At 34.4% G+C, this 270,469-nt stretch overlaps 7 protein-coding genes and 3 long non-coding RNA genes across 17 annotated transcripts in view; 4 read left to right on the plus strand and 6 right to left on the minus strand.

The window, feature by feature from the left end:
- Positions 1 to 29,596: 29,596 nt before the first annotated feature.
- LOC128556022 (uncharacterized) lies at positions 29,597 to 30,569 on the minus strand. Its single transcript, XR_008370397.1, has 2 exons — positions 30,003 to 30,569; positions 29,597 to 29,728 (listed from the first exon to the last, which is right to left on the minus strand). It is a non-coding gene; the product is annotated as an uncharacterized LOC128556022 (long non-coding RNA).
- A 46,466-nt stretch (positions 30,570 to 77,035) lies between these two features.
- LOC123525830 (cytosolic carboxypeptidase-like protein 5) lies at positions 77,036 to 141,171 on the minus strand. 8 transcript variants are annotated; one of them, XM_053538209.1, is made up of 19 exons: positions 141,066 to 141,171; positions 118,637 to 118,772; positions 118,191 to 118,284; positions 117,457 to 117,628; positions 116,717 to 116,883; positions 115,904 to 116,087; positions 112,756 to 114,018; positions 110,018 to 110,187; positions 109,351 to 109,486; positions 108,579 to 108,763; positions 107,807 to 108,009; positions 104,997 to 105,247; positions 103,593 to 103,924; positions 101,079 to 101,308; positions 100,194 to 100,223; positions 93,944 to 94,004; positions 86,966 to 86,986; positions 85,115 to 85,217; positions 77,036 to 83,733 (listed from the first exon to the last, which is right to left on the minus strand). In XM_053538209.1, the coding sequence occupies exons 2-19, from the start codon at positions 118,740 to 118,742 to the stop codon at positions 83,614 to 83,616; spliced, it is 3,828 nt and encodes a 1,275-aa protein (XP_053394184.1). In that variant the 5' UTR covers positions 118,743 to 118,772; positions 141,066 to 141,171; the 3' UTR covers positions 77,036 to 83,613. The 8 variants fall into 8 exon arrangements, with proteins under 8 accessions (XP_053394184.1, XP_053394183.1, XP_053394186.1 ...); XM_053538208.1 differs by lacking the exon at positions 141,066 to 141,171 and adding an exon at positions 122,295 to 122,413; XM_053538211.1 differs by lacking the exons at positions 100,194 to 100,223; positions 141,066 to 141,171 and adding an exon at positions 122,295 to 122,413.
- Positions 129,128 to 132,369, minus strand: LOC123525060 (transcriptional regulatory protein AlgP-like). Its single transcript, XM_045303763.2, has 2 exons — positions 130,864 to 132,369; positions 129,128 to 129,428 (listed from the first exon to the last, which is right to left on the minus strand). The coding sequence occupies exons 1-2, from the start codon at positions 132,354 to 132,356 to the stop codon at positions 129,365 to 129,367; spliced, it is 1,557 nt and encodes a 518-aa protein (XP_045159698.2). The 5' UTR covers positions 132,357 to 132,369; the 3' UTR covers positions 129,128 to 129,364.
- A 12,451-nt stretch (positions 141,172 to 153,622) lies between the features above and the next one.
- Positions 153,623 to 166,858, minus strand: LOC123525059 (lysosomal-associated transmembrane protein 4A-like). Its single transcript, XM_045303760.2, has 7 exons — positions 166,699 to 166,858; positions 162,762 to 162,969; positions 161,404 to 161,480; positions 159,883 to 160,011; positions 158,412 to 158,507; positions 157,520 to 157,621; positions 153,623 to 155,157 (listed from the first exon to the last, which is right to left on the minus strand). The coding sequence occupies exons 1-7, from the start codon at positions 166,795 to 166,797 to the stop codon at positions 155,080 to 155,082; spliced, it is 789 nt and encodes a 262-aa protein (XP_045159695.1). The 5' UTR covers positions 166,798 to 166,858; the 3' UTR covers positions 153,623 to 155,079.
- Positions 166,859 to 181,859: 15,001 nt separating this feature from the next.
- LOC123525828 (uncharacterized) lies at positions 181,860 to 214,408 on the minus strand. The gene is made up of 5 exons (XM_053538216.1): positions 214,143 to 214,408; positions 190,262 to 191,362; positions 188,531 to 188,658; positions 187,690 to 187,780; positions 181,860 to 183,517 (listed from the first exon to the last, which is right to left on the minus strand). Exons 1-5 carry the CDS (start codon positions 214,295 to 214,297, stop codon positions 183,391 to 183,393), a joined length of 1,602 nt encoding a protein of 533 aa, XP_053394191.1. The 5' UTR covers positions 214,298 to 214,408; the 3' UTR covers positions 181,860 to 183,390.
- On the plus strand, positions 192,541 to 201,822 carry LOC123523577 (uncharacterized). The gene is made up of 3 exons (XM_045301237.2): positions 192,541 to 192,699; positions 196,201 to 196,446; positions 201,001 to 201,822. The coding sequence occupies exons 1-3, from the start codon at positions 192,682 to 192,684 to the stop codon at positions 201,745 to 201,747; spliced, it is 1,011 nt and encodes a 336-aa protein (XP_045157172.2). The 5' UTR covers positions 192,541 to 192,681; the 3' UTR covers positions 201,748 to 201,822.
- A 2,068-nt stretch (positions 214,409 to 216,476) lies between the features above and the next one.
- Positions 216,477 to 217,372, plus strand: LOC128555877 (collagen alpha-1(X) chain-like). The gene is made up of 2 exons (XM_053539661.1): positions 216,477 to 216,519; positions 216,966 to 217,372. The coding sequence occupies exons 1-2, from the start codon at positions 216,477 to 216,479 to the stop codon at positions 217,370 to 217,372; spliced, it is 450 nt and encodes a 149-aa protein (XP_053395636.1).
- A 2,933-nt stretch (positions 217,373 to 220,305) lies between these two features.
- On the minus strand, positions 220,306 to 227,138 carry LOC123547635 (uncharacterized). The gene is made up of 3 exons (XR_008370165.1): positions 227,016 to 227,138; positions 225,272 to 225,421; positions 220,306 to 223,643 (listed from the first exon to the last, which is right to left on the minus strand). It is a non-coding gene; the product is annotated as an uncharacterized LOC123547635 (long non-coding RNA).
- Positions 227,139 to 255,527: 28,389 nt separating this feature from the next.
- On the plus strand, positions 255,528 to 260,378 carry LOC123548168 (uncharacterized). Its single transcript, XR_008370166.1, has 2 exons — positions 255,528 to 255,896; positions 257,819 to 260,378. It is a non-coding gene; the product is annotated as an uncharacterized LOC123548168 (long non-coding RNA).
- A 9,330-nt stretch (positions 260,379 to 269,708) lies between these two features.
- LOC123548167 (uncharacterized) overlaps positions 269,709 to 270,469 on the plus strand; it is a 13,884-nt gene continuing 13,123 nt past the window's right edge. The window contains exon 1 of the mRNA XM_045335396.2: positions 269,709 to 269,770. Coding sequence (XP_045191331.2) covers positions 269,749 to 269,770 — 22 coding nt within the window. The 5' untranslated portion in view covers positions 269,709 to 269,748. The remainder of the gene's footprint in view (positions 269,771 to 270,469) is intronic.

Raw genomic sequence — 270,469 nt, forward strand, 5'->3', positions numbered from 1 at the left:
AAAATGATTAGAATCAATGAAAAAATCGGCCACATTATTTTCATAGTCACAGCTTTTATGTATATTTAAAGAACAAATTACTTTAGATACTTCATCCGAAGTAAATGGACAATCTAGTTCATCTATACGTAAAGTCTCTGTACGACTACTCTCCTCATCTCCTGATACAAAATCAGTTTGATTTGAACTAGATAATGTACTAAAATACTCAGCAAAATCATTTACACTAATACCATCAGATTTCGGCATGCTTTTATTTTTTAAATTTTTTAATTTATTTCCAAACTTTTCGTGGATTCCGTTTACTTAAATCAGATAATTTGGACTTTTCAATGTTCAGTGTGGGGTATCACATGATCAAAATAATCTCTAAACCAAAGTTATTTTTTGAAGAACATGAATAAATGTCCTAACATAATATGAATTAAGGCATTGCCTAGCATGGGGATTTATCTTTTATATTCTATTACAAAGAAATATTCAACACTCAAAAGAAAGTGAAACTTCGCTCTAACTAGTTTACATTTAGTGTCATCATACCTCTTACAGCGAATATCATACTTTGCAAAATTTACGGGAAGCCGTGACGGTGACATCATTCACCGCATTCTCGCACTGGCTTTTGGATTTTTTTTTGTTTGCTTGCCATCCACGCAGAACCTTGACGGTATTTACTCTTCCTTAGGCCTACTGTTTTAAAAGTGTTTTTCAGTTGCATGTACAGTTTTCAAAAAGAAGTAAACGAATCATGCTGGCGCGGTTTACGAATTTCTGTAACTGATTCGGGGTGCTCGGATGTTCTTGCAGACAACCAGTCTGCGTTGTGTACATAAACCGGAACCGGAAAACATCGAAAAAATTGCCTCAGTATATGCAGACAACAAAGACGAATAACTATATACGGACGTTACCGTCTCGGGGATTTTCATCCCCTAATAAGATATAGAATTTAGATATAGCCTATCGTATGACAAATGAAAAGTGTTAAATAGTTATGTAGTTAACAATGATAGTATATTTCTAGTAATTACAAACACTAAGGAAAAAAAGAAGTCTCAGTCTCTTGAAGTGTTCCAGATAACCAGAGGGTAATTGTAATTGAAATTTATGTAGTTTTAGGATACATCTATGCTGCCATATGATAGGCTATATTTAGGATTTACAGCAAAACTTGCTTCAAATTAATCCAATATTATTCATAAATTTATTTTGGTTTAGAGATTATTTTGATCATGTGATTCCCCGCAGTGAATGTTATAATAATGCTTTTTAACTCTGCTTTTAATCTGAGTAAATCTTCTCCTACTTGACAAAAAATTAAGTCTATTTGTATCAGATGGATTAGTTTTGAATGCCCTTTTGTCCCACCAAAAAGCCTTTTAGCTTGCTTACACCTATCATTTAATCATGGGGATTTCTTTTGTACATTCTTCTTAGGCCTAACGGTAAATGTTTTACCATGCAACTTAAAGGATATGTCAAAAATAATTGTATTCAAATTATCAATAAACGTGTCAATGCCTGATTCATCAGTCTCCAACTGGTATAAAATATTATCAAACATGTGTTTATTTTCATTTAAAACATGATTTAATATATTGGGTCATTTTCTTCCCAAATAATTTTATCATAAGTCACATATATATCTCCAAAATAACTGTATCTCCTGATGTCATCATTTATTTGTTCAAAGAAGTCGAAGTTATGTAAACTCGACGAGATGTTTTTATAAATATTTGAATCTTCAGGCGGTATGTAACACGTACAGAAATACAAATCATTTAAAGTTACAAAGTGTTCTTTCAGTAATTTAAACCATATTTAACCTTTGACATTCAAACTTACAAGTTCATTTTTTTAAAAATATTTTTCTTTATAGAATATAACAACACCACCACTAAATCGTTTTGCTTTACGGTTATATTTTGGCCTCGGACACGAAAAAGAGCAATACCCATCGATATCAATATTGGTTGTTTTTGAGTTCCATACTTCTGTGAACAATAAGATGTGAAAATTGCCTATGTAGTTTAAAAATTCACTATCATTTAGTTTATTTACAATCCCCTGAATATTTCATAACAGGAAAGTTACATGCCCCTGCTCTTCCTAATTGGCTTCCTCAACTGTTTCACGAAACAAACTGCCATTGATATACAGCTTACCGTATCTCAAAACTGCTGTCTTGTTTTCTTCTCTAGCCTTTATCATCTCTGGTATTAACCTCTTTCTGCGATCCTGGATAACATTAGGATATTGATCACTGCATTTGACAGATATAGAGTCCTTTTTCTCAAATACCTTTTGTTTTATTTCTATTTTATCGAGCGTGTGATTAAATTTTACCACTATTGGTCTTTTTTTACCCGTTGTAAATTGGCCAATACGGTGCGCCCTGTCAATCTGTACACTGGTTTGAACGTCCGCCATACCCAAATCGTTTTTACAGAACTTGTAAATTTTGTTACTACAGTTTTCAGTTTTGCGGGCCTCATCGGTGTTTTCTTCTTCAATGTTAAAAAAGAGTAAATTGTCCCGCATGGACCTCGACTGTAAGTTAATAACTTCCTCAGTCAATCTGTGATTCTCCTTCATTAAAGTTTAACTTTACTTTCTTATTTGCTTCAATACCAGATTTAAGTTGTTTGTCAATGTCATATTGTTTTTTCTAATCTCATCGCTTAATTGGGAATCATAATTTCTGCTGGCTTCAATTTCTGTTAATTTAATGTTTTGCTCATAAATTTTACTCTCTAGCGATGAGACACGTTGATCCATAACGGTCATTGCTAATCTGACTTTCAATTAAATCCAGCTTATTTAATCTTTTGTCCATTGCCTCGAGCTTTTCCATAATTGCTTGATTTACAGGTATTGAAGATTGAGTGAGCTGTTGTTGATATTGTGGTGGGGTGACAAATTGGGTATGTGGAGGTAAAAATTGACCTGGAAATCCATGTACCTGTGTTACATAACTAGCATTTGGGGATGATCCCGGAGAACTTTGATCTGCCATAATTAGTCTTTTACCAGGCTGTTCAATCAGATAATTCGGGGATGCTTGATATTTCGTTTGTTTTTTTCTGCCTGTTAAAAGTTTTCATAACACTTTCAAATCCATCCCGCCAAAATATAAAACCTTATAGTTTTTATATAATCTCACTGTCTACAGTAGAACATTACTCACTATTGTTTCCTACAAGTTTCTATTATATATTTATGCAAACTCCAGTTCGCTTTTATCCAAAAAATAAATAATCTTAATAATCCATTTTTTGCACAATAATTTAGCTGTTCGAAAAAACATGTCCGCCATATTGTCACATGACCCAATTTTCCCAAGAACCATTACGACAAATCAAATTACGCTAGCATTAGTCAGGTGTAATTTATTGCACCAATTACCATTTTAATCATTCAAGTCTGTCCGTGATTCATACACTGGCTGGGTAACTTGGTAATTCAGAACTTCGACATTTGAAAATTCAAGGCGTGTTATTTCGCTGTTTAACACGTTTCACATTATGAAGACTTACATCGGTTGACAGCATTTTACACGAAAGTCATCAGTATGAAATTTCCGTGTTGAAAACATACCATTTCAATATAATTTTCTCCTTATAGGTAATTCTGTATGTTTTGGTCAAAATGTTTTCTACAATGTAGAGCTTAAACCCTGATTTCACCAAAATTCAGAATAATCTAAGAAAATTCGGCAAATAAGAAATTCGGGTCATATGATTGATTTTCTGTTAGTCTAATAAGACAAAATTTTGCCATCACTCAAGTTTTCTTAATAGGAGTCTATGTGAAATAATAAATTTGACATTTTTGCGAATAGAGTTTTTTCACAATGTAGATTTTAATGAAACTTTTCAAATTGGTGAAAGAACATATTGTCTATCATATGGTTAAAATGTACAAGTCCATGTACTGATATTTACCCAAATTTTAAAAGATCCGCAAATATGAAGTTGATTTGAAGGCATGGTTTGAAATTATTTCACGCTACAATATCCTTCAGAATAAATAACGTTGCCATTATTTCAAATTGTCCCTTTCAAATACCAGGTCCAGGCTTTATTCTACATCATGACTTCTTATTTATCAAACACGCAAAACTACCTAAGCAAATATGTCTGTACAAAGACTTAAATTTTCGTTCTAACTTAACAAGCGAACCTCTTCAAAGAAGCTCAGCAAACCACATCTATTGCTATGATGTGTAGTATATGAACTACCACCTTTACTGAAATGGAGAAATAGAAATATTTTTTAATTACTTTTGAAAGAGTACTAGTAATTATGACACACATCACCCAATCATATTCTGATAACGAGGAGCAGATACTATATAGGAACGTTTCCACTAAACAGTATCCTCAGTTAATCATTGCTCAATATAAGCAACTTTAACACATTTCTACTTGATCAAACGCATTTTATTGCTGGCTTTGTTGATTTCACATCCATGCCGATTGTAAATAAAAACCAATTACAGATTGTGATAACTTCTTGACTTTCTCACGTTACCTTAAGATATACAGGATGTCATTATAATCGGTAGAAACGACAACATCAGACATTTCAACTGCAATAGAATACATACTTCTAGCATTAAGCAATTTACAGTATGAATGATATTTGATCAATCAACATTTATAGTTTCATTTCAAATTCAAATATTTGCATACGGACTCGCACTAAAAATACAATTTAGTTTTAATTGATCAGCTTCCGGCATGCTTTGTTCCGTGTAAATTTATTCATATCATCTTCAAATTCATTTTAAGCTGCCAGCGAGTGCAGTAAACACGAATCTGTATAATTAAGAACATTATGCGGTTTGTAATTACTACCAATGTTTCCAATGATATGACCCAAATGTGTTTAATGTGTGCAGGAACAAAAACAAACTAATCTGATCACTTTGACGTCGGAAATATTCTGTATCAGAGGTAATATTTTTATGCAGTTATTGCAATACGATCGCAGATGGGGTCTAGATAGGGTTCAGTTAAAAAATGTCTTTTTTTTTAAATTTGCGATTGTGGACTCTTTTCCTAAACTACAGCTTAATTTTTGACACTGCCATGGGTTTGTTTTATATCTGAAGAGTTATCTGCTGTACCTCCCGACAAATGGAAAGTAACTTTGTAAGAAACAACAAGGTATTCAGTGAACTTGAAAGTTTATCCTACTTTAAAATTCAGAAACAATTATTTTCATGAATTTATGTGCTTTGCATATTTTTATAAACATATTTTTATACACATTACGTCCATGATGTTTTTTGTTTTGTTTGTTTTGGGTTTAACGCCGTTTTTCAACAGTATTTCAGTCATGTAACGGCGGGCAGTTAACCTAACCAGTGTTCCTGGATTCTGTACCAGTACAAACCTGTTCTCCGCAAGTAACTGCCAACTTCCCCACATGAATTATCAGAGGTGGAGGACGAATGATTTCAGACACAATGTCTTTTATCAAATCGTCACAGAGAACATACGCCCCGCCCGGGGATCGAACTCGCGACCCCGCGATCCGTAGACCAACGCTCTCCCTACTGAGCTAAGCGGGCGGGTGTACGTCCATGATGATGCTAAATGGAAGGTAAGTGTGATGAAAAGGTTTAAGATTAGAATATTTTTACAAAAGCTGTATATGCTTTTTTAAGTTGACTTTTTCGTGTAGCAACATCAGTTGTAATAAATTTGTGAATAGAATCTCAATTCTTTGAGAAGGAGGATTTGTCAAGACTATCTTTTTATTGTGAATTTATTAAACGCGATGGAAAACATAATAAAATGCGAGTCTCTGTCTAGTATTTAAGAATGTTTATTCAAAGAGTTTTATTAATTCAGTGAAGGAAGTGTTCTAATCACATGTAGTGTATTTTTGTTGAAACATCGGAATTTCTTCTGCCTTCACTTACTATAGTCGAGATCAATACGACGAACATCTTCAAACGACAACAACATCACCATTGCATGACAGTAGTGTTATACCACAATTAAACACAACGTTGTGCAACTACCACTACGCAAAACATGTGATATCTATAATTACTTCTCAGTTTAAACTCTATTAAGTTACAAAGAACGTCAATACTTATATTGTAACATGACTCGATATGACTGCCAGTTAAACAAAGAAGACCTTTTTTTTTCGAAAGTCAAGTTCTGTATATTGTGCGATAAACAATGACTGGTACCGGTAAGAGAACATTATGACGTCAATTATTACGTAAATTTGCTGCAAGACGTTTGGTTCATTACTACTCCGATAAAGTGTAGCATAATTTGTATCAACATACTTCAATGAACCTGTAAGAATGAAGACAATTAAGGCCTTCTTGTGGTTTGACGTCTAATTTACCCAGGTTCATCGTTCCGATGCCTGGATACTAAATTCCTGCAATTCCTGCGCATCTGAACCATGAACCGTGTAAAATTAGACGACAAACCACTCGAAGGACTTGACAGTTTGTCATTTCTTTCATAATGACGTCCAAGTTCATAGCAGGTATGTGGCGTCATTTGTTAGTTACGTCAGTTTTATGTAAGTCGTCGCGGACTAGTGGAAAATGTAGACTTCAAAATCACCAATGTTTTAACTTAATAGCAAAGTGACCAATTAATTCAACAATATTTATCTTGCATTTGTTTGCCAGATATACATCAAGTGTAAATATTATGACTTAAGACCTGTTTTTATTAAGTTATTGTCATTGAGCAAGCAGATGTTTTAGTTGTTGAGTTTCTGTCATTAATTTTATTTCGACACGCTGAAAACAGAAATCTTAAATGACTTTTTGATTAATGCTTGCGTGCGTGCGTGCGTGATATTAGTGTCTGTAATTATATTTATGATTTCAGTACGGATACATCATTGCTCTCAGAACAAAGATATCTCCTGTACTGATAAGCAGTCTAGTCTCCTTGAAGAAGTAGTTTAATTGCCTAACGTCAGTCGTTTAACGGTGGATGGGGGAAGTAGCCAAAAATTAATATTACTAGATTTTCTTTTGCTCCATGCAAAAATATACAAGGTTGTGCTCCAAATTACTTAAAATTTTCTGTGTAAATAGATATCTTTGAAACAGAACAAAGAAAAAATAAAAAAGCGGATGTTTCAGGGGGTGTAATATACAGAGGTGATGGGTAGGTATTTTTTCCGTTTAAATAGTTACAATGATAATAGTGTATCTACAAAGAGATCACCGAGAGCTAGAAGAGGAAAGTGTGCTCGAAGACTTTCTAAGAAGACAGAATAACGTGAATTGTGTTGCTATACATGCAATGGCGATGATAACAATATAGTCAGCAGCTGTTAGAAAGATGCGCTTGGAGATGGCAAAAATTCACTAAATCGAAATTGATATGTGTAATGTAAATGTGTCATTCACAGATATATTAAAGGAAGATAGATCGCTGGAAAAGCAAAATTGTGAAAAGAAAAAACGCAAGGCTTTCGAGTACAATATTATTTGAGGAACAAAAAATTTAAAGATACTTTGACAAATATGGCTGTCTGAAACTTCATTTCTAGACGAAGCATTTCTGCGAGTTGAATTGCATATCATAGTATAAATATTTATTATACCAACTATAGATCAATGCATTTGGACTGTCAAGAAAATAGGATTATGGTACTGCAGGTCTCTAGTGTGGTATTCAGAAACATTTCCTTGTATTACGTTTTAGCAAACTAACTAAAATGCCGATCAAATAAGCCATTTAGCTTTCATATATGTATACTTCATATAATTTAATACTGTTAAACTTCTGTATTTCTATGTCATTGAACAACGCCGCTAAATGAAGTCTTAAGCAAGATTAACATTTCAATAGGAATGTTTTTTGCAGGAAAAGTAAAAATGAAGCCTGATCTTTGAAAACGGCTGGAGAATATTTTGTATTAAGCGGCTTCCTTATTCGCCTAGCAATACCTGCACTGACATGCATTGTTTACTAGAAAGTGTTGCCTTCAAATACGCACTCTTATTCAAATTCATATTGATGGTAAGAAAAACGTTTGCTTTTATGTTTCGATACAATATAGCATTGGAGTTTAACAACATATAAGTTTATGACAGGTCTTAGTTTATACATAATTTATTTTAGGTCGATTGTGAAGGAAGTTCTACAACTCATATTAATCACTCTCGACACCTCATTCCATCGTCACGAGGGTATGAGAGAAGAGGCCAGTTTCTTTTTTATACGCCCGTTTGAAAAACGGGACGTATTATGGGAACGCCCCTGGCGGACGGGCGGACGAGCGGGCGGCGTCCACAGATTTTGTCCGGAGCATATCTTCTTCATGCATGAAGAAATTTTGATGAAACTTGGCGCAATTGTCCACCATCATAAGATGGTGTGTCATGCATAAGAACCAGGTCCCTAGATCTAAGGTCAAGGTCACACTTAGAGGTCAAAGGTCAAATTCAAGACTGACTTTGTCCGGAGCATATCTTCTTCATGCATAGAGGGATTTTGATGTAACTTGGCACAAATGTTCACCATCATGAGACGGAGTGTCATGTACAAGAACCAGGTCCCTAGGTCTAAGGTCAAGGTCACACTTAAGAGGTCAAAGGTCAGATGCAATAATAACCTTGTCCAGAGTATTTTTCTTCATGCATGGAGGGATTTTGATGTAACTTGGCACAATTGTACACTATCATGAGACGGAGTGTCATGCGCAGGTCCCTTCTTTAGAATAACTTCGTTTTGTTTTTACTATAAATCGCTTATATTGTAAGTTTTTCATTACTAGTCGTTGGGAAAAATCGAGACCACTTTTCTGTAGTACAATATGCATGTTACATCCAATTTCGATGTGTATTTTGACCTATCTCTTTCTGGTAAGGATTTTTGTGTGGACTTAGATTTTTTTTTGGACGGGGGATTTTTTTTTAAGATTCATTTCCCTTAGTTGTTACTATAAATAACTTATATTTTAACTTTTTTATAACTGACCGTAGGGAAAAACCAAGACCACTTTTCTGTGGTACAACATACATGTTACTTTCAAATTTTAGGTGTATTTTAAGGTATCTCTACCTGGTAAGGAGTTTTTTTGTGGATTTAGAAAAACAAAAGAATTATAATAATTACTACACAACCATAGAATTAAAATTCTATTTGCAAATACTGGTGCTAGTGTAAAGAAATTTGCTATTTCGGGCGTATATTGTGACATCCATGCACTCTTGTTTAATGCTGAGCGCCAAGCAAGATAACCTGTCTCCGAACGAAATATAAAATTCATATGATATAATGGAAATATCTCATTATGTTTTATTCCAGTGATGTGTTCTACGACTTAACTACTACGTGATCTCACGCTACTATTATCATGCGCTTGACAGATCACATTGTTGTTCACACTATTCACAGGAAATACGCAGTAGCACATTTTAAACATATTGCGTTAACGTAATGAAATCACGCTAAAAGACAATTGTGACTGTGGTATTGTGTGTGCTTTATGTCAGAAGTGGACTTTCCTTTGAACTAGTTCAGTTGAGTACATGCACTTACGTATGAACACCAAACATGTTATGTTATGTCGTTCAAATGCGTTCTTTACACGACTTTACAAATGGTATGGAACACAAAATCTCACTGACTGTTGTGTGTTGTACCTTTTATACATGACCCTCAGTCTTGAAATACAAATCATTGGCATAATATATAATTGCATCTACATCTTACTATGTATTTGTTTAATTTCAGCATGAACAATAATAATGTGTTTACTTTGATTTTAACAAATCGTATTCGCATTTACTACAAAACTAATGCTCATTCATCGAAGTGGTGTGACAATGGATCGGCAGTGATTTTCTTTCAATTTAGAACATATTTTCCAGGATTGTTTTATACTTTGGTGAGAGATGATATTCATCATATTATTTTCATTTACTGCAAATACAAGTAGTAATGCGTTTATGGTTTTTAGGCTTGCTCTTTACATAAAATATACATGAGTAATTTTGTGTTTTACATACCAAGTCTTCTATTACCATTACGTGCGTGTGACAGGGATTCACCTCGCGATAATAAGTTTCAAATAGCACTGTCCTGTGACTTTGGAAAATGTTGTGCGATAAGAGAGAGGTTATGTGCACAATACCAAAAAGTACAAGCTAACCAGTGGTGCATTTTCCCACCGACTATTCTAAAGCGGCATCCTACTTCGTTCTATTGTTTTGTTATGTTTTCGTTTCTCGTTTTGCTCTCCTTGCTAATATATTTTTAATGTATCGTTCTGTATATCTCGATCATGTACATACTTCCAGACATAAGCTACTGCACTATTGTAGGGTTTAAGTTTGAGGGAAAAACAATTTTAGAACGTGGGTTTTCCTATAGGGTATTTATCTCTTTACTGCTATTGCTCATTGCATACCTACCTTTTAAAGTCTTTCAATGGCTACGAAGGCCATAAATGCCCATGCGTGTTTGATTTCATTAATAATTAATTTTATTTTACAATAGAAATGTAAAATGTAAAATGAAAATGTAAAATATAAAATGAAATGAAATGTATGTGTTTTTAAGCTTAAGTTGTTTTCTTTGACAGATTGAAAAAACTATTGTGACAGTGAGTTGTTCTATTTGAACTTATTTACTCAATTTCTAGTCATCATCTTGCTGTAACGACGTGTTCTGGTTAATACATGTAAGTGAATAACAGTTACCTAAAACTTGAACCTTTACCGAAAGTCTTTTAATAAGGAGAATTTTAACCGCGTCTGATTATTAAATATCTAATGTTTGTTTGAATCAATAAAATAGGATCGGGATTACTAATAGTTTTTTTTCCACTGAAAGAAAAGATCATTACCAAAACATCCAACTAGATATGGTATGCAACTATACAGTTACCTTAATCTTGAATGTAAAGACCATTAGTTGCTTTGCTTGTTTAAACATCTACATTCTGGCATATAAATGATGACCAAATCTAGATAAGACTTTTCCAGACAGGTTCAGCTTTTAAAATGAGGTTTAAATCTTTATGTAAATGTGTGTTGTTCATTAGATTAACTTTGATCCAGCTTTGAATATTATTTTTTTCTTTGGTGTTTGTAAGGTTTCCCTTTTTATTGTTTTTCGAATCAGCCGGCTTAATAATAATCCCCACAGAAATGGATTTGTGCGCTAAGAATCTTGATAGTATTGCTTGGCATTCATCTTGATCTGCTGGTGTGTATAGTTAACATAAACCTATCATATGTAATTATGAATTAAATGCGGTTTTGCTGTTTCATCAGGGAATGAATTATATTTGCCGTTTTTAATGTATGTAATGAACACAAATCAACAGGTCTGAATGCTTTTACGTCTGAAATTCTCTAAAGTCAATATAACTTATCAGTCATTTTTGTTTTTGAAAATACGATTGCTGTTTAAAGGCTCATTTAAAGCATTTAACAAAAAGTATTATTAGATTTCTTGTAGTTGCTTATATCATTTCGAAAACCGTAAATTTACTAAGGCCATGACTTCTTTTTATTCATATTTGATTTCTCAATTTTCCGCCGATCCTTGAGTAGACAATAAAGATAAGATAGACAATAACTTTGTTTGAAACAACTAGTTACTAGATATCAAATATAATACGACCAGTGTTTTATGCATTTCTCTATATGATATCTTAGTTTTTTTTTTTTTTTTGGTATACAACTTTCCGTTTTGTAACGTTTTTATCTATTTGTGAAAGTTATTGTATATCACCACTGTTTGTTTATATTATGTATATACGTATGTATGCCACCGTGGGCTTATAGCCCAGTGGAATATATTTGAATAAATTCTATTCTAAACTTATCAACGAACGGAACTTTGTATAATTTACACTGTTGATGTGTCACATTCATAAAATCAATTACCAAGAAAACTATTTAAGATATATTTTGTAATGTATGAAATTCAGTTATATTAAGATTTACAATAAATAATCTATATTTCTGCGTACGAAAGTAACAAATTGGAAATTTCTGACACACCATTTGTACGTCTTTGATAAATATGGAATGAGCAATTGATGTTTAGATTTTTAAGAGTATCATATTCCAGGAAAAGATTATATTATAAACGTTACAATATATATATGTGCCAGTGAATACTTGTTCTTTAATTACATTTGGCGAGTGGGTGTAACTAGATACGCGTTCTATATCTCGGATGTATAACATTTCAAATAAGAATTTATATGACGGCCGCCATACCATTTTCGATACAGTTTCTCCCAGAGACCACGTGACAAGTTCTCTGTAGATACGATACTGAATAATTGATGCATTGATTTAACTTCGATTCCGGGTTCAGTCTGGCAGTTTTGCTTAATTGCATGTCATTGGGGATTATAGTGTGAATATTACTGCGTATATGGTTCCTTAAGTTGTCGTCAAAGATTTGTATCATCTGTTTACATTAATGGAACTTTTTTAGTATTTTGACACCTGATCTTGCGAACTCGACAACAGATTAATAATATCATATGAGTGGTGTTCGGGAAGTTATGATACTATTCTCGTAAGTTTTTTATTACTGGTCGAAATCAAATGCAAATATATCCGTGGAAAGTTGTGTCTTTGCCTTTGAAAATTAGGTATACTCGAATACACAGCGAATGTCAAAATAGGTTCGGTAATTTTTTTTTTCAGGGCTTTCAAAATATATGAAAATACTTATTTTGAAATACAAATGTACGGTGGTATGTATGTTTAGGACATATGTTATTTTTTTTTAGATTAAATTATCTGGTGCGCACGACATCTTATCTTGATCGATCAACATCTTATATCGTGCGCACGACATCTTATCTCGAGCGATCAACATATTATCTCGTGCGCACAACATCTTATCTTGAGCGATCAACATCTTATCTCGATCGATCGACATATTATCTTGAGCGATCAACATCTTATCTCGAGCAGTCAACATCTTATCTTGGGTGATCAACATATTATCTTGAGTGATCAACATATTATCTCGTGCGCACGACATCTTATCTCGAGCGATCAACATATCATCTTGAGCGATCAACATATTATCTTGAGCGATCAACATCTTATCTTGAGCGATCAACATATTATCTTGAGCAATCAACATCTTATTTTGAGCGATCAACATATTATCTTGAGCGATCAACATCTTATCTCGAGCGATCAACATCTTATCTTGAGCGATCAACATCTTATCTCGAGCGATCAACATCTTATTTCGTGCGCACGACATCTTATCTTGAGCGATCAACATCTTATCTCGAGCGATCAACATATTATCTCGAGCGTACGACATCTTATTTATATATATTAAGGCCCTTTGCGTGTGCATTTAGGTCATCAGTAAAACATACGAACAAGTTGTTAATTAGCGTCCCGCCTATTCTGCTGTTATTTAAACTTCCCACAAGTACATGTACATGTTTATCACATCAGTTGGGAAAGCAATGCATATAATTGGTCATCCTATCTTCAAAATCAAATGAACATAACCAATGATGCATACTGCATGTTAGAACAGCAACAAGTTTCAGTCCGACTGATAAATTCGCGCAGAAAAGTTGCATGTATGAATAAAGGGAAAACAAGGAAAATCGTTTAATATATGGGCGAAGTATGGAAGCCCTGGAGGTTCCGTACTTCCCACTTCTGACTTCAAACTTTTGCACTTCTCACTTCCAACTTCTTGACTTCCTACATCCTACTTCTAACTTCCGCACTTCTGACTTCTAACTTCCACACTTCTGACTTCCAACTTCCTGACTTTCGACTTCTGATTTCAAACTTTCACACTTCTTACTTCCGACTTCTTGACTTCTTACTTCCTTCTTCTAACTTCCGCACTTCTGACTTCTAACTTCCGCACTTCTGACTTCCAGACTTTCGACTTCTGATTTCCAACTTCCGCACTTCTGACTGCCAACTTTCTTTTTTTGGAAGTCGGAGGTAAGAAGTGTGGAAGTTGGAAGTCGGAAGTATGAAGTCAGGAAGCTGGAAGTCAGAAGTGCGGAAGTTAGAAGTCAAAAGTTCGAAAGTTAGAAGAAGGATATAAGAAGTCAAAAGTCAGAAGTAAGAAGTGTGGAAGTTAGAAATCAGAAGTCGAAAGTCGGGAAGTTGGAAGTCAGAAGTGCGGAAGTTAGAAGTCAGAAGTGTGGAAGTTAGAAGTAGGAAGTCAAGAAGGTTGGAAGTGAGAAGTGCAAAAGTTAGGAGTGGGAAGTACGGAAATCAATTGTCCCTCCAGGGCTTCCATAGCGAAGCCTACATACGATTTTTTTTGGTCAAGGACTTATATTTATTTTTTTGCATCATCACTGATATTTTGCTGCCTTTTTTTTTATCAGTTTCCGTATTTAAATGTCTAACCCTGCAAACATGTGAAACGGTTATAAGTAAAATCTAAATAAAAACAAAAACGGTGGCAGCCGTATGTTTTTACTAATGATCTGAATTCACACAAAGGTCCTTAATAGATATTGATAAGATGACCGAGAAAAGATGTTGATCGCTCGAGATAATATGTTGATCGCTCAAGATAATAAGTTGATCGCTCGAAATAAGGTGTTGATTGCTCAAGATAATATGTTGATCGCTTAAGATAAGATGTTGATCGCTCAAGATAAGATGTCGTGCGCACGAGATAAGATGTTGATCGCTCAAGATAATATGTTGATCGCTCGAGATAAGATGTTGATCGCTCGAGATAATATGTTGATCGCTCGAGATAAGATGTTGATCGCTCGAGATAAGATGTCGTGCGCACGAAATAAGATGTTGATCGCTCAAGATAATATGTTGATCGCTCAAGATAAGATGTCGTGCGCACGAGATAAGATGTTGATCGCTCAAGATAAGATGCTGATCGCTCAAGATAATATGTTGATCGCTCGAGATAAGATGTCGTGCGCACGAAATAAGATGTTGATCGCTCAAGATAATATGTTGATCGCTCAAGATAATATGTTGATCGCTCAAGATAATATGTTGATCGCTCAAGATAAGATGTTGATCGCTCAAGATAAGATGTCGTGCGCACGAAATAAGATGTTGATCGCTCAAGATAAGATGTTGATCGCTCAAGATAATATGTTGATCGCTCGAGATAATATGTTGATCACTCAAGATAAGATGTCGTGCGCACGAGATAAGATGTTGATCGCTCAAGATAATTTAATCCTAAAAAAATAATGGCATGTCCTAAACATACCACCGTACAAATGTCTATCCTCACAAATAAAATATCAGACTAACGTGTCAAGAAAAACATCAAATTGCTTAGATCATAATTTTATTCGCATACTCGATGTACTTAACTTAAAATTATAATCTCTACGTTTTCAATCACTTATGATTAAAGCTAAAACTAATTTTATATTGCATGAAATATCAGAATGAACTATTGTATGTTTTTGAATAAATTAGTTTAATCTACTTTCAACTTTTCAAAACGGCAGACTTTAAATTGATGTCTTATCAATTTATTGTATATGAAGTGGTCATGATATCTTAAAAACAAATAATATTAATATTCTGGTTATCATGTTGGATAAAACAATCTTAATGAAGTACATGCAAACTCTCAAAAGAATTTAATGAATATAAAACTATGGTACATGCATTTATAAATTTCACAGCTGTACAGTGGCGAACAAGGATTTAAAAGAGTGTTATGTATTTTCAATTTGGGTATTATTTAATTTAGATAATTTTCTTTCCTCTTTAATGAGATTTAAAGCAGATATTTAAAAAGTTGTTCCTGGGTGTTTTCTGTTATTCATCGAGAACACCGCTTCCAGTCTGGACGATTAACACAGGTTTGCTGAAAACGAAACCTTGAAAAATCACCCTTGAAAATAAATTTCTAAACTCATGTTATATAGCAATTACTGAACGCATGATAATATTCCGAACAGTACGCACTCGGTCAATCAAATTTATTGTATTCTGTTGTTTTAAATAGTCCTTTTTATGTAGCCATACGTCAACAAGAAAACAAAACATGTTAAACAAATGCCTCAAACGTAATTTCTGTGCCAGCACAGTATCCATGTTATATTTCCTTAAGTTTAATTCAGTAGCTTATGGGCACCTTACGGTAATAACATGTGAAATGCAGACACAACTCTCTTTCATTACAATATATATTTCTTACATATGATCCAAAAGTCCTATTTTTCTAATTGAATTAATCAAAGTGTAATATATTATAATAGGATTGAACATATGCCACCAAAATGTGTGTGTTTAGGAAACAGCAATGAAAATTGAGTTTAAGGTGTTTTTCTAAGGCATATACACAACTGTATGCACTTTTAAGTGAAATAATCAAAGTAAAGTAATGGAGATTAATCAAAACGTGGTGTTTTTAAATGATATTTCTTCTGTTCAATGGCAAAAGGTGATATCAGTTTTTGAGTACTTAGAGTTTTTACACAATTTAGTGATAAGTCATGAATTTATTGTTGCTGTCTCAAACTTTGTCATTTAATGGTTATATACTTACGTGTAGTTAATGGATAATTTTTCATAACTCTTGTGTACAACCTTTGTTTTCCTATTGAAAAATTGAAATAAAGGCCGCAGGACGGCAAAGTCCCTTGTAATAAAACGTAAGTAGAAACTAATTGTAACGCACATGTACATCTCGCTATCTGGATGAAATTCTCACAGTGAATGGCCCGTAATTTGCTCCTCTGATAATAATAATGTTTGATATTATTCATCCCCGGGAGCTCCAGTTAAATTTAGCATACTAGTACAATTTGGATACTGCTGCAACGGTTTTGGACTTGAACCTCTGTATTCATACTGATATTAAGCATATAGTAGGTACGATAAGAAAGGTGACTGTAAACTTCCCTAGTTTTGAAGTGGTTTTCCAGCATGTTACGACAAGCACGTTATATATTTCTCAAAAGATTCGCTAGTGCATTCAGATATACTGAAAACATCAATAACTGTTGCCAATAAACACCTTCAGCAACGTTACAGTTACCATAAACTGAGCTAACATTTGCTAAATTTTATCATCGTAATTTAAATTTCTTTTTCATAACAGCCTTGGCAAAGCCCGTGGTCCCTAGCTAAATAAAGAAATCACCTAATTAATAGCCTAATTAATAGCATTATATTACAGATTGTATAATAGTGGTTTAAAATTTACTTAAGAATTGAATTCCGAAAGTCCGTAGTTTAGATTACAGAAAATGCTTTCCTGGAAAAAGAATGTAAAATGGTTTTATAAATTGCTGTTAATAACATAAATTATTTTTGTAATACAAGCACAATTACACTCTGTGGCATGTATTCAATATCAGCCAAACTAGATTTATTGCCGATATCACTTGACTCCAATGAAAATACTATCCCCGTGATATAATGGAAATATCTCATTTTGTTCAATTACCTTTTGTCATAAATCAAAGCATGTGCGAGTTATTACACGAAATCAGAATGATATTATTATTTGCTTGTTATACGGTATTGTTCCTGGTAACATTCAATACCCTTGACAATATATGTATATGAAACATGCGACAGGCCCTGTTAAATGTATTAATTGGTTTTGCTTTGAAAGTAATGAAATGAAATCAAATATAGCATTGTTGTTACTATAGTTTTTGTATTACTTTTATTTACCGGTTATTTCTTTTTCTGAACTAGTTCCGGACCGCCGTAGTTGAGTGGTTAAGGTCACTGACTTCGAATCACTTGCCCCTCACAGATGTAGGATCGAAACCTCGCTTCGTGTGTAAAATTCTTCCAGGCGACCGCCCATGCCTAAAACAGTACCTAGAACGGCAACTATGGGTTTCCCCCACCATGAAAATGCTAAAGAATTCGTCATATAACCTACGTCGTGTCGGTGTGACTTTAAACTCAATAAAACAAACTAGAACTGTCACAAGAGCGACTTATACCCCCACAATACAATCTTGTCACAGATGAATGGCAACCATAAGAAATTTTAAAAATACTTAGAATAATATAAAACGTAAATAAAACTAAATACTTAAAAAAAAATTACTCGTCTGGGATTCCGCGGCACATATAAGTAATTCTAGTATATGTGCCCAGGATGAGGGATGAGGTAAATATAAAAATCTCTAATATTACAGATAAACTAAAAATGAATACAAAAAAAATGTCTTATCGACACATGTTACCAGAAAAATGTATTTACTTTTTACATATGACTAATAATAAAAAAGTTAGACAAATTCCTTAAATATTGAAAATCTAAAAATAGAATTTCTAAAAATAGACCAATTCTTGGAATTTAAGGGGAAGTAACTCAGTACAAAAGTTAAAAAAAATGTTACTTCCCTTTGGCTCTAAGCCAATCAGAATGATATATAGTGAAAATGCATCAAAATTAACCTTAAAGTTTAAGTAAAATGGGGCATAATTCATGCAAAATTGGTGTCAGAGTTATGCACCTTTTGTCACATGATGTGGAGGATAAGGTGGAACATCTATTTTAATTTTGAATCAAATCCATTTAGAAATAACTGAGATATAGTGAAAATGCATCAAAATTAACCTAAAATTCTAAGTAAAAGAGGGCATAATTCATGAAAAATTGGTGTCAGAGATATGCACCTTCTGTCACATGATGCAGGTGATAAGATGGAACATCTATTTTAAGTTTGAATCAAATCCATTTAGTAATAACTGAGATAATAGATTTCGCGACGGGATGCGACAAAACTGACTCCTATATAGCCGCCTCAAACCAGCCCCCACCCCCAACATGTTCGGTGGGGTTATATCAAAGAAACAGCTGAACTAGTTCGATAAAATACTTATAACCATAAGCAAGTTATTAACTCGACAATCTTGAAATGTTTCCTCCAATATTTCTTAAAAAGGGACGAATGGATATCATAATTAAATATACACATGAAACAATCTAGCTTAAAATACGAGACATTGTCATATGTCTTTATATGTACAACTGAACATGTCGCACCAGAACTCGCATGTGAATTACTTGGAAACATCAGCATTAGACTATTACAACGCTACTTCTAATCATATTGAACAAAATTACAAGAAGAAAAAATTGTCCAGAACACGACAACTCGCATTATAACTACAAAATACAGATTACAATTCTGACATATACCTACAAGTGTCCACAGGGTTATTCGCCAGCCAGCAAAAAGGACATAATAAAATATTCGGACCAGTCAGGAACCTAAGACCAAAAGACGCGGTGTCATAATAATTTCACCCTGACTTATGGCAGCAACCAGAGCTTTGAGAACATTGCTCCAAGTTTACGGAACTCTACATTACGTCATAATTATTGTTAAACGAGTTATATAGTTTTCATCTGTTAAAATTAAGCATACTAAACAGTCTTCAGCATACAATAAGTGAAATGTCTTTCGAATACTGGCAATAGACTATGGAAGAAAACGATGCTTGTGTTTAACAGTAAAGCAATCATCAATTTTATTTTATACAGTATATGCCTAAGATTTGTATATGTTATAATTAAATATAAGATATTGCCCTGCAATCATGTAGTCAGCATCTTTTAGAAAGATGTGTGCAGATTAACGAAGTTGAAAATGAAAATAGTGTTGTCTGCCAGCTTATTCTTAGACCGAGCTGTTTTGTGTGTTGATTTGCATATCGTAATATTATCATTCAAATACCGTATATAAATAAATTTATTGTGATTGGTAAAAAAAACATACTGCACTGTCTAAAGTGTGCTTTTAGAAACTAAACATTGTATTAAATTAAATCAAAATCATTGAGTTGACAATTCACATTTTTACTTAATGTAATTTAATTCTAGTATACTATTCAACTGCACAATAGCAATTGTTTAATGCAGGCAAATTACAAAAAAGCTGTGTAGTGTTACCTTTTAAAACAGCTAGTGAATTTCTTATTACACCGTATAAAATACTTAGGTCGTTTGCTGAAAATGTTGCTTGCAAATACGCACTTTATTCATATTCATATTGTTTTTGAGTATAAAAATAATTTGCTTTTATGTTACTAAACGATATAAGCATTACAACCTTCTTTGTCAGACATTCGAGTTCAGCCACATTAGGTTTATAATCGGACGATATATAAAATCAATACGAAATAATGTAAATATCTCATTATGTTTTATTACAATGATGTGAATGGAACAATGGAACCAGGCTTCTACGACTTCACTACCATCTCACGCTTCTTTTAGCACGTGCTAGACAGATCACATTGTTGTTCACCATTTTCACTAACCAGGAAATACACAGTAGCACATTTCGAACATATTAATTGGTTTTGCTTTTGAAGTAACGTAATGGAATCATGCTAAAAGACAATTGTGACTACGGTTTTAAGTGTACTTTATGTCAGATTGTGAATTTTCTCTCAAAAAGTTCAGTTTGGTAAATGTAATAATGATTAAACACCAAGCATGTTTTGTTTGATGCCGTTCTAATGCGTTCCTTACAGTTACGAGACTTTACAAATGATATCGAATAAATATATCAGTTATCTTTTATATATACACAACCCTCAATCTTGAAATACAAATCGTTGGTAGATATAATTCTTATACATCTTTTCATCTTTTTGTTAAATTTCAGCATGAACAATAACAATGTGTTTACCTCAATTTTAATAAATCGTAATCGCATTTACTACTGAAACATACGTTATGATCATTCATCGAAGTGATATGATAATTAATTGACAGTATTTTTTTTTAATTTAGAACATACTTACCAGGACGTAGTAACTACATGTTTTATGTACGTTTATGTGAGCATTTTTGTGTTTTACATACCACGTCTTCTGGTACCATTGCGTGTGTCAGGGATTCACCTCGAGGGAATATGTTTCATTTATCTTGTTCTATGACTTTGGTCACGGGGTGGGGTAAGAGTGAGGTTATGTGCATAAAATCAAACAATTCAAGCTAACCAGTGGTGCTTCTTCCACTGACATTTCTATAGGAGACGCGCTACCTCGTTTCGATGTTTTTGTTGTTTAATTTCGTTTCGTCGTTGTTGGCTAGATATTTTATTATTTATGTATCGTATTCTTTATTCTTTAATATACTTCCAGACATACACAACTGTATTCTTGAATGGCCTATGTTTGAGGGGAAAGCGGTTTTAGATCGTGGCTTTACGTACAGGGTATTTATTTATCTTTGACCTAAACTGCTAATGCTTATTGCAAAAATATCTTTAGAACCTTTTCAATGACTGTAAAAGCCACGCATGACCATGCGTATTTGATTCTATTGAAAATTGATTTTATCTTTAAGTTACTAAACTGTATCTCTAAATGTTTGAAAAGAAATGTATGTGATTCTAAGATTGAGTTGTTTTCTTCGACAGATTTAAATATCTTTGTGAATGCAAACTGTTCTATTGAACCTATTTGGTAAATTTGTAGCCATCAGGAGAATTGTGAACTTGTCTGATTATTTAACATTTGATATTTGAATCAGTGAAATAGGATCGGGTTTATTATAGATCTTCCACTAAAAACATCAGTATCAAAATAGCCAACTAAATATTGTACACACCTAGCTAAATCCTGAATGTAAAGACCATTTGAGCTGCACCATGAGAAAACCAACATAGTGCGTCTGGTCAGGATCCACGCAATTAGAGAAACTGTTAGCGAACAGCATGGATCCTGACCAGACTGCGCGGATGCGCAGGCTGGTCTGGATCTATATGTTGGTCGCAAATACAGTATGTTGGTTTTCTCATGGCGCGGCTTATTTGATGCTTTGCGTTTTGTTCATTAGATAAACATTGAGTCAATAGTTGTAAGGTTTCGATTTTTATCGTGTTTTGAATCACCTGGCTTACTAACAATTGCCACAAAATGGATTTGTGCTACAGGAATCTTGATAGTATTGTTTCCTATTCCTATTATCTTAATCTTCCAGCGTGTAAAGTTAATTAAATGCGGTTTTGTTGTTTCATAAGGAAATGGATTACATTCGCTGTGTTTAATGTGTGCAGAGAACGCAAATCAACCGGTCTGATCGCTTTGACTTCTAACATTCTCTAGTCAATTTAATTTATCAGACAATTTTGTTTTTACGATTGCTCCATAAGAGTTTAAAGCATTGAACAAAAAATGTTATTAGACGTCTTGTAGTTGCTTAAATTTATGACGGTCATGACTCCGATTTATTCATATCTAATTTCTCAATATTTTGCCGATCCGTAAGACAAGCAGACAATAAAGATAAAGCAGACAATAAATATGTTTGAAACAACTGGTGGTTTAAACAATCGAACAACCCATCTTTGTATAATTTATATTATACAGTCTGGTGTATACTGTTGCTGTGTCATACACGTATTCATAAAATCACTCACCAACAGAGTTAAGATATTTTCTAATGTATGAAAATTAGTTACAATGAATTATCTATATTTCTGTGTCAGAAACACAATTATTTTAAATTTCATAGTTACCATTACGTGTAATAAAAAAGAAAAGAAAGGAACAACTGAAGTTTAATTTTTTAACAGTATCAGATTCAACGAAAAAAATATATTTCAAAGGTTACAAAATATATAATATATATGCCAGCGAAAATACGTTCTATAATGACATACGGCGAGTTGGTGTAACTATAACGCGTTTCATATCTCGGATGTCTAACATTACAAATAAGGATTTATATGACGCTAGCCATACCAGTTTCGATATAGTATCTCCCAGTACATCACATGAGAAGTTCTCTGTAGCTGCGATACTGAATAATTGATGCATTGATTCAACTTCGATTCCAGGGTTAATAAGTCTGGCAATTTTGCTTAATTGCATTAATTGCGTATTACTGGAGATTAGAGTTTGAATATTACTGGGTATATGGTTCTTTGATTCCTCGTTCTAGATTAATATCTTTACTGTCTTCTGAATTTATTAATGAAAAAAAATTCATTTAGTGTTTTTACACCTGCTCACTGTATATTTGACATGCGTTTAGCTTTGAAGAGTAACATCACAGGTTAAAGTAGTGGATTAATAATATCATAGGAGTGGTGTTCTGGAAGTTATGATACTATTCTCGTAAGTTTGTTTTTACTGGTCGAAATCAAATGCAAATAAATCCGTGGAAAGGTGTGTCTTAGCCTTTGAAAATAAATAATATACAGGTATATATACATTTACATGTATTTTGTATAAAGTTATAGAGGTACAAACGAGGTATACTCGAATACACAGCGAATGTTAAGAATGGGTCCAGTAATATTCTGTTTGCAAGGCTTATAAAGTGTATAAAATATTTATTTTGAAATACAAATGTCCATCAGTGCAAATAAAATGTCAGACTTATGTGTCAAGTGAAACATCAAATTGCTTAGAATATAATTTTTATTCGCATGCTCGTTGTATACTACATGGTGATCAACTGCATTGTATGCTCAAATTTACTTTGTTCAAGAAATAGTCTGCATCTCTGTCACATTCTCAACAACTGGTATTATCTAGGCACGACATGGAACCCAAAAAGTAATTTTAAAAACTTTTGTAATAATTTTATTGTGACAAAAAGTACATTAAGGAAGATTTGTAATTTGTTATCACATATTCTGAAATGAACAATGTCCCTGACAACATAGCTATTATGGTAGCAAATGTGTTTTCCATCTGCATAATGAATGGAAGAAAATGTCAAAGTAAATGTCACATATATAGGAAAATGAAATAACCTGAATCGAAAGTTCTAACTAATATTAATAAGTTACCGTTATAATCAATTATTGCCATGATATATTATCAAAATCATAAAGCGGTCGTAGAGGAGATGCACCGTCTATGCTTCAAAGTTTACAAAAATCAGAATATAATAACTCTCTGAAAACCATGGAACAGGAATTTGCGCAACTTCACTTTTTATAACTCTGAAATTTCATTTAAGTCTGATAAAAAAAAAATGATACAGCGGCAATGTTTTAATATAATCCATGAAAGTTTCGTCGACACTGAAATAGATATAACAAAAATATTTACACTTTATATCATTCATTGCTGTTTGGTTTTATCCGTTAGGAGCATGTTTTGTCATCAACATTTCATACAAATTTTATTATTACAGCTGTCAAAATCTTTCAACTGGTTTAAGAAGGAAAAAGATGCACTGACAAGACTCTGACACTGACTTCAAAGACAGACGAGACAAAAACGTTACTAAAAAAATTCAATTGTTTTAAAGGATACCATAGTCAAGCAAAATCAACTTCGATTTTATCTACAAACTTTAATGATCTTCATGACATAAATGTTATCTCGCCATGAAAAAATACAGCACTTCACTTTATCTATTCTACTTTCCACAGATATCACACTTGTTTATATAATTTTGACCACCGAGTATTTGGCCTCATAATGCCTGAAGGTAAATTTAATTCTGATAAACAATTACGGAATATCTCAGGTGTTTCCAATATGATCTGAAAAAGAGAGTAAATGTGAGATAGACATAACACTTGCAAGGTGAATGAAATGCTTGCACCAAGCCCTGTATATTATTGACTTAAAATTCCGTTGCTAAATACTATTCTTGCTAGTATGACAACTGAAGTTGTGCATGCGTTTTGCTAGTGTGGTGACTGAAATACCATGCGTCAAACTAATTTGAAACGTTAATTAAAAGTACATTCATGCCAAATCCAACACGAACAATTTGGATGATGTCCGGTGAGACGGGAAGTGCACCAATTCAGCCAGTGAACAGGGAAGGTGAATTTTAGTTTACTGATTTCTTGGAAAGTTTACATTCCGATAACTAATCAAGGTATCAATGACCTCTGTTTGCCATAACAGAACATCCGTCAAGGCTTTGGTCAGTTAGAAATTCATAAACACTATTTTATGCGATAAAATACGGTGTTGTGGATGGGGAAGTATTTCCACGAAGTGCATCGTGCACGAATGTTCTCCTAAACGGAAGGCTTCCTTGAGAAATGCAAACGTTAGTGATCAACTAGAGCCAAATGCTGGTACTTTAGTCTATATGTCATTTCAAATTCTGTGCATTATCATTAATGAAATAATAGCAAGTTTACTCACCTAATCGAGGTGTTTTGACACAAAAAAGCCGCATCGGCAAGTGTTGCGCACACCTGTTGATGACGTACTATACCTCCCCTGTAATTAATGAATACATTTGTCATAAAAGCTGTGTACAACCTATGTTTTTATGGTAAAATTGAAATAAAGTCTACAGGACGGCAAAGACATTTGTATAAAAAGGTATGTACAAACTAATTGTTAAACGAACTTGTACATCTCGCTAACTGGATGAAACTCTTACCACTAATACATGTAACCACGTAATTTACTCCAATAATAATAATAATAATGGTTGATATTATTCATCCCTGGGAGCTCAAGTTAAATAAAGCCTACACGTCGGATACTGCTGCAAGGTTTTTGGGCTTGCGTCTGTGTATTAATAATGATACTAATCATAAAATAGTTACGATAAGAGAAATGATTTTAATTTTATTATTAACTTCCCTCATATGGGTTGGGTTGTTTACTATGTAACAACTAGCTCAGTTAATAAGATTCGCCAGAGCGTTCAGAAATACTGAAAACATCAATGATTATTGCCAGTAATATTCCAATAAATTTCTTTAACAACATTACCGTTACCATAAACTGCATGAAAATACATTTGCTTAATTTTATCATCGTATTTCAAATTCCATTTTCTTAACGGCCTGGGCAAAGGCGACAGTCCCTAGTCAAATATCAAAATCAACATGAAAGCACCTAATTAATAACATTATATTACAGATTTTATTATAGCAGTTTAAATTTCCTTAAGGGTGGCATTTCAAAATACGTAGTTGCATTAATTGTTTATAGTTTACAGAAAATGCTTCCATGGAAAAAGCCCGTAAATTGATTTTAACATTGCTGTCAATAACATAAATAACTTGCGCTATGCGCTCTTTTGCAACACAAGCACATTTACGCTCAGTGGCATGTATTCAGTTTCAGCCAAACTAGATTTATGGCAGGTCTTTATCACTTGACTATGGTCTCCTGTCCATATGATATAATGGAAATATCTCATTTTGTTCAATTACCTTTTGTCATAAATTAAATAGAGCATGTACGATTTATCACGTGAACTCAGGATGATATCATTATTTTCCTGTTAGACGGTAATGTTATTGGTAACATTCACTACCCAGGACAATATCTGAAATATGCGACAGATCTTTTTAATGTATTAATTGTTTTTTTTTTCTTTGAAAGTTATGAAATCACAATTAGCATAGTTGTTACTGTACCTTTCATTCTTTTTCATATTAATAGGTGACTTTTGTCTGAACTAGTTCCGGGCCTCCGTGGTCAAGTGGTTCAGTTCGCTGACTTCTAATAACATGCCCCTCACCGATGTGGGTTCGAAAGTTTGCTTCGGGCATGGAATTCTTCATCCACGTGCCTGGTCTTGCCTAAAACAATACCCGGAGAGACACTATGGGTCTTTCTCAGCCAACCAAATGCTAAAAATGTTGTCATGTGATCTTCTCTGAGTTGGTGTGACTCTAAATCAAAAACAAAACAAAACAAAAAAGATAAATAAAGAAACAACCAAAAAAAGTTCAATCGAATACTTATTTATGAACACTAAGCATGTCATTTGAAATATAGTTTTACTCAATGATGTTGCAATGTGTTTTCACAAAGTTTCGCAAATAGAGAGAAACGGATATCATTGTCAGATATATACATAAAACAATCAAGCTTAGAAAATGTCATATGTCTAAGATATCCCGCATCAGATATCCCATATGAAACACCTAGTTACAGCATGATTCCTAACACCATAATGGACAAATTACAACATGTTTAGAACACGACAAAAAAAAAATACCCATGTATTTAAAGATCTGACTGACTACTTATTACGGAGTAAAGGTAACAATTTTGACAAACACCTACAGGTTTCCACAAGCCAATATAAAGAATATGACAAAATAAACGGACAGGGGTCAGGAACCTAATATCAAAAGACACAGAAACATAATAGTTTGACGACTAAAGATGATGACGTGTGACAACCGGCCGGAGCTAAGTGTAACATATTGCCATCAGTCATAGGACATAGCAAACTTATTTGAATACCTATCTGGGAAAAATACATTTGACCTCTTGGGTCAAGACTAATAATGAAGCATGCGATAAAACTTGATATATAGGTAACTCACAAGAAGACTAGTTAAGACTACTACATAAAAGTAGAAAACAGCTTTCGTTCAATTCCTATTTGCTTGCCAAGAGCAGAACTTAAAAGCATCAGAATACTTTAGTATGTTCAGTTACATATACTAATTCTATGTAGTAGTTCGTTTTTGCTTTAAATCCTTCCTTTGAAAATTTTAGATTTGTGCTTTCCTTGGAACTACTATTATTGGTTTTCATTGCAAACAATAGGCAATGTCGAATTTTAACTAAGAAAATTTTGGTCAATGATACAATATGCAAAATGGTTCTGTTGGAATATGGGTATGTGGCGATTGGCATGTTCTCATAAACATTGATGGGCTTATGTCAATTTTCAGTTACAGCACTTGTTAGATATGTTTTCATTTGTACTATGATGAATGTCAATTTCTACAATGTTGAAACAGTAAACGCATGAAAAGAGAGTTATATGAATGTGTAATAATAATAATATTGAGAATAATAATTATGATGATAATAATCAGATTCCGTAAAGAGAAAAAACATTGTACATGAATGAGTAATAACTGTAATATAAACGTATTTATAGTAATTAAATATCTGGTTTGCCTGTAATTAATGTTTAAATGACAACGCTAACTTGATTCACTTTTTCAAGTTTATGAAAATAACATGTCCATCTTCACAAGACAATTTTCAAATATACTGCTCTGGGTATGAAAGATGTCACATTATGTAATCATTTTTTTTTGACATTACTAGAATTACTACAAAGAGTAATGTTAGACAATTAACCGAACATTATATAAATATACGTAATCTATAGCTGTCTCTAAGGAAATCATATTAATATTTGCTCTCAAATCTAGAAGGCGACCAGATGTTGTTTTAAACTTGTCAATGAATAGAACTATTAATATCTTGTAGAACGTAATATGCGTAATTATACCAGACTCTTTCATCTAAGGACTTTAATTCTTTTACTTCTGTTTTCTATAGGTACAAAGATGAATCAAGCATTAGTAACGCAAGCGCAGTTAAAAATAATGAATGATGTTGAAAGACTTGGCCTGGATCAGAATATGACCATGCGTTTGTTATTGTTTAGAAAATAGTATTCCTCCAAAAACTAAAAATAGATGTAAGTAACCAAAATACGTCCCGGAAGCATCGTAACTTATGATAATACATAACAGTTGTCTTCCTTTACGAACTATTTTACATATATAATGCAACGTTTACAGAGCACTAAATATAAGTTTTGTAATGAATGGCAATATAAATATGGATTTCTTACGGAGAATTAAAGTATGAACAATTTGTAAACAATAGGTATAGTACAGAAAGGGTTCTACATCATTGCCCTGGAGCGATTATACTTATAACATTGTATTTTCCAATCATCCTAAATGGTTCGCATTACAGGGATCAGTGTTTGGCTTTTTATTGTATAGGAAAAACACAAGACAATGACTTTACATGTGATGTCCGTACCCTTTGTTCCTTGTCGTCTTTTTACCGGCCTACAGATTAATAGTTCTGGTATCATTCAATAAATTCTGTCATTGGTCATCATATGCCTAAATTCTCAATCTGATCAAGATAATAATCTTATCAAGATAATATTCACGCTATCCCTTCAAAGATTTCTCCCTGCACAGAATACACTTTTTGAGTCCTAAATGCTGTAATGTAGTCTCCCACTGGTGTCAGCTGAGACTCTGAAAGATTGTGACAAAGCGTTTACCTGCAAGCATTTTCTTTAGCAAGGAATATTAGAAAATCTCAAAGGGACTTAGGTCAGAAGAAAAAAAAATCAAATCAGTATATTGTATAAGTTCTTAGATGAAAATCTTAGTTTTAAGGATCATGTCAAGAAAAAATGTCAGACCGCAATGGTTAATTATCTTAGAATCTAAAATATTAGAAAACACCTTACCAAAGAGGCTACTGAAATTCTGGTATTATCACTGGTCATTTCACATATAGATTATTGCAATGTAGTATTGTATGGTATTCCTCACTGTGAAATTCAGAAAATGCAAAGGATACAGAACATGTGTGCCAAAGTCGTTTTAAGACTCAGCAAGTACGACAGTTCAAAACAAGCTTTGTTCCGACTACATTGGCTTCCTATCAAAGCTAGAATTGAATTTACCCAGTAGGCATTTGACGTCGGTTAGACGTCGTATAGACGTCGGACCCCGACGTCGGATTAACGTTGGATTTTGGTTGGATTTGCAAACCGTTTAGACGTCGGATCCTGACGTTGGCTAGACGTCGCAATCCGACCATTTTCCAACCTAAATCTAACCACTTTTCAACCAAAATCTGACCAAATTTTCAACGTAATTTGCAATCAAACAAGTAATCAACACATGTATTTTATCATCTTTATTTCATATTATGGCGACGTAAGTCTAATACAATAAGTCCAAAAAGTAATGCAGTAATTGAAACTTTCAAGTTTCGTCATTTTTGTATGATTCTTCAACTCCGCCAACTTTCCACCTGAAATGTATAAAATTTGACAGTTTCATTATTTAACATATACAAATATACTAGTGCTATTACTAAGAGCAAAATTAATACGTCCCAAACAGATATGTAATATTTTAAATCAAGAGTCTATGAAAAAAATATTCTTTAACTTCGTAAAATGTAATTAAATGAAATTGCTTTTTAAAGTAACAAACAAAAATAAGTCATTTTTTAAAAAAAATTACGGAATATAAATCAGTATAACTTTTAAAATAAGTATAATTTTTAAAAATCTGTTACTCACGTTGCGGATCCTTCCCTTTGTGTAAAGTATTTATAAACTTGCTCTATCTTATCCCAATAAATATCAAATTACAGGAAGACTGTGTAAACCGATGCAGGATTATCTCGCGAATGTGTGACTAATAGACAACATGTGAAGAAGAGAAGATCTATGTGAATTTAGAATAATTTATACATGTGTATAGAATGCATTTTTATCTTAAACAGTTTAAGTTCGTGAAAAAATCCGTCTCCGAAAATAGACAGTCTCATGCGATATTGTAACATAATTAATATAATGTTTGTTGTGAGAATGAACTATTATTAATAAGCGCATGTCCACGCCTTTATGAAAACAAGTAAATATCTTTAAACTATACTAGCAAAATTATACCAGTTAGTTTTATAACTAAAAACATTTAAGAGACTTTCTATCCAACCTAATTCCAACGTCTTCTAGACGTCTAAGTCTGACGTCTATTAGACGTCGTGGATATGACGTTGGTTAGACGTTGGATTCAGGTCGCCGACGTCGCGACCAAAATCCAACGTCTAACCAACGTCGGTACGACGTCAGGTGTTTACTGGGTAAGATTTTAACTGTCATGTTTAATTGTTCAATCGGCCAAGCTCCATCTTACTTGACTGAATTATTATCGGAACAAGCACCAAAACGTAGTTTAAGGTCTTCAGACTCTGTTACAGGTTGTTACGAGGTACCATTTTACAAACGTAAAACATTTGGCGACAGAAGTTTTCAAACTGTAGGGCCGAAACTATGTAACAAACTACCAGTAGAAGTGAGAAATTCTGATTCGGTAGACACTTTTAAGAAAAAGCTCAAAACACTGTTTTGTAAAAGCTTTGAATGGTTCTGATTATTTCTCTGTTGGTGGACTAAATATGGTAGAGACGCTGAGTATACTCTACTACGTAGTGTGATCGACGTATGCTTTATACGCAATGTTGTAATTTGCACTGTACAGAAATTTTGTCAAATATGTCGTATTTCATTGTTTGATACCATTATGTATATAATTTATCATGATTTTTCGTTTTTAATTTAATGTACAACACCAGTGAATATACTATGTGTAAAATTAGGCGTTTAATCAAATAAAGCAGTTTCAGTTTCAATAAGGTGGATGCGCAACCTGAATAACCGTTTCTTTTAAAGAAAGACTTACAATTTTACAATTTTGTGGTCGGACGCATTGGCACGAATAAGCTATATGCTTTTCAGACCTTTACTTGAGTGTTTCGTTTGACAGACATTTGGACAACTGTAAGAATTTTATTTTTGAACAATTTGCCAGTATGTGATGATTTTACCCTCTTTGCAAACTTTGCCACTAGAATTGAAGAAAATAGCACAAAAAAAAACCTCCTTGGCATCCCTTATTGTCCTTTTTGCAATGCCCGACCTTTCTTGACTTTTACTCAGGCATGTTTTGTTACATGTATTTGTGCGTTGCTGTGGCTCACGTTAAAAAGAACTATTCCTGACGTCACTAAAGATCTACTATCTGGATATGAAACAATAAAAAATTATCCTTTTTGAAGATACCCCGCAAAGAAACCATGGCTTTAATGTAATCCTTGATTTCTACTTTTTCTTCACGTGTCATTTAAACATTTAAATGTAGCCATTGACTATGAGTGCATAATTCATCAATGGATGTCTTAGTCCATAAAAACAGGATACAATCCACATTTCACAAATATATTGTTGTTTAAATCGAATTTAGATAACGAAATATATTGCTGATGATAATGCCATGAAGAATATATAACAAAATGTTTGATATAGAGAATCTGTCATTGGCCTTCGGTTAAGATCAGAAAATCCCAACCCGAGGGCGCATCGCTCAAGTCTTAAACGAGGCTGTGCCGAGTTTAAGACTTGAGCGGTGCGCCCGAGGGTTGGGATTTCCGATCTTCACCGAACACCAATGATGGATTCTATTTCTCACTTACCACAACAGAAACAATAAAAATAAGCATGAAAATAGGGAACTATTTAAAACGCGGGATATTGACGTCCTTAAGCAGAAGTGACGTCATGACATTTCAGTAACGCACAATAACAAAGTTCCGCTTTAGTTTTATCGTTTGTAGCGTAATGGTACGTTCTTATCATAAAGTAACGAATTTTGAATCGAGAAATACACTATAAGGAACGGAGAGAAAAGATAAAGGTACCTGATTTTTAATTATTTTACATAAATAATATGTATATTCAGTGCATGAAGTAGTCCGTCACAGGAGTGTGGGATAACCAATGTGAGATAAGATTTTCCAGCATTTCTAAAACTAGAGATTTTTCTGTCCGATAAGTGAGAAAACGCAATTCTCTCTGTCTCAAAGGAATTAATTTTCATATTTGATTTAGAGCTGTCGCCTACATTCTACCAAACGATTGGATTTTTGCTTCGTAGAGTGATGATTGCCACACATTATGCATCGAATACCTAATTAGATGGTTAGATGGGTAATTGTCACTTAATTGTTTCGAAATAGTACTTTTACATTATCCATAATAGGAGCATTTGCCAGTTAGGATATGAAGACGATATCAAGACCAAAGGTAGTTGATTCCTGATGACACAATATCCGTGATTATGTATGCCCAATAGGTAAACTGGTATTCTTCGGTCGTAATGTATGTCAACGCACGTGTCTTTCCGTAAAGACCGGATAATGCCGAAATCACATTACGGAAAATACGTAACTTGTCGATTGCCTTAACATAAGTCCAATATCTTCAGTTCAAACATCTTAACATATACAGCTTGTTATTTATTAACCACTATTTGAAAAAATAAATCATTAAACATGATTTTTACCTTCCTTGAGCAGGTTGATAACGTGCATTCTATTGGAAGGGGATACTGTTTAGATTTTATGAAGGGATGTGTTAGATGGTTTTATCATGTTTCTATTATGTTCTAAACTTGTCTGTTTACACACTGAAAGCTAGAGAAAGAATCTTAACATTTTAGCATGTAAAGAAATATTGTTTTGCCACGATTCTTAAACAGAAAAACTTTAATTTGTCCATTTAATTGTTGTTACATTTATATAACTTTGCATCACTGGCCGGGGATTGGATTTTGTTGTATACCATTTCATGTATTGCATTCGGCTAAAATTGGCAGTGCATGTGTACCAAAGCACACAGTTTTTGAACTGACTTGGGGTGTCAGTGCATAGCCCACTTATCTTATAATCCTTTAACCTTTTTTTTATTGTAAGATTGCATTCGTTCCATCCTGACTTACCCTTATTGGAATCATTGAGTAAAAACTATGTTTAGGTGATTTTCTCTGAAATTGCATTCTGGAGGTTTTGTGAAACAATCCTAACTTACACAAATAGGCTTTTTGTAACGATTTATTCATTAAAGTTTTCCTTGAAGCGATAACCTTAAAACAGCAAGACATTTTTGCAATCAAATTTCAATTTCGCTGAATTCGTTTATTACAATTACAGGTGGTGATTCAGATTTGATCAAGTAATGGATATGTTTAAATATTTAACAAATTATCACTGGTTTAAATTGTTGTGTATTTATCAAAGAATCCCGAAATCAAAGAACCCCGAAATGAAAACTTTGATTCTTTGATTGCTTTGCATCTCAATAAGACAAACTATGTACGAATATCTATATATCAATAAATAAATCCATACTGGTTCGATTGTTTTCTGTCAGATCTTAGATATAGGTAGGAGCCGTTGATTTTGTCACCTCAGAGCTGTTGCATAGATAAACGAAAAGTAAACGAAAAGTGAACTTTGTATGATCATGATAAAACAACTAAATCGAATTGAGTCGAACTATTCCTGAAATCTGTTTAAGTGTCTTATATAATAAAAAGCATTAAGTAGCACCACGTTATTTCAAAATACTCTACCGAAATTTTGTCATCCACAGTTCTGTTATCCAGAGTGGTGCCATCTAAAGTGTCATCCGAAGAGTTGTCATCTAAAATGCCGTCATCAGATGTGTTGTCATCGCAATGTCATCCTAAGTGTTGCCGTCGAAGGACGTGTTTGAAAAGTTCAAACTAATTAAAGGCATTTCATTTTAATTATTTCAACTACACCAATTTATTTAGCTTATAATCTCATTTCGAAAGTATAAAAGGGTTTAACTTTTTAAGGATGATATTTTTATATTTCAAATACAATTTTCATGTTAGCAAATCACCAGAAAGGATTGCAGACTCTTTTGTGGTGCTGCTTTACAGCAAATATCTTAAATGGATCTAACATATATTTACAGCCGGTTTTCCTGTAAATTTACATTAAAACCAAGACAAAGTATTTACTCATGCAGTGTCTTGTAGAAGACAAGGCATCGGGAGAAACACCATAATCAACCTGGCGGAACAGACCAGAAGACAATTATGAAAATAGTTCAGTTCTTATGAGATTTGGAAACTGCTTATCATAGAGGCTGTCACCTGTTCCGTCAGACACAATTAAAAAAGAAAATGCAATGACGTTATGTCCAAGTGTAAAGGAGTAAAGCATTAAACATATTCGCCTATAAACTTTCATGACCATAAGTATTACAGCATTTTTGATCAACTACCGCTAAATATAAGGGTTCGATAAACCTCGCAGATTTTACTTGCTTTCATAATACTATTTCACCGATTGAATGTATTATGCAGGTAATAATTTTCGAGGTTTTATTCCAACGACGCTCGAAATCAAAAGTAGGCAATTAAAGCGCAGGCAAAAGTTAACATGCATCTCTTTTAGAGCTGCATACCACTAGTAACTGGCATTTTACTAAGAACAATTCAGTACCCTTATCTTTTCTATTTTCTCGTCAATTTGGAATTGACTTTCTTTACGATTACGTTAATTAGATGCGGTGATTGCAGTTTACAAAACGAAGAAGGAATTACGATTTCGATTTATATAACCTATATATAAGGAACAAACAAGGCCAGAAATTAGGTCAAAATATACTTCACTGTGTTAAGGTCGAGAGAAATTCAAAATGTTTCAAGGGTGCTTTGTTCAATTTCCTTCACTGATTGAATGAGCGGACTACCACAGACTGACATTTCAATAAGACTATTCATCATTTTGCCAATTAGTGTTAGAGCTGTCGTGAAATGCAGGTGTAGGAAAAAAGCGGTGTTTCATAAGTGACCTTTATCGCTAAAGCTACGGAAATGTGACTTGCAGTAAAGTGTAACATCGCGATGCTATTAAAATTTCTCAATTTTTGTTAAAAAATTCGAGACATATTTAACACGGAGAGTACAATATGAAAAACCATCAATTTAGTACATAGTGTTTTAGATGCAACTGTTTTTCAAATATATAAAAAAAAATGATATTTAAATCATAGAAACATGAAGAGTATTTTTTGTAACAACCTACTAAACTAATGAAAGTATTGCATCTAGTCTTCGCTCAGTGAACGATATTTCTGTCTGAGACTGACACAAACAAATGTCTTCTATGCATTCCATCATGTTGAATCATTAAGCAAAACGTTTATTGACAATTTCTTTGGACGGCATTTTAATGATCTATTACAACTTTCTCTGGTGGATAATTAAATACAAGTTTTAAAAGATTATACTTAAGGTAACTGGTAAATATTTGTCATCGAGGTTAAGATAATAACTTGTATGGCTGGGCTTGGTGTTCCTCTCTTTTTATCTGTCTTTGGAGATAACATAAAATGACCGGATGCAACATGTATAATCGCTACTTGCTGTGTGTAATACAGTAACGTTTATCAAATGTTGAGGATAGAACTTACCTTATATGATAAAAGCGTAAATCTGTATAACATGCAATGTGAAGCATTCCACACGGAAATCTACTGTCATAAGTTTTACATGAATTTGTATTTAATTTCCTATGAAAATTGTGATGAAATTGATTAATCAATGGTAGTGGAGCCCAATCAACGGAATTCGAAAATGTTTTCCTCATGGTAGCAAAATTGATAAATTCAGAAAAAACAATACTTTTGATGGTTAGCAATATGTTTCATTGAATAATGTTGACACAATTTCAAACAATCTCTATATCTGTTTGCAATACATTACCAGACTCTCGAGTGTGTTCGTTATTTGCAATTGAAGTTATAAATGTCACCGGCAAGATTCTCGGAAGTAATAATAGGGCTTGTTATTGATAACTCAAGACATTTGTACAAACATTTAAAGGTCAGTTTTCCACGATCAATTATTTCAAGAATTGTTAAACAAACAGCTTTGACTGTAAATGTAGAACATTATACCAGTATGCGGATATACACCAAAGTGTTGCTTCATCGAAGGTATTTAAATTTTCTCTGGTATTCTCAAAACATCGAGATGATCAGGCTGATAAGGACATTTGTAACACAATCACTGATATTAATTTGAGTGTTATTAAAAGACTTGACTCTCCTGATTACTGGCTAATGAGGTCGTATTATGATAGTGTTTGTGTTATTATCCACAATTATATACGGTTATATACGGCTTCCAAAAAAAAACAAAGATGCTTGTCGGTAGCCCACATACTATGGTGCATGGCCGTTATTAGTATTGTATATAGAGTTACTTTACATTTGTTCTTTCGCAAAATATCATAAAAACATCATAAAGTGTACTGTTTTTTTTTTTTAAAATTACAAACGGAGAAAAAAAAACAGGTAAAATCCAGTAAGCATCAATTCTACAGCATTACCTAACAGCAATTACGCTCCTAAGATTTTATTTTCCAATATTATATTTGTTATAATATTCTACCAGAGCGGACGCAGTGGTCCAGTGGTAACACCGTTTGACTACAAAGAAACCAGGGGTTGTGAGTTTGAGCCCCCGCTTCTCCAACTAAACTTTAATAACATTTGGATAAGAGTCCGTGTATGGGTGCTTTACATCTGGGATGCTAGAGAACCAGGGACGCTTGCTAAGATTACTTACAGTCTTCTGGAGGAGTCGCCCATATGGGTCACCGGTGGCGACTATAAATAAACTTATATACAAACAAAATAAGATAGTGTTTCGAACGAATCTTCTAATTACTATATCTCGTAAAATATAATGATTATATTTACTTACATTCAGCTGATATCATGTAATGTTGAAACCATCAAATTTGTTTATGCTTATTATTTTTATCTCAGGTTTTCATGGTGATCGAACATCGAAAACGAAGTTTCTGACATAGCGAAATGGGCTGCTTAAATCATTTCAAATAGCAATAGTCCTTAACACTGTAATATTCCCGAAATATATGAGTCAACGAACATGGCTGCGCTATTGTTGCTGTACGATAATATTCTCCAAATATGTGGCGTATCGAACTTGGTGGACCTTTTGTAGCTTTACTTACGGTTATTGTACAGATTCTAAAATGACAGTATGAAAAAGCGATATTTAATGTTGCCACTGTAAAATCTAGTCAGAATTTATTTTCTTTACAAGATATTTAAGATGAATTAATGGGTTGTATCATGTAAAGCTATGTATTTTAGAATGTATGTGCTAGAATGTATGTACTGAAGCAGGTCAGAATAATATTGGATTTGGTTCGACCGTGTTGTACTCGATACATGTATTATATAATCCAGAAGAGTTCTTACCGATGCATATAAGTTTGTTATCAAGTAGATGTACCATTACCTTGCAAATACCGTGCAATACAGCTCAATTTTATAATTTAATAAAATTATATTGTTGTTTGAATAAAGTATAGACAACGACAAATATTGCAGAGGATAAAACCATAAAATTTATAATAAAACATTTATCGACGTAATTCTCTCTTTATACCAGGAAAAATATATTCATTAATGAATAAGCCTTTTCGTCTGCGATCCATCAGACGATTGGAGATTCCTGTAAAAAAACTCATACCTCGTAGAATGTTATTTGTGAAGTTTTAATGTAAATTTTACTTAAGCTACACCATACGCATGTATTTGATAAATACATCACAGTCAGATAAGTTCTTTCAGATAAAATCTAGTTTGGCGATAACAAATTTGTCAATTGTTGCAAATCTATGCTTCTAACGGATTGTCATGTATATTTTAATCATAGGGAGGACTATTTGCAAGAGGAAATCTATGGATGTTAAATGAAAGTTCAGAAAAGCTTCAGTAACATGCTTAAAATGATCACATCATCAAGATTTCAGTCATATAAACGGCTCTGGTTGAAACAACACTCAAGATATTTAAATTCATTTTTTCTGAGCATACATTATGGACACTGTGAAACAATCCCAACTAAATAAATAGGTATTTTGTAGCGAGTTCTACATTACATTTTCCTCTGTGGCTTAAACCGTTAAAACAAAATGATACCAAAGTAATCACATTAACAAGACTTTGAAGTCTTCATTACGCTTAAATAATCGCAGTGTAATTTCATTTATGCTTGAGGAACAAACACATTAATGACAACATAGACGATGGATTTGCTCTTTAGGCAAACAAATGACAAATCTAATATAACGAGAATCGGTTAAAATTTAATAGGATTGTAACACGCATTTGATGAAATATATTTGACACCGAAATGCTTACCTAACTCATACTCAAGGGAGATAACCTGTGTTCAGATTTTCAAAAAATGCAGATATCTAATTCTTTTTCAATATATAATATTATTACTATGTACTCATTTAAAAAGATACGTCTTTTTGTTGACAATTTCTGTGTAGGAAATATGTCACTGCATGTTCTTGATTTCATCTTCACAGTTTTTTTTAAACATTGATTTTGTGCCCCTTTGATGGCTCTGCTTAAATCTGTCTGTGATAATCATACGTTATTTCATATCCGCTAAATAAAATGTATGGTTTACATCGGATTGAATTTGTTTGCGATTATCACTCCTCAATATTTTCGAACTACCGATTTGCGAAACTGGATGATGTCACTTACTCATAAGTCAAAAATGTACAGACTTACTTTACAAAACATTAAGGTACAAAGTTGTATTTTAAGTCTTTAGAAGGCGTACACTTACAGCGCATAAACTTAAACGTAAACATTTTTATTGAGATTCAGTAATTAATGTTGCAATCTACTCTATTAACCATTATCTTCCTTCATTTACATTCAATCTGTATACATCAGTTGTTGATAAAATCTCAAATGTTTTAACTGTAATTCTAATATGCTTGTCTCTGTTAAAGCACGCTTACGCTACAATGACGTCACGATAACGTGCGGTGACGTCAAGGTTTTTGTTGCGACAAAGGCATATTAGAATCGAAATAATTTATAGCAAAAAAGTGCTTTAACACTATTTATACACTCGGGCGGTAATACATCGTACAAATAATTCCACTCGGGCTGCGCCCTCGTGCAATTATTACGCCCGACGTATAACCGCCCTTCGTACATAGATAGTGTTAAAGCACTCTTTTGCTATAAATGATTTCTTAAATAAAAGAGAATAGGATTTAGCACATGTATTTCTTTTTCTGTCTAAAACATGTCTCAGTGCGATAGGTTCCTGCCCTTACAACTATACTACTACACAGGATTTCTGTATGATGAAATATCACTATTTCCTGGAATGATTAATCTAAACTGTTTAGACTGGATCATTAAGTGAAGACAATACGTATGTCATTGTTTCTGATAGATATGTTAAGTTAATAAAGGTATGACAAAGAGGAATATATGTTTCAGCATTTTGCAATCGCTGATCCTTTCGGTTCTATGTTACCGTTCAGTTTGGTCATGAATTCATCATTTATGACACAGACACTTTAGGGATATCATTGAGGTGTTAATAATTCATTTTTCTTTCCGTAGAACGTACTGGAAATTGCTTTTTCCTGAGACAAAGAATTGTTTACCTGATATTTTCACATGGTTTTCCGAAGTAATTGAGACAAATGCTTCTATTTGCTTGAAAATGAATTAGTAACGAGTATTCCGCCATATCTTGCACTTTATGTCATCCTTGACGACAATTTACAAATTTCAGACAAAAAAAAACAATATTCTAACCCCAATTTGATCCGAGATTATACGTTACTAATCCGGTTTCTCAAAGTAACGATTGGAGAGGGTGAGATTCAACTAGACTGATGTTATTGCTAAAACAACTTCGCCTAAGAGATCGTGGTTTATTTATTGTAACAGTTAGTATTAGTAAATATCTCCTAGTAATTAAAAGGTAAGCCGGTATGATCACAGGGATATATGATGTTAATGTGCATTAAATTTCTCACGTAAATTGAGCAAGGGCTAGTGAAACTCAATTACAATTGGATGCATGGGCAAGAGTATATAGAATATTATGTCTGTATATTTATGCTATGGCAGAAAAAGGCATGGCAAATGCTTACCATGATTACTTTTATTTAAACCATTAAATCTGGTGTCCCTATATACAGATTGGGTTAATGATGATAAACAATGTATTCGATTGTCAGTGGCCTGTAAGTGACAAGTCGCAACAATTTCTTAGGTTGTCAGAATAGCAGAACTTGAATGCTGCGAAGTATGCTCAGAGTTTTCTATAATTGCTGTTATAAATGTCAGTGACAGATAACACAGAAGTAACAACAGTGTTTGTACATGAAATAACAAAGTTAATTTTGACGAACAGTTTAATTTTCCACCATCATTGATTAATATTACAATATGGGAAACTAACGCGGAAATGAAACAGTTGACAACAAACACGACTGTCATTGAGCATGTTTTATACCTCATCCATTAACACTTAACCATTACACTTATTGTTGTATCGGGTAATGTATTGATTCCAAAAAGATACAGTCTAAATATTTTTTAATTTAAGGAAGAAGGGAGTTTCAGCTATCATTTCATTTAAAAAGCGCTTATCCTACGGCACAATAAATCACAACACGTCAAAATGGTGCGTTGGAAAGGAAAAACACACTTTGTGAACTTTGGGTTGGCAATAATTAATATTCTCACTTTATACAACAGCGAGTGCAGTATTTTGTTTCAGTCAGACTGCATTACGATGATCTTAATATGCACTATTTCATGTGGGCAAGCAGTGAAATATATTCCAATAAAACTCGTTTGACCGACCATATGATCAAACATTTTATTTAATGTTTGAAAAAAATAGAGACGACAACGTCTATTTACTTTGTCTTTCTCTATCAATGAGCTGATCAAACAATTACACATCACTATCAAAAGCTTTCCTAGTTGCATTTTTTCCCATATGAACTGTCTATCAAGTTACGTTAGTGTAATCAATTCAATTAAGAGAAAAAAACGTTTGAAACGCTTAGAAAAAGAAAAAAATACAATACCTATGAGAGATAGAAAGTATTTTTCAGTGCTTATGTATCAAAATAGTTACCTAGAAATCATACATAAAATGTGATTGGTTCTAAGTGACAACCCAGGAGAGTTCAGGACGAAGCTTCATACAATAATTTTATACACTAGCAGCTCATCATACAGTAAAACGCAAGCTAGCTGATAAAGGACTTACATACAAAATGTTTTAGACATTGGGACAGAATAATAAAACTGGCCCTAAAGATGTAATGTTATCAAAGTCATTTTCCTGGAATGGTCTTCTTATAGGTACATTCAGTTAAAAAAATGAAACCATTAAAGACACTGATTCTGGTATGCCTGGTATGTGGCCTATGGAGATGATAAGGTCTGCGTATTGGTGATAAGGGCCAATACACAAGTCAGGACCATTGGTAGACTTGCTTCTGTTTATCATTATAAGCTACTGTATAGCTACTGTGCAGTAAATAAATTGCAGGTGATATTTCTCACCTTTGTAGCAAATCAGTTCTCACCTTTATAACGAGTTTAGAAAGCTTGATTGAATTAGGGCTAAATAAACAAAGTCATAAGATACAACAGTGTTTTATCATATTTTTAATAAAGTAAGTTTTTTAACAATTACATCTCATTATTGCTGTTTTTTATTATAAAAAATATATAAAAAAATGCATTCAGGCACATAGCTTTTAGAAGTAATAAATTATTGTGTATTTTGAACAATGATATATCTTTATTGCTGGATTTTATTATACATAAAAGAAAGTTAACATTATTTAGACAACACAAGAGGAACTAAGCATTTTTAATATATAACATCCTTCTGTCTATATACCTTCTTTATCTATTAAAAATACAACTGAACGCTTCTTTAATTTCTAATAAAATCAAGCAATTATCTTTTTATTTTATTACGTTTGATAAAAAGATCATAATCATTGAATAAACAAACTTGTAATTTCTCTTATTAAGTTTTGAATAATTATTTTATAGTGAGAAATGCTTTGCTATAAGAGTTATAATTTAATTGGCCAGGACATTACTCAACATGACTGAGCAATCAAAATTAGTATCTTATCAATTAAAATAATTTTGTGTACATGCTGAAAAAAGGTTTTAAAAAAAAAACAACAGCATTTCTATTAATAAAATGCAAAACACAGGAAATAACCAATTTACCTGTAGGCAATAAAATTTATTATTCTTTGACAATAATTAGGCTACATGTCAAGTCTACAGGGGTTTTATGGACCCTTATCAGAGTGGACCAGACAGGATCTTGTATATTGGGGATTAAAAAGTCTGGTATTTTAAAGGCGGTTTCAACCTGTGTTTATATATATTCATTTTTGTTTTGTCTATTCTCGTTTTCCTTTTTTTGTGCTCTGATGTCTACCATTCAAACATCTTTAAAAACACCGTTGTAGATTTTTTTCTTTTTTTTTGGGGGGGGGGGGGGGGAGGGGGGGGGGGGTGCCTTCATGGAAAGGGCTTTTCCCATTGCGCCTTTGTCATTGTGTTTAGGGTTTTCCTAATTTCTAAATACTGAAATCTATGAAGGTTAATTCTGAAACCTTACTTGAGTCAATTAAGTAACGGCTGTACCTAATATTTGAAGAAGGAAATGAAAACTATATAGACATTCTTTGTACCTCTACAGAAAATGGTTGCTAAAATCATTCAAAAGACATGAAACTTCAGAGCTGGAACACAAGTTAACATTGAAAGCGTAACTGATGAGGAGCGTAGCGTAGCGCAGTATGTGTAGGTATGCAAGAGGGTATCCCCTACGTGAGGGGGTAGGGGGTAAGAGGTATCCCCTGGAATTGTTTTGGAAACAAATGTGTAATTGGTGGCACCTAGTACATTTTGAGGGGTTGAATTCTGAGAACCCAAATAGCCTTAATATCTGTAACTCGTGAACACCATTTTGCTTCATTATCTTAGTCCTACAAGGACAAAGCTAAAATAAAATGAGTCTGTGTATCTAATCAAATTACATTTTGAAAGATTTGCCTATGTTCCTAATTGTCTTAAAAAGAGCAAAATAAATCATGCTTACTGAAAATGTCGGAAAGAACAATTTATGCTGAAAGGACCATCATCACCGTACAAGACTGTGGTTTCTCTTGGTAGGTAGCACTTAGTTTCATTTTATACATTACACTGTATAAACAGCCATTTTACAGATTCACTGTAACCTGGAAAAGTACTTGTACTTGAGGGATAAAATGTTGAAACTCTTTAAAAATGATGACAGTAAAGTTGGTAGGCAGTTGGTAGTTGGTAGTTGAACATTCGAATAACCAACTACTTCCTAGTTGCCAGTTGTTTTTTTTTTTAAAGTTTTAAGTCTACCTCTTAGATCCAAAAGCAAAGATTCTAAGTCCAAATTTTAGAATATAAGTCCAAATTTTAGATTCTCCACCATGGTTTTTGATGTTTATTAAAATAATATATCCAGAATAAAATTCTTAAGATTCTAGTAAACTGATACAGAAATACAGAGGTACAGAAATATAATTGTTTAAGCAATTACAAAGGCAGCATTCAATGACATATCAAAGAAACAAACATATTGAATCAAAAGATATTACAGTAAGGTGTTAATGATACATGTCAATCAACATTGAAAATAAGAGACTTTGAAGAACTAATTATAAACTGAATGGAGAGATTTGGTAACAAGGTTCTAATGACAAATGTCAATCACTTTGGCCTTCCTTAACTCTTTGAAGTTTGAGACCACCCAAAATTCTAGAAAATATACAAAATGTATATGTAAAAAATATAGATATGAATATCACATATATAACAAAACACTCAGGAGAGCCAGTTGCCAATTCGACATTCATAGTCATAGTTTTATTCGACAGTCATAGTTTTGGTCGAAAATGATGAAAAATGAATTTAGTCCTTGTTTCGTTCTTTAATGTTAATATTTATTCCTATAATTGCATTCAACAGTCTCAAAATGCACCAGGAGAGCCAGTTGCCAATTCGCGATATGTTTCAGAAAAGTCGATTTTTCAGACACATATGCATAAAATAATTCAATTTTAAATATATTTTGTTCTTTCATATCATTATCAGACACTTCCAACGTATAGATCAGTCTTGGGAACACTCAGGAGAGCCAGTTGCCAATCCGCGTGCGAATAACCAACTGCCTACTGGTAGGCAGTTGGTTATTCGACATTTTACAGACAGTCATAGTTTTGGTAGAACATGATAAAAAAATCATTCTAACCCTTGTTTTGTTGTTTTATGTAAGTATTTATTCTTTCAAATGCATTCAACAGTCGCAAAACGCACCAGGAGAGCCAGTTGCCAATTCACGGTATGTTTAAGCAAAGCCGATTTTTCAGACACAAATGAATAATATAATTTAATTTTACATATATTTTGTTTTTTCGTATCAATATCCGACACTTTCAATGTATAGGTCAGTCTTGGAAACACTCAGGAGAGCCAGTTGCCAATTCACGTGCGAATAACGAACTGCCTACTGGTAGGCAGTTGGTTATTCGACATTTTATAGACAGTCATAGATTTGGTCGAAAATGATAAAAAATCATTCTAACCCTTGTTCTTTAATGATAATATGTATTCCTTTCAAAGCATTCACAGTCTCAAAATGCACCAGGAGAATCCGTTGCCAATTCGCGATATGTTTCAGAAAAGCCGATTTTTCAGACACATATGAATAAAATAATTCAATTTTACATATATTTTGATATTTCATATCAATATCCGACACTTCCAACTTAAAGGTCAGTCTTGGAAAAACTCAGTAGAGCCAGTTGCCAATTGGTAGGCAGTTGGTTATTCGACATTTTACAGACAGTCATAGGTTTCGTCGAAAATGATAAAAAAATCAATCTAGTCCTTGTTTCGTTCTTTAATGTTAATATAAATTCCTTTCAATGCATTCAACTGTCTCAAAATGCACCAGGAGAGCCAGTTGCCAATTCGCGATATCTTTCAGAAAAGCCGATTTTTCAGACACATATGTATAAAATAACTCAGTTTTACAGATATTTTGTTCTTTCATATCAATATCCGACTCGTCAACGTATAGGTCAGTCTTGGAAACACTCAGGAGAGCCAGATGCCAATTCGCGTGCGAATAACCAACTGCTTAATGGTAGGCAGTTGGTTATTCGCCATTTTACAGACAGTCTGTGTTTAGGTCGAAAATGATAAATAATTTATTCTTATCCTTGTTTTGTTCTTTAATGTTGATATTTATTCCTTTAAATGCATTTGTAAGTCTCAAAATGCATCAGGAGAGCCAGTTTTTATGACTGTAAAATGCCGAATAAGCAACTGCCAACCAGTAGGCAGTTGGTTATTCGCACGCGAACTGGCAACTGGCTCTCCTGAGTGTTTCCAAGACGGACCTTTACGTTGAAAGTGTCGGATATTGATACGAAAGAACAAAATATATGTAAAGTTGAATTATTTTATTCATATGTGTCTGAGAAATCGGCTTTTCTGAAACATATCGCGAATTGGCAACTGGCTCTCCTGGTGCATTTTGAGACTGTTGAATGCATTTAAAAGAATAAATACTAACATAAAACAACAACAAAAGAAGGGTTAGAATGAATTTTTTATCATGTTCTACCAAAACAATGACTGTCAGTAAAATGTTGAATAAACAACTGCCTACCAGTAGGCAGTTGGTTATTCGCACGCGAATTGGCAACTGGCTCTCCTGAGTGTTTCTAAGACTGATCTATACGTTGAAAGTGTCGGATACTGATATGAAAGAACAAAATATAATGTAAAATTGAATTATTTTATTTATATGTGTCTGAAAAATTGGATTTTCTGAAACATATCGCGAATTGGCAACTGGCTCTCCTTATGCATTTTGAGACTGATGAATGCATTGAAAGGAATAAATATTAACATTAAAGAATGAAACAAGGACTAGATTGATATTTTTATCATTTTCGACCAAAACTATGACTGTCTGTAAAATGCCAAATAACCAACTGCCTACCAGTAGGCAGTTGGTTTTTCGCACGCGAATTGGCAACTGGCTCTCCTGAGTGTTTCCAAGACGGATCTATACGTTGAAAGTGCCGGATATTGATACGAAAGAACAAAATATATGTAAAATTAAATTATTTTATTCATATGTGTCTGAAAATCGGCATTTCTGAAACATATCGCGGATTGATAACTGGCTCGCCTGGTGCATTTTGAGACTGTTGGATGCATTTAAAAGAATAAATACTAACATAAAACAACAACAAAACAAGGGTTTGAATAAATTTGTTTTTGATCATGTTCTATCAAAACACTGACTGCATGTAAAATGTCGAATAACCAACTGTCTACCAGTAGGCAGTTGGTTATTCGCACGCGAATTGGCAACTGGCTCTCCTTAGTGTTTCCAAGACTCATCTTTATATTGAAAGTGTCAGATATTGATATGAAAAACCATATAAAATGTCATAATGAATTATTTTATCCATTTGTGACTGGAAAAAATGCTTTTCTAAAACAAACTGACTCTCAAGGTACTTTTTGAGACTGGTGAATGCATTTTAAGATTTTAAGAAATGAAGATAATCATTAATATTAAAGAACAAAACATGGATTAGAATGATTTTTTATCATTATGGTTTAAACGGTAATCAGACTTGCTTATACATTTTGAATAACCAACTGGCAACTGGTAAGTAGTTGGTTATTCGAATGTTCAACTACCAACTACCAACTGCCTACCAACTTTACTGTCATTTAAAAATGACCTCTCATTAATTTTACCATGTGAGAAAAATAGTTTGTACATTCCGCTTTAGTGTATCAAAACGACACGGTCAGTTGCAAATATTTAACTGGTTTTAGAAATTTAAATGTAAGGAAAATACATGCTTATTCTCAAATAAATGGGAGACCATGAAGACTATAAATTTTAGCTTAGTTTATACAAATTCATTTCAGCTTGATGGTGATGAAAGCTTCAAGCCTATTTGAACCACTCTCGAATCCGCTTCCTTGAAAAACCAGTACTGGTGTCGTATGAGAAGGCATGGTCTTGACCCCAGTCTTGGCTTAAAAGTCATTTAAACTGAGAGAATTAAGGGTATATCTCCACCGTGTGAAAACATACTGGAATATTTTTATCATTTAATTAGGCGCAAATGCGATTTAAAGCCATTTCTTGTATGTACCATGTGGTTATATTCGAGAGTCACGGCAAAAGATCTAGAACTTGACCTTGAAAAACAAGCTTCTGATCTGTGTGCACATATTCCATAGAAGTTCTTTTATGGGTAAACTGCTTAATGTTGGCGATATTTCTAGCTACAATGTGTTAAATAATTCTGTTAGTGTTAATTTTGTAACTTTCGTTTTCCGAGTGAGGTTATTTTATCAGTTGAATTAATTTAATGCTCGCTTTCTCGCTTTTTTTTAAAAGGAATTGTTTTGAAAATCAGGTGTTTTGATAACAACAGGATGCTGATTTAGACAAGAATACAATTTTAATGCCAGTTATTTACACTGCAATAATATTGATGGACGTTTTTAAATTAAGTGCCCCTTGCGTATTCAAATTAATTCGGTTTCAAAATTACTTTTGACAGTTCCAGATCGATTGTGGGCGAGTTGAATAAATAAATTAAATGATACGTTCTTCTCGGTTTTTCAAAGCAGTCTAAAACGCGGTTCAGCGTAAACATTCACAGTTAATGACAACTAATACTCCGACAAATAAATGAAAATAGTTATATATTGACATTTATTTTATACTCTTCAATGAAATACTGAAATTTGTAAGTGAAATAAAATTGCTATTTTCACTGTTTCAAACAGTGCAAATATCATTTTTATTTTTCACTGGTAAGGAACTACACTTGAATGCGAAAGAATATGAATTCTAAATAATAGAAAATTCCTTGCAAAATATACTTCAGTAAAGATATAGGTGTATAGAAAGGATCATGAATATATACATTTCATCATAATAAAATGTAAAAGAAATCAGGAAACGTAATAAACTATTTACATTTTTTCTAAAAAGATATCCCGACGTCACGACATGATGACGTCATGATGCGATGCACGTGACGTTGCGCAGACAAACTGGATATAATTTTGTTAAAACGATTAAAAATATATACTAGAATAAATAGAAAATTTGTTTGTTTCAGTGTAAGGTCGAAATATATTTCACTTGTGAACACCATAATTTACATTTTCACTCGTAAAAATATTGCATTATAGTGTTCACTCTGTGAAATATATTTCGATCTTACACTAAAACAAACAAATGTCCTCTATATATTTCACTAGAAATTCTTATAACTGCCGAAAAAGTTTAGAGCTGTTCTGTTCAAGAGATGCTTTCTTTAGTGTATGATGATGTACTCTAGTAAATAAAACATGGGCAAGAGACCAATTATGTATATACCTGTTACACAATTAATGTATGCTTTGAAACAATTGTGATAAAAATGTTCTCCATATTAAACAAATATCTTGGAAATATGATACATAGATATTTCGATTCACCATAAGTTTTCTGTTATATTCTACGACAAATAGTTATTACATAACTTGCGTCTCGTTTCTCCTCCATCACGATTAAATGATTACAAATGCTATCCTAGCTAGCCGTTTGAAAAATGTCAGGAGCTCATGTCAGTATAGAAACTGAAAGTCCGGTTAATTTTACATGCTATCATATGTTACAATTTTAATTGTTGGGTATGTTAGTAACCCTCCATGGAAATGTGTACGATGAGGTTTTGATCGACCATTTATACTTTGCCTTATCCGACATAAAATTTACTGCTCCTCCACAGAATATAAAGGGGTCACAATAAAAGCAATTTTTTACGAATGAAAAAGCTGGACTCACGTGGGAGGTAAAAATGTATAAAAGTTTGTTTCTTTTTGAAAATTATAACAATATAAAAGTTATAGAGTTGTCGAAGGGCCTATTTTTTAAGTTTAAACTTATTATTTAACGTGATTTGAACGTTCAAAAAATTGACATAGCATTTCGAAGCACATTGCACTAAACTAGTGCCTGTAGGTAGAAATGAATCATAGGCATGGTGACTCGGAATACCCGGAAATGACTTGAAAGAGGTCGAGAAAATTTTAATATTTCGCAAAATAAGCCGTCTTTCATCAGTCTGATAATGTGTACATGTATATAGAAACTAATGTATTTGTCTCAATTTAAGTTCGGAATTTCATACATGAGTACACTTTATGTTGATACTAAGGTAGAAATATGATGTCATGTTTGGACCTCTCAATGAAGAGTAAGATTGTAAACAGTCTGATGACGAATCCGCGTTTGCTTCAAATTATTTAACTCCACAACTGAGCTGAATGCTCAATAAATGTCTATTAAATAATTTGCCGAGGAATTATAGATTTATTCCGAAACTATACAGTATGTTTATCAAAAAATACCGACTTGCAATATTGCCTCCAGTCTTATGAATAAGTTATTACGTCTCAAGCTACATAACAGCTATGTTAACGAGGACGCCTTTATCAGTTTGAGAAAGATGATCACCTAGGGACTTCCAATACAATTTAAGCTCTAACATATCAAAGAATATTGATTTTAAATAGTTAATACAGCGCTCTAAGGTACGCATGGGTTTAATTGCGAGAATGCAAAATTTCAAAAAGAATGAAGGCTTTGAAATATAGTATTTAAAAACTTGCCTCGTGTCACATTAATAGAAAAATAGACTGCTGTTATAACAGATTAAAGCTGTCAGAGGAGACGACACGCTCGACTACGCCGATGCTAAATAGTAAATATTGGGTAAACCTGAAGATGGATTCTGCTGAGAAACCCGTTCAACAAAGATAAAGAGTCTTTGGTGGATGAGTATATTTTATAAAATAATGTTACCCCATGCTTATGTAAGAGTGGGTAGGATAGCTCTCCATATATTCATAGTCAAACTGAAAAATCAAATGGCTAATTAATATAAATTCTGGCACACACTGTAAACAGACACTTACCGCTGCTTGAAAAATCTTTTGTTTCTACAAGAATAACACGACATCAACGCATATACGAGGGGCGGTTGAAAATAAAAACCTGTATAACAATAGTCGACATTTAAAACCCTTTCCATTCCGCCAAAGTATTTCAATAGACTCCTTTTCTGCTTGCGAGATAATATCTTCGATATGGACGATGTTCCAAATAGGCAATATACGAGACAAAATAAATCATAGGTGTTTTTACTTATTAAGACCGTACAGTTCATTTTTCGTGATTCATCCGTTTACAATGATAAGACGTAATTCGTTATAACAAAATCTAAATAAAATATTATGTTCAAGCATATTCTTAGGCAATACATGATACTCTTTTAACAGATTAATTTATACAAAAGTTTGCAAAAAGTCCGTATGACGTAGTCCTAATATTATTCTGGTCAGCCACGAAATTGCATTGTAAGAGTGACAATAATCTTGTTGGTGTATTGCATAACCTACCAGATCGAAACCGTATTTGATATGTTTTTATTTGCTTTCTGCTTGAGTAACAACTGATGACATTGCATGATTTCCCAAAGGATTTTCAGGCGAAATATTCCCTGATAAACTCCTGAAGAAGCAAAAGCATTAATTAATAAAACAAGAATATACAGTTAAAGCTTAGTAATTGAACTTAGTTTGACCTCAGGTTGAACGTAGCATATCAAAATACCAACAATTTTATGCTGTATCGGGAATCATTTTAAACGTGTAACAGAAAATTGAGTTGAAGTAAAATGATTTTTTCTCCTTTTTTTTTCATTTATAAGGTTTTATCTAATTTAGTTAACGTGTGTAATCCGTTTGCAATGACATGAGTTATTCACCTCAGATTTACATGTGTGACAAGCCCTAACTCTATTCTTATATGCAATCATTTTCTCAAGATTTAAAGCAAGGCATGAGTTATCTACGTCTATATTGTTTTCAACAAGAAACTCTGTAACTGGCAAAGTCTTTGATATTTATGAATTGCATAACAAAACAAACAACAGCTGTGTTTGGTAACTCGAACAACAACTGTGTTTGATAGGACAAACAACAACTGTGTTTGGTAGGTTTTGTGACTTCTGATGGACCATTTACTTACGATAACCTCATACAGCACTGTGTGGAAAGCGATTTCATGAAGTCTGATTAGCCAAAACTATATAATATGAACTTAGTTGACAGCGCTACTGTCATGTATGTCTCTACAATTTCATAATGAGGTGCAGTATTACTCTATATGTATCATATAGCATACTTGCAAACTACGAACTAAATATAACGAAAAAATATTTTGAGATATATTGAAGGATCCAATTACCAATTAGATTAGAACTGTGGTTGGTCTTTTGCTTTGTACGTGACTAATTACTGTTAATATCTGCATGATTTCCTAAAAGATCGCGAGACTAAGTATATTTCGAAGTCTTAAACATCTGCGCAAGTGTCCTTACGCAGAATGTTTGCCTTGACAAACGGTCCACTTTTTCTATTAAATATTTTCCACAGGTCGCAATGTGAACTACATTCACGATAACACGATGTAAATTTTGAAAATTAGCGCAAATACTTTGTTGGAATATGAAATAGAATCAAACAGAGAATTTTTTAATTTTGGATATTAAATAAGAAGTGAACGCCCGGATAGCAGTATGTACGTTATTGTCGGAATTGCAAATATGACTAAAATTTCTAATAGTTATACACAACAGTTTGTTCAGACAGAATGAAACAATTTTCTTAAATAGTTGCGGGCAAGGTCATTCAGAAAATGGGATGAGATCAAACAGGTGAGACCACTTTGGTAAAAAAGGGCTGCTCACGCAAAATGCATCTTACACTAGAACAATATACAGTTGTATGCACTGACCCAAAATACTTACCCAGCTTATCTTGATGCTACACTTTATTCAGAATGTATTTTTGTAGTCCTGAAAATCTGAAAGGCCATAAAAGAAGTCTAAATTAATTAAAACACACACACACACACACACACACACACGTTTCTTCCTCTCAGTCGCCCCTTTGTATTTACTTAGTCTCGCTCTCTTGTGGAACGGGCCCTTTGCTGATGTTGATATAACTCGTGGCCCAATCCATTTGTATTTGTTACTTTTGTGTTCATACTATTGTACATATGCCTAATAACAAATACAATAAAATATCATTAAACTAAACACACACACGCGCGCGCGCGCACATACGCACGAACCAATCAATCAGACAAGTAAGAAAAATAACACAGTGGGACAGTGGAGGCACCGCCTAGGGACAGCCGGTGGCCAAAAATATGCTGGGGACCTAACCTCACTCATAGTAAAAGGAGAGGGGGAGCGTAAATGCAAAAGGGCGATTGAGAGGACGAAAGAAACACCAACAACAAACAAAACAAAATACGTATTATAAAATACGAAACGAATAAAAACAGGTTGAAAGTAGGAGCACCGCCTTGATAACTTAGAATCTTAAACGCGTTTAGGGCATGCCAACCTAGCACTTACCCTATTTTCAACACGTTTGACAAGACATTGTAATAAATACTCCCCATGGTTTTAACATTAGTGACAAAATACCAGATCATATAAAACATATAAATAAGGTCAATCTAAGGTATAATATCACTAATTATTCAACAACATGTATGAAATCAGAGCACCATGAGCCTGATTAAGCTGCAAGACAAAATTCCACCCACTCCGTCCGGTTATTTTTGCAGGATTTAGGAGAAAAGATTCATGGAGACTTATTCTTTATTAGTCATCGCACCATCAAATAGGAAAGCGTAGCAACTACTGTAGGACTGTAGAGTGAGTGTTCAATCACCAAACATGCATTGTTTTACGATTTTCGGATTGCATCTCTATAGTTTGCGGGGTGTGTAAGACCAACTTTTAGAAGTGTTTAAGGTACCTGTTATATTTCTTTAAAAGTTCGGACGATCCATAGCAAAATCCATAGTTTATGATATCGGTAACCCTGCTGTAGCAACGTTTTGGTAATATGAAGGTTTCTATAGTCGTTTTAGATTTTAGATTTTTGTTTTTACTTGATACGATTAAATTACACAGTATTTAAGCTTTCAGCATCTAAGCATCTAAATTACATCGCAAATTGTGTCCGGACATTCTACTCAAAAAGAGTCAGTTAAATAAAAAAAATGTATTTTTGGATGAGTGCTCTTTTGGATAACGATGATTGGTAATGTAGTAATGTTGTATGGGAAGATTGCTTAAATGACTGTAAGTAGCAAACAGCTTAATTCCGACTTACGGTACGAAAAACAATAATTATTGGCATTGATAAAACCATTGGTTTCTGTCTTGAGATGAATTATGGTACTTATTTTTCATATGTGTTTCTCTCGATTCATTGACAACTATTTACTTCTTTTGGGGCAGCGGGTTAACATCACATCGACACAGTTATATGTCATATATCGACTTTTCATCTTTTTAGGTGCAGAAAGACCCAAGGTGCCCCTCCGGGCATTATTTCATTAAGGTCCGGCACCTAGGTAGAACCACAGGCCTTCCATAAGCCGACTGGATGGTTTCCTCACATAAACAATTCTACTCCCCAAGCGAGGGTCGAACCAGCATCGGTCAGGGGCAAGTGATTTGAGGCGAATTTAACCACTCGGTTACGAAGGCCCCCAACTTTTTACTACAAAAGCGCTTAAACCTATAAGATACATTTTATTTAATCATTATGTTTGAAATATGTAGCTATACAAATGAGACAAAGCTCATGAAAATCCGCAACGACGACATGTCTTGGTTTGACATAGTATTTCTATGTTTCTAAGTTAACAAAATGTTTATCTGTTAGTTCTAGTATTAGTTACAATAGCATTTTACATAGTCTCACATCTCTCTTGGCGGACAATTGTCCCTCAAGTTTCTTTATAAAACAGTAAACGAGAAAAATGGCTATTAGATTGAGAAAATAATGGTTTTTCCTTTGGTGTTCAGGAGCCATTAACTGAGCTGTAATATATCAAAGTAAATTATTTTGCGATTATTATAAAATTCTTTATGGTGTATAATGTTACAACATAAGAGACGAGGCAGCATTTTTATATAACAAGAAGCTTTTAAAGTATCATGTCGTTTAGAATTAAAATATTCCTGATTAATGACTTATATACAAATTTATTACAAATGAAATACTGACAGTCCAGCCGAATTGATCTTAAAGATATTTCTTTTAGCAAAACATGGAGAAGTTATTCATAAGCTCCTTCCATTATAAACTCTACCAAATTTAACTATTCTTTGTCACCAGAACTTTTTGTGACGTCTAATATATCGGTGGTAAACGTTGGTCCATCCTAGATATTTCAGAGACATTGCCGAACTGTCTAAGAAACATAATGGTGTTAAAGCAATGGCTTAACATTCATGCAAAAATAAATTATCCGTAACTACTAAATGCAATTCTGTTTGTTATGTGTGAATAATGAATTTAATTTACATTTAAGAATGAAATGAAAGTTTTTGTTAGAGAGATTATTTTCCAGTTATTTTTCACAACTAAATGCCATTAAAAGCAAATCTCGAAGGCTCCTCTATTTTCATTGGATTGATGGATAGATGGATAGATAGATAGATAGATAGATGTGCTTTAAAAATAATGGTATTTACGGGTAAAACAACAGTTCATTAAAAAGACATTTTCGTTTGTCGTTTCTTTAAACAGTTAAGCTGGGGGTCAGGCGTATTTCCACTTTTGCCGTGTTTGAAGTATGCGGAAATCGAATTCCTTAACGTGTATTTTTTCTCTCATGATTAAGCGTATTTAAGTCTTAAAACGACAATATAGTACACCAGTTGTTTGAATAGCTAATATCAAGTCATTTATAATGAACATATTGGACACAATTAGACACTAATAAGTTAAATTATTTCAATGATTCAAATAAGCTTAACAAGATCATCTTTCTAAACTGACCAATTTTTTAAAAATCCGAGAACAAGTCTACTTAAGACTGACTGAAAGTCAAAAGGAATTTCACATCACCATCTGAGAAACAAATTGTTCCTCCTCTTCTTAACAAACTATCTGGACAATTTGTTTATGAAGTTAAAAAAGAATCTTACATTTAAGATAGATTTTTCTGTAGTCAATTTGCAAAAGATTATTCTGATAGAAGTATGTCCAACTGACGTATCAAAACAACTTGACAGCATTCTTATAACCCCTAAAGATATTGAAGACGCCTTCAACACACTGAAAACTAATAAAACCTCCGGACACGATGACCTTTGCTACAAGCGTTTAATGAGAGGTTGCATCTGAACTCACACATCCTCTTTGTTCATTATTTGATGTCTCGCTCCTACTCAAAGCTGGAAGGATGATCTTGTCTGTATCATATCTAAGAAAGGAGATCATATCCGTCATTTACAAATAAATATCTTCGGTTAGCTTTCCTATCTTGTATGGAGAGAGTCGTCAAATGAGTTAAGTTGAAAAACCTTTAATTTGAACTTTATCTCTACCATTTTTACGGTCTGGTTTTATTCCTTGCAACTCCTAGGTGTTGTCCCAGCTTCTGTTTCTTTATATCACATTTTGTAAGACTCTAGATGAAGGTTTGGAAATCAAAACTGTACTCTTCGACATAAGCAAAGCCTCCTTACCACCAGCGTGACAAGAGGGTAATGTACTTAAATGATTTGACTATCTTTCTGACGTCAGCTTGTCGTTCTACCGGGTGCAAAACGAGACAGGTGTTGTGTAAAGCCAAAGTTGCACAAGAGTTCATTCTGGGTCCCTGTTGTTTATTTTAATGATACAGTCAATGATATCGGATGAGATAGTCATCATTTTGCTGACAATACCAGTTTACATATATTCTGAATCATACTACGATACTGACAAAATTTCAAACTGAGCTAATAAATGACAGTAGGCTTTAATCAATCAAAATCTAAAAGTCAAAAAAGTCAAGCAAACTATATTGTAGCAGGCTACTGTAAAATATAAAAAGAGTCTAACCCTTTTATAGCGGCCATCGACGGGACTGACTGACAGTGACCACTAGAGACAGGTGACCACTATATCGAACATCAACATTTGTTTAAAACTTAATTATGTACACAATGTGCATTGATTATAATGAACACGTTTGAGAAATCCAAGTCTTACTTATATATAAGATCCTTACACTCATTCTTAAGCATTTAAACATTTTAGAGTATAGATATAATGATAATGATAATAATAATGATAATAATAATAACAACAACAAGGAAGAGTCCGGCTAATACAAAACATATTGTTCTTCCACAATAACTGAAATTTTCTAATAAACTGAAAAGGATATGTCTTTTACGAGACATTAGGTTACTTTACATATTGTCTGCTTAGGTTCCTTGGGATACAATTAGCGATATGTCATGTCTTGATAAGTTATAAACACTTCAGCCATCTCCGGGAGAATGTTTAGTTGCTCCTTTGGCAATTGTCATGGAAAATTCTATCACACGAGGGAAATGTAATTTGTGATTCTGTTCAAGAGAAAAATTAGCCACACATCAGTACAACCATGAGAATAACGTTAAATGATTAGGTAGAAAGCATATGTTTATTTATATGTAGTCACAGTATGTGTAATTCAAAATGTTCTTTCCATCAAATATTAAGTCTGCGAAATGTTTTCACTTTTGAAATTTTCTGTTTGAACGAAAAACAATTATTCTGAGAACAAATATTTGACTACACAAAATAGTAGCGATTTTTCTACTAAGTTTCTTCTAAGGTAGTGAATCCATAATGACAATCCACGATTATGGACAGGTTTGTAATTACCGTCAATATAGCTTATGGGAGCACACAGCATTCCTAACCAGCCGAGGAATTCCAAATTCGCGTCGATCTGATCCGGCAATATATTTTGACGTTGATTTCCACGTAATAATAATAGACCAGGTATTTCTTATTAATTTTGATGTTATTTTGAATAAATTACATAATTTCATTGTTGACATGACATATAAAGATTTTTCCATATCAAAATGGGTTACTCCGAGAGTGTTGATAATATTGGTATCGTTTTAAGAGACCAACCAGATAGAAGTTATGGATTTTGCCTCATAGAGTAGCACAACATGTTTATCACAGCTGAGTTTTTACTACATAAATTATATTTTACAGACAATTTGATTAAATGATTTGTATGTAGCAAATGCTACCTAAAACATAAAAAGCTTGATTCCACTTTTTGAAACCTGGGTACTATATTCTGTTATTGACATAAATATGGCGGGTAGTCTCTGTTTCAGTCTCAATGTCACTTTGACCTTTGATTTAATAGCCCCAAAACAATAGAGGTCATTTTCTGACCACAGGTAGTCAACGTACGAAGTTTGAGTATTATAAGAAGAAGCATTTTCTATTTATTGCTCGGACACCAATTGGTCGACTGACCAACCGCCACTAAGCAAAACAATACACCGTCCTTTCTTCAGTGAGAAGACACTGATATATAACTCTGTACGATAATCGGCCATAATATGATAACATAATATGATAACTTTTCCTTTGAGGAATTCAAACCGTCCCTACTATAATGAAGAATAATTCAGTCTAACGATAATATTAGTGTTTTATCATATAACATTTTTTCGGGCTGCTCTGTCAGCATACGTAGTGCAAATGCCATGGAAGAGTCGTGGCTGAGTGGTTATGGTCGCTGGCTGCGAATCACTTGCCCCTCATTGATGTTGGTTCGAAACCTCACTTGAATAATGCCTGAAGAGGCATCTTTGGTGTGTTTCCTCTACAAACAAACGCTAGAAGCAGTCAACATATGACCCTAATTGTGTTGTTTTGACTCTAGCCCAGCAACAGCAAACAATACTCTTGTCGTTAGTTATAGAAGACTTTGAAATTGAAAGCTTAATTTACATTCACAAATACAGTGTTATACGCATTTTCAATGGCATTCACTGTAAAACCTCAATTTATATTGTTCTGTTTCTATTCATAGAGATAATTACTGCGTGTGATACTCCTTAAAAGCCATTACACTGACAGATTTTAGCCGTGTATTCTTGGCAGAAGTAGGTCAGGGCAGAACGTTATATAAAAGTAATAAATCAAAAATGTCTTTAACATATCCTAAAGGAAAACGACGATAAAAAAATGATGAAATAATTTCTTGACCAGAAAATAAGTAGAGAAATACCCTCTGCGGTACTATGTGATAAAATATTGCTCTCAACAATTTTGGCTTCAATTATATATTTAGTGCTCAAATCATATTTTCTAATAATGAATTGGAATATGATATCAAACATAATACATTTCTGTCCCAGTAAACGACTATTGAGAATTACTAGTAGCTTCTACTAAAATTGCATTATTCATAGTTGATGGGTGCTTACAGACATACTGTGATATCTTTTACTATTTTGGGGGAAAGGGAGGGTACTTATTTTTGTGGAATTCGTGTCTCTTTCAATGTACGAGATGAACTTACTATGAATTCCTCTGTATGATTCTGTAAAATGTGAAGCCAGTGTGTTCGAAACCAACAAGTATTGTGCCAATGAAATTAAGATTTAACATGAATTTGTATATGTCTTCTTACGTTAGTCTTTCTTTTAATTAGTAATTGTTTTCCAAGCTGTTAGATTTATGATAATACCATTTGGCATTATCTACTTCTTGACAACTGTTGTAAAAATATAGGTATATTCAAATTGGTGTGCACGTTAGAACACGTGAAGCTAGACATGGTAGCTTATTCTTATTGACTAGAAATGAACTGAAAATGTCATACTCGTCTTGAATATAACTTATCCAGCAGATATTTACTCGATTTTAATTTGTCTTTTTGATATAGTTATTGTCAAATGTTTTGGAATGCTCGTTAAGGTGGAATATCGCTGGTCTGTGCTGGTGGGGGGATATCGCTGGTCTGTGCCGGGAGGGTTGGGGCGGATATCGCTGGTCTGTGCTGGGAGGGGGATATCGCTGGTCTGTGCTGGGAGGGGTGGAGGGGGGGGGGGCGGATATCGCTGGTCTGTGCTAGGCCGGGCGTGATTGTTGTTGCACATTTCGTTACCCTCATGAAATAAATCAGTCAAAACTCATTCTACTATCGTTTTGCTTAGTTGCATCCAATGCTTCCAAAGGAACTTTTTACAGATTTGTTTTGGTAATACTTTTATACTTTAAGGACGTGATTTCAGTTCAACCATAACTGTCAGAATTAAACAGTATTGTAGTAAGATCGCGCTGGCATTTCATAAATATAAGATTGCTTTGAATATTTTGGCTAGTCATACAGTCCGTATTAGAAGCATAGTGTCAACATTATTATTTTGCTCTAAAATTCATAGAAAGTGAAAACTAAATTCGAGAAATAACTTTGTTTATTCTGAAAATATGACCTGTATACTTGAGATAGGAATAGTAAGCTTTCCCAACGTTAGTCATACAGCTAATACCGTATGTTGTGCAACTAGAATGTGGAATAATTATTACAATTAGCTTATTTTTTCAAGATCTACATTAGCAAGGACAATAAAACAAAACAAATACAATTATCACGTGAAATTTTGAATGAGTGTTAGGAGGGAATGGGAGAAAACGATAAGAAATGACAGTCTAACTTTGCTACAACACAAGCTTCCGAAAAGCAATATTTAAGATTGGCATCACTTTTTACATCATATCTACTTTTTTTCTATCAACAGAATATATACTCAGAATCCAAAGACGTAAAATAGAACATTTTGAAAACAGTCGGTGATGTTTTTTTATAAAATGCAACAAAACAATATGTGTCTTACTGAGTATGCTCATGAAAAAATGATCAGATGTGCACACCAAATTGCATGTCGTTAACACGAGTTTAGATATAATATTGAAATGTCAGTAAAAGAAGATAGCATCCCTGTGGCAAAGTATGTTGCGACGTCTTACGCCCACAACGCAGCACTAAACCCAGCACCAAATGATTGCTGCTGTTCATGTGAATATAATGTATAAGAAATCCTTCAAACCAAGCATTTCGATAGCAGACGCGCTTTCACTTAATCTCTTCATGAGAGATGCTGAAATGTGATCAGAAAAGGGGTGCGAGGCGCCTAAACACTAGCTTAATCAAAGCGCTCAAAGCGCTGATGGTGGCTACTAATCAATGTTTAAAATATTACAAAGAAAGCGACAACTGAGGAATTGTTAATATAAACCATAAGAACTTTTTTTTGCATTTCTTTTTAATATTCGGCTTTGATTTCAAAATTAATCCTTTTTCACTGCCAGTCATTGTTTACATACACACTGATTCAGTCTTTAACGAATAATTTTGATCCTTTTTGATTATTTGTGACGAAAAGTCAGACAAACTTACAACTTTAGTCAGACCGAGAAAAAAGTCGAAAATATGTAACTGGCGAAACGAAACCGTTTTAATTTTTATACATATATTTGTATCCAGATATAATGAGACGCGTATGAGAAAACCAGCGTAGTGCGTTTGCGACCAGCATAGATCCAGACCAGCCTGTGCATCCGCATCAGAATCCATGCTGTTAGCTTTCAAAGCCTATTGCAACTAGAGAAACCGTAAGCGAACAGCAAGGATCCTGACCAGAGTGGTGTGCGGATCCGCAATTTGATCTGGGTCCATGCTGGTCACAATTGCACTATGTTGTTTTTCTCATGGTGCGACTTGAATGAATTTAGCTGAAGTGAGCAGAATCTGTCTTGAAACAATTCAATCTTTAAGTTGGTCAAATCTGCTATCCGACGACTTGCTACAGTCTGACAGATTGCTGTTTCAAAAAGGCGAGTATTAGTATCATCGCTGCGCCCACTTTCACGGGCTTACAAGTTGATGAAATCGTGATACAGTATCACCACTTAGTCAAAGCGAGCTTGCAACAATTCTCAGCTTGGGCGACCTGTGGGTTTCCACGTTGATAATTCGTGTTTTGTTAGACGAAATTATACCGAATACATGTGTATCTATACATACATATAGTATCTTATATTGTACATTTGCTGAAGGAAGATTATCCGTGGGGGAATATTATTTAGAAAACATACATGTCTTTGATTCTCACGGCAGGTCACATTGCAAACAATATCGAATGAATTTTAATTGATGTTCTTTTATTTTTGTTCACTCTCGTATTGCTAAGCATGTTTTAGTATATTTTGTTCTTGTAACGATGAACTGTACATGTTCAAGTTATATCAGTAGAGTACTGTCCTGTTCATAAATCATCTCACTAAATTTGCGCTAATTATTGTTAATTGGCAGTTTCAACGCCTGAGGAAATCCGTATCACTGCTGATTATCGATTTTCTATAAATAGCCTAATTAACGTGTGGTCATATTTTTGCGTGCTTGAAACGAAAACGAGACAATGCAGTCGAAAATTCAGTAACATTCTTAGATCACTAGGGTTTGCATTAATATAATATCTTACAATTTGATAGCTATGACGAACATTTAAGTTTGTTCTGACATATTTGAAAAGTGTTACAACTTGCTGGAAAAGCTATCGGAGGTACAAACTGGTATTGTCTATGGACCGGAAATGTTTGGAAACTTTTCCGTTGAAATTCCGTTTCTATTTTTAGCCGCGGATTATTGCTAGCAGAAGTCATTGTTCTTTATCAAATAAAGCCTTAAATTTCGGGAGTTATACATGTGACACTGCGGTTAGAAAACATTTTTGAATTGTCAGTCTGGGTTCCCAGGCTAGGTTTCTATATATATAAGCTACCTTTTCTACGTTATAAGCTACGTGACCTCTGGGGCAGTACTATGCAATAGCTAATCAATATCATAGCTCCAGTTCAGGTGACATGAGGTCATCGTTTATTCACGTGACCATAAATTTGCATATTTGTATTCATACACGTGGTTGTTTTAATTAAAACGTTGACTTCAGTTTGTATTGATTTTACTCGCCGAATTTACATTAAAAATGGTATTAAGGCATATATTATAGCTTTGCATATTATGCACGTTGTGTAGATAATTGTTTACCTGGAAAGCCTGGAACTATTTTTGGTTGTGTTGTTAGGATGGTCTTAAGAACTGACAAGATTTCTCAAACGGAGTATTCTTTTTGACACTGGTGGCAGCAGCCACCAAAAACGAAACTCTTGGATACAGTAATATTATTCAGGCTCGTGTCTTAAAATTTCAACTTGTTCTTACCATGTTAACATACATAAAGTTTATTTCACGGCGATTGTTAGTATAATGGTTCAAACGTTAGTCTTCAATACCTAATTCTCTTCAGCTTTCACAAAAGCTTTCATGTTTTAGCTCTCGTTATCGTATTCTATTTTTTTGTGTTTAGAAGCTCGCTAGAGGTCGTTCTCCGCGACAGGGACTTTGAATTACTTGTCCCTCAATGTACATTTCGAAGCAAGTAAAAGGTAGTTCAGCAAAGGGAGAATTAATGCACTGATATTGGAAAAAAGATAACTTTTCAAGTTATTGTCAAAGCGGGAATTAGCAAAGACATGTTCCTTCCTGCCTAGATAATTGGAGATAATGCTCCATATTCTAACGGCAACGAACTTAAATCTGTCATTGTTTCTTCGAGAGAGGAAATATCTTGGGAAGTATTTGATGACTTGGCATGTTAGCAGAACTTCAACCTTTTCCGGGATTGTATTTGATATCTGAAGAAAACAATCGATATCAAACTGAGAACATTATAATACTATCTTTGTCAATATTTTTCATAATTTCTATTTATTAAATCAAATGTACATTATCAAATAGTTATGTTTAATTTTATTTGGAACTTTTAATTAGCGCGTACTTATGGTTTTATTTCAATCATGTCTTTCTCTTTGTATCATTTTGAATGAAGTAGTGGATATTATCGATACCTACAATGTCCCTCAAACAATTCAAGTAGATGTGAAAGATAGACAATGCTCAAACAATTCAAGTAGATGTAAAAGATAAACCATGACAACGTTAATTTATATTTGTTTAGAAAATACTACAACAACACTGTGCTAGTAAACATACTTGTTAATGCGGTTGCACAGAGGTGGGCCGTGATGGTCCAGTATCGCTCATCATACCTAGATCCAACCTGACCTATATTTCATTACAATAAACATTCTGGCCATCTTTTATCTAAATCAGTAAGGTTTTCAATTATTTGAATTAATTATTAATTATTTTGTGAACTAATTATTGACTCATGGTGACTGAACTCTGAATTTCCCCAGCTGTTTTATAAAGACAAACAAACTGACAAAAAATTATAAAGATCGCGTGTAAAATGTATGTAAACAAGAGTTTTCAAACAACTGAGCTAATGACTTAGATTTTAATCTCAGGTAACTGAATTTCACTAGATTTTATAGTTTTGGTCTTGTTCAGTTGTGAAGCAAGTATGAGGGAAGGGAAGCTAGTTTTACTTTTAACTCTGAGTACCAAGCAACGTGGCTAATGGTACAATCTTTCATGTCTTTGCAAGTACGAGGTTGGCTTGCACTAAACGCATTTTAACCCCCAGTTTCCCTTATACAGGTTATTGACCGTTCCAAGGCGGCGCCCCTATTATCGACTTGTTTTTGTCTGTCTCCTATTTTGTGTTGCGTATGTTGTCTTATTTGTTGCTGGCGTTTCTTTCCTCTACCCCACCCCAAGTTCCCTCTTGCATCTGTGTCTTGGGCGGTGCCCCACTGTTGTTTTTTCTTGCTTGTCAATTTGTTTATTAGTGTCTGTTAGTTGTGTGTGCGTGAGTGCGTGCGTGCGTTCGGGTTTGTCTTGTGTCAGTGCGTGTTTTCGCTGCTGTGGTTTACAGTATAGAAAGACTGCTTACCTGTTATCTAATTTTTTGTTATGACGCGGCCGAGGATTAAACCAAAAGATCTCCAGTCTCAAAGTGGACACTCTACCACCAAGTTATCGAGCTGTTAAACTAGTTGTTATACTTAAATAGTATGGTTTTAAATAATTTTTCAGTTATGATAAAATTTTGTTATCAAACTCTCAATTCCCGCAACAAAATCAAATTACTGGGATAAAACAAGGTATACTCTTTATTAAATTCTGCTACTTCCAAAAACCAAAACTGAAAACAAACTACACACGATACAATCAAATATGTCATAAATCATACTTATTCGTTACAACTTGACATATTCATACAATTTATAACCGGATAGTTTTCTCTAAATGTAAAAAATGATTTTCAGACTACAAATACGGCGTTCCTTTTAAAACACATTATTATCATAGCACAGAATTATTTCTAAACAATAAATCAACACTAATGGATATTCTCCAGACACATAAAATACCGTGACCACATTTATAAATTTTAACTTGAAACCTTGTCTGTCTACCACTATTCTGCCTACCACAAAGTAAAGATAAATACATATTTAAAATGTGCTACAACACCCCATTAGGTAAAGACAAGTAAGAAGTTGGAAGACAAAATATTTGTACCTTATCTGTTACATATATATTGTCATTTAGATGATTCATTCAACAGAAAGACACAAAAAATAAACCAATTCTTATTTAAGAATGTCTGTATTTTTATAAAAACATAATCAAATTATTGCATTATTGTATGAATATATCCAGCACCGAGACACGTTTATTACATGCTCAGATCGTTTATAACATGTTCAGACGCATGTCGAATCTTCAATATTAGTCGTCGGAGACATCAAATTTGTATAACCTGTCTGCAACAAGGGTATCAAATCTAAAACTGTTACCTTGCATTATATTGGTTTTTGGGTCTTCGGGTCCTTTATGGAGTCAAACATGATCCCGATATTTTTCATGATCATTTTTTTTTTCCTAAAAATTCATTGAGATATCAACATATTTTCACTAAAAGCCTGTCCATTTAACATATATTTGACATTTGATTCTCTTTAAAATCATGAAATGAAATATCTATTAGTATTATGCTTCATAAAGTTATTACACATTTGGCTGGAAACTGCAAAATGTGATTGACTGTTATAATCAGTCTTCGGTAAATAATTGTCAATTCAATAATTGATAAATATTGATCAGTATTTACCTGAGTGTTTTGCATAATTTAGTGTTTTAGTGTTTATTTACTTTCCTCGATGTTCTGTAGTGCAAAAATGACTGGCATAGAAAGCATACTGTTAATTTCAGATTGCTCTAATCGGCTGGCAGCCTTGCAGAAGACGTCAATAATTGAGCCGCGCCAACATAGTGGTTTTGCGACCAGCATGGATCCAGACCAGCTTGCGCATCCATGCTGTTCGCTTTCAAAGCATATTGCAATTAGAGAAACCGTTAGCGAACAGCATAGATCCTGACCAGACTGCGCGGATGCGCTGGCTGGTCTGGATCCATGCTGTTCGCAAAGCCACTATGTTGGCTTTCTCATGGCGCGGCACAATTATATATATCTGGTATTATGGTGATTTTCTTTTACAAAAACTGATGATATAACATTGGCAGATGTTGCTGTCTTTGTATTTAGGTTGTCAAAACGTCACCTTGCACGTTACTATGGTTACAAGATAACCATGTAATTTGCATACAGTTTCTTATATATACAGGCGGTAGCGGAAGTGGTACCAGTTTTACTATACTGCTTGTGGCAACGTTAAATGTCGCAACGCCGCTAAATGTCGCAACCACCATTAAATGTCGCAAGGTTGACGTTAAATGTCGCAACCACCGCTAAATGTCGCAAAATCGTCTGCCGCTAAATGCCGCATCTTTAACGTTAAATGTCGCAAAAATTTCCCCACCGTTATATGTCGCAACACCAACGCTAAATGTCGCACAGCAAAATAAGGTAAGTTAAACAGTCTTTACAACTTAGAGATAAGACTGGGTAATGCATGCTTGATTTGGGAAGGGCTGAATTGATCTTTCACTCTAATCTGCATGTTTGCTTTTCAGTGGTACCGCACCATACATACGTTATATTTCATATGTAAAGGTTTGAGCACTAACGTGGTACTCGCCACAGTACTAGATTTATTTTAGGTCTGAACTATTTTATTCTATAGAGTCCTGTTTAGCTCATGAGACATTAAGCTCGGGCTCCGTATTGTCGCATGTCTTTAGTCGACCTGAATTTCGTTACACAACAGGCCGGGGGCCAGAAATTGTTGATCGAGGATGGGAGGTGGGGATGCGGGGGTGGGGGAGGGGGGGGGGGGGCACCAGTTTTAAACTAAAGCGTCACCGGCGACGTGCGGTAGGTACGGGTTCCTCTGTCCGTATTTGTGGGAAAGTTTTTTATATACAGGTATGAAATGTTGGCCTGTGGTGCATTTTTGTCTATTTTTAGGTACGTACTAGAGGGCACTCCCTTATTTTAGGTTGTTAGGGTCTTTCCCATGGACAATTTTGAAATACAAGTATGGAATGAGGACTTTTATTGCATTTTTTGTTCAAAATTTCGGTGTATGGGAGGGGTTATCCCTGTCATTTTCGAAGGCTCAGGGTCTCTCCCCGGGAAAGTTTGAAAAACAGGTATAAACTGGTTGCCTCTGGTGCATTTTTCTTAATTCTAAGGTACTGGAGGGGTACTCCCCCATTTTAAGGGGTCAAGGGTTCTTCCCCCTGGGGAATTTTGAAATATAAGTATAAAATGTTCGCCTCTGGGGCGTTTTGGGTCTACATTTTGAGAAAATATTATTTCCAAAATAGTTGGGTGCAACTTTGATGAGTATAAGTCACTAGTAAGCCAACAAAGGTGGGGTTTGGGGTGGAGGAATCGGCTCGGGCAACAATCCAGGCCTGTTACACAACAGGATGTTCAACTACGCGACACGAAGACTGTGTTTTTGTACCAGCTGTAGAAAACGAAGATTTTCTATTAATCAGCCATGGTTTCTATTTCTTTGTTTGGAGGTTTACATTTAAAACCATAAGGTGACTATCAAGCTTCTATGGCGGAGAAAGATCCTATGTGGCCCTCTGTACATTCTTTCAGGTAAAGCGGGAATTTTGATATTTTTTACTTTTAGTCTCTTAAAATTGTTTGGTTTAGTCTCATTCCCCTCATTATCCTACTTTTCTGCCTACCCACACATAACCCCCTCTCCCCCCCCCCCCAACCTCCCCCTTCAAACATGTAAATATTTATATTTTCTATTAATTTTCTTAGTGCTGTGTGTTTGTGTCTTAGATTTTTGTGTCGTTATTTACCCCGTTCCCCGACCATACCCAACCCCCACAAACATACAACACTATTACCAAATCGTATTTAGTTAGAAGAAACCTCAGAATATTTCTGTCCTAAAATACTGGCCCTATTACAAAATAATTTCACAAATATTTTTCTTGCGTGACTGTTCAAGCAAGGTGTGGAACTCAGGTGAGCGATCTAGGGCCAACAAAGCCCTCTTGTTGTTATACGTAACAGCACTTATCATTAAGATAATTATTTGTATTACATAAACGGTTTAAACCTGCTAATTTTTCTTCCCTCAAAAAAGTAAATATACACAAGTCATAGTGTCAAATAGGAATTGCGACATTTAGCGTTGGTGTTGCGACATATAACGGTGGGCAAATTTTTGCGACATTTAACGTTAAAGGTGCGACATTTAGCGGCAGACGATTTTGCGACATTTAGCGGTGGTTGCGACATTTAACGCCAACCTTGCGATATTTAACGGTGGTTGCGACATTTAGCGGCGTTGCGACATTTAACGTTGCCACACTGCTTATTACGTAAGCAAAGTAGTAGAATCAATGTACTTATCGATGTATTTATCGAACACACCAAGTATTTTCTCTTAACAGAAACATAACCACTTACTAGTATACAATATACTCCTGGATTAAAGCAATTTTAGGTTAAATATGTATTTATTCAGAAGACGTTTATATCTATTATTATTATGACGAGCATAATGCAAGAAAAAAGCAAGAACATCAGTAACACATAAACAAAATACTACTGAATTAGGATAATGAGCTGTTATGATACATGTAACATTCTCTAAAATTTTACAAGACTGACTAAACGGATTGAAGTACAATGCATTTTCACAACGTATATTTAATCTAACGGTAACTCAATGTCATAACGAAGCTTTCTAGCTCTTGATGAGACCCCAGGTGCCCAGTCGCACATTTTCACCGGCAGTCCGCAAGAGAACAGGACGGTTTCCTTTTTTATAAAGAAGTATACATCCAATATTAGGTTTCGAACACGCAGTGGTGAGGCGGAAGTGATTCGAAGTCAGTGATATGGTACTTAATTTAGGTAATTCATGGCGGGTGATGGAGCACATACCTATAGCTGTTTTTGTGATAGTTTATAACATCTATATAATGACACTAAATAAGCACACTCGGTTCGTTTCTGTTTATGAAATTCAAGAAATTTGCAACACTTCGGAATTCATGTGTCAAAGACTATTTAGATCGTCTACAGTATTTTACGTTTTATTGGTAACTTTTAGTTTCGATATAGTGACTATGTATGGTTACAGTATTCATTATTTTGAAGATCACGCATTTACAAATCATGATTGCTGTATAAAAAATAAGCACGAAAATGTATCTAAATTCTGTTAAAATCTTCAAAGTCAAAGATTTGCTGATGTATCTTTGACATAATAATGAGCATAAACCCTGACTAAATGTTAGGGAACTCAACGTATGTCTGACCCTAAACTTAACATTCTTATTAAACTAGTGCCACAGAGAACACTGCTATGTCGTTAAAAGCCTTAACCCACAAACGAAATGAGAAAAACATAAAAGCCCTATAATAAGCAAGCTATGTTTGGATTGCTCCTGGATGCAGCTGTCATTTGAATGTAATTACTTTCAAAATGTTATAACATTCATAGCAAACTATGTTCATGATAAATGTAACGATGCTGATTTCAATAATGCTATAAAAATGTATATAGATGTTTGCATCTGGTGAATAAATCTGTAAGAAGAGCTTTTCGAAGCAAAGAATGCAACCAAGCAAAAATAACAACAGACTCGTTTTGTTTGAGTTTCTTTAGATATGTTTTTTCTTACAAGGACACATTATGAATTATATAGAAGTCATATAGTTGCAAATTCTAAACAATAACTTTATAAGGAAAAATAATTTCTTCTCTAATTTCCTATTTTTCGCCTCCTACCTGCTTTCTTTGTCACATAAACATACACATTTTAGTACAACTAACAACCTATTTTTTAAATGTTATATTATTTTCTATTTTGTTTTTGCGTTCGTGTGTGTAACATGATTATTACTTAAAAACCTATAATAAGAATAAAACAAATGTAGATGAATAAACTGCAAGCAGCACTTTATAAGTTACCGTGATTTAACATGATAAACGTAAATATTTAAGGAGAGAGTTTCAAATAAGCTTTCAGCTTCCTACTCAAACCTGTATACCTTTTTGATATATGTACATGTTGTAAATGAATTGTGATTAATAAAATATTGTTTAAACCAAGGAAAAGTACTGTTTAAAATGAGCAAATGATGCAAAACCACATGTAATTCCGAAGACGAGGGCTTATTGAATTTGCCACACCTAGAATAAACAAGACTTACTAAGCTTACAGAACTGATGCATTAAGGATGTCATTACTTCTTAATTCATGCAATTCCTTTTCTTGTATTCAAATTTATGCATTCCACCTATTGTTCATACTTCATACAACAACATCTGAATGTTAAAAGAAGTCACATTAGGTTACTTTGCTAAACTTGTCAAGACGAGGGCTATGATGGCGCTAGATCGCTCACTAGTGTTTTTTTTTTATTAAGATGACTTAACAATAATGGTAGATGTTCAGCCAAGGGGCATTATTGAGCAACACTTCAAAATTCAACAAGTGGTTGAATATAAGATGATGTTATAAGAATTTTTTTTACTCTTGAAACAATTCTTTTGACAAATTGACAATTGACAATTTTAACATTATGTATTTGTTAAGGGTAATATTTCTGTGTCAAACCTTCAAATTGGGAGGAAATTTTGTCTGAAGATGTTTCTATTTTTAGCCCTACTGGCATCGATTTTATAAAGGGTCATAAAAGAAACATTTGTGTGAAATTATCTTAGATTTCTGTTAAGATGTTTCAAAGTTCCAACTATACATGTATAGTGAAATTTTATTACATCTACGTTTTTATAAAGGGCTGAAAATAAAAATAATCGAACAACATGTCTTTCTAAACCGCTAGTCTGATTAACAATCTTTTCTTTTGATAACCCTCTACCTTAATCTATTTCATACAAAAATGAACACTCGAAGGTATGGCCATTTTACAATATACGAAAAAAGTGGAAACTTAAACATCTCTTTGCCTGAAACTGCTGGTCCGATTTTAAAAAATGTTTCTAGATTGACCCTTTACCAAGATTGTTCAAATAATGTTAAAGTTAAAATAAAATAGCAAAACATTTGCCGACGGTGGATATTAAAAATTTCGACATCACAGTAAAGTGCTTTCAGTAAATGAATGTCTCACTACTAGTCAAAAATAAGAAAGCTCACATTTACAATATGCACCATTAGGTGTTACAGGCTAGTAAATTATATAACATAAACATTGTTTCGTATTCTAGTAAATTTACTATTTAGGCCCTTTAGTACTTTTTGTATCCTAATACCGAAGCCGCAAAAGATATGAATTGACAAATGCTATGATAACGCTGTGATAACACGGTATTGTTCAAAACAAAAACTGACATCATCAGCTACAGCTACATGCAAGCAAGACCTTGCGATTCTTTATGAGAACACGCTACGTGTGACAGTTTCAAATGTTAGCAGAAAACACTTTGATAAAAGTTCACGCATCCGACAATTACACATAGGTGTCCAACGTCTAAAAATGTCATTATTTAGCTTACAATTTTATCTAAATAAAATATAAAATGGTTCTTGAATTCACATAATTTCTGCAAAGCCGTGTAACTTTGATTATGCAACATTATAACACGAGGACCATGTCATCGAAAAGCTGTACTAGATAAACGGTTATAGGTCATCAATCGTGTGTGTGGAACCTTTCAGTTTTCGGAAACCTTTCTTAACTTTTATATACATGTATTTATATTACATTGACTGCCTTATTATTACTGTTATAGCGTTTACATATTCGTATTAAAACTATCGTTTTTAAATAATTATTTGTGACAGGTTTTATAAATAAGCATGGTCATCCCATGACCATAGAGTGCATCGAGTTCTTTCTTCCAATACTGTGTTATTATAGAGGCATAACTTTACTTAGTACTTTGGGGAAACTTTTTACACGCATTTTAAATGAAAGGTTAAACAGCTGGGCTGAAAAATATTTCATATACATTGAAGCTTAGTCGGGTTTTCGAAAAGGAATGAGTACTCTGGCTAATATATTTATTCTTAATCATTGCTTTGACAAGGGAAAAACACTTTTTTGCGCATTTGTGGACTTCAAAAAGGCCTTTGATTTTGTTGTTAAGGGTATTCTTTGGTTCAAACTTATCAGCTATGATGTACTTGGTAAAATACTTAATGTTCTTAAATCTATGTATAACAATGTCAAGTCAAAAATTAAAAGCATGGAGTCGTTAAGTGAAAGTTTCTCTATTCGCTAGGAGTTACACAAGGGGAGAATGTATCTCCCTTTCTATTTAGCATATATTTAAATGATACTGAAGAGACATTTTTAGTGAAAGGCATCGAAGGGATAGACATTGATTGCATAAAAATTTGTTTGTTGTTATATGCGGATGATATCATTTTATTTGCGAAAACAGCTCAAGATCTGCAAGAATCTTTAAACGTTTTAGCCGAATATTGTGATAGATGGAAACTAACTGTTAATACAGAAAAGACAAAAGTTATGATTTTAGTAGAAAAAGGGAGGCTTAGCCAAAATATCAATTTAAATAATAAGAATATTGAGCTAGAAATAGTGATTAAATTTAAATATCTTAGTATCTTGTTTACCTCAGGTGGTTCTTTTAATGAGACTGACAAAATGCTTTCAGGACAGGCACTTAAGACAATTTTTAAATGAATAAATACCTTTATAAGTTCACAGATTAGATACATTTTTGATAAACTCATTATTCTAATTTTGAATTATTCAAGTGGGGTTTATGGTTTTAATAAAGGTGTACAGGTAGAACGAACACATCTAAGCGTCTGTAAAAGGTTACTCGGGGTGAAAATTACCACACAGAACAGTTTTATTTATGCTGAAACAGGTAGATACAACTTAGAAATAGAAAGACATTACAATATTATAAAGTATTGGTTGAAAATTAGCAATTGTGACCAAGTTAAATATACTAAACAAGTATATATTTCTTTGAAGAATTGTATAGATCTAAATCCTCGCAAAATAAACTTGGTCTCCAAGGTGAAATACCTGCTATTAAAATTAGGATTATATCATGTTTGGCTTGCTCAGAGTGTAGGAGACACTAAGATCTTTCTTCATATTTTAAAACAGCGTCTAAGGGATATTTACACACAAGATTTGAACACATCTATAAATGAATCCAGTCGAGCACTATTTTACAAGAATATATTTTAGTTCAGTCTCAGTAATTACTTAACAGTTATAAATATAAAGAAGTTCAGAATAGCATTAACAAGATTGGTGATGTCATCGCATAGATTGGCTGTTGAGACTGGTAGATGGAGTCGTCCAAATAATATACCTTATGAAAATGAAATATGTACTAACTGTCAGATATTAGAGGATAAGTATCATTTTGTCATTGAATGTCAGGAGTTTGTAGATTGAAGAAAACAGTATATCACGAGGTATTTCTGGCATCATCCAAGTTATTTTAGATTTTTGCAATTATTTATTTATGAAAATACTAAAGATACTCGAAATCTCGCAACGTAACTATGTCTTTAAAGCTTTCGAAAAAAGGAAGTATCTCAATGGTATGTACGTTTAAATAGCTAATACACGTTTGGGTTATCCAGTTTGTCTCTCCCAAAGCTGTGTTATAAACGGATACCTATGAATTATTGAAACAATTGTTAAGCTTGTATTTACATATCTGCTGTCTTGCCATACATGTTATATTTATTACTTTGTATGTATATTGAAGATATGCAGAAGGATCTTGTTTGATTTATTGCATAATAAAGATTCTTCTTCTTATTCTTCTTGTAACATAATATAAGTGATTATATGCGATTTAAAGACAGGAGAATAATATATACACAGTATTTATCAGAGGTGTACATTTTAATAATATAATTACTAAATATATATTACCTACGGGCCTCATACAAGTAAATGCAATGGAAGTATGTTGATTTAAAGATCATAAAGCGATACATTTATAAATACCTTGCTGATCTATGTCTTCATAATACTTTTTAATATTAACGATAATTAGAGATATTATTCACTATTCTAATATCGTATTGCTCTACAATAAAATTAAAATGTCATTTTTTCTTCTCGGCAGGAACTTCTCCAGACGATATTTCCACGGTTATATATATTAAATGTCTTGCGGAGACACTTACGAACGTGTTTATATTCGATATTAGGTCAAAGTCGTATATTACTTTAATCACAGCCACACATTTGATTATCTTGGTCAGCTCATATGAAAATATATTTATGTCTCTGTATAACCGTGGTTAAATGGAAACTGTCATGCAATGTATCTGAGAGAATAATGTCAGCCGAAGTGCATTTTTATCAAAATCTGTCAATCCGTTGAAAATAGTTGTGATTGTATACTGGGAGTTAGAAGTGTATTTCTGACATTAATCGCAAAATTGTAAATTATAAATGATTTTCGGAAAAATATATCATATCATTTTTTTCTTTTATCAAGGGAATAACACAGCGGCATATTGGGTAACATGAGTTAATTGTAATTGATTATCGCTTGAAAAATTGAGCAATAATCACTTTGTAACTGCATCGAGCACAAATTTCATATTACAATTTTGGGTCCTATTACATTTAGCAACTTACTGATGAAACTACATCTGTCGGACCACCTTCCCACTTCGCCAGTTGGGCTTGGACATTCTATTGTAAAAGGTCAGCCTCATGCTGGTTCCCAGTGAAGTGGAAGAGGATATTGTCATCCGCAGAAATCCGGGATTCTGAGTAGGCAGCGTTTTGATGAAGGCAAGAAAAAGAAGATGCCTCAAGACAGTTCCCTGGGGGTACGCCCATGGGTTGACTCCTCATATTCTAAAATTACTTGTTGTTTATAATTACTGAGGCAGGCTTCTTTCTACTTAAGTGTCTTTCCTACTGTAACTTATAGAAAGAAATTTGTTAAGGACCTTGCCGAATGCCTGAAGAAAGTTAAACAGTGTGTCATAAGGCTTTTGTAGTTTCAACAGTCATATTTAGAGGGAGAAATCATCCTTTTAGAGACTCAGAACTTCATTAATTTGTTAAGGTTTAGTAGTATATCATCAAAACCCGGAAGTATTTGGTAAACATGAGAAATTTTAATCAAGACAATCGACCAGTCCATTACATGTTCTAACGTGATGTCCCGAAGTACTAGATACTTAAAATATTTTCTAAAAGTTGCCCCCCCCCCCCCTCTTTAACAAGAGCACCGCCTTGCGGGTGCTGACGCTCATCTGATTTTTTTTGTGTAATAGAAATATTGTCCTACCCATGATTTTCTAAGTCTAAAAAGGGCCATCATTCTTGCAAAAAGCAAGATAGAGTTATGTTTCTTGATGTACAGTGTCCCCTTATGATGGTGAAAAACTGTTGCAAGTTTTAAAGCAATAGCTTTGATAGTTTATGAGAAAAGTTGACTTAAACATAATACTCAACCAAGAAAATGATTTTCTAAGTCCAAAAGGGGCAATAATTATTGCAAAAAGCAGGATGGAGTTACGCTGCTTGCTGTACAGGGTCAGCTTATGATGGTGAACAAGTGTTGCAAGTTTCAAAGCAATAGCTTTGATAGTTTAAGAGAAAAAGTTGACCTAAACATAAAACTTAACCAAGAAATCTGATATTTTCTAAGTCCAAAAGGGGCCATAAATCTTGCAAAAAGCAGGACAGAGTTATGTTTCTTGCTGTACAGGGTCAACTTATGATGGTGAACAAGTGTTGCAAGTTTTAAAGCAATAGCTTTGATAGTTTAGGATAAAAGCTGACCTAAACATAAAACTTAACCAAGAAAACTGATTTTCTAAGTCCAAAAGGGGCAATAAATCTTGCAAAAAGCAAGATGGAGTTATGTTTCTTGATGTACTGGGTCTGCTTATGATGGTGAACAAGCATTCCAAGTTTCAAAGCAATAGCTTTGATAGTTTGGGAGAAAAGTTGACCTAAACATAAAACTTAACCAAGAAATCTGATATTTTCTAAGTACAAAAGGGGCCATAAATCTTGCAAAAAGCAAGATGGAGTTATGTTTCTTGCTATACAGGGTCAGCTTATGATGGTGAACAATTATTCCAAGTTTCAAAGCAATAGCTTTGACAGTTTAGGAGAAAAGCTGACCTAAACATAAAACTTAACCAGGCAACACTGACGCCCACGCCAACGCCAACAAACGCTCAAGTGATGACAATAACTCATCATTTCTTTTCAAAAAATCAGATGAGCTAAAAATGAATACCATTTGTAAAGAAACAAGTAGCTGCGTTCAATAAACGCTTGATGCCCCCGGTGGCATGTCGATACAAAGCAAACTAAGTCCAAAACGAGGTCATGGTCAAGGTCAAACTGAGGTCAGGTGATGTTTGAAGATGAAGAATGGTCATAGGTTACATCTATATTAGTATCAATTCATTCTTGTAAGCGGTATTGATGCTAGACGAAACTGTCCCATTTGGTTAACCAAGAGATGGCCCATATAAAGCAACCTTAGTCCAAAATGAGGTCAAGGTCAATGCCAAACTGAGGTCAGGTGATGTCTGAAGATGAGGAATGGCCACAGGTTACATCTGCATTAGTATCAAGTCATTCTAGTGAGGGGTATTGATGCTAGACGGAACGGTCCCATTTCGTTAACCTCGTACGGACGAACGAACGGACGGACAGGACAATCACTATATGCCTCCCGCATCAGTAGATGCCGGGGCATAATAAAAGTAAATAGTTCCTGAAAACTACGTTTCAACTATTTACGTGAAATTTCAGCGCTCATGGACATTATTGAAAATGCATCAAAACAAAGATATGAAACAGTTCTTTGAAATTGGCGAGTTTTAAAGGCACTGAACTGTCCGAAGACCCTTTATGCAGTCCTTTTCTGGAAGTCAGTGTATATATCAATAAAGTAACAATAACAATTATTGTTTTGTAGGGTAATATACATGTTTTATATGCTGTTCAATTTTCATGTACAACAACCCTTTCTGATTTGGTGTTCTCTGATTTTTTTTCTCAAATTATGGAGCTAAGTGTTAAATCACAAATCATGTTTTCACAGAGTTAGGTGCAAGCCTGTTATAATTGTGACTTCATATACAGAAAAAAAAAACATCAAAAAAATACACACTTTTCCACAATGTGTCACCCTGAAGCCTTTTTCGGGTGAAAATTGAAATAAATTTTGGGTATCATTTTGTTTGGCTCTGCTCTCACCCAATATGCATTTTCTTGAATGCCTTATTCCATCCCGTTCACAAACAAACCATTATTTAATAACAGTCACCTCTTTTTTACCGAGTATGAACTACAATATATGCACCCTGATAAATTTTAGTGTCATTCATTGGATCAGTTCAGTTACATCAGATGGAAGCCCTACTGAACAATATGCATCTTTAGTAAACAAATGACAAAGTGTGGCTTTCAAAAGATTTATTAGGCCTTGTTGAGTTTCACATGAAATAAAAGTCGCTTTAACACAAACATGACAATATATATGACAGTGGAAGGGTGATACGACAGATTTCAAAGTAGGTTATCAATGACAACATTTTTTCTTAACTAATGACAGACATAAGACGTCATACAAATGTAGAACTAACTATGTCATGTTTACGCCACTCTGTGCTTCTAACATTGTCATGTTAATGCCACTCCTTATTTCATGACACAAGAAACTGATATGAAATATGAAATGTATGTAATATACATGTTATTTTACCTCCTTTGGATTCACTAAAGGTCCATTCCTCAATAAATGACAAATAGTCAAAAAAAAACCAGTTGGTTTCTGTATAAAGTAATGCTTTTGGTCTAGTGTTCACAACATTACAAAAATGTACAATACTTTTCAAGGAAAGGGGTGTATATTTCATAACATGTAAGTATCATGAATGACATAAATATACTCCTAACATACAAAAAAAAGTGAAATCAATTGAAGCATTAACTGTGGCACTTTGATTAAAACAAACAAAAAGCTATAAATGTATAATTTGAGTGAATAAATAAATAAAAATAGATATAGATATAATTATTGGAATTATCACAATAGAAATAAAGGTATATGAAAAAATAAACTAGAAAATGCTTTTGTAAAAAAGCGCATGTCTCCCCCAATGCAAAGTCCTATAGGCAAGAAGTCAATAGGTGTCAGGAGCGAAAGTTAAAGAGACACTGATGGTTGCCTGCAATAGGGATCATCTACTTGGCATGTCCAGTCATCCCGCTAAATTTCGACACTATTGGCCTAGTGGTTCTCAAGTCACTGTTCAGGCTCCTGTGACCTTGACCTTTGATCAAGTGACCTCAAAATAAATAGGGGTCATCTACTCTGCATGTCCAATCATCCTATTAAGTTTCAACATTGTAGATCAAGTGGTTCTCAAGTTATTTCCAAAAAATGATTTTACATGAACAGGCCCCTGTGACCTTGACTTTTAATAGACTGACCCCAAAATCAATAGGGGTCATCTACTCTGCATGTTCAATCATCCTATGAAGTTTCAACATTCTGGGTCAAGTGGTTCTCAAGTTATTGATCGGGACTGGTTATCAATGTTCAGGCCCCTGTGACCTTGACCTTTAACGGAGTGACCCCAAAAACAATAGGGGTCATTTACTCTGCATGAACAATCATCCTATGAAGTTTCAACATTCTGGGTCGAGAGGTTCTCAAGTTATTGATTGGAAATGGTTTTCCATGTTCAGGCCCTTGTGGCCTTGACCTTTCACAGAGTAACCTTAAAATCGTTAGGGGTCATCTACCCTGCATGACCAATCATCCTATGAAGTTTCATCATTCTGGGTCAAGTGGTTCTCAAGTTACTGACAAGAAATGGTTTTCCATGTTCAGGCCCCTGTGACCTTGACCTTTCACAGAGTGACCCTAAAATCGTTAGGGGTCATATACCCTGCATGACCAATAATCCTATGAAGTTTCATCATTCTGGGTCAAGTGGTTCTGAAGTTACTGACAAGAAATGGTTTTCCATGTTCAGGCCCCTGTGACCTTGACCTTTCACAGAGTGACCCTAAAATCGTTAGGGGTCATCTACTCTGCATGACCAATCATCCTATTAAGTTTCATAATTCTGGGTCAAGAGGTTCTCAAGTTACTGACAAGAAATGGTTTTCCATGTTCAGGCCCCTGTGACCTTGACCTTTCACAGAGTGACCCCAAAATCGTTAGGGGTCATCTACTCTGCATGACCAATCATCCTATTAAGTTTCAACATTCTGCGTCAAGTGGTTCTCAAGTTACTGACCGGAAATGGTTTTCCATGTTCAGGCCCCTGTGACCTTGACCTTTGACGGAGTGACCCCAAAATGAATAGGGGTCATCTACTCTTCATGACCAATCATCGTATGAAGTTTCAACATTCTGGGTCAAGTGGTTCTCTAGTTATTGATCGGAAATGGTTTTCAATGTTCAGGCCCCTGTGACCTTGACCTTTGACGGAGTGACCCCAAAATCAATAGGGGTCATCTATCGTATGAAGTTTCAACATTCTGGGTCAAGTGGTTCTCTAGTTATTGATCGGAAATGGTTTTCAATGTTCAGGCCCCTGTGACCTTGACCTTTGACGAAGTGACCCCAAAAACAATAGGGGTCGTCTACTCCAGCAGCCCTACAACCCTATGAAGTTTGAAGGTTCTAGGTCAAATGGTTCTCCAGTTATTGCTCGGAAATGAAGTGTGACGTACGGATGGACGGACGGACGGAAGGATGGACAGACAGGGCAAAAACAATATGTCTCCTGGGGGAGACATAAATATCACTTTCTGTAAAAGGTTTTGTTCACTAAATACTCTCTTTAACATTTGAACCGATGGTAATAAAAGAAATTTTAAAATATTTATCTTTCATTCATAAAATAAAACAAACTTGTGTGAGCCAAACTGCTAAAATGTTAAAAATATCTCATGAGACCTTTTAATAATACAGCAAGAGTCATTATAGTATCTGTGTTGTATATTTTAAAACTGGAGCAAGCTGACTTTAAGAAATGCTTAATTGGTTGAATCAAAAACAACTGGTAAAATTTTAAGTATAAAAAGTTAAATACTTTCTGTAAGGAATATATATATAAGATACTAAACAAAATTCCCATAGACCTCAACAGTATCTGTATGGCCACATAAACATATTTGTGAATATTCAAATCTTTTCTGCAGTCAGACAGACATGTTTTTAGTACTTGAAGTCAACTATGTAATATGTTAATTGGTAAATTTATAAATAAGTATACAATGTATATGCTGTAATAAGACGTAAGTGCCAACACAGTCATAAATTACAACATCAAACAAGACTTATCTTACTACAAACACTACATTCAATGCCCTTCTATAAGCCTGTTACTATGCAAAACAATGCAAAACTGACATGCCCTTTAGTCTCACTATAACACCATAATTATATGGTTTTAACAATTTCTTTCGAAAGAAAATAATAGTGCACCATGGTAATCAAATCCACTTCCCATCAGCAGTATCAATAAACTGGGATAGTTAACCATACAATTCTACAGGTACAAACCTGGTAAACCCAAAAACAACAAAAAAAAAACAAAAAGAAAACTTACTTGTTAAACACATAGCTTACCATTAAATCTGTTATCATTTGAATTCTTTCATTAGTATATGATGCAAATAGCTAAATCTCTGGGTTAATGAATAAAACCTTTATACCTTTCCAGACAACTGCCATTAGTTCCCCAACCATCAACTTTGTGTCCTCCATTTCCAGTTTGTTTCTTTAAACTTGCATCTTATAAGGGTTTATGAAAAAACAACTTGTCTCTAAATGTTAAACATAATCTCACACAACAAATACCTCATTATCATGGCAAGATATTCAATCTTAACTAAACATCAACACTAATTAATCTGCTTCCGATACTAGTATTTAAATCCCGGGTATAGTTTTAAATTTCAAAATGAAAACTTGTCTGTCTACTACAAAGAAATATTATATTTGAAATATATCACAAGTACTCATTCTGACAAACACATGCAAAAAAAGTTGGAAGACGTTATACATATACCTCGTCTTATATATATAATACTACCGTTCAGATAATTCACAACAGAAAGACACAAATATGAAGCCATTTGTTTTGCCATATATATTCATTCAAAACTTCCTTCTTAATAAATGCTTAACCACTTATACATGATGTACATGAAAATACTGGAGAAAAAATATGTTGTGCATCTTGTAAGTTATAAACTAGCATATAAAGCCTTTTGCAATTAGCTTTTCACAAATGATTTACACAGCATTCTACAAACCAACAACTTCTATGGCTGTGTGGTTCAGGTAGCAGTCTTTGAATCATTCGACCCTCATTGCTTAGGTTCAAAATCTCACAAAAGGGTGTAAAATTCTTTTATGCTGGAAACCATGCCAGTTTGTGACTAAAATATTGCCCAAAAAAACACCTGGAATCTTTTTTGACTCTGAAATGCTGGAAAGTTGCCGTATGTCCAATAATTGGGTTGACAACTTGTTTCTCAGAGATGCGATTGATGGTCTGCAGTGTTTCACGTTCTGTTACAAACTTTCATCCTTGACATTTTATCTATTGACAACTTCTACCTTGAAAGATCTTACATTAACAAAACATACTGTCTGTATAATATATTAATGCACATACTAGTTGTAACAGTGGACGAAAAAATATTCAAATATAAAAGAAGTAAGAGTTTAGGTCAACTTTTACAAATAAGCAAAAACCCTATCTAACAAGAGCTGTCGGAGGACAGCAAAGCTCGACTATTCAACAGCCTTGTCAATTAAATGAATACAAAAGTTGAAAAAGGGGCATAGCTTTGTACAAATGCAAAACAGGGTTACGGAACCTGCACAGTGCTTATCAGCTCATGACAGTGACAAGTGTGTGAAGTTTCAATCCATTCCCATTAGTGGATACTGAGATACCAGCTTAAAATCGAAAAAGGGACATAATTTTGTAATAAAGCAAAATAGAGATATTGAACCTGTGCAGTGTAAGTCAGTTTATCACAGTGAATAAGTGTGTGAAGTTTCAATCCATTCCCACAAGCAGTTAGTGAGATACCAGCTTACATACAAAAACTTAAAATAACATGACTTAATAAGATGACTAAGCATCTAAAACAAACTTAAATAAGGTCAAATATCCAGTAAGAAAATGACGCTTTTCCTTCAAAATGAAAATCAGTAACAGCTTATGTATAAGATGAAAGCATGATATCATTAATTTCTTTATCTTGTTGTTTCATGTTACGATGACAAATTCCATACACCAGCTGGATGGCTTCCTCTCATAGAGAATTCTACACACCAGCAAGGTTTTGAATCTACTGTATTAAGGAGCAAGTGATTTTAAGTCAGCAACCTTAACCACCCAGAGGCCCCTCTGCATCGTATCAATCCATACAAACAGTGAAAAAACATAATCAATGAAAATCCACATTCAAAAAGTAAGAAAAATATTTTTGGAAACTCTTGTTCAACTTACCAGGCACATACATCTACAAAGATATGATTGCAGCTGTCACTAAAGTACTAGAATGTAACTACTTTTAAAATACTTAGAAATATGCCATCAAATTTTATGAGAAGGCCATTATACCTAACATAGAACAAACATGCACAACAAAAACAGATCTAAAAATGCTGAAAAAATTTGTAGCAATTTCAAATAATGCTAAATGAAGGATATAATAGAACAAGAAGAAAATAATGCCATCATTCCAAGTTAGTTACATTACTTCATGCCCAAATAATGTACTTATTGAACAGATACAAGTACGTCAAATTCCTATAGTTGAATAATGTAAAAACAAAGACACAATTTTTTGGGTAGAAAATACCATAAAATTATCAGTTTACAAGGTTAAATCCTTTTTTAGAGAAAATGACTAAATTTGCCTTTCCTGCAGACAAGGTCTTTCTAAAAGCTACCTAATGAGCATAAACTAGACTATCGCTATGTTTTTGTGTAACAAAACTGAATTACCTACTTAATGACTAATTTCCTACTTTAAACTTTGTGTTTCTTTTTTCGGCATGTCTGTTAACAGCTCTCCACCAATTTTTCCTATCCCATACAAAATCATTAGATATTTAAATGCAGTTAATCAGAGTTTGGTTTCCTAATAGATTTGCTTGAAAATTTGATATTTGATCACTGACACTGATTTAATTTAATCAAGCGCTTAACACATCTCAGACATTAGCTGTTTACAGTATTTATAAAATTTGACTTTCCTATCCTAGTTTTCGAACCAAGACAGGGTTCATTTTGTATAAGTATAAATTTGATAAATATATTTTGCCTAAGGAATGATATAAATATCAAAACAGTTGTAATATATTTGTCTATTATTTGCACTGATAATTAAATATTTTACCAAACTCCACTGAAAGGTGAGTTTGTAAAATTATTATCTCCCTTTTCATTTCAAGACAGAAAATATTTAAATTCTGATGCTGTAAACAGTTTTAAAACTTGACCTTTGGTTCAAACTGTTGAAATATCCAAACATCTATCAAAGGAAAAAACAAAGCTAGATATTATAAATTTTTCATATGAAAGAGTGTAATTACACAATTATATAAAAAACATCGACAAAATATGCATTTCTAATATGGATATACCTCTAGATAGTTTTTTATATTTAAACAAATCTCAGACAGAGATTTTTAAACTTAAAATGTTGATTAAATGTGACCAACCACCTTAAAGAAATCAAACAAGGTTACTTGTCAAAGAAATATTCAAACAATTAATACTATCATCTTTTCATATTCTACACTAGTCTAATGTTATGCAGCTGGACAGAACTCCAAATTTTACTTTAGAACTCTCCTCAAAATGTAAATTGCTTTGATGTACTAAAATAGTGGCATCACAGTTTCAGTTGATGTAGGTATTTCAAACAGTGTCAAAACGTAAATTTAATATTCCAATCCCAGAAGTCAGTATCCATCAAATGTAGAAGTTTCAGTAATCTACCCAGAAGATGTTAAGTTTACTGGGATTAATATTTGCTGATCTTGGTGGAGGTCGCAAGTTTCCAGCTTGGCGCAAATACGTCTCAAGATTCACCATACCTGTGCTGCCCTGAAATAATGTTTTCGTAACATATAGTCTGTCAGTAAGTAAGTTTCAAAGCCTCTTAAGAAATATAGCATTTATTTCCAGATATCTAAAAAAAATATTTTTTTTTTGTTGTCAAACGACCTGGAGGCCAATCCCTTTAAACTAGAGAACTGGGAACTAACTGAGCCTAAAACCTTAGAAAAAACACCAGAATTTTACAGAAGTATCTAGTTGCTAATATAACTGTTATAATTAAAGTGAAATATACAGTTATTAGTAAATATCATTACAGAGCTGTAACTGAACGAGACATTACATAACATGATTATCCTACTAGGTATTTACAATAATGTTTATAAATTCTTGTTAAACCTATACATTAACTTTACTCAATTATTATTTAGTAACCCTGACATATACAAATTATTCATGCCAGGGCCAGGAATTCAAATCGAGACTGACCACTCAACCGTTTGATCCACCTTTTCCATAACAAGGCTTTTCCTTGATTATTCTTTGAATATAGGACAATGTATTACCATCAATATTATATATCATTTTACAGAACTCCAAGACTTTTTATAGGAATTTTTAAAACATCTTGATTGTTTGAATTAAAACTTTTCCTAAGAAAAAAAGAATTTTGTGGAGCAGGTTGTATTGTAAATTTTGACCATTTCTGCCACCAAACATTGTTACAAAACTACTAGAAGATCTTAGTTAGCAAAAAGGCAAAATTTTCAAAAGGTAAAAATCATAAGAATAGTATTTTTTTTAAATTGTGACTTTACAATGAGAAAAATTAATTTTTGTCAAAAAAAAAATGACATTCTTATGATAGACATTTTTCAAAATTCAAAAAAGATGGAGACCTTTAGAATGATGTATACTAGTTTATCTGGATCTTGCAAAATCTGCTATTCACCAATAAAATCTGTCACAGATTATTTGTTTTGTTTTTTGTTGGGTTTAACGTCACACAGACACAATTATAGGTTATATGGTGACTTCCCAGCTTTGATGGTGGAGAAAGACCCCAGGTGCACCTCCGTGCATTATTTCATCGCATGTGGGCACCTGGGTAGAACCACTGACCTTCCGTAAGCAAGCTGGATGACTTCCTCACACGAAGAATTCAACGCTCCGAGTGCAGCTCGAACCCACATCGGTGAGGGGCAATGTTACAGATTAGGCCAATCAAACAGTATACTGTAACTATTCAAAACCACTGGCATACGTAAAATAACTATTTTGGGAAATACTCATATGGTAAAGGATGAAAAAAAGACAGTTTTGGTGTTTACAATATATTCAAAATGACTAACAGCCAAAACTGATTAAGGACCTGGTTCAATCTTATTATGTTTTTCCAATTTTTGTTAGAAAATAGAAGTAGCCATACTCTGTTCGACTGTGGAGCCTGTCTGTAAGTTGTTGCTGTTGATGTGGATGATAACTGTCCATGTGATCGCGGAATTGAGCCGTCACTGACGTTGGTGGAGTGTCTGAAATAGAAACAGAAAAAATCTTTAGACTTTCTATTAAAATTGTAAATTATTGTCCTACAATTGTTATCTGATTGTCTTCAATTTTATGAACTATAATAGTACTGAAGAAAATTTAATTAGGTCACGTTTCCAAAAAAGCAGTTTAACAAAATAACAATCTGCAATTTATCACAAATTGTTTAACTGACCACTCTCTCCACAGTGCCATTATACAAGTACTACTGAACCACTAAAATGAACAAATTTTCTGAACTAAAATAATAGGATTCTCTATTGTCAAAGATCATAATAAGCAACACAGTGTATTAAAACTTCTAAAAGAATGCTGTTTATTAGAAAAAAAAGTGAAATCTATCATCAAAGTAAATTAATTATCAACTGTGGCTATGTTCAAGTCAGTATCTAAGAAATTCTTGGCTATGGAACTGAAAAACTACAGAATAACTCATTGTTATATAAATGTATAAAAATATTCTCCATCTGAAATACTAGTCTAAGAATAATTTCTTGCTGTATGATTACAATGTAATGTAATTATATTTTACATTAATCCAAAGCAATCAGTCCATATGTCTTACTAAAGTTTCATTAGCCTTTGATGTTTAACTTCAGAGTTATTCATAATAATACATGTACTGGACCGGGTATACATTCTGTCATACACAATTTCAGACACTAAAATATGAAAGCATAACCATTCTACTGCTCCCTTTCAGAAATACAGAAAACTTAATTCAAACAGTCTTACTCAACATGCCATATAAACATCCAGCTGGTTCTTAAATAAATTTTCAGAAAAGTATAATGAATAAAATTAAAAATGCACCTTATTCTAATTATATTGCCAAATTTTTATTCAGTCCAAAGCCTGTTCTATGGAAAAATGAGGTGTCATTCTTATTATGTGAAGTCTTGTTACACAAAAAAAAATTGCTACATAAAAATGTGTCATCACTTACTGCTTTTGATCAATGAGAAAATAATTCCTTTCATGTGAGAAGGGTGACTGCCACAAAATGTAGTAATCTCACAGAACATGAAAACAGATATTTCTAAACAATGGTAGTCCCATTACTAAGTAAAAGTCAGCTAAAAGATCATGGAATATTTGGTATAACATGCATAACCATTTCTGATTAATATGCTAAAAGCCATTAATAAAGGATTACACATTTTACTGGTGTGCTTAAAAAAGTAACAAATCAAAATAAATCAGTTAGGTAGATATCCTAAGCTTCAGAGAAGAATTCTAAGATCACTGATGACTGATAAACTAGACCTAAGTGATCCAATGATTCTATTTTATGTGACCTAAATGGCAATTAGCAAAACCAGAAATCTGAAACTAGGGAAATATCAGCTGTTGTTTGAATTTGAAAATTCAATTTCAGTCACTGTGATGAAAGAGTGGAAATACAAACAACTTTTTATTTTATTTATTTTAAGAAAACAATTTGCAACAAATAACATTGTCTTTAAAAATAAAAAGTATGATTTTCTTAGTAGTCCCCTATCATCAGACTTCAATATAGAAAAAAAAACACCTTGAATATATGAACTATGTATACAAGCTAGAAGATCTGTCTACTTGTATGTAAAAATGGTAATTGGACAGTTAACATAATACATGTTCCAATTAAAGAAGAACTAGGGAAATTTCAACTACTTCAACCATAACATGAAATGTAAAACAACCAAAATCTACTGTCATTCTTTAACAGGAACCAAAAGAGAAACATACATACTCAGGCTGCAACGATATGGCACTGTAAAATAGGGATACCTCTTTTATAAGTTAAGTTAGAAGAAGAGATTCACATAATAATTATTATTGTTACAGTAGACAATTATTCATTGACAATAGTAATTTGAAAAGATTAAAGCAAAATTCACTTCAAATCCACAAACTCCTGAAAAAATTTTTGAAGCATCAGATGATCAGTACTAGCTAGCAATACAGAGACAATAAAAAAAAACTATATGATAGTCACTAGCTGCAGGAACCACCAAAAATGGTGATAAAATAACTAAGTGACCACTAAAAATTGTGATAATATAACTAAGTTTTTATTTTGTTATAAAAGAGAGGTGAGCAGCTTACAAGAATTGCATTGCCATATTTTGATAAATATTTGTTTTGAAAAACACTATCACTTAGGAAAACTAAACTAATACACTAACTTATTTCTCTACAACTGTTGCTCTAGTAAACAGTTCATGCATGTCATCCTTCATGCATGTTTGTACCTTAACAGCTTCCTTATTCATCAAAATATTATTTAAGGAATTTAGTATCAGAGAAAACTGTCAATATCTTACAATTATCATTATGGCAGACACTTAATTAGAGAAGTATCAGGTGACTATTATTCTTCTAAGAACAGAACATGAGAGTTCCCAATCCATCAGAGAGCCATAACAAATGTTAATATAGAACTAAATTTTCAATTTCACAGAGAATCGAGAACATAAAGGTTTCAAATGTCTAACCCCAGTCCCACATTAACAATACTACAAAAGGTTTCTCTCATAAATACCCAGGACATCAAAAACATGACTATTCTGCACAATGTTGTTAAATACCAAGGACAGAAAATAAAGCAAAATAACAGGCAATACCAAAATAAATTAGATGCTCTACTAATATTATTGAAGTCCTTGGCCGAAATTCTAAAGATTCTACATCCTTCTCAGTACTTTGTTATATTAACATTTAGGCTTCTAAATTTCTAAAAAAGGACTGGTCCATCATTTATTGTCCTACACAACTGTATGAAATGCCATGAAAAGAGTAACTAATATTTAACATCTAGTACAGAATGAAACCTACAAACGCTGAGTTAAATCATATGTTAAAATGCAAGTATGACATCTATTTATAGCTATAACAGGGGTCTAGCTAGGTCCAAATTTTTGGGAGAAGTCACTTCTCCCTCAAGCTGATTTAGGGAGAAGTGGGGAGACTTTAGGGAGAAGTGGGAAGACTTTTTCTACCGCAATGATGTTGAGTGATTCGAAAGGTGGCTGTAATTTTCTTGTTTCTTGATAAAAAACATTGATGTGACCATTCATTTTCTTAGTTAGATCATTTCCAATACAGTGGTTATCGTTTTGTTACAAAATTCTGAAAAAAGTCGTTTTCAAAATTCAAGCCTATGCTATAAATGTAACCCGCCGAATTTTGGTTATATCTTGTACATGTATGAAGTGTTTATTATTAACACCAGCAAAGAAGTAGAAGTGTATTTATTTTTTATAGCTCTTTGCACCGAGTCATTCACCGAGAAATGTCAGTATCTCACTCGAAATATAAAACTGAAAGTAAAATGTGTACAGTAATCTAGAAATACATATTCAAATAAATTCATCGATGGAAGTCAATTTAACGTAGTTAATACATTACATGTCGTTCTTTTATCATAGATAACAAATAATTGTGTACCATATTCCAATTAATCGCATGGTTAATCAGCAGTTTCTTAAATAAAACATTAGAGCGCCGTCGGGTAATCTCGGATATAGTTTTAACTCGGATAGTTTTAACCAATCGGCGTTTCCGTTAATTTTAATCATACTCGAAACCTGCAGTGCGCATGAGCAGAGAATATAGCTTTCCTTTTCCGGTTTAAAAGTTTTACGAGCGGGAGTTTTTAAAAACAAGGAACGGAAAGGTCCAGTGTTACAGGTACAGTAATATTTTACATCGAATTTAAACCGTCCGCTAAGCGTACTGCATGTATTGATTTTTTCAGTTTGATTCAACTTCTACGATTACAGTGTATCAGAGTTTAAAGTGTGTATTGATTATTTGTAAACACGTGATTCCACCAGATTCTGGAATGTTTGAAGGTCATTTAAGCACAATAGTGTAGGTATCCGGAGACCCGACACAATGTAATATGTTTCGGGTATTGCCGGATACCTGTTTTTCAAAACTGAAAATGATATTAAATCTTCATCTTGACTGTTGCAAAACAAATAATAATAATAAAAAGTTATTTTTTTGCACACATTAGATACGTACTATAATTTTGATCTAGTAGATATAGACATGTTTAATTTAAAGTAAGATACGGCTAGATTCTCTAGCTAACATTTATCTTTTTTATTTCGGCAGGATGAGTAGGCAATTGAAAGGGAAACAATACGACAAAGTAGCTCTGCAAAATGCAGTGCATGCTGTTAAGTCAAAATCGATGGGCTATTTAAAGGCATCAAAATTGTATGGTGTCCCAAGAACAACTATCTATGATAAGGTTGTTGGTAAATCATCCGTTGAGAGCTTTCAGGGATCTCCAACTCTTTTATCTTCGGAAGAGGAATCCCGAATCGTTAAGTGGTTGACAGACATGTCAAAAATAGGGTATGGACGTAGTAAACAAGAGCTACTGGACGTTGTGCAAAAAATAATCCGGGCAGATGGTAGACCAAATCGTTGTAAAGATGACAGACCAGGTAAAGATTGGTACTACAGTTTTATGAACAGGCATCCTGAAATTTCGTTAAGATCGCCGAGACAGTTAGGTAAAGAAAGGGCAGTCATTAAACCTGAACATGTTGAAAAGTGGTTCACAGATTTCGAGTCTTTCATTAAGGATACTGTCCCTGATCCAGTCATACTTCTAGACCCAACGCGGCTGTACAACGCCGATGAGACAGGGTTCAGTATGTGTCCAAAAACGGGGCATGTTCTGGGTCTAAGAGGTGCAAAATCGGTTTATAATATAACTGCGTCAGATAGATCACAGATAACAGTTATGGCTGGAATGAGCGCCGCTGCTCATTATCTGCGCCCGATGATAGTGTTTGCTGGGCAGAGATTTACCAGAAATATGTTAGAGGGGTTTGATGATGCAGTATTGGGGAGGTCAGAAAACGGATGGATGGATAGTGAATTGTTTGTCATGTGGCTGAAAACCGTTTTCATCCCAGATATAGAAGAAAGGCAGGTGAAAAAGCCAGTAATTTTGTTTGTTGATGGACATAAAACACATATGACTATTGAAGCATCTGATGTATGTAAAGATAATGGGATCATATTATATTGCCTACTGGAACATGCTAGTCATCTAATGCAGCCATGTGATCTAAGACTGTTTTCGTCCCTAAAGGAAACATGGAAATCTTCTTTACGTGAATGGCAGATAGATCATGTAGGTCAGTATGTGACAAAGTTTGAATTTGCTGCGATATTCAAAAAGGCATGGGTAAATGCATCAAAGGTTGAGAATGCTGTGAATGGATTCAGAGACGCAGGCCTTTTTCCATTAGATAAAGACAAAGTATTAAAGACTGACAAGTTTCAAACAAGCATTCTGTTCAGACAAAAAGAAAGTAAATCAAATGAAACAGAAGATAATAGAACAACTGAACAGACAGAAACAGCCCAAGATGAGGAAAGCAGACCAGACACTCAGATGAGACAAGTAGAACAAACAGTTGCAAAACAGAATGAAACCCGTCAGATGGTTAATAAAGAGAAACAGACTGAGAATGAAAAGCAAGATGAAGCATCGAAGGAGAAGGAGAATATTGACCCAAAGTCGATAATTACAGTAAACGTAAAAGTCACCACTGATAATAGTTTAAGTCCGCAACCTTCAACATCGGGGGCTGCATCGCCAATGAGCAAGATCCTGAATATTCCGAAGCCTAAAACAACAAAGAAGAGAAGTTTCAAAAGAGAAATATTGCCAAAAGCAATTACAGGGGAAGAATTTCGTAAAATACTGAGTGAAAAAAAGAGAAAGAAGGAGGAAGAGGAGGCTGAAAAGCAAAGGCGCAAAGTGCAAAGGGAACAAAAACGTCTTGAAAGGGAAAAAGAGAAACAAATTAAGGCCGAGCAGCGTCTTCTGAAGAAAAAACAGAAGGAGGAGGAAAAGGAAAAATTGGCCAAAATGAAAAGTGTCATTAAAAAAATAAAAAAGGCCGAGGTCGTATATTCTGATGACGAAGGTAGTGATTTCTCCGTGCAGGACGACTCTGATGATAACATGCCGATTGACCCAAACAAGTGTTACAGATGCGATGGTACTGATGATGATTCTGGGTGGATTGGTTGTCAGCGTTGTTTCCGTTTCTTTCATAGAAAATGTACAGATATTGAGTTTGAAATAATGTCAGAGGAGGAGATTCAAGGGTTTCCTTTTGAATGTCTCTACTGTTAAATACTGCAGCCGTGTTATGCAATGAAACTCTGAAACTCGTTAAAAGTGTATTGTCATAAATTGGGTTTCTGTTAACATACGAAAATGAAAAAAAATGTCATAAATCATGTTTCTATGAAGCAACGAAATGGAAAAATAATATTTTCATTTAAATATGTTTTTGTTAAACTACGAAATGTTGTCATAAGTCTGATTTCTGTTGACTTAGGACAATGAACAAAATATTGTCATAAATTAGGTTTCTGTTAAGCTACGAAATTGAAAGTTTATTGTCATATCATATTTCTGTTTAGCTACGAAATGTAAGAGTTCATTGTCATAAATCATGTTTCTGTTTAGCTACGAAATGTAAAAGTTTATTGTCATAAATCATGTTTCTGTTTAACTAAGAAATAGAATACTTGCACTGTTTCTAAAAGACACTTGTTACATTATTTTTTTAAAATATTTTTAGTATCCGAGATTACCCGCACTATCCGACTATACCCGAAATTAAACTGGCGCATGGTTCCCTGTTTACAGATGCGTTCCGTTTATATAGCATATTGGAAACTAGAGTCAAAGGCCGGTAAGAAGCTCCTTTTATTTTTCGGATATATGGCGGCGCGAAATTCTACTTGTTTTCCCAAATATGTCTTTGAAGACATAAAGTATCCGGAAATACCCGACGGCGCTCTAGTTTTTTTTTTTGCACTCGAACCTGTTGACAATGGGAAACACTACTTTCTATAGTTTTGTCGGCCATAGTCCAGGCTTTGCACCACTAAAATTATGACTCTAATATACTGACTAGAGGTTAGGGTTAGGTCGACTATGGCCACAGTGGTTCGTTTGCCCTATGGAAAATAGCCTTACCCGTTGACAATTAACGCGAAGTGTCAAAGACGTAAGCGCGGCGCTGATTGGCTTAACACAATAGACTCTGGTGTATCGGATAATTTGATTCGCTTTCACACTTCTCGGGATAATCTCGCAAGTACCTGAGGTAGGCGGAGCTTAAATTATGCTGCCGGCGTGTGTTTGTGTATTCGACACTCATTATATGACACGGTGCAAATTGTCAACAGTCTGGGTAGCAGTAATTAGCGAGTGCGGAAATCAAAGAAAATCGGGCGACTTGCATTTCGCTTTGAGGTTAGATCTGAGCGAAGTTTGAAGTTCTAGAGCGCCTATTTCGCTCAAGTCGCCCAGTCGCGAGAGCCCTGCTATAATAAGTACACATGTACCTGAATTAACCAAGACAGCATATACAAAGCTCTAAAAAGGTTATAAACAATGCAAGCCTAAATATAGCACAAGCCATTCACATAATATTAGATTTTAATAATTCCGCTAAACAATTACATTAAGTTTCTATAAACATATGTGTATATATGTGTTTTGGTAATAAATACCTTTGTGATTCAGCTGTGTAACGAAATAATTGCAGATTACACCCACTAAGTATTTATGCATAAAAGTAGAAGATATAAAAGCAGTCACTTAAACAAGATGGACATCATAGTCCTTGGTATGCTCACCCAAGTTTCACAGCTAAAAATGTAAAACATGGAGGTAGAGTCATAAAAAGAAAACTTCTGCAAAATTTCTTTGAAAGATGGCCTGCACGGATTCATCAAAGAAGATTTACAAAGCAGTTTCTGATGTGAAGATTCTGACCAAACATTATACATGTATTTCTATTAAGTTTTGTTGAAATTAGCATGGAGATTTTGGAGGAGATATTCTTTACAGAAAGTGTAGATTGATAAATGGACAAGACATCCAACAATCCTAAAGCCTCTATTAGTGCCTCATGCTCAGTATTAGCTAGAAAACATGTTCTGAAAATTTCAACCAAAACATGCAAGCAGCAAAAATACCAGTTACAGAATTTAGTAAAAGCCAGTAAAGAAAACAAGATATTTTGGCAAAAAAGAAACCTCTAAAAGTTTTAACTTGGCAAAATGTTCTCATGTCTAAAATGTATCCAAAGGTTTTACGCTTATCAAAGAGTTACAGCATTCTCAAATACACAATTTTGTAACAAAAGAAGAAAAGTCAACAAACAGTTTTTATCTAATAAATGTACCACTTAAGTCTCTTTAAAATTTCTTTGTCGATCCAATCCCCAAAGCAAAAAAAAAACAACATAAATTAAGAAATGCTGTGTTTTGAACCGTTTTATGCAAAAACTGGTGTCATCCACTCCATGCATTACTTAGTATTCTGTGAGGGTTCTTTCAGCTACATAATTGTTTGTATGCCATGCAATAGTTTAAAATGTTAGCAGTAAAACAGCATGATCAAAGTTAACATTCTAAAATTAGACAATGTCTACCTAAAAAGACAACTAAAACTACATCTTTAGATGAAATAAATCATCAATGGTTACAGTGTTAGCTTACAGCTTAGATAAACTATAAAATGGTTCTGGGAATTCCATTAATTTCTGTAGAATAGTATAACTTTGATTATGCCCCCTTTGAACATGAAGAACATGGAAAAGCTGCAAAAGTATAAAGGTCACCATGGTGTCATGGTGAGGTCACATGATTTGAACATGCGATTGGTTACCTTGGAGACAGGGTCACAGCACTTCCTGCCACACCAACACCGGTGATCAAAGTAAAGTCAACTGTGCAACAAAACATAGAATGTATGAAATCTTACTAATCATTTGGTGTAAGACTGATATTCAAAATAACAACAACTAGAAGTTCGAGATAATATGGTATATAGCATCGACCTCACTATTCACTGACATCATACAAATTTTTGCATGTAAGAATTCAGTGCAAGTTTAATGCTTTAATTACTGCCTTTTGTTGATTCTTTTTTCTTTGAAGTTATGCTGACACTGATCATTTAGCAACTTTTCCAGCTTTTGATGGTGGAGGAAGATTCTAAGACATCAGTCTTCCTCCTTACATTGTTTCAGGCACAGTCAAGCACCTACGTAGAACCACTGACCTTCCACTAGCCAGCTCACAGGATGAATTCTACACCAGAAGTGAGGTATCAAACCCACTTTAGTGAGGGGTGATTCAAAGTCAATGACTTTAAGCACTCAGCCAATGTGAAACTATAGGTAAAATATTGCATGTTGGAGAATACTAAAATATGGTAATATAATAAAAAAAGTATCATTATAATGAATGTATACAGATCAAAAACATTAAAGGGATATGATAAAAGAAGAGGACCATGATGTCACCCTTAAGTCTCATGATCGTTTTGACCTTCATACTATATTATGAAATGCAATATTGTCTTTAGCTCAAGAAATAATTCATCCCAAAATGTGACAGATATAATGAGCCAGGTAAGAAAGAGGCGGTCAAGCAGAATCACTGGCACAAACTAGAAAAATGCCCATGCAAAGATGCTTCTTCCAAGTTTGGTGAACATGTGACCTACCAATAAATTCATGGGAAGTAGTTGCTTATAGGTTTTTTTCTACTGTAGCTGTAAGTGCATTCAAGCAACTCTACATGAACAAACTTGAGAAGGTTCATCCAAGGATGCTACAGGTCATGTCTGGTATAAGATCAATCAGGCAGTTCATGAGAAAAAGTTATTTAAAGGTTTTTTCTACTCTGGCAGCCCTTAAAAGGAAGCCCATTTGAACAAACTTGAGTTAGGTCCATACTAGAATGATACAGACCAAAAAACAACAACCAAATCCAATTGGAACAACAATCAAACATGCAGCCTTCCAAAATGTATTGCACATGGAACTAGGAGTATGTAACACAATAATAAAAGCATGTCAGTAATGAAAAAACAGAAACATTATGTGAAGAAGGAAATTTTGGTGAGGATGTATGAGGTGATTCGTGACAAAAAGTCACTAAAATGCTCTTCCATAATTTAGCTCTCCTTACCCCTATCAGGAATCCAGCTGAATAATTTGGACAGACTAATGTGAGAGGTTCATGCCAGGATGCTCAAAATAGGTTTGGAGTAATTAAGAGCAGAAGTTTCTTGGAAGATGATTAGCTAAAAATACTGACAGTAGACGATGGATGCCACACCACAAACCTATACTAATAGCTCATCCTGAACAAAGTTCAGATGAGCTAAAAAATTCAACAAAGCATGCAGAAAACTATAAATCTCATTTTCCTGACAAGAAAATAATCATAGTGTAACATCAATGTGAAACTGACTGCTAAATTTAATTCTTAGATAATTTAAATCATTTCAGAGATATAGACATATTTTGTCTGTGAACAATAATATCTTAATTCATTACAGAAGAAAAGAAATATATATTTTAATGTATATAAGAGGAACTTATTTCAAAACTTATTATCAGCTATAAAAAAAGCATGATATGAGCCGCGCCATGAGATAACCAACATAGTGCATTTGCAACCAGCATGGATCCAGACCAGCTTGCGCATCCGCGCAGTCTGTTCAGGATCCATGCTGTTCGCTTCCTTTTAAGCCTACTGCAATTAGAGAAACTGTTAGCGAACAGCATGGATCCTGACCAGACTGCGCGGATGCGCAGGCTGGTCTGGATCCATGCTGGTTGCAAATGCACTATGTTGGTTTTCTCATGGTGCAGCTCATATATATATAAAGCTTACAGGTCCTTCAGGAAATTATCACTCTCTTCATTAAGTACTTCTCATAGCCTATGAAAAAACATTGCTTCAACAGAAAAAACTAACACTCAATCAGATTCAATTTATAGGTTTTTTCTGTTACATTTGTGACAGGTTATTACTGGAAACAAGATATTCATTTCAAAAGTGATACATTTAATTATTTCATCTGCCTGCTTCTGTCAGGATATTTTCCGCTAAGTTGTCATGGATACTGAACAACCATTTCAATGTTTCTGGATTCTATGACAACTTAATCAAAATAATAAGGACAGGTTTCCATTGTGGGCTAAAAATGCTTGTCAGGCAAAAACTGGATAATAGCCATTCTTATTTATAGAAAAACTTTGATATTTGATATGGTACAGATTATGTAATTTAAATGTGTATTTTATTACATGTTTGAAATAGAATAGCTAGTGAATTATAATCTGGTAATTTCACAAGTAAAAACATATTTTCCAGTACAGACCTTACATAGAGAGTAAAGTTGGGTTAAAACAATTGAAAAGACATAAAATTCAGAGAAAATATGTTTGATTTACATGCAAGATCAAAATTTCTCACCTATTAAGTGGGGTTAGCAGGATATCTTAACATCTTTAATCTATTCCCTAGGGAAAAGACAAGCAACATGCACAGATTATGATGTCATAAACCACATGTACAATTTTAGTTTACTATATCTTTGAACATTTTGCAATGGCAGGACAAAATGATCTTACATGTCTGTCTGTGTCAGAAAGGTGTTTATGCCAACCCTTGGGACAATTATTGTGCAGATACGAAACATTTCTGGCCCTTGGTTTCTCATGTCTCACTGTCCCTTGTGTTTGAAAAACACTGTCCTACACAGGCAGGAATGTAAGATTCTCCTAATCTTTTTACTCAAGAACACCAGATCTTATATATCCACCTGGTATTCATTCTATTAATGATATTTTGATCTTACACTGAAACAAACAAATATCCTCTCTATAACTGCACTACCAGTGTACCACATATATTTTGTTAATGTGCTCATATTTGTAACATACCTATGAGTGTGAATATTTGAGATACAGATAGAACCAATGTCATTCTATGAAAGCAATTGTGACATAAAATATGTAACAGTGGTGCACATTGATAGAATATAATTGATTGACAAGCTGCTGCCCATTACCCAATAGTTTCTCAGCACAGATAGAAACACTTTGCAAACCATGTGTTAGATATTCACCATCATAGAACAGTAGCAATTACTGTAGCTTAGTTATTTTGTAAAATTAAATCAAAACTTGCAGTTGACTTTTTAAAATGCTCAATGTTAAAGTGGTCATTTTTCAAGTAAAAGGCACAGATCTTTAATATATTAAATGCACAAACTTACACAGAAGGACCTATCAAAACTGTGACACACATAAAAGAAGCTAATATACTTGTACAGAATGTTTACTACAGAATGATAAGATCTACTGTCAACTGTCTGATCCAAGGTTTTTCATAAACTGTAGCTTTATTTTTGCAGGATCCAGATGTAAACTACTAAATATCATTCTACAGGATTCCTAAGGTGGTAGTGCCATCTGATTAAATTGTTAAAATGTCAATTTTGTGGCCAAAAATCTACTTTTCCATCAGGAAAGTTGGACAAATCACAATTTCGAAAAAACTGAAAGGTTTTATGTGAACTAAGATATCCTAAAAGTTTTACAACAATCCATTCACATCTTAAGTCAAAAATGAATTTTTAGGATTTCTGAGTCAAAAAATGGCTGAATACAAAATTAATGGAAACTATATACTGGAAATATCCCATGAAAATCGTTTCTTGATGATATATTCAATTGAAACTTTAAAAAGTTCCTTTCAAACTGATGTATAATATCAATGGAATAACTTCCTTTCAGACTCATGATCACTAGATGTATAATGTCAATGGAATTACTTCCTTTCAGACTGATGTATAATATCAATATAATTACTTCCTTCCGGACTGATGTATAATTTATTAATGGAATTACTTCCTTTCAGACTGATGTATAATTTATTAATGGAATTACTTCCTTTCAGACTGATGTATAATTTATTAATGGAATTACTTCCTTTCAGACTAATGTATAATTTATTAATGGAATTACTTCCTTTCAGACTGATGTATAATGGAATTACTTCCTTTCAGACTGATGTATAATTTATTAATGGAATTACTTCCTTTCAGACTGATGTATAATTTATTAATGGAATTACTTCCTTTCAGACTGATGTATAATTTATTAATGGAATTATTTCCTTTCAGACTGATGTATAATTTATTAATGGAATTACTTCCTTTCAGACTGATGTATAATTTATTAATGGAATTACTTCCTTTCAGACTGATGTATAATGGAATTACTTCCTTTCAGACTGATGTATAATTTATTAATGGAATAACTTCTTTTCAGACTGATGTATAATATTAATGGAATTATTTCTTTCTGACTGATGTATAATATTAATGGAATTATTTCCTTTCAGGCTGATGTATAATGGAATTACTTCCTTTCAGACTGATGTATATATTAATGGAATTATTTCTTTCTGACTGATGTATAATATTAATGGAATTATTTCCTTTCAGGCTGATGTATAATATCAATGGAATTTTCTTATCAGCAAAAAGCCTTGTTATGGAAAAAGTGGATCAAACTGTATAGTTCTATATTTCATTAGTTATTTCAGTTAAACTGATTACACGAAATTAACAGCAGTGAAAGGAAATAGAGCGGCTATATTTTATTCTTGTCTGATTTACACATTTCATAACAATTCTTCTATTATGATTACTAAAATGCTTTACTAATGTAATGTACAAATGTTATGTAATTGTAAAGTTTTATAACTTTTGCACTATATAAATGCCATGTATTTGTATTTATATTTAACTAACAACATTTACAAACAATGTTATAAAGTAAACTGTTTTTCTGGTGATTTAACAATTTCTAGAAAAGAAGATTTAAGAATCATACTGAATAAAATTAAACTGAAATTGTAATCCAACATTTACATTATGAAGAAGTTTTTTTTATCTTTCATTTTGTCACAATAGGTGCTCTGTATATGACAACTTAACTACAATGTAAACAAATATTTTCAAAAAGATAACGTGTGAATAATAAAATAAAATTCACTTTCCCATATTAATCAATGCTGTAAAATACCAGCCATTATGACAGGGAGTCTACAAATTTACTTTTTCTATTGTGTTACGGTATTTCAATTCTAAAGCTATTATATTAAATTCCGTTATATTAATTTGAAGCTGACAAGGGAAAAATGTAAAAACTTTCGTTCTTTCATTCAAATGGAATTTATTGATAGATTTTTTTTCCAAATAAATTATGCAATGTAAAGTAATATATCTCCCTTTCTTCAATTTTTCTCTTCATTTTATTCACAATAAACCCATTGGTATTTTTTTGTAACTTGAATGGCTAGGTGTAAAAGGATAAATGAAAAATAATCAAAACCATGCAAGTAAAAGAAATTCAATTTATTGCATTTCTAATATGATAGCGATCACTTTTCATGAAACTTTGAAAAGTCTGTTTAAATGACAGGGTTTAATGCCATTTTTCAACAGTATTTCAGAGCTCAATTAACTTGTACAGTATTTCTGGTTTCTGAACCAAACAAACTTGTTCTCCACAAGTAAGTGACAACACCCTGCACAGGTGGAGGGCGAATTACTTAAGACATTCTCTTTCTTTCAAATTAACACAGAAAACATAATAATGATACGCTTGGTGTAAAAGCCCAGTTTTTCTGCCCCCAAAAAATTGACTGGAGAAAAAGTAACCATTACACTGGCGAAAAAAAACTGAACTCTCTATTCCTAGTCTTAAGCTCTACCTATTGAACCAGCTGGGCAAGATGAATAGTAGGCATGACAAAAAACATATAAAGTGTAGTGAGTCTAGCCTGAAGTGGACATACATTTTAAGAAATACAAAGAAGACGCTTTCAATTAGTATAAAATGCATTGAATGTATGTAAATGCAAAATCCGTTAGCCCTGCAGTGATCTTATTAATTTTCATGAAACTATCTTTTTTAAAACATTCTGTTAAGAATGGTGTAAATCAGACAATAAATTAAAGCGTTTATTTGAAAAAGGTCTGCATTAATACATGTTAGAAACAAGTTAGAAAGCTTTACATATAATGACAATTAAAACATTTATACCTGGCACAGGTTTAAATAAGGGTCCTTGAACTATGGAACATGTAAATATTCATAAAACAATAAAACACTGTCAGAGTATAAACTCAATTTTAAATATCTGACTACAATGTAGTATCATTTCTTTCAACAGCTGTACTCTAAATTTCATTTCAATTCTGTATGATATTTCCTGACAAATTTGAAAACCCGATTACTCTTGCTGCAAGATATTAGGCAATAAACTACCTGGATCATTGAAAGATAAGAAAATTTTAGGCAAAAATTGAAATCCCAAAAAGAAACCTAGACAATTCTTGGTGCATGCAACAGAAACACTATTATATCATGCAATCTGTTAAAAATATTCCAGGCTATATGAAACTGTTTCTTTATGACAAGTCAAGGTTTTGCAAATCTACCCAGAATCAGCTCAAAAGTGAAACAAACACATGCAATAACTGCTTTGTCCTTTCCTTAAACTTTTAAAAAAAGTTTTTAAGGTATAAAGTAGATATACAAACATATTATTTTAAAATAACATTAAATTTCTAAGGAATCTGGTATTTTCCTCGAATGAAAATAAAACATAAAAACAGCTTTATTTAGCCCAATACTGTATACATATCCATGCTCTATTCCAAAAACAACAAAATCAAACTAGACTGCATGCAATGTGGATGCAACAAGGAGAGATACATAGGAAAAGTTGGCAAAATAAATCTAATCATTTTCAGTTATCAATTGCTGATAACACAACAAGTCAGTACAGTGCTGCTGTATGAATTATCAAGATGTGAAAAAAAACATGCTGAAGTGTTAAATTAAAACATAAATCTTTTTAAAGACTTCTCACACAACATGCTACTAGGAATCAATTAATTTTTGAAATGACAACTCATTTCTCACCTTGTCCGGTTTCATCAGATGATGGGGAAGCCAATGAAATATTTTTCCTTGAAGACTTCTTCCTCTTCCGTCTTGACTTCCCGCCTTTATCTGCTTCACTTCCTGAATCCTGTGCGGGCCTAACAACAGTGCGGATATTACCACTACTGTTTTTACCCGAACCAGGTGACTGGTTTGTTAAATTACGTCTCTTCAGCATGGTGTACCTTCTACGTCTTTTCTGAGATTCTCTGTTAAAGCAGTATTTTAATAAATCAATACTTAATACATTCTCACAGCATGCAATTTGTTTTCTTACTAAACAAAGAAGACTGAATCTGACAATATAATGTAACAATTGTATATCAATGTTACGACATTGTAGCGGCAAATGCTCATCTGACCTAATTCTTACCCAACATGACCTATATTTAAGAGAGGCTTCATTAAGACAAACATTCTAAACATACTTTAAATGTAAATCAGGTAGAAATTGTGGCCTTTTGAATGTTTACAAAGCTTGTCTATGACTTTACAAGGTTTCTTGAAGACTGTGTAGAAAAAAATATGGCCTCTAGTATGTTTACAAAGTTCTTCTCTGATCTGACCTAGTTTTTTACCTCACATGACCAAGTTCCAACAAGTCTTTTGATTTCACCGACAAAAATCAAGAAGATTAGGTAAACAAGATTCCCTATGTTTTAACCTAAATATGACCTAGTTTTGAACACAGCAAAAATAAAACTTGACCTATAATTTTTAAAGACAAACATTTGAACAAGGTCTCATACAGACCAGACAGAAAAAATTGGACTCTACAGTATTAACAAAGTTAAGGTTAATTTTTTCCCAGTGACCTTGTTTTTGACCAGAGATGACCTATTTTCCAAATGGCACAGATTTCATGAAAACCAATTTTATGGTCAAGTTTCATGCATATTAGGCAGAAAATGTAGCCTCTGGAGTGTAAATCGTGTTTATTTAAGAAATAATATATCTCATCCAGTGAATTGTCGTTGAATAAATCATTGTTTGGAGTTCAGATGCGAAGGAATTATATCACGAGGGCGCCGCCCGAGTGATATAATAATAGGCATCTGAACCTGGTGACCTAGTTTTAAACCAATGCTAACCCAATTACATATTTGACCTACATATTATAAAGACAAGTATCCTTACTAGATTTTGTGAAGACCAAATAAAAAGTGTGGATTCTTTAAAGTTAACAAGATTTTCCTGCTATCTGAACCAGTGATCTAGTCTTTGACCTGACATAACCAGCTTTAAAATATGACCTTGACTTTAAAGTAATAAAACATTTAGACTAAGTTTCATATAGATCTGGCAGAAAAGGTGGCCTCTGAAGTGTAAACAAGGTTATACTAACTTAACCTGTTTTAAAACTCTAGGTGACCCAAACAAATATTTCAATCAAGTTTCATGAAGATCATGTGAAGATTTTTTCTAGGAGTTGACCTCCTAACCTTATTATCAACCTTTTAAAACCTACTTTCAAATTTGACCAACATTTAATATATCAGCTACCATGAAAACACAAAAGTTTGTAGTTTTCAATGGTAGTCAGCTGCAAAGCTTCTTCCCGATATAAGTATGCATGTATAATTACTAAAATGTTTTATCATGTATAATAATTTTATTTACATATATCATTTACATACTGCAGTTTTAATTCTCTTATCTCGTTATCGTAATGTTCATATGATTTTAATTTCATTTTCACACCCGACTTGACAGAATGAATTGAAGCGTAAGCTTCATTTTCTCGACAGTTAGTATAATAAATATATATAGGACCAGATTTTGCACTACATGTACTTATATTTCAATCATTTTTTGTCTACTAACTAAATTCCATACAGATATATTGGACTGATTTCATGTACACTCATACTATTATACAGTGATTTGTGATTGCCAACAGTCTTGCAGAATGTGAATTTTGCTCACAATCACACAGGGTTACTTAGATTGAAAAATTTGTTAAGGATAAGTGACAAGTGAATCACAAAAGTTATGTCCATTCTTATCTTTAATTTTGTCTGCATCTGTTTGTTAAGTATGTAAGCTACTAAGTTTTCACATATTTCGCGTCCGATGTATTGCGCGAATCTTTGTAGCCTCTAAATTGCCTGTCGTATTAAAAACGCGAAACATAATGTTCGCGAACATTTCTAGGATTACAGTATTCTGACAAAGTTTCACAAAGATATAGTAGAAAATGTGGCTTTTACAAGTTATTATTTGACACATTAATGACCTAGTTTTAGACCCCAAGGTGACCAGTATCAAACTTGTCCAAGATTTTACTGAGGAAAATACTCAAATCAAGTTTCATGACCACTGGATAAAAATTGTGACCATTATTACATTAGTTTGTTAACACTGAAATTGATGATGTGAATGGATAACACACCACTGACAAACTGATTATACAAAATAATTACACTGAACATCTCAAACCAAAAATTAACAGCATCAACAATATCATAATTTTATGAACTGGATGGTACTTACAATTCATTGTTGTTCACATTCATGTTTGCCTCTATCATTGTAGGCTTAGCCTGGGTATGAGACAGGGAAGTTGCGTTAGCTTTAGGTATATCTAGGATTTCTCTCCCAAGCTGAGCAACTGGTGTGAGCCCTCTATGGCTTGCTGGGGACTCTAAAGGAAGTGATCTGTCTGAGCTGGTCTTGCGCACACCACCTGACTTGGGTGGGCGCACGTTGCTCTGCCCTGGTGTTTTAGGTGGTGGAAGCTCTGATGGGGACAGGTTAAGGAAGTATCGTCCTGTAGGCAGTGGTATACGACTGTTTGGTCCTGGGCCTTTCTTAGCTAGATTCATCTACAACATTAATCAAATTAACCAGAAAGATGTCAACATATTATGACTCATGCCCCCAGAAAATACTTGTTAGAATAAAAAAATAAATATAAACAATGTCCACATTGGGGCAAACTCCAGAAAAATTAATCAGGAATGACAGTCCTTATAATGTGTGCAAGTCCTTGTCATGTTAATGATGAATACCAAGTTTCATTTTAACTGGATGGAAAATGTTGGAGTTGTGCACTTAATGTTCTGATGTAGTTGTAATATCTCAATGTCAAATAAAAGGGCTGAACTCAAGGAAAAATAATTAAACTTAAAGAGTCTGTATAATATGCTCATGTCTACTTCATGCTGATAATGTATACCATGTTTCATTTCAATTGGATAGAAACTGTAGGAGGAGGAGTTATGTACACAAGAAGGTGTGACAGACTAATAAACAGGCAGACATTCAAATGCTACAATATGCCTAAAAGGGGCATAAAAAGATGAACAATTTATATACAAGAAGACCTGTTTGTAAAATACATCTGCCCAAACAATGTCCTGTTTCAGAAAAAGTACGCCCAGTACCTTTAACCTAACAACCCCAAAACAGTAGGGGTCATATACTAACAACAGAAAATTATACTTAAATAGATTGTGTGCGTGGAACACTGGTGCCCCAACTTATTGTCATTACTGTACTGTCAACGTGAGGTCATATGCTACCGGTTGACAAAGCAAGACTAACTAAACTTTCACATAACCTTGGGTTGGGGGGGGGGGGGGGGGGGGGGGGGGGGTGTCAGCGTGGGTGGGTGGGGGTATGTATACTACAAAACATCATAAAGAAACACTGCTGTCAAGATAAAAGAAGCTGAAACAGTAAAATTTATTAGGGGTAGGAGGTGGAGGGAGGAGTACATCCCAAATAAAACCCCAGAAGCACAACCTCGCATGATGAACATCATTGCTATCAAGTTTCATGACCCCAAATCAAATTCGTTTTTGGATACTTGCAACACAACATTTTAGGGCATTAACACATATTATTGAACAATTCTGTTGAAAATTATTTCTATGTATACAGTAAGTTATATACCAGATTTGACATGCTTTTCAACTGTTCCACTTTTTCATCCTCTGCCATTTTAGACATTCTAGAGAGCTGAGACAGGTTACTGCCAGCAGAATATTGTCTCCCTTCTTTCGTATCCATGGCAGCAGTCGTCATGGTGAGACTGACTGGTTGTGATCCGGAGGATGAAGAAGCTTGGGGAGCAGAACGACTCACTGGCTGGTTGTTTGGGGCATTCGGACGTCTTCTATTCATTCCCATATTGGATCGAGTAGCTGTTCAAAATAAATTATGATTAAAGTAAGAAACAGACAAGACATGTATAAATGTGACACCTGAAAGCAACATCAATTGTTTTCTTCATAGAAGCTGATCAAAATCAATTAAGGCATGAATATATAAATAGCATGTATAAACCTGCAAAACATCATTAAGGGTGACTATCGTAAGTATCACCGAGACTGGCTATCATAGGCATCATTGTGGTCGGTTATCATTTATCTACAATTAATAACAGCCCTCTCAAGTTATATTGTATGGGATATAGTTCAAAACAGTTACTGTGTTATGCTAGCAGGATTAAATGAGCCGTGCCATGAGAAAACCAACATAGTGGCTTTGCGACCAGCATGGATCCTGACCAGACTGCGCAGTTTGCTTTCAAAGCCTATTGCAATTAGAGAAACCGTTAGCCAACAGCATGGATCCTGACCAGACTGCGCGGATGCGCAGGCTGGTCTGGATCCATGCTGGTCGCAAAGCCACTATGTTGGTTTTCCCATGGCACGGCTCAAATATTACAAATGATCAACAAACATTTTCACTTAAGTGCTGAGTCATATATATATATTATCATATTTCAGTTACATGATAAGTGATAAAAAATCATACTGACTCAAGGTCATAGCTAAAAACACATTACTGTCTTAAGCAATTCACCACTGACCTCATAATAATATGATGCAATACTTTTGCAAATGACTGGATTCACTTACAAATGTTCATATGGAAGATATTGGTATTATGATAAAACAATAATTGTTGCCTTTTAGGTTCGGTTGGTATAAATGGATATCTGACTTCACTTTGAGGCAATAATTGCACAATGTTACATGAAAACAGGCATGTCAGTCTCCAATCATTATACTTGTGCTTCTTCAATTAACAGTACCCTTAAGCCTTAACAATACTTCAGTTTTTGTTCATTAGCACAATCAGGTTTTAATTTCTATCCCATCAAATTAATTGTACGAGACTCAATGACTTAATGGCTTTACAGGAAATCATACAATTACTCAACATAATGTCATTAGCAGATAGAATTTCCAAGGACAATGCAAATGGTAAAGGAAATATACCAATCGTAAACTGTACCAGATACATGTATTTGTAACATAATCAGATTTTGATAAAAAACAAGAGCTGTTTGTAAAACACTTATGCCCCTATGATGGCCAATTTTTCAGTCCCACAATCACTATTATGCTACCTTTTGACTTATGATCCCCAACACAAAGGTCAACTACTGACCACAGGCAATCATCCTAAGAAGGTTGTGGACTGTAGGCCAAAACAAATTCCTCATTCATTGAGCTGAAACCTTTTTGAATCTCCAGGTTACTCTGACCTTGACCTTTGACCTACTCATCCCCAAAACAATGGAGGTCATTCACTGACGACAGGCAAGCATCCTACGATGTCTGAAGGCAGTAGGCTAAAAGGTTACTGAGCAGAAACCATATTTAGTTTTGAGGTCACTGTAACCTTGATTTTTGATTTACTAAACCCAAAACAACACAGGTCATCTACTGACTACAGGCAACATTCCAATGAAGTCTGACCACAGTGAGACCAAACATTTTCTAGAAAAAAACTGGTCTACCTCTGCTGATGACATATAAGATTAACACGTTTTTGCATGACCAAAACATCACAAAATTTGAAGGCATCTAATAACTCAATATTAGCATAAGTAGAAAATTTTTCCAAAAAGGTAATTAAAATCAGACTTTTTTATTGAAGACTAATTTTTCATGAAACAATAAATACAAAATGTACCAGTAAAGCACAACAAGTAACAAGAGCTGTCTGTAAGACAGCACGCTCCACTTTTTGGCGATTTGACAGTAAAATGAATAAGAGACCTCTACTTACATACAAAAGATATGTCTATAAACAAAGGTTTCGAAAAAATTTAACATGAAAATAATTCCAAGTATAACAACTTGGTGACCTTGACCTTGCGTATAATGAGCCTAGCCCCTGCAAATACTTTGTTTGTATGATGGACAATGTTTATGTGAAGTTACAGTAAGATATAAGCAATAGTAACAAAGATATGACAGAAAAACAAAGGTTGCCGAAAAACATTAACCTTAAAAATAACCCAAGTATAACACCTTGGTGACTTTGACCTTGGGTATGATGGGCCCAGTCCCTGCACATACTTTGTTGGTATGCTGGACAATGTTTATGTGAACTTACAGTAAGATATAAGCAATAGTAACAAAGATATGACAGAAAAACAAAGGTTGCCGAAAAACATTAACCTTAAAAATAACCTAAGTATAACACAGTTGGAAAGCTAACAAGTGATAAAAAGTACCTCACACTGACTTTATCAAACTGGTGGAATAAAAATGATAAAATTCACTATTCAGTCAGTAAAATTTTCACTGAACACCCCTTCAAATAATAAATGGCACTGCCCAAATTGAATGATGGACCAGTCCATTTTAGAAATTTAGCAGGGTAAAGGTTAATATGTTCAATACGGAAAGACACTAACATAAGATCCTCTGTCTATAAAGCAGCTACTTCAAAAATAATCTTACTTTCTCTAACAGGTCCAAGTTCTCGTCTGTTCTGGTTTACTGGTGGTTGGCGAGAATATCTAGAGGCTACACTTGATGTGGAGACTGTAGACTCTGATGAATTGTGACGTGAGAATGCCTGTTTACCAGGTCCAGAGTTATCATTACTGTTGCCAAATCTAAACCCTCTGCTGGTGCCCTGATTGTTGGAACCATTGTTTATACTAAAGAAGCAAAATAGAAATCAGAAAAGCTGTAAAACAACTGAAGTGTAAGCCATGCTAGGCCTTCATAGCAGTAAATTAGCCAAAAAGCTTAAGTGATAAGGTAAGTGAGCCCCTCTTTATGAGAACAATTCAGTAACTGTGAAATCATTATTTGTTTGGGTTTAATTTTTGTGGACTTTGTGCTTGCTTTAATCTCAATGAACATTAAAATTTCTACTCATTTTACTTTCAAAAGTTGATATTAACAATTCATATCCCCATGAAATAAAAATGACTGACTGTGAAATCATTAATTTTCATGGGCAAATTTCGTGGTTTTGGCCAAAACGCTATTTAGTGGGGATGTGAATTTGTGGATATGTTTTGAACATGATTCAAATAGGAATTTTAGTTGTTTGTTGGCATTTACTTTGAATCATGGGATGATTCAACCATGAAATCCAAGAATATCAGTCCCGCATTAATATAAATGACTTCACAGTATACAGCAGACACCTGTCTCATTTTCCTGGAACTAAAAACCAGCTTTTCACAGCAATTATCATCTAATACTACAAAAAAGATACCTGTTATTTCTTGAGAGAGGTTTGGAGGGGTTTCGAGGAATCCTGGGGCCTCCTCGTATACTCCTGAGAAATCTACGCACAGAATCTCTCACACCAGAGAGGCAGTTGTGTTCTGACAGTGTCAACCGAGACCAGGGATTCACATCATACATATCTATAGCAGCAATGGCAAGAGCCCGACCAACCTATTGCATGTAAAATTTCAATGTTTATTTTGCATGTAAAATGCCAGTGTAACATTTCTTTTTTGCTTGTAAAAATTTCAGTGTTCATTTGGCATGTAAAATTTCAGTGTTCACATCAGTGCATGTAAAGATTCAGTGCTCAGTTTGCAAGCAAAATTTCTGCATTCACATCACATCAAACAACCATGCAAGCTAACCATATTGTATGTGATATCCAGTAAACAATGACCTATTTGTAATCTAAACATTATTTGCTTCTTATGCAAAAAGTATAACTGTTTTGTAGTTCCAAAGAATTTGCAATTCTGACTCATCTGTATCAGTCAGGCAGAAAAGGAACATAGAAATATCTGAACAAATTTGTCTTTTAAAATAACTTTGCATAATTGTTCTTCATAATGAGACGATATTTTTCTTTATGCAACATTTCATCATATGGGATTAAGGTACAGAAAATAGGAATAACTTCATTGTTTTCCGGATACAAAGTAATAATACATCCTTCACATAATGATTTCTTTAATACCAAATTTATCTTGACAAAACTTTATAGCATTTTAAACAGAATAAGATAATAATAGTTTTACCTCCTCGAAGTGAGCCTGTGTGTATTTTGGTGGGAAACCAGCTAAAGGAGGGGGTGTTGCTCTACCGTCGTCCCCATATGCCTGAGGCACAGGGTTCACCATACGACCAGTGTTATAATTACACTCTAGGGTGTAACTGAAAGAAAATTTACACCATTTTAAGATCACTTTCAACTGTCATTGGAGCAAACAAATGATACACAACAGAATGGCAAGTGGTGGGTTCTTTATTTAATCATGTACCATTCTGATCACTTTATCAAACATTTAAATTATTATAAAGTAAAGTGCTAAAAATGTATCTATATTGATAAACAAGTTCTCATTTTGTTATAGAGGTTTACTGAGACTTAGCTCCTTATTTTTTATAAATGTTTCAGATCTGTTTATCTCTAAATACACTAATATCTGAAAAAGACTGCCTTATGCTATAGTTATCCTCAAGTAATTCTAATATCAAGACTGTCCAATGAGGAGAGATTCTGCAGCCTGACTGGTACCTAGCAAAGAACCAAATAATACTGATCCAAAAACTGAAATAGCTACAGTTCAAGCTATCTGGGAATATTTCCCTTTCAATAATCAATTCCTACACAAAGACAGTTTAATTATTAATTGATTAATATTTTGCTGTACAACTGTTACTTAAACTGATTTTTTAAATTACCTATGTATGATGCCAAGAGCTTTGTAAATTGCTACTCTGCCACTGCCTTCCTTTGACATGCCGTCTCTCTTGTCCCTCGTATACATGTTCTTCTCAGTGAAGTTACAGCCAGTGAAGTCAAAATGGGCAGTGTTCATGGAGATCAGCTTTGGAAACAACATGTTCTCTACCTGATAAAAAGTAAGGTTCATGCAAACATGGAAATTACTGAAGATAATATATATTTTACACTCTAATGATTCTGGTTTACTAGGTTGCATGGGATTTACTGTCATATTTCAAGTCTTTGTTACATGTAATACACCGGTAAGTTATAATTTCTTAAAACATGTTAATTTTGCATTGTTTTTAGCTCAGGTTTAATGCTACAATATCTGACTACTTGCTTCACATGACACTTCTCTGGGAGTGTTTGTGTTGCCACTGCCTGAATGGTAACCCTTATGGGCAACAGCTGCAGAACTTTTGGGTGTAACAGTGCAAGATATGATGGTGTAAAGCACCCATAATAAATATAGGACTCTTTATCCAAATGTTTATAATTTTTAGTTGGAGCAGCCTCAATGGGGGCTCAAACTCAACCCCTGGTTTTCAAAGTCAGACAGTGTTACCATCGGACCACTACATTCACACTGTTTCCTGGGTTTCTGTCCAGTGCAACAGTACTGACATTCAGGCCCTGTAAAAGCACTGCATCTCTCGAGAGTTACAATTGGTTTATGACACTGAAATAGTTTCTCTGTGAGTTACTTTTATGAAATAAAGCTCATTACAGAAATACAGTTTGTTTCTGTACACTGAAGAAGAAAAGAAAACAAGAGCACCGCCTTGCAGGTGCTGACGCTCATCTGATTTTTTTTGTATAATAGAAATATTGTCCTACCCATGATTTTCTAAGTCTAAAAAGGGCCATCATTCTTGCAAAAAGCAGGATAGAGTTATGTTTCTTGATGTACAGTGTCCACTTATGATGGTGAAAAACTGTTGCAAGTTTTAAAGCAATAGCTTTGATAGTTTATGAGAAAAGTATACTTAAACAAAATACTCAACCAAGAAAATGATTTTCGAAGTCCAAAAGGGGCAATAATTATTGCAAAAAGCAGGATGGAGTTATGTTGCTTGCTGTACAGGGTCTGCTTATGATGGTGAACAAGTGTTGCAAGTTTCAAAGCAATAGCTTTGATAGTTTAAGAGAAAAAGTTCACCTAAACATAAAACTTAACCAAGAAATCTGATATTTTCTAAGTCCAAAAGGGGCCATAAATCTTGCAAAAAGCAGGATGGAGTTATGTTTCTTGATGTACAGGGTCAGCTTATGATGGTGAACAAGTGTTGCAAGTTTTAAAGCAAAAGCTTTGATAGTTTAGGATAAAAGCTGACCTAAACATAAAACTTAACCAAGAAAACTGATTTTCTAAGTCCAAAAGGGGCAATAATTCTTGCAAAAAGCAAGATGGAGTTATGTTTCTTGATGTACAGGGTCTGCTTATGATGGTAAACAAGTATTCCAAGTTTCAAAGCAATAGCTTTGATAGTTTAGGAGAAAAGTTGACCTAAACATAAAACTTAACCAAGAAATCTGATATTTTCTAAGTACAAAAGGGGCCATAAATCTTGCAAAAAGCAAGATGGAGTTATGTTTCTTGCTATACAGGGTCAGCTTATGATGGTGAACAAGTATTCCAAGTTTCAAAGCAATAGCTTTGATAGTTTAGGAGAAAAGCTGACCTAAACATAAAACTTAACCAGGCAACGCCGACGCCAACGCCGACGCCAACGCCGACGCCGACAACCGCTCAAGTGATGACAATAACTCATCATTTTTTTTCAAAAAATCAGATGAGCTAAAAAAGAAAGATCTCTAAATAAGTTGCATAGTAAATGAGATCTTTTAACAGAACTGATTGTTTCAGAACTCTACAGCTGAAACTTTTGGAATATATTAAAGAGTTTGTCCCTATAAACCCTGGTTACTATTTACAGTAGGAGAAACTTCCTGTTGGTGAAGTGAAATAATGCTTTTCCATACAGTTAATATTAATATAGTAATTTGCTTCCTGTTTGGGAAGCAAAATCACCATTTTTGACTTGTTTCATTCAAATACTACAAGGTATGAGTAATTAAATACACCATGTTTATATATTATTAAATTTCTACCATTCAATTTTTTAAATATCCTAACAAAAATGTTATTTACTGCTAAAACCACTTAATTTCAAAATTTCCTGACCTGCCAACTTTCCAATCAGGAAGCTACCAGGTAACAGATGATTTACAGTAAACTACATGTCTTACGTTACACCAAGATCACTGGAAGTAAAACACTAGCAATGTCCAATTACTATGACAAACACTATTTCAAGATACTTCAACACTTATTTCCGATACACAGACCTCTAGTCATTTTTGTATTACTACATATATGCAGTTTTTGTTTTTGTTTCGTCTAAACTTCTACATAGTAAAAATCATCGCATGCAATAGTATTTATCATTCAAAGTGTTGATATGAACCTTAAAGTGACAGTCCCACACAAGAGTCACCAAAATATTTTCATGCAAATCTTACAGGTGAATGTAACAACTTTCTGTAACAACTTACCAATTCAGGAAGTATGAAAATACCAAACAGGAAATTTCCCCTATCGACTAAAGATTAACTGCTAGCTATAGGTATCATTTAAATAAATCATGATTACATAAACACCACTACAATCACAAACATTTAGCATACTTACTTGTGTGTCTTCAAGTTCTAGAAAATTGCCATATATAAAACATCCTCGTTTTGAAGCATGTCCATGTAAATCCACATAGAAAGCTATACCACTATCTGATGGTGGTATATTCCTTAGTTTAGGATGATTTAAATGTGGAGCATTAGTGTTTGTTATCACAGATGGTGTATTGTCATTCTCATCTTCAGATCCTTCATTTCCGAGATTTTCCGTATTAATATCTTCATCATCATCTGAGTCAATCACGTTTTGGCTCATAATACTGATTCCTTTTGAAAGACGACCTCTAAAGTCATCTGACATAGTCATTTGAGACAGTCTCAACCTGAGATCACTGTCTACCCTCTCTTTTTCACCTTGGTAACTACTTGCAAAACTTGAAGTTGACGAAGAAATTCTTATAGAATCAGCGATGTTAGATTTCTCTTTCCTAAGGGCATTGTCACTGTCAGACTCTACTAGATCGCCGAGATTCAAACGTTCCACTTTGGGAGAGGAATATTTTGTAGGGGATTCAGATTTTGTAATGCTGTGTCGTGGAGTACCTGAGACATTATTCGGTTTTGGAGTATGTGACATAAATACTGTACTATGATTAGACTGTTTCAAAGTATATATATCTAAATCCCCATTACCTATATGGCTGCACTCAATGTCTTGTGGAGTATTCACGTCAGAATATCTCGGCGTACTTTTCGGAGTTTTGTTATAAGTTTTAGAGTCATGATTACTAGCACCATTAACGTGATGTCTTGGTGTTCCACAATAACTTTTCAAAGTTGATTCACTACTTGTTAAACTCTGAGAGCTGTGTGCACTTACAGTGCTCCTTTCAGTATGCGAGCTTGAATTCATATTCAAATTTTTCTCTTTTCTATAAACATGGAGATTATGGCTGTTGTGACTAGATAACACAAATCCTCCAGGAAAATTTAAATCAATTTCAACCTCATCGTCATCGCGAACAACCCTATTCATGATATGGTAATACACTAAACAACTTTTTGAAGCATATATGGATGGGTGTAAGTCAATGCTGGGATCCAGGTAAAGTCTGTTTAGATTGACACCACGCTGATCAGTACGATAATGGCCCCGTGATACACCGTCGGGATTCAACATAGGGATCAACTTGAAAACAAAGTGTTTACGAAGTGACTTGGCACGTGGATCATTGTCACGCAAAATAAAGTCTAGGAATCCATTAAATACAGCACTTGCTGGGGTTTCCCCTGGATGAACACGACTGCTCAACAAATATACCTGAAAAATAACATATCATAACATAAAGACATTTTTGTTTGACTATATTTAAATGTTTCTGTGCATGCAAGGGACATAATGATAATATAGTACTAATTCATTAATATTTCTCAGTTAAGCTGCTGCTTCAGCTGTATTTTTGCAAGAGAACATTAAACTCAGAATACTTAGTTATATGCTTTCTCAAAAAAGATCAGGGTCTGTTTTTCTGAATGTTTAAAGTCTGTTTAGACATGGACTTAAGAATGCCAAATATTCAATTTACCACAACTTTGTTTTGTAAAATATTTATACTGCTGAAACTTTGTACAGCTACCTGTGACTGTAGAATGTAGAGTCTTACAAAATTCATTACAGTCTTGGGTAATGGAAAAATGACAGCAAAAATAAAATGTAAGAACCATGATGGCCCTATAATGCTCCAAAGTTTCACAGTTGAGAGTTGACTTTCAAAGTTCCATGTACATTGTATTGAGTTATATACAGAAAGTTAGACCCCATCCAGACAGTCATTTTTTTTTTACAAATCAAGATAACTTTAACAAGCTTAGAAGATGGTCAACAAAGAAACATTTCTAAGAAACTAATTCAAAATCAGAGCAGTGGTTTAGGAGAAGAATATTATTTAGAACAATTTGAACATTCTTGGTAGAGTCACCCAAAGATCATTTGTGTGAAAACATTAAAAAAACTGACAAGCAATTTCTGACAAGGCTTTTAAAATATACACAATATACATATAAAGAAAAGTGACCATGACCTTTGACGGTCATGTTTTTTGACAAATCTGAAGAAGACTGGTAGAGTCAAATTTGAAACTGGGCAAACAATTATGGCAAAATTTTCAAAGTTTCCACTATATAAATGTAGAAAATGTGACCATGCCAAATTTTTTTACAGAACTGAAATAATTTGAACAATCTTAGTAATAGAGTCATCTAAAGGAAATTGGTATGAAATTATTTTTAAATACGGCTAGCAATTTCTTACAAGAATGTTTTCAAATTTTCCACTATGTTCATATAAGGGAAAAGTGATAATGTGCTCTGGCTGCCATTTTTTTCAGGAATCAAAACAACTTGAACAATCTAGGTACAGGATCATCCAAAGAACACTGACATGAAATTGTTTTTAATATGGCTAGCAGTTTCTGACAGTTTCTACCATATTCAAAAGGGGAAATGTAACTTTATCCACTGGCAGCCACACTTTTTTTATGAAAAAGAATGATCTTAACAATCTTGGTAGAAATTTACCCAAGGTTAATTTTTTCGTGAAATTGTTTTAAACTGGAACAAAACTTTCTGTCAAGAAGATTTTCAAAGTCTCCACTACAAAAATACACAGGGAACAGTGACCACACCCTCTAGTGGCTATCTTTTTTGGCAAATCTAAATAACTTTAGGTGGACGGTCACCATAGGAACACTTGAATGTGTGAAATTATGTTAAAATCAGATTGGCAGTTTAGGAGAATGTTGTTTGAAAGCCGTTTGAAAGCTCCAGTGGCTCTTTTGTGCAATCAAGTGGAACTGTTTCAACAACCCTGGAAGTGAGCCATCTAACAAACATCCAGTCCAATTTATCAATTTTCCACCAAATGGTTTCAGAGGAGTTTGAAGAACAGTGTGGATGAACGGGTGGACAATGGATGTTCAGACAGCGAGTGTTCGCAAAAAGCTTTCATTGAAGTCTAAGCCTAAATTTAGACCTTAAAGATAACAACTAAGGGCCCAGCATTATCGTATATCCTATTCTTCAAAATGAAAAAAATATAAGAAATATCTCCTAGAAATACAAAATTTTTGTGTCCATGTTCCTTAGCACAAATAAATCTCAAAAAGAAAATAAACCAGTTTTTACAAAAAATCTGTGTGACATCTTACTCTTTTCCCTTTGAATTTTTTACATCTTTGCTCGGTATTTCTCTCTGGGAACAAGTTGGAGTCAAAATGTGGCTCATTCTCGTTGATCAGACCATGACAGGAAGATATAGTTATCAGGTCAATGCGTAGCTTATCTAGGGAATAGCACAGTAATTCTCTGTGGTAATATATACTGTCTGGAGCACTGAAATAGGAATATACATTCACAGTAAAGAAATATTGCTAGGCAGTTATCTTCTAGACATATCACTTCTTCTCAATAGACTGGTTATTGGCTATTAAAATATTGATTTCTAAATATAATGTCCAAGCATAATAAACTGTACATTTACATGTCATTAAAGTATAATTTAGAGAAAATCAGCTAATATGTCTACCATAAAAACAACTGAGAAAAGTTTTCCCTTTTCTCAAAAAATGTTATTTTCATTTTGGGAAAAGAAATGAATGGTTTGTTGGCTTTCAAGACAAATTTGCACAATTCTAGACCATAATGGTTACTTTACAGTTTATGACGATAGAGGAAGACCCTATGTGCCCCTCTGAACATTGTGTAAGGGACAGGCAGTTACCCCGGTAGAACCACTGACCTTACGTAAACCAACTGAATGGCTTCTTGACATGAAAGAACTCTACATCCAGAGCAAGGTTTCAAACCCACAGCAGTAAGGGAAGGTGACTTAAAGTCAGGAAACTTGATCTCTTAACCGCAGAGGACTACGAAATTCATATTTGTTATAACTGCAACAGAATTGTATCATATCCTAACTATACTTTATTGTATACCGGTACTCACTGGAATAATCTTATTACCTTTCATTTGTTAAATTGTTACAATGCTGAAATCTTTTATCAAGTTCTTGTAAGTTATCTTGACTTTCTGTATAAGACCAGGGATAGCAGAAAGCAAAATAGGTTGTGGCACCTCGGAACTCTGGGAAACGATACGTAAATGACAGAATAAACTGTCCATCCACTGTCTGTAAATATAAAATTACAATCCAATCTGAAATCAAATCTTCCAGTCCTATCAGCAAGAGTTTCATAACTCATTATAATTATTTCCTAACTCCAAAGGTTCTTCTGCATAAGTTCAAGGGCTCTGAAAAATGTGTATACAGTATTATTAAAGGTAGCTTACTGGCCTATGGGGCCGCATGCTGACAGAATTAATGTAATAGTTGTTTTTGAATATGCAATGATTAACACATGTCACTACATTTAAACACTAAAAATGGCCATAATTAGAATTAAATTCAACAAAGGGTTATCTAACTTCATTATTTTAGTATATTTAGTATATTTGATGACTAGGAAGCCTTGTCTCAAGTTTCAATCCAATACACATAATGGTTACTCAGATATAAACTTGCATGCAAAATTTAACCAATGTGTGACACAGATGACAACACAGGCACCTCGGTGAGTAGAACAGCTCTCACTTTTCTTCGAATAATCAAGCTAAAAATCAATAAAAAAGACTTCAATCTTACAATATTAATTACCAATAAGAAAATGTTTGAAAGTTGTATGTCTTATGAAAAAATCCTTACCTCATATGATGGTCTATCTCTTATTCTTTCCCACTTAAGTCTGCCTGGCACTGTTTTCACTATAGGTGAATGTCCTTGACTATATAATTTACCCTGACGATTCATATTTACAATGTTTATTTTGATCAAACGACCAGGATTCCAACCACGCACCCCAAAATAAAACCAGGACCTAAAGTAAGAAACAAATATCTATACTTGTAAAATAATAACAACAGCTAGATTTTCTGAAAGATAAAAATCAAAATAAATTTATCACGTCAAACTCTCTGAGTGTACAATTATTTATGATACTTGTTTAACGTTTATCACAGCTTAACCTGCCTTAGCAGCCACCTATATTATGCAGTCACTTGCCTTAAGGGACCAGTCAGCTAACTTTCCAAATGGTCTTTTTGTTCATATTTCAACTTCTCTTTTAAGCAGCAACCTGCCATAAGCAGCCAGATTGTGTCACTCCCTAAGCTAGCTGCTTCATACAGTTTTGACAATTGAGCCGCACCATGAGAAAACCAACATAGTGCATCTGCAACCAGCATGGATCCAGATCCATGCTGTTCGCTTTCAAAGCCTATTGCAATTAGAGAAACTGTTAGCGAACAGCATGGATCCTGACCAGACTGTGCAGATGCGCAGGCTGGTCTGGATCCATGCTGGTCGCAAATGTACAATGTTAGTTTTCTCTTGGTTCTGCTCAATTTAACATTTCAGTATTATCATAAACCAATTATAACCTGTTGCCATTTTCAAATTCTGTGCCAGCACAATCAGGCTTTGTCCAAACATTGAATTCATAGTCCGCTTTAATCTCACTGAAGTACTTGCCACCTGCAAAAACAAATACAGTGTAAGAATAATTGTAAGAATTTAAACCACATCATTTCGTTTTGTTTTATTTAGATGTTAAGCTCTCTATTTACAAGTAACGGACAACTTCCAGAAATGAACAAAATGTGCAGCACAAATGACTTTACACATACTGAAATATAATGCTTAGATATAATGGGAGGTGCTGTTGTGTAAAAAAAATAATGGTTGATTCATCTGACATCTAGTCCAAGAGGAAAATCTTTGAATCCATGTCTGAACAAGAGAGAAATCTGACTATATGGTCTCCAAAATTTGCTAGGTATATCAAAAGCAGTTGTAACTGAGCTTTAGTTAAACATGTGTGACAAACCTCCAGAATCATCATCATCATCATCTTTGGAGACTTTCTCCACTCTTGCAAGATTGCCAGAGTCAAATTTGGATGTAAAGAGAAGCCCACCACATCTTGCCTCCATCTCTGTTGGCCAAGCTTATTGTTTATAATCCTGAAGTAACAAAAAGAAAAACGAAGTCTTCACAAGTCTTTAGGTAAAGTCATCATTTACATTTAATTTTCAGTAAGGGGGGTGGTGGGGGGGTGCGGGCATGGTATTATTCTGTGGTCAGTGTTTCTAAAAGCAAGGTTGTCATAGTAAGTTTAAAGTTCAATTACCAGCTTGATAGTCATCAACATTTGTCACTTTTTTATGCTTTCTGAGGTGAAAAATTTGCCCAAGTAAAAGAACATGGAAGCAAGCTAGATTTAAGTTTCTTATATTCTTGAGCTTACAATTTATGTTCTGCTCTGAATTACTAATGATTCTTTGGCAGTGTTGGATGTAAATTCAAAATGAAATAAACCTGAAAGTGAAAATTACCTCATGAGTTGGACTAATTATAAGTAATGGTTACAGAAGTGTATTTACAACTTGTGACGACTAATTATCACTTTCATTTCATTTAGGTCTGATAATTCACTGAACTCAGAAATGTCTGAAAAGCAGCGTAATCATTACTTATTCCCAACCAAACATACATTGTTATAGCTCAAGGATATAAGAAATGTGCTAAAACCTTTTAATTTGTTGTTCAAAGGCAATATATTTATCTTGCAAGTAGATAAGTGCTTTCAGCTTATTCCACATAAAATCTGCAGAAAAAGCAGGTAATAAATATATGCATCAAATTATTTTGACTAGAAGATTGCACTACCGTTTTTTAATTGCCGTGAATTTCGACTCTTTGGATGGACTGTTACGGGAGGTAATTAAAATCATAGATCGAGACTACTGTTTGTGTATAGGACTTGAATAATAAAACAGGGAGAAAATGTGTAGGCGGCCAGGTAGCTCCGAGTCCGCAGAGCATCAGAACAGCATTCTGGGTCCCCTGCTTCTAGTTACAGTCTGGCTGCTCATTTTTCTCACTGTACATTTGGCGACCATGCCCCTTACGAAATGGTCAAAAAGCTGCGAACATGACGCGAACATGCTGCAAACATGCCGCAAACATACCTATTCGCAGGAAGTATTCGCAGGATATTCGCTGCTACCCCGATCATGCCGCGATTGGTTTGATACTAGTTCGCGGGATATTCACAGGAAGACCAATGATCGCGGCATATTCGCGAGAAGAACTTAGAAGATTATAATCTTTTGGTAAACTGTTACTGAAGAGCTTTTATAAGAGCAGGTAATTGTAGATCAATTAATTTGTAACATTATCTGTAAGGTAACAGTATGAGTCTGATAAGTTAATTACAACCAGATATTCTGGACATGTTTAGAAGGAAATCTGTGTGCATTACAGACAGTTTTCATAAGTGATTCTTAGAGGCTGGTAGGAATATATACTTTTTTGTGGTAAATCAGAAAATTTATGTTTAATATCTATACTCATAAATCTCAATAAACATAAGGAATTTTGAAAATGAAACAGATATGCTTACAGGGCTTTTTCAGTGTGTCCCACGGGGCCGAAATTCAGCCCCATTCCCAATGGCAAATATGCATATTTTTTCCCAATAGCTGTTCAAAAATTCCCAATCAAAGCAAAAAAGACCAACATGTATTTTGTTGCGAATTATAGTTGTGCAACCATTGTATTGTAAATTTTATTGAATTTGCAGCTTGAATTTGAATATAAAACAGTTTCCTTTTATGAATATTAGCAGTAGAACTCACAGAAATATACGCAAGGAAAAAATAGACTGATTTTCATGGAAATAGTTTCCCAGTTTGGATGTTTAACCAATACATATATTTCCCAATATGGCAGTATTCGCGAGTCGAAAACTCCCAAAAAGCACCAGGGCCTTTTTCCCAAAATGGCCAGAAAAAGCCCTGGCTTAACCTTTTGCAGAGCTGTATCAGATTATCTAAAAAGAAATATAAAACTAGCTTATTTTGACAATTTCTAAGCTTCATAAGTCTGATAATTAACATGTAAAACTATAACAGATTTGTAGTGATACATATAACAGACATTGGGATGAAGTGAATACATGCACTTAGACACTGTTATTGAAATGACAAGTAACAGTTAAAATTCAAACATATTTTATCATTAAAACTTTGTTTAAAATGCTCCAAATATGATACGAAAAAGTTCAGACATTGACAATTTGAATTAGTTACAACCTCAGTGTTCAAGTTTATTCAATAAATTTAGATCCCTGATTCCTATTAATTTATTTGTTTTTGCACTTTTTCTGTACATGCTTTCTTGTACACAATTTCTGTAGTGATGGTTTTCAGCTAGTTCGCGGCAACTAGTTCACAGCAACTAGTTCGCGGGATGATCGCAGCAACTTGTTCGCGGGAAGTTCACAGCTACTTGTTCGCGGGAAGTTCGCGGCAAAACTAATTTGCATGTGAAAAGTGAACACGAAACAAACATCCTGCAAACAATTATACCAATTGTATCGAAAGTGTTCGCGGCATGTTCGCAGGATATTCGCGGCATGATCGCAGCAAGTGTTCGCGGCAAACTATAATATTTCCGTACGGGTGGGCCCGTGACTATAGACTCCATGATCATGTTCACCTCTCTGTCCCATTAGAAATTTGACAACGAATTTCATATAGTGGGAGATTATGTCACAGTACAGGATGGGATGTCACAGTATATAGGACTGGGAGAAAATTTGTAGGCAGCCAGTTAGCTGTTGGTGGAGCATCTGCATGCAACAATATTCCGAGGTCCGGGTTTCAGCCCTGGCCGTCTGACTGCACATTTTTCTCACCGTGTGCATTAATTAGTAATACTAAATGGCATCAAACAGGCTAATATGAAAAAGGCAAAGCCTCTGAGCGAGCGTAGCTTAAACGGCAAAGAAACTGGAAATCTTTCTTGCATTATTTTTGAGTGATGGATAATATTCAGCAATCAAATGAAGTTCTGTATTCACTGCCAACAAAGCATTTCCTGTGAGCACCTGTCCTCTAGGGACACGCACTTTGTAAAATAAAAGCAAAATTGAAATTATTTCCATAACATAACTTTTTTAAAAATAAAGACACCTAATGAACATAGAGATTGTAACTCAAATATAAAATTTTAAAAAAAACAACAATTTTCCCGACTTTCACGGAAGTAGAACAAAATGGCGGCACCCAAAATGGCGGCGCCCAGACGAGAGGAAAATTTTTCAGCTACATCACTTTGCCCCATTCGGCACACCTTTGTTATATTCGCCTACACATTGCCGTAAGGCAAGCTACGCTCGCTATTACTGCTGGAACTTGGAAGGAATTTTAGCATATTTTGTAAAAAACTGCAAGATGTATTTAAACACACACTGTATTCACAGTGCTGTACAGGCTATCCAAATATTTACTTTTAATTTTCTTTCCAAGACATACTGTTCTAACGTGCCAAATTTCAATTCTGAGGAGGGTCATGTTGGTGCACTGACATGCCATGACATTTCTTTTGTTTTCATTTTAAGAAACTGCAAAAATGTCTTCCTTAACTATCAAACTCAAGATGTGATAGCAGATTCGAGTATTTTGAACATAAAATGATACCTTGAAAGCAACACATGTCATATCTACCAATGAGTCATCCATTTACTGAATATAAAAACGAAGTATGAAAAAATTATTTCAATTTGCAGTCGGCAGCCATTTTGTAAACTGTGGTGGTTGCTTACCATGTGACATAAACATACCTATTCTATTGGTTGAACTTACGTCTCACATGATCAAAAAATGGAGGATAAAAAAATATTCCATAAAAAATATAAAATACCAGAAAGGAGTAAAAACAAACATAATCATACTTGTTCATGCTCAATTATTTAAGAAACATTTATACCGTTAATAAATGATTATCACGGATAGTCTGTCTGTCTACTGTAACGTTATTTTTCAGGGACCTTGACACTCCACGCCACAAAGATTGTTTAATAGTAGAAAATGGTGTTAAGAAAATTTTGGAAAACTTAAGTCCATACAATGCAGCAGGTCCAGATCAGATTAAACCTAGAATTCTAAACGAATTTGCGAATGAGATAGCACCAAATTTTACTATCTTATTCAATAAATCCCTTAATACTGGTTCTGTACCCTCAGACTGGTCCGAGGCTAATGTAACGCCTGTTTTCTGTTTCGGGGTTTTGTAAAGGAGAAAAATCAAGCTTCAAATTATAGACCAGTGTCTTTACAATACAATACAACACAATACAAATTTTATTTAAAGTCGGTGCATATATAAACAGAAAACATTAGCTATGTATAGCTATATATATATATATATATATATATATATATATATATATACCGTCTTAACCTGTATAACTTGTAAGATCTTAATTAGCCAGACATCCCAACTCTCCCGATCCGATCGGGTTTCTCCCGATTCTGGTTGTAAAACCCGATCACCCCGATCAGAAGTCTCAGTCTCCCGATTAAAAAAACAACAAAACAACAAAAAAAAAACCACACAAAAATTATGAAATAATCCACTTCTTTGCGCCTATCTGATACTGTATCACAACTGACGAGTCTGTAAACAACAGCTTTCGGATATTTTCGCACCTTATTCTACCCGTGCTGATTATTGTTTATTACACGATTTAACAAAGCCAGGTGTTGATTAATGTGTCACAATTGAAATTACAATCCAGACATTAGATATCTAATTAAATTCAATCAAATTTAGATTAGAAATTATACTGGCTTTACCTTTTTCTGTAACTTTTTGAAATCGAAAGTAGATGGTCGCCGAGTCAACCTGCTAGGTTTTAAAACACACTAGGTTTTAAAAAACATTTCTCTTAAATTATTTTGATAAGAGGAAATGTCATGGTAAATTTTAATATCACTTACTATCAAATGCTGTTAAACTGTCTTTGCATCATAACAATTTGTCAAACACATCATTTTAACTGGAGATTTAGGCAAATCTACGAAAGTGTAACAATACCCGGATATTCAATTTTGGATAACAGAATTTTGATCAATAAAAGTATTTGAGCCAGGGGTTTTAAATACTGGTTGACAGGGATGAGAATCAAACAGTAAATTTTCTATTGCTTGAACTTTTATTCTTTTAGCTATATACATTTTGTTTTTACAGTTCTAACAGCTGTACTGTTTGTCATGTAAAATTCACCTGGGGAGTCTTCTTTCCAACAAAAGAAATAAAAGTGCAGGTTTAATTCTCAGTGGTGTTTTGAATTTAGACATAGTGCTTAAAGTGCCATAACTATTTAATTTTGCACTGAAGGTTTCATGTTTTATTGTTCCAAAACATTAAAAATGCATGAATAATAAGATATAGACAAGTGAATTTTTTTTAAGACTAGTGATTTTATAAGGGCAAATAAGTTTATATTATCATTAGATTTGTTAAAAGCTTCGTTATCATGAACATAATTACCTCGGTATAAAATCTCCCACTTGAACACCTCAATCTCCCACTTTGGAAAGCAAAAGCTCCCACTTGGCATTCAGAAAAAGTTGGGATGTCTGATTAGCGCACATAGTAGTTAGTAATATTTTAGATCATTTAGATAAATTTAATATCCTGGTGGAATATCAGCATGGTTTTCGAGCCCAGCGGTCTTGCAAAACCCAAGCTAGTGGGTTTTATTCATGATTTAACTCAGACAGTACTGCGAAGTCAGATTGATGTTGCCATCGTGGATTTTTCCAAAGCCTTTGATGTAGTCCACCATGACAGAATGCTCTTAAAATTAGCCCATTACGGCAACAGGGGCTCTACTCATTCTTGGATAAAAGTATTTCTGGGTAATCGAACTCAAAAATTTTGTGGTGGGGCCGATGAGGGTCAGCCTTAAATTAGGACCTCTCTTATTTCTGCTTTACATAAATGACCTACCTGCGTCTGTGTCTTCCAGCGTACGTCTTTTTGCAGATCTATGACTATGTAGTTTATAGGACTATAAATTCGCAGACTGATTCAGCTTAGCTGCAGGGGAACCTTGACAGTTTATCACTATGGGAGCAGAAATGGAATATGTCTTTCAATGTAAACAAATGCCACATATTGCATGTATCTATATATATATCCAGAAAACCTACAAATACAGTCTACACCTTACACAATCAGCCTCTGTCTGTTGTCAGTCAAGCCACCTGTTTAGGCGTGAAACAACACGTTTATCTTGGTCTCCACATGTTAATAAAATTCCTAATAAAGCTAGTCAGAGCGTAGGCTTATTAAAATGTAACATGCATTCTTCTAAAAGTTCCACCAAGGCAGCTGCTTATAATACCATTGTAAGACCAACTGTAAAAAATTAGAATACTGTTCTAGTGTATGGAATCCTTACCATCAAAAGGATATAAATAAACTGGAAAACATTCAAAAAGACAACGGAAGCTGCAAGATTTGTAATTAACAATTATAGCAAGACCCCGAGCACAGACTCAAATATCATAAAAACTTAAATTGGAATACATCGCAATTTAAAAGAAAATATAGTATACTAATTTTATTTCACAAAATGGTTTATTATCATGTAGATTTTGATTCTGAGCAATTCATAACTTTACCATGACATCACTGTTCATTAGGGGTTCTAACTGACCAATCAGAGAGCTGCATTTTCAAGTACCTGCCAGTTTCCACTTGGGTATATCGAAGTACATTTACAATGAACATATAGTGAGTTTAGAAGTAAATATCACACTATTTTAGAAATCAAATTTAGATTTTTCACTGCACATGCCCCTGATGATGTTACAAACAACAAAACTTTGAAGTTTCATTGAAATATTATATGGATTTAATACCTTTATTTTAGTTTAAAATTTGAGATTTTACACAGGGAGTCTATGATAAAGTCCGAGTAAAATGTAATCAATACCCAAGTGAAAATAGTATTATTCCACAATGTTTTAGACCTGTTAAAATTATGAATACGTTACACCTTACACAAGGCAATCCAGACACTACAGTCATCTGGCATTCAGATACCTGGTCTACTACAACTGATTATTATAAAAAATATCATTTTTCTCTTCACAGTTGTTCCGTGGAATACATTACCAAGAAGGTAGTCAGTGGTGAAACGGTCTCGGATTCAAATCAGTTCTGGCTACATTGATGTTTACAGCATAATTCCAGTATAATTGTTTTTGCTTTTATCCTGGTTTTAACCGTACTAACGTCTTCCTTTCTGCACAACAGTTTATGTGTACATTATGTATATATTTTTTGCAGTTAAGGGAATCAAGGTTTAAGGTGTACTGTTAGGAAGCACTAGGTGGACTGAGTAGCCTAGAAATCTGACCCCCACGAATGGCCATAATGTATCAATATTGAACGTTTGCCGTTACTATAAATGATGAAGGTGATGATGGTGATGATGATTTACTCCACTTACAAAGCTCGGTCGTGACTTGACGTTCTGATGTTCACTTATGCTGATGTAGCAAGATTATGTTGCTAACAGCAATATATTGTACTGCAAAATAATTGAGACAAAGGGGACTATCAAGAGATTATTCAACTGGCCTGTCTACCTATGGAAAAACGAGTATTTGTGATAATCAGTGGTTGTAGAAATTAGCATGTAGTCCATTAGATGGTATAATGGCGGAATTCCCTAGTTAGCGGGATCGCAACCATGCAGATGACTTGACAAGGCACTGCCGGTCTTTTGACCGCTTCTATTTCGTCTGTTTTGATATATGTATTTGGTACTAGAAACATGACTTAGTGTCTACTAAAGAGCTTTCAGTTAACCTCAAATTTTCCATTATGCGAAGGAAATACAGGGTTTGATTAGTCTGTTTAGTTTATATCAAGTGTGTCCCAACAGAGATCGTTTGAAATATACATATGCACCAAGGAATTGTGCTGAGATAAGAGATTTAATTAGTAGATGTTTAGATACATGTAGTATTGCCAAGGGATAGGATACGTCTCATTGTGACGTGGATAACTTGACATTTGGAGGGACTGAATTCCTTATCCACGTCTAACTCGAACTTTACTAATGTTATACCAGTATGGTCAAATTGGAGGGATATTTTTGAATGTCTGACAGAAGTAAGTAAAATATATATTGAAATGTCATCTACAAAAACATCAGTTTCGACAAATACACATTTCGTTGATGTATTATTTCTACTTTCGTCTGGAAAGATACAAGGGACCTTCAGAGAAAACAAACACTGACCTATTTCGGTTACTATTTCAAAGATACAACAGTAACTGTTGTGAATATTTAATATACTGTTGTAACCTTTAAGTACAGTACTAAACGCAATTTTTATTCACCTGCCATTAAAATGAATTTGGTAGGGATACATGTTTATCTTGTATGAACATTGTAGGACATGAAATACAAGATTTTCATAGAAATTCGTTTGTGAGATAAAGCAACATTCCGATGAATATCTGTACATGTTACAATCTTTGCAATTCTGAAATTTACGACAGTTTGTCGAAACGATCCATTTTAGATGTCATGCATACTGCATGTTTGTCTTTTTAGACCCTAATACAATATTTTCAATCATTTCTTATATTTTAATGAATATACTCATCCAAATGCGTCCGAAAGGAGACACGCATTATTGCAATAAGTGCACATGTAAGCAATCAATAATACGCATATGTATATAATACATTTAAGTTATCTAAGGCACTGACTTGTCCTGTTCCGTATATCGGCCTCGTCGGTAAAACTATTTCAAAATTGCACCATCTGTTACATAGCCTGCATAAAACTATGACCTAGGCTTCCTTCTTCTCAATCACTGGTAAAATATTGAACTCGCTCTGTCTTTCTAATTAGAAGGAAAATTGAACTTCCAGTCACTAAGTCTTCTCTTTGACGAGAAGCATAAAACTGATACAAAATTGAACCAACTAAGTCTTAGTCTTCCCTTTGATGGGAAGGAAGACTGAATTATCTGTCACATTTAAAGTATTCCCTTTGAGGAGAAGCATAAAACTGGTACAGAATTGAAGTCTCAGTGTTTAAGTCTAGCAAAACTGAACTCCCTGTTTTTGAGGAGAAGCATAAAACTGGTACAGAATTGAAGTCTCAGTGTTTAAGTCTAGCAAAACTGAACTCCCAGTGTCTTAAGGGGACATTTTCCAACACTAATATCATGAATGGTCTCAGCTCAAAAATCTAGATAGCTTCACATGAAATTGCAAAAAGGGATGCTTAAAATATCACAGATTCAAATCAGATATGTGTTACAAGCACCTAGAATAAAAAATTACAGACTGATATATTCCTGGCATAAATAGATTCCTTATGTTTCATGTCATTAGAAATTTCATTGATAACAGGAAGTTCCATCATATTCCATAAAAGTAGACATTCGCGGTCCATCGCTAGAACTACTTTGAATGAAGCTGGCAGAATTAATGTGTTTTCAAATAAATAAGAGTTACATGTCAATCATTAGTTTAAGAGCTTACAAAACTATTTAGAATTTGAGGAAATCTTTATCATTTGGCAGTTAGCATTAGCTATTAAACATTTAGCACTTGTCATTTAGCATTAAATATATGGCTTTTAGCATTTTGCAATAATGAGCATAGCGCACTAGCAAGTAATCAATACCAAATGCTTTATTCCGAATACTTAATGTTAAATGCAAATGTTATTACAAATTATTATAATGCTAATTGTCAAATGCTAAATGCAAATTACTCTATATCAAATGCTAATGACTTTATGGGTTGAGGCTTTACAGCTATATATGTGCCTAGCTTTTATATTGAATTCACGCAACATGCAATCCTTGAAAATATACAATATTCTACAATTCTGATATGAGGCAGCAGCTTGTTTTACTACCGGACATGCAAATATAAGACCGAAACTGTTCTGAAAAAGATGAAAGAGAAATAAATAAGTGATGTGCTGTAGTCCAGTGACCATCTATAGGATGCGTGCACTTGTTTCTACAGCACTATGATATCTTGAGCTCTTCATTCACTGAGCAATTAGCAGCTAAATTTCACTGTTCCACATTTCGTCACTAACAATTAGCATTTATTATTTGGTTTTTGATATTTGCACACTTAGCATTAAACATTTTTAGCACCTGTTTGACATCGTGGGAGTGAAATAAAGCCATTACATAATTTTGGTATTGCACTAGTGTAATAAAGCTTGAAATTGACATGGTCTATATAATAAATTTTGATGTTAGAACTTTTAGTAGGAAAAGCTTACATGTGATTACAAAATATTACATTTGTGTCCTTCCACATTGAATTTATTGCAGAGCCTCGCATTTTATTATTTTATTCATCTCGTTTAATAAATTCAATATAAAAAGACATTCATTTAATATCCTCTATGGCAATACGCATGGAGCACCGACCTTCAATTCATGTGTACGAGAAAAACAACGGTCTGTACATTTTCAAAGTTTTTATTCAATCAAACACATATTTTGTAACATTATTATCAGATGCGGACAAAGGATTTCGGCTTGGGGTAGTTTCGCACTCAAAATCGTCATCGACAGTGCGGATGGTCTTATCCGAGGCGTTGCTGATAGACGATACTGAAACATTGGCACTAACGGTCATGTGGCCCACAGGAGTAGCAGACTACACTCGAGATCTAACTGAAGCGGCATCATTAATGGAATCAGACAACATCGACCCTTTCCGAGACCGTGCTGATTTGGTTTTTGGTAGATCCACTGCGTGGCCTGCAATAAGCATTCGTTTACATAAATTAAAAGCAGAAAGGTTACGCACAGTAATTTAAAGTACGTATATGACGTAACACACGAAACTAAGGCCATAACACGATGAACACTGAAATTGCAGTAATAAAATAAAAGCTGGTTTTCAGTGACAGCGCCACAACGTAACACATTTAAGCCGCACCATGAGAAAACCAACATAGTGGCTTTGCGACCAGCATGGATCCAGACCAGCCTGCGCATCCGCGCAGTCTGGTCAGGATCTATGCTGTTCGCTAACGGTTTCTCTAATTGCAATAGGCTTTGGAAGCTAACAGCATGGGTCCTGACAAGACTGCGCGGTTGCGCAGGCTGGTCTGGATCCATGCTGGTTGCAAAGCCACTATGTTGGTTTTCTCATGATGCGGCTCATTTTAATACGTCGTTGGGACGATTTACTACGAGACAGTAATAATCTAAAATAGTTGTATTTATTACTTTACAATTATCAGCAGTATCTTTTAATATTTAAGACATTCTTAAACAAGCAAGGACAATAGTATATCTAAAGTAAAATATAGATTTAAAATCTAAGAGAAAGACCGTAAACCTTTAAATTTGCAAATTATTACTTACATAGTCGTATTGCTCGATTTGGGACAAATCACTGCACACAGAAAGTGGAAACACATTTATTGTTCAAAAGTGCTGATAAATTTGAAAATTAGATTAAAAAAATACAAAATGTACTTCAAAAATAACTTTTTATTTAGAACTTTGAATAATTGCTAATATTGTAATTTTATAAATCACGTTGTCCCCGTGCTAAATTTCGGGACACGTTTAATTATGAATACGATTGAATGTACATATATTTCCTAAATAATGTTTGATTTTAAAATTATATAAAATTCAGTCATATAGTATTTGCAAACAAGTTACTTGGCATCTGATATTATTTCCTTCAATTGCAACAAAAATAAAGATACGTAGTAACCTCGTTAATTAATTATGCGATAAGACGCAACATGGGGACATTTATGTTTTAATCATTTAAGAAAGAGATGTCTTTGTACGTAATAAACTTGGACGAAACTTACAGAAATCCAATCTCTGAGATGTTACTTTTCCTTTATCTTGTGATCTGATATGCCGATTAGATACGCCTTTTAGTTTCGATTTTAAAATAGTCCAAGGTTTTGTGCGTTACGTCGTATACAATGGCTGAACTGAAAATCATTTCCTGACATTGTGCTATATTGCATTCCAGCAAGTAGGCTCTTTTGCTATAAATGAACGGCCTGATGTAAACATGTGATAGACAAAGACATTTCTACAAATGTAGTCTTCTGTATTGGCAGAAATCTAAAATGTATACAAAATGTATACTATTTTCTTTTATCATTCTGGGAGTTTAGAAACAGTATAACGTATTAAAGTGGATATTAAATATACCTACCTGGGTGGTGTGGGCGCTGGTATTGAGTGTTTAGCAGTGGGAACGCGTCCAGGAGTTAGTTTTGTAACGAATTTTCTTCCCGTCAAAGAAGTGTCAGGCTTTGATAAAGCTAATCTGTCAGTTACAGGAGAGGAAGGTTTCATAGATGCTCCCTGCTTGGTCCCAGAAGTTGCAGGCTTTGTAGAGGCTGGTTTCTCAGAGACAGGAGTTGCAAGCTTGACAGAGGCTGTTTTTCCAGAAAAAGGAGTGTTAGCCATTTCAAAGGCTGTCATAGTCACAGGAGTGTTAGACTTGGCAGAGGCTGTTCGTCCAGTGACAGGTGAAGCAGGCTTGGTAGAGACTGTCCTTCCAGTCAAAGGAGTGTTGGGCTTCCAAGAGGCCGTCCTTGATACAAGAGTGTTTGACCTGGCAGAGGCTGGTCTCTCAATGAAAGGAGTGGCAGGCTTGGTAGAGGCTGTCCTTCCAGTCAATGAAGTGTTAGACTTTTCACAGGCCGTCCTTGTCACAAGAGTGTTTGACCTGGCAGAGGCTGGCCTCTCAATGAAAGGAGTGGTAGGCTTGGTAGAGGCTGTCCTTCCAGTCAAAAGAGTGTTAGGCTTCCCAGAGGCCGTCCTTGATACAAGAGAGTTTGACCTGGCAGAGGCTGGTCTCTCAATGAAAGGAGTGGCAGGCTTGGTAGAGGCTGTCCTTCCAGTCACGGGACTGTTAGGCTTTCCAGAGGCTCTCCTTATCACAAACATGTTAGACATGGCAGAGGCTGTTCTTTCAGTGCAGGGAGTGACAGGTTTGGCAGAGGTTGTTCTTGTGGCAACATAAGTAACTCCAGCGACAGAAGTGTCATGCTTCGCGGAGACTGTTCTCTCAGTCACATGAGTGGCAGAGATTGTCTTTCTAGTCAAAGTAGTGTTAGTCTTTGCAGAGGCTGTCCTAGTTACAGGAGTTTTAGAGGCTGTTCGTCCAGTGGCAGGTGTAGCAGGCTTGGCGGAGGCTGTTCTTTCAGTCAAAGGAGAGTTAGGCTTTATAGAAGCTGTCGTTGTAGTCACTAGAGTGTCAGACTTGCCAGAAGCTTTTCGTTCAGTCATAGGAGTATCAGACCTGACCGAGACTGATCTTCCAGTCACAGGAGTATCAGGCTTGACAGAAGCTGATCTTTTGCCCATAGGAGTGACATGTCTTACAGAAGCTGATCTTTTCGTCACATGAGTGTCAGGCTTGGCATCTGCTGGTCTGTCTGTTTCGTGTGTTTTTATAAATTCTCTTCCCGTCACAGTAGCAACTACTTGCACAACTTGTCTTCCTGGCATCGTGACTGTGGCTACTCTTAATGAAACAGGAGTTCCACATTTTTCAGAAGTTGTTCTTCCCGGAGCAGACTTTACGCAGTTTTGTCTTCCTGGTTCTTCACTGACACATTTCCTTGTTACTGGTTTTCCAAAGTAAGAAGTTTTATGTTTTGCTGAGGTTGATCTTTCAGAAACAGGACTGGCAGACATTGCAGAGTGTACTCGCCTTGGAAAATGTGTGTCAGACTTTACGGAAATGGGCGTTTCCGATGTAGCAACAGGTTTTGTTAAGGCTGCTTATCGATGTGCCACGGCTTGTTGAACCTGGTCTCCTTGACAAAGGAGTTGCTGATCTCGTTGAGACTGATCTCCTTGCTTCTGGGGTTCCGGGTCTTGTTGAAGCTTTTCCTTCCGATATAGATGTATCAGAATTTACTAAGGCTGATCTTTTTGACATTGGAGTGACAAGTTGTGATCTATTTGAAATATGAGGTCCATTCCGTATACAGACTGGTATTTTTGACACGAAAGTACCAGGTTCTGCTGAGGTAGACCTTCCTGATACAGGAGTTCTAGATTCTGATAAGGATGTCCTTTCTGTCAAAACAGTGACAAATTTAGCTGAACCTATTCTTTCTGATGATGGACTGTAATGGTAATGACGTGAGGATTGTGCTGCTTCGTTTCTTATTGCAACTGTTATTTTTGACGAAGGAGAGCCAGGTTTAGCGGTGTCTGGCCTTTCTGGCACAAGGTGGCCAGATTTAGGCAAGGTTTGTGCTTTGGTCGACATATTGGCCAATTTCCGAGTGCTTATTTTGTTGGTGTAATGAGAACAAGCATTTGCTGTGTCCGATTTGTTCCATACAGGAATGCATTGTCTTCTAGAGGCTGGCTTAACTGATCCCGGAATGTCGACTTTTGTTGCAACTAACGTTTCTGAACCAAACCCGCCTGGTTTTGCTGAAGTTATTATTCCTGAAGCAGGTAAAGGAAGCTTAGTTCCTTTATTGACAGATTTAGCTAGAACCTTTCTTCCAGACGCATGATAAGAAGGTTTGAAGGCAGATTTTGCTGAGCCTGTAGCCTTTGGAACATGAGCTCTGTCTCTTTTTGTGATTGCTCTTTCCGATATGGTATAGCAAAGTTTTGCTGATGCAAGTCTTTTAGACGGACTAGTGGTCGGACTTCCATGGGTGATAGGCTTTGCGTCTTCCTTTCTGTCTGGTTTAGGTGTAGCATGTTTGATAACGTTTGGTCTGATCGGCAAAGACTTGTTACACTTTGGGACGAGTGGTCTTTTTAACACTGTAATGGCTTGTTTGATAGAAGAAAGGCTTTCCATTGGAGCAGCTGTCGGTTTTATTTGATCTGATCTTTTTAATAGTTTACCTGCCTTAGAGAGCTTTCTACATTTCATTTTCTGTTCTGAAAAGAAATTCTCAGAAGCATCTACAACATTGACATTACATGTTGTTTTCTGTTCAGATTTCGCTTTCTTTCTTTGCCTCTGGACAAGATTCCCAACAATTTTGTCACCTGTTTCCTTCCTTTTTCCATGACTGTTATTCCTTCTGTTATATGTTTTGCAAACTTTTTTTGGCATATTCTGTTTTTTCTTTGAAATCCTTCTTTTCCCTTTTTACATTTTTCTTTAAGGAGTTTTTACAACTGGACACTGATCTAATGTCTTCGATTGGGTCATTTTTCTTTTTATCCTCCATGGTACCTTTCATTTTTCCTTGCGAATACTGAACTGGATTTTTGTCCTTAACAGAATCTTTACATTGTTTAACTTTAATTTTGCCATGCTTTATATCCGAGGATTTAGTGGTATTGACTTTCGTACTTTTTGCAATTTTGGGCGAATGTGACACTTTACTTTCATCATCATCTTGTTCACTTTTGACTCCTGAAGTATGTTCCTTGTATGTTTCAACATTTTTTTTGCGAACTTTATCCTTTATCAGTGTGGTGAAATGCTTTAATTTCTTTTTATCGCTTTGTTTCAGACCTGTACCGAATCGGCGACTATTTTGAAATTTTGTGTAAGACTCATCATAATCTATACTTGCTTTGTATACAATATCGAACTCTTCTTGTCGCAAAGCCTGGTCTTCACCTGTAAGGCAGCGGTTTGCTTCGCTTTGTTCGGAATACTTTGCCTCTTCTGCGTTATTGGCAATTTCTTTCCTCTTTCTACTTCCAATGGTGCTTTTCCTTAAACTGGCAATGAGCTCATTTGCCTCTCTACATTCTTTTTCCCAATAATCAGCTGGAAGATCACCATCACACTCCGGAGCATACGTCTTACAATGCCGGACCATAAGGCGTTTCCATTGTTTGTATGTCTGAGAGTTTGGATCTTCTTCTTCCAATGATACATCTTCAGCTGACTTTTTAAAATCTGGTTTCGGATTTCTAAGGCCATCTTTAACACCCGACACTAAAAGCATACAGTAAAATATATCAGTGTGCGGTTTATATATATTGGTAATGATGTTCCCGAAACCTGTTTTGGATTTCTAGATGTAAATCTTTGGTCTTTGGGGAATAAGTTTCTGTCAGTTTTTATGAATTCATTCTGATCATAAAAGATAGATTTTTTTCTCACAGTTAAACTAATTCTTCTGTCAATTTCTGAAAATTCTAAGTTATAAACAAATATAACTGAAGCGTTATTCACATATATCAATCTCTGTATGTTTAATAAACATTGCACTTTCATAATAACACATGATAAAGCCAGGTCATTTCTATTTAATTATTTATAAAAAGAATTGTAACTTCCAAAATGTTGTTTTTTTCTGTTGTTTTAGTGTATTTAATATTTATGATTAATGTTTCTCCAACGTAAAATAAGTACAAGAAAACCTACATGATTTAATATCTGCTGAATTGGTGGGAGATCGGTCACATGACTTTATCCTGCGTCTTCTGTTTTCTTTTACGACTGGGCTGGTGTATGTGTTCTCTCGCATGTGTGATTTGTGACGTCTTCGTGCACTTGATCGCCTGTTTTCTGAGCTATATTATATGTGTACAAAAACCGTATATATTTGTATTAGTAGACCGAAAAGAGATCTAGGTCGACAGGTGTCTTACAATTTACGAGAAACGGATTTTTTTCCTACATGCCTCCTAATCACTGTCATCATTTAGGAACACATGAATAAAAATGACTCATTTTTGGGCTCTCTAATCAACTGAAATCGTTCAAAACAGTTCTACACGGGAAAGGGATTTCCATTGATAACGCCTGTGCTTAAAAGGTCCTGTCATTACATATACGTTTTGTGACTTTTTCTTTGTTTTGCTGTGTATTAACCTATAGCAACATTTTACTACTGTACGAGTGTTCTTCAAAAATTTTAGGATTAAGGACTAGTCATACCGCATCAAATCATCATAGTCCTCATAAGTAGGACAGATAGTTTCGGTAAGTAGCTATTTAAGTTAATAATATTCACGGTCAGGCGTAGAACAGACATCAAAATTTGAAAATAATTTACAGACCTGTCAGAGTCGGGTATTTTCTCGAGACTGGAAAGATCCTCTTCATTTGGAAGGTCCAGCGAACTATGTCCTTTCTTTGCACGCTTTCGTCTCTTCCGTAATTTCTGCTGAGACAACGGTTTGGAGTTTTGTCCGCCTGTAAAAGAGAGTGCACTATTCTTTAAAATACTAAAATACTTACCAGGCAAAAACGTAACTGCCACATGGACGCCTATATATATTATAATCTCTTTCTAAGGCCTAGAAAAATTGTTTTTCCGGTATCCTGATCTACCCTAAGTTTTTGGTCCGACTCTAAATGTTTTTATGGCCGTGGCGATTTTTGTTCAACTTTTTACCAAAAAGTTGCAAAATTGCTCTTTTTAAACATGGTCAGTGATGTTAGAAATCAGCCCTAATTTTTTTTAGCATGTTACCAGAAACAAACATTTTTTTTTTGTTAGGCCTAAACTCAACAACTCTCTACAGTTCTGTAGAAATGCTAAAAAACGCGAAGTGTCTGTATCTTCTATTATTGCATATGTTACCAAATATAGCAACAAATTTGCACTGGATTTAAACGTATATGAGCAGCGTGAGGCCGATATTCGTGTTCGTGTGAGCTGGTGTGCCTGATATCGATATCAGGCACACTTCCGGGTGTGCCAAAATTCCATATCAGACACACTTCCGGCTGTTCAAAACATCAAGATTTTATACTTCCACTGGCAGAATGTCAACTGACACTAATTTTAAAAAGAATACATTGTATGAATACATAATACCGCTAGCTTCTTCTGCAATGGTGGTTGAATAAGGCTGATACAAGAGACTACGGCACTAAAATGCATTTATAAATTTAAAACAAATGTTTGAAAGGAAATGACGTCAGCGTCATCAGTAAACGTTGACGTTCCCGCGCATTACATAAACATTCCAACACGCAGTGCAACATGAAATTGTTTTAATGTCGTTTTTACTTTAACAGTATAGTGGAACATATGCAATAAAAAGGTTATAAAACTCTCCTAGTATGCCAATATCGCCTTAAGGCACACAAGCCCTGTGTAATAACCTCTAAATATTATCCCAGTACATAAAAGGAATGCAGTTGCACTGGTTATTCTAATTCATTAACATGTATTTATAGATAATTTTGCTATGACAATATAAAATTTGAATTACTGTCGATTCTGTTTTCTAAAAAAAAAAACTAATAATAAAAGGAAGTTTTATTTATACCAACGTGTCCAGTCATGTTTTCGAGATCGCTGTCAATGGTACCATGTGATCGCTTTCCTCCGTTGGGATGATGACGACCGGGAGCGCGTTCCCTATGCCCCTCCGACTCATATGTTCTATAATGAGGGTTTCTGTCCGCTGTAAAACATAGACAATATGCAGTAAAAATAAGAGAAAAAGTTAGAATTATTAATTAGACAAAAATTGAAAGTTAAGCTATGTCTGTTCGCTGCACATTACTTTTATATGAAATAAACATACAAATCTTTTTCTTTAAGAGATCTGATTGCCTCAACGCACAGTTGTGACCCAGGACTTCGGATTCTCCATCTGTGTCTCTTTCTCTTAATTTCTACAGTTAGCTCATTTTTATTTCTTTTTCAACATTTTTGTTTTCCATTTCGCTTAGTTTCCTTTATTCAAAATACATTTTTTTTTGTCATTGTGTCATGAGAATACAATAAAATCAATATTTTTTTTCTTGAAATATATCTACGGGGACGGACCAAATTACTAATGTTAGATGAACTTGTGGGCCAATTCTTTTACCTTTCCTAAAAATGCTTTGTGTATACTCTATTATGTACATTGTATATATTGTCATAAAAAATGAAGGAATAACTTATGTTTAACTCAGTAATATATGACTGCAGAAGAATGGAAGTAGCGGACCGCCCGATCGGCTGATGGTAAAAGCGAATTTAGTAAATGCATACATACAATTCTAGTGTAGGCCTATTCCCAAATAGCACGTATTTCGTACGAAGAAAAAATGGCTAAAATTGATGCAGAAGGGTTAGTTTAATATTTCATTGCATATCTTCATGACATACATATTATACACATATCTAATACAAACGTATGAAAACAGCAAATGGGTTGCACTTTTAAGTTACACCAACACTATAAACAGTCCCTCCCACCGCGTCTAATTATTTGTAGATTAAACTAATGGCGGCTTTATAATATATTGAAATGAAGAAAAGCACCAAGAAAACAAAAACGCTTCGATGGCAAAAACGAAAAAAAAAGGGAAAAGCAATGGAAACAAAACAGGAAATCCTATGGTTATACTTCTGTTACCATGCCAGCGACATGACAGACCGATCCACCTCTGCAGAAGGGTGAGAATGTATGCTCCTGCCACCTTTATGTCGGAAACATCAAACTCACAGTATGCGCATCTGCATCTATTTCTTTATCCTTTCAGTTACTTATTTTTATTGACTAATTTACAAGTACATGTATAAAGTTTTACGAATTTACCTTGAGATGAAGCAACGAGAGCATGTTTGTCCACGATCTGTGAAAGTCTTGTCCCTGTAAGTCCGCCACTTTCTGACATTCTTGGGAAACGAGACTTAGGATTTCTTTTCTCAGGCTTTTCGTCGTCATCGAATGTCGACAACAGCGAATGTTGAAAACGTGACTGTTTATACCGTCGGATTTCTGTAAGATAAAATATGAAATATACCTCACCAGTAAATAAGCCAACAAAGTACTGGTTATCCATTTTCTTTAACATGAAAGAACTGCAGACAAGTAAATCTGAAATGCTAAAAGAACTCGGATGGATGAAATTTTCTGAACTATGCAAATACCATACTGGAGTAATGATATATAAAACTATAAAAAAAAATCTTGTACCATCTTACATATCTGATATTTTAACATTTTCCAGCAACGAAAATGATGGCCTTTAATCAGTTGTACATAATGATATTTCAATACCCAAATATCGCAAGGTCATTTTGGCTAAACTAGTGCTAAAATATGGAATATCATTCCACAGAATATCATTTATGTGGATTCACTTACTTCTTTCAAAAACAAATATAAACAAGAGGGCCATGATGGCCCTATATCGCTCACCTGAGTACCATTGCTCTTAATGATAAGATCAAGTTTTGGCATAGATCACATAGGCATACACATTAAATATCATCAGGATAAATATTTACATAATATTTAAGGGAGGTAATTTGTCATAAATTCAGTCAAAATCTACCCTGATTGTCCGAGTCCATCTGATGGCATATATGAAATTTCAAATCAGTATCTTCATTGGTTAATGAGATATACCTATTTTAATTTGAAACAAAGGGCGGTAATTTGACATAAAATCAGCCCATATTTATCTTACCTGATTGTCTCAGTCCAACTAATGACAATAAATTTCAAATGAGTCCTGTAAGTACTTACTGAGATAAATCCATTTTTATTAAAATCAGGTTAGGTAATCATATATTGGTATATGCATGTAGAAGATACAGAGTACAAGCCTTTACAACAATATACTAGAAAAGTATTCATATTGATAAACGTTCAATCAAGAGTTATCTAACATGACTATTTCTTACCATGGAAGACATAAATAACATTTCAAACCAGTCTCATTAGAAGGTATATTCATTTATATAAAAAATAAAGGGAGGTAATTTGGCATTAGTTCAGTCAGTATGTATCTACACTGATTGGCCATGTCCATCTGATGGCATAAACGAACTTTCATATCAGCATCTTCATTTGTTACGGAGATATACCCATTTTAAATTGAAACAAAGGGAGGTAATTTGACATAAAATCAGTCCATAGTTATCTACCCTGATTGTTTCAGTCCAACTATTAATGACAATAATAAAATTTCAAATGAGTCCTATAACACGGGTGGTAAACGCGCAATCCAATTCCCACTGGGAATACGCTTAAAATGGGTTGCGAGACGTCCGGTGCTGGCGTTGAGCATCAATATATACAAAATCGAGGTAGGTGAGGGTTTTTTTTTGTAAATAATGACACATTTACGTGAGTTTTCGAAAAAACGCAAAATGCTATTCTACTCAACAATGAATAAAGATCATATGTGTGAAATACCAACTTATTAATTTAAGAATCAGCCCTGTTATCACAAAAACTCTGCTGGCTCGAACTGTCAAAAAAGTATGGAATCATGAATAATGCGAATTTTCTATCTCTTGTGCCTTCTTTCTGGAAATGTGACGCTTCTAATGATCAAACACGTGAAAAAAGTCATGAATATTACATACACTTGAATGAAATGTTGCTTTTGGGGGAAAGACTGGCAAAAAAATAATCGGGAATGGGGTTGCGCCCCGGGAATGGAGTGGCGCATATACATTTTATACATTATGATGTGTACGAGCAACTCCATTCCCGGTTTGTCAATTATGTTCCCGTCAGCAGAATTTGGAGCAAATAATTTTGATATTCGTTACGTTATAACAGTTGAGTTATCATAAAAAGCATCAGTTGTCCTAAGATTAGGCATATGAGGTCAGAAATTGCCATCTTTGTTGATTTCATACTTTTTTCACGTTTCGTGCCGCCTTTTTTTGTGATAATAGAGCCGAATCATAAATTACAAACCAGATATTTTACATATATGATGTATTATCATATTTGTGTCGAATAGCATTTTGCTTTTTTCGAGAAAAAATATTCTTGTCTCATACTAAACAAAATCATAACTTCACATACCTCAATTTCGTTTTTTTACGCGCAACACCATCACCGGACGTCGCGCAACCCATATCAAGCGTATTCCCAGCGGGAATAGGATTGCGCGTTTACCACCCGTGTATAAGTACTTACTGATATAAATCCATTTTGATTAAAATCTGGGGAGGTAATCAGATATAAAATAACTGCATAGTTATCTACACATGTCGTCTATACAAGTTGTGTGCAGGTTTGATAAAAATCAAATACAAAATGTGGTCTCTGTCGTGTTCACAAGGAAATTAAATAACTAAAAAATCTCTTGCGTTTAAAGGCTCTTTACTATTGAAGCGTTAATTGACCCCCTACTTGATGCGAAAACGATAGACATTTCGGCATATTTTGTCTCGACATAGCGTTATTCTCATTAACATAAAATGCAGAAAACTTGCATCTTAAATATTTCCAGTAACCATTAATTTTAAAGACAAATATTCAGTAGCTAAACATTTCGTTAGAGTGGCGGCCGGATGAATAGAGCTTAGTTACATGATATACATCCATATACAACAATAAATCTTCAACAATCAATCATTTTATCAGAACGGACATTCATAAGTAATCAAAATAGAACCTAAAATCCTATCAGAAATGATCAGGATTCTCGCGCAAGGAACAAAATGTTTTTTCAATGCTTGGATATTGAAATATTTTTCAACTCACCTCCTGGTATCATACAGATATTTATCGTTGTTGTAATTCCTCGAAATGATTTCTTGGAAATTTTGCGCTGTTGTTTGTATAATCCACGTTGGATCTATGACATGACGCCGCCGATTTACTCAAGTATGTCTTGGCAACGTCATACCGACGCCAAATGCGCGCGATAATTAGTCCAAGTGAAACTTTTTACCAATGATTGTGATAAAGCTGTTCTCATAATCAAATATTAATATATATAAACGTATAATGATATGCAAACTCTGTAACGTCTACGTCATAAATGCGAAGATTAAGTGTGAGTTTGCTCAAAGAAGTAATATACACTTTCACAGATACTTAATTTGCTGTAACTATGTTTACTCTACGTATATAGAAACACCCTTCAGCATTAAGAATATCAATATATGAGCCGTACCATGGGAAAACCAACATAGTGGCTTTGCGACCAGCATGTATCCAGACCAGCCTGCGCATCCGCGCAGTCTGGTCAGTTTCCATGCTGTTCGCTAACGGTTTCTCTAATTGCAGTAGGCTTTAAAAGCGAACAGCATGGATCCTGACCAGACTGCGCGGATGCGCAGGCTGGTCTGGATCCATGCTGGTCGCAAACCCACTATGTTGGTTTTCTCACGGCGCGGCTCAATTATAATAGCAGATCTACTATAAGCCATAGCAGCCGTGATGGACAAATATGTCAGTTGAAAGGACCTCAGAATCTGCCTTATATTTATGCTACCATAGCTATTAGCTTTGTATCGGAAAATATGCACGAGTTCTTTAGGAACGCAATATTCTTCCGCTGCAGAACTCGTGCATATTTCTCGATGCAAAGATAATAACCTTTTTATTACATACGTATAAATGTAATGTAAATATTATGAATTTGTTCAATAGCCTGAATAAGATTGACAATACTGAACTAAATAAAAGAATTAAATTACGTCACGCACCCGATATGAAATTCATGGCCAGTGTATGGAATTACATGTATGTAAAATATCTTACAGATATTTGGTATCATTTTAAAGCTTGATAATCTCTCTGACGATTTGCAAAACACAAATTACATCTTGTTTCCCCAGGTGTGATTTTTTTCCGGACATACAAATATACACGGAACAGTACTATTTAAAGTTTTGACCTCAAATCTGATATTTTAATCATTTAGTAAACATAGAATCTAAAATATAGTTATACTAGTCAATGTTATACTAAAATTTACAATTAAGATGTAGGAACGTTTGGGTAAATAGAGGTCCTTTCCATTATTGCCTGAATGTTCATATTTTATGTAGAAATGCAATACACCTATCATATAAAATTTGTTGGGTCTATTACAAGCGCATGTACTAAATGTGATATAAATTTGTAACATCAAGGACTTGTTCCATTATGATAAAGGTTTGAATTGGAAACATTAAAAAACAAGAGGGCCATGACGGCCCTATATCGCTCACCTGTTATCATTGCACTTGAGGACAAGAAGGTCATCAGAAAAAATATCTAAGTCCAAAGGACAGGAACAACAAAGGGAAGAAATTAAGCCAAAAAGAAAAAAATCTTACACGGTACAGATATGTCAAAATACACCTAAAAATTGGAGGTACCATCCATGTTGTACCACAGAAAAGTGGTCTCGGTTTATCCCTACGGCCAATAATAAAAAAGTTACTAAAACAAGCTATTTATAGTAACGTAAATGGGAAGTAATTTAAAAATGACTGTAAGTTAACAAAAGAAGAATCTGTTGACATAAATGAAATTTCAGATCAGTATCTTCATTAGTTACGGAGATATACCCATTTAAATTTGAAATAAAGGGAGGTAATTTGACATAAAATCAGTCCATAGTTATCTACCCTCATTAACTCGGTCCAACTAATGACAATAATGAAATTTCAAATAAGTCCTTTAAGTAATTACTGATATAAATCCATTTTGATTACAATCAGGGGAGGTAATCATATAGAATAACTCTGGAAACTACGAATGGATCTGATTTGTGATGGAATCCAAGATTTATTGTTGTTGAAGATATTTTTGAAGTTTGTATAAAATAAAACCATAAATGAAGTCTCTATATGGCTGCAAAAGCCAAAATAGCCAATTTTGGACCTTTAAGGGGCCATAACTCTGGAACCCATGAAGGAATCAGGCCAGTTCAAGAAAGGAACCGAGATCTTATGGTGATACAAGTTTTGTGCAAGTTTGGTTAAAATCAAATCATAAATGAAGCTGCTATTGTGCAGACAAGGTCAAAACAGCTAATTTTGGCCCTTTCAGGGGCCATAACTCTGGAATCCATTATGGGATCTGGCCGGTTCAAGAAAGGAACCTAGATCTTATGGTGACACAAGTTTTGTGCAAGTTTGATTAAATTCAAATCATAAATGAAGCTGCTATTGTGCAGACAAGGTCAAAATAGCTAATTCTGGCCCTTTCAGGGGCCATAACTCTGGAACCCATTATGGGATCTGGCCAGTTCAAGAAAGGAACCGAGATCTTATGGTTGCACAAGTTTTTTGAAAGTCTGACTAAATTCAAATTATAAATGAAGCTGCTATTGAGCAGACGAGGTCAAAATAGCTAATTCTGGCCCTTTCAGAGGCCATCACTCTGGAACCCATAATGCAATCTGGCCAGTTCAAGAAAAGAACCAAGATCTTATGGTGATACAAGTTGTGTGCAAGTTTGGTAAAAATCAAATCATAAATAATGTTGCCATTGTGCAGACAAGGTCAAAATAGCTATTTTTGGCCCTTTCAGGGGCCATAACTCTGGAACCCATAATGGGATCTGGCCAGTTCAAGAAAGGAACCAAAATCTTATGGTGATACGAGTTGTGTGCAAGTTTGGTTAAAATAAAATCATAAATGAAATCACTATCGTGCAGACAAGAAATTGTTGACGGACAGACGGACACACGCATGCACAGACGACGGACGAAGGGTGATCACAAAAGCTCACCTTGTCACTATGTGACAGGTGAGCTAAAAATAGCAGCATGTAACCTTAAAATTTAGTGTGTGTGTGTGTGTATGTGTTCGGGTTTAACGTCTTTTTCAACATTTTTTCAGTCATATAAACGACGGTGTCTACTTGTAGCAGTGAGCACAATGCCCAACTGTATAGTGCTGCCTCACTGGAATATCACGCCGTAGACATGTGGCATGATACCCCACCCAGTCACATTATACTGACACCGGGCTGACCAGTCCTAGCACTATCCTCTTAAGGCTAATTTAGTAGTCTGTAACCTTAAGAATTTAGTAGTTTGTAACCTTAAGAATTAAGTTGTATGTAACCTTAAGAATTTAGCAGTTTGTAACCTTAGAATTTAGTAGTATCAACCTTAAAAAATTAGTAGTCTGTAACTTTAAGAATTTAGTAGTATGTAACCTACAAAAGTAGTAGTCTGTAACCTTAAGAAATTAGTAGTTTGCAACCTTAAGAATTAATTAGTGTGTACTCTTTAAGAATTTAGTAGTGTGTAACCTTAGAATTTAGCAGTCTGCAACCTTAAGAAGTTGGTAGTCTGCAGCCTTAAGAATTTAGTAGTGTGTAACCTTAGAATTTAGCAGATTGTAACCTTAAGAATTTGGTAGTGTGCAACCTAAAAAATAGTAGTGTATAACCTAAAGAATCTAGTATTCTCTATCTAACCTTAAGAATTCAGTAATCTGTAACCTTAAATAATAGTAGTCTGTAACCTTAAGAAATTAGTAGTGTGTAACCTTAACAATTTGGTAATATGTAACCTTAGAATTTAGCACTCTGTAACCTTAGTAGTGTGTAACCTTAGAATTAAGCAGTCTGTAACCTTAAGAATTTAGTGGTCTGTAACATTAAGAATTCAGTAGTGTGTAACCTAAACAAGAGGACCATGATGGTCCTGAATCGCTCACCTATCCCCACATGACTCAGTGTTGAACTGAGTATGACGTCGTTATTTCTATTATTTGACATAGTGACCTAGTTTTTGAGCACGTGACCTAGATATCATCAAGATAAAAAATTCTGACCAATTTTCATGAAAATCCATTGAAAAATATGGCCTCTAGAGAGGTCACAAGGTTTTTCTATTATTTGACCTAATGACCTAGTTTTTGAAGGCATGTGACCCACTTTTAAACTTGACCTAGATATCATCAAGATGCACATTCTCACAAATTTTCATGAAGATCTTGTAAAAAATATGGCCTCTAGAGACGTCACAAGGTTTTTCTATTTTTTCGATCTACTGACCTAGTTTTTGACCGCACATGACACAGTTACAAACCTGACCTAGATGTCATCAAACTGAACATTCTCAACAATTTTCATGAAGATCCATTGAGAAATATGGCCTCTAGAGAGGTCACAAGGTTTTTCTATTTTTTGACATACTGACCTAGTTTTTGACCCCACGTGACCCAGTTTCGAACCTGACCTAGATATCATCAAGGTGAACATTCTGATCAACATTCATGAAGATCTCATGAAAAATATGGCCTCTAGAGAGGTCACAAGGTTTTTCTATTTTTAGATCTAATGACCTAGTTTTTGACCCCACGTGACCCAGTTTCAAACCTGACCTAGATATCATCAAGATGAACATTCTGACCAATTTTCATGAAAATTCATTGAGAAATATGGCCTCTAGAGAGGTCACAAGGTTTTTCTATTTTTAGATCTTCTGACCTAGTTTTTGACCCCACGTGACCCAGTTTCGAACTTGACCTAGATATCATCAAGGTGAACATTCTGACCAATTTTCATGAAGATCTCATGAAAAATATGGCCTCTAGAGAGGTCACAAGGTTTTTCTATTTTTAGATCTACTAACCTAGTTTTTAACCCGACGTGACCCAGTTTCGAACTTAACCTAGATATCATCAAGGTAAACATTCTGACCAGTTTTCATGAAGATCCATTGAAAAATATGATCTCTAGAGAGGTCACAAGGTTTTTCTATTTTTAGAACTACTGACCTAGTTTTTGACCGCACGTGACCCAGTTTCGAACCTGACCTAGATATCATCAAGGTGAACATTCTGACCAATTTTCATGAAGATCCATTGAGAAATATGGCCTCTAGAGAGGTCACAAGGTTTTTCTATTTTTTGACCTACTGACCTAGTTTTTGACCCCACATGACCCAGTTTCAAACTAGACCTAGATATCGTTAAGGTGAACATTCTGACCAATATTCATGAAGATCTCATGAAAAATATGGCCTCTAGAGAGGTCACAAGGTTTTTCTATTTTTAGACCTACTGACCTAGTTTTTGACCCCACGTGACCCAGTTTCGAACTTGACCTAGATATCATTAAGATGAACATTCTGACCTATATTCATGAAGATCTCATGAAAAATATGGCCTCTAGAGAGGTCACAAGGTTTTTCTATTTTTAGATCTACTGACCTAGTTTTTAACCCCACGTGATCCAGTTTCGAACTTGACCTAGATATCATCGTCGTGAACATTCTGAACAATTTTCATGAAGATCCATTGAGAAATATGGCCTCTAGAGAGGTCACAAGGTTTTACTATTTTTAGACCTAATGACCTAGTTTTTGACCCCACGTGACCCAGTTTCGAACCTGACCTAGATATCATCAAGGTGAACATTCTGACCAATATTCATGAAGATCTCATGAAAAATTTGGCCTCTAGAGAGGTCACAAGGTTTTTCTATTTTTAGACCTACTGACCTAGTTTTTGACCCCACGTGACCCAGTTTCGAACTTGACCTAGATATCATCAAGGTGAACATTCTGACCAATTTTCATGAAGATCTTGTGATATATATGGCCTCTAGAGAGGTCACAAGGTTTTTCTATTTTTAGACCTACTGACCTAGTTTTTGAAGGCACATGACCCAGTTTCGAACTTGACCTAGATATCATCAAGATAAACATTCAGACCAACTTTCATAAAGATCCCATGAAAAATGTGACCTCTAGAGTGGTCACAAGCAAAAGTTTACGGACGCACGGACGGACGACGGACGACGGACACCGCGCGATCACAAAAGCTCACCTTGTCACTTTGTGACAGGTGAGCTAAAAAAATAGAAGTGTGTAACCTTAGAATAAAGGAGTCTGTAACCTAAAAAAATGGTAGTGTGTAACCTAAAGATTGTAGTAGTGTGTAACATAAAACAATTGGAAAACTCATAAAATTAGCAGTCTGTTACCTTAAGAATTTAGTAGTGTGTAACCTAACATTTAGTAGTATGTAACCTTATAAAATCAGCAGTCTGTAACCTTAAGAATTTAGTAGTGTGTAAACCTTAAGAATTTAGTAGTGTGTAACCTAAACAAGAGGACCATGATGGTCCTGAATCTCTAACCTATCCCCACATGACCCAGTGTTGAACTGAGTATGACATCGTTATTTCTATTATTTGACAAAGTGACCTAGTTTTTGAGCACATGTGACCTAGATATCATCAAGATAAAAAATTCTGACCAATTTTCATGAAGATCCATTGAAAAATATGGCCTCTAGAGAGGTCACAAGCTTTTTCTATTATTTGACCTAATCACCTAGTTTTAGAAAGCACGTGACCCACTTTTAAACTTGACCTAGATATCATCAAGATGAACATTCTCACCAATTTTCATGAAGATCTCGTGAAAAATATGGCCTCTAGAGAGGTCACAAAGTTTTTCTATTTTTCGACCTACTGACCTAGTTTTTGATCGCACATGACCCAGTTACGAACCTGACCTAAATATCATCAAGCTGAACATTCTCTACAATTTTCATGAAGATCCATTGAGAAATATGGCCTCTAGAGACATCACAAAGTTTTTCTATTTTTAGATCTACTGTTCTAGTTTTTGACCGCACGTGACCAAGTTTGGAACTTGACCTAGATATCATCAAGATGAACATTCTGACCAATTTTCATGAAGATCTCTTGAAAAATATGGCCTCTAGAGAGGTCACAATGTTTTTCTATTTTTAGATCTACTGACCTAGTTATTGACCGCACGTGACCCAGTTTCAAACCTGACCTAGATATCATCAAGATGAACATTCTGACCAATTTTCATAAAGATCCCATGAAAAATATGGCTTCTAGAGAGGTCACAAAGTTTTTCTATTTTCAGATCTAATGACCTAGTTTTTGACCGCATGTGACCCAGTTTCAAACTTAACCTAGATAAAATCAAGGTGAACATTCTGACCAATTTTCATGAAGATCCATTGAAAAATGTGACCTCTAGAGAGGTCACAAGGTTTTTCTTTTTTTAGACGGACTGACCTAGTTTTTGACCGCACGTGACCCAGTTTCGAACCTGACCTAGATATCATCAAGCTGAACATCCTGACCAATTTTCATGAAGATCTCATGAAAAAAATATGGCCTCTAGAGAGGTCACAAGATTTTTCTATTTTTAGGTCTACTGACCTAGTTTTTGACCCCACGTGACCCAGTTTCAAACTTGACCTAGATATCATCAAGATGAACATTCTGACCAATTTTCATGAAAATTCATTGAGAAATATGGCCTCTAGAGAGGTCACAAGGTTTTTCTATTTTTAGATCTTCTGACCTAGTTTTTGACCCCACGTGACCCAGTTTCGAACTTGACCTAGATATCATCAAGGTGAACATTCTGACCAATTTTCATGAAGATCTCATGAAAAATATGGCCTCTAGAGAGGTCACAAGGTTTTTCTATTTTTAGACCTACTGACCTAGTTTTTGACCGCACGTGACCCAGTTTCGAACTTGACCTAGATATCATCAAGGTGAACATTCTGACCAATTTTCATGAAGATCCATTGAAAAATATGACCTCTAGAGAGGTCACAAGGTTTTTCTATTTTTAGACTGACTGACCTAGTTTTTGACCCCACGTGACCCAGTTTCGAACCTGACCTAGATATCATCAAGCTGAACATTCTGACCAATTTTCATGAAGATCTCATGAAAAATATGGCCTCTAGAGAGGTCACAAGGTTTTTCTATTTTTAGACCTACTGACCTAGTTTTTGACCGCACATGACCCAGCTTCGAACTCGACCTAGATATCATCAAGATGAACATTCTGACCAACTTTCATAAAGATCCCATAAACAAGAGGACCATGATGGTCCTGAATCGCTCACCTCTTCCCACATGACCCAGTTTTGAGTATGACGTCGTTTTTTCTATTATTTGACATAGTGACCTAGTTTTTGAGCTCATGTGACCCAGTTTTGAACTTGACCTTGATATTATCAAGATAAAAATTCTGACCAATTTTCATGAAGATCCATTGAAAAATATGGTCTCTAGAGAGGTCACAAGGTTTTTCTATTATTTGACCTATTGACCTAGTTTTCGAAGGTACGTGACCCTGTTTTGAACTTTACCTAGATATCATCAAGGTGAACATTCTCACTAATTTTCATGAAGATCTCATGAAAAATATGGCCTCTAGAGAGGTCACAAGGTTTTTCTATTTTTATACCTACTGGCCTAGTTTTTGACCGCATGTGACCAAGTTTCGAAACTGACCTAGATATCATCAAGGTGAACATTCAGATCAATTTTCATGAAGATCCATTGAAAAATATGGCCTCTAGAGAAGTCAAAAGATTTTAATAATTTTAGACCTACTGACCTAGTTTTTGACCGCAGTTGACCCAGTTTCAAACTTGACCTAGATATCATCAAGGTAAACATTCTGACCAATTTTTATGGAGATCCATTCACAAGTATGGCCTCTAGAGAGGTCACAAGGTTTTTCTATTTTTAGACCTACTGACCTAGTTTTTGACCGCATATGACCCTGTTTCGAACTTGACCTAGATATCATCAAGATGAACATTCAGACCAACTTTCATACAGATCCCATGAAAAATATGGCCTTTAGAGAGGTCACAAGGTTTTTTTATTATTTGACCTACTGACCTAGTTTTTGAAGGCACGTGACCCAGTTTCAAACTTGACCTAGATATCATCAAGGTAAACATTCTGACCAATTTTTATGGAGATCCATTCACAAGTATGGCCTCTAGAGAGGTCACAAGGTTTTTCTATTTTTAGACCTACTGACCTAGTTTTTGACCGCACATGACCCTGTTTCGAACTTGACCTAGATATCATCAAGATGAACATTCAGACCAATTTTCATACAGATCCCATGAAAAATATGGCCTTTAGAGAGGTCACAAGGTTTTTCTATTATTTGACCTACTGACCTAGTTTTTGAAGGCACGTGACCCACTTTCAAACTTGACCTAGATATCATCAAGATGAACATTCAGACCAACTTTCATACAGATCCCATAAAAAATATGGCCTCTAGAGAGGTCACAAGGTTTTTCTATTATTTGACCTACTGACTAGTTTTTGAAGGCACGTGACCCACTTTCGAACTGGACCTAGATATCATCAAGGTGAACATTCTGACCAATTTTCATGAAGATCTCATGAAATATATGGCCTCTAGAGAGGTCACAAGGTTTTTCTATTTTAAGACCTACTGACCTAGTTTTTGACCGCACGTGACCCAGTTTCGAACTTGACCTAGATATCATCAAGACAAACATTCAGACCAACTTTCATACAGATCCCATGAAAAATATGGCCTTTAGAGAGGTCACAAGGTTTTTCTATTATTTGACCTACTGACCTAGTTTTTGAAGGCAAGTGACCCAGTTTCGAACTTGACCTAGATATCAACAAGGTGAATGTTCTGACCAATTTTCATGAAGATCTTGTGAAATATATGGCCTCTAGAGAGGTCACAAGGTTTTTCTATTTTTAGACTTACTGACCTAGTTTTTGAAGGCACGTGACCCAGTTTCGAACTTGACCTAGATATCATCAAGGTGAACAATCTGACCAATTTTCATGAAGATCTTGTGAAATATATGGCCTCTAGAGAGGTCACAAGGTTTTTCTATTTTTAGACCTACTGACCTAGTTTTTGAAGGCACGTGACCCAGTTTCGAACTTGACCTAGATATCATCAAGATGAACATTCTGACCAACTTTCATAAAGATCCCATGAAAAATGTGACCTCTAGAGTGGTCACAAGCAAAAGTTTACGGACGCACGGACGCACTGACGCACGGACGGACGACGGACACCGCGCGATCACAAAAGCTCACCTTGTCACTTTGTGACAGGTGAGCTAAAAATGTGACCTCTAGAGTGGTCACAAGCGAAAGTTTACGCACGCACGCACGGACGACGGACGCCACGCGATCACAAAAGCTCACCTTGTCACTTTGTGACAGGTGAGCAAAAAAAAAGTAGTATGTAACCTTAAGAATTTAGCAGTGTGTAACCTAAAACAATCAGTAGTCGGTAACCTGATAAAACTAGCAGTCTGTAACCTTAAGAATTTAGTAGTGTGTAACATTATAAAATTAGCAGTCTGTAACCGTAAAGATTTAGTAGCCTGTAACCTTAAAAAATAGAAGTGTGTAACTTTAACAATTTGGTAGTATGTAACCTTAAAATTTAGCAGTCTGTAACCTTAGTAATGTGTAACCTTAGAATTAAGCAGTCTGTTACCTTAAGAATTTAGTGGTCTGTTACCTTAAGAAATCAGTAGTGTGTAACCTAATAAATTAGTAGTGTGATACCTTAGAATTTAGTAGTGTGTAAAATAAAACAATTAGTAGTTGGTAAAACTCATAAAATTAGCAGTCTGTAACCTTAAGAATTTAGTAGTGTGTAACCTAAACATTTATTAGTATGTAACCTTATAAAATTAGCAGTCTGTAACCTTAAGAATTTAGTAGTGTGTAAACTTAAGAATTTAGTAGTGTGTAACCTAAAACATTTAGTAGTCTGAATGAAACCTTATAAAATTAGCAGCCTGTAACCTTAAGAATTTAGTAGTCTTAAATCTTATAAAATTAGCAGTCTGTAACCTTAAGAATTTAGTAGTCTGTAACCTAAACAAGAGCACCGCCTTGCGGGTGCTGACGCTCATCTGATTTTTTTGTATAATAGAAATATTGTCCTACCCATGATTTTCTAAGTCTAAAAAGGGCCATCATTCTTGCAAAAAGCAGGATAGAGTTATGTTTCTTGATGTACAGTGTTCACTTATGATGGTGAAAAACTGTTGCAAGTTTTAAAGCAATAGCTTTGACAGTTTATGAGAAAAGTTGCCTTAAACATAATACTCAACCAAGAAAATGATTTTCTAAGTCCAAAAGGGGCAATAATTATTGCAAAAAGCAGGATGGAGTTATGTTCTTGCTGTACAGGGTCAGCTTATGATGGTGAACAAGTGTTGCAAGTTTCAAAGCAATAGCTTTGATAGTTTAAGAGAAAAAGTTGACCTAAACATAAAACTTAACCAAGAAATCTGATATTTTCTAAGTCCAAAAGGGGCCATAAATCTTGCAAAAAGCAGGATGGAGTTATGTTTCTTGCTGTACAGGGTCAGCTTATGATGGTGAACAAGTGCTGCAAGTTTTAAAGCAATAGCTTTGATAGTTTAGGATAAAAGCTGACCTAAACATAAAACTTACAAACAAGAAAACATATTTTCTAAGTCCAAAAGGGGCAATAATTCTTGCAAAAAGCAAGATGGAGTTATGTTTCTTGATGTACAGGGTCTGCTTATGATAGTGAACATGTATTCCAAGTTTCAAAGCAATAGCTTTGATAGTTTAGGAGAAAAGTTGACCTAAACATAAAACTTAACCAAGAAATCTGATATTTTCTAAGTACAAAAGGGGCCATAAATCTTGCAAAAAGCAAGATGGAGTTATGTTTCTTGCTATACAGGGTCAGCTAATGATGGTGAACAAGTATTCCAAGTTTCAAAGCAATAGCTTTGATAGTTTAGGAGAAAAGCTGACCTAAACATAAAACTTAATTAGGCAACGCCGACGCAGACGCCGACAACCGCTCAAGTGATGACAATAACTAATCATTTTTTTTCAAAAAATCAGATGAGCTTAAAAACAGTTGTCTGTAACCTTATAAAACTAGCAGGTTGTAACCTTAAGAATTTAGTAGTGTGTAACCTTAAAAATTTAGTAGTGTGTAACCTGAAACATTCCAGATTGTCAAGTACTGGATTTTATTCCGTTTTATGAAATAAAATATAAATTACTACATAAATCTTCTACAAACATGTACTTCTTAATATGTCATTTACAGCACAGGAGTCATATTACACCCTGGGGTGTAAGATGGATTTTTCCAGCACCGGTAAAAATCTGGTATGCAAGAAAAATAAATTTGGCTGGCTACTTGATACAAGTTTAACTGTACTGCAAGATACACAAGACATTAAGTTACGGGAACTTCCCTCATTCGTTCTCATGCTATGTATGAGCACCTATACATGAAATAAGTCTGATAAGTAAGTAAGCAGTTCTAGTTATGAGCACTGGGGGGCTTGAACTTACAACGCCTGGTTTTGTAGGCAGGTTCTTACCAATGCAGCTAGAGTATGTCAAAACTGTCAATCTGAATCAGACAACAAAGACCACACTTTTAGCACATATTTGTGAACAGAACAGATTGGATATGCTGTACCTTATTCTCAATTTTGAATGTTACATATAATGGGGTCATGAAGCAAAAACATGTAACATAAAAACAAAAGATTTTATTACCTCTGAAATCTGCTGAACATGTTTCCATATTATAAATACAACTTCACATAATAACATTATATCCTTATATATATTTCTTTTTCATGAGATCACAGCTTTCTATAGGTTATTCTGTTTCAACTACAAATGTATCTTAAAAATTTATGCAAAATAGCCATGATCTATTAAGCTCAACATGCTCAAAAGCTAAAGAAATCTTTCAATTTCATTTTAGAACTCTCTTTAACCAAGGTGACAATTTATTGTGAAAATGTCACTTTCAGAAGTACATATACCCACGAAATATCACAGCGAAACATATCCTTTCCCCATTCTATACCCTTTTACCCAACTCCAAGAGGTTTGTGTTACTAAATATAAGACAGTGCTGAAAATGTTTATTATATACTATTTTTTTTAAAGAAAATTCTACCTGAAACATCAATATGTAAGTGTAAAAAATATCTTATAAAAATTTAGACTAAACCAAGTGAAAAAAAAAATCTTTATTTTTTTGTACAAAAATCTTTCCTTTCAAAGTAAGTATGGATGGAAAAGTATAAGAATGTAAGTGAAAGTAAAAAATAAAAATTGTGAAATACAATATAAATTCAATCAATCATCTAAAGCAAACATGTATATCACACACAGTTCCCATGCATATTATGTCATTTTCTATCACCAGGTTAAATGGTATGAAAATTGGACCTTTCTTTGTAAACAGCAACTTTAAATTATGGCACCCAATTAAAGATTATTCCATTGTTATGTTTAGTTAATTGGCCAATATTTCTAAACCAGTTATTTTATTTTAAACTTCCTGTAGAGAAGTAAAAAGTCAAAAAAGAGAACTTCAATAACTGCAGATTGAAAAAAAAATAATGCAGCTGTACATTAGTAAAGGACTGTCAAAGATCCCTCAAGTTATTATGACAGAAATTGCCATGTTTTCTTCACCATTCAACAAAACCTTGGTAATTTTATTGTAATTTAACAATTTGGTAAAAAGTCTTTCCACCACCTTTGAGTTCTTTCATAACCTTCATCCATACAATGGAATTACAGGATCAAAAAGCCTACATGTACATATATCTATAATAAACATGGTCTGCCTAGTAATAAAAACGAAAATGAAAGGCAGATATTCACATTTACAACAAACAAGAGAAAAATCACATATTTTAGATAAAGATTAAAGAATATCATTACAACAAATGCCGAAATAAATTCATAAAAAATGGGCAAAATAACCTTCTGAAATCACCACGAAATAAAAAAATCCACCGGATTTCATAGAATTTAATCTGGCATATGATATATTCTAAATAAAGCATAGACAATCTACATTGCAAAAACACATCCTGTTCACATTTAAAGAGAATTTTGAGAGTAGTTTAATATTTTCACAGCTGGTTCCCAAGTTCAAAATGTCTATGCTGTGGCATGACTGCGAGGTCTAAGCAGTGTATGGTGGTGGGAGGGGACCACCTGGCTGAGTCTTCATGGCTTCTTCATACTTGGGTGGGAGAAGCATCTGAAAATACAATACATGCTAATTAATATTTCCATCAAAGACTGACTGTGAAGCTAATGTTTATCCCTTTCTTTTAGATAAATATTACAAGAACGTCGAAGGAAAAATGAAATATTTTAACAACTTGTAAATCATTGTCCATATTCCACTAAAGTCATACTTGTAGCCCAGATTTTTCAACGAAATTGGTATGACTTGAACAATTTTGTTACTGGGTCAAAGAACAATTGTGTGTGAAATTATTTCAAAATCAGGCCAGCAGTTTCTGGAAAGTTATTTATAGTCTAAATGACCAATAGAACATTTCTGGAAAATTACTTAACAAGAGCACTGCAATGCGGACCAATATACGCCCGAAGGTATGACCTTTGACCCCTAAGTGTCACCTTGATCTTGAAGCGAGTCATTCGAAACATGCGCTGTGCACGTCGTCTCGATGTGGTGAATGAACACTTGTGCCAAGTTTCTTTTAAATCCTTCAAGCAATTCAAGAGTTACAGAGCAGACACAAAACAAACTCATATGACCTTTGACTCCCAAGTGTGACATTTGATGCGAGCCATCCAAAACATGCACTCTGCACATCGTCTCGATGTGGTGAACATTTGTGTCAAGTTTCTTCAAAATTCTACAAGAGGTTCAAGAGTTATAGAGCAGACATGAAACTGCTACGGACGGACAAACTTGACACCGGCGTCGTAACACGTACCTTCGGGCGTATAAAAAAACCAGGAAAGTGGTTTCAGAAATCTGCTTACAGACTTCTGTAATTTTAGCTTTGGTGACCTTTTTTTTCTACTTTGGTAATTATTCCATTATTTATTGTTTTACATTTTTATTCATTTAAGTATACACAGATTATAGAGTTTAAACACTTACAGATATTGTATATTAACAAGGTATGTTACAAAGTTAAAACAGTTTAACTGCTCTGGTGACCTTTATAATAATGTAGAGGAGCAGAACCATTGAACAATTTTGAAAGAAGACCATCCAAGGACCATTAATTAATGCCATTTTTCAACAAGAGGACCATGATGGTCCTGAATCGCTCGCCTCTTCCCACATGACCCAGTTTTGAGTATCACATCGTTTTTTCTATTATTTGACATAGTGACCTAGTTTTTGGGCTCATGTGACCCAGTTTTAAACTTGACCTAGATATTATCAAGATAAAAATTCTGACCAATTTTCATGAAGATCCATTGAAAAATATGGTCTCTAGAGAGGTCACAAGGTTTTTCTATTATTTGACCTATTGATCTAGTTTTCGAAGGTACGTGACCCTGTTTTGAACTTTATCTAGATATCATCAAGGTGAACATTCTCACTAATTTTCATGAAGATCTCATGAAAAATATGGCCTCTAGAGAGGTCACAAGGTTTTTCTATTTTTATACCTACTGGCCTAGTTTTTGACCGCACGTGATCCAGTTTCAAAATTGACCTAGATATCATCAAGGTGAGCATTCAGATCAATTTTCATGAAGATCCATTGAAAAATATGGCCTCTAGAGAGGTCAAAAGATTTTAATAATTTTAGACCTACTGACCTAGTTTTTGACCGCAGTTGACCCAGATTCAAATTTGACCTAGATATCATCAAGATGAACATTCAGACCAACTTCCATACAGATCCCATGAAAAGTATGGCCTCTAGAGAGGTCACAAGGTTTTTTTATTATTTGACCTACTGACCTAGTTTTTTAAGGCACGTGACCCAGTTTCAAACTTGACCTAGATATCATCAAGGTGAACATTCTGACCAATTTTCATGAAGATCTTTTGAAATATATGGCCTCTAGAGAGGTCACAACGTTTTTCTATTTTTAGACCTACTGACCTAGTTTTTGAAGGCATGTGACCCAGTTTCGAACTTGACCTAGATATCATCAAGATGAACATTCTGACCAACTTTCATAAAGATCCCACAAAAAATGTGACCTCTAGAGTGGTCACAAGCAAAAGTTTACGGACGCACGCACGCACGCACGGACGACGGACGCTGCGCGATCACAAAAGCTCACCTTGTCACTTTGTGACAGGTGAGCTAAAAATTTCAAACAAATAGTTTCAAAGGATTTCCATCCAACTGTTTCAAGGATATACTGCTTGAAGAATATTTGAACAGACAGACACCGAGTGAAAACAAGAAGCTCAGTTTGGATACTTTGTGACCTGGTGAGCTAAAAATCAAAGGATTTACACATCTGTAATTTCTAAGCATCCGATAAACTTTTTTCCAAACCAGTATTGGTATCACATAAGGGGTAATGTGATCTCAGAAATGTAAGAAAGCCATAACCTCTACCTATATCAGTCAGCATTATATCAATTAAACTGCAGTCCATCTGGTACTTACCTCACTGTCAGGATCCACAGTATACTCCCTTACAACACTCCTGTTGACATTCCTCAGCTGTAGGTACTTGTAACATGCCCATACCATGTTGATCAGGTAAGCCTGCAAATTTATTTAACGAAAGTGAAAAAGAACCATACCAACAAACTTACCTATAATGCAAAAAATCTAAATTCCCTCTTTTCAACATCTGATGCTAAAAGCAGTCTAATGACAACACATTCGACTATTTGAACCCTTACAGAAATACTAGCTTACGTAAAAAAGCTTTAATAAAATTGAGAAAGGGGCATAAATCTGCAAACTGTAAGTCAGATATATATATGGAGTCTGGCTCAGAATGGTCATTTCAGGATGCAAAGGACGTATAAGGAAATTCAAGAAGTTCTTGCAAGTATTTTTTTCAGGCTTTTTAGAGTTTTAGTCAATCATTTTCATGGTTTTTTTTCAAAGGCTAGTGAAGCATGAAATCTGAAGAAACTCCATTTAATATGATTAATCACAAGTCTTGGTGTATTTATTTCTTTCACTGCCATCTCATTCCAAACACCCCTTCTAAAGGGTGCCAATCTCCTCCACACAAAAACACGCAAAATATCAATGACTGAATTAGAGCTTTGCCAGTAAAAACTTTAAAGTTTATAAAACTTTAACCACAAAAATTCTAAGTTAAAAATGGCATAACTCAAAAATCAAATCAGAGTTATAGGGATTGTTTCTCCTGGTGTAGACTTTGATAGTTAATAACATTTTTAAGTTTCAAGTAAATAGCTTTGACAGTAACAGAGAGATTTGACTTTATCAAAAACTTTAACCAACGGTGACGCTGAGGCAAGTGCAATAGCTCTACTTTTTCTTCGAAAAGTCGAGCTAAAAATGTTGCTATACAAACCTTGACAGTGAGTATGAGGACGAATACAATCACAAACCAGAGCATCAGCCATTGTTCATCCATCTGGAGGAGACGGTCCATACCGGGGTAGTCAGCCTGTGGAAACAGACAAAAAGTCATTTGGGCACACAGTAACATTTACAAAACATCTGTCTCCAAAACAATGTATTTCAACATGTGTAAATCTCCAATAATATTGTCTGACCAAAACTTAATACTGATATTTGGCAGTAAAAATTGTTTACAAAAAGAGGAATACTCAGAAATATTACCAATAAAAGGCATTTCAATCATATAAATTTTGCTAAATAGCCACTATCAAGTCTGGTTTCACAGCATTTATGACATGGACAATTTAAAAGCACTTTATTTCTATTACAAATTTATAAATATCATTAACAAAATTAAAAGTAATATTTATGAATCGTGAAGTTGAAAGAACAAGAAACAAGAGCACCGCCTTGCGGGTGCTGACGCTCATCTGATTTTTTTTGTGTAATAGAAATATTGTCCTACCCATGATTTTCTAAGTCTAAAAAGGGCCATCATTCTTGCAAAAAGCAGGTTAGAGTTATGTTTCTTGATGTTCAGTGTCCACTTATGATGGTGAAAAACTGTTGCAAGTTTTAAAGCAATAGCTTTGATAGTTTATGAGAAAAGTTGACTTAAACATAATACTCAACCAAGAAAATTATTTTCTAAGTCCAAAAAGGGCAATAATTATTGCAAAAAGCAGGATGGAGTTATGTTGCTTGCTGTACTGGGTCAGCTTATGATGGTCAACAAGTGTTGCAAGTTTCAAAGCAATAGCTTTGATAGTTTAAGAGAAAAAGTTGACCTAAACATAAAACTTAACCAAGAAATCTGATATTTTCTAAGTCCAAAAGGGGCCATAAATCTTGCAAAAAGCAGGATGGAGTTATGTTTCTTGCTGTACAGGGTCAACTTATGATGGTGAACAAGTGTTGCAAGTTTTAAAGCAATAGCTTTGATAGTTTAGGATAAAAGCTGACCTAAACATAAAACTTAACCAAGAAAACTGATTTTCTAAGTCCAAAAGGGGCAATAAATCTTGCAAAAAGCAAGATGGAGTTATGTTTCTTGATGTACAGGGTCTGCTTATGATGGTGAACAAGTATTCCAAGTTTCATGCAATAGCTTTGATAGTTTAGGAGAAAAGTTGACCTAAACATAAAACTTAACCAAGAAATCTGATATTTTCTAAGTACAAAAGGGGCCATAAATCTTGCAAAAAGCAAGATGGAGTTATGTTTCTTGCTATACAGGGTCAGCTTATGATGGTGAACAAGTATTCCAAGTTTCAAAGCAATAGCTTTGATAGTTTAGGAGAAAAGGTGACCTAAACATAAAACTTAACCAGGCAACGCCGACGCCGACGCCGACAACCGCTCAAGTGATGACAATAACTCATCATTTTTTTTCAAAAAATCAGATGAGCTAAAAACCATACCATTCCTTGTTGGACAATCCAGACTTTGATATCAGGGGCATAGGTCATGTAGCCAACTATCCACAGACAGGTGATACAGAAATCAAAGACTTGAAGGCAGAAGAACGGCATCAAACAACTGGGACGACTCTGAAATCACAAACAATAGTCAAATTTTGTTCTGTATAATCTTATTCTATTAAATCGCAAGGGTATCAGTGGCCAAGAGGTCCATGTTGCGGACTTGAAATCACTTACCTTTCACCTCTGTGGGTTCAAACCCTGCTTGGGTCATCGTATGAGGAAGCAGAGGGGCAGCTGGTATCTTCATCCACCATTAAAGCAAGAAAGCTGCCATATCAGAACTTAATCAAAGGCCTGAATGGCCTGAGTCGGCTAATGATTGATGTACTGACAGTATAGTCTACCAGTTTCAGTTTGTTTTTAGTTTTTTTCTTAAAATTTCATAACAGCTCGATATTTACCCAAAATATTATATCCGGATACGATTACACTTTTCTCCAGTTTGAACAATATATTTTACAAATTGTGATGATACGAAGACATTTAGCAGCAATTGGCAGTATCTGACATTGAAGTTTACGGTTAAATTACCTCTTATTTAAATCTTTTCATAAAAAAGTTTTTTCGTTTCGACTAACATAGACGATCTACTTTCGATTTCAAAAACTACAAGAAAATACAATTTAATGTTTCGCCGATTTGTTTATTTCTCGAAAAATAAGAATTAAAATCATTTTTAATATCAGTAGTAACTAAACAAACCAGTAAGAGCTTCTTCTTCTGATAATTTATCCGTTTACTGACTGCAAAATTCAACCCACGCAAAGTTTATAGAAATCATACGATGCGTGTTTACGTTCAATGTGGGAGAATAAGGCTGATCGGCTATGTTACCTAACGCATCCAGACGATTCAGATTTTGTTTTTAAAAAAGCATTGTGTGCGTTTCTGTAATTTTATATACGTTTTTATAAGCTTAGAAATTATTAGACATGCGTATTTGCATTATTTCTATACGTAATATACGCTAATACGCATCTTATCTGAAGCCCTGCTGGAACTATTTTTTGTCTTTCGCTGGATGTTACCCAAGCTTTGTAAGCCTGCGCAATTCTTAAAATGCACATTTATGCTTAATGAGTTACATTCGAGAATTGCACAATTACAAGTCATAAACATGACAGATTACATCGTATATTGGTCATAGCAAAGGGAATTGACACGACTTAACTTCATTCATGCAGTGAACTGTTTGAAGTTTGAGAAATCTAATGGAACTACATCCCTTCACTGTGTTATTTGGTCCGTTTAGAGAATCGTTGGATAGCAAGGACTCGTCAAAAGGCTTTCAGCCTTTAGCCAACTCTAAAATCGAGAAGGAAATCAAAGAATTAAGTGTTCAAACTGGCCCAAAATCACACTGATTTGCTTCACTTTGTTTGTTTGGTATGTTCACAGAAATAAGTAACCTATCATCAGGAACATTTTTAGTATTTAAATTCACTAGTAAAAGCTTACCCTAACTGCACCGTACACAAGCATCAGAGCGACCAGGAATGTACACAACACCAATGCAAAGAACAAACACATATTTTCTGAAAAAAGAAAGAAATCCCTTCTAAATTATATATCTAAAGTTCTAAATGGCATATAAAAAGGACCTGAAATCCCTTGTGGTGGCGAGGGTAAATAACTTCTACACATACACATACACCCTTGTGGACATGTAACTATTTTGGCCTGATCTTTATAAAAACATCTTAACTACATTTGTATGAAGACTGCTGCTATGCAGTGATTATTTCTGTAAAATACATAAATATAATCCTTAAATATAATTTTAAAACAGCTGCTTCATTCTTTATCAAACTAAATCTGTACTTATTTGGATGGCTCTCCTTGGACAGTTCATTCAGGCGTAAAAAAAAATTGTTTGTTTCCGGTATCCCGACCTACCCTAAATTTTTGGCCAGACCCTAAATGTTTTTATTGCCTTGGAGAATAATTTTTTCAACTTTTTGACAAAAAGTTGCCAAACTGCACTTTTTATGCTTTAAATAAACATGGTCATTGATGTTAGAAATCAACTTCCTGATGCTCTAAAGGCATAACCCCCTTATCTGTATTCATTTTTTGACACAAAAATAGTTTCCAAAAAGTCTCCCTTAATAAAAAAAAATCCAAAAGAAAAAAAAATTTCCAACCTACCTACCCTAATTTTTTTTAGCATGTTACCGGAAACAAAGAATTTTTTTTAGGCCTCATATTCATATGTATACAATTTTAAATTAATCATTTTTAAAAATCTTGTAAAATATTTTCAACACTGCTTTGCAATTAACTTTTATTAAGTTTAAATTAGATTATAAACCCTGAGGGGCAAAACAGAGATTGTTGTAGTCCAATCATGACATGTATAATTATTATGTTTTCTCTGCAATCACTATTTACTGTTTACAACTTGCTTTTAGAAATAATTGTATGTTAAATGTTTTCATTTTGAAGAGAGCAACTTGAGGTCACAATATTACACTGACAAATTTTGGAAAACAACGACCAGCTTTTTAAATGCTTTTACGAAGTTCTACCATCAAATTTGAAAAGGTTCTAGCTGGGAAAAAATTTGAAACAAAAATCATGATTTCAGTGAAATAAATGAAATTTTTACATTTTTCAGCCCATGATCTGCCCAAAATGCCAAGCCATAATATCCAATTTAGCAAAATACAATTTAAATTTTGATTTTAGTAAATAACTAAATGATCATTTTAGCTATTAAGCATTACCTTGTAAAGTCAGACAATAAGCACTGGGGTTAAAAGAAACGGCATCCGAGTGGTTAGAATTGCTAACTTTATGAAATAATCTGAACAAACCTTTCCTTATCTTTGCAGAGGAGTTGACGCTTGGCGTCTCGTACTGAATTATTACTTCCTGGTCATCTTTCTTGATGTTTGTGTTGTCACTCTCATATACAACAATACCATCTGTATTCATGGAACTGCCTGGCTGCATGCTGTCCCGCAACAGCTCTGGATGGAGTGAGGTTGAAACAAGACATCCCAACACCAGCAAATGTATCAACTGTAAAATGACATTTATCAAATCATGACTGAATGAATTATAATTTACATTATTACTTCAGTATCAACTTCAAGAACAGTTTTAAAGCTTTATAGTAGTCATCACTAAACAGAGATGAATTTATGCCTATGATATTTAATAACTGATTTACATGTAGTGATGTACATGACTGCATGTAATTGTTTTATTTTGTTTAAACTAAAGGAAAATTTATGAATGTGAAGTAGCGTATAAATAGTTTCACATCTGCTTTGAAAGATCTGGTATGCGATACTAGTAGAAGAAACTAGAACTGAACCCTAATTTTACTTAACTAGTTAAAATACAATACTTATTTCAGACAACCAATATGCAACTAGTACAATGTCATGTATCTTCTCTGCATAGCAATTTGTCAGATACATGTACAGGTAGAATTATTAAATTGAAAAATGCTCATTTAACAACAGCTGTCCGTAAGACAGCCAGTGCTTGACTATTCGAATCGTAGTCACAGAAGCAGGAATATTACCCTAATGTTAAAATATCTATAGAGTTTCAATTCAGTTTCTGCATTAGTTTTGGAGATAGTAACTTGCATGCAAAACTTTAACCAGAAGTTTTCTAAGTCCAAAAGGGGGCATAATTTGCCCAAAATACATGTCTGAGTTATGGGACTTGGCCCAGTGAGGTAGTTGGTAATTGATCTAGAAGAAGAAAAAATAAGTTTCAAATCTATATGCTTTTAAGTAACAGCTATAATTATGTACTTGCACGCAAAACTTTAACAAGGATTTTTTAAGTCCAAAAGGGGACATAATTTGGCCAAAATTCAAGTCAGAGTTATTGGACTCGATGCTATCAACTAGTTTTATAACCTGAGGACACATGTGAAGTTTCATTTCAATATCTGCATTAGTTTTGGAGATAGTAACTTGCATGCAAAACTTTAACCAGAATTTTCTAAGTCCAAAAGGGGGCATAATTTGCCCAAAATACATGTCAGAGTTATGGGACTTGACCCAGTGAGATTGGTAATTGACCTAGAAAAAAGATAAAATAAGTTTCAAAGCTATATGCCTTTAAATGATAGCCATAATGTACTTCAACTTGCATGCAAAACTTTAACCAAGGTGTGATGCCGATACCAGGGTGAGTAAAAATACAGTATGATAAAACTATTAAGTGTTTTTTTCTCGTATCATAAGCAGCTCACGAGTGCTTATATGAAATTTTTAACATTTAAGTACTTATGGATTAGAATTGTGATTTGACAGTCACGACTTGCAATGCAGAACAATTTTTATTAAGTTTCATGACTAAAGGTCAAATACTTTTCAAGATGCATGCAACACAATATTTTAGGCCTTTTATGAATATTTTAAGTCATTGGTAATAACACCATTTACTGAGAGAATTCCCAAATAAAACCTCTGAATCAGGGCTTGAGCTAAGGGGCGACTTGAGCAAACTAAGCGCTTTGGAGCTCCTCACTTCACTCTAATCCAACATCAAAGTGAAATTCAAGTCGCCCGTTTTTTTATCCACACTCCGCTATTTATCCACTATCGGCCTGTTGACACTTGACTCGAATACACCACGGCATAATTTAAGCTCCGTCTTCTTCAGATACCAAGAAGTGCGAGGGCAATTATGGTTTTTGACACTTGTTTTGTAAACTGACTGTTGATAAACTAAGATTTATATTACATTAGCTTATAATACATTCTCTTTTGTCAAGTTTTGACCTTTAAAAAATATCTTACTTTGAGTACTTTCCTTTAATAAATCCACATAATTTTACTCATATTTTTCAAAACCCAGACTTTACAAACACAATATTTATTATTATTATTACTGACACTTTCTAGGACTAAAATAACATAAACTCAAATTCAGCAAATTTTTGACACCTGCCATCAGAAACTGGGTTAAACCTGTTTGACAACTTTTTCCTTTAAGCAGATCAAAGGAAGATGTGTATTCTGTGTGATGTCACTACTATTGACAAGACCAGCCCAATACACACTTGTTATTTAAGGACTGTAAAATGCTTTTACGGGTGTTTGTGTTTTGACTTTTAGTGCATTTAGCATTGGGAGCTTGATTTACTTTTTCTTTAATTGTATTTATATTTGAAGGGGTTTCCTGGTTTGGGCAGTCATTAGGCAAGTGAAAAAAAAGAATTAATTTGCAGTTTAATCACATTAGATTCAAAAGGATAAGAAATTAGATTTACAAAGATAAGAAAACAAAATCACTAATACTTTCAGTGAATTTGTTATTTACTTTAAATTAAGTATAGGTTAGTGTTAATTGATGTGTATTTACAAAGTTTAATCAGCTGAGGCTGATTAAGTTTTGTAAATGCACATTAATAGACACTATGCTACATGTATTTCGTGTTTGAAATTATTTTTTGTTTCTGGATGACGTCAGAGCAAATAAAATCAATAACTAACCTCTTGTCCCTTTTATACACATGATTAACCTGATTAATAAATGAAGTACTGCAAGTTAATGCTGATTTACTAAAATAAATTTCCCGATTATTTGAGAAGTACTGCAACGCCATTGGACAAAAAATAATTTCGAACACTAATAGACTTAAACAAAGATAGGAAATCATATAAAACAGTTACAAGTATATTTAGTTCCTTTTCTGACTTGCATGTCACGTTCCTACAATCTCTCCACTTCTCCCTAATGTTAGCTAAGGGAGAAGTGACTTCTTCCTAAAATCTTTGCCTAGCTTAAGCCCTGCTGATGTGTACAACTTCATACCAAGGATACAGCCCAAACAAATTGGAAATTCATCCTTGAATTGTGGAGGTACATAGTCATGATATTGCAACCGTCATAAGACTGACCAAGCAAGCATGCCACTGCTCCACATTTGGTGCCAAATGTCACAAGGTGAAAAAAATGTGCATTCAGTTCGAGGCTTGAACCCGGGACCCCTCAGACACTTACAGGGCTATATATCTAACTATAAATATTGCATGACACCCTTCCGAGTATTTTATGCAGGTGCGCGTCAGTGCATAAGAGTAGGAATGTGCAGGAGAAATAAAGTAATACATAATGTATTTGTGAGAATTTGAGACAAAGCTGATAGTGCTAGTAAAAAGGCGAAATGTACAGTAAAAGGATTAAAAACGTCCTGGTCACTCAGAAGTCCTGGCCCAGTTTAGTTACCCCTTGCCTAAACTGGTCTAGGGTAGGTGCCTGAGCAAAGTCAGCCGGCAAAGAATTCCTGAGAATGATGGTAGCCGGGTAGAAAGAAAACTTGTAATAATTACAGGGTGTTTGAATTTGCCGGAAAGATAGGGAATGCATGTGTCTAGATAGTGAGCCGGGTAGGAGGTAAAATATAAGATGACATTGGCACTGCAACCAGTCAATGGACAACCTTGTAAAACATCAGTAGCTTGGCATCATTCCTTCTGTTTGCAAGGGAACGCCACCCCAACAGAAAGAAAACCGGGGAAGTGGGAGCGGTAGTCACAATAAGAATAAAGACAGTATTTTTGTCGGGGAAGTGGGAGCGGTAGTCACAATAAGAATAAAGAAGGTATTTTTGTAAGTGTGTATCCGTATAGTACCTTGACACACGGATTATCGGGCGGGTTACCTAGTGATCAACATCTCCTATGACGGGACCCAGTGATTATTTGTTACCCCACCCACTAAACATGTTTGCACTTCCTTGTTAAAAATGTTTACTGAAAAAAAAACATTGATATGTACCAAGTGCCATAGTCCTAATAGAATTGTTCCAACTCTAACATGACAACAGAAACAACACTTGAATGCTTTGGAATCTTCTGTATCGTATTTTGATCGCATTTTTCTTGTTATTTTTGTTTTCCTTTCTCACGTCATTCGATATTTATTTATTATTAATGAGCAAAGTAGTCCGCAAGTAATTATAGATAATACAAAGTTGGAATAGTAAAATGGCATTAACAATTTGAAAAGAAACTAATTTGAAAACTTATAATTGGAGATTTCAAGTTATTTTATTCATAATGCATGACATTTTCTGATCTTATTTTGGGTTTACTTTTTCTTTGTTATGCGGCCAAACCACCAGAAAGGAATCGGATTAGAATACACCGAAATTTCCCGGAAGGGCCAAACTCAACGGAAAAGTAAGGACGCAGTGGTCCGGTGTTAACTATATATGGAGCCATTAAGGGGCCTTTCGCAACCATTGTTTTAGTTATTAAATGCGACAGTGTGAAAAAGGATTTTTACAGCTAGAAATAAAATTGGTCGCTTCTGGTCAAATGTCCTGAGAAGATCGGGCTTGACTATTTCTGAACATGAAATTTCTTACGATCGCTTTAAAGTAGCTTTCTATCGCAATTTAATACATTGCAGAATAGTATCCAAGGTTATCAAACCAAAGTCACATTATTTTCTTTTAGCTAGTTATAATTTATTTTGACGGGATCTATGCATTTATTGTAATTTTCCAACTTAATTTATTCCGCGCTAAGAAATTAGTATCTCATTGTTGACCCTGTCTGTGGATTTCTCCCTGTTATAAAGGCACAGCCAAACATGTTGGAATGTTCTAGAATGTATACACCACACTTAAAAAGACCTTAAAGGACTGTCTGAAAAAAAAAAAACCCACCTCATCCCAATGAACATATGTGAGGTCATAACGACCAAATGTAGGCCAATATGCTAGCAGATCTATGTCACTCAAAATGAATAAATAATGTTCGAGTATTCAAAAAAATCTAGATACGTAAGTATGCATTACTTAATACAATGCATAATGTTAGCGCCTCTGATTGTCCTTAAGTTACCCATGTCCCTACCTCTAAAAGTTTTGGACATATGTCTGCAGACTTCACCAGACATGTTACTTATTATTATTATTATTATTATTATTATTATAACACGATTCCTATATATCGCATGTCAATAGTTTGTGTTATTATATATTACTATGGATGTACGGATGAAAATTGCACGAAAGAGGTTTAGAAAAATACATGCGTCCACAGGTTTCATTTTTGTTAAGTTGGCGACTTTTGTGACATACAAATCAAAAGAAATCCATATTAGGCCCTACTATAACACCTTATCCCCGTACCCTCTCCTGGTCCGTTTTCATTGCTTCATTTGTTTTTAGCCTTTTTTATTTTAAGCAATTCGAAGGTTTCTTAACAGAGTAACTGCATGAGTACGTCACTTGTATTCGCCTGTAATAAAACTTTGAATTCTTAAGAATTCTGTTTAAATTGCGCCATTGTTACTACACATGTCTTTAAAGAGGTTCTGTACAACTTGATTGATCTAGCTTTTGGTTTAGATTTATTTATTCATCAATATAATATCTCACAGCAAATGACAGTTTAACAGTTTTATACATTATATACAAGTGGGTTTAATTGAAAGGTTAAGCTTATACAAATTCTCTTTAAAAAAATTAGTCTTTGCAGCACCAAGCTTCAGAAAGGGTGATTATTTCAGGGCCTGTAGCTAAAGTCCAGTCTGTTTGGCTTGTTTAGCATGTTAGCTCCTTCAGCATAAATATAGTTGTTGTAATGCCTCGGATCATTTTGAAAACACCGAAAATGATTTTTTTGGACTTGAACGTCTTGTGATACTTTTATACATTAGCCGGCTGGCAGCAGGTTGTTGTTGCCATTATCTATCAGTCATGTTTAGTAAAACACTTGGCTTGGTTCACTACAGCAGTCTGCTACAAATCAGAACATTATGGCATGTGGATCAAGGCATTCTTGGGCGACTCGACAGTACGCCACAGGTAGAACCTTGTAGATTGGCCAACCTCTAGCATGGTCCCCGTGGTATCTGGGGTTCCATTGAGTTGTTTCGGCACTTCTTCCCTCGGGACTGCCTCCACGCAGTTAAGTGTCCATCTGTGTTAAAAATACCAGTCAGACCTCATCCAGGTGCGGTACGGCTTTAGAACGATCTTCGATTTAAAAGTCTCGTTGACTGGTAGTGCAGATGGATTATGTAATTAAACACAGACAAATATAACACAATGTATGGCACACGGCCTAAAAGCAAATGACTACAATGTACACACTTCATAATTTACCACTTTCTACAGTTACTCATGCTACGTACCTCTGCATCAAATTTTAACCGTGGTCACCACAATATGTAGAAAAACATGCAAAATATTCATGAAAACAAATTGTTACTAGTTTTGACTTTTACATCTTCGTCAGATACGGCATACAATTGTTTGGAGCCTGGGACCATGGGGCCCTTATCATAAAATAATATAAAACTAGAGCTCTCACTAAAGGTGATGAATGTACCCCCCACACGCACATTCTCGCATACCAGAGGTCTACCGTGGTTTCCCGGATGAACCTCTGGCACATTTCGCCAATATTTATGGTTTGGTTACATTACAGGTAAAACGTTTCAGCCAATCAGCGTCGTTTCGCGACAAATCGTAGAAAGCGTGACCGCGTTCTTTCCATATTATCGAGGGAATACGATGTCCATGTACGACGAATATTATTATTTCTTGATGTAAATCTCATAACGTCGAATTACAGGAATAAATCTTTATTTATCGCAATCATGGAATACAGCCTTTATCCATCGTAAGCAAGCATCTTGTTTACATATTTTTTGAAGTTTCAATTTGGAGTTCCAAATAATGGCGAACAATGATTGGCTGAAACCACTCCCGATAGTAATTACGAGTGCGCATGCTCACCAAGTAAACGATGGAAATAAATCAGAGGTTCGTCTCGGGATTTTGACGAACCTCTGATGGATGAGAATGCCACACGCACTGACATAATGTATGTATATAGACTGTATGTATGTAGTATAGTAACAACAAACAAAGTCCCATAACTCTGCAGAATATTTATCTAAAAGAACGTAACATGCACCATGCACAACTAGGGTTGTACTGATCACATGTTGCCTGCTGCACAGTAAATGGGCCAATTTTTTCAAAAAACATGTAACTGCATTTTATTTATAGAGGAACATCTGTTTCAAGTTTTGTTAAAACTGTTTTTAATGTGTTTTATTAGTATTCAAATGCTGCAGTAAAAAAAAATTACATAATCAACCCAAAAAAATTTTGAAAGCCATTTTATGGCTGAAAATAGGCCGTTTTTTCATGTAATGCGTTAGCATTGGATTTTTACACTTTTCAAAAAATGCTACAGTATTTTCAAATAACAAAATATATGTTTGATTTGAATACCTTTAAACAGATAATTTTATTACCTTTAAAATGATGTATAACATTGATGATCACTGAAGTCGTTACATTTTTATGAATATGATAATAAAAAGTGACTCGTGTAACACCACTGTTTTTAACAAAAATGCTAAATTTTGAATTGAACACAAAATGTCTTTATTTTACATATTCAAAATAATTTTCTTGCTCACTGTCTTACTATGTATTTGTAGAATATGAAAAAAATGCCTGCAGCGCGTATCAATGGACATTTTAGTTAAAAAGTCCATTTTACTACCCAAAAAACCATTTGCGTGAAAAAAAGTGTAACGTCCGTCCCCCACTATTATTTTGCAATTGAATATGAATATATTGATATTAATTACTTTCATATATGCTTAATGACATACCTATCATGAAAAAATGAAAAATAAATAGATCTGCAGCCTTGCTGGCAAAAAAATGATGAAATATCAAAAGTTATGCGTAACGTCCGTCCCTGTAACGTCCGTCCCCCTATATATGCTTTTCTTAATTTTGTACAAAATGCAGTGTTTTAATGTTTTGATGGTAATATCTGATACTATTATTTCATTAGAGTATGTAAAAAGTATGAAATTATCAAAAACAATGTTGAAAAAATTTTTTTCCCATACTTTTGAGTATTTTAAATTGAAAACTAGAAAAAAGACCTGAAAATTGGAGCAAAAATCTTTGTTTTTTATGCTATGTGAGGAAATGTAAATGAAATTAACTCCTGTTTGATAGGACATGCATCAATAAGTAATAAATATATAAAAACATTCATTTAGATTTATATGATGTTGTATCATCTTCATCAGAAAAATAGGGGGGACGGACGTTACAGAAAAGGGACGGATGTTACAAAAATTGTGATAATTGAATATTTCTTATATTCTGATTTTGTTATCCATCAGTAACTTTTTGTAGTTTATATATTGATAAATAAAGATGCTGTGTGTAAAATCATTCCCAATAAAACATTTATTTACAAATATGAGGACATTATTCAAAAGAATAATATGTCACATGTAACGAGACCCCTGCTGGAACAACAGTTGGCTATAAAAACAACATGAGAAAAATAAACAAAACTGATAAAATGGATCCACTTAACCGGGCCCAATTTACACATGTATATATCTCTGGATCCTTGTAAGATTCTAAAAACAACACTTACCCTCTTAACGAGTCTTGTATAAACACATACTAGCGTTATACAAGGTGCCATAACACTAGACCCTGTATATACATTTCTGGATCCATACCTAGTCTTGTAAAAACACTGACTCTCTTAATGAACCTTGTATATACAAAGTGATTTCTTTTGAAAAACTGAGAAAGGGGAGGAGCTTGCTGTCATATGCAGATTAGGAGTGGGACTAAATGTGTGAAATTCTTTTAAGTTAAGTTGAACTTATTTTATGATCCAGGCTCATGCCAGTGATGATGGCCATACGGTTGTGTAGACCCTTAAATTGAATACAAAAAATTCTAAATTATGATCATTTCATTAACAAAATCTGATGTGTCATGGCAATGAATCACAGATATTTTAAGTAGATGTACCAACTGTTGTACAGGGTCCAGGGTATTTTTTTTTTTTCAAACTCGTATTAAAAAAGTATTTTAGTCATTACAGCATATTTTTCCCCTCCTAATGGATCCTTCCTTCAATCCCCAAAACTGGGGAATAGAAAACACTGTCTATATAAATGTATTTTCAGAATTACTTTCAGATTACATACTTCAGGGATTTTTCTTAATCTATGTATATGAATATGATTTATAGCGGTATCTGTGAAATTCAAAATGAAACAAAATGATCCTCCTCACCTCAGTTAAAAAAGTGTTTGATGTCAGGGCTCTTATCCCCTTCTTGTGCTGAGATGATGATTACTGTCACTTTCTTAAAAGTGTATGATATTATATGATACATATCATTTACATGTTCATGAAAAGAAATAAATAACTTAATACGTTTTCTCATTTTGTTCTGTTTCGTTTTGTTTTATGCTTCAACATAGTTTTTGCAAAAAAAATTGTTAGAAATTATGGTGAATTTGTAACGTCCATCCTAATTTACTTAACTCTAGCAGTAAGATGTACCATTACCACACACATATCTTTTATTGAAGGACATTAGCATAATAATGAAAATTTAGAAACACCTTTCATTAAGTCAGTGAATACATAGGATGAACACTATCAATTTCCTTATTAAAAAATACTGTTTTCCTTTTCTCTCCATATTTTAAAACTCTAATTCAGCATAATAATTTCTTTTTATTTTATTACTTTGTATCATTTTTCATTCATCTAGATAGGTTAAACATTAACAGAATCTGTATTTATTCAGTAAAGCAACATTAAAGCTTGATAAACAAATGTATATAACTAGTGTAACGTCCGTCCCCTCATAATGTAACGTCCGTCCCCCTTTACCATCAGTTTCTCTTTACTAGTTTTGAAGCCTAAATAAAAAAGAAATATACAAAAAACTGAATTGTTTAATAACTTATGTTCTTGTGTCTTTATTTAAAAGGTTGTTATCCAATTAAGTGTAATATTATAAATGGTAACAGGAAAAATATGAGTATGGCTGTTTTTTTCCTTCTCTGCTTCGGCAGGTAAAATAACAAAAACATTTTTTTTTTCAATTTTTGGCAAATTTTTTATAAGTTTCTTGTAAAGATGTACTGGTTTATTGATTTGGTGAATTTTCTCATCTAAATGACAGTAAACAGCTTCAGAAACAAGCTTTTTACACTGCCATGTAACGTCCGTCCCCTTGCCCAACCACTGATAGAAAATGATGTATAAAAACAAAAATCAGCAAAAAGTTATCTATTATTTTACTTTTTCATGAAGTTAAAACATACAACTTCATGAAAAAGGCTTAACAGGTAAGAAATCTTTAACTTTAATTTTTGACTTTGATGCTAACACATTTGGCCCATTTACTGTGCAGCAGGCAATGTGTGAAGTCTCATTAAATTGTGTGCAAAGGTTTGGAAGATTAGGTGCGCACAAGATTGCAGACCGTATATATATAGTATGTTAATAAAAACAATGTCCCATAACTGTGCATATTTTTTTTTTTCTGAAAGAACCTAACATGCACCATGCACAACTAGGGTTACTACTGATCACTTGAATTCAGTTTCATCAAATTTTGTGCATGGGTTCAGATTAGGCGCGCACATGATTGCATATGCAGACTCTATGTGTATATAGTATAGTAACAAAAATCAAAGTCCCGTAACCCTGCATTTTTTTTCCTGATTTTCCTGAAAGAACCTAACATGCACCATGCACAACTATTGTTGTTACTGATCACTTGTGTGAAGTTTCATTAATTTGTGTGCATGGGTTCAGGAGATTAGGCGCACACAAGATTGTATATGCAGACCCTATGTATATAAATTATAGTACAATAAAAAAAAATAAAGTCCCATAACTTTGCAAATTGTTTTTTGAAAGAACATACATGCCCCATGCACAACTACTGTTGTTGCTGATCACTTATATTAAGTTTCATTAAATTGTGTCAATGGGATGAGAGATGGTGTGCACAAGATTGTGTCTATGTATATAGTATAGTAACAAAAACAAAGTCCCATAACTCTGTTATGATCACTTATATTAAGTTTCATTAAATTGTGTCAATGGGATGAGAGATGGTGTGCACAAGATTGTGTCTATGTATATAGTATAGTAACAAAAACAAAGTCCCATAACTCTGTTAAAAATTTCTTAAAGAACCTAACATGCCCCATGCACAATTACTGTTGTTACTAATCACTTGTGTGAAGTTTCATCAAATTGTGTCAAGGAAATGAGGAGAGATGGTGCGCACAAGATTGTGTCTACGGACAGACAGACTGAACAACCTGAAACCAGTATACACCCCTCCCCCTTACAACTTTGTTGTCGGGGAGAGGGGTGGGGGGTACAATAAATAGAAAAGCGAAAGACGATTACAGATATACTGAAAAATCTATACTGCGTCACATTGGAAAGTAGAACAACGCCATTTCTGATATGTGAAATGGTGCTGAATCATTTTCAAATCGATTTTAAAATACAGTGGCGACATTTTGGGTGAAAAAAACAACAACAATAAAATTGATATTTTTAAGTTTGTGAAAAAAGACAAAGATAAAATAAGGCAGTGTGCCTTATAGCAACAAGAGACCTGTGTACATTCATTTTCATCACGTGCAGCTGTGTTTTGGAATTTTCACATTACTAACACGGTCAGTACTGACATAGTCCAAGGATTTAAAACAGCACTTGCTGTAATGTCAACCCCATAAAATGTCTTTCCCAGCTATTTTTATCTTTTGACACTACTTATTCTCGTTTGTGCAAATATGTGCCATGTTTTCTATGTCCCATCCTTTCCCCTTCGAGGTAGTGGCAGTAAACGGTTTTGCTCATTGTAAGCCGGTAGGTCTGTCGGTCGGTCGTTCGGTGGACACCTAGCTTGGTTTCTGAACAATGAACAAACTTCACCGCATAATTGCCTGTGGTCAGTAGATGACCCCGTAGTCAGCAGATGGCCAATATGTATATATAGTACAATAAAAAAAAAATAAAGTCCCATAACTCTGCAAATTGTTTTTTGAAAGAATATACATTAAGTTTCATTAAATTGTGTCAATGGGATGAGAGATGGTGTGCACAAGATATTGTTTTGTAAATTAGTTGGTCCAAGGCCAAGATCACAGGTGACCTTGATATTAAAATGGTTTCTGATCAATAAGATTTCAAACTTTGATCTAGGACCATCGATCTTATTATTCTCTCTTGTCAGTTTGTGATGTCAGTAGGTGAAAGGTCAAGGTCACAATGGCGTAATGTCACAAAAACACCGAGTTGTTTCCATGGTATATACCCGGAGATCGCTTAACTCAGGCATTTGACGGTCAAACTTTGAAGCGTGTTTATCTGACCAGTAAATGGACCATATTTTTAAGGGGTCATTAGTTTAAAAATCGATGTTGCAGCATAAACAAGAATCGTAGGGGACATATTATGTCTTTTATAAACAGCTAAATGTATATAATAAATCTAGCTTTTATGGGTACACTTATCTTTTATCACACTACGGGGTAGTGGAATGATTACCCTGGAAGCCATAGTAATATTTCACTTTACTAACCCCAGCCATGACCATAGCAATTCAACCATTTATAAAATGATGGCACAGCCTTATTTACAAAGGGCTAGAAATCTAATGCATACATATCTACTTCACATGCAGTCCTAGGTATTATTAATTCAATAATTTATGTTCTGCCCTTTGCTGATACAGGTACAACATTTGCCCATCCCTTAGTTAAACTGCGGTAAAAATATTCACAAAAAATCCTTCCATTATGATCACCTGCACATCAAGCTTGTTCATCTGTGGAAGTTTGAAGCAAATCAGGGGCCACTATCTCGAAATTTTATTCGTATCGTAAGTTAAAGTATGGTTTACGATAAACCTAAGGTAAGACTAAGGTAACGTTATTCGGCTATCTCCAAACACCTCTTAACGCCCTCGTAAAGCGCTCGTAACTTAAGGTATTTTAAGTTAGTTACGATATCGTAAGTCATGGATAATCCATTTAATGACGTCATTTTCGAACAACTGCGCGTGTACCTAATAGCCCACTAGCTGTTTATGCTTAACAACATGGGAAAATATATCCATATTAAGTGAATTTTAACGGTGGTATGTTTAGGACATGCATTTCTTTTTTTTCAAGATGAAATTATCTCGAGCGCACGACATATCATCTCGTGCGCACGACATCTTATCTCAAGCGTACGACATGTTTTTTTTTTAATTGATTTTTTTTCTATAATATACACAATATACATTTACATACCTCGTGAATATAAAACATGAATTATAATACATGTATATATAGTCAGCAACTACTATATGACATCTATCTTCTTGAAATGATACAAGTTATGAAAAAAGGAAAACAAATGCAATTAATATGTGTTTATCTATTTGTTGTCGTTGCATGCGTGCGCGTGTATGTGGATTTATTCGTCGTCGTTGTGTGTGCTGTGTGTTTGTGTCTGCGTACGTTGGTGCGTGCTTGCACATGCGTTCTTGCGTATGTGCGCGTGCATATGCGTGTTGTTTGTGTGTATACAATTATTTTTAATGGCTGTGGTGCTAAGGTCGAAGTGAGACTACCGGTTATAGAATGTAGATGCTTTGAAAAAAATGTCTTCAAATTAGGAACTGACCACATTTTCCGTTGTGAACATTTAGTTTATTTTTCGTTATAGTTATAAATATTAAACTGATAAAAAATGCACCGACAATTCAGCGATGACACAAAGGAATAAATTTAAATCCTTGACAAAATAAAGATTAAGTATGTAGGCTTCGCCAAAATATCAAAGAATTTCTCTGTTTCCCCATTATTCATGCATCCAATTTTATAACTTTTCTGACAATTCGGAATCGGTCAAAATACATTTTGTTGCTATTCTAACATGCAGTAAGCATGATTATGTTTTAATTTTGACGAAAGGATGATCAATTATGTGCACTGCTCCCCAAAATGATGTGATAAACTTGTTCTTGAGTTTAAGTTGATACTAATTTGTTTTAGCTCGATTGTAATGAAAGCTTCAAGCTTATTGGAACCACACTCGAGTCCGCTTCCTGGAAAACCCAGTACTGGTGTCATATGAGAAATCATGGTCGTGACCCCAGTGGGGCTCGAACCCACGATCCCTGGATTGAGCGGCCGACACCTTATCCACTAGATCACCGCTCCCCTTTGTACTTAAGGAAAGTTTAAATAAAATCTGAATATTCGGGACACTCATTATCTACTCGTCCATATATTTTCACTGATGACCTGAATACACAAAAAGGCCCTAACAAAATATAGATAAGGTGTCGTGCGAACGAGATAAGATGTCGTGTGGACGAGTAAGATGTCAAGCGCACGAGATAAGATGTCGTGCGCACAAATTAAGATGTCGTTCGCACGAGATAATATGTCGTTTGCACGAGATAAGATGTACAATTCACGAGATAAGATATCGAGTGCTCGAGATAAGATGTCGTGCGCACGAGATAAGATGTCGTGCACTGAGATAAAATGTCGTGCGCTCGAGATAATATGCATTAGTATTCCCGGATTCCTTACAGATACTCCCGCACATAATGCAGAGGTGGAAAATGAATGAACTTAGATGTATTGTCTTTAGCAAATCATCACGGAAACCATAAACGCCTCGCTCGGTATTCGAACCTACTTTGAGGTCCTGTGTATTCTATCTATTAAGCTAGCATAGCCGGGGATGCGCGTGTAGCGTTCAGTATGAAAATCAATATATAGTCTTGTACAATGCAATTCCTTTCGATGTTAGAAATTCTATTGCTGGCAGTCCGAAACATAATTCAGTCTCACCAGTTATTACAGTCCACGGGTAAATATCTATGATACAGTTATTCCGTGATAGGATATTTCAACCATATTTGTGATATACGTACCTCAAAGGATACAAAATATGTATGTAACGTGTATCGTAAGTTTTCAATATGATTTAAAAAAAAAAAAATGACTGTAACGTTTGCGTTTTTTTCCAATACCATTTTGACGAATAGCATCCGCCAGTAAATATATACTGCGGTAACTATCACAGTGGTAAAAGTCAACATTTAGTTGTACATTTTAAATTCTAAACATATCAAAAAACCGCCGGTACCAATTACCAAAAATTGTTGTTACAGGTTGATGCCCCGTTTGAGCTAAAGCACAGTCCTAACAATTCAAATGCCATGAAAATCTGACAAAACGTTAAAACGATAGCCCTGATGAACAAACGGGAAAACGTTAATGTATTTCTTTCTCTGTGAAATAAAAAAAACTGTGCGTTTTATCTATAAAAACGGACTGAAAGCACTAAATTTATTCATCTATATGAAATATATTCATGTTTGTTGACACAAACGAAAGGAATGACAACTTCAATAAATATTTTTACAACAGTTTCAGCGAGGTACAATAAGAAAGAAACATATTCACCATCAGACAGACAGACATACATAAGTTTTTATACACTACGAGAACGTTAAGGGGTGGATTTTTTAGCCTTAACTTACGAGGACATTTACGAAGTGTCGTAAATTACGAGGCTTTCGAGATAGAGAAAATATCTTCTACGAATTCCTTACGAACCCTTTACGAACATCTTAGGACTTAAGGTACGTTCGAGATAGTGGCCCCAGGCTAATAGTTTGGGAGGAGTTGGACACAAGATTTTTCTCTATATTCTATATAGCAAAAATATCAAAGGGCCATAACTGCGTTAAAACAGTCGCAGAACAAATATCTTCCTTTATGGTCATCTGTCCGTGTGGGGTCATAAAAATGGAATAAGATTCCCATGGCGTGATTTACACATCACACGCTAAAGAACAAGAGACGCATCTGGAATCAGGAGCATCTTCTGTATCTTGCACTATCCACTCCCACTAAAAGTACTGACAGTCTTCTGTAGGTGTCCTAGTTGCCTTCGAAGTGTAACTCGTCGACGTGTTGTGAAATTGCTGCGGCTTAATGAAAATTTACGGGATTTTTCGTATAAGGATAGGAGATAAGAAACGACGGAAAATGTCTAAAGCTTTTACGGAAGAGCATTAGTGCCAGGTGCGTTTTATTTATTAACTCGAAATTTCGAGATACTTAACTCGAAATTTCGACTTAGTAACTCAAAGTTACATTACTCAAAATATCGACTTAGTAACTCGAACTATCTCGAAATTTCGACTTACTAACTCGAAATTTCGGGTTACTAACTCTAACTCGCACAATGGCCTTTGGGTTTAAGATGGTTCTTCTGTCAGTAATTTGAGATTTCTTGGACTTGCAGAAGTGATACTGTAAATAAAATCATTAGAAAATTGGTTCGGTTGCTGGCTTCAAATCACATACACCTCACTGCTGTGGACTTGAAATGTAGAATTCTTTCATGTGAGGAAGCATCCTGTTACCTTGTGGAAGGTCAGCAGTTCTACCTATGTGCCTGTCCATGTCTGAAATTATGCACGAAGGGGCACCTGGGGTCTTTCTCAACCATGAAAAACTGGAAAGTCATCAGTGACCTATAAATGTGTGGGAGTGATGTTCAGCTCAACCAAAAAAAAAACAACATAGATAAATTATTTGATATTCCAGTAGATGACTTCCGCTGTCATGAGGTCAAAGGCCAAGTTCACCACATACTTAGTAACTGGGGTACCTCAGATAGGCTAGATCATACTGTGAAATCATTATACCCCCACAAACGAAGTTTGGGGGTGGTATATAGGAGTGAGCTTCTCGGTCGGTCTATGGGTCCGTTCTAACCCGAAATTTCAAGTTAGTAACGTAACTCGAAATTTCGAGTTAATAAATACAAGAGGGTCATGATGGCCCTATATCGCTCACCTGTTATCATTGCACTTAAGGGCAAGTCTTCAAGGTCAAAAGATCATAACAGAAATCAATCAAAAGAATTATAAGAAAATATAGTTGAAATTTTCTTTAAGTAACTTTAAAAACAAGATTTGAAAATTTTTTGTAGAGGTCCACTAGGCAATGCTACATGTCAAATATCTAAGCTCTTCTGGTTTATTTTTAGAAAATTTTGAAGATTTTTCTATGTACAATCAAGTAACCCCATGGGGCAGGGTCAATTTGACCCCAGGGGTCATGATTTGAATAAACTTTGTAAAAGTCTACTAGGCAATGCTACATGTCAAATATCTAAGATCTAGGCCTTCTGGTTTATTTTTAGAATTTTTTTTAAAGATTTTCCTATGTAAAATCAAGTGACCCCTAGGGCGGAGTCAATTTTGACCCCGGGGGACAAGGTTTGAACAAATTTTGTAGAGGTCCACTAGGCAATGCTACATGTCAAATATCTAGTCTTTAGGCCTTCTAGTTTATTTTTAGAAAATTTTTGAAGATTTTCCTATGTAAAATCAAGTGACCCCTGGGGCAGGGTCAATTTTGACCCAGGGGGTCATGATATGAACAAATTTTGTAGAGGTCCACTAGGTAATGCTACATGTGAAATATCTAAACTCTAGGCCTTCTGGTTTATTTTTAGAAAACTTTTGAAGATTTTCCTATGTAAAGTCAAGTGACCCCTAGGGCGGGGTCAATTTTGACCCCCGGGTCATAATTTGAACAACTTTAGTAGAGGTCCACTAGGCAATGCTACATTTCAAATATCTAAGCTCTAGGGCTTCTGGTTTTTGAGAAGAAGATTTTTTTAATATTTTCCTATGTAAAATCAAGTGACCCCTGAGGCGGGGTCAATTTTGACCCCGGGGGCCATGATTTGAACAAATTTTGTAGAGGTCCACTAGACAATGCTACATGTGAAATATCTAAGCTCTAGGCCTTCTGGTTTATTTTTAGAAATTTTTTGAAGATTTTCCTATGTAAAATCAAGTGACCCCTGGGGCGGGGTCAATTTTGACCCCGGGGTCATGATTTGAACAATTTTAGTAGAGGTCCAGTAGGCAATGCTACATGTCAAATATCTAAGCTCTAAGGCTTCTGGTTTTTGAGAAGAAGATGTTTTAAGATTTTCTTATGTAAAATAAAGTGACCCCTGGGGGCGGGGTCAATTTTGACCCCGGGTCATGATTTGAACAAATTTGGTAGAGGTCCACTAGGCAATGCTTCACACCAAATATCTAAGCTCTAGGGCTTCTGGTTTTTGAGAAGAAGATTTTTAAAGTTTTTCCTTTCGGTTGCCATGGCAACCAGTGTTCTGCATGGAATTTAATTCTTTGAACAATTTTGAAAGGGGGCCATCCAAGGAACATCCCTGTGAAGTTTCATCAAAATTGGCCTGTTGGTTTAGGAGGAGATGTTGTTTAAAGGAAAGTGTGGACGGACGACGGACGGACGACGGACGGACGGACGCCGGACGGTGAGCGATCACAATACCTCACCCTGAGCACTCTGTGCTCAGGTGAGCTAAAAACGTACCTGGCATTTAAGGCTCTTCCGTATGAAGCTGATTCAAACACGATCCGATTTATTTCCTATTATACAAAGAAGACTGAAACTGTGTTTTTGTGAAATGTACTGTTTGTACGTCAGAATTAAATAATGATATTACGTCATATCGTCAAATGCCATAGCGACGCGCTGGAAAAGAAAACAACACAAAACAGGCCGTCTTCAGTGGTGTTGATAATAATTCGCGATAAAGTGTTAAAATCGAAATAACATATCTCAAACAGTGATTTGCTTATGAATAAAATCATGTTTTGTCGTTGAGAAGTGTATCATTATATGAGCCGTGCCATGACAAAACCAACATAGTGGGTTTGCGACCAGCATGGATCCAGACCAGCCTGCGCATCCGCGCAGTCTGGTCAGGATCCATGCTGTTCGCTTTCAAAGCCTATTGCAATTAGAGAAACTGTTAGCGAACAGCATGGAGCCTGACCAGACTGCGCGGATGCGCAGGCTGGTCTGGATCCATGCTGGTCGCACACCCACTATGTTGGTTTTCTCATGGCACGGCTTATATAATTCCTTCTTATCTGAGCTTCAAACAATGATATCATCCAACGACAAAGCACTGTTTGGAAAATATTAGGCCTATTTCTTAAATAAAATATGGAGGCGTTGTATATAAATACTTTATTGAAAATAACTCTAAACAAAATAATAACAACAAAGTATATCATACAAAAATATTTGAAATACGAATATTATATTCAAGATTTTACTTTACAATTACATTAATATTGAAGTTTTCGGGAAGTCTAGACATTCGAACACAATAAAATTTGAAAAGTGTTTTTTTTTTAAGAAAGCAAATAAAGAGTCTTATTTAGATGTTTGTTTTTATAAGGCGAAGGAATGGCTAATAATAGCTGATTTTATAGGAAAACTATTGCCTAGCAATTCATAACTCTCATGGAAAACAAGTTTAAAAAAAAAGAAAAAAAAAAGATGACATGCTGAAATTCAAGAAAATAGCTAATCATGTAGGCAGTCGAATTATTTATGTAGCAAATTACCTTTAAAATGGGTCAATTTCTATAGTATCTTGATTTTGAGATGTAAAGCATAATTTCTTTTGTTCTAGTTTGAAAAAGTAGAGAAATTATTTTACACATTTATGGAAATACGGTTGAAACAAATACCTAAAAACAACAGCAGTCCGCGGACAGCAACACTCGAATATTCAACAGTCTTCTCAAGTGAATGAATAAAAAAGGTGAAAAGGAGGCACTTTTTTGTAAATATGCAAAGTAGAGTTATGGGACCTGTGCAATGCATGTCAGTTTATCACAGTAAATAAGTGTGTGAAGTTTCAATCCATTCCCACAAGTGGTTACTGAGATACCAGCTTACATACAAAAAACTTAACCAAATCGGGACGCCGACGCACGGGCGAGCCCAATGGCTCCAATTATTATTAGAATAGTCGAGTTAATAAATCAAATTCGCCATTTTTTTCACATGTTACCATGGAAACAAAATGATTACCATAAATGCTGCAACTTTGGTGAAATATTGAATTGTGCACAATTTTTTTTTATTTCTTATCCGATTTTGAAAATTCTTTCACTGCCTTGAATAATTTACGAGGACCTTTCATATGGAATTAGCACTGAAAAAACAACAACACAATTTTCATCTACCGACTGGTTTCACCTATTTTGCAGTAATACTAATGTATGATTCATCTAGTGGTAAAAAAGAATGGAAGTATCGGACAGCAAAAATGTCGCTTCACACAAAAACAACCTCCCTCACATAAACACGCCCATTTTAAAATGGGGCCTACATGGCAAAAACTAAAACGTAAAAATAATGAACAAAGCAATGAAAACGTATAATAAATGGCAGACAAAATGAAGGTAAACAAAATATACAATAAGACAATTTCATTAATATGTTAATATCACCTTTCTCACGTTCACTTTCGTACACAATAGTTAATCAAACACAGCAAGACGTCATGGAATTCAGAAAATAAATAAATAAATATCGATTATCTCTAACGTGTAAATCTTATCAAATTACATTTTTATAAGACACAGAGTAATGTACTGGTACGGAATTACATCGTATAAAAGTCAAACAATGTCTAGAGATATATGACCTGATTGTTCAAATAATACCATAGCAACACTTCTAGGCTGAACATGGAGGCAGATTCTACCATGTTTTCTTGTGGAACGAGAACCTCAGTGAGGCCCCGCATACAGGGCAGTTTGGATAGGTCTTTACTTCTTTCTTCGGAATATGCCAGCACTTGCTACACCGAAGTCTGTATTTCTTGTATCTAAATAGGAAAATTATTTTAAAAAGAAAGTGGATATTTCAATTTAACTTAAACTAGAATGTGTTTGTATTACACACGGTGTGCTCCCATCACAAATTAGGGGCAAAAATTCAAATGTTTGCAGTCTTAAGGGGTATAGCCTCAACAAACATTTTATATAAAGGATTCATTATTCTAGACCATTTACTTTTTGATCTATGAGCATCACAAACAAACAAGAGCTGTCTGATGGCAGCGCGCTCGACTATTCGAAGCATTGATAGAATTATAGGGTTAAAATATTACCTGTGATTTTCAGACAAAAGAAAAGGAACAGATATGACAAACAATGTATGTGAATTTGGTTAAGTTTTGCACTATAATGCAATGTGTGACCATGTTGGTAAGCAAGTGTTCAAAGTGTCAAAGCCATATATCAAACAGTTGATAAACAAAACATCGAATGGTATGCGAAACCTAACTAATTTCTGTGTCCAGAAATGGGCCATAACCGAGCTCAAGTCCTTGTCCTAGGTAAGTAGGACATGAAGGTAAACAAGTGGTTCAAAGTTTCAAAGCCATATGACAAACAGGTTAGGCATGATATTGATTGGTACGAAAAACTTCACTGCTTTACAAGTCCAAAAAAGGGTCATAATTTAGCCAAAACAGTTGACAGAGTTATGTTCTCTTGCCTACAGATGGGAATCATGGTGATAAACAAGTGTTAAAAGTTTCAAAGTCACATGTCAAATAGATTTGACACAACGTTGACTTGTATGAAAACTAAACGAATTTCCAAGTCCAAAAAGGGCCACAATTCAGCCAAAATAGTTGATAGAATTATGTACTCTTGCATACAGATAGAGACTGTTATAATAAACAAGTGATAAAAGTTTTAAAGCCATATGTCAAACACTTTACACAAAATGTGAAAAATGGTACGAAAAGCTTAACCAAGATTTCTAAGTTAAAAGGGGCCATAATTCAGCCAAAATTCTTGATAGAGTTATGTACTCTTGCCTACAGATCGAAATCATGATGATAAAGAAGTGTTCAAAGTTTCAAAACCACATGTCAAATAGTTTTGACAAAACATGGACTTGTACTAAAACTGAACCAATTTTCAAGTCAAAAAGGGTCATAATTCAGCCAAAATAGTTGACAGAGTTATGTACTCTTGCCTACAGATATAAATCATGATGATGAACAATTGTTCAAACTTTCAAAGCCACATGTAGAATAGTTCTGACAAAACATGGATTTGTACACAAATTGTACCAATTTCCAAGTCCAAAAAGGGCCATAATTCAGCCAAAATAGTTGACAGAGTTATGTACTCTTGCCTACAGAGAGAGACTGTTATAATTAAACAAGTGATAAAAGTTTCAAAGCCATATGTCAAACACTTTACACAAAATGTGAACTGGTACGAAAAACTTAACCAAGATTTCTAAGTTAAAAGGGGCCATAATTCAGCCAAAATCCTTGATAGAGTTATGTACTCTTGCTTACAAGTGGACATGATGATGGTAAACAAGTGTTGAAAGTTTCAAAGCTTTATCTCAAAATACTTTGTCAAAAAGTGGACTGGTACGAAACACTTAACCAAGGTGTGACGCCGCCGTGGTGAGTAGGATAGCTCTACTTATTTTTCGAATAGTCGAGCTAAAAATCCACTATTATCGCTATTTCAAGGGCAGTAACTCTGTAATTAGCGCTAAAATCTCAAGAAGAATGACAAGTGTACAAGGTCACATAATGATAAAGACTCATGCAAGGTTTAATGAATTTACATCAAATATTTTTTTGAGCTAGGCACGTCATTAGGTGAAAATGTGCATTTTTGACTATTTCAGGGGCCATTACTTTGGAAATAGGGAGGTGGAGCCAGACGAAAAATAGAAGGTGCACAAGTTCATATCATGATAAAGACTCATGCAAGGTTTCATCAAGCTATATGAAATACGTCTTGAGCTAGGCGCGTCACAAGGTGAAAATGTGCATTTTTGACTATTGCAGAGGCCATAACTCTGGAAACAGGGGGCGGAGCAAGACGTAAAATAGGAGGTGCGCAAGTTCATATCACGATAAAGATTCATGCAAATTTTCATCAATTTAAATCGAATACCTTTTGAGCTAGGTGCGCCACAAGGTGAAAATGTGCATTTTTGACTATTTCAGAAGGCAGTACTAGTAGAAAAATAGGAGGTACACAAGCTCATATCATGATAAAGACTCATGCAAGGTTTCATCAATCTATATGAAATACTTTTTGAGCTAGGTGCGCCACAAGGAGAAAATGTGCATTTTTGACTACTTCAGGGGCCATAACTCTAGACATGACTCATGCAAGGTTTCATCAATTTATATCATATATTTATTGAGCTAGGCGCGTCACAAACATTTTTCGGACAGACGGACGTCCGGACAAGACCAAATATATATGCCCCCACCACTCATGGGGGGGGGGGGGGCAGGGGGTACAAAAATGCATAAACCGAAATTTTATATGAACAATGAATCTAGTTAGTAAGGCGTTTACAATCATTACCCATGTAATCTGTAGCACTGCACATGTACAAAAATATTGTAGCTTTAAGAACAAGACAAGTGCCCATAGGACATGTATGTTCAAACTCCAACACAGTGTTATCGGTACATATGATTGTTTGACAATATTCCTGATGTATGTCCCCCACGCCCCACTATGTGATCTTAGGCTATAGAAGTGAGTCTTGCGGGTGATGGCAATTTGACAGCAGAACATCTATAATTAAGTTATGGAATGGAAAACAAATAAGACCGTACATATTTTTTTTATGAAGTTCTGCCAATTCGGATCAATTTTTTCTACTATGAAGAATTTGATCAAAACCTGGGTTTTCAAAACTACAGAAGAAGCTATAAACGGAACAAGAAAATTAAGCAAAGTCTTTGACTTCTGTGACCTTGACCTTTGAGCTAGTGGATTAAGATCGTAAATTCAACATATCAACTAGTAGTGGTGAAGGTTTGTGCCAAGTTACATGAATATCCATCCATTTATATTATGCAAAAATTAAACACAAGAAAAATATGCATTTTTACTTCCAAATGTAATTTAGACCTTTAAGGTTCATGTATGGGTCACTTCATTTTGTTACGGTGAATGGTATATATGGTGAATCTGACCTCTAAATGTGACCGTGACCTTTGAGCTAGGGGGCATAATTTGCACGCAACATTTTGCCTTGTTATGGTGAATATTTGTGCGAACTCGTTTGATCATCCAGTTTTACTGTGGAAGAGAAAAAATGACTTCAAATCGTTGACCTCTTAGTGTGACCTTGACCTTTGAGCTAGGTTCTGGATTTTACACGAGACACGTTGTCTCCGAATAGTTAATTGTGCCATGTTAATTTCAAGAGTATCTATGCATGCATGAAAAGTTATAGAGCGGACAAGAAAAAATGACCTTTAATATTTGACCTCTTAACGTGACAATGAACTTTGAGCGAGGGATCTGGATTTTGCACGTGACACATCGACTTGTTATGGCGGTTATTTGTGTCAAGTGATTTTAAAATCCAACAATGCACAGCAAATCTATAGAGCTGACAAAATTATGTGCACACTTGGATTCGTGGAAGGACGCACTCACGGACGCTTATAACACAATATGTGCCCATTAACACAATATGGTGGGGGCATAAAATTTCGAAACTCACATTCTGGTCTAGACACAGGAAGTTTCTGAGATACTTTCGAGTGTGTCCCACCTAACTGAGAGGCCAGTGCTAGTTCTTTCCATAAAAGACGACTTCGCGTGTATCGTTGCTACACATACCGGGCACGTTAAAGATCCAGACTGTCTATTCGCAAAGACCTAGACTAATTTAGCCGGACGTGTCTGTATCTAGAGAAGGATCTCTCTCTCTCTCTCTGTTCTATGGGCTTTCTCTTGTTTTGTCCCTCTTGTCTGATCGCTTTATATCTGTACTGGTAGAGGATGAATTGGGCACCAGGAGTAGCTACCTTTGAACGCTTTTGTCATGAAAAGGGCGCTATAAATTTGGTATAATAATTTGCTTATAAAACAACCAACTAGTGATACTGAATACACCAGCTTCCGTGATGGGACCAAAGTACTATGCCACCCGCTAAGATGCAACTCATTTTGACTCATTTCTATATAAATTTTCTAAGTGTACCTGATTCCGCAAGCATTGCATAGAGGTGTTCCGTCTTCAGCGTCTCTCCATAGCGGTGTCCTACGAGTCTTACATGAAGCACACGTTTTTACTGAAAGTAATAAAGGATGTGTAAATATTTAAACTAAATACGGTATCAGTCAAACACATTTACTATTTTTTGGCATATATAAAAAGGAACGGCAAAATTCCTGTACTTGCCTACTTGCACGCCAATACTACTGTTATTGCTATGACTATAATATGTCACTGTGATTGCTACCATATATCTGTGTTTGCGATCAAACTACTGTAGTGGCGATAATGTCACTGTGTTTGGGATTAGGTCACTACGATTGCAGTCATGTCACTGTGATTGCGATCATGCTACTGTAATTCTAAACCTTCTACTGTGATTGCAATCATGTTACTGTGATTGCAGTCATGTCACTGTGACTGTGATCGTGCTACTGTAATTCTAAACCTTCTACTGTGATTGCAATCACGTCACTTTGATTGCGATCATGTTAGTGTGATTGCGATCGTCCTACTGTAATTCTAACCCTTCCACTGTGATGGCAGTCATGTCATTGTGATTGCGATCATGTTACTGTATTGTCACCTGAATATTACTTAGGCTAAACTGCTTTACCATCTTCAATATTAACAACAGAAATTCTATCCAAATTCAGAATACAAATGTATCTTACTGAAGTACCTCTTAGTATTGGCATATTAAAAACCTAAAACATGTGCTCAGTATTTCAAAAGGCAAAAGCATGTGAGATGTTTAAGTTATGGACAGAATTCACATGTTATATAAGGTTTTATAAATGTTTTATACTGCTCAAAGCTAGCATACCTGTCACCTGACTATCCTTTTGACTGTACTGTGGCGAACATTCATCCTGATCTGAGAAGTACTGTGGGGTGAAGTATCCTCTTTGATACCCTGGAGACCTTCTGCTTGGAGATAATACTTTAACATTGCTGTATTAATACAAATAATGTCGGAGTTACAGTAAAGTTATCTTGATTCTCCAATAGTAATAATACTATAAGCACGCGTTCTATTTGGTGATATCAATAAATAATGTTCACAGTTTTATTTTTCAATCTTTGGCTTATTAGCAAGGTAAACGTATGTCTAGTTGAATACAGATCAGTCATACAGCACAATACCGGCGATTTATACAAGGAGTCATGAAATCACATTAAACTAGAGCTATCACTGAAGGTGATGAATGTACCCCCCGCAGGCACTGACACAGTACATTGCAATTTGACGCACACAAGATTGCATAATTATGTGGACTGTATGTATATAGACTCTATGTTTATATTACAGTAACAAAAAACAAAGTCCCATAACTGCAGAACATTTTTCTGAAAGAACCTAACATGCACCATGTACAAGTAAGGTTGGTACTGATCACTTGTGTGAAGTTTCATTCAATTGTGTGCAATCGTTCGGGAGATTGGGCGCGCACCAGAATCCACATGCAAACTCTATGTATATAGCGTAGTAACAAAAAACAAAGTCCCATAACTCTGCAGAATACGTATCTAAAAGAACCTAACATGTACAGTGCAAAACTAGGGTTGGTACTGATCACTTGTGGGAATTTTTTTTTAAATTGTGTGCATGAAAAGGAGATTAGGCGCACAGAAGATTGCATAAGCAGACTCTATGTATATATTAGTAGTAACAAAAAACAAAGTCCCATAACTCTGCAGAATACGTATCTAAAAGAACCTAACATGCGCTATGCACAGCTACTGTTGTTACTGATCACATGACTTTGTGTGAAGTTTCATTAAATTGTGTCAAGGGGGTGAGGAGAGTTGGTGCGCAAAAGATTGTGTCTACGGACAGAAAGACAAACAGACAACCTGATACCAATATACCCCGCGAACAACTACAAAATTAATACAGAGACCGATGTAAAATATTACAGCACAGATAAACGAATGCTTCTTTTTTTGTAATATCACATACTTTTCAATGACGTATATCCTTATATTACAGCTCACATTACACAATATATTTATTTTGTTGGGTTTTACGTCGCACCGACACAATTATAGGTCAATTATATAACAACTTTCCAGCTTTGATGGTGAAGGAAGACCCCAGGTGCCCCTCCTTGCATTATTTAATCACGAGCGGGCACCTGGGTAGAACCACCGACCTTCCGTAAGCCAGCTGGATGGTTTCCTCTGACACAGGAAGAACTCAACGCCTCGAGTGAGTCTCGAACCCACATCGATGACGGGCAAGTGATTTGAAGTCAGCGGCCTTAACCACTCGGCCATGGAGGCCCCCCACATTAAACAATATAAAACTGTCAAATAAAAATACATAAATGTTCAAACGGTTTTCAGTTCGACCCCTTAATCAAGACAATTGTAAAGAGCCTCACCCTATTTCGCTAACTTGTAATTAAACTTGTTACCTTGTTAATCAGTAATTAAGCTTTTTATTCTTTTTTTTTTCAACAATTCTAAGTTTCAATTAAAATGATTCATACGCATGAGAACAAGTTGTGTTCCGATTGTATTTGTTACGTACATAATTGTGTTATTCGTTTACCTGTAAAACGCAGATATATCCAAGCGACTATGTCCATTCTTGAAAGACGTCTGCAACCATACGGTAACCCCTTTAAATCTTGGGTCCTCTTTGACAGCACTACGGCATGGATGTTTCGACTTTCGTCTTGTTTTAATTCTATCTGGTGGTGTTCTGATGATTTCTTTCACTTCCGGATGTTCGTCTTCAGAGCTAGATGTTTCAGTAGAAGTTTCGGTGTCACTTGCGCATGCGTCACTAATGTCACTGTATTTCTGAACCAGCTGCAAGGTGTTATTGTTTTGGTCAACACCGCGGTTATCTAGGCTCTCATATGTGCCTTTCAACGTATCCTCATGACCATTAAAAATATTGGCTTCTAAAGCGCTCCGCTTGTCAATTACTTTATTTGAATCTCTTGTGTCACTATAAGCAGTTAAAATGTTTTCATCGTTGAAAGAATTGGTTGCTGTTTCAGTCTTCATACGGCTACTTTCTCCAATATTATATATGGAACCTGGTGCAGGTTTAAAGACATTATTGTCACTGCAGAAGTAACTAGACGAAAAACTTTCACTCTTTCTTTCTGTTCCAGAATGTTCTTTTTCCGTTTTTACTAAATTTAATGGACGTGAATTTAGCAAAGAAGCTATAGTGCTGTGACCACGTGTAAATTCCGAAGCCCGTTTCCGCTCCTTGGGGATCTCTTTTACGGGTACCAATTCCGCATTATCATCGGGCATTCTTTTAGATTGACAATCTTGAGAACCATTTTTAGTGTTCTGGTCAGAAACCACTTTATCAAAGACGGTGTTGAATACGATCTTGGGCTGATCAATACTTAAATTTTGATTGTCGCTTTGTGCAATAAAATAAGAACGCAAGGCTAAGGGGGATACTTGAAAATGTGTTATTTGTATTGGGGAATTATTTATTACATCAAAACGAGCATAGCTGGGATCAGGTAAGGTCCCTCTGTTTGGAGTTGAGCAAACATCTGATGTGATATTTGGACTTTGCAGGAAATTTTCTCTGCGCATTGGCCAAACGTCATCATCGATTTCCGGTGGAGGACACACTTCAACAAATCCACTGTCGTCTGCATTAGATGTGTACGTTGGACTGAAAAAATATATCAAGATACGTATGTCAAGTTAAACAACGCAACATTAAATGTTCTGTCAAATGTGTATTAATATGATATAAACTTCCAAATAGGTTTAAAAACAAACAAACTTAGATGTGTGTCCAAAGGAAACTGCGACCCCCTCTTTCTATCACTGTACATGGTTTCGTGACTCTACGTCAGATAAATCACTAAATCAAGGACCATAACTCTGACCTGACTGAGTAAAATCACAAAAAAAAGAACACTAGGTACACAACTAATATTCCTATTATATTCCATTCAAATACTTTTTGAGATCTTCCATGCCATTTTTATGCATATTTTCGACTAAGTCAAGGGCCATAACTCTAGTCTGGCTGTGTTAAACTCCAAATAAAACACCAGGTGCAAACAACTTCACATGCTGTGCGGTTTGATGACTCTGGGTCAAATACTCAAATACACAAATTCAGACGGATGGACAGACGTTCCTACATATGGATACTTATGTGGCTACTCTTTTGTTCTCTCTATTGTTCTTTTAGCCAGGTAAGAGAAAAATAGCCACACAAAAGCCTTACGGAACGAATGACATCAAAGAAAAAGTACAGTTACCTATTGTTCCTATAGCCACCTAAGTATGCAAATGTGAACTCGGACAGACGGACGGACAAAGGCAACTCTAAGGGTCCCCCCATCCTTCCCAAAAACGCGACTTTGGCTACAGATGTCTTTATTTTACATTTACAAAGTAAGCGAATTATAAAAGACAGAAGCATTTGTTTAAAGTATGTCCTGAATACTATCGGAATCAAATCTACTTTACAAGGCAGAGTGTTTTAATTTCTTACTGATAATTATAAGCAGTGAATGTTAGGAAAATTTTGTTGCTATATTCATGAATGTTATAAAAACCATGGATACCTAATTATCACGAATAAAACATACACGAATCGTTTATCTTTTATATCAGCATAGATAAAAGACTCATTCTAAACCAGCAGAAAATTTCATCTGCAAATATGGTCTGACAATGAACTACAACTGTCATGGTCAATATTGCACAGTAGGGTCAGCGCAATTATAAATTAAAGACTATTATAAGGAATATATCAAACGTTATAATATAATATGACTGACGTCAGAATATGCCACTATCATTTTTACGTCATTAACGTTGTTGCTATTAACTTTAACATTAGCAACGGCCGAAGAAAGGAGCTTTCGTATCGCAATCAATTGTATCAAAATGCTTTTATATTAGAGGAAGGAAGATTTAGTGCAGACGTCAGCAATTAGAATTGCTGTATCGCAAAACATTAAACTTGGTAAAATGGAACAAATAATAATCGTAAGTATGACATATTTCTGTATAACTCTGTATACAGCAATGTCCTCTCGCGAGTGTCACTGGGTGGACTATGAGCACGCCACAAATGTTAGTACAATGTATTAAGAGTGAGAGTAAACTAGAATGTGTCTGTAGGACACAGGGTGTGCCCCCTCACTGGTACATTGGTCCAAATAAGTGGCAATAATTCAGATGTTTGCAGTCTTAATCGGGTATAGCCTCAACAAACATTTTATGAAAAAGATTCATTATTCTAGGCGCTATACTTTTTGAGCTATGAGCATCACAAACAAAAAATTCACTATTTTGGCTATTTCAAGGGCCATAACTCTGTAATAAGAGCTAAGATTCTCAAGAAGAATGCTAAGTGTGCAAGGTCACATCACGATAAAGACTCCAGCAAGGTTTCCTGAATTTACATCAAATACTTTTTGAGCTAGGTATATAATTATGTGAAAAAGTGCATTTTTTTACTATTTTAGGGGCCATAACTTTAAAAATAAGGGGTGGAGCCAGCCAAAAAATTAGAGGTGCGCAAGTTTATATCATGATAAAAACTTATGCGAGTTTTCAACCATTTATATTAAATACTTTTTGAGCTAGGTCACAAGGTGAAAATGTACATTTTTGACTATTTCAGGGGCCATAACTCTTAAAATAGGGGACGGACCCAAATGAAAAATAGGAGGTGCACAAGTTCATATCATGATTAAGACTCATGCAAGGTTTCATGAATCTATATCAAATACTTTTTGAGCTAGGCATGTCAGAAGGTGAAAATGTGCATTTTTGGCTACTTCAGGGGCCATAACTCTGAAAATTGGGGGCAGACCCAAATGAACAAGAGCTGTCTGATGACAGCGCGCTCGACTTTTCGAAGAATTGATTGAAGAATGGGGTCAAAATATTTCCACGGATATTCAGACAAGAGGAATAAATAGATTAGACAAACAATGTTCCTGTATTACTTTGATTTCGATAAGTCTTGCACTAAATCGCAATATATGAGCCAATTTCAAAGTCCAAAAAGGGCCATAATTCAGTCAAAATAGTTATGTACTCTTGCCTACAGATGGAAATCATAATGATATACAAGTGTTCAAAGTTTAAAAGCCATATGTCAAATAGTTTTGACAAAACATGGACATGTATGACAACAGAACCAATTTCAAAATCCAAAAAGGACCATAATTCAGCCAAAATAAATGACAGAGTTATGTTCTCTTTCCTATAGATAGAGACTATTATACTAAACAAGTGATAAAAGTTTCAAAGCCATATGTCAAACATTTTACAAAAAATATGAACTGGTACGAAAAACTTAACAAAGATTTCTAAGTCAAAATGGGCCATAATTCAGCCAAAATCCTTGATGGAGTTATGTACTCTTGCCTATAACTGGACATGGTGATGGTAAACAGGTGTTGAAAGTTTCAAAGCTTTATCTCAAAAGACTTTGTCAAAATATGAACTGGTACGAAATATTAACCCAGATTTCTAAGTCAAAAAGGGCCATAATTCAGCCAAAATCCTTGATGGAGTTAAGTACTCTTGCCTATAACTGGACATGGTGATGGTAAACAAGTATTGAAAGTTTCAAAGCTTTACCTCAAAAGACTTTGTCAAAATATGAACTGGTACGAAAAACTTAACCATGATTTCTAAGACATAGGGGGCCATAATTCAGCCAAAATCCTTGATGGAGTTATGTACTCTTGCCTATAACTGGACATGGTGATGGTAAACAGGTGTTGAAAGTTTCAAAGCTTTATCTCAAAAGACTGTCAAAATATGAACTGCCCGCCCGCTTAGCTCAGTAGGTAAGAGCGTTGGTCTACGGATCGCGGGGTCGCGAGTTCGATCCTCGGGCGGGGCGTATGTTCTCCGTGACTATTTGATAAACGACATTGTGTCTGAAATCATTAGTCCTCCACCTCTGATCATTCATGTGGGGAAGTTGGCAGTTACTTGCGGAGAACAGGTTTGTACTGGTACAGAACCCAGGAACACTGGTTAGGTTAACTGCCCGCCGTTACATGACTGAAATACTGTTGAAAAACGGCGTTAAGCCCAAAACAAACAAACAAACAAACAAAATATGAACTGGTACGAAAAACTTAACCAAGATTTCTAAGTCAAAAAGGGCCATAATTCAGCCAAAATCCTTGATGGAGTTATGTGCTCTTGCCTATAACTGGACATGGTGATGGTAAACAAATATTGAAAGTTTCAAAGCTTTATCTCAAAAGACTTTGTCAAAATATGAACTGGTACGAAAAACTTAACCATGATTTCTAAGTCAAAAGGGGCCATAATTCAGCCAAAATCCTTGACTGAGTTATGTGCTCTTGCCTATAACTGGCCATGATGATGGTAAACAAGTGTTGAAAGTTTCAAAGCTTTATCTCAAAAGACTTTGTCAAAATGTGGACTGGTACGAAAAACTTAACCCAAGGTGTGACGCCGACGCCGACGCCGTGGTGAGTAGGATAGCTCTACTTATTCTTCGAATAGTCGAGCTAAAAATAGGAGGTGCGCAAGTCCATATCATGATAAAGACTCATGCAAGGTTTCATCAATTTACATCAAATACTTTTCGAGCTAGGCGCGTCACGAACTTCGGACGGACGGATGGACGGACAAACGCAAGGATAAGACCAAATCTATATGCCCCCACCACTCATGGGGGGGGCACAATAAAAAACACTGGCAATGATACATTGAGACTTGAAGGAAAGTATTCCAGTCAGTTGTTAAAAATGTAAGGAGTGTTAAAAGCATATCGAACACCGTACTAGGTTTAATATTGAATCTTTACCATATCGTTCTTGAAGTAACAGTTGCGATATAACTAGAAAGTTTGGTCCAAATTCAGATATTATATGTAAGAAAAACGAGTATTTGTGAAAATGAGAGGTATTTGTAGATGTCTAAGTGATAGTAGATCTATATGCCTGGTTAGTATGCTAGATAAGATACACGTAGATATTTTTCTTTCATATGCAAACGGTCCAAACTAAATTTGTGTCATTTATTCTATTTGAAACTAAAATACGATCTGTGTATAATGACTGTCTACAGCTTGTAACAACCCTACTCGGGGTAAACTGAGTTTCTCATAGATTTTAAAAATCTGAGTTTGTCATAGATTTACATAATTTGTTCTTGGCATCTGTCGTGGATAGCTTCAACATACAGAGTGCAACAAATATGGTTTTGACGTACTGACTTTTGACATGCCTTGATATATGATGACGATGTCTTAATATTAATGGTGTGTAATGATAGCTGGAGATGAAGAGCATAAAATGAATGATATATCAACTAAAATATATACATTTTACGTCATTGACAATTTAGTGACAAATATGCTCTGACATACTGACTTTTGACATGCCTTGACATATGATGACGATGTCTTAATATTAATGGTGTGTAATGATAGCTGGAGATGATGAGCATAAAATGAATGATATATCAACTAAAATATATACATTTCAGACCATTGCTTTGCTAGAATACAAGCAAAATTGTGGTAAAAGGTCAAGGTCGCGAAGTGCAACCAAAACTGACAAAAAGCAACCAAAACGGACTAAACATAAGCAAAGACGAAATGCGTACTACTCGGAATATCATTCACATGACGACAGGTCTACATCAGACGAACAACAGTGTGGGCCTGAAAATGTGCTGGGTGTTTCTAAGTCAATGACAACGGCAGTTAAAATACCTGAAGGAACTGAAAAGGTAATAAGCATTAACATCAGGCCCTATGTTTACAAAACCTTTTTCGATCTCAGCCGAGTTTGAGACTGAAATTTTAATAGCAAATTTTACTAGAACTTCAAGATTAAATTCTTGTTGCGACTGACTATCAATTCTGAATATTCACTTAGAAATGGTCATTATTTAATCATATAATTTTAAACCTGCAATTTAGATATAAATGACAAATAACGACGTTTCATTATCAACTCAGCTAAGACTGAAATTGTTTTGTGAACATGGTCCCAGATCATTTCATATTAAGGCATATATAGTAAAGACAAACATATTTGAAAATAAGACCCATCGCAAAAGTCACCACAAAGTTTAGCTATCGATTTGCCCGTTAAATCGGCTGTCGAAACTATTCGGCTGTTCTCGGTCTACTTCGTTCTTTTTTGAGACCGGTATCAAATAGGCAATCCATTCTTCGTCAGTTAACTGTTATATTTATATTTTTAACCATATGGGTTAAACATACACTCATTTGCAAAACGCTTAAATAGAACATTTTCTTTATCAGTCAGACAGCTAACTGTTATGAAACAACAGCTAAATGAGTACAGCTTACTTAGCTGTTTGCAACAGTTTTAATGAGTAAATGATATCTCATCTATACCTTGTCAAATGTTAGTAATTTCAGCAAATTATTAGTACTTTATATCTAATCGTAGATTGACAAAGCATACACAGAAAGACCCTTCTTTTGAATTAATTTTAAAATTTTCATAATAAAAACATTATATTGAATATTAACTCCCCGTTTGCAAAAATATTCACTTTGATGTATAACGTTAAGGACTTCTTTGCACTATGTAATATTTTCATTCAAGCATAAACAAACAGTGTCACGTTAGGGCCATTGCCACATAATATTTTAGTTTGAACTAATTTATTCCCAGTAATATATAGTACAAGATTAAATACATACAAGATAAGCGGGGAAGGATAAGAAATGAACGACTTATAGTCTAATAGAATTCTTCTCATTCGCGGACAAAGTACTTTGTGCAAATTGCCGCATATTTTGAGCTTGAAACAACGAAAGAAAATACTACGATGTTGAAATGTCAAAATAACAAAACTACGATGGTGAAAAGCCAAAATCCAGATGACGAAAACTACGATTTTGTAAAGTCGAGACAATGAAACTACGATGGGAAACGTCGGAATTATTTCGTACATTCATCATTGTACTTTAGACTTTTCACCATCGTGGTATCGCATTCCTGTTACACATGCGCAAAGGATACAAACAATGGAGGAATACATTAATGACACTTCTACGAAAGTAACGCGTACAGAGAAATCATGATGTTGCTTGGTTCTACCTAATGTCATGGTAAACAGACCCGTGCGCAGGAAAGGAAAAATGCCGAGAGCATTCGGAACTGGGCGTTGCACGAAAAGTGACGTCAGGGGGCATGTTTGTGACACAATAGCAAAAAACTCAAAGAATTTGGCGACAAAGTAAAATCGGAACCTAATCGCATATATCCTGAATTTTGTACAGTATAAATTTCAGGACGAAATTCGGAAAAAAAATTTGGGGCGCATTCCACCTTAAGTTATGCTCTGTCCATGCAACAATTGCGCTACACAGTTTTTGCACTTTTCATATGCACTCTCACATCCACCCAAATGTCTTTCTTTAAAAGACATTTCTTTTTATTTAATTTCTTGAGGAGAATGCATTATAATCGAGAGTTGTGGAAGTACAAATTGGCAATACGTGGAAGGTATTTCATGTTATGTTTGATAAGTATTTAGAACATAATTTTAACTAACATAGATCAAACTTTGAAATGCGTGCTTTTGAAAGTTGTAATTTAGTTTCATAAATAGTAGCATGGATTAGATTTTAAAGTTATCTTCCATTAAGTTGCAGTCATTTACGGTTTTAGACAACGAAAGTAACAATTGTTATATTTAAATTCTATTTCGTTACTTTGTAATCGCTTATTTTTCATGGAGTACCGAAACCTATTTTTAAAACGTGAAATTGAAGTGTAGTTTGTTTTTTTTGACGATGTCGCTCACTACAGACCTGGAGCGGTCGTTCTGCGCATGTCACAAAATCATTATCATCGAATCGCACGGCAAAAAGACGCAAATTCTTGCATGTCCGCACGCATTAAATGTACATTGTGTATAACATATAATATACTGACCAAAGATTACGGTTAGGATTACCAAAGATACAAGATATATACATTAAAATATTCGTCATTCCAATCGCTTGGTACCAGGGTCTGTAATATATCACAGGCGCTCCAGCTCTGTTTTCTTTTATACGTCAAAAATCCCCGGATGTAAACAATCAACAATGGCCATTTAAAGCAGTAGTTTCCAGGTTTCGGCAAAATAATTTGACCGTAAGGCCACACCAAATTGAAAAGTTGTTCATCGGATTTTTTTCTGAAAAAAAAAAATGAGGCGGCGAGCGAAAAAATAATTTAAATATTTGTTTTTGTTTTTGAGAAAATCAGGAGCGAGCGAAAAGCGAAGAAATATATTTGTCTTGTTTTGACTCTCGATTAACTAATAAAAACCTTAAAATAGAAAGTATAGCCCTTTTACATTAGAAATAATTCACCAAGGATTGAGAAAACATGGGTACATTTTGGTTTGGGTACATTCTGACCTGCAACGCACAACAAAGCGAACTCGTGGAAAAAGGTAATAACATTGGCATACAGTACAGCGTAACCAAATAATGTATGCGAATGCTGTTAGAAAATATGTAATATACAACAATGCGTAAGTCTACACCAGGAGAAACAGTCCCCATAATCAGTTGAATTTCGACAGAGTTATGCCACTTTTTTTGTTTAAGTTTTATATAACGTCCAATATCTCTGTTACTTTCAAAGCTATTGACTTTTATGCCCCTTTTACTGGCAAACCTCTAATTCAGAGAAGAGCCCAGGTCCTTAACGCAAGACTTCGGATGAAGTGCAGTAGCTTGAACTATCACTTGTTTCTACGTAATATTGTTGAATCCCTCCTCTGTCAGTGCGGTGAAGTAGAAAACAGTCACCACTTCTTATTTGTATGTAGAGCTTATGACAACTGTCGTACCTCACTTCTGGCCAGTCTTGTCCCTATCACTAGAAATATTTATGAAACTACCCTGCTCTTTGGTGACGACTGATTACCTGATGACGATAACATAGAAATATTTGCAGCTGTCCAAAAGTATGTTCTCGACAGTGGAAAGTTCACTAATAACTAACATTGACTTCCATTGTGACTATAGTGCTGTTATATCTTGATCACATCTGACACCTCTCTACGTTTTAAATAGTTCATATACAGGTGGATTATTTTCATTTATTAATTTAATCCTTTCTTATATTATTTTCTTATATCACTATTTGAAATTCTTGACTTCTGAAATATATACGAGCAGGCTGCTAATATTTGGATATATATATATATATATTCTTGGAAATTATAGGAATAAAAGAGCCCCATATGTTAAGTGTCTACGATTTTCAGAAACATCTCTTATCATATATTTTCTTCTAGAATTGGATGTATTGCACAAGAGATTTTTTTCTGTAAATTCAAGCCATGTTTTTGGTGTATATTTTATAATTAGAAGATTGACTTTATTAAGAACAATGTGCTTTCGTCAATATTCATTGCATGAAACATGGTTATTGTATTATTGTTGTTTGTGGAATTCATGCAATAAATATGTTTAAACTAATTCAGAGTCAAGTACTGAGAAAAGTCGAACATGCTGTCTTATGGATAGCTCTCTCTTTTTCTAACTTTAAACTTTCTTAACAGATCAAATTTGTTGAAACGAAGTCTCAATTAAGGTCTGAAATGGTGATTAACGTGCATTAACATTATTCTACTCGAGGACTGAAAAAACCGAAGCTCTAAATTGGTATGAACACAATTAACTCATAATGTAAATTCCTTACCCCACCCACTTTCGTATAAAAACGCTGATCATTTTGACAGGAAAAACAGAAAAGTGAAATGCATCAATATGTATTTACTCTTACCAAAATAATGTAGATTGACGTTATCAAATAAATTAGTTTGTGTTTTCATCCAATTTTCAATGAAATAAGTCCGATTTTAGTAGCAACTTAATTTGGTAAACATTAGAAGAAAATGGCCTAACTGCATACGGGGAAATAACTTTAACGCAACTAAATATAAGGTTCTGATATATTATAGACGAAATGTATTAGCTGTGATTAAATTACATTTTGGAACAACCTGGGACTAGAATTATAAGCATTTGTACACTGTTACGTCCGTAAAAAGTAGCGCACCAACAAAATTTGCATTTTTTCAATGGGGCGAGCGCAAGTCAAAAACTTTTTGTGTTTCTGAAAATATACGAGCGGCAAATCCGATGAACAACTTTTTAATTTGGTGTGGCCTACTTGTATGTTTGGGATTATTTTCCATAGTATCGTTAATTTGTTTCTGTCTCGGTTTCTTACGGCATTGTTTACATACGGAAATAAATGTCAGTGCATGAGCCAATGTTAATTTACTTATTTACAGGATGATTCTGGAAACAAATCAGATGAAAGTGAATCATCAATATCATGGCTAAATGTGTTTAAAGAGTTAAAAACGTATGACACTGAAGGGTCTACAATCGCTGTCAAAACAGACGAAACTGAAGATTTTACAACCGCTGTCAAAACAATTGAAAATGACAATTTTAGAACCGCTGCCAAGACGGATGAAATTGATTCAGAACATAACAATCATAACCCATCAGTATCAGGGCTAGATGTGTTTTATGAATTAAAAAACAATCTGTCAGCAACTACTGTCAAAACAGATGAAACTGAATATTCTAAACCAGCAGGCAAGACAGACACTAAAGATGAAAACCATAAAGCATCGGTATCAGAGCTAGGTGATTTTTATGAATTAAAAAGCAAATTATCAATAAGTGGTGTCAAAAAAGAGGAGACTGAAGACCTAACAACCACTGTCATAACTGATAAGACTGGCGATTTCACAGCTACTGTCAAAGCAGATGAAACTGAAAATTCTAAACCAGCTTTCAAAACACATGAGGCAGAAGATTATAAAAACACTGACAAAACTGACACTGGAGACGAAAATAGTAAGTCATCAGTGTCTGGATTGGATGTGTTTCATGAGTTAAAAAACAAACTATCAGCGACATCTGTCAAAACAGGTGAGGCGGAAGAGGGAAATCCAAGAATTGCTGATAGGAAGGATGATGCTGAAGATGAACTGATTGTATCTATTTTAATACGCTGTTTCTATTGAATTTAGATACAAATATTTATAATCAGATATAATAGTATATTTATGCATATAAATGAAAGGTGTAAATTAGCATTCCGTATAGTTTATGTTATGTTTAAAAACCATTACAGTGCTGTCTAACATGATTCGTGAAAAGCATCATACACTAAACAAATCTTCTAACACAACACTTAAGTTTCTTGTCGTTATCTTTTTAAATTTCTTAACACTTTTGAAAATGTTCGCACATTCATAAAAGTCTAGTGTCAATATAATGTCAAAATTAGAACAAAATCAAATTATGTGCACATTTGATTTTATTTACTTTGATATCTTAACCAACTTTTAACAAGAGCTGCACAACACACGGCCAATATGCGCACGAAGTTCTAGACCAGAGGAGGAGGGAGCATAATTTAAAGAATGTTTTTGGAGTGTATGTGTCGGATGGGGGATGCGATGTAGCGGGGGTGGGAGTTGGTTGGTTTTTGAACGCCGATGGCGATGGGATATTAAGGCAAAAGAAACTGCTTTTGGGAAAGGTTGATGGGGGGAGAGAGAGAGAGAGAGAGAGAGAGAGAGAGGGAGAGAGAGGGTGTGTGTGTGTGTGTGTGTGTTGAGGGGGGAGTAATATGAATTCAATCTAAGACCTTGAACTCTGACCTACCACAACCTAGTTCATATGCTCCACACATCGTCTCATTTCCACCTACCTTTATGCCAAGTTTGAAATCAATATCTCGAGTGGTTTTTCAGTTATGCTCTGGACGCAAAATATTACGGACAACTTTGACTTGCTGTAGCATTGACCTTTGACCTAACGACCTGATTCATGTGCTCGAATACTAAGGCACACGAATATAAAAGTGATTTTCTTTAAGGTGGGGTTTGCAGGTGTTTGAGTGGGTGGGGGCAGTTATGTGGGTTGTGTAAATGAAAGTGATTTTTTAATTTTGTTTGAGGGGTGGGAAAATGTAAGGGACCGGGCGAGTAATGTGGATTGTTGCTGCTCTCCTCAAATCAACTTTTCACCATCCACCTATATTCAAAGTTCAAAGTCAATACGTTGAATAAAGTGAAGTTGTGCCCCAAGAACAAAATACAGAGGAACGATATAATCTCAATTTGCGACCTTGACTTTTGACCTACCGACAAAATTTATGCACTCTGCACATCGTCTCTTCACAACTTACCTATTAGTCAAGTTTGAAGTCAAAACATTGAATGGTTATGAATTTATGCTCTTGACGCAAAATATAAACGATAGATTTGACCTTGCTGTGACCTTGACCTTTGCCTTTCAGACCAGTCCTCGTTCATGCGCTGTGCATATCGTCTCATTATCAACTACCTATATGGCAAGATTGGAGTCAATACCTTGAATGGTTATTCAGCTATGCTCTGGAAATGAAATCTGAAGGACAATTTTGACTTTGACCTTTGCACTCCATGCGTAACTTTGACCTTTCAACTACCGACATGGTTTATGCGCTCTGCACACCTTCCTATCGCCATCTACCTGTATGCTAAGTTTTAAGTCAATACCTTGAATAGTTATTAGCTTATGCTTAGACTTACAAAGTCTGCTGAGATCAAGTTATCTGTAATAAAGTTAAAGTTTATTCTTTCTTCATACTGACACTAATATTTTCTAAGAAAACCATTTCTCCCTAGGCTCATCTAGTCAGAGGTTAGAGATATTGTAAATTTTTTCAGAAAGTGCTATCAAAGTGGATAGATTTTATGGCCAAGTGCTTTACATTTAATGACTCTAACGACTGATGCCAGTCTAGCTTATGCTCTGAACACAAACTATCACCGTAAAATTTGACCTATGACCTTTGACCTACATACCTACTTTATGCGCTTTGCACATCGTCTCATCATGCTTAGCTTAAAGTCAATACCTTGAATGGTAGTTGAGTTAAGCTCCGATGGACAGACGGACAGACAGACAGACGCACGCCTCATCACATGATGCGTCCGTTTTTTTCCCCCGAGCGTATAAAATACTGATACATGTAGATAAATTGCATTTATTAGAGTTATCTACAACACTAGTGAAATGTTTCTGGCTTGAATCACTATAATAACCCAACTGAGGTCAAAAGAAGTTTTTGAGAAAAAGGATGAATAAAATGAATAACTGCGTATGTATGACAACAGTATCACGAAATTTCAATTTAGTGTTATTTTTAGCTCACCTGAGCCAAAGGCTCAAGGTGAGCTTTTGTGACAGCTCGATGTCTGTGGTACGTCGTCCGTCGTGCGTCAAAAATTTGTAAAAAAATCTTCTTCTCCAGAACCACTGGGTAGATTTACACCAAACTTCACAGGAATGATCCTTGGGTGGCCCCCTTTTAAAATTGTCCAAAGAATTTAATTCCATACAGAATTCTGGTTGCCAGGGCAACCGACAGGAAAAACTTTGAAAATCTTCTTATCAGAAACTGTTAGCCGGATTTCAAAAATATTTTATAGAAATTATCTCTAGGTGACCCTCTACCAAAATTGCCTAAGCCATTCTGTTTCGGTAAAAACATGGCCGCCAGGGGGCGGGGCTTATGTTCCCTATACGGCTATACTGTAAATTTCAAAAATCTTCTTCAAAACCACTGGGTAGATTTACACTAAACTTCATAGAAATGATCCTTAGGTGCCCCCCCCCCTCCCCCCCTCTATCAAAAGAATTGAAATTCATGCAGAACTCTGGTTGCCATGGCAACCGAAAGGAAAAACTTTAAAAATCTTCTTGTCCAAAACCACAGTAGCTAGGGTTTTGATATTTGGTATGTGGCATCATCTAATGGTCCTCTACCACGTTAGTTCAAACTAGAGCTATCACTAAAGGTGATGAATGTACCCCCCCCCCCCCCCCCCCCCCCCGCATGCACTGACACAGTACATTGCAAATTGACGTACACAAGATTGCATAATTATATGGACTGTATGTATATAGACTGTATGTATACAGTATAGTAACAAAAAACAAAGTCCCATAACTATGCAGAATATTTATCTGAAAGAACGTAACATGCACCATGCACAACTAGGGTTGGTACTGATCACTTGTGTGAAGTTTCATTAAATTGTGTGCAAGGGTTCGGAAGATTAGGCGCGCACAAGACTGCATATGCAGACTGTATGTACAGTTAGTTAACAAGAAACAAAGTCCCATAACTCTGCAATTTTTGTCGTTGAAAGAACCTAACACGCCCCATGCACAACTACTGTTGTTACTGATCACTTGTGTGAAGTTTCATTAAATTGTGTCAAGTGGATGAGGAGAGATGGTGCGCACAAGATTGTGTTTTTATGTTTGTTTGTTTGTTTTGGGTTTAACGCCGTTTTTCAACAGTATTTCAGTCATGTAACGGCGGGCAGTTAACCTAACCAGTGTTCCTGGATTCTGTACCAGTACAAACCTGTTCTCCGCAAGTAACTGCCAACTTCCCCACATGAATCAGAGGTGGAGGACCAATGATTTCAGACACAATGTCGTTTATCAAATAGTCACGGAGAACATGCGCCCCGCCCGAGGATCGAACTCGCGACCCCGCGATCCGTAGACCAACGCTCTTACCTACTGAGCTAAGCGGGCGGGCTGTGTTTTTATGTATATAGTATAGTAACAAAAAACAAAGTCCCATAACTCTGCATTTTTTTTCTGAAAGAACCTAACATGCCCCATGCACAACTACTGTTGTTACTGATCACTTGTGTGAAGTTTCATTAAATTGTGTCAAGTGGATGAGGAGAGATGGTGCGCACAAGATTGTGTCTATGTATATAGTATAGTAACAAAAAACAAAGTCACATAACTCTGCAAGTTTTTTTTTTCTGAAAGAACCTAACATGCCCCATGCACAACTACTGTTGTTACTGATCACTTGTGTGAAGTTTCATTAAATTGTGTCAAGGGAATGAGGAGAGATGGTGCGCACAAGATTGTGTCTACGGACAGACAGACAGACGGACAGACAGACGGAATGACAGACAGACGGACGGACGGACAGACAACCTGAAACCAGTTTACCCACCCTTACAACTTTGTTGTCGGGGGTACAATTATCCCCCTAGGGTCAAATATGGGCCCGCCCTGGGAGTCATATGGTTTATATAGTCTTATAAAGGAAAAACTTTGAAAATCTTCTTGTCAAAAACCATAGGGCTTAGGGCTTTGATATTTTGTATGTAACATCATCTAGTGGTCCTCTACTAAGATTGTTCAAATTATCACCCTAGGGTCAAATATGGCCCCGCCCTGGGGGCCCCATGGTTTATATAGACTTGTATAGGGAAAAACTGAAAATCTTTTGTCCGATACCACAGTGCCTAGGGCTTTGATATTTGGTATGTAGCATCATCAAAAAGTCCTCTACCAAGTTTGTTCAAAGTTTCCCCCTAGGGTGAAATATGGCCCCGCCCCAGGGGTCATATGATTATTATAGACTAATATAGGGAAAAACTTTAAGTGTGTGAAGTTGGCGAGAAGTTCGACATTCGACACTGAACACTGGATGAGAGAACAACATTGAACATATAAAGCGTGAAGTTGGCAATAAGTTAAACATTCGACAACGAACATTCAATTTTAGAATGACATTGGACATTCGAATCAAAAACAACATTGGACATTCGAATCTAAAACGACATTGGACATTCGATTTCAGAACATTGGACATTCGAACCTAGAACGACATTGGACATTTGAACCCAGAACGACATTGGACATTCGATACCAGAACGACATTGGACGTTCGAATCAAAAACGACATTGGACATTCGAATCAAAAACGACATTGGACATTCGAACCCAGAACGACATTGGACATTTGAATCAAAAACAACATTGGACATTCGATTTCAGAATGACATTGGACATTCGAACCCAGAACGACATTGGACATTCAAACACAGAACGACATTGGACATTCGATTTCAGAACAACATTGGACATTGAATCCAAAACGACATTGGACATTCGATACCAGAATGATATTAGACATTTAACTTCAGAACGACATTGGACATTGGATTTCAGTACGACATTGGACATGCGATACCAGAACGACATTGGACATTCGATACCAGAACGACATTTGGCATTCGATACCAAAACGACACTGGACATTGGATTCAGAACGACATTGGACATTCGATACTAGAACGACATTGGACATTCGAACCCAGAACGACAGTGGACATTCGAATCAAAAACGACATTAGACATTCGATTTCAGAACGACATTGGACATTCGATTTCAGAACGACATTGGACATTCAATACCAGAACGACATTGGACATTCGAATCAAAAACAACATTGGACATTCAATTTCAGAACGACATTGGACATTCGAACCCAGAACGACATTGGACATTCGAACCCAGAACGACATTGGACATACGACACCAGAACGACATTGAACATTCGAATCAAAAACGACATTGGACATTCGATACCAGAACGACATTGGACATTCCAATCAAAAACGACATTGGACATTCGAATCCAAAACGACATTGGACATTCTATTTCAGAACGACATTGGACATTCGAAATCAGAACGACATTGGACATTCGATTTAAGAACGACATTGGACTTTCAAACATAGAAAGACATTGGACATTCGATTTCAGAACAACATTGGACATTCTAATCCAAAACGACATTTGACATCCGATACCAGAATGACATTGGACATTCGATTTCAGAACGACATTGGACATTGGATTTCATAACGACATTGGACATTCGATACCAGGACGACATTTGACATTCGATACCAGAACGACATTGGACATTGGATTTCAGAACGACATTGGACATTCGATACCAGAACGACATTTGACATTTGATACCGGAACGACATTGGGCATTACATTTCAGAACGACATTGGACATTTGAATCAAAAACGACATTAGACGTTCGATTTCAGAACGACATTAGACATTCGATTTCAGAACGACATTGGACATTCTAATCAAAAACGACATTGGACATCCGATTTCAGAACGATATTGGATTTCAAAACGACATTGGACATTCGATACCAGAACGACATTGGACATTCGAACCCAGAACGACATTGGACATTTGCATCAGAAACGACATTAGACATTCGATTTCAGAACGACATTGAAGATTCGATTTCAGAACGACATTGGATATTTGATAACAGAACGACATTGGACATTCTAATAAAAAACGACTTTGGACATTCGATTTCAGAACGACATTGGACATTCGATTTCAGAACGACATTGAACGTTCGAACCCAAAACGTCAATTGACATTCGATATCAGAATGACATTGGACATTCGAATCCAAAATGACACTGGACATTCGAATCGAATGTCCAATGTCGTCCTGTATGTAATGTCCAATGTCGTTTTGGATGCAAATGTCCAATGTCGTTATGGTATCTAATGTCCAATGTCGATCTAGTTTCAAATGTCCAGTGTCGTTCTGGGTTCGAATGTCCAATGTCGTTCTGTAATCAAATGTCCAATGTTGTTTTGGATTATAATGTCCACTGTCGTTCTGAAATCAAATGTCTAATGTCGTTCTGAAATCGAATGTCAAGTGTCGTTCTGGTATCGCATGTCCAATGTCGTTCTGAAATCAAATGTCCAATGTCGTTCTGGTATCGAATGTCCAATGTCGTTTTGGGTTCGAATGTCCAATGTCGTTCTGAAATCAAATGTCCAATGTCGTTCTGAAATCGAATGTCCAATGTCGTTCTGGTATCGTATGTCCAATGTCGTTTTGGGTTCGACTAACCAATGGCGTTCTGAAATCGAATGTCCAATGTCGTTCTTGGTTCGATTGTCTAATGTCGTTCTGAAATCGAATGTCCAATATCGTTCTGAAATCGAAGGTCCAATGTCGTTCTGGTATCGAATGTCCAATGTTGTTTTGGGTTCGAATGTCCAATGTCGTTCTGAAATCGAATGACCAATGTCGTTCTAAAATCGAATGTCCAATGTCGTTCTTGGTTCGATTGTCAAATGTCGTTTTGAAATCGAAGGTCCAATATCGTTTTGGATTCAAATTTCCAATGTCGTTCTGAAATCGAATGTCCAATGTCGTTCTGAAATCGAATGTCCAATGTCGTTTTGGGTTCCAATGTCCAATGTCGTTCTATAATCGAATGACCAATATCGTTCTGAAATCGAATGTCCAATGTCGTTCTGAAATCGAATGACCAATGTCGTTCTGAAATCGAATGTCCAATGTCGTTCTTGGTTCGATTGTCCAATGTCGTTCTGAAATCGAAGGTCCAATGTCGTTTTGGATTCGAATTTCCAAAGTCGTTCTGAAATCAAATGTCCAATGTCGTTTTGAAATCGAATGTCCAATGTCGTTCTGGTATCGAATGTCCAATGTCGTCCTGGTATCGAATGTCCAATGAAGTTTTGATTCAAATGTCCAATGTCGTTCTGGGTTCGATTGTCCAATGTCGTTTTGGGTTCGAATGTCCAATGTCGTTCTGAACTCGAATGTCCAATGTCGTTTTGGATTCGAATGTGCAATGTCGTTCTGAAATCGAATGTCCAATGTCGTTTTGGATTCAAATGTCCAATATTGTTCTGAAATCGAATGTCCAATGTCGTTCTGGGTTCGAATGTCCAATGTCGTTCTAGGATCAAATGTTCAATGTCGTTCTGAATTCGAATGTCCAATGTCGTTCTGGGTTCGAATGTCCAATGTCGTTCTGGGTTCGAATGTCCAAAGTTGTTTTGGGTTTGAATGTCCAATGTCGTTCTGATATCCAATGTCCAATGTCGTTCTGGGTTTGAATGTCCAATGTCGTTCTGGGTATGAATGTCCAATGTCGTTCTGGTATCTTGTGTCCAATGTCGTTCTGGTATACAATGTCCAATGTCGTTCTGGTATACAATGTCAAATGTCGTTCTGGTATCTAATGTCCAATATCTTTCTGGTATCCAATGTCCAATGTCGTTCTGGGTTCGAATGTCCAATGTCGTTCTGAAATCGAATGTCCAATGTCGTTCTGAATTCGAATGTCCAATGTCATTCTGGTTCGAATGACCAATGTCGTTATGGTTCGAATGTTCAATGTCGTTCTGAAATTGAACATCCAATGTCGTTTTCAGTTCGAATGTCCAGTGTCGTTCTGAAATCGAATGTTCAATGTCAAATGTTTAACTTATTGCCAACTTCTTGCTTTAAATGTCCAATGTCGTTCTCTTATCCAATGTTAAATGTCGAACTTCTCGCCAACTTCACATACTTAAAAAAAACTTTGAAAATCTTCTTGTCCGAAACCGCAGAGCCTAGGGCTTTGATATTTGCTATGTAGCATAATCTATTGGTCCTTTATCAAGTTTGTTCAATTTATCCCCCTAGGGTCAAATATTGCCCCGCCCAGGCCCGGGTCACATGGTTTATAAATTATAGACTTGTATAGGAATTTTTTTTTAAATCTTCTTGTCTGAAACCACAAGGCCTAGGCCTTTGATGTTCTGTATGTAGCATTGCCTTATGGTCCTCTACCAAGCTTGTTCAAATTATTACCCTGGGGTGAAAAGAGGCCCTTCCCTGGGGGTCCATACTTTTGCATATTCTTATATAGGAAACACTTCTTGCTTGAAACTGGAAGGCTTAGGCTTTTGATATTTGGTATGTTGCACTGCCTAGTGGTCGTCTACCAAGATTATTCAAATTATGCCCCTTAGTTGAAAAGAGGTCCCACCCAGGGTGTTCCAAGTGTTACATAGACTTATATAGGAATTTAAAAAAAAAATCTTCTTGTCTGAAAGTTCAAGGCCTAGACCTTTGATATTTGGTATGTATCATTGCCAAGTTGTTTTCTAACAAGATTGTTCGAATTATGCCCCTGGGGTAAAAAGAGGCCCCGCCCCGACCTACTTTCTTGTTTTTTTAAGATACAGCCTTGAAATTTGGGTGACATGTACAGTTTTGCACACTGATCTTAAAACTGACTTTCAGTGACCATGAATGTGACCTACTGACCTATTTTCTTAATATTTTAGCATCAGTTTGACATTTGATACATGTAGCTCATATTACTCAGGTGAGCGATCCAGGGTCATTATGACCCTCTTGTCTTCTTTTGCTTTTTACTCCAGCAAAAATCAAACACATGATTCTATCATTTTTATTTGCCTTATTTTCTTAGAATGTTCTGACGTTTTGAAGATCTTTTTTTCATCAGAGCACGCAGAAATACCTCAAGTTGTCCCGTTATGTATATGTGCGTTCTGAATGCGATTTCAATTTCTGTTTTCGTTTTTATATTTACGAAAGAATCACCTAGATATACTGAATGCTGGGTTAATTTAAGGACGTACTAAATCTGACGCATTGGTCGAGAGGGCTAAGACGCTTCCTACGGATGTGAAGGCCCCGGGTTCGATTCCTGGCTGCTCCCATTGCGATGTTTCCTTGGGCAACGCACTTTATCACGATTGCCCCAGTCGACCCAGCTGTAAATGGGTACCAGCAAATTGCTGGGGGTAAGGTATAATTGGTTTTAACTGTTCTTAAAATAGGGTCGCTCAAAAGCTCTACAGAGCTTATATGTTTATTGTTTCACAAAGCGACGGTAAAACAAATTTACTTTTACCTTTATCTTTATCAAACACTTAAATTGGCATCCTATAAATCCTTTGTTTGCAATGCTTCGACCGATCCAACAAAATTACTCCTACCCAAATATTTTTGACTTCTGCAATTGATTTATACTTTCATTATAATGCTTAAACTTCCTTTAGTTATTGCTTACCGTTTCAGTCCGCTGGACTAACGTTCTAACTTGTAATTATTTTGTTAAATCATAATGTGATAATGTGCACGTAATACTGGTCTGAAGCAGAAAAAAAAACCACTACTACCAAGCTTATTTAATTTTGAAACTGTAAATACAGAAAACAAATTATTTCTATGGACGGCCTTTCGTTAAGTGAAACTGATAACTTTTAGCAGATAACAATAATTTTGTCATCTGAATAGGGAATATATTTGTTCATTTATTGTCTGTTCTTAATCCTAATTGATGGCCGGCCAATAACATTTTAGCAATATTATTTTTATATTTTCGCTTTTCGCATTTTCCTGTAGATATGATAAAAAATACCCGTTACACAGAGTTAGATTTCCTATTAAAATACGTTTTATAGACTTCTATTAGATTGGTTTCCGTCCCAATGTTTGTTCTGTCATATATTTCTTCATTAACAGAGGAAATAACTCTAGCAGATTGTTTCTCTATTGACATTTTTATTGCCCTTGACTCCGAACATAGGTTTAGCCATCAGATAAAATGTGCTATTCAAAATTAAAGCCCAGTTTGGCTACTGTTACCTGGGTAATTATTTCGACAGTCAACAGAATGACTACCTCACAATGAAGAAATCCAAGATCTGTATGATGATCATGGTATGATTTGGCTTCAGACACTAACAGATAATTGTTTGTTTATTTAACTTGTTAACAACACATATCTATACATATCTAGCGGTAGTCTGTCGAATGTTTCTTGACTTTCTGTCTAACAAATGATGAAATGCAGCCAAACCGCGATTCGAACTCGCGGCCTCGAAGTAACGACGCGAGACTGATGCTGTACCGCTTAAGCAGTTTATCATGCGGAAGCAACTATGAAAAAACAAAAAATCTATTGGTATGAAATGTGAAAGTCAGACAATAGTACATCAGTTAATGAATTATAGTGACTACGGTCATAAGACCTATTGATTAATTTTTACTGGTACTTATCCAGCAATAACTATGTTCTTTAAATTTAGTGGAGTTTCAGGGAGTGTTCTAGTATTGTGTCTAGTGACACGCGTCTGGTGCTCGGACAATGAACCGCGACATTGTTCAAAGTTTCATTATGAGGAGAAACTGTTAGAAAAAATGGTTCGAATGGAATTAAAAATGGAAGAGATTGAGAGAAAAATGACAGCAGAAATGGCAGATATACGAAAGGAAATTCATGGTAAGCCTATTGTTTTATATAATACTTAATAAAAAACAATATATAGATAAAACAAAAACTTGATTGGGAGTACCCGCTAATACCTAAATGTCCCGTCAGGGTCGTAGATAATATCGATTTAGTTTTTGCTCTATTTTTATTTTTTGTGCCTACTCTAGAAGTTCCTTTCATTTGCAAATAATGAATGTGTATCCCATTAAAAGTAAACTATTGTCATTTTCAATCAGGTCGTCGCCACGAATAACACACCTCAGTGGTGTAGCTCTTGACTGGCGCTTCTGGCATGTGCCTAAAAATTTTGATGGGCAATTGTCTACAATTCAGAAGGTATCAGGGTGTGCCCTGAATGCTTCAAGAGTATTCATAAGAACATGACCCCTAACCGGGGTGTGTGCATACATGTTACACGAATATAATATACAATATGCTGCACGGCGCATTAAAAAACCAAGCAACCTGTGGGCACATGCACGGGTCCAGTGTATATTTTTTGTTTAATATAAAAATCTCTTTTTTTTTCACACAATTAACCTTTTATATGATAGTAAAATGAAAAAAAAATTCGATGACAAAAAATCCGGTCACAGTATCATATACATTGAAAAGGTGAACTATGCGAGCGTAACGCTATGGGAAGCTACTCGGCAAACCTGTAGAACATTTCAAAATCGGAGTTTATACACTTGCAGCCGCTACCTGCATGATAGCACCTTCGAAACATTTAAAGCTTTCAATAAATACTAAACTGACCCCATAAATTGCTTTGAAAAACACAGTACAAGTCTCTAGGAGCGAAATATTTCAAATATCCCCGGCGATTTCAGCTGCCAAACGAAGTGATAAAAGCCAGGAACACGTCCGCTATCCGGAATGAAATCACCGGGGATATTTGAAATATTTCGCTGGTAGAGACTTGTACTGTGTTTTTCAAAGCAATTTATGGGGTCAGTTTAGTATTTATGGAAGGCTTTAAATGTTTCGAAGGTGCAATCATGCAGGTAGCGGCTACAGGTGTATAAATTCCGATTTAGAAATGTTCTACAGGTTTGCCGAGTAGCTTCCCATAGCGTTACGCTCGCATAGTTCACCTTTTCAATGTATATGATACTGTGACCGGATTTTTTCATTTGACTAACATAAATAAAGTATATTTCTGTGAAAAAACCCAGATTTTTTTATATTAAACAAAAACATATACATTGAACCCGTGCCTGTGCCTGTGGGTAGCATGCCGACGATCTTCTCTTGATCATTTCGTGTCAATATATCAAGTTTAACCAAGTAACCAAATACAAATATGCACTCTACCAGTAAATGTGTACTGTACCTATAGGTGTAATAAAATTCCTGTGTCCGATCGTTTGCATCAATTAAACTCTATGAATACTAGATCTAAATACTAGATGAATATTACAAAACTCACCTTGTGAAAAGAACTGTACATTTCGGGACTTCTTTATCCGCAGACCCGCTCTCCATCTTCTCTATATTTTGATCGCGGACGCTTGTAGAGCTCCCTGATAATCGATCAAGATCAACACACTCCGTTGGACATGCATGTTGCCCCGATCCCTCCATAATGCGTTAGAATCAACCGTTTTCGTGAGTTCCTCGATCTTTACCCGTTTCGTCTGCGTGTTATAAGTGTTCCGTCATGTATATTCCATGTCATATACATTGTACAAATCTATTTTTAAAATCAGCCAAGCGTTGATTGGCTCGAAAAGCACGCGCTTCACGTGGATGACAGGTATTATATTGATAAGTACACTGAAAATAAGTTAAGTATTGAAGTTAATTTGGAACTTAGTTACTGAGAGATTATATGTTATGTATGAAACACATGAAAATCAGTTGTTGTATCCCCACAATTTTTTGGTGGTGGTGTTGTGGGAGGGGGGGGGGGGGGGCACTTAGAGTTGCATTTGTCCGTCCGTCAGTCCGTCCGTCCGAATTTGTGTCGTTCATAAAGTATGCGACCCAGAGTTATCAAACCTCACAGAATTGTTATTCAGCATGTTGTGCACCATGGGTTTTAATTTGGATCTCACACAACCAGACCAGAGTTATGGCCCTTGAATTAGAAAAAGGGCCGAGGTTTGTGTCGCATGTATTTCAAAAAGTATTTGACCCAGTATTATGAAACATTACAGGAATATTATTCAGCACGGAAATGTGTGCATCTGGGGTTTTGTTAGAGATTTCACTCAGCCAGACCAAAGCTATGGCCCTTGACTTAGTAAAAACTATGCATAAAAAGGCATAAAAGTTGTGTCGCACGTATCAAATATTTGACCTAGGGTCATGAAACATCATGGGAATATTATTCAGCATGTGAAGCTGTGTACCTGGGATTTTGTTCTGGATGTCTGTCAGTTAGACCAGAATCATGGCCTTTAATTGTCAAAAATATGCATAAGTGAGATACAAGTTTGTGTCGCATGTATCTCAAAAAATATTTGTCATAAGAGTCATAAAACAGTAGGGGATTGTTATATAGTATAATGTTCTGTTTGGAAATTTACTCAGCAAGACTGGAATTATGGTCCTTGACTTAGTGAAAAAATACACATAAAGTGCTTATACGTTTGTGTTGCATATATCTTAAAATAGTTCATCTAGAGGCATGAAACCATGTAAGAATGTTATCCAGAACGTGAATTTGTGAACCTGAGTTTTTTTTATTTCACTTTGCAAGACCAGAGTTATAGCCCTTGACTTAGTTAAAAAAATAAAAGTTTGTGTCCCACGTATTTCAAAATGTACTAGAGTCATTAAACATTAGAGAGTTGTTTTATAGCATGTGAAGTTGTGCACCTGGTATTCTCTTTGGGATTTCGCTCAGCTAGGCCAGAGTTATGGCCCTTCACGTGGTTAAAACATACTCATAGAGTTCTTAAAATGTTTTGTTGCAAACATCTTAAAACTAGTTCACGTAGTCATGAAACCATACACGCAATGACAGGAGTGGGGGCACCTGTGTCCTCATCTAGTTTTCACTATATTTTTCCATTTAAAATTGAAGATTCCTTCCTGGTGTAATGGTCATGATGGTAGGAAAATTTTTATTACCGATGCAATCAACGTTCGATTCCCGATTCAGATATGTTTTCTTTCTTGATTTAGCATTTTTTTTTGCAGAGCTTAGAAACAAAAACTCATGTTCTTATGTTCCTAATATAAATTTAATTTCAAAGAAATAACATTTTAGACAATATCTGAAGTCCAGTCCGTTTAAAACAAAATATTATCGATAAAACGGCAAATTGTTTTTAAGCCCTCGTAACTGCGTGTTATTTTTATTTTCATGTCCTCGGTGGCGATAGTAATATAGTGTTTAAACTGTCCGTGTGAACTCAATTCCTCCTATAGTTCCAATCAATTCAAATGAAACTTGGTATCCATCATCAGCATGAGGCGGACATGCACCTACTGGCGAGACTCTCATGTCCATTATTTTTTCTACAGCCATGGTCCCATTTTTTACTTTAAAATATTCCTCCCGCAGTTTCAGTCCAATTCAAACGAAACTTTATATACATCCTCAAGATGAAGTGGATATCTGTGTATTGGTACGACTTTTATGTCCGATATTTTAATGTCCTTTTAAAACTTTAAATTATTACAGCTACAGCTGCACTCAAGTCTTCCTGCACTTGCCATCTAATTCAAATGAAACTTTGTACACATCATCAACATCTAGCGGACACGCGCATAATATTAGGACTTTCCTGTCCGATTTTCATGTTTAAGGTATATGCAATCAACGTCAATTGCAGCTACCATCCAATTCAATAAAAGTTAGTATACATCATCATTTAACATGAAATGGACATGTGCATTTTGTTGGGAGTTTCGTGTCTGATATTTTTTTCTGGAGTTACCCCCTTTTTACTGTTTCAATATAATGCTTCTAATGAATGTCGAGCATTTTCAGGAGGGCATGTGTCATACAATGTTGACATCATTCTTTATTTACGAGTTTTATATTTTTCTATTCCTTCCTATTGCTCATTTTTCAGCTAACACAGATTAAATCAATGCCTGCATCTCGTAATCAAAGAAATAAAACACGACCTCCCCCCCCCCCCCCCCCCCCACTACCCCCAAAGAAACAACGAACAAACAAACAAAAACCCCATCAAAACTAAACTAACTGCAAACACGATTGAAAACAAAAAACTGAAGAAGAAGTACATGAAGTAAATGCACCCTCTTTAACATATTTTTTTTTCTCTGTTGACAGCGAGAACGCCAAACGTTGCATTCAGGGCGATACTGAGCAAAAATCTAGGGAAGGTAACAGCAGGCAAGGTGATTGTTTTTGATCAGGTGGATTTGAATCATGGAAACGCCTATGGCGCTCGACATGGCTTCTTCACCGCACCATACAACGGAACATACCTTTTTTCCATGGGTCTTGGAAACCCTGCAGGCAAACCGGGAGCCTTTTTCTTGAGAAAGAACGGGAAAGGGATAGAATACGCTTTCGCTGGACACACTACGGGCTGGAATATGGGTGGTATTACGACAGTTGCTGAGCTGTCAGTGGACGACCAAGTGTGGATAGAAGGGGAAGGGTATATTTCAGGGGCTTATGCTACGGCACGCTATCACACTAGCTTTTCTGGTGTGCTTCTAAATGCTAACTAACGAAATCTGGGAAAAAGTGAACATTTCAATGTGCCATGAGTTTAGATTAAACGTCATAAATGCGAGTAGGAACGCAAAAATAAACTACCTTACTGAATGTTAAGAGTGAAAAATCAAATAGCAGTGTAATTTAGGTTGATGTTTATAATGGTAGAATGGAGTAGTTAAGTTTTCTTACTTTTTACATCACATTTCTATGGCGCGACAAACGATTTAGACATTAAATTTTCTTTTTTTACATATTTTTCAGACTACCCGAGTGTATATTTTCAAAAAAATTACTACCTATATACCTACTGAATCATTTTATTTTTACATTTTATCTTTCATAACTGGGCTAACTAATGAAAGTAGTTTTTAAATTTCAAATCTGGAGACATGTCTGTAAATATTTCAATACAACGTTATGTCTTGTATCCTAAACATCATTTCTGAACAAAATGCCGCTTTGTAAAATATTTAATCTGTATTAAAGTACAGTAATATAATATTTATTCGAAACACGAAAGACAATTCGGATGCAGTTAAATTTTCTTTCATTTGTAATATCTTTAACTCGACAATTCCTGGAATAAGTAGAGCTATGGAGCTACTACACACACCCATTCGTCGGCGTCCCAATTTGGTTGTTTTGTATGTAAGTTCTCAGTAGCCGCTAGTGGGAAAGGATATTTCACACACTTGTTTTCTGTAATGATATGACATGAACTGCACTGGTTCCATAACTCTGTTTGCATTTTTTTTATCAAGTTATGCTCCATTTTCGACTTAGAAATAATTGGTTAAGTCTTTGTTTGTAAGCCGATATCTCAGTAAACTGGTGGTAATGGATTAAAAGTGCACTGTGATCTGACATGGACTGCACAGGTTCCATAACTCTATGTTACATTTTACAAAGTTTTTTCCCCTTGTTTGACTTAGTAATTTGTGTTATATCTAACGTATATGAAGGAATTTATGACAATATGGAATTATACCATCCAAAAAGTCAAAGTTCTTATTAGAAAGAAAAGGATTTCCCCTTAACGAGACTGTGCAATGTAATAGCAGTTATTTCTTTCCTTTATATAAACTGGAACATAGTATTTCTTGCAGGTTTCACTACAATAGCATAGTGTGATAATATCCTTCATATCCTATTAACATGAAACTGGCAAAACTATTTTAGAAGATAAATACAGAATATTAGATTAGTATCTTTATGTATGGCGAGTTGGAGAAAGGTTTATTCGGCGAGGCGTAGCTGTGCTAAAATTGCTAATTCAAGCAAGGGGCATGATAAAATGGAGATAGATTTATTCAGCGGGGCGTACCAATGCTAAGATTGCTTAGTCGAACAAGGAGCATGCTAAAATGGAGAAAGGATTATTCGGAGAGGCGCAGCTTTGCTACAATTACGGTGTTCCGTTAGGGCCAGCGCTTGCTCCCTTGTGAACGTACGACGGTACGATGGCGAAGCACGACAGTACGATGGTGACACTACGATGGTGAAGCACGACAGTGCGATGGTGAAGCGCGACAGTACCATGGCGAAGCGCGACAGTACGATGGTGACACTACGATGGCGAAGCGCGACAGTGCGATGGCGAAGGGCGACAGTACGATGGCGAAGCGCGACAGTACGATGGTGACACTACAATAGTGAAGCGCGACACTGCGATGGCGGAGCGCGCCACTACGATGGTGAAACGAAACAGTACGATGGCGAAGCGCGACAGTACGACGGACTTTCACCATCGTACTGTCGTGCTTCGCCATCGTACTGTCGCACTTCGCCATCGCACTGTCGTGTTGTCACTATCGTACTGTCGCGCTTCGCCATCGTACCGTCGTACCTTCGCGCTTCGCGTTCATAGGGAGCAGGCGCTGGCCCTAACGGAACACCGTATACAATTGCTAAGTCGATCCAGGGGCATGCTAACAATAAATGTTGAGTAAATCGCTTTAGTCAAATCACTTTATTGCATAATTTGCTAATACATGTATAAAGTTACCACATTTCATTAACATAAAAGTATGTCCGTTTTTTAATACACAGTTTTGTTAATTCTTTGTCAATATACTTATATCGAGAACAGGCAAATGCTTGGTTCAACTTCTTGTCAGTACATATTTTGAGTTGAACAACTTTTTCAGTTACATGTTATACGCCCACAGAAAGTTACGACTTATTCGACGCCGCCCTGAAGGCGGTGTCGAGTATATGGGATACACTTTTATTTCGGACCCTGTAAAGATGGTAATGAATAGTTTCGGAGTGATAAACTGAACACAGTGAATAGTTTGTAAAAGAATCAACGATATTGCACAATACATTTTAGTGAATAAACAAAAAATGGCAAAAAGAAAACATAAAAAATGTATGTAATGCAATTTATTATGTGATTTAAAACAATGCTATCTGTCTTTCCTCTCCTTATTTGTAGAGCAGAACATATTTTTTTATTTACAATTTCGTCAAAAATGTTGATCTGATTTATTGATAAGGGAGGTTACTCTGTAAGTCAAGTTTTCTATTTCTATTCTTAGCATGACCTACTTACCTATCTCATGTTCTATAAATAGAACACACCGCTGAAATACCATACTGTAAAGCGTGAATCGCCTCGACAAGGGAGCGTTCGTGTATTTTACAACTTCGAAGAGAATATTAAAAAAAAAAATTATGGAAAATTACAATTGCCTGCATAAAAATTCCTTGAAAAAAAACGTATTTACATAGTAAATACAGGAATCAATAAGCATAGATATGTTGAAATGAACGAAGGAAGTACCGCTGTTAACTTATTTTTAACCTTTTTGTCTTATTTTCTTTGTTGATAGGTACAGTGATGTAATTTCAGAATGCGCACACTTTTGCAAATTCCTATTTCTATTTTTTTTTTTTTTCTTTTTTCTTTTTTTTTTTTTTTTTTGCTTATGTGTCATATAGATCTACTCATTGTTTACAGATATACACTGTCAACTAAGGTGTGCAATAGGCTAAAGAGCACTTGGCTGAATTTGTCAGTGACAAGTTAATACTTCTTTAAATGTGGTTAGATCGAAATATCAAAAGCCATGGGACCATAACTTATCAAAGCATCAGTGACTTTAAAATAGAATTCCTTGTTGAATTTATATGTTCATTGATCTTATATGACTAGTCAGTTGCTCTGGTTTTATTATATCTTGTTACATGCTTCTTTTTTTTCTTTTTTGTTTTTAATTTAATACTAATAGTTTTTGTATTTGTCCATTCCTGACAAAAAAAAAAATAAAAAAAAAAAAAAACATTTTCATTGAAATATTTTCTACACTTTGGCAGTGGGTTATTATGCTTTCTAAATTTCTTGTAATATTAGATTTGAACTAGACACTGACATACTCCTAGTAACCTTACAGTTCAACGAGGACTTCAAGTTTATCGTTCGTCCGAAAAAAAAATGAATTCTATGATATTCAAAAGTAGATAAGAAAGATTCATGCTTTGTGAATAGGGGCTATATAGAGATTATTTATGTTATATCATTCTTTTCTTGGACAAAATTTTTGATTGTTTTTGTCAAGGGAAACAGTAAATTGCTGTGTATAATCTGCATTCTGAAATCTATAATGTAGGTGACTAAGGTCCATAAAACTTCATCAGTAAATAGAAAACACTCATTACATTACATGATAATAAAAATAATGGTTTCTGTGAACCACAACTTTGAAATAATTTCAACATTTCCTCATTTCCCAACAAACTGCATTTCTGTGAAACTTCATACACACGCTCCTGCATATAAGAACTTTTCACAGGAGATGACCTTAGTTAGTGAAATAATTACTTTAATTTTGTATGTAAAGGGACCACCTACTCGCAATGTTAATGTCATTGCAGGTAGAGGATTTGTATTGCATGGTAAAACTTTTCTATCATGTTTATTCTTCATGTTTTAAACAGTTTATAACATATATTGTTTTATGTGCTAATGTTGATAACTTGTAGCCAGTCAGACTAATAAAGTAATGATTAGGTGATTTCTCATATTGCAATAAATGTACTTCAGACACAGCACTTGGCGGCGTCTTTGATGCTTGCATCAATGAATTGCCTTGTCTATTTTCTTCGAGTACGGAAAAATTGTTTCTTATAAGGAATAATGTGCGTAAACAAAGAACGTTGAACCGAGTCTGTTATAGTTTGCAACGCTCTACGCTTCTAAGGTATATTTGTATAGACTGTATTACTTAAAACATAGGTTTAGATGGGAAAAAACGAAGAATTTTTGACAAACAGCAACACCTTTATATTTATATATCCTACTAATATTACCTTGTTATCCCCCGCCGAAGGCGGAGGGACATAGTTTTAACGTCATCCCTCCGTCTGTCCGTCCGTCCGTCTTTCCGAGCACACGAGTGATACCTTGGTTGGTAGGAGGTGTGGCCTAGGACAATAGAAATCCTTTGTATTCATTCCGTAACCACTTAAGTCTTTTGTTCCTTAAGTGGTCATTCTATTGTTTTCAAACAATGGAATGACCACTTTAGGTTTCAAATGTGCGAACGTCTGTCCGTCCGTCCGGAGCCATATCGTCCGACCGCCCGTCCGTCCGTCCGGAGCCAAATCTAGGAAGTGGTCTAGAATATCTAAATAAAACTTCATGTACATATTCACCACTATCGGGAAATGCGGTCCGCCAAGTTTCAGTCATATTGTCCAAGTAACACCAGAGTTATGGCCCTTAGTAGTTTATAAATGTGGCAATATCTGCTTCATAACTTGTGACATATTTGACCTGGAACTATGAAACTTAAATTAAATTTAGATCACCATAATGTGATAGTGCACAAACAATTTCGTCAGGATTTTTCTATTAATTTCAGAGTTATTGCCCCTGAATTGTTTAAAAGTTCACATATTTGTACATAAAGTAACCAATTGGTAGAGTTGCATTAAACGTCTTTCATTTCCCCCCATGAACATTTATCATCAACATGTGAAGTTGTGTACCCACACCCGGTCACCCCTACCGTCCTAGTCACACCCCATACCCTACCCCTTATTTTTTTTCTCTCTTTTTTTTAAAATCTTAAACCTGCCATGAATATTTATCAACATGCAAAGCTGTACCTTCCCCCCAACCTCGCTTTGTTTTATTTTCCCATCAGTATTTATTACCCACTCGGCGGGTGATACCAGTTCATCGAATTTGCTTGTTAAAATCTATTTCTACAATTATATTTCAAATTTTCTGTTTCCACGATTTTCTTATATCATGTTAGATGTATATCAATCCCGTATTATGCCTTTATACATAAGAAGCTTACAAATATGAATTATTAGCATCAGTCCGTCGAAGAAGAACTACGAGTTACTTTTATGGGAAGCTTGAGATAGAATGTTGAACAGAAAAGAATTTTTGAATTAACCCTTCTTTAGTTCATAGCAGCCACCGCACCGACCAAACCAGCATCGTACCAACATTATTTTTTGTAGAATTCCATCTAAATCTACAACCTATCTTAATAAAGCAGATTTAATTAATCGCGGCGGAAGATGGTATTTCGATGATGAGAGTCATACGGTTTAAACTTTTGTTTTTACAGTTTTTCTGTACTTTAAGTAGGGGATTCCGCCAGTTTTGCAAATTCTCTATGACTGAGAATTGCGAAATATAAAATTATGATGAGCCAACTGTTAGGACATTTAGAGCACGTTAGGGTTAATGTAACACTAAGTATCATTTTTTTCTAAATTCTGACCAACCAATTGTCAGGACATTTAGGGCACATAAGGGTAAATGTATAACTTAGTATCACATTTTCTAGAGCTAAAATACAGATCCAAAATGTACGACCGTCACCTTTTTCTCTAAATATTTTGACAGAGGAAGCCAATTCTTCAGGCTTTATGGTAAAACCAATTATGTGGTGAAGGATCGATAAATGGAGTTTAATTCCAATATAAAGGATATACTTTCAAAATATATGTAACATTTGCCGGCATATGTTAATACTTAGTTACTGTCTAGATCGTTTATCAAATAAACAAGCACGTTTTTAAATTCTCTCAGACAAAAAACTTGATTTACTTTAACAGTAGTATGCTGTAATTCGGAATTCCTTGTACTTGGATTGATATTCTTGAGGTATTTTGTAATACAATATATTTTCTAAGGAGTGTAGCTTCTTCGCCTGCAACATTTAAAACTGAAACAGGCACAACTTGATGACTTGTCTAGCGATCTTTGACGTTGTAATTCTGGCGAAACTGGGTTTTCAAGTTCACCTCTGACAGGAACTGTAATATTAATGACATTTTTGTTTTCTATGACCGTTTCCAAACTAACTACACTTACATTACTTGTTAAATCAGTGTTGCATTCAGAGTCATGACCTGACTGAGATGTTGTTAGTGAGATATTATTCAAATCACGTACTTTTCCTGGCTCAATTTTAGGAATCTCTCCTGTAAGAATACGTTTTCCTCAGCAATTTTCATATTATTAAAATCGGGTATTTGGGCTGGAACTTTTAGCAATGTGTTTTCTCCCGGTATACTTTCTAGTTCTGCCTCTGTGTTTATATCAGATGTTGAAGCTGAAGATGTGCTCCTTGGTGAGCAGGTTGTTGAACTTTCATTTATGTCGTTGTTAGGGGAAAGTGCACTAATAGGACTAAATCCTGCACTAGAGCATAAACAGATTGATTCATGATGTTTGCCACTGTAGTACGATTTTAACGAATTTGCTATGTGACAATATCGACCTTTACTTTTCAGTATATCAGTTAGATACTTGAGATTGCTTTCAATGCAAACTTGTAAAACCTGGTTCCACAACGAATCTTGCATTCCTACAGTCGCGGTACTGTCAGAGACCATAGCATATAAACTTGTTCCGATGACTTCTTTTGCATACAAATAATCTATTACATATTTGATATCTACATTTTCTTTCAGTTCACAAGTAGGACATTTTCGAGCTGGCATTTTGACTTTCGTAAACTCATTGTATTGTTTCCAAATATTTTCAACCGTCCGGGGACAAAAGCCTTTCACAGTATCTAAGAACCTTTTCATTATTTCATAACTTCTTCCTTTTATCAAAATTATAAGTCTTCGTACTTGGTCTTTCCTGTTTGGTTTTCCACGTAATTCTTTGCATTCGTCTTCTGTGATACACCCTGTGAGGAAGTCAGGTATTTCACTTTCACTAAATTGCATTTAATCTACGAGGTCGACAGCATTCGTTTGAATGGCTCTCGCTAGATTGTGCTGCATTTCTAAAATAAAGTTACGCAACGTAACTTTCAGCATATTTTGATATGGCGTGGGATTTATGCTGTTGTTTATTTAACTGTTTTAATTTCACATTAGCCTAAGTTTGAACAGTACCAATATTTTGTTTAGCAAACAGTCTTAAGTTTGCAACATGTCACATCCATAGGAACGTTTGAAAATGTAAACATGTGTACATGTATTCTTGTGATCCATTTATTACGTGGTAGATAAATCGTCAGTATTAAAACACATTTGCACACCAGACCCTTTCTTAGACCCTTCTTAACCTACACTTGCCTATTGTTTCTCTCGCACACCACCCATTACTCCTCAATAATAAAGCATTCGCTACTGTCAAATGTATTACCCTTTGTGTACGCAAAACAGTTAGTGTTACTTTAAACAAAGTTACATTTCATTACCAATTAAATGATAAGTTTAACGCTGCAGTGTAGTTTTACAGATTAAGATCTTTGATAAACTTTTAAGTTCAACAACATTTGGCTAGATTGCTATTTGTTTTGGTAACTTCCTATTTTGCAATGTATTTGCTATCCTACTATAACAAAATTTCTTGGCAAAATAAATAATAGTACTTGAATGTAGCGAATATTGAAATATCAAAACCATTAAAACAAAAATAATACCAGACTTTCCAAATCGCATGTGAAGTTTATCGTTTCTCTTACTCATTTCCATGTGTTTAGAATGCGGTGACAGAATTGAATGTGCTGCTGTCAGAACATCTGGCTATCCTCGTAGAGGTCAATCTTCACGTCCAGCTGTCTCAGTGTGAGCTGTTGTAATAGAAATGCTACATTTTGTATTACAAAAACTTATCAGTGCATACTATGCAATTAAACCTCAATGTTCAATGATCCCTAAGTTTTTTTTTTTATAAGAACATAGATTTGACCGATCAGTCTTTGAGTTTATCAATTGCGTAGATCTTAAAGGCATACAATACACGCCCTTCGCGTTTTATGAAAATAAGAAAGAAGAATACAATCTCTACAGCAAAGAATCACAAACCGAAAAGCTGTTCACCCACAAAAAAAACCATACTGTAGTAGAAAGATATAGCAGACGTAATAGTATAGCTAACTACTAAAGTAAACGTAGAATTCGTCTTGATTTTTCATTTGGTATTACCCTCGGGTAGCCCAACAGGGTTATACAAAATGGGTAAAATGACCAGGAAGTGCTCGGCTTTATGACATTTAAGTCTGGAAGGTTTTTGAGCCAGTTTATGTCCATATGGCGAGGAAACATATAGACATATCCTACGTGAACGTGTACTATGAAGGAGGGTACCTGGGTATCTTTACTGAAAGGTCATAGAAGGTGACTGGGTTGTGTTCTTTCTTAAAACATTTCACTATTTTAACCATATCTGGAAGGTATTTGACCTGGTTTGAGCACCTATCATGTACCAAAACATGCAATACATGTGAATTTAGGTATATATCCTGGATATATTTTGTTGCTCCAGTGGCAAGAATAGGTCAAACAATGATGTACATCAGTTTATTTTCTAGTTTATATATGTATGTGTCGTAGGCTAAATAGCGGTATCTGTAAATCCTTTAATGTTTTAGTTGTTTAATTTCATTTTCCCCGTTAATGTCCTGTCTTACTAATATTTATGCATGTGACTTATTTCAACCAATCACGGGCTGGTCACTCATAAAAGGTCAATGTTTTGAAAACGTTTATATTTTGATACTGCGCTAAATAGAACCGAATATCTTTGGATACATCCACATATATTCAGGTAATTTACATATCACATAAAACATTTGAATAAAACCAGACTTTAGTGCTAATGCAATTTTATAGCTGATTGCCTTCCTGATTAATTCATGAGTTGTATATTGTAACCATACTTCGAAAATGTTTGATCCCTGACCCACCCTTTAAGAGCTCTCAGCAGATGGATATAGTGTGCTTGTGTGCTCAGTGATAACTTTACAGTGGAAAAGTAGACTTCTGGTGATGAGGTATATCTTATCACATTACAATCTAGAACAATAAATTACACTACTAAAAATAAATACACGAAAACATGTGTTATAGATATTTTTAAATCTCTAATTCTATTGTTATTCCTCAATATAAACTTTCTTAATATTTTCGTGAAAGAAACGTTTTTTGTTTGTTTTTTTTTTTAAATCAAACAACAAAAACTTTACAGACACCGGTAGGTTCAGTGACTTATTCAAGCAAAACGTCAATGAAATAAGAAACAAAAATAGCACGATCAATGTCAAATTAAAACTTCCTTATACAAACTATAGTTTAACAAAGATAATTTTGATTCAGATTGTACTGTAAACTTATGTTTTTTCTGATATTGCTTAAACATTAGATGGAAAACACAGCAAAACTTACTGCTATAATTATGTTACTGAATCCATTTTCATTTTCACTTTAAACTGTTAAATAGTAAAAAATATAATATTTTGTGTCACGAATAACACCGAATTCCGTTAAGGTATAATACACAATATTGATAGTTTAATCGCATACAAATGTGTAGTATATATAATACCGATCAAAAAAAGATAATAGAATACATAGACCAAAAAGGAATAAAAAGACGTTTGAGAGGCACTGTCAATATCATTTAATCTAACTTTTTACTACAGAATAACATGTATAGTTGCATAATTCCTCAGCTTTAAAGCTTTAAAACGACTGTAAAACTGTTTGAATTATCCAGCGCTACAGCTGTATAAAAGTAAGAATTGTAAAAATGAAACAGTTTCAGATGTAGAAAACTTGCTTGTATTATAAAAATTGTTTAAGTCTTAACCATAATCAAATCGTTCTAATGTGACAAACAATTTTTTTTAAATATATCCAGTGCTTATCTTTCTCTAAATATTTTCTTGTTAGATATTAACTTCGACTGTAGAAAACCCTTATCAAATTTATTTAACTTTACTAAATAAATGAATTAATATATGTGTATGTGGAGTTATATTTAAAATAAAATGACGCGCAGCAAAAGTCATTTGTTAAAAATAACTTCTAGGCATGTAGTAGTAGTTCATATTTATACAGTCTTTAGCTATAAATTTATTAAATGTGCACTATTTTAAACCCAATGCATAGAGCACATTCACTGCTGACATTATTTTAGGGTTTTATTTACATATAGTATCACAAAAAAATATTCCACAATTGAAAATGATGTACGTCAAAAAGCTTGCTACTAAATGCATTTCAACGGTTTTCGAGAGTTAAATATATAAACGAAAAACTACACAAAACGTAACTGTCTGCATTTTATTTACATTTATATGCTAAGTACTAATAAAGACTGTATATTCGATTGCTTATTAATTAATATTGTAGGTTGATTATTTATTTATTTATCTTTTTTGGGGGGAGGGGGGTGGTGTCATAGTTAAAAGGACACAATGAAGGTGACACAGCGATTTTTTCAAGCTTTTGATGTCGATGGAAATCCAAGGTACCTCTCCAAGCACATTTCAGACATGGCCGGATACCTGGGAAGAACCAAAGACCTTCCGTAAGCCATTTGAATGACTTCCGCACATGAAGAATTCTACACCGAAAGCGAGGTTTTGTACCCGCATCGTGATCTAGTTTTACCTCCAAGTGACCATTTATAAATTTACCTAGATTTTAAACAGACACACATCTGGCAAAGTCGGATATAGATCAGGCAGAAAATATGGCCATTTGAGAGTTAAGTTAAGAAGTTGTTTCAATGATTTGATAAAGTGTGTTTGTTTTTGATCTCAGGTACCCAACTTTTGAACTTTATCTAGACCATAGAGACAGCTACTCTGATAAAGATTTGTAATAATCAATAGAAAATGTGGCCTAGAATGTTCACAAGGTTTGTCTACAATTTAGCATCGTGATCTAGTGTAAGATCTCATATAACCTAGTTTCAAACCTTGATTTCACAAAGAAGAGCGGTGTGAAAAGTTTTATGAAAATCAATAGAAAATGCAACCTCTAAAGCGTTAAAAAGTTTATTTTTATGATTTGACTTTGCGTTAAACTTTAGCTATATTTCATAGAGAAAATCATTCCAACAAATGGAAAATGTTGCCTGTAGCGTGTTAACAAGGTTTTGGTATGATTGGTAATCTAGTTTTGAAAATGACCTATATTTCATAGAAAAAAGAACATTCTAACTCTAGTAAACAATGTGGCCTGTTCACTGTTAACAAAAGAATTCTGTGATTTAACCGAATGAAACAGTCTGTGATCTCATGTATGCCAATTTCGATTTTTTTTCTAGGTTTCAAAGAGAAAAATATGTATGGTTATCAAATAGAAAATTTGGTCTCTAGCACGTTAACACGATTTTTCTATTATTTGACGAAGTAACCGTGTAAAGATATTAAACAGTTTGATTTGTTTGTTTGATTTGGGTTTAACGCCGTTTTTCAACAGTTTTCAGTCATATAACGGCGGGCAGTTAACCTAACCAGTGTTCCTAGATTCTGTACCAGTACGAACCTGTTCTCCGCTAGTAATTGCCAACTTCCCCACATGAATCAGAGGTGGAGGACTAATGATTTCAGACACAATGCCGTTTATCAAATAGTCACCCGAGGATCGAACTCGCGACCCCGCGATCCGTAGACCAACGCTCTACCTACTGAGCTAAGCGGGCGGGCTAAAGATATTAAACAGAGATTAAAAGATATTAAACAGAGATGAAACTTGACCTATATTTCATATACAGAAAACATCCTGACAAACTTTTATGAAGAGCATGTAGAAAATTAGGACTCAATCAGTTTTAACAATTGTATTCTATGATTTGACCTAGTGACCCGGTTTATAAACTCAAATAAGACAGTTCCAAAGTTAACTTAGATTTCAAAGAGACATTCTGACAGAGTTTTATGTAGATGTAGAATATGTGGCTCCTAGTATGCTAATTAGGTTTTCATATGAATTGACTTAGTGACCTTGTTTATGACCCCAATTGACATAGTAAGGCACGCGTTCGAGATTTATTGAGGGTATCGTTTTGAATAAGCTTCATTAACTCCCTGAGGCCGATATCGTAACATATCTGCTGCGGCGAGATAAGAATTACCACCTTACGTCGAAGAACATTTTCTGATCTTATCACAATCTCACGCGCATGCAGTCAATTGAAATTAAACAGGGAATCATGGGTGAATATCACAATATACTTACAAAATCTTCACAGTTTAAAAAAAAAAATATTCTTTTATCCCTGTTTCATCGGTAAACTATATCCAAATAGAAAATATTTTCACTTTGAAATATTTACAGTTTTAACGAACCTACTGCGTTAAAATATTTAAACGTTTCTGGTTCTCTTACTTTTTCACACGTAAAGACATTGAGTTTCAATAAATAGAAACACAATATTTACAAAGAATATTTACACAAGCATACTTAAAATTGACACCCGTTTTTGTGTGAATATCGATCATGGTTAATTTTGATGCATGCATGTACACAAACGTTTTGTGACTCGTGCGGAGACAGTTAAGTTGTAATATTTACATTTACCTTTGAAAGTCTTTTTAAGGGGGCGCATACTTTGAAATTAGAAAAAAGTGGGTGGGGTATGATAAAATTTAACTGCAAAAAAGTACAAGGTTTTGGTACATGAAATGGATACTGTTTCAACTGTTATAAGTACACAAAGGATAGCTCAATAAAATAAAAATGAGAAAACTGAAACAAGAAAGTTATTGTTGAATTACATAAGACTTACTGTGTACATTCAAAGTCAACAATTAAGACTTTTTGGTGCGAAAATAATAGTGCTTCACCTTGTCCAAACATTTACCAATGTCCTACAGATTCTAATTTAAAGAAAGAATGTGAAATATGGTCACTGTCTTGCTTTTCATATCGCATATGTAAGCTAAAACACATTATTTAGTTTGTTTACAAAGTAGTGCATAAGAAAAGATACGGTGGTCAAGGAATGCCACATTCCAAAACTAAAAGAGTATATTCCCCTTAATACATTAAACATTTATCGTTACAGAAGTCTAGTGGCTTACAATAAGGGCCTATAAATGTTGCCATTATTTATTTTTAACTTGGTATTCATGAACTACAATGCACTTAAATATCAAAACACATTCACCAACAAACTTTTGAAAATGTATTGTCTTAAAAATCCCTAAAATAAGGTATGAAATTTGGTTGAGAGGTCCAATCAATGTGTATATGTGCAAAAGTAACATTCTAATCTTGTTCACAAAAGTTACTAATACACAGCAGGCATGTCAATGATCAAAACTGGACGAATATACAGTTATCCTCCCTTAATGTCATTTATAATTTGTCCTTCAATTCTCCACCATACTTTTCATAACTCTGTTTGCACTAGTTGCACGAGAATGCTGTCATTCACGAAAAAAATGGGGTCAAATAAGTTGTAAATGCAATATCATCTAAACGTAATTAATGGATTATGCAGTTCAAGATAAACTTTATCTCATAACGTAACGAACATGCATAATGTTGTAACAACAATTTTACTTACACTGATTTAAGTAGCAGTCGGTTTATAAGTGACTTTATTGATTCATTTTGTGTTTTGTTATTGTTGTCAAAAAGTATAACGGAAGTGCCTCACAACTGAAGCGGAAACCAGTTTGATGCGCAAAGTAGTCCAATGTAAGTAATATTTTTTGACAAATGTCCACAGAAATTAATAATTTTCTAATTTTAAAGACGAATATCTGAATAGGATTCATCATTTGATAAGAAATTATAATCATCGACATGTTTTTTTAAAAATCGTACACGTGCTGACACCTAAGTTGTCTCCCGTTGTTTATTAGAGTTACCTTTCGTCCGGCGCAGTAATACATTTGCAGTGAATCGCCGAGAAGTCGTGGGAAAATTAAAAACAATGTAAATAAACTAAAATTAACCACCTTTTCAAGATGAATTTCTAGTGATCGCCATTATGCATTTAACCCGCCTGACCTGTGTAGCATCTTAGATATCTGTTCTAAGGTATTCATTGTGTAGAATGTCATGTTATGCCCTTGCAATGCTAATCCCACTCTGATTTTTTTTGTTTACATTTTTATCAATGAGAAATATGGCGTCCATCCCGAGCTGAAATGACGTGGCGTTAAATTTTTACATGTTTAAGCAAACCTGGTGTGTTAGAAAGAAAATCTCATCCCTTCAACATTATTTGGAACACTGTTATTGTAAAAAACCTGCTTTTTTCTTATACAAAAGCTTAATATTTTGTGTTGAATGTACTTTCACAAAGACCTCTGTTTTCCTATTACATTCATAGTACCACATCCTTATCTACAAAATACTGAATATTACAGGTGTCCATAAGTATTATATCAGTTTAGGAATATGTTTTTTATTTTCCTACCATCGATTTCTTGAATATGCACCCCTTCCGCATTTCTGTATGAACTGTGAATGTAGCAATATGCGTCTCCTTAAGATTATTAAATTTACAATCATATGTTTATTCAGTCACGTTGTTTTTTGTATTTTATAAAGTATGTTTTGTTGTGTTCTATCGTATTCGATGTAAGTGTATGAATATTTAAGCCGTCTAAAACTTAACTTTTTCCGACCATTCATTTCCCTGATAATGGAATTTCATCGTCTGAATTATCATTTGACGACTGATATGTCAGAAGCTGCATGATAATGAATATTTTCTTTATTCTAAGAAAGATATTTGGCAGACAACATTTTACTCCTTTGAAATACAGTATAAACGAAACACAATGGATTTCGTTTTTACATGGCCGCATAATTACAAACACTTATTTTAAAAAGGGAACTAATTAGCACTAATAATAACATCTGAGAAATAATACCCAGTATGCAAAATAATTTTGCTTTTTCCAAGATTATCAAAAATTAACAAGTACATGTCACAATCTGCATGATCTCGGTGCCGCGACTATACTCGTCAATCGCCGTTCTGGGGAGTCCTGATAACGCGCGTATAGTCGGATATCGACGCTACGGGGGTAGAAAATATAACGCCTATAGTCGCATTTCGGCCCCAGGGAGTTAAGATTGGGACAGTCAAATTATAGATCGATAACGCACGACGACATCGACGGAAAAAGGCGATCACAATGGCTCATTTTTACCACTTTCTGCTCACGTTAGTTTAAAAATATGATACATACCAAAACACGACACATATACTCAAATATAAAACAATAAATGACTTGTAGGGTTAATACCGTGCCACAGCTTGCATAGGAAGAGATGCATCGGTCAATTTGCGAAATCTTGAACAAAGAAAATGTGTTTTTATCAGAAATTTAAAAGCAACCAGCGTATTAGCTTTCCCAATCTCGACGGGAAGGCAGTTCCAAAAGCGTGGGGCAGTGAACGAAAAGCTCTGCTTTGCATATATCACGTTTCTAGTCTTTGGCACAACCAAGGACATCGCGTCTTGTCGTCTTAGGTTTCTAACCGTCATGTTCACGTATAAGACTACCATATCCCTATTACAGGCTGGGGACTTAACACTTAGAGCTTTGTAGCTGTGGGTTAGAACTTCATTGTACTGTACCCTGTATTTAACTCATAACCAAAGGAGCTCCATCAGTCCGGGTGTAATATGACTGTGGTAGAACGTCCTAGTGATAATGCGATCTGTTGGTATGCAATATGTGCAATGTGGTGTTTATAATAGAGTTCCGCTTAAGCCGGTGCTAGAGGGCGTGAAGGGTGTTGCACTTTCCATTACCTCTGATGAACAGACTCAATCAAGCCGAGTCTGCTATTATTTTGCTTGGTTGCATTCTATGCTTCTAAAGGCTCTTCTTATAGATGTTATTGGAATACCACTCAGCAGTATGTTACAGTGGTCATGTGTCGAGGTTACAAAGCAATTGACAAAGGGTTTTGTAGCATCACTGGTAAGATACCGTCTGATGTGACTTATTCTGCGTAGTTGTACATAGCCAGCCCGACACAAGAGTTATTTCGCTGTTCCATATCAATATTTGAGTCTAACATCACCCTAAGAATCTTAACACAGAGTGTTACTTGTGTACAATCATCGACCTTCACCGAAACGCCAGTAATTTGCTTGCAGTTATACTTTGATGTAAAAATCATTAGTTCTGTTTATCAGCATTGAACGTAAGGATATTGCATTGCTTCCACAAGACAATTTGATCTAGAAAACCTTTGATGCACTCCTAGCAACAGCTTCTATTGGATTAAAGGACAGTTATAACTGGGAGTTGTCACATTGCACCCACGGTATTTGTGTAAATAATGTAGCTCTTGGGAACTTGTATTAAGACGCACTGTATCTCATCAACACATGTTGATAACTCTACATCAACGCACACTCACTTAGATATGCACGTGTTTGTCTAAATTTCCGAAATCGACAAATCAACAAGTCTACCATTTCCCGGCGTTCTGTACAATTTAAGTCTACTGGATCAAAGTCATTCTAGATATGCGAGGTCATGTTATTCTTGATGTTTTCAATATTATGGTTGAGGCAGTCACTACAGTTCTGTTCAATTTCATATGAGGATATCTCTGAAGAAGGTGTGGTCTCTTGACAGTCTCGTTGCAGATCTTTGACTGTCTAGAACAAACCTTTACAGTTGCGACCAGATGACTTTACCTTTTCAGAAGTAATCAGTTTGAGTCTGATGAGAAGCTTATTTTCGTTTGCATTTTGGTCTATAAAATTGATGAAAGTTTTGGCTTAAAGCTTGCTTTAAAGTTCTTCTAATAACCGGATGAACGATATTTTTATTTGCAGACGAGACTAGGTTTGTCGGCCATTGAGTGTAGTCCACTTATATAAGCATTCACTAGATGGTTTTGATGAAGATATATTTAGTACAGACATGATTAATAAAGATACACGAACGAATTAACCAGTCCATTTTGATGTCAAGTAAATGTATTTAGTTTGCATTTAATGAAATCTGTAAGAAGATTTTTTGGAAGCATAAAATGCCATTAAGAAAGATAAGAGCGGAACCGATTTATTGCAGTCTCCACGAGAGGTAATGAAACATCCAAAACCTTCAGGCCCCAAGTATCACCTTAAGCAGAATTCTAAATGACCTTACAGAGTCCAAATCTGAATACGATATCTATAGGTTTTAATTGTCTGAAGCTAAGAGCGGATATTACCACAGAAACACATTGCTAGCTTCAAAAAGATCATATTCAAAATAATGTTTAAACATGTAAAAATGTTTGAGATTTCATCGATCGAGTTCATATTAACCTTTATTCTACTGGCGGCAAATGATTTTGCCTTTGCGACCAGTGCCGAGGATCAGCCTGGTCTGCATTGTTCTCTATTCAGTCAGTAAATTTTCAGTGAACACCCCTTTGAATAATAAGTGGTGCTGCCCAATAGTATTTTAGTATTTTATACAGTAAATCATACAACGGTACTTTGTCTTGTAACATTTTAATGAAAAAATAAACAATAATAATCCACAGAGTGTACTGTGTTTTGTCTTGATATTGAACATTGTTGTATTTACATTTGGTATATATACTTAATTACTTCTTCCGGCGGAGGAAGTCCAAATGAATCAAAGTACATATTATTTAAGTAACAAACCCAATGTGTTCCAGACCCAACAGAGTCATCTAAATTGATTATTCCACATTCAACCTTTTCTTTCGTTTTTGGTAAACCTGTGGTCTCCGAGAGTTTCACTCTTGGTAAATTATTTCTACTAAATACACCCCTAAAGTTTTTTAATTTTTAATTGTTTTACCCATTGTTCAATTTCAAAGTTAGAAATTGGTTTGTTTATACATTTTATTTTTTTTTACTATAGGAATTCGTCTGTACGGTCTCCGTTGAGAATCAATCTGTATACCCTGGCCATGTCCCTTACCACTTAACAAAGATGTAATCAAAGGTATTCCTAGACTAGCAGCCAACATACCTAAAAACCCGCCGTCTTGGTTTTGTTTTTGTGTTAATTTAATCACCACAGATCCTACTAGTTGCTTTCTTTGATTAGGTGTAAGATATGGTGATATAACATTTTTCTTATCATTAGCTACTGAAATCATACCATTTCCAAGTATTTTACTAACACCAGTACTGGCAAGCCCAGACAAAGCACCGATGCCTAGAGGGGCTAATATTTTTGGAACTATTTTCGCTGCCATTGGAAGAATTGTTTTTCCTAATAAACCAGCCAAAGCTCCTAAAAATCCACCATTTTGACCTTGACTGGACATTTGTTTTTTTGAAATTGTAAATTTCTAATCCCTTCATTATTTCTAATAGACTTTTCAATTTGAATTAATTTGTGTTTTGTTAAAAGTAAAGGAAAGTTGCCACGTAATTGTTCATGTTTTAATCTAAAAGTATGTGAAATTTTATTATTATAAGCTTGTGCTAAATTTTTCTTTTGTCCATCTGTTAGGTTAACTTTATATTCAATATAATTTGATGTCATTATATATAATTTATATTTAATTTATTTTTAAACAATAACAAGTTCATTTCCAAAAGTATTTATTTCAACTGTTTCTTCATACAATACAATTGCGTAAACACGAATATTAGCTGCCGGTGGAATAATTTAATTAAGCTGTTAATGTAATATGCTTAGGATCTTCTGTTATTACTTCCTTTTTATATTCCAAGTTAAAATGAACAAATTCAAATAAACTATAAAAGATTAATATATTTAGCAGACTTCCAGTAGTCTAATTATTTTGTTTATAATAATAATTAACTACATCATCGTATATTCTTGATATACTTGTGTATTCTGTTTCTGGATAAAAAACACCATTACCAACTTCAAGACGACAGGAGCTCAAAGTGCAATTTTTATTTGCTGCATTAACTTTAAATGTATCTAATAAATGTGGGTTATGTTCTTGTGAATTACTTTTATCAGGTCGTTGTAAATAAACAAATACATGTTGTGGCTTTGTTATACCAGCTGTTATTCTAAAGGTTATATTAGTTTGTTGTGTATCAGTTGATTGTGTCACCATTTCCCGAAGGTATGACCACCTTGCTTTTGTATGTCTTTCAGCAATTAGATTAAGTCCAAATTCATTAAAAATCAAACGTGGAACCCATAGAATTAATTTTGTTACAATTACTCTACCAGCATCAGCAGCATTAGCTCTAAAAATTAATTCATCATCATCTGTCAGCTGCAGTGTTATTTGAATTTGACTTGGAGGTATAATATTAGTTTCTAAACACTGAAAAAATGAATAATTATTTAATGGAATTTTAGCATTTACCTCATTACCACCTTGGATTGATAACTTCCTAGAAGCAAAACCACTATTATAATTGTCATTATCTGTTCTACTTTCAGCAACATCAGTAGTATCTAAATAAATAAATTCATTTGTTCCAGTTGTTTTTGCATAATCATTGGATAGTTCAACTAAATTTTTTACATTTATTACCTTGTATAAATTATTACAATCATATACAATTTTTTTCCATTTTGTTTAACCACTAACTGATCAATTATTGAAGCTGCATTATTAATTATGAGCAATTTGATCTCCATCAGCATAATTATTACCGTTAGCAAGCTTATTTACTTTAAAACTTACTTCAAATAAGCATTAAACCAATCAAAATATGAGCTTCTATCATTAATTGTAAAGTGATATCCGTTTTTTTGTTGCTTAACATTATTTCCCAAGACAGATATTAAAGCTGTATCTAATTGAATAGGAGTTAATTCATATCTTTCACAATATTGTTTTGTTCTAAACATGTATATATTATATATTATTTTATTTTTTTTATATATTAATCTGTTAATACGTTTACGCTGAGTTGAAGTTCCAGATCCTGACAATATTCTATTTAATTTTATATTAATATCCTCCTCATTATCATTATTATTTTTACTGTTATTCTTTTTTTGTAATTCCTTGGCAATTAAATCACCAACTGCCGGAGCAGGTTTCTTTTTAAATTTTTCAACAATTTTATTAGCAGCTAAATTTCCAACTTCTGTTCCAACCTTTTTTGTTCCACTTTCAAGTGCTGCTTTTCCTGCTGTTTCCAAAGCTTTTTTTCCAGCTGTGCTAATTGAAGATGCAACTCCACTGAAAACAATTTCGTTAAAGTGTCAAAGATACCTGTTCCGCGTAAATAATTTCTTCTTCGGTCTGAGCATCAACATAAATAAATATTCCTTTATTTTTGTCATAAACTTTTTTGTACATTATATAAAACTAAAATTTATATTTCTTTTAAAATTAGTGTAAAACTTGTTTCAACCTCATTAAAATTAATTATTCTACCAAATACATCCGTAATATATATTCTAATTGAATTTATAATATATTTATTAATTTCAGAATATCCAACTCTTTGTGGTTCTTTTGTAAATGGATAAGCTCTTGTTTAATCTGCCGTACTTAAAGCATAGATAATATCACTGAAATTACCATCAACAAGTGAATTATCAATAAGATCACAATGAATGTAAATTGTATCCACAGAGTTAGTTATATTTGGTGTTGTAGTTCCCCATTCAGTTTTGTTTAAAGCTTTTTTCTCAAATCCAAGCAATGTATGAAAATTTGACATTCCTAAATCCAACATAAAATTATCTTTAATTGAAATCAAAATCTTAAAACTACTTAAATCAAATTCCAAACTTATTGGAGCAATGTCTGATTTATGAAATTCATAATCACCATTACTTATTAATGTTTCCCTAATATAATTATTAATATCTGTGTAACTGTAAGAACCATTTGAAAATATGATATCTTTCCAATCCTTACCCTTACCATTATTGTAACGAATTCTTTTATTGTCATATTCATCACTAATATTATGCCAAGAGTAGGTCATAGTGTTAATACTATCCAAACCAACAACATAAGTTTTATTTTTATCTAAAATTAAAGAACGACTAAATCTGATTGTAAAATCACTCGGAGTATTTTTGTTATAATCTTTAACTGTTTCAGAACTTAATACTATTTTTTGTTCCATTTATATATAATTAAAATTTAAATTCAAGAAAAATAATTTTTATATAACATTTCATGTTGTTCTGGTAAGAGTGAATTCATTTTTAATAGTTTATCAATTATGCTAATACCTTCATTTTTTAGTTCTTCATTATTATTTCCAGCATTGATTGAACCACAAATTAACTCCAAGTCATTAACCAATTCTTCCGGATTACATGGACAAACGTCATAACCTTGTCCTCTAATTACTTTTTTAAATGTCATAGATCTTTTATTGATAGGTAATCCTGATTTTTCTGTTAATTCTTTAAATATTTTTCTAGAATGAATTGAATGTTTATTATTATTGTTATATATTTTATTAATCAAATCAATCAAATCATTATCTACTTTAGTGTTTATTACTTCTTTTCCAGTTATTCTATCTTTACATTAATTTGTTTTGACCATAAAGTTTATTAAGGTCCAATAATTAAATTTCCATATTGACCATATTGGTGAAACTTTTATATGGGTTTATGAATATCTTATTCCTTTTCCATATATTTTCCAGATTTTAGAATATTTCTAATAGTTTCTCTATATTTTCTTAAATTATCCGACTTAACTATAATTGCTTCCTTTTGCTTTAGATCAAGATCTGTGGGTTTTTTCTTTCTAGTTATTGCACCAAATTCATTACCCAATTGTTTAATATCCTTTGATGCCTTTTCTATGATATTTTCTACTTCTTCTCTAGTCATTTTTTCATCTGGATCATTAGATTTGCTGTGAAAAAATTCAAACACTTCTTGTGGTGTATTATATTTTTCACCTAAAAGTGTTAAATCAATTTCTTTATTAAAATCAACTGTAAATTCTTTTGGTCTTGCTCCCAATTCTTCTGATTTTTCAGTTGTATCTTTAGTTGTATCATCAGTTGTTTCAGCTATTCCCATCTTTTCTCTTCCATAATCTTCTAATTCTTTTAAAATTTATCTCCTGGTATCAATCTAACAGGTTTATCTCCCCAATCTACTGGTATATATTCTTGTTGTCTTTTAGATTTTTCAACTTCTCCAGGAGACCCTGTAATTGGTTGCGGTTCTTGGAATAGCTGTGGTAACCCTGGTATGTTGTATGTCTTTCATTTCATCACCAAGTGACTCTAATTGTTGTTTTATTCCAGGTAATGCTTTTAACTGACTTGATACATTTTCTTTTGACTTTCTATTCCTTCAGTAATTGGCTTATAAATTTCAGTTTAACATATCCCGATTTGTAGCTTTTTTTATTTTTTCTTTCATTATTTCTTCTCTAAGAGCTCTCATCTCTTTCCCGACTAAGTTTTTTCTTATTCTTATTTCATTAAGTTTTGATTGCATTTATATAATAATGTAAGATAATGTAAATAAATGTACAAGTAATGTAATATAATGTAAGAATAATGTTATTATAATATATAAATGGAAATTCCAAATTATGATACCAAAAGTGAAAACATCTAATAACTTTAACAATTAAGCAATATCCCTTTATGCCAGATTCATGTTTTAGAATGTTAATATGGTGATCTTCTGATCTGAAAAACAAAAACATAAGCATATACTTCGAAAACCTCTTATCTATTATGATAAATTATACTTATATGCCTAAAACCTAGAACAGTCTAAATATCAAGATTTAATTAACAATTAGTCAATTGCAAAAAAAAATTAAAGTAGATCCAAATGAAATACTTGAATATTCGGCCGATTTCAACCAAATTGAACCTTGTGAGAATCTTGAATCAGAAAAACAAAAAGTAGTAATATTTGATGATTTTGTATGTGAAGATAAAAAGGTTCAAAATGAAATAACAAAATACTTTATTCAAGGACGTCACAAAAACTGTTGTGTTATTTATTTAGTCAGTCTTACTATAAAACGACCCATAAGATATCCATCCTAATAACTGTTCACACATTATATTTTATATTGACAATACCACGTAAACGAAAAATGATATGATTTGTAAATTGAACAAAATATTAACCCTAAATCTTTTGCTAATGCACACATACATCAAAAATATGATTTCTTATATATTGACAAACCAAGGAAGTTTTTTTAGAATAAACTTTACTGATAATATAAAAATGGGAAGTTTTTAATAATATAAACCAAATAAGTGGAAACCTGACAGCAATAAGTAAAGTTAATATTGATATTGATTAGTTCAATGATTATGTACTAAACACAATTCAAAAAACTTAAAAAGGAAACGGAATCAATCTCATCACAATAATAAGGTAACTTGATAACACAATGAACAGAGCATTAGATATGGGAGGTAATGTAAATAATCACCTAGGAGATCCAGATAAACCCAACGATGCAGTTTCAAGACGGTTTATTGTATAAAAAGTTCAAAGTGTAATAGATGACTATAATCTATGAAGACATCAAATCTATAAACAGACATAGAAAGAAGAAGTAAAGAATATTGAGAATTTAACAAAAGACTTAAAAAACAATTCATTAATAATAGTTCAATTACAAGTAAACCGGAGAAGAAATGAAACTATAGTTGATATTCTATTAAAGAACTTAAGAGAAATCTGATTTGACAGATGAAAAACATAAAAGAAGTATTTCGGTCAATTTAAACATTTTATTCACTCAAATACAAGAATTAAAAGATAGTATGATTAAACATGAAGAATTAAAAGACAGATTATTGAAGCTGAAAAAAGTTACAAAATATGTATCAGTTAGAAATCAAAACAGAGTAAATAAACTAAATACTGAAATGGTAAAAGGGAATCAAGATTTACTTGATACATTTTCAAATAAACTTGCAGAATATAATCTGAACTGGAAAAGGCAGCTTCACAAAGAGGTGATGATCATGACACAGCATTAGATAACCTTAAAAAAGAGCTCAATTCTAAAATAGATGACTTTAAAAAACAAATTCGAATTTGGATTAATACTGTTGACAACCGTCATAATTTAAAGTATGCAGATTTAAGTAATATTACAAAAAATTACAAGAAGATATTAATGAATTTAATGCTAAAGTTGAAAAACATAAAAATGAACTGGACTTTGTAGTTGAAAAATCAGTTAAACAAGGAGAATCAATTACTGCTAATGCTAAAGTAATTAACACAATTAATGATCAGCTAGAAAATTTTAAGAAACAACTTCGGAACTTGATTAGTACTGTTGACACACGCCACAATTTAAAGTACGTGGAATTAAGTACACTTACAGAAATGTTAGAAAAAGATATCAGCGAATTTAATAATAAAATTAAAAAAATAATAATGATCTGGACTCTGTAGTTGAAATATCAACTAAAACAAGGAGAATCAATTACTGCTAATACTCAAGAAATTTCTACTAATACCCAAGAAATTACAAAAGTAAAAATGTTTTCTAAAACAAGAAACACAATTAGCTAAAACAAAGAATACTGTTGACAATCTAAAACTGCTTTTGAAGTTGACAACAAAACGACTTGATGATTTAGCTGAAATAATTCTTAAACTTAAAAAAGAAAGATAGAAAAGATAGAGAAGAATTGGAAAAAGAACTAGAGAAAGTAAGAAGTGAAGTGTTTCTTTTTGAATATAACAGCGGTTATAATGAAGGAGAATCCATTGTAGTAGCATATTCATACATAAAATTGAAAAAGTATTTTGATCGCCACGTGTCTGGATATATTCATTATATGATAATATAATTAATAGTGGTGCGGGCTATTTTAGTGCATTTAATTTGGTATCTGGAAATATCGTAGATTATACAGATTTTATAAACACAAACCAAGAATATAAACTAGCTGTACGGATGTACAATTAAAAAATGTGACCTCAGTAAAAAAAGCCGGAAATTTAATATAATAGAATATCAGGTTTTTTATAGTGGCGTCCCACCAGTCGACAAAATGCAAAATATCACATTTTCTTTTTAGGTGGTGGCAAGAGGGTTTTACAGGTACATTTCCTGGTGGGAGTGTAAAAATAACATCCAAGATCGATGATAGTGGACCCGAAGCGGCAGTGTAATGTATGTATCAGAAAAAAAATAAAATTTATTTAACAGAAAGGACAATGTTTGACATTCATCCTTATGACGATTCATCATCTACAGAAATACCATTTGTTCTTATGTCGGATAGTTATGTCAAATTCTACATATTGGAGGAATATATAAATTATAAAGAAAGCAAACTTTTGGAGGAATATATAAATATAAAGAAAGCAAATTTTTTGGATTAACTTTAATTAAAACTTTATTTAATTACTGTGTTTTTATTTAACTGGAATAATAATATAATGGGAATATTTAATAATATAAATGAAAAAGTAAATAAAATAGAAAAACAAATAATAAGAAAACCTCCATTGTTTCTAACATGTTATACTCAAGATATCGGTAGTGGATTATTTCAATGGAAAACTGTAAATGCTAGTCCTGGTTTTGAAGAGGCTACGTTTTTGGTGCGTGGCATTCCCTGTTTGATATTTTTCTTTGTTTTTTATGCGCACAACTGTGTTGTTTGTGCCGTGTGGCGGCCGTAAAAAGTCTCCCCTTACATTCAATCAATGTTGTTATATTTTCATCCTTCAGGGATTGTTATTCGTTCTAAACTCTCGGCCTCTGTCAAGATGTGGTGCACGCGTCTGCGTGCTGGGGGTTTTGTTTTGAGGAGGCTACGTTTTTGGTGCGTGGCATTCCCTGTTTGATATTTTTCTTTGTTTTTTATGCGCACAACTGTGTTGTTTGTGCCGTGTGGCGGCCGTAAAAAGTCTCCCCGTACATTCAATCAATGTTGTTATATTTTCATCCTTCAGGGATTGTTATTCGCTCTAAACTCTCGGCCTCTGTCAAGATGTGGTGCACGCGTCTGCGTGCTGTGGGTTTCGTTTTGAGGAGGCTACGTTTTTGGTGCGTGGCATTCCCTGTTTGATATTTTTCTTTGTTTTTTAGTTCAAAATGGTAATAATGTAAGAATTAATTTTAATTGCATTTTAATTATTCTTGTTGATGCAATTAAATTAGATAAAGGAGAAGCTAAATTACAACTAAAAAATAAAGAAAATGTAATTCTTCAAAGTTACAATGTAAAAAATAACAGAAAAAATGAATCTATTTCTATTAATTATGCTAATAAATTTAAAATAAATGATGTTATTTATATTAATTTTTTACACGTTATGAATATTCAATTAACAATTTATGGTTATATAATTTAAGAGTTTATTTAAGAATTTATTTAAGAATAAGCTAATGTATCAATACCATTATCAAGAATACATCTTTTATCATCATAACATGATAAAGATGTTTTATTTATAACATAACTGGAAAGATTGTGTTTATCAGAACGAATAACTTTAAAGGTGTGATTAGTTTGGGTTGAATTAAACAAAGTATCTTTGTAATTTTTATGAACTATGTTTTCTTAACAACAAGTTTTTTAATTCCTTTACATTTTTTAACATTACTTCGTTTTCTAATAAATATGAATACATTTTACTTCTTAATCCAACAAATTCAAAAATGGGAATCCCGGCAGCTTCATCTTAAAATTTTTCCAAATTTACTTTTTATTATTTCAAAATAAAATTTTTTTACTATCATAATCATATTATAAAATAAATCTTTGTCCTTATAAAAATCCCTTATCACTTTTTTTTTTTTTTCAAAACCTAAAATCAGTGTCAGTGAATAGTAATTTAAAATTACCTCGTATTTTTCCCTTAATAAAATTTAATGAAATCATACTAAATATTTTGAAAAATCTAAAATTTGCACATTCCAGAAAACAAGGTCGTTTAAAAACAAACTTCTTTTTTTCCCTTGAATCCAAAAAAATTCTTGTTAAACACGTTGAATAACAAATGAAGGTTTTGGCTATATATTTAAAAAAAAGGTTTTCATCAGGGGTTTTAATTTAATATTAACCCTTTTGCGAAAATTTTCCATCGTCTTAAACGAATACAATTTTCTTTAAAACTTAAAAAAGCCTTTTTGTTTTTTTGGGGGGGGGGGGGGCTTTAGATCTTTTTTGAGTTTTAAAATCAATAAAATTTTTAACCCAAAGGACTTTCGTCAAATTAAATTTTTTTTATTTTTGTTGTTTTAACCCTAATTGTGTATATATTAAAGATTTTTATAATAACTACAAAATTTTTTTTCTTTAAGTTGAACTGTTTTTTTTACTTTACTTTTTCCTATTTCAAATTCGTTTAATTTTTTTACTATAGTCAAAAGCATTGATCTTATAAAAAATTTTTTTTCAGGGGCAAAAGGAAAATCTTTTGTACAGTATGTAATTCTTTTGGATATTCAGATCACTTCAATTATAAAGTTTTTTTTAAACCTTTTGCAATTAATTTTTTTCCCTTTTTTTTTCGGATATAAATTTAAAGTTTCCAGGGCAAAGGTTGTCACAGGGCCCAACCAAAAAGGTTTATTGGCTCGAGGTACTAATGTATTTGCGTCAAGTTTAGGACAAAATCTTCATATTTTATTTTTTGCTTTCTGTTTTTTTTTAAATTAATTTATTCCCCCTCTCGCCCCCTTTCCAAAAAAAGAACTATCAAATCAGTTTCTAAATCTAATTTAAATTTCCAGCTTTTTTAAAATTTGACCCAACTAAAGAGGACTACAAAAATAATGGAAAGGGTCAAAATTGTAGTACCCAAACAAATTTTTTCTAAAATTTTCGAATACTCGCAAAAAGAATACGCATTTTTAAATATAGTCTGATATTCTCCCTTTTTTTTTAATTTTTAAAATTTATTCCAAACATTTTTAGCATGTTCAATTCGTTGTCAGATATTTGTTTCTTTTAAAATTGAATAAAATCTTTTTTAAAGGGAAATTTTGTTTCTTTGTTTTTTTTAAAATGAATCCATGTAATCATATGGAAAAACACCTTTTGTCTTTAAAAATTAAACATTTCACAATTAAATTAGTTGATGTGTTTTAAATTCGGGAATTTTTTTTTACTAATTTATCCAATGATTGAGACAAAAATTAAAATGAATCAAAAAGACCAAGTGGGAAAATCATAAATCCAATATTTTTCCATATTGTTGGGAAAAAACTTTAATTTTTTTTTTTAAAATTTTCCTATTTTTGCAAAATAAATGCCCGTCAAAACCCTTTTAAATTATAAAAATAACGGGAATTTTTGTGGTTGTTAAAATTAATTTTACTTTCTGAGGAGCACTTCCTCTGAATTTTCCTGTTTTGAAATGGTTCAAACGGGATTTTCATTTCCTTAATTCTTTTTTCCAAAGTGACAAATTTTGTTTTTTAAAATTCACTTTCATCTGTTTTAGACATTCTCAAATCTTTTTTTAAAAAATGTTTTTAAATTTTTCTTTACAATATCACAAACGTTAGGACCTCTATAAATCGGGTTTGGGTTTTAGTATTTTATCGTCATAACAAAAAAACAACTTTAAACCGTAACCAAAAATCATAGATTTTGTTTGGGGGTTCAGTAAATAAGATTCGTTGAGGGAAAAGCAGTTAAAACTTTTTTAGTTTTTGATTAAAAAATCAGCAAAAATTTACAAAATCGCAAACCTTTTTATATTTTTAAATGTATTTTACTTCCCTCTTTTGGCATTTTTACCCTTTGGGGTCCAAAATAGCTAAAAAAATTTGGGTATGTTTTCTTTTAAATATTTTTTCTTGATAAAATTTGCAGACAGTTTTTTCCCGAAGTGTTTTTTATTTTTTCTTTGGTTTTATTAAACTTAATCTATTAAAGTCTTTTACCCAAAACAAAATTTGGACTACAGGGCTTTACCCCTCTTACGTCATCATCGTTTTTCATCATTAAAATTTAGAAACATGTCCAGTGTTTTCCGTATTGATTTTTTTGATATGGGAAGATAAAACCTCGGTTTTCAAAACCAAAAATTATTAAATGATTTTTCATTTAAATTTCTGTTTTAGGTTTTTTGATTTAATGTAACGGAATTTTATTCCGTTAACAAGTCGTTTATTTTTTTTTTATATTTAAAACTTTTTCAAAAGTTTTGTACGGGAAAAATTTATAAGCTAAAGGGGCCCCATCTAAAGCTTTCGTTAACATCTTTCTTTATTTTATAAATCCTTTCATTAAATTGTGTAATGGTTTTGGTAATTTAAAATAACTTGAAGCAGAAAATGGATTAACTTATTCTTTTTAATAATGAGCATCAACTCCGCTTCCCCACCATTTCCCTTCTAAAATCCAATTCCCCTTTATTTTTTTTTTTTCACAAAGCTTGGGCGTAAAGTTTTTTTTCTTTAAAATTTTTCTAAACCTTTATTAAAATAACTGTTTTAAATTGAATCATTGCATCATTTTAAAAAAATTTTAATTTTAAATAACGTTATTTTTATACCTTTTAAATTTTTTAAGTTCTGTTTTAAGTTTTTCATAAAGTCGTTTAATTTTAAGTTAATTGTTTTTTGGGATCTTGTCATATGTAATTTTAATTTAAATTTCTTAAAATATTGTTTTGCAGATCTCTCAATTTTCCATTATATTTTTAATTTAAAAAAAAAATCACTAAAAAAAAAGGTTTAAAAAAAAATAATAAAATAAAAAAGTTTAAGTAATTAAAAAATTTTTAAATTAATCTTTTTCCCTGGTTTTTGAAAATTTCCCCTTTTAACTTTGGTTTTTTTCCTTTCAACCATTGTTATTAACCCTGAATTAATATTAAGGTCTTTTGGGTGCGCTAAGGCTTTTTTATGTTTTTTCTTCATTATTCCCATTGGTTCAATAACTTTTTTAGGATTTTTTCGAATATTATTTGGTCTGGGACAATCACATAATCTTTCAGCCTTTTCTTCTTTATTATAGCAAACAGTCCCCTTCAAATAAAATTTTCTTTTTTAAAAGATAAGGATCTATAACATTTTGTAATTTTTCAAAGACAGATTTTTATATTTATGCTAACTATTTTTCAATTTTGATTTTTAAAAACATTTTTTTTTAAGAACTTTTTTTTATGAATTTTTGTTGGATTTATTATTTCTCCTAAAGTGCTAGTTATTTTTGGGGTAATTTATTAGCTTTCTATTAAACCCTCTATATAAATTTTAATTATAGAAAAAATCTTTAAAAAAGCACGTAAAGAAATTAAAGATTTGAGAATTTGTTTTTTATTTTCAAACTTTTGAATAGGTTTTTTGAGGTTATTTTTTTTAAATTGTTAAAATTTTAATACCCTTTTTGGACATTCGTTTAACCATTCTTCATGTTTAATTTGTGTATTTTTCTAAAAAATCTAAACCAACTCTGTTTTTCCGTTTGTTTTTTTTTTGAAGTCTTTTAAGACTATTTCTGGGTTTGGTTTTAACAAAAAAATCCATCAATTTGGGTTTTTTTCCGTTGGTTTTTAATTGATCATTAAGAAAAATTGTATACTGCCCTCGGGGTCATTTTAAAAACCGTTGTCGTGATTTGTTTTGTAAAAAAGTTACTGTTAGTTAAAAACAACGTTCAAGGACAAACACCACAAAATGTTTAGCAAAGTAATTTTTATATACTGTTTAAGTTTAGCTAAAAGAAATAAATATTGGAAATTTTTGGCAGCAAATTCAAAAAGTTATATGAATTTTCCCTTGGGTTTTTTAACATTTTCCATTTTGGAAATTGTTCTGGGGAAATTTTAAAAAATTTGGATTATATTTTTTTAAATCTAAAAAGTATTTTTCCTGATGCAATATTTCCTTTACTGATATATTTTTTTTCCCTTTATATAAAAACTTATAAAAAAAATCTTTAAAAACTTTCATAACAAAAAACCTTTTTCTTTTTTACTTTTATATCCCTTAATTTAAATTGCTTCATGGCATTTTAAGAGGGGTTGAATAATTTTTTTTTTTTTGCTTTTTAATAGTATTGTAAAAAATCCGAAACTTTTTTCTTTCTTCTTATTTACTTTTCCCATTCGGCTTTTATTAAATTGTTTTATTTTGTGAGATGTGCTTTTAAAATAAATTTTTGTCGTCAAGTTTTAGTCTATTAGTAAATATGGGAATTTTGTTGGAACTGCGCCAGCAAATGCTACAAATATAGGGAATAGCTGGAAAAAGGCTTGCACTGAGCAAAAAAAGATGCCTGCTGTAATATATAACCCCTCTTACTCCCCACAAAATTTTAACTTTTTTTTGTAAGCGCACTAGTTTATTAAGTGAAGATTAATTGATCTATTTTTTTTCCAATTTATTAGAAATTAATTTTTTTACTCATTTAATAATTAATTAATATTTTTTTAATTTAAATTTTTCCAATTTACTAAAAGGGAACCCCAAATATTAAAACATGAACTTTTTCCTTTTATAAACTTGTTTTTTTTTAGTCCCCGTTAATAAATTTTTCTATTCTAAACCTTTTTGTTTTGTAGGTAAAGTTCTTGTTCTAAAAAGAACCTTGAATTTTTCATCATTTAAAATCTTAATAGTGTATGTTCGGGGTTTGTATTATTAATTCCTAAATTATAAAAATTTCCTCGGGGCCCCTTTTGGGGTTTTTCCCTTTTTCAAATGTCTTTTAAGTTTTCTTTAAACGAACTCACACCATTTTAAATTTGCTTTACTCTTTTGGGGATCTTTAAAAGACCATATAAAATAAAGTAAAACATACCTTTTTTAAGTTTTTTTTACTTTGGTTTGGGGTTTATTTTTATACTAAAATGTTTTGTTTTTTTTATATTTATCAAACCCTACCTGCAAAATTTTCTAAATAAGTATAATTATTATTTGCTTAAAAAATTTCCACATTATTCTTTTTAAACTTTTATTAAATCTTTCAAAACTCAGCCTTTCCTTCATTAAATTTATGGTACATTTAATTTTTTTTTTTATTCAAAAATGATTCAAACTTTTTATTAAAAATTCTTTTCCTTTGTCTACCCCAAATTTTGTGGAAACCCTTTCAGTCTTCGGGGGCTTTGTCCCGAATTCTACTTTAAAATTATTTTTTCAAAAGCTTCGTAAAAAGATTTTCCCCTTTTTTTTCTTTAATGGGTAACCAAGCAATTTACTAAATAATCAAAAACGGTTAACAAGTATTTACTCCTTTATTATATTTGAAAAAGCTTGCATGTCAATAAATCAGCACCAAGTATCACAATTCATAACAATCCTCTCCGTTTCCCAAATTTTCTTTTAATTGGTTTTTTGTAATTCTTTAGCTAATTCATCGCTCCATTGATTTTTGGGGGGAAATCTACCCCTTTTCCCCTTTTTGACTTTCGTTTTGTCTGGGCGTTAAGCCCCCTACGAGCGTTGTTCCGTCCCAAACCCAAGTTTGTTTTGTTTTTAATATAGGTTTCCAACTAAATGTTTTCAATCTTTTTTCCCCCAAAAATTTTTTTATTTAGGTTTTTAAGTTTGAAGCATTTGTTTTCGCATTTGGGTTTTCAATATTTTTGCTGTAGCAGATATCTGAGTTTTGCATACTGCATCCAGTCCATTTTCAGGGGATTTCCCGGCCCACAAAAGCGAAAACCCCGGGAAATGTTAGACCCTTTTTAGGCATAAAGGGAAAATTGCTTTGGGAAAATCAATTTCACCTCCAGAACTTTAACAAATTGGGTTTTTTTATTACCACAGGGTACACACGAGCTCTTAAAAATCTACCATTTTTTTTTGTAAAAATATTTAGGGTTTATACTTCATAAATTCCCTTTTTTTTACACAAAATATTTGTTTTTGATTCATTTTAGTTTGTATTTAAAAATTTTTAAAAAGCTTTTTACTAAAAAATGGGTTCCGGTAGGACTCGAACCTACACCCTCCTAAAATTGTGATTAACACAGAATAATGATAATACTTAAATGCTCTAATACCTTAAGGAGGTAGGTTACCTTGTTACAAGGGTAAATTCAAACTAGTTGAACCGCAACGTCTTTTTGTAGTTCGTGTTATATGAAGTTTTAATTGCTAAAATCTCAGTTTCGTTTGTCTCTGTTCCTTCAAGTTCAGTTTTTATCCAGGTTTGAAGAACATGACCCTCCAAAGGTATTTCATATGGAAAGAAGAAGGAAAATACGGATATTTATCACTTTTCAGTGTATTTTAGTTTCATTGATATCCGTAGAAGTCAGCATAATCTATAATTTTACTAGTATGCACGTTAGCTTTCTAATATAAGCTTAAAATGTATATGTCGCGGGGCTCGTGTTTCCATGGTAACGCATTTTCTTTCATTTTTAGACAGCTATGTATAAAAATAGGGGTTTTCGACGGCTTCAGTGCCATTCTGTTAATGAACAACATGGAATATTTGGGTAATATTATCAGCAAAATACCAAGCACTATACATGGTACCCTATTTTTCTTAAAGTTTAAAGTAACCATGACAACAGAGATGTTTAAAATGGCTTATATCTTGCTTTTTGTCGTAATTTCTTATAAAATAATATTGAATAAGATTATCTTTCTAGTTGATGTAGCTTTAAAACATATTATTTCTAACGTAAGTTATATTTTCGTGTTATCTGCATTTATTCAAACACATTTCTAAGCTTAGAATACTTACAGCAGTACCCCTCGTCTGGCATTGTTCATGGAAAAATCGTTCAGCATGCTACTATTATTCTCATGGATATTGATGAAATGAAAATAAAAAGCCGAAGCTGTGTTTCTTAAATAGACTAGTGTCAACGCTTTTGAATTTTACCTTCAGATACATAGGTCACGGGCTTCGTTTCCATGGTAACATCATTTCAATTCAAGAAACCACAATTTTCTACTGAAATTTGAACAATTTTAGATCTTATTTTAAGAATATAAGTAACAAATTATCAACGGAACCTGAAAAATAGGTATTACAAATCAAACTGCTAGAATTTTTATGCGAAAATGGCCGTAACAAGTAACCTCTCACCTAACTATATTTCAAATAACATTGGTTACCATCATCCATTTTCGTACATTCCGCATAACATTTCAATGTAACTACATAAAAGAAGCAAAATATTGATTATTATTCAGAGCAAAAGACTCATAAAAAATATTTCAGCAAATAATGGTTATTTGAAAATAGTTTGAATAAAGAAAATGCACAGAATTACGTACTTTCAAGATAAAAGCTATTAATTTTGCGCGGTAACTGACACGTAACGTCATGACGTCAATGACGTCATTTTAAGGCAACATTGTTTTAAAGCGTTTCTGCGGCAATTTATTCATTATTTCTGCATTATTAAACCATAAAGCGTCAGATCGAAGACAGATCTATGATTTGTTTTCAGAAGAATGAATATACAAACACATTTAGTTTGTCGTAAACGTCGTCGTAAATCGTCACGTTAGCTTCCGGTTGGACATGCGCACATACAAATATAAAGGTACCCTACCTCCTTAACGCGGTTATGTTGTATAACATTAAAGAACTATGTTCGTAAATGTTGTATAAACAACTGAAACCATTCGACGATGCATGGTTGAACAATATTCAAAAGCGTATGTTCAATCATGCATATGCCTATGGCATACTCAAACGGTTGAGTGATTTTCATAACATAAAAGTATTATGATATTCAATCATGCATATGCCTATGGCATACTCAAACGGTTGTGAGTGATTTCAGTTGTTTGTACTTAAATCTAGTAATACTTGTTTAATAGTTGTTAAAAAAGTGCAAAAGCCGTGTTGCGTACATTTATTTTAACCCCGACGCCAGGTAGAATTTATTACGTGCACACCCGACGCCGGGGTGAACCATTAGTCTTTCCTAAGAGACCTCATCTGTAGGCTCACCATACAGCTGGTTTTTCCTAAATCATCAAACCTGCCCGGTTTTGCAGCCAGAATCACCTTCAACCCCATTGTTCGTTGCCTCCCGAAACCTTCGAAACTAGAGACAAGAACGAAGTAAGGTAATTCAGTGCTATCATGACATTGACGGAAGGATTCTTTATGTGCACAACCAGTCAATGTCATAACAACAGGCTGTAACCGTTAACAGACAAGACGACCCAGTACACAAACCATACTGCAAGCTACCTTTAAACAGACAAGGAAACGTCGGATTAACTTCCGGAACAAAGCGTAACCACAACTCGACTCAATGATATAAAAGTTGAAACCGGTTTTATATAGTGTATATTCTTTATTATAATAATGTTATGGTTTTGAAATTATCCTAATTTTATTTTTCATGTGTTATAATTTATTCAATTACTTTTTATTTTTAAATAATAACAACTCCTAAAGTAATTTTATTCTTTCAATATTAATTAAAATAATTTGTATGAATTTCAGTTATCAAAGGGAGATATTACTTGTTTTTTTTAATTTCAATTTTTAAAGGGAGATAGATTTGTAAATAACCTGACCTTGTTATATTTGTTATATTTAGCATTTGGTTTTCCCGGTCTGTGTTATTTTTGGTTTGAAATTTTCTTGTTTCATGGATAATTATTAATGTATTTATTGGTACTGTATACATTTTGTGTCATTTCTAATGCCTTTAACAGTTGTTTTATCTATGTAGAAGGATTACAAAACAAGGAAGTAGAAGAGTGATTTAAACAGAAAATAAATGTGGTCTAAATTCAACCACACTATATTTTACTTCCTGTATGTTTTATTAGGCCAAACCTATTCTACATTTTATCTCTCGGTGTAGTGTTTAAAGTTTTTAAGTGGAAACTATTTTTGAATAAAAATATATGTTTTCTTCATTTTAAATCATCTTTAGTTAAATCAGAGGTTTTCATTCGGTTTAACTAAAGATTTAAAAGATTTTGAGGGTACAGGTGTACCGAGTGCAACCGAAGGTTCCAGCTTCGCGAGTTAGTATTATAAGTTTAGGGTAAGGTTAAGGTGCACTTATAAAATAGAAACAAGAGGTTAAGTGAGGTTAAACTGACCCTGTTTTCGTGGTAGGATTTTGATAAATATTTGGTGGAAGTGTTTAATCATATTTTACTATAGGTTTTCATATAGTACTATGAAAACTTGTTTATTTTTGTTTTTTAATTGCTTGACTTTGTTTTTTTAGAAGTGGTCAAAAGGTTAAATAAGGTCAAATAGGGCTCCGTCGCGGTATTTTATACACTACTTATCATAAACATATGGGCGTACTATTCACATTTTAGACTGCTCGCTTATTTGTTTGACTGTCAAAGTATACATTATTCATTCATGGTTTATATATTAACAAAACTTTGAACTTTTTGGCTGTGTAATATGGTGCTAATATATAGAACAGAAAAAAATGACCGAGGGTATAGCCTCAGTCAATATCGTTTGATTTTCTGCTCCATGTCACATCATATGTTAGGTATCCCCTTAAAAACACGTACAAGGTGCTTGCACCATTTAAACGTATTCCTAAGTACAGAACTATTCTCAAAATTGTAGGAAGTTAAAACTCTTCATTCATTTACAGACTGGTAAATTAGGTATCCAGTATTCTAATAAAAATAACACTTTTTGGTAGCTTACTAGTAATCACATGTTTCCAATTGAATCTTCGAATCTGAGAACAAATCCATAGAGTATGTCGATTAAATTGGTAAAATATATGTCGAAATCTACATCAATGATATATTTAGGGAGTGTCCTGGTGAAACTAATTTACAGAGTAAAGCGAATGTCAATTTTCAAAACAATGATATAATCTGTGTGTCAGTCTTATTAACCCTTTGCCTGCTGGCGGCAGTAATTCTGCCTTTGCGGCCAGTGAAGACCAAGATCAGCCTGCACATCCGTGCAGTCTGATCATGGTCTGCACTGTTCGCTATTCAGTCAGTAAATTTTCAGTAAACACCCCTTCGAATAATAAATGGTATTGCCCAAATTGAATGATGGACCAGTCCATTATAGAAATTTAGCAGGCTAAGGGTTAAAGCTTTTAAAACGAGAGCATGATGTTTATCGGCAAAGAATATGTCGAGTCATATCTTATAGAAAAAAAGATTTGTAATCAGTGACATGCCGACTGATGTATTTAGAAGAACGCTTGTGTGTCTTATTCATTGTACAAAGGACACAATAATCTGTAACACAAAGGGCTACACACAAATGACAGGATGGCAACAAGGAAAGAAAATAACAATGACAACTTACAAAAATATTTAGATAACCTCCTTACTTTTGTTTTATGTTTTTTCTCATTTAGGCTTACTCGTACCTAAATATACTGCGTTTCAAAAATAAAGCAACTCTGTTACAGTTCTATTTAAAGTTTGAGCTGCGCTATGCATTTTCCAAAAAGTAAATAGGAACTCGTACTCTTTTAACCCTGGAACGAGAATTATTCATGCGAGGAAGCTATCAAGCTGGCTGAGACAATGCCTGGAGTGGCATCTAGAGTCTTGCTTCACCAGCAAAAGGTTGACACCCATTGGCTTTTCTTACCAATTATGTATATGTTTTGTGTATGTTTAAGTGTTCAGTAGCATTAAATATGAGAAAATCATAAGCTTGAAATGTTGCCATATGGCCTAAATTGTATCGGTGTGACTCTAAACTCAACAAGAACAGAAATAGATCATTGCAGCCGATTCGGTGGTCTATCGGTAAAACGTCCGCTTCGTGGGTTCAATTTTGGCTGCGTCATACGAAGGACGTAAACACGGTACCAGTAGCTCTTTGCTTGGCGCTTAGCATTAAAAGGGAATCAACCTCTTCCCTCACGGCGATGGATTCCACCAGGAGTTGTAGTTGTAGAATATGTTTCACAGCTGATCTTAAATAGATTGGTACGAACTATATACATGTAGTTAAGTAAATTTTATACCTTATCTTAATATAGTAGTCTGTCTATTTGAGGAAATGTTTTGTATTTAGCAAAATATCGCTTGTTTAAGTGGTTATTATCTTTTAAAGTGTAATGTAGTCTTTCAAAAATATCCCAGCTTGTTTACGCCAGTTTCAACTATTTCAAAATTACGAAAACAGTATTATTTGAATCGTTTATATCGTGACTGTATATTTCGCATCATTCGTGTTTTCTTTTGTGCTGACGTTGTTCACAGGATGACTAACTAAAGTGATGCCTATAAAAGTAAGTTATAGGTTATAGGACAGACATATAATAATTGAACTCACGTTGAATTATTAACAAGCAATATATTTTATGAAAATGCCGGCTTATTGGAGCATGATCGCCTTGTTTTCTTTAGCTGCCGTTGTTTATTCGCAAGAGGCTGCATCATGCGTTTATACCATGGAGAATATGTTAGAGAAGATTATTAAGATAGGGATAAAGGTTGAGTAGATAGAGAAAAGAATAACTGTGATTGAGACGCAGCAGAATGCGCCTCCAACACCACAAACACCAGTAAATGGTATGTATTTGATTTTTTTATCATTTACAGCGTTTCAATGAGCATATATTTCTTGTACTTTATACAAATACTATGTATTTTAATTTGTATGGCAGCTGGTACTCCATGGGCTATATATTTTTCGGCGTAGCTGCACAACATGGCTTTTGACATATCTTTGAGAGCTATCGAACAGATGTGTGTTGAAAAAATAATCATTTTTTTTACTAACTCATTAAAACACCAAAGAGCAAAAGCCACATGTTATATAGAAGGTATTTAGAAGTTTTGGTGGTCGAAGTCAAAATGAGTTCTTTTAATTTCTAAGTTTTAACTGGGAGCTATCAGTATAACTCGCAAAAGAAATCGAAAGTAAACATCTTCCTTCGTTGCTAACCTCGTTAGCACGAAGCGGAATGTTCCATGTTCCGACGTTTGCCGGAGACCACCGAGTATCTATGAATGAGTGGTAGCAGGCTGTAACTAACCCAACTAAGTCTACTTGGGTAGCTTGTTAAATATATTCAAATAAATGTTTCTTGTTGTCATTACAGAGTTGCATCACAGACGTTTATCCCAATCTTTTGTGTCTATAAGTATCTATTACTGTGGCGTTACTTTCTTTTTAATTCTAATTTGCCATACGCCTAACATTATTGCCTCTACGCCGTCTTAAAGTTATTTCTTGTTTAATTAAAAAGTTCTCCAAAATATTTCAGTTCATAACTTAAAATTTATCCAGAGGTGAAAATGCATAATTTTGTATCATGGCTTCATGGAATTAGTTAATTTCTAACACAACAACATGTCTAGCACATTCGTATCGCATTTTCTGGTAAACTGCCTGATTTTAATCAGATTGTACCCTTATGTTAGTAAGAGTACGGTTTGTTGACCCTGCCTACACATAGGAAATATCTATTTTGTTTTATTGTAGTGAGAAAAACTGTTTACAAGACCGAAATAGAAGTACTGAATGTCATTGGATGATTTTCATGATTTTTTATTGACGTAATATTTTTTGACAGAACACAAATTCATTTCCAGTAAAAATCTTCTCTTTTTTTCTGTCATTTTGTTTTAAATTTCAGTTACAGACCCTTATAACTATTATCTGAAATAAAAGGCACATCAATGTTTTTCTACCGTACCCTTCTAGGTGTCGTCTGTGACTGTTTGTCAGCTGAATATGAATCATTGACATAATATCATATGAGCCGTGCCATGAGAAAACCAACATAGTGGGTATGCGACCAGCATGGATCCAGACCAGCCTGCGCATCCGCGCAGTCTGGTCAGGCTCCATGCTGTTCGCTTTTAAAGCCTATTGGAATTGGAGAAACTGTTAGCGAACAGCATGGAGCCTGACCAGACTGCGCGGATGCGCAGGCTGGTCTGGATCCATGCTGGTCGCATACCCACTATGTTGGTTTTCCCATGGCATGGCTCATTATGTAAAATGTATATTCTACAACGATTTCATTTTGCTGGTAAAAAATATTAAATTCTTTAATTGGTATATAACTTTTGGAATTGACTTGTGAAACATGCATTTTTGTCTTGATAAAAAGACTATATTAGTACTATATCTTTATACTGGTTAGATGAAACTTCATTTTTAAGTAACTTAACGCACAAGCAAAGATAAACTTTTTTTTATAGCAGTTCAATGGCAAACCCTGATCTTTTGTTTGTTTAGAGAATATGCCCAAAACGGCTGTGATGGTGATTTATATTAGTATAGTATATGAAGTTTTTGTTTTCAATAAGAATTGGATTATCTTACATCGAGGGTTGAGCGCAATACTACCGTAATTACAACTGTATTGCGCCACATTCGTCATACGAATCACATTATATGATTAGTGGACCCAGCTGCATTTTTGTTTACATAACATACTTTAAAAATCAATTCTTTACGTGTTGCATGTCTGTATTTTCAGATACCCTGTCAGTCATCAGAACTCCAAAAATTGCTTTTAGAATCCAGTTGAAATCTGACCTTGGGTCTGTAAAATCTGGTTCAACAGTAAAATTTGATCAGGTTGACCTTAACCTTGGCAATGCGTACAATGACGGTGTCTTTACGGCGCCGTATAACGGCACGTATATATTTTCGATAGTACTTGGAAACCCTGCGGGAAAGCCTGGAGCCTTCTTCATGAAGAAAAATAACGTTGGAATCGAGTATGCCATAGCTGGACACACGACGGGATGGAATATTGGCGGTGTCACCACGGTGGCTGAACTTGTTACCGGTGATCGAGTATGGGTTGAAGGGGAAGGATATGTGTCTGGCGGCTATTCCATAGCCAGATACCACACTGGGTTCTCTGGAATTCTTGTGAACGCATACTGAATGGAAGAATTACTCACAGCTACAGAAGAAAACGTGACTTATTTTTTGTAGACTAATGTAAAGCAACACCGCCCTCCCTTAAATGTGCATCTTTTATTGTCCACAGAACTATTTATTACCAAAGTATAGAAAGCCAGAAAAGATTGTAAAGTAAGTCAAATTTTAGTTAAAAGGCTACACTTTTCGAATATCTTCTAAAATTCCACGGCATTCCATATTGCGAGCGTCCTAAATATGTAAATAATACACCTATTTTGTAAATTTTTTATTTGTAAACAATAAAGTTTCAATATTTAAAAAATACCGATAAAAGAGTTTTTAGCTCACCTGTCACGAAGTGACAAGGTGAGCTATAGCGATCGTTTGATGTGCGTCGTCCGTCGTGCGTCGTGCGTCAACAATTTGTAAAGAAATCTTCTTCTTGAAAACCACTGGGCAGAATTACACCAAACTTCACAGGAATGATCCTTGGATGGCCCCCTTTCAAAATTGTTCAAAGAATTGAATTCCATGCAGAACTCTAGATGCCATTGCAACCGAAAGGAAAAACTTTAAAAATCTTCTTATCCAAAACCACAGGGCCTAGGGCTTTCATATCCGGTGTGTAGCATCACCTAGTGGTCCTCAACAAAAATTATTCAAATTATTCCCCTAGGGTCAAATATGGCCCCGCCCTGGGGGTCACATGGTTTATATAGACTTATATAGGGAAAACTTTGAAAATCTTCTTGTACAAAACCACATGGCCTAGGGCTTTGATATTTAGTATGTAGCATCATCTAGTGGTCCTCTACCAAGATTGTTCAAATTATCCCCCTAGGATCAAATATGGCTCCGCCCCGGGGGTCCCAAGTTTTACATAGACTTATAAAGGAAAATTTCTAAAAAATCTTCTTCTTGAAAACCACTGGGTAGAATTACACCAAACTTCACAGGAATGATCCTTGGATGGCCCCCTTTCATAATTGTTCAAAGAATTGAATTCCATGCAGAACACTACAGGGCCTAGAGCTTTGATATCTGGTGTGTAGCATTATCTAGTGGTCCTCTATCAAAATTATTCAAATTATCCCCCTAGGGTCAAATATGGCCCCGCCCCGGGGGTCACATGGTTTATATAGACTTATATAGGGAAAACTTTGAAAATCTTCTTGTACAAAACCACATGGCCTAGGGCTTTGATATTTGATACGTAGCATCATCTAGTGGTCCTCTACCAAGAATATTCAAATTTTCCCCCTAGGATTAAATATGGCCCCGCCCCGGGGGTCCCCAGTTTTACATAGACTTATATAGAAAAAAAAGTTTAAAAATCTTCTTGTCTGAAACCACAACACTTAGACCTTTGATATTTGGTTTGTTGCATTGTCTTATGGTCTTCAACCAAAATTGTTCAAATTGTACCCCTTGGTCGAAAAGAGGCCCTGCCCTGGGGGTCCCAAGTTTTATATAGACTTATATAGGAAAAAGCTTTAAAAATCTTCTTGTCTGAAACTACATGGCCTAGGGCTTTGATATTTGGTATGATGCATTGTCTAGTAGTCCTCTACCAAAATTGTTCAAATTATGCCCCTGGGGTTAAAAGAGGCCCCGTCCTGGGGTCACTTAGTTATTATGTGTGTTATATAGGAAAAATATTTAAAAATCATCTGATCCTATTTCCAAGACTGTTTAATTATAATTACCTGATGACTCCAAGTAATATGATGTCACTTGACTGTGGCCTTGACCTACTGACCTACTTTCTTGTTTTTTAATATACAGCCTTGAAATTTTGATGACATACACAGTTTTGCACACAAATCGTAAAACTGAATTTCATTGACCATGAATGTGACCTACTGACTTTTCTTAATATTTTAGCATCAGTTTGACATTTGAAACATGTAGCTCATATTACTCAGGTGAGCGATCCAGGGTCATCATGACTCTCTTGTTTCCTTTTTGTCACTGTTTGTCTTTAAATCTTTATCTTTGAATTAATCCATGTTTGCTTTGAATTGTTTTTCCAATCCAAATAGACATACATTTCAATGGAAGAGATAAAGCTGCTACAGTTAAAAAGAAATAGAAATTGTTGACGTTGTATGTTTTAAAACATATTGTGATATGTAATAAAAACAGCTGGAATATCTCGTACCTGATGTTAAGTATCTTGTTTTTGAATATATATTGGACATTTCTGATTTTTGTAGATTTGTCGGAACATTTCCTAAAAGGAAGTCAGCAGAGAAATAGTAACAAACACATGTCATTACATTTCGTGAATCAGAGAAGACAGATAACGATACATATTCCTTAGTTAAAAATACTTTCCAGGTTGCATTACGTATACTTATATACATCCATATTGATGCTTGATACATAGAGAACCAATAATAGAGATATGTCATACTGTCAAAATATGGGCACTATTAATATGTGACATGCTTACGTATAAATAAGTTTAGATCCCTACACACACATAACCGCCGTATGCTCATAAAAGCGAAACCTTGCAAAGACTGTCCTGGTCGTGTTTTCACATTCTCAAACTGAGAAGAAGTAATATTACAGATAAACAGAAATTGTAAATCTTTTAAATTTCATATAAACATTTATTATCTCTGGTCATGTCCCACAAATCATCAGTTCTCAAGCATTTTCAACTGACCCGGACTAGAGAAATTTCAGACGCAAAGTATTTTAAGGTTTGTGGCCGGTAGCTGACCCGGACTTGAGAAATTTCAGACGCAAAGTATTTTAAAGTTTGTGGCCGGTAACTGACCCGGACTTGAGAAATTTCAGACGCAAAGCATTTTAAGGTTTGTGGCCGGTAACTGACCTGGACTTGAGAAATTTCAGACGCAAAGCATTTTAAGGTTTGAGGCCGGTAACTTACCCGGACTTGAGGAATTTCAGACGCAAAGCATTTTAAGGTTTGTGGCCGGTAACGGTATCATAACTATTTACTGTACTAGAATGGGTAACATTTTGGAGCACTGTAATGTTGTGAAGTCACGCCATGTACCCGGATAATCTTAACTCTGTTCAGCGACCCTAACTCAGTGCCAACATGGCGGATGTAAAGCCGATACAACTTTGTTTTCTGTGTAATTATGATGTATAAAGGAATTTTCTGTTGTTATATCTATCTCCATTGATCAAGTGTATATTTATTTCAAAATGTATCATGTTAAATCTATCAATCCTTGTGTTTTCAGGTGGAAAAACGACGAACAAGGCAACTTTTTCAATGAAAACTTTTACAAAAAATCTCTAAAAATACTTCTATGCTTTGATGCCTCGGCTATTTTGTTGTTTGAAAGCAAAGATATACTGCTTTATAGGCCCGTTTACACTATGTTGTTAACCCACTACATGTTGACACAATACATGTTCAAATGTACTGACAGCGAGAAAAGGGATAAAAACCTAACTTTGATTTGATAAAAGCCGAACTCAGTTTACATGAGGAATGGATAAAAACCTAACTTACACGAAATTGCGTGACGGATAAACACCTAAATGACTAGTGTTCTATAGAAATGAATGAGTTGACATGTACATGGTCTGATTATTGTTAACATTACTTTATAAGCGGTATTGTCTTCAAACTTTATCATTAATTTTACAAGATGTTATATGTATGCCCACTACAGTCAAATATTTTTTCATAATTTTAATATTATGCAAATAGCAATGCTTGGAAAAATCTGGATAAACCCTCAAAAATAACTCAGTATAAAAGTCAAAATTATTATATTTATATAAGAAATTATTTAATACCACCGATGTTCGAAGTTCTATAGTCCCCAACCCTCTCTCCCTCCCTCTCTCCCTCTCTCTCTCTCTCTCTTTCACACACACACACACACACGCACACCACGCCACGCACACACACGCACGCACACACACACACACACACACACACACTGTTTCAGAAGAATTGTGTTTGTTTCAAATCTTGTATATCGTATAGTGTAAGAGATTTATATAGAGGTGCTAATGGAATATTTTTGATATTGTTTAAATTGGATTAGATTTATGATTAATTATTAAATATGATATTTTTCAGACGGTAAATAGGGAAGAAAAGAGTGTGTGTGTGTGTGTGTGTGTGTGGTGTGGTGGGGGTGGGGGGGGGAGTGATGCATGGACTTACGGGACAGGGGTGTGGGTATCATTACATTTTTCACTTGTCCACGGACACTTAAAACTCCACTTGTCCATAGTCAAATTTCACTTGCTCTGATTTGCAATATTAAACCTTCATGAAAGTGCAAATAGACTGGAGATCGAGTTCTTTATTTAGGACAATAAAATAGAAAAGCATATCACAGTAACTGTGGTAAAAAATATAAGCTGTTGAAATATTTGCCTTTTAACGTTTATAAAAGTGAAATCGCGTAAGCAGTGTTCGGAATCTTTTGAGGTCATGCCCGAAACACTGCCCACGCAATGGTGCAAAGCCAGATGAATTCAGAGAAAGACTCTTAAAACTTTCCGACTTATTTTAGTCATACTTGCGATCTCTGTGTGCTTTTGATTTTAATTTGGCTGACTACTGGCTCAAATATTTCCTTTGACAGTGTCTTATTGTCTCAGCAGTTGGAATTCTACTTACAAACTTGTCATAATACTTTTTAAGTTGTTTACGTTTCTGATGTCTTTAAATGTCCTTTTAGTTCTCTGTGTGTAACCCTTGTTTCCTTTTTTAGTTTTGAGTTACAGAATGCTATATGCTGATGATGCAATTTTTCTTCAGCTACTTTAAGTAGTTCTTATGTTCCCTTTAGCATGTATATGATTCTTTTTTTATGTTTCTTTTTTTTTAAATGCATGTTGTAAAATGTGCCTACTTCTTATTTTGTGTAGTGTCAGCTAATCTTTTTATGTTGCTTTAAATGTGCTAAATCTGTATGTGGTAAATTACTTTTTCCTTTTATTTGCAAGTTCCTATGTGCTATTTTGTTTTAATGCTCTGTAACATGTATGTGATAATTTGTGATTTGTTTCTTATCTACTTAGAGCCAGATGCTTTATTTGCTTTAATGTGCTTTAACATATTTGCATTTTATTACAGCTGTTTTACTTATGTTGAGCTTATTTACATGTGTTTGTCGGAAAATAGCTTTAAGCTAGTGTTATATGTTTATACTTATCCGACGTTAAATAAATCTTCTTGTATCTAAATCTTCTCTGATATTTATCATAGTCACCGAGTTACAGTGTGCGCGAGACCTAGTCAAAGAACCCATTATCTTTATCACCTCCATACACTTGAAGCAACACACAATCAATGATATTTTATGTTTTCTCATTTTATACCTGAAAAAGTATGCTTGTCCGCGGACACACAGAATGAAAAATGCACTTGTCCGCCGGCAAAAAAAATCACGAGTCGGATAAGTTGGACATAGGAATCCCACATCCCTGCAGGGGTGGGTAGATCAAAGAACTTCGAGCATCAACAGTCCATAAAAAAGCACAGTCGAACAGCCGTTTTCGTTTAGTTAGGTGTTTATCCATTCTAAGTTTGTATTTATCCAGCACTGTCTTCTATACCAGTTAGGAATTATCACCAAATTTAAACCTACCTCATAATCAATACAATTTTTAAGCTATAAAAATCAATTTCAAACTTTGGAACTAATACATTTAATAAGTAAGGTCTTACTGCAATTTCTGGTACTTTAAAACAGTTAGAAACATAAAACATGTTCATTTTGAAGACTTTTTTGAGTACATTTTAATGAATTCCAGCCACATAATGTGACATTTCGATTGAAATATTTAGTACACAAAACATGTTATCAATACAGGATATTATGACTATCAAAAGTTTTACGCTAACATTGCATACTCACATAAAAACATGAAAAAAGACAAGGAAATTAACTGCATACATCGTCTTTCTGTCAGCCATTTTGGCACTGAGTTAGGATCGCTGAACAGAGTTAAGATTATCCGGGTAGTTGTAATCATGTTAAAGTTTCGACGGTAAATAGACGAGGCATTTTGGTGCATTTGTGCGGTGTTCTGAAAAAACTCCTTTATTTCCTTTATTCCAAGATAGAAAGGAAATTCCACAACATGCTTAATTCCAAAATCGCTGATCACGGCACCTTTTCATTTTGGCTTATTGCCCCTGCACCACAAAGCCAAGTTGTCGCGTCTATGTTGTGAATATGTGGACACCACACAAGAGAGTAAAAATCTTCCAAATCCATACAGAAAATTTGATATTATGTTAGATCCATTCGCCCCGATAATATCCAGAGATATAAAACATTTTAACAAAATGTAGCAACAAAGAACCAAGTACCAAACACGTTTAAATGTTTATTCTACCAAACACGTTTAAATGTTTAGTCTAGAATCCAACTGTTGTAATGGGATTTTTTGAGCATTTGCAAAACAAATCTCCTTCCCTAAAATTGCATTTTTTATCCTGATTATATAGAAAACATCCTTTATCGTTGTGGCAAAACACGAGAGTGATAAAATGTTAACTTTTTACGGAAAATAAAACCACTTGTCACAATTGTTTGGCTTATTGCATGGCTTGGGCTCATGCATGCAATGATATAAAACAAAGAACCAAGCACAAAACACAGGTTTAAACGTTTATTATAGAATGAATTGTTCTAATGGGCATTTTATGAGCATTTGAAAAAATCTCTTTCACTAAAATTGCATTTTTATTTTTCAGGGAGACTCTCTGTTATTATGGTAAAAATAAGAGAAGGTTCCATATTTTTACGGAACATGATACCGCCTGTCACTATTTATTCGGCTCATTGCATAACTTAGGCTTACCTGAAATTTAGATTTACCATTTATTCGAAAGTAAAAGGTTAAAATGTGTGAAGCATAACAAACATGGCATCGAAAGTAGACCAACCGTAAATAAAGGACCTGTTTAGAATCAGCCCAAGTCTGGGGAAACGCCAACAGTTTATAAAATCTAGACTTAGAACATTTAGGAGAATAGAAAACGAACAAAGAAAACAAAATAGAATACTTGTTTTAAAGTACTGATAGGGCTAGAAAGTCGTTATCATCGGTCACGTCTTTTAAAGTAAGATGCATGAAGCGAGGACATAGTATGTTAGACTGTCAGCTTATCTCAGGTTGTCCGTATATTATAAGTTCTGTGGTAACAAAGCATCATTTATACAAGTCTTAATCATTAACTGAATGATAACTATTAAAATTTTGAACCCACGTGTCAATTTTACTGTAAGATGTAATGTATCAACCGATTAATGACCGTAATAATTTTCCTGTAATTAACCTTATCTTTTAAGATTCAATTTCTCAATGCATGATTTCCTCGCAGTAAATCTAAGTGATGTGTATAAATGTTGTGATGATCTTAATTTTATCCAACTATTTATCGCCATTTTATCGCTTAACTCGGAAAATGTTATAAATTTTCAATTACAGTTTATCTTACAATGAAATATTATCGTGCAGACATTATAGTTTTCTTTAAGCAATCTCTTTATATACATTCATTTAAAATCTTTCTGAATGACATTCGAATGCAATAATGCTTAAGTTTTTATCTCTGCCTGATGACCTGCTTTCCAAAAGTTGTCTTTAATCACGGCTTTTGTACGTCTCAACGTTGTTAATTTAAAGATATGTAATAAATGAAAGTACCAAGGGGAGGTTTTTCTAAGCATACAAATAATTTATTCGAAATATTGAATATTTGGGAAAAAAAGTCTCCCTCAAAAGTTAAAAGTTTGTAATTATGCTTTTAAAACTGGCTTCTTGGATCTGATTTCGTACTTTTATGATCTGTTTTAAATTTGATAAAAAGTACGTACAAACATTTCACAGTGTAATATCAGAAACAAATATAAACACTCTAAAAGAATCACTTGTATAATTGTGTATCTTATCGTAAGATACCACATTATCAGTAATGCTGGCACGAATCATAAATAGTCAATAAAAGCACAGAGGTTGTCATGTCGGGATTGACATACTTACGGTTAAAATTTGCATCAGGTTTATCTTTACCCAACTTTTTCTCTTTCTCTCCCATTCTTCTTTCTTAGATTTTGCCACATCAAATTGAAAACAGTATGGAGTGATTATATTTTAAATTCCAAAACATAGTAGTTGTATCCGTTTTAAAGCTGCTCGATCCGAAACACAGATTTTTCTATGCTAAATCGCTCCTCACCCGGCTTGCAGGAAGCGAAATGCAGTTCTTCGGCAACCCAGTTGTCAGTCCATTACATAAATTGAAATTACTAAGGAGTCTTTTAACGGAAAGCTGTTGTAACTTGAGTCACAACAGTATTTTGTTCAACACTCAGTATGAAACTTTAAATATGACACTGTTATGAATCTTATTTTGGTCTTATCTTTATTTTTAACCTATTTTTAGAAGTTTGTCCAGACATTAATTTTGCAGTTATTTAAGGTAATTGATATTTGGCATAACTATGGTGGCGATAAGGTTGAGATTGGCAGTGCAGAGCGGAAGTACCCTAACTATCTTGAATAATGATCGAATGATATCTCTTGTGTTTTGCGACGTGTTCAGCTTATAATATCGCTGGGGTTTCACTAATTATTGAATAAGAAGACGGAAGTTGAAAACAAGAGTGCGTTCTGGTGGCCTCTCATTTTGAACATTATTTGCTAAAGGAATTGACTATAGCAATGCGAAATCTCCGACAGCCTCACGCCCTGCGTCCCTCAACATTTATTCATACTGATTACCATGTATGTTGGTCATGATTTTTGATTACAGTGTCAGAGAAATAGTATTACTGAAATTCAGGAAAAGTTCCAAAACACGTCGACAACATGTTCTGTTACTGAGCTGATTTCTCGTACGATCCCAAAAGATATACAGACAAAAGTACAGATATCAGCCAAGGAAGGAAGGAGTGTACCTTGAAACGTTCAACCGTATTTTATTCTAAATAGTGGAACAAAGCTACGGCAAAATGCAGCATTCATCAGCTAAGCATTGCACTAAACTGCAAACAGAGGCATGGGCGATTACCAGAAAATGTGATCGTGAGGACCAGAAGATCATTAAGCGTGATCCTTTTATTGTAGGTTGCTTTTTTTCTTAAGTTGGAGTATCGTTTCAAGGCAGTTCTGAGATTCAAAATGTCAACAAATGAACTATAGTGAACTCTACATGCCACGCATAAAAGGTTTTAATGAGATTTTTACCTTTATTCAGCAAAATGTTTGCAGTCTGTTTCCAGAAGATACCGTTTGATATTTGATATTTCATTAATATATAGTAAGCATATACAAGAAATGATTGTATAACTGGCTTACTGAAGAATGTATTGGCTCTGTACGCAGACCGGCCAGACCAATGGCCAACGAATCTTGAAGAAACAACTGCCGAAGCTCACTATAAAAACCTACAATGGCTTCTATGTGATCTTAAGCAGAAATAGAAAACAAACTGGGAGAACAAAGTACACAATTACTCTATTTATCTAATGACACTATGTATCAAAATCTGTTTATCTCCCAACTGTTTCCTTGTTTCCAACTCGTCATCTCATTCCAGCTCTAGCGTCGCATAACGTTGAAAACTTCTATGGCAAAATGTTTTCAGGAAAGTGTCGTTCAGAAGGCACGCAGTATCTTCCTAGAAGTTTTGAACAGTATTATGTATTTGCTTTCTTAACAATTTGGTTTTCAGCCACTTGATATTGTTCACATACGTAGCAGCATATTGCAAATTCATCAGTTTTAATCTAAAAATTACTTAAACTACCTGTATACTTCATCTAGTTGTTTTAGGGATGTGTTTATCATTAATATATACAGAATATATAGATAAAAATACATAATCGATGTGAAATGTAATTATTGACAACAATATTGAAACCATCAAATAAAAGAACAACATCATTAAGAAACTGATATTAGCATAACTGAATGATAGATACCTGTACATTAATTCAAAAATGTTTCAGATAATTTCTTGGTTGACAAAAAAAAAGAAAAACATGTTAGAATTTATACTTTAAAGTTTAAACAAATCAATGATATCATGATATTGATAACAATGATTTGAATTTCTTTCTACATGTTTCTAAATACAACAAAATGCAGTGGTAATGTGTTTAAAGCACCATTAGGGAAATATCTCACTGCTTGAGACGTATGGAGCTATCCTATTTTGTAACAGCATTCAATAACCTGAGAACAGAATATTCCTATACTATTTTCTAAGAATAACGATGCAATAGAACAAGATTACTGGAATCGTAACGTAACATGTGTAAAGTATGTTACAAACAGATTCCTCCTTCAAATAAGTATTTACACTATATTTTCATATGATGCAGCTTTAATTAATACCAATATATTGATCACAGTTAATTTTATCATTATGTTCAGGTTTAGTGGTATCTTGTTTCCTAATACGTTGGTTGTGGCTGTGGTTCATTTCATGCAAATTAACTAAGCATTTTTATTTGGAAAAAATATTTACCTTCAGAGTACCAGAATACTATTTTAGAAAACACTCAAAGACTTTAAGTCCAGATCACAACTGTCTGATATATAATTTCTTAATAACTGATACAACTGATTACATACTGATTCCTCCTTCGAATATGTGTTTAATCTATGTTTCCGAACAATTCAGCTCACACAATTGTTATTTTATTGATAACAATAATCTTTATCACTATATCACTTTATTCAGTTTTTTTTGTGGTGTCTTGTCACCTGAGACGTTGGTTGTGGCAGTGGTTCATTTTATGCAATTAGCTCAACATACCTATTTTAGAGTAAAACAACCACCTTCAGTGTTACAAAATACTATTTAAGAAAACACTGAGAGACTTTAAGACGAAATCAAACTGTTTGGTACTTTAAATTGAATAAAAACTTAGTAAATGTTATTTTCTAACAAAATTTTGTCATTTTGTAACATTCTCGTTTTGAAATATTCATGAATATACAAATTAGTTTATTAAAATAAAAATTCTGGTTTTGAAAGGCCGATGCCCCAGCTCCATTTTGATACGATTTTATTTTTTTATCACCAAAACTGACCAAGATATGACTGATTATCATCTAAATGATTGGCTGAACGGCTGCCATGGAATCATATATTATTCAAAAGAGCTTTTTAACGGAAACAATTTTTATTTTGAAAGAGTTGGTCCTGCCGAACACTTTGGTACCTATGAAAAGAAGTCTATAGGGGAAGTGGATTGCATCAATTTTACATTTAGAACAACTAGATTTTACACATGTAATCATTTTCACATCTGGGATTATTTTTACATTTAAGGGTCCTACATATGTATTATGTCAAATTAGAAAACACCTTAATGATGACTGGAACTATATTTTGTGGCAATGTCATAAGCAAGAAACTCAAAATAATCCCAAAATATCTAAGTAAGTTGAGGCACTTCAAGGCTTCCGTATATGTGTCTAATGAACCAATTTTCTTTTTATTCAATAACTATATCTCACTTCGTTGTAATACTTGACTGTTTATAAACGGAATTGAAAATGGAGATAAGAACAGGAGCTTGTAAGTATTGCTGTATAATTTTCAAATTGCTTACGACACCTGGAATACAAATATTTAACTGGAGTTAAAAAGTGTTAATACGGCAATAAAAGATCATAAGTTACTGATTACTGTTGTTAATGATATTTCTCTAAGTTTTTGGCATCTGCAAAATTTTGACTAGGATTTTTCTAATGTTTCATTTGTTTCTGCACTTTGAAAATTAAGAAGGTAGATCTAGCTGTTATGAAAATTAGTTCCAAATTACACAAAAATCTCTATACATTTGTTTATTTTGTGGTACCATTGTTTTAGGACTTTAGAGTAAAATTCATAATCGTTGTATATTATGTCTATTGTTTATTTAAGTGACATAAATCTTTAATCAATATAAGTGCAATTAATGGCCTATATGTTTTCAAGCGGCAATCGAAACAATGACTATTGGTAATTTAAGTAGAAATTTAATACGTTATTTGCAAATTATAAAGGTTGTTATCGCTCGCAACATGTATATATACGAAAACTTTAAATGCCGCCGATGTCTATTTATGTCTGTTAAAGCGAGACTAAAACAAATGTCTTTTCTCTTCGTGACTGCAATACAAGAAAATGGATAGGTATGCTTTTCCTGTGTCTCACTGAACAAAAACAGTTTAAATTTAGACAAATAATAATATATTTTATTATATACCTATATAAATTCTGCCAACATTAAGG

Source organism: Mercenaria mercenaria, chromosome 3 (assembly GCF_021730395.1).
Source record: "Mercenaria mercenaria strain notata chromosome 3, MADL_Memer_1, whole genome shotgun sequence".
NCBI classification, from domain to species: Eukaryota; Metazoa; Mollusca; class Bivalvia; order Venerida; family Veneridae; genus Mercenaria; species Mercenaria mercenaria.

Bases quoted from the DNA above. Each gene is read 5' to 3' on its own strand.
- LOC123525830 (XM_053538209.1), bottom strand. From the start codon at position 118,742: ATGGAGGCAAGATGTGGTGGGCTTCTCTTTACATCCAAATTTGACTCT. The intron at 118,285-118,636 runs GTTTGTCACACA...TTGTTTTTGCAG, and splicing joins TGATGATGATGATTCTGGAG to GTGGCAAGTACTTCAGTGAG. The intron at 85,218-86,965 runs GTATGTATGTTT...TTTCTATTTCAG, and splicing joins GCCATATCGTTGCAGCCTGA to ACACTCCACCAACGTCAGTG.
- LOC123525060 (XM_045303763.2), bottom strand. From the start codon at position 132,356: ATGTCTGCCAGTCCTGTTTCTGAAAGATCAACCTCAGCAAAACATAAA. The intron at 129,429-130,863 runs GTAGGTATATTT...TGCTTATTGCAG, and splicing joins CCAGCGCCCACACCACCCAG to GCCACGCAGTGGATCTACCA.
- LOC123525059 (XM_045303760.2), bottom strand. From the start codon at position 166,797: ATGCGATCAAAATACGATACAGAAGATTCCAAAGCATTCAAGTGTTGT. The intron at 162,970-166,698 runs GTACATATCAAT...GTCATTTTACAG, and splicing joins TATTAGGACTATGGCACTTG to TTGATACATTTGCTGGTGTT. The intron at 157,622-158,411 runs GTTTGTATAGCA...ATAAATTTGCAG, and splicing joins TCCTCATACTCACTGTCAAG to GCTTACCTGATCAACATGGT.
- LOC123523577 (XM_045301237.2), top strand. The intron at 196,447-201,000 runs GTAATAAGCATT...ACTTATTTACAG, and splicing joins TACCTGAAGGAACTGAAAAG to GATGATTCTGGAAACAAATC.
- LOC123525828 (XM_053538216.1), bottom strand. From the start codon at position 214,297: ATGGAGGGATCGGGGCAACATGCATGTCCAACGGAGTGTGTTGATCTT. The intron at 191,363-214,142 runs GTGAGTTTTGTA...ATATTTTTTCAG, and splicing joins TGTACAGTTCTTTTCACAAG to TCCAACGTACACATCTAATG. The intron at 183,518-187,689 runs GTACACTTAGAA...TTTCCTATTTAG, and splicing joins TGCAATGCTTGCGGAATCAG to ATACAAGAAATACAGACTTC.
- LOC128555877 (XM_053539661.1), top strand. From the start codon at position 216,477: ATGCAATCAACGTCAATTGCAGCTACCATCCAATTCAATAAAA. The intron at 216,520-216,965 runs GTTAGTATACAT...CTCTGTTGACAG, and splicing joins TACCATCCAATTCAATAAAA to CGAGAACGCCAAACGTTGCA.